General features: G+C 40.9%; 5 protein-coding genes and 2 pseudogenes across 7 annotated transcripts; 4 read left to right on the top strand and 3 right to left on the bottom strand.

Moving 5' to 3' along the window:
• The first annotated feature begins 1,918 nt into the window (after window positions 1-1,918).
• Siglec15 (sialic acid binding Ig like lectin 15) lies at window positions 1,919-16,746 on the top strand. Its single transcript, XM_046428451.2, has 6 exons — window positions 1,919-2,100; window positions 10,806-10,865; window positions 11,211-11,594; window positions 12,480-12,851; window positions 13,972-14,002; window positions 15,730-16,746. The coding sequence occupies exons 1-6, from the start codon at window positions 2,049-2,051 to the stop codon at window positions 15,809-15,811; spliced, it is 981 nt and encodes a 326-aa protein (XP_046284407.1). The 5' UTR covers window positions 1,919-2,048; the 3' UTR covers window positions 15,812-16,746.
• Window positions 16,747-21,015: 4,269 nt separating this feature from the next.
• On the bottom strand, window positions 21,016-123,014 carry Epg5 (ectopic P-granules 5 autophagy tethering factor). Its single transcript, XM_046428317.2, has 44 exons — window positions 122,847-123,014; window positions 108,848-109,798; window positions 107,371-107,614; window positions 105,868-106,004; window positions 104,502-104,609; window positions 103,511-103,584; window positions 101,075-101,180; window positions 98,918-99,032; window positions 98,379-98,529; window positions 96,963-97,118; window positions 95,444-95,601; window positions 93,174-93,328; window positions 91,063-91,203; window positions 85,409-85,573; window positions 83,322-83,441; window positions 81,967-82,226; window positions 79,449-79,589; window positions 78,232-78,376; window positions 77,805-78,002; window positions 77,328-77,438; window positions 76,030-76,152; window positions 74,884-75,050; window positions 73,635-73,856; window positions 71,670-71,793; window positions 68,329-68,473; window positions 64,070-64,241; window positions 62,314-62,476; window positions 53,345-53,487; window positions 52,010-52,166; window positions 48,689-48,883; window positions 47,394-47,607; window positions 45,096-45,244; window positions 44,312-44,513; window positions 43,701-43,779; window positions 42,267-42,373; window positions 41,013-41,188; window positions 38,319-38,504; window positions 37,594-37,803; window positions 36,781-36,925; window positions 34,473-34,715; window positions 33,225-33,441; window positions 32,530-32,745; window positions 27,089-27,203; window positions 21,016-25,367 (listed from the first exon to the last, which is right to left on the bottom strand). The coding sequence occupies exons 1-44, from the start codon at window positions 122,907-122,909 to the stop codon at window positions 25,185-25,187; spliced, it is 7,752 nt and encodes a 2,583-aa protein (XP_046284273.1). The 5' UTR covers window positions 122,910-123,014; the 3' UTR covers window positions 21,016-25,184.
• On the top strand, window positions 55,282-55,855 carry LOC124081917 (peroxiredoxin-1-like; annotated as a pseudogene).
• A 10,197-nt stretch (window positions 123,015-133,211) lies between the features above and the next one.
• Window positions 133,212-206,719, bottom strand: Pstpip2 (proline-serine-threonine phosphatase interacting protein 2). Of its 2 annotated transcripts, none has more exons than XM_046428458.2 (15): window positions 206,553-206,719; window positions 172,870-172,970; window positions 167,721-167,798; window positions 164,164-164,198; window positions 159,122-159,228; window positions 154,767-154,829; window positions 147,704-147,802; window positions 146,899-146,944; window positions 145,979-146,058; window positions 143,105-143,203; window positions 141,662-141,758; window positions 141,109-141,190; window positions 139,714-139,748; window positions 137,975-138,031; window positions 133,212-134,824 (listed from the first exon to the last, which is right to left on the bottom strand). In XM_046428458.2, the coding sequence occupies exons 1-14, from the start codon at window positions 206,583-206,585 to the stop codon at window positions 137,982-137,984; spliced, it is 1,005 nt and encodes a 334-aa protein (XP_046284414.1). In that variant the 5' UTR covers window positions 206,586-206,719; the 3' UTR covers window positions 133,212-134,824; window positions 137,975-137,981. The 2 variants fall into 2 exon arrangements, with proteins under 2 accessions (XP_046284414.1, XP_058429910.1); XM_058573927.1 differs by lacking the exon at window positions 206,553-206,719 and adding an exon at window positions 206,020-206,436.
• A 14,060-nt stretch (window positions 206,720-220,779) lies between these two features.
• Window positions 220,780-231,024, bottom strand: Atp5f1a (ATP synthase F1 subunit alpha). Its single transcript, XM_046428367.2, has 12 exons — window positions 230,874-231,024; window positions 228,914-228,992; window positions 227,143-227,312; window positions 225,618-225,791; window positions 225,224-225,390; window positions 224,882-225,030; window positions 223,778-223,929; window positions 223,449-223,673; window positions 222,518-222,625; window positions 222,259-222,403; window positions 221,129-221,279; window positions 220,780-221,002 (listed from the first exon to the last, which is right to left on the bottom strand). The coding sequence occupies exons 1-12, from the start codon at window positions 230,931-230,933 to the stop codon at window positions 220,921-220,923; spliced, it is 1,662 nt and encodes a 553-aa protein (XP_046284323.1). The 5' UTR covers window positions 230,934-231,024; the 3' UTR covers window positions 220,780-220,920.
• Window positions 231,025-232,616: 1,592 nt separating this feature from the next.
• On the top strand, window positions 232,617-252,116 carry Haus1 (HAUS augmin like complex subunit 1). 2 transcript variants are annotated; one of them, XM_046428369.1, is made up of 9 exons: window positions 232,617-232,708; window positions 233,584-233,758; window positions 240,334-240,469; window positions 241,472-241,606; window positions 243,888-244,011; window positions 244,396-244,461; window positions 245,793-245,864; window positions 249,707-249,754; window positions 251,858-252,116. In XM_046428369.1, exons 1-9 carry the CDS (start codon window positions 232,679-232,681, stop codon window positions 251,906-251,908), a joined length of 837 nt encoding a protein of 278 aa, XP_046284325.1. In that variant the 5' UTR covers window positions 232,617-232,678; the 3' UTR covers window positions 251,909-252,116. The 2 variants fall into 2 exon arrangements, with proteins under 2 accessions (XP_046284325.1, XP_046284326.1); XM_046428370.1 differs by lacking the exon at window positions 241,472-241,606.
• LOC124081951 (twinkle mtDNA helicase-like) lies at window positions 245,873-249,700 on the top strand (annotated as a pseudogene).
• Window positions 252,117-285,522: the final 33,406 nt, after the last annotated feature.

Below are 285,522 nucleotides of genomic sequence, written 5' to 3' on the forward strand. Positions count from 1 at the left end.
AGCCCCAGATGACCCAGGAGGCCATGGTCCATTGTCATGTTCCAGAGAAAGAAGACATATGTCCTCAATGGTGAAGACCCTGCTCAGCATGTAGCCTTCCTGCCCTGCTCCCCCTTCCCCTCCCTATAAAAGTCCTCTGTGGCCTGGGGTTGTAGCTCAGTGATAGAGCACTTGCCTAGCACATGTGAGGCACTGGCTTCAATCCTCAGCACAGCATAAAAATAAATAAATAAATAAATAAAATAAAGGTATCATCTCCAACTACAACTAAAAAAATAAAAAAGCCCTTGGTGCTCCTGAGTCCCCTGATGATGCTCCTAAGTCCCCTGATGGTGCTCCTGAGTCCCCTGATGGAGTTTCCAGGTCAGTAGCCATCCTATCTTCTTCAGGGCTGGCCGTTGAGTTAACCTGACTCCCTCCGACAGCTCTTGTCTTGAATCCTGGCCTTTGAACTTGGGCAACTTGGACTAACTTATCTTGGTAACACTGGAGGGTAGAAGGGGTACAAGGAGAGGGAGGGAAGAGGGGGAGAGATTTGTATGTGTAACTATAAAGCCTAGGGTGGAGGGTGTGTCCCCCTGTCTGGCAAGATGATTGCTACTCTCCAAGTCCCCTCCCCGGGTCCCAGCTTTGCTTTCAGAACTAACACCATAGATTTCGATTTCCCGAAGATCACCTTCCTTAGAACTCCAGCTGGGAACAAGACTATGCACTGAGGGCACCTCCAAGATTGGAAATGGAAAGGATGTCCAGAAAGGAGCAACTTAGCCCAGCTGCGCCATCACTGAGGAGACTCCATCTCCCAGCTCTTACAGGTAAATTTGGGGGAACGGGGCCCCATTCACTCTTGAAAAAAACTGTAACTCACATTACTTAAAATACTTTTGAAGAAACTGTAACTCACCATGACTGCAGTCTCTGAGGAGCACACTACTTGAGTCTCTGAAGGGCATTGCCACCCTGACAGGGCTGGTTTGAAAGAGCAACGGCCTTTGTCTTAAGTGCATTTCACAATCTTGAAAAACCACATCTCATTTTATCTCTTAGCCCTCGAGGTTGCAAACTCCACTACTGTCCAACCCACAGGAGGAGCCATGCGACATAGAGTGAAAGGGTCCAATCCAGTTCATTGCCAGTAAAGAAGTCATCTACCAGACAGGCCAAATCCAAATCCAAATACAGTTTCAGTCCTCATGGGATCTCACTATGGGTCCAATCCCCACTCCAGTCTCAAACCCACACAGTAAGCCTCCAGAACTTCCTCCTGTCCCCCCACTGGGGTCTTGATGTCCTCTTGATAATGCCACCCCATAGTTCCCAGGATGGGAGTCTCCTAGCTGTGGCTGCAGAAGTAGGGCTCTAGAGGACCCCAGCTTAGGCATCACCTTGGACTTAGAGATGCAAGTTACCTGCTGCCTCAGACCACCTGGATCTGAATCTGCATTTTAACATGATCCCCAAAGGATCCCTATTACCATTAAAGTTTTAGAAGTGCTGTTCTAGGACTGAAGACCCTCCAAGGGGGCCCTGGTCACGAACATGAATCATCACCTAGACTGTTTTTTTTCCTTGTAAATACCGACAACTTTCCCTAGCTTCAGGTCACTGAATTATTATGTTAGCAGGCTCCTCCCCGTTTTTGATAATTTGCCCAAATCTCTCTGGTAGTGAAAAAGGAGAAAAAAGAAGATGGAGGGAGATGAAACCCATATGGTACACTAAAATATAGGCACAGAGGGCAGGAAAGAAGAAAAGGCCCAGGCTGGTGCCATAGGACCCCTGCTTCCCCATACACTTCCCTGTTTCCTGGGCTGGAAAACCATCCAGTGGTTCCCCTCTTGGTTTTCCACATGACTAAACTGCACGGGTCCAGTCTAATCACACCCCCGGCTGCCTGGCTGCTTCATCCCAGTTCCTCCAGCTCCCAGAGCCAGCTGGGCCTGCAGCCCCGTGCCCATCCCCACCTACTGTGGCCACACCTGAGCCAAGCAGGTTCTCACTGGGGGCCTGGCTGGGTGTGGGGCTGCTGAGTCTCCAGATGCTGCAACATGGAAGGGTCCCTCCAACTCCTGGCTTGCTTGGTATTTGCTGTCCCAGTGGGTAAGTTTGCACTTATCTTTCGGGTCCAGAGTAGTCAGTCTTAGCTGTGCTCTTCTCCCTTTAAGCTTGAAGGGCAGCTGGGTTTGCCCAGAGCCTCTAGGTCTGCAGAGAAGTTGTTCAAGTCAGGGCTTTGCCTTAGGTTTTCTGGTGACTCGAGGCAATCCCCCGACTTTCTGGGCCTCGGTGTCCCCCCTCAGGAACAAAGGCCACCTATACCACACGTTGCCATGGGGGAATAATGGGCCTGGAATGGGGAAGACGGAGCTGAACAAACTTTGGATGTTGCTGTCATCCAAGTGTTTTATGTCCTATTGGGCACAGCCCCAAGGACAGGGGGAGGAGAGCTCGTGGCTGTTTGGGGAAGTGTGGAGTAAGAAGGATGATTTTATGTGGGGAATTGGGCCAGTGATGGAGGCCACCCTGACTCCCCAGCAGGAACACCAAGAGGTAAGTGGGTGCTCCTTTGGCAGGCTGAGGTAGCAATGTCACTTAGCTCTGTAAATTGATGTCCCTGGGAACTGCTCCTCAAAGGGTACAGGAACCCTCTACATCAGAATCCCAGGGGAGGAGCATTACTTAAAATACAGTTTCTCTGGCTCCTCCCAAAACTGCAGAATCAGAATATCAGACAGCAGGGCCTGGGAATCTGCATTGGCAGCCACCTTCTTGAATGATTCTGATGCCTGCAGTTGAGGAGATAAATAGCAAAGGCCATTCTCGTGAGCCCCTCTCTCCACGCCTAATCCTTTCCCCAGCCCCAACCTGGGATGCCCCTCCCATCACTATGCTCCTGGACTTAGCTGTGTGCTATTGTGTGTATGGCCGTCAAGTGCCACATCCTGGTATCGCGATGTTCTAAGCTGTCAATCAACATTCCTGGTATGGGGTCTTGTCTCACAACTGATGATAAATTCCCAGGCCTTAAGCTCCTGTGCCTTCCTCTAGCATTTAACACTGTGGAGTCCAGTTCTGGTCTGATGTGTGATTCTTAGGAAGTTCTGGGTGCTTGCTTCAGTAACTCCCATGAGCCTCGTGACCCTGTGAGAAACAAGCTATTTATGTTCCCTTTTCACAGTTGAAGAAACAAGCACAGAAAGGCTGGGTGGAGCCAGGATAGAAACCCAGGTGTGCGTGGCTCTGGGCCCTCTCCCCACTCACAAATGCTGTCCCTGTCCCATGACAGGGATAGAGACAGGAAAGGGACTATCTTTCCCCAAGCTGACCTAACTCAGTCATCTTTCTGGGATGATTTAGGGATGGTCCCACTAAGAGGTTGGAGGTGGAGGAGGCGTCCCTGCTCACACCTGACTGGCAGACGGGAGCACTGTTAAGCACACAGGTGTTGATGTCAGGCACCACTTAGAATCCTGGCTCTGCCATTCAGCAGTGGTGAGTTGTGACAGGTGGTCTAACTTTCCTGGGCCCCGTGGAATGGGGTCCCTGCCACTTCATGGTGGTGCAAAGCAGGATAACTGGATCCAGAATGAAGGCCCCATGCAGCGCCTGGGCCCAGCAGTTGCACAATGAGCAGCAGCGAAAAGGGGGAGAGGCCACAGCGCAAGAGGGAGGCGGGGCTTTGGGCTCCAGTTTGGTTATTTTTCTCCTGCTGAGGGTCAGCTGCCGTGAATCAGTTAAAGACAAAAATACTTAGAGGAAGCACAGATAGGGCAGCTATGTGTTCAAGAACAAAAACCAAACCTTAAGTAGGCTCTAGCTATGTGGAGAGAGGGGTTGCCAGGCCAGGCCTCCCACGCCCATAGCCGGCTGGGCTGAGGAGAACCCTTTCCTCTACAGACCAGCAGCCACTGCGCTGTTAAAACCCTGAGGCCAGTGAACCAGGGTGGCCCAGGAACTGCATTTCCTGAAGTCCTTGTGTTGTTCACCTGTGAGCTCCCCACGTGCCTCAGCTAGAGGACACAGGCCATGTCTCCACTGCCACGTGCAAGCCACTGAGCTCCTATGCTAACATGGGCCTGCTGGTCACAGACACTGCCCTGTCCATGTCTGGGAGAGTGGGGTAGAACCTTGATGAAAGAGAAGCAGGAGGAATCCCACTTTCCATACCCTTCTCCACCCACACCCTAACCTCCACGGGCTCCCACATCACCTCCCTTGTCTTTGCCCCTCTCACTTCCACCAAATTCATTTTAGAAAACTGGAGAGGTGAGGCAGTTCAGGGTAGGGGGCAGCTGTGACCACCTCGGTGAGCTTGGAGGCCTCAGGGGTTCACAAGCCTGTGATATGCAGGTGTGGTACTGCCATCCTCAGGGAACCCTGGTGCCAGGTTACTGACGAACAGCTCATTTTCTTTTTGTCATGACCTGCAAGGAGAGGAGCCTTGTTCCTGTTTCAGGGCATCTTGGCAAACCAAAGTGACTTTGCTGGAACATCACAGCCTGAATGTGAAGGGAGTCCTTTCGGGACACACCCAGCTCCTCAAGCTATCCTGCCACTACCTGGGAGCCGGGGTTGGATAAAGCCTGGTTCTAAGAGCTATTTACTTTACCAGCTCTGAATTAGTGCAGGAAAACAAATCAAAATGGCAAAAGAAATAGCAGCAGGCATCCAAGGACCTGGTGGTGCTTATTTGGGAGGCAGAGAAAGGTCAGGGAGGAGATGGGCTGCTGTCATGGGGCCAGGAGGAAATGGGAGGGTTGAATGAACTGAGGCTCTTCTGCTCCCAAAGCAACTGTGGACAGGTTTGCTCAACTGAGGAGTCCTACCTGGGAGGCAGAGGAGGGAAGAAGAGCAGGGCCTCCCTTCAGAACTCTGAAGGGCAGCACTGTGGTGGCACTGGCTGCAGGATGCGGGCAGCCTGTGACTGCATCTCCACCAGCTCATGTAGCAGGCCACACCCATGTCCACAACCAAATGGCTAGAGATTCCAGAGTTCAAGGGGAGTTCAATGGCTCACCCTGGGGGCCGTCGGGACATGCCAGGGCTTTCACTCCCACTCCCTCACACTAGCTCCTTCCTGGGTCTGGTTTACACTGAAGGATGGAATTCTTGCTTCCCCTTCCTCCTCTCCTCTCTGGTCTCTATTTCAGTCTCTCTCACCTTCTCTCCACTGATAACCTATCCTGACAAGCCATAAGCCCAGGAGAGAATCACTGAGAGCAAACTGAGGGACAGGAAGAAATAGAATGAAAGATCATATGCCCCAGGGACCCACACTGGTGAATACTGATGGCCAGGATGATCAAGGATCCTTACCCCAAAACGCTTCTCCTCGCCCTCCAGACTCTACAATGTCTGAGAAGCCACCACTAAATCTACTCCCCAGAATACCCATTGGCTGCCCAGGTAACCTCAAGAAGGATGGACACTTACAGATAGTCGAGCTTGTCATATTGGGTAAAGTCAACCATGGGGTAGTAGCACTGAAGCACAGAAGGCTGTTGAGGGGCTCTGATTCTGAGTACCAGGACACCATCTCTCCTGGAGTCACAGTCAGTGACTTCCACCTGGCCTTATCCCGCCCCTGCCCTCAAAATCCATAACTTGCTCCTTCCAGAAAACTGTGCTATAAAGCCCACCCCAGCAGACCTAATTCTTGTTATAGCGTCATTCTATGAGGACACCCACTGCTCTAGCCATTGTCCCACAGTGACCACCATGGGGCTCACTTTCCTCTCTGTGATATCCTAGGGAGGTTCTTCAATGCTAGACACTATGAAAACATCAAAAGAGCAGGGTGCCAGGTCATACACCTACTCAAGAAGCTGAGACAGGAGGATTGTAAGTTCAAGGTCAGCCTGGGCAAATTAGCAAGAGGTCCAATTCCCAGTACTAAAAAAGAAAAAAAAATCAAAAGATGCATGGACATTGCCTGACTCCACTTTGCCATGAAACCAATAAGCAGCTTCCTCTGTAGTTAATGGAAGTGTGACTACATTTGCCACCCCACAGGTGAGCCACAGAGAGGCAAATTCCTGCCTCCTTCCTCATCCAGGGACTGGTGGAAATCTTTAGTCAGCTGTGGCCCAAACCAAGGCTTCTATTTCTGATCCCTTCCAGTTGTGGCTCTCCCCCATTCCCTTTCTGTAGCTGTGTTCTTTTTTCCTCCAGAGGTGAGTTCCTTCTTACCTCTGGTGCAGGGCTCTGGGCTCTGACCAACTCTTCCCTAGGTGAATAACCATTGTGATTATGTGGGAGCTCTGTTCCTGTTTAACCAGGTGTCAGGAGGAGACACACAGGGAGCCACATGGAGTGTTTAGTAAATGGCTATGAAGGACTATCGAGGCGTGAGCGTGAGTGTGAGCGTGAGTGCATCTTTCTGGGCAGCTGAGTTTTCTGGCTAGTTAGTGGCTTTTTTTTTTTTTTTTTTTTGGTACTGGAGATTGAACCTGGGGACACTTAAACACTAAGTCACATTCCCAGCCCTTTTTTGTGTTTCATTTAGAGACAGGGTCTCACTGAGTTGCTTAGGGCCTCACTAAGTTGCTGAGGCTGGCTTTGAACTCATGATCCTTCTGCCTCAACCTCCCAAATTGCTGGGATTAGTGCCCAGCCAATAGTGGCTTATTTTTAAGTACCTAAAAGTCTTTATTTTATGTAGACATATTTCTAAAATATTTTATGTGCTTCCTTGTCATTTTATCCAGATTTGGCTTTCAGACAGATTTTTAGACTTGAAAGTTACTTTATTAAACATCTAGAAACTTCATTGCATGAATGGGTCTTCTGAGGCAGAGGGCTACAGCAACATAGCTAAGGTCCCCAAAGACAGCTTCAGAGCCTCAGTCAAAGCCCTGACACTCCATCAAAGGGACACACAACTAAGGCAAGGCATATTGTGACAATAAACTTTCCCATAGTGACTCAGGTCATCACGTATGCACCAGTTTCAGTAGCCTTCTGCAGTGTCATAGTGACTTGGGCTCATCTCCAACAGTCCTTTGACACTGTACATTATCATTTCTGTCCCAGGCTATCTTTTCATTATTTTGACTGACCCCCTACTCTCTGAGTGAGTGGCAACATCCTGTCTTGCTGCCTTCAATGGTTTGGTTTATTGCCTACAAACCAAAACCACCTTCCAGCTTCTCAGTTTCTACTTCTCTGGGCTGGAAACGTAAATAAACTAGTTAGAATTGTGTATACATTAAAAACAAGCAGTGGCAGAGAGTACTGTCAACATACTAAGGAGGGCATTGCCATGGCAGCTGTATCCCTTACACCCTGCACAGTATGTTTGACAGTAAACTCTCAATAAATGTGATGGAGTAGATAATTGATTGACTATATAACCAGTTTGCAGGTGAGCGCAGGATGAGGACCAGGCTGTTCACTCTAGCTGTTCTAGGACAAGGTGGGGACTGAGTCTTTGAACCTCATGCATCACCTGGGCATGTCTCTGTTTAGCAGCCCTTCCCCACTCTGTTCACACTCCTTTGCACACTCTCTAGTGAGGGAAAGGAACTAACACCCTGGCCGTGTCAGACAGACAAAGCAGGTGATCTACCCAGGTGGTTTTATTCAGTTCTTCGTCCTCTGAGGATGCTGCTATGTCCCCCACTTTGCAGCAGAGGGACCCTAACCTGGGTTTCAGGAACTTGCCTAGTGATTACCCAGTACCTGAAGGAGCCCAGACCAGTGCCAGGCACAGATCAGGTGCTTGATAAAAGTTTGATGAAAGAATGGCCAGAGGGAGGATGGTCACCTAGGTCTAGCTGTGCCAGAGCTGTCCTGATCCCCACCATCCATTTGGCCCACCACAGAGAGGCTGTATTTTAGACAACTGGGAGAATGTGGGTCTCCCGTTGACCCCTGGAGGTTGACAGACATGAGGCAGACAGATTATATGGTCCCTTACGATAAGTTTCCAAATGAGTAATCCCCCCTGCCCTGTTTTAGCAGCTGGCATGAGCTGCCCGAGGCATTGTTAAATGTCGCCAGATGCTGGAGGCTTGGGTTCCTGCTAAAGCAAATGCCTCTGTTCCCCAGGTAATTCAGCTGGGGCCTTTCCGCCCTCCCTTCGAATCTCTGGGGCAGGCTCATCCAAAGTTCTCTGTGTAAGAGGCAGCACAGGCACCGCCTCTCTGGACCCTGTGAGCAGGCAAACACCAAGCACACATCTACCAGGAGCCAAGGTCAGAACCAGTGGTGAAAGGGCCTCTGTGTTCCCCTTCCACTCCTGGAGCAAAACCCAGCCAGGAGGGCGGGCCCAGGCCTGCCACACTGCAGAGTGTTTTCAAACCAGGCCTTGAGCAACGGGATGCAGGGATTAAGGCAAGAACGTGAACAAGGGGACAGAGCTTCCCAGGGGCGAGCCATAGCTCTGCTACCGGTTGGTGAAATAACTTTGCCAAGTAACTCAGGCTCGGAAAGCCCCAGTTCCCCCTTCTCTAAAAAGGGGCTGATCATGGCATCTCATGGGGAAGCTGTGTATTTTAAACAAGTGAGGAGTATCTCCCAACATTTCCCTGCTCTTCAGCTGTCTGGCCTCCTTACCCTCTCCTGCCTGCAAACTCTGTGTCCCTAGGATGCCCGTGCCTTGTAGCTTTGCTTCGCTGTTCCCTGTTCCTAGAATGCCACCCCCAGGCACAGGGACATGCCCTCCTTTCTCTAGGCTCTGCAAACACACAACTCCTCTCTCATGGGTTCTCCAATCCCTTCCAACCCAGCATCTGCATACCCCTCTCCACTGCCTCACCCACTCCTTCCACCATGGCCCCCCTCCCTTCTGCTCAGTCATAGCAATTCAGTTTAGCATGGAGAACCACATGCTGGACCACAGTGACACAAACAAGACCACAGGGACATGGATCCTGCCCTTCCACAGCTTCTTGCAGGCATCACAGAGCCAGGCATTAAACACACACAGGCAATGTCTAGGTTGAGAAAGTGTCCATGCCAGCCCTGAGGCACAGGGAAAGACACCAGAGCCAGGTCTGGGCTCAGGAAAGTTCTCCTTCTGCAGGGACAACTCAGCAAAAACTGAGGATGCGTGATAATGGGCCAGGAACCACGTTCAGACAGCAGGAATATTGTTCAGGTTCACCATGGAACACCTGGCAGGCTTGTGGAATTAATTACGTGCTCACAGATCTGTCTCCTTTTCTGAGCTCCAGCAGGCTGACAAGGTCTCTTGTTCATCTTTGGCACCGCAGCTCATATTCCAGTGCCTGACATGGAGTGGGAAAGTATTCAATAAATGTTTGCTGAATTGGCAAATGTTCGCTGAACTGGTAAATGTTCAGCAAACAATACAGAGGGGATTGTGCCTGGATCCTCAATGCCTGCAAGATGCAAGAGATCAGAAGAGGCTGAGATCACAGGGAGTGGGCAGTTGATAGGGAACTGAGACAGCCCAGAGCCTTAAGACTAGAGAGACACTTTCTGCAGCAGGCACAGCCCTTTGATTATGAACCACTAAGCAAACAAGCTCTTTCTAGGGATCAATGTCAAATCCTCCACGTGGATGAAAAAATATAATTCCCCTAGTCCAGAACGAAAGCGATTAGGCCCCCAAACAGGTTCTGTGAAGAAGCACTGTGGTTGTACTTGATGGTGAGTCGGTGTGAGCCCACAGGGTTTCTTGAAGGCACAGCTCCCACAGCCTGAGGCCACACTGTGGGGTTTACATCACTGTGCAGGTGCACAGCCCGGCAGCCACCTGGGTCAGGACGCTGTACTCAAGGAAGGGCGACTCCTTGAGGGGCAGGTGAAGGACTGGGACTTTTCCACCAGAAAAGAGAAGGCACAATGGATACAGGATGGCTGGGGTGGGATCCCAGGGGGAGATGTGCATGCTCCAAACAGCAATGGCGGCCCTGAGGGTGAATATAGATGTTGGTTCTGTGCAGGAAGAATGTCTTCACCTCTAGGTTACCCATTGGTGGGTGGTCTGCAACGAGTGGGCTGAGGAAATTTCTGACCAAGGAGTGAGTGGTGCTAAATTACATCGAAGAGCAAAGAGCACTGGGTTTGGAGTCTGAAAAACTAGGTTTCTCCCACTTGCTACCTCTGTGACTATAACAGAATCTTCCTCCCCTTTCTCCCCCAGGGTGCTTTGAGGGTCACGCGCAAGGTATATGTGAAAGAGCTGTGTAAACTGCAATGCCCAATACCACTCCTTCTAAAGGTCCCTTTTGTGTGCCACACCCCAGGGCACTAGCTGGGCAGGATTACCTCCCTCCCTCCCTCCCTCCCTCCTAACGGAGGCACCACCCCTGACCTGATCCTCAACACATGGCCCTGGGACTCTCCAGTCCTGGTTCAGCTGGGGACAGAGCTCAGCTCTACATTCTTCAGTGTTCTTAAGATGGGAGGTGGGAAAACAGTCCAAAAGCACATGCACAGGGCCATGAGTCAACAGAGCAGCTGCTACTCCAGCCTCTCTGCTCCCTGCCTGGGGACTAGCCTTTTGGGAAGTCAGTCAGAGCACAGTCCACCGGGTTGACCTGAATTCTAGAGGAATACTGTCCACTGGCTCAACCCATCAAAACACTGGCAGACAAAGGAAAGAGGAGAAGGAGTGAATGAGAATCCAGAAGGGTAAATGTGTCAAGGGCTGCAGTGACCTCCCAGGGAGTGTTGGTGTACTCAGATGTCCCCCAAGCCTCTAGTGAACTACAGTGCACATTGTGGAGCAAGAAAGTTCCAAGTGTGAATGCCAACTTTGCTTAGCTGTGTGACCTCAGTTAACCTCTCTGTGCCTCAGTTTAACAACATGTAACAGGGATGATCATGCTTACCTCTAGGATCACTCATGAGAACTAAAAGAGATACTACGGGGAATTTACTCCACACTGAGGGGCACAGTAAGTGCTTTTTCTCTTATCACCATCTTGGGGATCTTGCAACTCCGTAGGAACAGGAGCAGGTGTCAGGGAAAAGCTAAAGGGAAGAGTACAGAGGCACTGGGCCTATGGCAGAGGTGGAGACCTCCACGAATGAGGCAGATGATCCCAGGAAGAGGGTGGGGGTCCCTGTCACGGAAGTACAGGCTGGGGAGATTCCTCTCAAATCAGGAAATGGGGTGCCAGGTTCCCTGGGGAGGGGAAGGTGCTTCCTGAGTCCTGGGGTTCCAGGGCCTGGCGCGTAGAGATGCTCTGCAGACTGGGGATGGGTCCCCAGGCCACCCTGACGCTCCCCACGGTCCGCAGGCCCGCCAGCGCAGCGCTGGTCCATGCAGGTGCCCTCGGAGGTGAGCGCAGTGGCGGGCGATGCAGCAGTGCTGCCCTGCACCTTCACGCACCCGCACCGCCATTATGACGGGCCGCTGACCGCCATCTGGCGCGCGGGCGAGCCCTACGCGGGCCCGCAGGTGTTCCGGTGCGCGGCGGCCCGCGGCAGCGAGCTCTGCCAGACAGCGCTGAGCCTGCACGGCCGCTTCCGCCTGCTGGGCAACCCACGCCACAACGACCTGTCGCTGCGCGTCGAGCGCCTCGCGCTGGCCGACGATGGCCGCTACTTCTGCCGCATCGAGTTCTCCGGGGACGTCCACGACCGCTACGAGAGCCGCCACGGGGTCTGGCTGCGCGTCTCGGGTGAGACTGGCGGGCGGCCAGGGCCACATGGGGGCAAATGGTTTTCTCCTTCCCAGTCCGGCTGCGCCGTGCACGCCGCTGCGACAGGGACGCAACAAGACCTGTCCCCGCTCATCCACCCCAGGGGCTCTCAAAACTTAGTGGATAAGGGCGACCTGGGAACTTGTCAGAAATGCAAAATTTTTTTCGCAGAAAGGATTGAGGTGGGACCCCGGGAATACGCAATGTAATGCAACTCAGAGAGTGAGTGTCCCCAGAAACTGGCAGACAAGGGGAAGAGAAAAAAGGAAGAACCATAATCTTCACTATGACAAGTGCTGCAATGATTTGCACTGAAGGACACCGCATTCCTCCTCCCAAGAGGTGCACAGGGACCACCACCACCCCCAAGTGCTTGGCGCTTGGCTAGATTAAGATACAAAGATGCCTGAAGCAGGTCCTCGTCCCTAGATCAGTAGCTCTCCACTGTGGCACCAACCCTGAGCTAGGACAATAATGAATGACCATTTAATGAGCACTTGCTACCAGGCCAGGCCCTAGTCCAATCACGCCACAAGTATTGATTTGCTAAATCTCAACAACCCCACGAGGCAGGTTCTGTTGACGATCCCCGTTTTACACAAGGACAAACTGAGGCAAAGAGAAGTGGAATGGTTTGTCCAAGGCTACAGCTGTATTGGGAGCCTGGCATCCTGGCACCCAGGAGTCCACATGTCCTCCTTGAGGTCCCTGCACCTCACTCCTAGAGTACTGGCGTCCCAAGGGCACGCGGAAGGGAGGGGTGCCTCTTGCCCGCTTCTCTGTCACTGCACTAGGCTTTCTCCCTCTCCACTGGGCCGCCGCTCCTTGACCAGTGACATAGTCCCCCTTTTCCCTTTCCCACAGGCGCACCACGAATCGTCAACATCTCGGTGCTGCCGAGCCCAGCGCACGCCTTCCGTGCGCTCTGCACGGCTGAAGGGGAGCCGCCGCCTGCCCTTGCCTGGTCCGGCCCGGCCCTGGGCAACCACTCCGCGGCGGTGCTGGGACAGAGTCACGGATACCGGGTGACTGCCGAGCTCTCCGCGCTGACCCACGACGGCCGCTACACTTGTACGGCCACCAACAGCCTGGGCCACGCGGAGGCCAGCGTCTACTTGTTCCGCTTCCGCGGCGCCACCCGGGCCTCGGCGATCGCGCTCCTGCTGGGTGCGCTGGGCCTGAAGGCTCTGCTGCTGCTGGGCGTTCTGGCCGCTCTCGCCACCCGCCGCCGTCTAGGTGGGTGTGCCAAAGACCCGGGGAGGTGCGAGAGGGCGGGCCGGGGCTGTCCCCTCAGGTGAGATCGGCCTGCTGACCAGCAGGCTTGACACAACCAGAACGTCCATTTTGCACCTGTGCTTAGGCTCGCTTTCTTCTCCCTTAGTGGAGCCCAGGAGGTGGGAGCCAGGGTGAGTCGGATTTCACAGCTAAGAAGGTTAAGCACCTGGCCTTTTACCTGGAGTCACTGATACAGAGATTCAGCCACGTCTGGCTCTGGAGCCGCCCCTTTACCACCACCTTAAGCGCTTAAGCCGCAGGCTTTCCCAGTAGGCACCATTCCATTGTGTTACTACAAGCATCCTGAGAACCAGCTTTGGGGTGCATGGTGCTGGGACGCCCCCCACGGGAGCTGACTTGTCAGCACAGCTTTGCAGGGCACTGTGAGAGTGGTCACCTAGATGCCACTAACCGCAGAAGCCAAAGGATGCTGTTCTATTCTGGTGTGGCCAGGAGGGAAGGGAAGGACTTGCCCAAGAAGTGAGGTGGGAGCCAAGCCAAAAAATCTAAATACACATGAGCTCGGAAACCAAGGAGCAAAATGTGCACTGGCAGAGGGGACAGCATGTGCAAAAGCCTGGCAACTTGAACTGGCAGGTATCTCTAGAGAGCTGCCACACTGCTGTTGCTGTGCTGGGTAACAAATTTGTTGTGTCCCCAGGTTCTCAGTCCTCCCAGATCGATAGCACTAGCCTTCAAATGTAGGGATGAAATCCAAAATTTGCCATAGTTACCTGGCTGCTGTCCTTGCTGTGGCCATCCTGGCATTCTTGCTGGTTCTGCAAAGTCACCAAGCATTTCATGCTCATGCTTGGGGGGTGGGGGGTTGTGCTTAGAAAGCCATCGTGTTTTCTTTCTGGTGAACAGCCCCTCACTCTGTCCTTTTCCTTCTTTACTTGTGGTCCTCTTTCAGGTGGAGGGCTTCATGTCACCTCTGCACACCCTGCTCCTCTGCTGTCTGCCACGTGTCTCCTTGAGACCATTCTACACGGTGGGGTGCAGTGGGGGGGTGGGTGGGTGTAGGCATGTAGGCTGGACGCTGCAGGCATACTTATAACTCCTTGTTCTTTCCCCCACACAGAGCACCAGGTCACCCAGGACACCCCTCCGCGGTAAGTGTGCTCATTGCCTCCCATATTTCACCCCACCTGGTCCCACTGGCCAGGGGGGTGCCAGCTTCTCAGACCGTAGCACAAGGAGAAAGAACAGGCTAAGGGAAGGGCCAGGGTCCCCGACCAGGGTCTGGGCCTACTTCACAGCCTGCCTCAGTACAGCACACCATTCTTTGGATAGATCAGGGAGCTGTTCCCCTACCACCCCCTCCCCCCGCCTGCTGTCCATGGTGCTGAGGAGTGATACCTCCAGGCTTTTTGGTCTTATAGTCCCCCAGGATTCTGGAACAGGCAATCCCACCATGGGGACACTTATTCTCCCAGGCACTCTGCTGAAGGCTTCCCACACAAAATTTCATTAGAGGTTTTAGGATCTGGCTTAGATGAGGGATCTGGGAATCCCAGCTAGGAAGACATTGACCAGAGGTCATGCTGTCCTCTGTGGTGTCCACCCAAGTGAAGCCCTGTGTTGAAGGAAGAAAGAACTGAATTCTAGCTGGGTGCAGTGGTGCATGCCTGTAATCACAGTGGCTTGGAAGGCTGAGGCAGGAGGATCTCGAGTTCAAAGCCAGCCTCAGCAACTTAGCAAGGTCCTAAGTAACTCAGTGAGACCCTATCTTTAAACAAAATATTTAAAAGGCTCAGTGGTTAAGTGCCCCTGGGTTCAGTCCCTGGTATTAAAAAAAAAAAAAAAAACAGTTCTAGATACTGGGTACCCTGTGCTGGATGCTGGTGGGGGTAGGGTACAGTCCTTCCAGGCCCTCAGATGAGCCTAGTCCCCTCTCCAGCTGAATGCTCAAGCATCTCCTGCAATGTTGATCTGTCACATATCCCCTCCCCCCCCTTTTTTTTTTTTTTGCTAATGTACTATTGAGCCAAGTCCCTTAAATCAGGAAGCCAGCTGTTGTTTAATCATTTAACAAACATTCAAGTGCCCCCTATGTAGCAAGCACTGACTTGGAAGTTAAAGAGAGAAAATCCCTGAACTCATGTTCCATAATGGAGAATTTTAATAAACACATACACAAATCATGGTAGACTACAAATAAGGACTGTGAAAAGTGGATGCAGTGGTGAAGCTGAGCCCTCAGAGACAGGTTGACCATGGGCTGGGCATGTGGCCCTTAGGAAACCTGAAGCTGGAGGCTGGAGCCAGGAGGACAGGGGATGGGGCAATCTGAGGAGGGAAAAGGCGAGGGGAAGGCACAGTTGGGACTCAGGAGGGAGGCAGTGAGGCCAGAGCATGGATGTGAAGTGGGCAGGTGGGGCTGGAGGAGGGCTGGAGGTGCTATTCTGCATGGGCTGGGAGAATGGTTTCAGCAGGAATGGCCCCAACTGAACAAGGAGGGAGGAGGCCGTGTGGCTGCGTGGACAGAGGTGTCACAAGTGGAGGTGGGGAGATGGAAGGTGGGGCTTGCCTGAGGATGGGGTAGCAGCATGTGAGAGAGGGAGCCAGGACACCCGGGGTTGGAGCTTGAGCCCAGGAATTCTTACCAAGGTGATAGGGAAGAGGAGCAGCTGGGGAGGCCTTGGAGGTTTGAGATCCTGCCAGGATACCTCCAGCAGAAGTGTGGAAAGATGAAGGGACTTGGAGACAGGGTATAGAGGTCAGCGACATGGAGCTGGTTTGTGGAGCCTCTGATAAGACGACTTGGAGGTGGTAGAGACTGATCCTAGCTGCTAGTTGCCTCTCACTGGGTGGTCAGTTCACTTTCTCCTGTCTGCAGGCCCCAGACTCAAGAATCCAATTATGAAAATTTGAGCCAGATGAACCCCAGGGGCCCACCAGCTGCCACATGTTCCCCATGAGGAGCCCCTCAGCCACCAGCATCATTTTGCACACCAAGTGAAGGCCAGCATGAGGTTTGGTTCCCAGGCAGCCCCTGCCAGGTGACCCCCAAGGTGGCCTTTACTGAACATCTTTGAGCCCCTGTGATATTTATTCTAGTGGAGCAAGCATTCTGAAAGTGTGTGTGTGTGCATGTGAACCTCAGCAGGAAACTTCCAGAACAGCTCCCCTCAACCTTAATTATCTAGGACAGGAAACCGACCACAGGGTCTGGAGGCCCAGGCTCCATCCTGCTCTGTCACCAAACTACTGTGTGGACCAGGGCACTTTCTTCCACTCACTGGGTCTCAACTTATCCACTGCTGAACAGGGAAAACCACATTTCCCCCCACCCCGGGAATGGTAGGTCTATCAAGATCTGAAGAAATAACAGATGTGATGGGACTTTGGAGAGTATGAGCCTATCTCAGGTGTGAGCCTTTGGATGTGCAGAGTTCCTGGATGAATGTAGCCCTCTCAGCAGCCTTGTGGGGAACAAAGCCCACAAGAGAAAACAAAAGATGGGGGTGTGCAAACTGTGGCCAGAGGAAGAGCAAATTCTGGAAACCTGATAGCATGGGAAGACCTGGAGTCCTACCTTCTTCCATCTCCACTGTGACTGTCCTGCACCCTCTGCCCACCTCTTGCTACCTCGAGCTGGGACCCCAAGGAAAGGAAATCAAAGACCGTTATCTCAAAGCATCTGGAAGCTTTAGTCTCAGGGACTGAAAGCTGGAAGCCCCTAGGAAAGCTCTGGATCCCCATGAATTAAGAAGCTACAAGAAGCATCTTGTCCCATGCTTGGAACCCCAGCCACTCCAGAGGCTGAGGCAGGACAGCAAGTTTGAGGCCTAAACCTAGTGAAACTCTTTAAAAATAAAATTGAAAAATGTAAAGGGCAAAAAAAAAAAAAAAAGAAGAAGAAGAAGAAGAAGAAAGAAAGAAGTAAAGGGCTGTGGATAGAGCTCAATGATAGAGCAACGTACCTACCATGGTAAGGCACTGGGTTCCATTCCCAGTACCATAAAAGGAAAAAAAACAAAAACCCAACTACTGATATCGCTGGTACCCACGAGTCCTGCTTCTTCACATGTTGAAGAATGACATTAGAGAACACGCAGAAGCAAACACATAAAGCAGGATTTATTTAAAAAGAGGTAACCTAGACTTCTCCCGGTTGGAGAAGGGGGTCATAGCTGGTATCGTGGTATTCCACGAAGTGAGGGGTTTTACCTTTTTCATATGTCCCAGGCTTCCTTTGTTCTCCTGCTCTCACCCTCATCTCTCTCCTTCCTGCTTATGGGTGGCTAGGCCAGGAGGTGCTCCGTGGGAATGCCAAAAGGTGAGAAGCAGATGGACGGGGGAAGAGACGGATGGAGCAGCCCAGGACACATTAACTAACAACTTTATAACTCCCTGTAGAGAAGGGCACTTCCTGGGGCAGGTTACCTTAACAACAGGTTGGCCCAGGGGCAGGTTATCTTGATAGGGTGGAGGAAGGCATTTCAGAGGGACAGTCTCCAACTTCAGGGACTCATTCAAATTGGCCTCCTTGATCCGACTTGACTCCATTTACCTACCTGTACAGATGGATGCCTGTCTAAATCTGGCTTCATGACAGTGCTGACCTCTCTCCACAGCATGCTTCCTCCTAGGATGTGGGAAGTCCAAAAGCAATGGCAATTTTGTCCCATCTGCCCCAGTTCAGCCTGGATGATTTTGTGGGGGAAGAGGGAAGGGTGCTGCCTTCCCTATTTACACTACAGTGTGAATTTGTTGGTACTATTAAGAGAGCAGGAGTGGGATCCAGGTAAGCTGTCAAGAGGAAGGGCCACAGGCGAGGGAGATGGGTTGAAGGTTGAGAGCAGCACATTACCAGGCTCCCCTCCACACCCAGAGCCTTCACCAGGGTCAGTGGGTGGTAGCAGCTCATGGTAACGTGGGATCCACCAAGGAGCCTCTCTTAGCTAGTAAGAGGTCACAAGAGTCGGCATCTGTATCTTGTTGCTCAGAGATGCAAAAGCACCTCCATGGAAAGTTCTGTATCACCAGGGAATAAGTTAGGGACAAAGGAGAGATGTGTATTAGAACACCTCCTTGGTCTTTGAAGCCAGTTTTACAACCAAGGAAAACTGACAGGAATTATTTCTTGTGTATCTGTTTTGTGCTATGAATTGGGTAAGGTGTTTAGGGATACCTTAAAAATGAAGGTGGCACTGGGTATGGTGGTGATACCTGTATGCCAGAGGCTCAGGAGGCTGAGGAAGGAGGATCACAAGTTTGAGGCCAGCCTCAGCAACTTTAGTGAAGCTCTGGACAACTTAGTAAGACCCTGTTCCCAAAATAAAAAAAATAAATAAAAAGGGCTGGGGATGTGGCTCAGTGGCCAAGTGCCCCTGGGCTCAATACCCACTGCCTAAAACAAACAAACAAACAGACAGGCACAAAGGCATCTCAGTCAGTCAGGTGGGCTAGGTTGTGCTGTGGTAACATACCCTAAAATCACAGTGGCTGGAAACATAAGGCTTTGTTTCTTGCCAAAGCTATGAATTTATCATGAACTGCCAGATGGTCTTTGCTCCTGTGTTGCTATTCAGGGACTCGGGTCCCCTCTGATGTTGAGGACTGCTGGGTCAGAGGCAAAAAGAACCCCCTGGAGGGCCTCCCACTGGTGATCACAGTTCATTAGCCAGAACTGACTACCTGCCCAGTTCACCCTAAAGACACCAGGCAGCAGAACTCAATGTGGAATTTGGAAGGAGGACATTTGGGAACAGGATAGGTGACTCCCCAGTAAGACTCCAGAAGCTCTCAAGCTAGTGAGCAACACAGCCTTATCGTAACTCAGTGGCAGAGCACTTGCCTGGTGCTCATGAAGCCCTGAGTTCCATCCGCAGCACCACAAGGAAGAGAAGAAAGAAAATTATGTGTGGGTAGAGACAGCTGGGGGGGGGGTGGTGGAGGAGGGGTGCTGTGGGATCACATAAACAGGGCAACTGGCCCCATCTTGGGGAAGCCTTCTGGAAAAATCTACCTGGGGACAGTACTTGTTGGCTGTGTAAATAGAAGAATGGAGGTTGGGGGTAGGAAAAAAGAACATTCTAAACAAAGGGACAGGGGCTGGGATATAGCTTGGTTGGTAGAACGCTTGCCTCCTTGCATGTACAAGGCCATGGATTCAGTCCCCAGCACACACACACAAAATAATAAAAATAAACAAAAGGACAGTCGGAGCAAAAACAGGAAATTGGATACCACATGGTATAAGCAGTTGGAAGTTGCCAGACCCAGAGGGTAGGGACAGAATGTGGCCAGGGCTAAAGAGGTAGGGCACCGAGTGTTGGGTGCTGCCCCTCAAGACATGAGAATAGCAGAAGGGACTCAGGGCACACAAGGGGGTGAGTGTGGCACCGAGCCCCTCGTACTACTTGCCATGGCTGCTTTCACTTTCTGTCCGCTGCCATCTCAGAGACTGGATATCCTGGGCTGGGCCCTGGGCCTGGAGCAGGGTCTCCCTGGTGAGTTCCAAGGGACACCTGCATCAGGAACGCCTGGGAGTTTGTTCAAATGCCCAGTCTGAGCACCACCAGGACATACTGAACCACAAGCTCAGGGCAGAGGAACTAACATTTTAAACAAATTCTTTAAGTGGCTTTGCCCCATCCTTTTGTTATCAATTTCAAACATACACCAACAAACTTGAAAAAGTGAGATGCTCACCCACACATCACTACCTCCGTTACTCACATTCTCTGTGTGTGTGTATGTGTGTGTGTGTGTGTGTGTACACGCTTGACTGGACCATTTGCAAATTAGCTGCAGACATCACAATCCTTTACCCTAAACACCTTTGAAGGACAAGAGCATTCTCCTCCATCTCCTCTACCATTACCATGCCTGAGAAAATTAACAGTAATTCAGTAATGCCACCTTACGGTCCAGATTCAGATTTCCCCAACAGTCCTCCAAATGTCAGCTTGACCTTGTTATTTATAACCAGGATCCAGATGACTCCAGGTGACTCTTAGGCAAGCAGAAGTTGGTCACTTGCTCTCCAGGGCACCTGACATTGTTCACATTATTATCCCGGAGTACAGGGGAGCTGGCTAATGATCTGGTGCCCTTGGCTGCAGGATTTCACTTGACAGCAGGACTTATTTAGTGGAAGAAGCAGGAATGGACTCTGATGGAGTGGTTTCAGATCACCGTGGCCATGGGGAGCAGGTTCATGGACAGCTGGAGTCCCCTTTAACAACCTGTACATAGTCCAAGCAGCCTTGCTTGGCCTCCTGATAAAGAAGCTGCTCTGCCCCACCCCTCAGGGATAGCACATGCCCCCCCTCCTCCCCTCTCCAGCCCTCTCAGGACACTCAGGCCTCTGGCAAGCAAAGTCAGAGACCTGGGCAACAGGCTGGGTCAGCAGTTGGGACTCTCCACTCTCCTCTTAGAGCCACAAAGTCAAGGAGAGAAATGACCAAGATGAGTTGGTGTTCTCATGACTGGACTTCCCCAAGGGGTACAGGGTACAGGCTGGAGCCTTCTGTTCCCTCAGCACAGCACCCATGAAAACAAGTCTGCTCATGAGCCACTTTCCAACCCTTAAACCCTGTGGTTTTTATCTGGAAAGCAGCCCAACTCAGAGAGCGATATGAGACCCACCACACCCAGAAGGCCTCATCCTTGGTTAATCCCAAATTGATGATAATCCCCAGTGGAATGTGCAGCCCCTCCCGCCAATTCTAGGCATGTCTTACAAATCCATGAAAATTAACATTAAGGAGAAATTTCCTGAGATTCCAATACTGAAGGCCCATTTTCAGAGCAGACCCTTTTAGCAACCCCTGGGGCGCTGCCCTCTGCTGGCAGCTCTGCCTTCTGGCAGCTCCCTCCCTCACACCAGATCACCACTCAGGCAGGGGGAGCCTCAGTGCAGCTCTTAAGCCCCACCTCCTACAGAGGTTAGGCCACATTACAGACTGTGAGGGGTCTCCTGATCTCTCTGACAGTCTCTGGTTCACGACAATTCTTTTTGAAATTAGAGGCTTCACCACTGAAGTAAACACCACAGAGTAAAGATCTAAAAGCCATTACAAACTAATTTAAAATTTTTCTTCATGTGATGTATGTATAAAAAGATGACCTGCCAACAATCTTGCCAAAAACAATGAGACAGGCCCACCATGGGTAAATTGACTCTGAATGTAGTTTATTTGCAGAATTTTACTTAATCAATTCTTATTTATTCCTGTTTCTCACCATGATATAAAAACTCATCTTCTGTACAAGCATGTAAAACATTGAACAACGCATAAGAAGTGAATATTGCACATTTAATGATCAAAATAAAGTAGAGGTTTTTAAAGGCCACTTTAGACATGTGGGAAGAAAAAGTTGAATACACTGAAGTATTTGTCTCCAACTTTAGTGATTTTCAACCATAGAAAGAAAAATAAATTCTAACTCTCAGTGCTCAGTGAGAGATCACATTGGTACATTTAAAAACAAGTTATAATCAACAACATTCCTTAGCAAGTTCATTATCCCAAAATAGGATCAGTAATTTTTTTTCAAGTTTTTCTCATCAGAAATCAGGAAGCTATCCAAAGTGAAGGGAACTTCAGAGACAGCTGCACAGGTCACAGGATGCTCCAGAATACGAGTATCATGGTGGAGAAACAAAGTCAGTCTTAGGGCCTGACTTATGTCAAGAGTTTTACCCAGCATGACCCAGATGCAAATGGAAGATCAGGGTAGGGGGACGTTTCTTTTGAAAGGGACACGCTTCCAACATGGAGGGCAGACAGCAGTAAAGGACTAAGCGTGGAGCACCTTGTTTGTGAGACGTGCCTCACACCCATGCAATGAGACCAGTCTTCAGCAGCAACTCATATTAAACCGAGGTATAGAGTTTGAACTCGCCACGAGTTTAATGTGTTTAATGTGCCAACCATACGTCACATCTAGAGCCAATACTGCCCAAGTGTCCAGAGGAGTGAACTGCACTGCTTGACCTCAAGCATGACATGCCAGGGCAGGGGCCAGGATGAGGAGAGGGAGGCACCAAGGCAGAGAAGGCGAAGGAGCGCCCTCTCCTGGCACTGTTGATTACCAACCTCCTCAACTGTGCTCTAGGTGCCTCACCTAGTCCCATACTGTGCCCCGGGGCAGCCCTCTGGACATCATGGTAGAAAACTAAGGATTGTGGGGCATTTAGTCTGGAAAGGACTAAGAGATGGGGCCACATGGTGTCAGAGGTGTGACGGGAAGGGAAATGTGTGCTGAGAAGGGAGCAAGAGATGGAGCCAGCCTGGACTGCGCCAGGTAGGTCCACAGCCAACCCGCAACCTTTCCAGGGGACACCTCGCTGTCAGAGCAGAACCACATGTGACCCGCCAGCAGCAGCCTGCATGGCCCTACAAGGGCTGGCCTGTGGCCAATGGCCAGGTGGGGGAGGCTGAGTATCCCACTGAGTGAGCGAGTGGTGGGCACCCGGTGTGTGAATGCTCCTACTGACTTTTAAATGTTGATTATTCTAGACATTTACTTCCAGCTCCAGAAGAAACAACTAATTTTAGGAACAAAAACCCCACACACAAAAATGGTGTTACCACCTTTCATTCAAACACAAAGGCACAGACATGATTAACTTATACAATATGGACACACTGGTTTTCGTGACTACTCAGGAGTAACAAGACTGTCACTTGACTGGAGGAGGTTAGATAAGTTTGCATTCTCTACACTAATTCCCTCCAGTCTCAGAGACTCAGGCTTAACCCTGGGGAGGCAGAGGCATTCACAGACTAAGCCAAGAAACTGATCAAGAAATGGCCACACGTCAGAGCTGAGGGCGAGTGTGCAGGACCTTTGAAACAGTGGGACCAAGCTCCACCTGCCAGTGTCACACTGTGCAGACACATCCAGCAGCACCTTCCTGCCTCCATGGCCCATGGCTCCCAGCTCTCTGCCCTTCACCTGTTCTAGTCAGTAGAGCCAGGAGATGGGGGGAACAGAACTGTCTCTCTGACCTCTACTGCAGGGCGGGTAAGGATGGGAGCAGCACTTTTCATTGGGAGCAGAACACTGTCTCCTCCTTCCTGCTCCCAAAAAGCATCAGACGTCCTTATCTGAGCCAGATGCCATGGCCAGCCACTGTGCGGAGAAATCCAGGGTGTGCACCTTCCACACTGCTCAGCCCACAAGCAGGCCTTGGTCTTGCCCAGTGCCAGTGCTGACATGCAGCACCTGCCACTGTCTCTCAGACTGTGGCCCCGTGCTCTGTGAAGGCTGGCTATCTTTTCAAGCAAAGGCTTGTTACCTGCAAGCAGAAGGCAGGGTGGCCTAGGTAGAGCCTTCCTTCCCCAGAGATGACAGCAGCACTGCCATGTTCTTTAAATACCTATGAGATAAGCAAACCTTCTGACAGGAAGCATGAAGAAGTGCAAGCAGTTTTACTGACCATCTTTGCAACTCAAGTTACAAGGTCAGGTAAATAAGATGACATCAGTTATAAAAATCTACATCAACTTCAGTCTCTGATATACTCTGTTAGTGAAGAAGCCCTGAAATTCAGATTCGTAGAAGTTACAACCAAAGCCTGACTTTATTTTTTAAAATCTTTACAAACTAAATATGGTATAAATATTATAAACTTTCAAAAATTAACAGTTTGATCATAATTTTCTTTAGAATGTGCATACTGTCACTCAAAAACTTCACATTTGAGGATATCAATAATTTCATTCTCCTCAAAGAAAACAGCACACAAATTATTTCCTGTCATAAAATCACTGTTGCCAAATTGGCCAATTTAACTGTCTGCAGCTTCTAAAATTTTCACATACGTAGAATAAGAAGATGACTGTTTTGAAAGCAGAGAGAAGCAAAAACAAGGAAAGCTGAGACATGTCACTGTGAGATGACTCTCTGTGGCCTACGAAACTCGAACGCTGAACAGAGATTTTCTTTATCGGAGTGCCAAGGCATGTCTGTGAGGTGGAATTTTCTGTCCAACGAAAAAGAAAAGTTCCTACAAACTCCCAGATGCGGGGGATATGTGGGATATGGTAGGAGTTCTACATCTGCTAACTATATCCCTCTCTCTCTACTGAGAGCTTTTGGTGAATGTTTAGGCATTTGAGGGTATTTTTGTAGGGCTGCACAAAACCTACAAATACACATTATGAAAGCTGGGCAACAAAATCCATTTTGAGCCAAGAGTTATGTTGACAAATATTTTCAGACTAATTCCTGGGGGAAATAACATGAGCAAGAAGAAGGCACCAATGAGGCAACGTTGTAGACAGGCTTTGGTAATGAATGACTGTCAAGGGCGGCCGAAGGCACAAGGCGACTCAAAGAAGAAAAAAAAAAAAGACAGATTTCAGAAATTCTCCTGACCTGGCCCAGTTTCCATGGGCAAGTGTTTCAGCAGGTCCACCAGCTTTATCTGAGTTTATATATGGAGGGAAGAAGCTAGCAGGGTTTGGAGAAGTGAGTCCTCAGTCCCCTGCTCAACAGTGGGGCCTTTAGATAGCAACCTTGGTGTCCATCAAGAATTTCAAACTTCAATGTCGAGGGAGTGAGGTGAATGAGGGGACCCAAGGGCATGGAGCGACTCTGGGCTCGCACTCTGCAGCCCCTGCCATGTGAACCAAATAAAACACGAGTGTGCCCAGCACACTCATCACAGAGCACCAGCCTGACACGTTGATTCAGACAGAGGCTCTTCCATAAGGATACACAGTCAGAGGGAAGCAGACACATCACAATCTCTGATGTCCACTATAGTGTCAAGTTTTTCACATGGCTCACTTTAATTCAGCATTTTTATCTCCCTTCTGAGAGAAATAACATAATACCTTTAGGCTATGTATTTCCCCACATTTGAGAAATACAGAAATTCTCAAGGTTGATTTTTTTCACACTAAAAGCACACAAATGGGGTTCAAAGTGAGGGTTATATATGACTCTCAAAGCAGTCAGATCTGGCACAGGAATCTTGACGTTTAAATAAAACAGGGGAGTCAGAGGTGGAGACATATCATGAAAATTCCCTCTGCGGGTCTTATGAGATGAGGACAGTTGGCAACTGTGAGTGGCTCTATACCCAAGTGGAACTTAGTAAGTTTCAGTTGTGGATGAACATAAACACTAAAAAGTCCCCAGAGAGTGAAACACACACACACACACATGGACACACGGAATCACTTAATGCCTCCCAATTGCATCTCCAGTCACCCATCCCGTGGCTAAACTGAACTCTGCAATGAAAGTAAGCAAAGTTATTTGTGCAACAGCAAAGTTAAATGTAAACATAAACAGTGATGGAGTTTGTCACGAGCCTTGTGGTTACTACCGTATGTTGTCCAGATAATGCACTTCTGGGTAGAGACAGTTAACAAGAAGAGCCAGGAAGCTTTTCCCATCTTGGAGGCAATGGCCAGGATGCTTTATAAACTGGGCAGCTTGCAAAATCTGATCCTGGTATTCAACATACTGCTTACTCAGTGTCATGGATTCAAGAGCAGTCAGAGCCTAAAAGACATAAAAGACAGAGGGTTAACCCCACAGATGCACACCACCTGACTGTGACAGGTACAGCACTACCGTCAGTATCTGGTCTCACTGTGAGCCTTGAGGGAGGGAAGCCCACAGAACCAGAATGAGGAGTCCAGAAGGCAGGCGCTGACTAACACAGCCAGAGGTGGCCACAACCCAAGCTTATCCCCTATTTTGTGCTGTTATTTCTCAACCCTGCCTCACCGGGAGCCACTGCAGCAGCCGGCCCGGTCTTACCGATGGATTCCTCACCTGCCACACCCATTTCCAGAGTAGGCCCTGTCCTCGTTCTCCCCAGTCCCACCTGTGGGGTTGTCCCCACCAGATCAGCTGCCCCTCTCTTCGTAGAAGCCAACCAGAACCCATAGATGCACCTTGCTAATGTGACACCTGTGTAACTTGCTGCTGGGTCTGTTCTTAGGTTACAAAATGACACATTCAACTATCTAATTGAATGAAATTCTAAGGAAACCAGCTGCTACATACTGCTGAGGGTAAAAGATAAGGTCATTAAATTGGTGAACAGGCATAATGCACAGGTCAAGTTTCCCCCTATTCCATCTGACAAATGACCCAAAACTGAGGGAGGAAAATGTCCCCACATCTGTTTTCAAAGGAAGAAATAAGGAAAACATTCTTCTATTCCATAATTTTAATTTTTCTTTCCTTCCTAGGAGAAAGGGAAAGAGACTGTATATGGAAAAAACAAAATTTCAGAATAGTAGTTCCTGAGCGTGGGGAGTTTTATTTTCCAGCTGACAAGCTGGGCCCCCCACCCCAGGGTTCTGAAAGTATCCTCTCCCCACTGGGGCACGCCCACCCCATGTGAAGTCCTCCAATTCCACCTACTCCTATGTCTGGGAACTGTGACACTAAAGAGTATCAATTAAGAATCATTTGGTTGGTCCAGAAAACATGAAGGGAGAAGATTTTCTTTTTGAGGATAAGTGACCGAGAAGCTGAGAAATCAATCACCAGGTTAGCTGTAAAGTCTTAGTGTTGAAAATAAACTAGGGATTTTGGTACCAAGGTATGAGCTGTGTGAACAGTTTAAGCGTTGGACGGGAATCGAGGGGGGGGGGGCAGGAATCATTCTCTCTCCCCGCTCCCTACCCTTTTTTACATCTAACCCCCAAAATGGTACAATATGACAGGCTGCCTAAAATTAATCCTTTTATAAAAAGACGACATTTTTCAAGTCTGAAAATCTTGATGGCAAGTATGTAAGGAACATGCAGAAAGACATTGCTTTGAGTCTACTGGAAGGCAGGCAAAGGGAGCCCAGGTGACTCTCAGGAAGTTAAAGCAGCATCCCAATGCCCCAGATCTTGGGGCCACAGGAAAGGTGAAGACTCAAACACACCCTGAAATGCACCTCATTGAAATGCACTTCCCACCCTCAGAGAACTCAGCTGCCCCACTGTGCTGCTTCATGCAAAACACTAGGGATTCATTCCAACAGCAGCTCTCCAGCAGTGAGTGACAAGTATTCGGTATTTTATGAACTGGGATCCCTGTGAAGAACCTGCCAACTATTCCATCTGATCCTTGTATTTAATATCTCACATGGCATGCAGCTGGCTTAGACATGATCAAGCTGCATAAGAAGAGCAGCTAAGGGGGCTCAGCTCTTACCATGCACAGAAATCCTGCAGAGTGGAGAGGGAGCAGCCTGGAGCCAGGCTAGCTGTACTGACCTGCTGAGCTTTTGGGGTCAAATGTAGTTCAGAGCCAGGCTTCAATCGGATCTGATCTTCTGAAGGAACCTGAATTGAAAGGAAGGCAGCCATGCCTCGGGCAGCCACTCGGAACCTGAAGTGATAGGGAAAGACAAAAACATGTAAGTGACCATTAGAGTGAGCATTTAAAAATAAATACCATATTTTCTACTAAAACACAAGATAAACATATTTCCAGATCTACTGTGTAATAAGCCTATTTAGGAAAATCTTCATTATAAAAATGTGCCCATAATTCAGATCCAAGAATGAAAAGTATTGGCAAAGATGTGAAATAATGGAACACTCATATATTGCTGGTGGGAATGTAAACGATGCAGGAACTATGGAAACCATTTTGGCACTTACTTAATAAGTAAAACATACACTCTCCATATGACCCAGCAATTCCACTCTTAGGTATATATCCAAAAGAACTGAATACAGATGTGCTAAGAAAAATCTGTACATGACTATTTATAATAACATTATCCACAAAAGCCAAAAAGATTGAAACAGTTCAATTACCTATCAGCTGATAAATGGATTGTTGAGAGCCACAGCCAAAGGGGCCCCAGCAAACTTTCAGACTGCCAGCTGATGATTGGCTCACAGCGCCCCAGCAACATCTTGCTGATTGGCTCCTCTGCAGTGAGGCTCATTGGGCTGTTTCCCTGCCTTTCAGACCACGGAGCTGCTCATTGGGGGACTTTTTTGGCTCCGCCCACGCGACCCAGCCAATCGGCCTCAAGAGCAAGAGGATTGTGGGAGGTGGAGAGAAGCTTGTGTGGGAGAGAGAGGCTTGTGGAAAGCCGGTGGTGGCAGTTGAGGCTCTGAGGGTTTTTCCTGAGAGGCTATTTTGTTTGGCGTGTGTGGTTATAAAAATAAAGTTAGTTTCTTTTGACAAGTGGCTCCTGATTGTGCCCAGCCAGACTGCGGCATTTGGTGGCCCATACGGGGAGCGACTGAGGGTAAGTGAAACTGCTCGCCCCTGAGGGCAGGGCGAGAGGATGGGTAGCCATTTTAAGATTCCTCTTTTATTTTGCTTCACTTTTGTTTTAAGTTGCCTGTCCCTGGAGATGAGTGAGACGGAAGAAAAACCGCTCGCATCTGAGGAAAAACTATTTACGTCTGAGGAACAGATAGGGAGAAAGGACGGATGCACATGTCAGGAGGATAGAAAGGCTATAATGACTTTTTGTTGTTCCCTTTTTATTTCATTCTGTCTCGGTTTTGTTTGGCGTCATCTTGTTGGGTTGTATTATAGTAGAAATATGGGATCAGAAATTAGTAAAAAACAAACTGAAAGAGTGTTAAGTAAATTGTTAGAGGAAGGAGGCATCTCAGTAAAATCAAGAACAGTCAGGGCATACGTTGATACAATACAAAAATGTAGCCCATGGCTTTTTAAGGAGGAGTTGTTAAATATATCACAATGGAACCATCATGGTGAAGATTTAAAAAGAATAGAAAAGAAAAGCCCAGGGACTCTGCCAGTTGGCACATTGCCATTGTGGACGTTCATATCTTGTTTGCTTAGTCCAAAGCCTTCAGTTCAGACAATGGTAGAGGAAGGAGAAGACATATTGATTCAAGTAAAAGAGAAGGTCTCTCAAGTTAGTCAGACAGAAGAAATGATTCAAGTAAAAGAGAAGGTCTCTCAAGTTAGTCAGACAGAGGAAAAGATTCAACTAAAAGAGAAGGCCTCTCAAGCTAGTCAGACAGAGAAAGAAAGTGTAAAACAGAAAAAGCCATCAGGGGGAAAGTTACAACAGGAGACTGCTACTAACACCTTTCTATCACCAGAGGGTGTAAGTGTCCAACCAACAGCACCACCTCTACAGGAGACTGCTACTAACACCTTTCTATCACCAGAGGACGTAAGTGTCCAACTAACAAGGCCACCTCCATATGCTGGGAGGTCCCCAACCCCCGCAGTTGATAGTTGGGATCCTGAGACAAGATCTCAAATATTAACATGCCCTGTATTTGAGGCAGGAGGGCAGCGATTTTACCATGTTTTAAATTTCAAAACAGTGAAGCAGCTAAAAGAGGCTGTAACAACCTATGGTCCTCAAGCACCCTTCACTGTAAGCATGGTCGAATCCATTAACAACTTGAACATGACGCCAGCAGATTGGGCTAATATGTGTAAAGCTGTGCTAAATGGAGGACAATACCTGTTATGGAAGGTTGCCAATGAGGAATTTTGCAAGGAGACAGCTAGGCGAAATGCAGCAGCTGGTTATCCTCAGAGAAATCTAGATATGTTGTTAGGAAAGGGACCTTATGAGGATCAGCAGCAACAAATTGCATATGATCCTGGTGTATATGCACAAATTGCTGTAGATGCAATTAAGGCATGGAAGACTTTACAAGGACATGGAGGTTTACAAGGTCAATTATCTAAGGTAATACAAGGAGCTAATGAACCTTATGCTGAATTTGTAGATAGGCTTATTCAAACAGCTACCAGAGTTTTGGGGAATACAGAACAAGCAATGCCATTACTAAAACACCTGGCTTATGAGCAAGCGAATCGTTGGTGCAGAGATATCATTAGACCACGGAAACATGAAGATTTAAACACATATATTAAATTATGTAGAGACATTAATGAACAAGAGCAAGTTGTGGCAGCTGCAGTAAAACAGGCTTTAGATGCCAGGCCAAGAACATGCTACAATTGTGAACAAACAGGACATTTTAAAAGGAATTGCCCCATTGGAGGAGGGTTTAACAAAACTAGGTATCAAAGGAGTAGAATACCAGGTATTTGCCCACGATGCCGTAGAGGGAGACATTGGGCTAATGAATGCTGTTCTCAAACCACCATAGAGGGTACTCCATTATCAAAAAACGAACAAGGACCAGGTGTTTATCCACGATATCGTGGAGAAAGGCATCAGGCTCCATTGCCAAAAAAATGGACAGGGGGGCCCAATGCTCCAGGGCCCAAAACCACAAATATACGGAGCACTGGAGGAACCCAGCAACCCCATCAGGGTAGTGCCCAGGACACATTGTCCATCAGATCCCTCATCAGACAAACCAGAGGGAGCGCAGGGTTGGACATCTGCGCCTCCGCCAGAGCAGTACTAACTCCAGAGATGGGAGTTCAAATCATTCCCACAGGGGTGAAAGGACCTCTTCCCAAAGGAACAGTAGGCTTATTATTGGGACGCAGCTCTTCTACTCTAAAAGGACTTATGATAAGTCCTGGGGTAATTGATCCCAATTATGAAGGTGAAATAAAAATTATAGCCAGTTCTCCAAAGGGTATATCAGTAATTTCACCAGGAGATAGAATAGCACAGTTACTAATAATACCCAGCCTACATGATAAATTTTCCAGTCGTACTGTAGAAAGAGGTTCCAAGGGATTAGGCTCCACAGGTGTAGATTGGGCTATGCTTTCTTTAAATTTAGATTCTCGCCCCATGCTAAAACTAAATATTCAAGGACATGAATTTAATGGGCTACTGGATACAGGTGCAGACCTTAGCATCATCTCTCGTCAAGAATGGCCAAAACATTGGCCATTACAACAAGCCACTCAAACGCTTCGAGGCCTAGGCGTGGCGACTAATCCCCGTATGGGCCACCAAATGCCGCAGTCTGGCTGGGCACAATCAGGAGCCACTTGTCAAAAGAAACTAACTTTATTTTTATAACCACACACGCCAAACAAAACAGCCTCTCAGGAAAAACCCTCAGAGCCTCAACTGCCACCACTGGCTTTCCACAAGCCTCTCTCTCCCACACAAGCTTCTCTCCACCTCCCACAATCCTCTTGCTCTTGAGGACGATTGGCTGGGTCGCGTGGGCGGAGACAAAAAAGTCCCCCAATGAGCAGCTCCGTGGTCTGAAAGGCAGGGAAACAGCCCAATGAGCCTCACTGCAGAGGAGCCAATCAGCAAGATGTTGCTGGGGCGCTGTGAGCCAATCATCAGCTGGCAGTCTGAAAGTTTGCTGGGGCCCCTTCATCGACTCTATGGATCTTCCTTCACATTGAGCCCCCCTACCATCACCCTTTTTTTCCTTTTTCTCCTCTGGTTTCCACATATGAGGATATACGACCCTTGAATTTCTGAGTTTTACTTATTTTGTTTAACATAATGCTCTCAAGTTCCATCCATTTTCCTGCAAACGGCATCCTTTCGTTCTTCTTTATGGCTGACTAAATCTCCATTGTGTTTACACTCCACATTCTCGATACTCATTCATCCATTGATGGACACCTGGTCTGCTCACATAGTTTGGTTATTGTGAATTGTGCTTAGCAAAATATTTCCAAGGCTTCTTCATGCTGTAGCGTGTGTTGAGATGAGATGTTGAGAGCCACAGCCAAAGGGGCCCCAGCAAACTTTCAGACTGCCAGCTGATGATTGGCTCACAGCGCCCCAGCAACATCTTGCTGATTGGCTCCTCTGCAGTGAGGCTCATTGGGCTGTTTCCCTGCCTTTCAGACCACGGAGCTGCTCATTGGGGGACTTTTTTGGCTCCGCCCACGCGACCCAGCCAATCGGCCTCAAGAGCAAGAGGATTGTGGGAGGTGGAGAGAAGCTTGTGTGGGAGAGAGAGGCTTGTGGAAAGCCGGTGGTGGCAGTTGAGGCTCTGAGGGTTTTTCCTGAGAGGCTGTTTTGTTTGGCGTGTGTGGTTATAAAAATAAAGTTAGTTTCTTTTGACAAGTGGCTCCTGATTGTGCCCAGCCAGACTGCGGCAATGGATAAACAAAATGTAGTAGATCCATAAGATAGAACATTATCCAGCTATATAAAGGAATGAAGAATCGACACATGAACAACACAGCTGAACCTTGAGAATGTTATGCTAAGTGAAAGAAGTCAGACACCAGAGGCCACATATTATAAAATTCCATTTTCACAAAATGGTCCTTCTTTTCTTTTTGGTACTGGGGATTGAACCCAGGGGAATTTGGCCACTGAGCTATATCCCAGCCCTTTTTATTTGTTATTTTCAGACAGGGTCTCCCTAAGTTGATTAGAGCCTTGCTTACTTGCTGAGGCTGGCCTTGAACTTGCAATCCTTCTGCCTACCCTCCAGAGTCCCTGGAATTACAGGTGTGTACCAGCATGCTTTAAGAAATGACCAACCTCGCATACCATCAATGGCTCCAAACCAAAAAGAAATCAGTAGTGTAATCAGATTACAAAGTCAACATAGAAGAGATAACACTAAAATACACTGTCTAAACTTCAAACTGTTGCAAACAAGAAAAAATAAATATGCTTTTTAGAATACCAAGATGTAATAAAGGTTTGGGTTATTGTGTTTTCCCCCTTTGTCTTTCTGGAAAACGTAACTCCTACATCAAAAACCCTACTCCAGAGTCCCACCCTGAAATAGGTGCCGATATCTGAGGCCTTCCAAGAAAGCAGTGGTAGGTGCATCCTCACCTGTTGGACAAGGGAGACTTCCGGCCCAATCCAATCGCCCCCAAAATCCCAGAGCTGAGCCTCTCCTCAGCCAGGAGGTTTTGCCTGCTCTGAAGCATGAGCAGAATTCGGACAACAGATTCCGTGAGGACTGAGTCGTTCTGCTCAGTCTGAATCAGGGACAGCTGCAGGACTTGGTGCCACCATAGAAATAGCTTTGCCTCTTCCTGTGCAGAGCTGGGGAAGGTGCCAGAGAGAGTAAAATTAGAAGTGAGATTTTTTTTTCCCCCCCAACTCCATTTCACTGAATGTCCACATTTGACTTTTAAGTAAAGGAGACATTTAGTACCTTAAAACCCTAAGCTAATTGGTGTTAACAAATGTTAATGCTACAGTTTAGTGACTACTTACTCTGTGCTAGACACTGTGTCTGGGTTTCATGCTTTCACTTAATGTTCACAACCCTGGGATGTAGGGATTTTTATAGGAAAGCTGCAATCTGATGCTCAAAATGCTTATTTTAGGAAATTAAAAGCTTGCTCAGAAAATTAAGCCATCAAGAAAAGAATCTTTTCCAAACAAGTGTCATGGTACCTTATAGCCTTGTTTGTTTTTTCTTAATTCTGTCTTCTTAAATAATTTCTTATCTAAATCCTTAAATTCTAAGTTAACCAAGTACCTTACCAGTTTTATAAAGCAGCCAGAAGCCAACACACCTTGGATACACCTGTTCCAACCACTTGCTGAGGATGAGCAGCACCTTCATTTCATTCCTTAGAGTCTGCTCACTATTCAAACACTGGAGCAGGTAGACATAAAGGGTCAGATAACTGCCAAGGGCCAGGCACTCCTGCAGAAATTCTTCTATAGTGAGCTCAGGAACTTGAAGGGACACCAGAATGGGACCCCATCCTAAATTTTGATTGAGGGAGCCTAAGGAAAAAAAAAAAGAGAGAAGACATCAAGACATAAAAAAGAGTCTAATTACTTAACAACTGCAACAAATCTTTTCACTTTAAGCTTCATGCCAAGGTAACATCTCTTATGTTGGCTCTATAAGCCACAGAAGTGAAATGTGTGCTGAGTATGGCTCAGTGGTAGAGTGCCTGCCTAGTATGTGTGAGGCCCTGGGTTCGATCCCAAGAACCACATACACACAAAGCTCAGGCCATAACTCCACACGTTGATTTTTTAATAATACAAATAAATTTCAAACAGAAGTATTAATCCTAATGATTCTCAGCTCTGCAGAGAGTGAGGGCAGGGTGCATAGTGGTGTGCATATCACTTCCACTGGTGGACATGGAATGTTGTGGGTTGTTGGGATAAGACATATGGCAGGTTATGGGCACTTCTGGAACCTTGCTCTGATATCCTTCTTTCTCTTCCACTGTCTAGTATCATGTATATTTGGATATCAGAGTTGAGATGGGCTGTTCTGAGCAATTCTTAATCCAGAGTCTGAAAGTTTATAGAGGCAGGGAATAAGAAGGCAAGGAAGGACAGGAGAGAGTGATTTCTTCACAAAAGAGTTTAAAAAGCATGACCAGAAACAAACAAACAAAAAACATTTCTATAAAAACTCCTTTTATCAAAACTGACCCAAAAAAGGGGAAAATAAACAGAGTGATCATTATTATATAGACTTTGGAGTACAATATTCGTTTTGAGGACCATGACTTTGCTTATGATACACTCTAAAACCAATGTAAAACAAGTTAGAGCTTTTGTCCCTTGAAATAGGTGATGGCACCAATAGATATGGATGAGTGATTCATATGCTAACTGCAGATCTTTATGAAAAAAATATATATTAATATAGATATATAGATATACATCAATACAGATATGTCAGAACATTCATTTACAGAGCAGAAATTAGAATGGTAGAATCTAGAAATATATTTCCTGGTGACAGAGCTTTAATCTTTCCTGAAAGACCAACAGAAGACGTGTCCCCTAACCTTCCTTAAAGTAGGCGGAGATGCAGGCTTCTGTAGTCTCTGCCATGTGGCGGACGGATGCCAAGCTCTGGCAGGCTGCTGTTAACAGGGGCAGCACCACCAGCCCATGCACTTTTTGGCCAATCCAGGTCCGGATACTGCCCCGGAGGAACTCTGCCATTGGAATAGTTGCATTGTTCATCATCATCAGGACTTCCATAAAGAGGCTGCTGAGGGCCATGTGGCGGGTCTGGCTATCCATGTCTGAAGGGGAACACAGACATGCTCTCAGGCCGCTGGCATAGGGACAAGAATGTGATCATGAAAACAACAGTGCTACAATCTTAGCTGCGCTTTGGGTAGATATGATAAGCTAATTAGTAAGAGTACCCTCCACCCCCGAGTCCAACTCCCAACACAGCCATTGCCAAGCTATCAATAGTCTAGAGTGATTTACATAGAATAAAGATTATTATAGCTTAAAAGCAAATATAAAAGTATGGAAAAGATTCCTAACAGCAGCTCTTCTATTTCTTCTCCCCCGCCCCTTTACTCCCCTCCCCCCGCCCTTTTTTTTTTTTAAAGAAAGAGATCTATGTTGCTCAGGCTGGCCTCAAACTCCTGGGCCTACAAGAACATGTTACCATGCCCTATTTCTTTGTTTTTTAAATAAGAAAAGTGAACAGACTATAAAATAAACACGTTTTTCAAAGAAAACTGCCAGAAAAAGAGCAAATTCTATTTCACAAGCATGAAGGGAGGTCACTGGGGCAGCATCCTTCACCCTCAAGCATGAGAAATACATGTCACTGGGAGTTTTAAAAAGCACGATTTTTACCAATGGCTTCTAGCTCTCTTTGAGTTGGGTACTTTAAAAAAAGAAAACAAAACTTTCTTAAGGCTTTGTTGCCACAGGATTCAGTATTTGCATCCATGGGACTGGTAAAAAGTTAGAAGATCTTATTCATCACACCCAACAAAAAAAACTACTTATACACTGTAAAACAGACCCTACCAACTGTAAGATCTACTTCTTATCAATCAAGAACTTAAAAACTCTTGAGAGAAAGAAAAACAGCAATGTGCCTGGGAATTTTTCTTCATATATTTCTATGGGTATAAATATTCTTAGTGACTAAGTCTTTGTCTCAATTTCAACTAAAAAGCAATTTTAATTTATCTTTTAATTATGACTCATAGTAACAAATTACTACAATAAGCCTCATAACAGATCCTAGCCTCTCCCCTTCCTGTTCATCATCAACCGGGGCAATAAACATTTCCCTGAAAACCAGATCTGATCCTGTTACTCTTCTGATTAAAATTTTCCTAAAACACTCTTCCAGCTCCCTTCCCCGGGCAGCTATTGTTCAAACCTCAAGGCCAACTCACATATGACCAACTGTGGCACAGTTTCTCCAGTACCTACTGACTTTTCTTTTTCTTTTTTTCTTTTTTTGTAGCGGGTACAGGGGGACAATTTAACCAGTATGAATTCATATTTCAAAACCATGTGAGGGACTGGGGATGTGGATCTATGGTAGAGCACTTGCCTAGTATGCATAAGACCCTGGGTTTGATTTTAAGCACCACAGGAGGACACATAAAAGAAAATTTGTCCTTAACCAATATTCAAAATGGACCTCTTTCCCTGCCACATACCAAGGCCAGAACAGGTAATTGTCTTTTCTCTCCTTTCACAGGAGCATGTGCATCTCTGGCTCATCTGTGCAGGAAAGATGTCACTCTGTGGCTTACACATGGGATCTCCTTTTAGGCTGCCAACTCGGGCAGGCCCTGTGCTTTATCACCCCTGCTATTTTCTGAGAAGGCTCAGGTGATAGCCATCTTGTTTCATCTACCTTTAAGGGTTTGTTCCCCGTTTTACTTCATTTCTGGCCTCTGAGATTTCCCAGCAGGAGAGGCAGCCAGGATGTCGTCCAGTCTACCAAACATGAAGAACAGAAATTCTCCATGTAAAGTATCTTGACAATTCTACAGGTGATTCTGAAGTGCTCTCCTACTTCCCAGTCAAACCCCTAGGCATGCTGCTCGCTGGCAGGCTTCCTGCTACCTTCTAATAACTAAATCCAGAGTGTCCAGCTTGACCCCCAGTCCACTTTACCTCACACCAGCATCGCCAGGGCCAGCTCCTCCTCAAGTTCTTAACACTCCGCCTCTCTCCAGGGCTGACTAAGCAGCTCTTTGACCACTGTCTCTCTGGAAACGGGAATGGCAGGGTCCTGCCCGTTTTCCTCACCCCACAATGCCTTACTGTGACAGCAATTCATAGATTATGTGAATATGTGGCTTCCCACTGGTCACTTACCAGGCGGGTTAAAGACAATGATATCATCCAAGAGCTTAGACATTTCCTGTTCTAGGACAGCAAAGGTGACTTTTCCAGTTTGTTCCAGGGTGCTGAGGAATTGAACCATCTGATGAGTGAAAGCTTGGCATTTTGGAACCACATCCTGACAAACAAGAAAAGGATCACTCAAATGAATCCAAGCAAGGAGTGTGGACTGAGGATTCCCCGGGAGCATAGCACTGCTCTGAACACTTGGGCAAGGAGTGGAGAGGACAGATCAAGAAGCCACGCGAGGACCTCATCCAGGCATCCCAGGGTCCCATGTTTGGGGCTATGCAAACCTGCGGTAACTAGATTAGAACCTGCCTTCTCCCAATTCCACACAACACCCCTCCTTCTCCACTACATTCGTCATATTAACTACACACGGATTACCTGCCAGGATCTTTCCAAAAACTTTCATGCTCACTATCTAATTCAGTCCTCATAATACTATGTGAGGTGGTCCTGAGTCTGTCAGACCTCAAGCTCATACTCTTCACCGTTCCTGCCACTGATGACATTCATAAAATGAAACCAGTGGCCCACTGCCAGCTCTCAATCCTTCTGACCTCTGGTAAACATGTGTCACTGATAATAGGTCAAGACTTTGCAAAAGAGAGAAACCCAAACCAAAGGATCCAAGCAAGGGACCAATATGAATACACAATGACACTCCCCCAACCTTCTCTGCTGAGCAGTCAGCACGTCTGAGACTGTCCTCAGTGGTACTTATGCTACTTCCAGTCCTGAAGACCTTGCCCTGCCTTTTAAAGCACCCTCTCAACTTACAAGATGTTTCTGGCTGTCAGTAGGAATGGAAAGTCCTGCAGACACTTTCAGAAGCTTCACAATCAATTCAGCAGAAGATTCCTTTGCCAGGATGATGGTTGGTGGGTAGTGACTGCTGAAATAACTTAGCACGCTCTGGTATGACACAATGTCCACAAGGTGCCATGAGAGCGAGCTTGTCTGTCCAAGGAGACTAAGTAAAGGCGAATCCTAAAACATGGAACAGATGGCTTTAGTTCCAGAGTCCCATCTTCTGAGAAATATGTCATTCTAACTACTCCATAAGAAAGCTACTAAGGTGTTCTATCAAAGCACAGAATCTCAGATATCAAGTAAGAATCTACTCATTAGGAGCATTAGTAATGGCAATAACCAAAGTCATGGCAAAAACCCACTAATATTAAGATCTAAAAAACTATTCGGAACCAATTTTCAAAGGAACTCTGCTCTGGTGGCACACGCCAACACTGAAGCACAGAGCACAAACTAGGAAGTAGATATAAAATAAAATAAATTGATGTGTTCTAACTTAGTGAGGTTCTCTCCATGACTTAGGCAATGGATGATCCAAGAAAAGCAAGCATCTCATTAAAGGCACAGCTCATATGCCACGCACCTATTCATGCTGACAGAGGGAGGCACTAAGGAAACAACCGAAAAGCCACGACCCAGTAGAAACTGAGGAGCTACAGAGCTTCGTGTGATCACAAGCCCCCCAAACTTACTGTCTGTTCTATAAGTTGAACTTCCTTTGCCAGTAAAATCATCATGAAAAGGAGGCAGACAATCATGCTCCGGGTTTCAGGCTGGGGGTTGGGGTTCCAGGCATCAGCAAGCACACTAACCCAATTGACTTCACAAAGCACGGTTCCCAAAAACAAGAAACAGCTCTTGGGGCTTCCTCGTTCCACCTTCAAGGAAATAGATGAAAATCAGTGTTTTGCTTTATGCTGTCTGACTTATCTTTAAAATGTATATAAATCAGTGTTTCATGTATTTGTTTTTAAAAACATTTTCCCCAGATTATACATACCATCCATAATCCTAACTTCCAGAGATAAACATTTGTCATATCTTTCCTTCCATGTTGTACATGCATGCATTTTTAAATTTCAATAATTCTTTGTTTTGTTTATTGAAACAAGGTTTCACTATGTTGTTCAGGCTTGGTCTCTAACTCCAGGGCTAAAAGGATCCTTCTGCATGAGCCTCCTAAATGCTGGAACTACAGGTGCACACCACTGTGCCTGGTGGATTCTAATAATTCCTACCAGGCAAGGAACCACCTCCCCTAACCCCAACCCTGGTGGAGATTCCTTGCCACACTGAGTCACTGGAGATGCAAGAGTATGTCAGAATCTTCAGGTGTGCTGAGACAGGATGAAAATTGAGCTCTACTAGTTAGTAGTTCTCAAACTTGAGTGAGCATCAGAACCACCAGGATCTTAAAATACAGATGGCTGGGCCTACCCCCAGAGCTGTTAATTTCCCACATATGGGTTGGCAGCAGGAATGTGCACTGCTAACAAGTTCCCAGGTGATGCTGATGCTGCTGTCCCCAGGATCATACACTGAGACCTGCTGCAATATATAATACTTAATGTAATGTTATATTTATTAAAAATATCTTCATATTATTGGTCTTTATAATTTTTGATGACTACATAGTGCTTAAATTCTTAGTAGGGTTTTTTGGGGGGATATATTCTATAAACTATATGAGTTATATTTTATAAGCCTATTTCAATAATTGTAATTTATTTAAAAACAAAACATGGCTAAGTAATAAGATTTTTCTTTCAAAATAAAGAATAAAAGCTCTTCATAAACTCATGATCAGTGATTTACACCTTCCCATTACTGTATTATAGTACACTAACTACTAGTTCTCTTCCTTCTTAGAAAACAATTCATCCTCCTTTATAATCTGTTCTCCATCCTCAGCCTCATTTTTGTGTTAAAAAAAAAAAAAGCATACTTGATTATGACAACAAGATATAGTAAGTAAAAAGATTCCCAGCTTCTGGGCAGGTCAAGGGCCATCTATCATCAGAATAATATCCTTAGACATAGATGGATCTACAGCATCCCTTGTCAGATGGGTTTACTATTCAATCAGTCTTACAGTGAAGGTCATCCTCTTTCTTAGTTAAAATTCCATCTTATAGTTCTTTAAAACAACTTTCTCTCATGTTCATAATGGTGATTAAACATCTATTTAGTGTGTGCATTATTTACTAAATGCAACTACAAAATCATTCTTCAGGGGCTGGGGATGTTGCTCAAGCGGTAGCGCACTCGCCTGGCATGCGTGTGGCCTGGGTTCGATCCTCAGCACCACATACAAACGAAGATGTTGTGTCCGCCGAAAACTAAAAAATAAATATTAAAATTCTCTCTCTCTCTCTCTCTCTCTCTCTCTTAAAAAAAAAAAAATCATTCTTCAATCTTATATTTCTCTAAAACGAATACCCTCAGCTTCCCTGGAGCTCGCTACACAAGAATGATGGGAAAGAGCAGCACTGGGCGGGGCTCACCACAGCACAAAAGGCTGCAGTATATTTACTAATCATCAAAAATAACTATAGATATGTATCAACTAAAGCACTTAGGGTGCCTTAATGATAAATATGACATTGAGAGTCAACACAAATTAAATGATGACTAACAAACAAATGAACCGAAACGATCATAAAAACCTAAGCTAAGATTATAAACCTAAACCTAGATTATAAAGTGTTTTTGTGTTTTTTTTTTTTTTTTTTTTTTTAACCAGAAACTTAGTAAGAACAACAAAAACTGTGCCAAATGCCTGACTGGTATATAAGTAACACTGCAGTACTGTTTTTTGTTAACTATTGCTTCTACTACAGACTCACACACACACTTACTGGTACTATTTTCAGACCATTTCAGGGTTTTTTTTATAATTATGATGCAGTGTCCGTTGTTACACTGCACTTTATCATCTACAGTATTGTCATTCACTTATTTGCTAAAAGAAACTAATGGCTTGAGTACCAATTCATATCTTCTTTAATAGAGCATTTAACAAGTTGTTCTAATGACACCATTCTAGAAAAATCATATACACAGAAACACCAACCAAGATCGAGCAAGACTAAGTCATTAAACTATGTACTCACCCAACATAAAGTCTAGAAAATGACTGACATATTACAGACACAATGTTTCTCTGGGTTTTAAAAGCTGTTCTATAGATATTTTCCGATCCTCTACTAACATACATAAAGAAATTATTTCCACAGCCTGCTGCTTTCCACAAGTACCACTGAGGAGGCACCCAATGTGTGCACAGCCCTCTTTGGCACACACTGTCCCTGCACAGAACCACGGGGAAGAGGCTGCTCCCCAGCAGCAGACCACTCCATGGTGTGACACACGGGTGAAGGGCTCACTTTGAAGAAGGCCTCCATGAGCATCTGATCGGGATGCAGGTCCTTCCACTGGAGTTTCTGGTATGCACTATGAAAAGCATACAGAATGAACTCTGGCATTTTGGGTGCAGTACACGCTTCACAATAATGCATCAGGTGTAACCGAAGGGCTCCTTCATCACCTGGCAACAACTTGTCTAGAATTGAAAAAGAAAATACAGCTAAGGACCTTTGGTATTTTTTTCTTCTTGTTTTTTTCCCTCTCTTTCTCACTCTCTCATGTGCCCTCTCGTGCTCTCTCTCTTTTAAACTGGGGAATGAACCCAGGGGCACTTGACCACTGAGCCTCATCCCCAGCCCATTTTATTTTTTATTTTGAGACAGGGTCTCACTAAGTTGCTGAGGCTGGTCCTGAACTTGCAATTCTCCTGCCCTAGCCTCCCCAGTCACTGGGATTCTAGGCATATGCCACTGCTTCTGGTTGGTTTTTCTTTTTTCAAAAAAAAAAAAAAAATTAGAAAACATGAATTTGAACCAAAAATCTAAAATCTAAAGTTCTCAATGTGTATCCAATTTCAAAGATTTTCATGTATAGGAGGGGGAACACTGGCAGATAATAATAAGAACTGGTATTTTAATTACTTGGGCAACATATGGCCTTTTAACTCTTACAGTCTGTTGCCCTCAGCATGTATTCATTTAGTCTCATGTATTTAGTGCCTCATTCACCTGGCACCTTGGAGGAATTCAATATTCCTCAAAAGAAATGTTCCACACATTTCTCAGAACATAGAAAAAAACACATACAAATGACCAGTAGCTCATATCATTTATCATTATAGAAATGCAATGAAACCATTAAATCCACAAGGAAACATCACATCACACCTGTTAGATTGCCTTTTATTAAAAAGACAGAAGATGAGTGCTGGAGAGGATATAGAGAAAGAAGCTCCTATAAATAGTTGGTGGGAATGTAAATTAGTACAACCATTAAGGAGAAAGATGGGGGAGGTCTTCAAAATACTAGCAACAGGCAACATCTGAAGAGGGGATGGCTGCAAATTTTCCAGCAAATGACAAACTCAGAGCAACCTCACACAAAAAGAAGTCACAAACTTAACATTACATAATAGTTATTAGTGGCCTTTCTTCAGTCCCAGCTGACTGCCCATCAATTAAAATAAAATACAATAAGAAGGCAGAGGCAAAAGCATGACTGAATAACTTGGGGAAAAAGTGAGCCCTAACCAGACATCCAGGCTCCCTCCCTACCTTTAAAACTCTCATGCAGTAAATCCACACAGTCAGCGAACAACTGCACAATGTCTGAGGCCACCACAGCATCACTCTCCAGCCAAGGGTAATGTCGCTGTTGGGTGCTTTAAAGAAAAGAAACACAAGCTTAGGAATGAAAGTGCCCTTGATCAAATTACCCTAATTCCCAGAGTCTAGGGTTGGCCAGGTCCTAGAAAATCTTGCATTACATACCCCTAACACATATCTCGACCACTTCAATGGCTGTGAATTCCTGGCAGCAAATTGTAGAGAGTAACATCAACCACATAAGTTTACTTTCTCTCCTTCCGACCTTTTATTCTGGTACAATTAAAAGTTCAGAAGTTGCTATCTAATCCTTAAATTAATATCTTTTTGCATCTAATTTATACCCTTGAATATCTCAGTTACATTTCAAACAGTTTAGAAAAATACCTTAAGGTGCGTTTCAACAAAAAATTTTCTCTACCTGAAGCATGAAAAAATAAAGTAAAATCCATGTAACAAAAAGATGGCCAAAAATTAACAGACAGGAATGGCCAAAGAATTCTTTAGATGAAAATTTTAAATTTTGAATCTGGTCCAGAAAGTTAATTATCAAAATAAATTCTATTAATTCATCTCAAAGATAAAACAGGCAGCCTTTCACTATAGCCAGTCTATGTACAGTCAATACAAAATCCTGAAGCTTTCACATCAGTCAAGGAGAAAATCTAGAATCTTTCATGTTTCCCCTAAAGGGCTCTTGAAGCAGCACTGGAAATAGGAGTCAAGGACCTGAGTTCCAGCTCCAACTTTAACACAACCAACTGACAGGAGACCTGAGTTAAAACATTCAGGTTCTGAGCCTCAAGATCAAATTAATGCTTCAAAAGGGGGAAGAAACACACACACACACACACACACACACACACACACCCCACTCATCACTGTATTTGGACAGCTATATAACTCTAAGTACTTTTAATAATCATGAAATAATGCTTTCACATCTAACAGCAGATTTCCATGTTTTAAAGGATAATTCTACCCAATAATTTAATAATCAACTTAGTTCCAAAAAAATAACTCAGGTAGTAAAGAAAATTAAGGAAGTCCCATCTTTTGTAGTGCTGTTATCAAAACCTAAGAGGAACCTCAGGAGAACAGCATCTTTTTATTTTTAAATCAAGTACCAAAATGCATTCAACTTCTTTATTGTAGAAAACTGGAAATGATTTTCCTACTCTGTTCCAAAATTAATATCAAGACAACATCTCTAATCACACAGACTAATAATTCCATAAACTTTTAAGTCTTAAGTTTTATTTTTAAAAATTCTAAATTTAAATATAGCCCAATACTTCAATCATCACCTTTATCAAAACCTTTAATTACTTACTGTAAGTAAATAAGTCCCCCCAAATTTTGAATATCTGAAAAAGTATTTACCTTTCACTGTCCTCTAAAACCAAGATCCATGGCTTAAAGAGCTGGATGGTTACTGAATGTAGGGATCTCAGCACTGAAACTGCAAACATTTAGGAGATAATGCTTTGTCAATACCATTGGTAACATTTTATAGAAAATCTAGATCTTAGTATATGTACACTCAATAAGCCTATGTTGATATATAAGCATGTTAGTATAACTAAATATGTTTGATACGTTTGCTTCGTTTATTGCAATGAATTTGAGTTGAAGACTTTTTTTATTATAACACAATGTCATGGCTAATTTTAAAACATACATTTTTTTCCAGGACAAATACTTAATATTCAGAATCTGTCCTTAGCTACATAAATTATAGAAAGAAGGAAGTAGAGATAGAAACCCATCTCTTTGCACCACACCCTGCAAAGGATTAGAGATGAGCTACAGTAAGCCACCTATATTCAATGTGTAATGAATACAGCATGACACAGATATAGGGTGCACTTGGACTATATAATTTCTATCTCCTCTCCTTGACAGTCGATATAAATCTCCTAATGTAGCTATTCAAATGTCTTCTAATGGAAGGGCAGAACATCTTACTCCACATTGCACTAAAGACATGTTACCTGTTTTGCTGCTGGCAGATGGGTCTTGGGCCAAGGAGGCCATTTCTGAGTCAATCAGCCTTTTCACAAGATAGCCCAAAAGTGTCTTCACATCAGCCATGTACGGATTCCATTTTGAAAATAAACCAAAGCTTTTAAAGTCCAACTTGGATAACCGAAGCTTATAAAAAAAGTCTGAAAGCCACTGTATGGTCTCCACTACCTGGAAAAAAAAAAAAAAGACCAATCGAAATGCTTACGAAATATCTGCTTTTAAGAGTATTATATGTCTAACTGGGATAAGCACACTGGAGGTCTTTGACTTTTTAACAGAGTTTCAAAGAGACAGAAAACATGAAAATAAATCAGTGGGTTTCAAATTCATTCTCTAAAGTAAAATAACCTTCTTTCAAATAAATTCTTACATGAACCCATATGCAATAAAACTGGTAAAACCCAAGACTGTGAGACACTGTATGAAAACCCACCCAGTGGCCTCAGGGTTGAGTCAGATGGGCTAAGGCAGGTAGGAAAGCACCTGGCCTCATCTGGAACAGACAGAAATTGGACTCAGAAGTATGACATAAAAAACATGCAGACAAAGGGGACAAGAAGGTAGTAAAGGAACAACAAAGAAAAACATTGCGTTCTGAAAGATAGAGCACAAAAGCCAGCTTTTTAGATGTTATCCAAAAGCATCTTGGATACTTTTAAATATGCTCCAATTATTTAAAAAAAAAAAAAAAAACAGCAAGGGAAATGAAAAAGAAATACACAAACACCTCAGCCACCAAAAGCTACACACCTGCTTGTCTGACAAGAGAACATTCGAAGAGCTGTGCAGCACAGTGCCCTCAGCAGAAGCTGCCCCCTGATGGCAGCTCGGGGCAGTGCAGCCCAGGGCTCGCAGAGTGGCTTTCCAACACTCAGGGCTCAGCAACTGCTCTGAAGAGCCTGGGGAGCAGACAGAGAGAACAAGTCAGTATCCTTCCAAAACTCACTTTTCACCTTTAATCAAAGAATACATGATTAGAGGTTTTCAATTTAACCAAAGCAATAATAATTAAATAAAAATCCAAACGAAATCATAGGAATATCTGAGATAAAGAGACCAAAGTAAAGAAAATTTACTGAAAAAACTGATAGCTAAACATTCAACTTTCCTTGTTCCTGGTAACCCAGATAGAAGTGAGTTCTGCAAAGCTATTAGAGCTGGAATGAGATGGGAATCCCAGCCTACAACCCAGCTGGAGAATGGTAAAGGTTCCACTGTCCTGGCCGGAGGGTGACAGCTATCTATGGGTGTGAAACAAACAATAGTGACAGGACAAGGGTCACTGGATGCAGAATGCAACTCCAGAATCTAGCCTCCTGGGAAAGAGTCCATCCAGCGCTAAAATTCTACTCCTACAATGGGTAAAACCTAAACCAAGACCTAAAGGCAGCACATGGAGAACACCAGCCAGTATTCCCAACTAGTTCCCATTCTACTACCTACATTCCCATCCCACAGGACAGAACAATACCTCCCTAACCCTAACCCTAATCAAACAGGTTCATGGAAGTTCACAGGAAAGTCTGAGGGGAAAGATGAGAGGTTGGCTGCAATATGTGAAGTGGGGGCACCAAGGGGACAGCAAGGTACCCCAGGGTTCCTATAGTCTGGATCCTAGGACAGAGGCCTGGAATCAATGTACTGGTATGAGAGTTGTGCAGACCTAGAAGACGGCAATAAAGCCATGAATAGCTCATCTATGAAGAATGAACAGGTAGAAGGGCAAAGGCTGGAACCCTGGGAATACTGCTCTGGCAGCAGGGGAGGGAAAGAAAATTAGGAGGTCATAGGTCATGGAATCAGAGTAATTCAGTTAAAGGTAAGTAGAAATTCATGATAAGTAGAAATTTTCTGCTAAATATGAGTCAGTGGTAGCCTGTATAGGTCACAATCTCTTTGAGAGGTTTCAGGGGAAAACCCAGAATACATACTTGATCAAATTTTGAAATGTATAATAAATATTAGCTATGTACATATTCATTAAAATTTGTACAAATGTATTTCCATTCACCATCCACTCTGCAACTTGCCTCTCTAGCTTAGTGCTTTGAAAATGAGAGATTATATATTTAAGGATCTTTCAAAACAATGAATCATTACAATGAATCAATACAATGAATCATTAACTTGTCCATTAAACAAATTCTATTAAGCAATACAAAGATTTGGTAAAGAGCAAAACTAAGTTTTGCCTTATATTTATAAATATAGTATGCCATATGAATGAAAAATAATGTTATCTCATTGACTGAAGTTCAATAAAATTACTGCCTAGTGAAATTTCAAAATAAAAAAGCCTAGACCTTTTATTTTAAAAGTATTTTGTTTCAGTTGTAGTTGGGCACAATACCTTTATTTTATTTTTATGTGGTGCTAAGGATTGAACCCAGCGCCTTGCACGTGCTAGGCAAGCGCTCCACCACTGGGCCATAACCCCAGCCCAAGCCTAGACCCTTTTATTTTTCCTTTAATCTCTAACACTTCTCTGGAAAATTACAGGAAAGAGACGATAGAAATGGTGGGAATGTGGCAAATTTAATGTTGTTCTTTTCCTTGGCAAATATAAGTACAGCCTGCCATTCAAGAACAGAAGGCAGGAGTAAAAAATAAGTCAAAATAATAGGTGGGGTGGGATGACCCAAAATGTATCCACCACTTGGAAACACAGAGAAACCAAATAGCATATGAAACACATGCTCCCTTCCTTGCCAAATTTGTTGTCTGCAGAGTAAGCAGCTCCTCTCCCACTTCACCCTACCTCAAGAGCAGCAAAGTCAAGGTAAGAAGTTACTGTGTAACTGGGGACACCAATACCAAAGCCTGAGAGCTGCCTTGCCCAGGCTGGGCCCATTCTAGCGTTCAGGACAGTGGCTGATCATTCTTACAGATACCAACTTTGGGCACTGTTAGTTGAGTGCTTTCAGTGATGATTAGTAATTTTCAAATTCTATGTTTACATTATTCTTACATTTCTGGATGCTACCTGGTAAATGTGGCATTAAATATATGCAGAGATCTAGTTAATCACAATTAAATGAAGATACTTACTTTGCATCAGCAGCCTGAGAACATCACTGTACTGGTCAGGGAACTGGTAGAGAAGAAGGTAAGTCCAGTGCTTACAGAAAAGATTAAATGGCATCAAAATATCTTCATCTGGTTCAAGGCCCCAGGCAGTAAGTGCCAAATGAATGGACTCCAGAAGCCTGGTACGATCAGACAGAGGAGGTTTAGTGGCGTTTAACCATTGCTTAAGATCGAACTAAAAAGAAAAAGAAACAAGAAGCAGATTTATTTACACTAGAAAATTAAATGAAGTACAGAGAGGTCTTTACAAATTTAGTTTAAAAGTCACATTTATCTTTTTATAAAAATAGAAAATAAATGTACACACAGGCAAATGAAAGAATGTATAAGAAGTTCACTCACTGGTACCATTATGCAACCATCTCTACCTTGCTCTGAGATTTCAGAGGCAGACTTTTCTTAACAACAGGCTTTTTTGTAATATGAATATCTTCTTGACCATTATTATTTATAATTTTATTTTGTTCCTGAAAAATCCACACATTTCCATCTGACTTTATTATAGTAAGGTTCCTCCCTAAGACCTGGATCAAAAGTTCTCCTTCACTGGTTCCAGTACCACAGCCAAGCAGTCACTTTATGGAACTGTCTTAACAGCCATGTTTCTGAGCTCTATGTTACCTACCTCAGTGAATAAAAATTCAGACTGTTGGTACTACCTTCCAGAATCCCACACTTAAAAACATGTTCTCCTCTACTATAGATTGAGATCAGTCTCTGGGCTCTAAAAAATGCCAAGTTTTACTGCTTCACAAATGTCAGAGAATTGTACAAATGAAGGCAAAATAGGTGAAGCTCTGAAATTCTCGACTAGTTAAGTAAATTCGTCCATTAGTCTCACAGAATAAATAGTCTATTCCAAATGAGGACAAAGAAAATTTGTTTAGAGCTGAATTATTCTAAATACAAGAGACTTCACATATTACAACTCACTTATCAAATACAATTTAGGCTCAAATTCAGGAAAATTTAAAAAGAGGATCTATTAAACTACCATTATGAATATTTTCAAAACTATACTGTTTTAAAAAAGGGCTTGGGAAGGAGAGTCTTTTAATACTATGTGGAATGAGAGTCCTACATAACACAACCAGTGTGCCGTTCCCCAAAGAGAAACTCATGGGGTCAGATTGCTCAAAGGGGCTCTTATCCTCTGGTCACCGAGATCAAACCTCCAGAGGTCCTTCCATTTCTATGGACTGGGAAGCAATGATCACTTCTCAGTTTCACAGTATCAGGAATGAATCACCTCGCACCTTGGTTAGCAGCATGAAAATCATATCACTGTTGTCCTCACTCAGAAACTTCACCACTTTCTCATACAGTTGTATGAATTCTGCAGGCGCAGCATTGGGAGTGAAGAAAGGCGACAGAAGAGAACAGAGCCTTCTATTCTTCAGAATGGTCTGAAGTACCTTTTTGCATTCTGATGTAGTACCACTGATGAACACCTTAAAAAAACAACAAGAAAAATGTCATCAAATCCTCCCCTCCCCCACTTTTATTTAAGCAACCAACTTTTAAGGGGTATTAAATAAGGCAAAAATAATTTTACAAAATGAAAAAGGTATCTAAAATCAACAGAGATAAGCCTATCATTTCCAATGGAGTTGATACTGGGGTATCTGTACCCAAAAGTCTGTAATGTGCCTAGTGTTGTTACTAAAGAATCCATGGTGGCACAACATAAAGAAAATAAAATTTTAGGTTATAGATTTTATTGAGATATTCCTTTAATACATTTAAAAAATTAACTTTCACAAAATATAATCAAGATAAAAGTAATCTCAGGGTCAAAAAGGCTTTGATGAGGCAGAAATTTTTTTTTTATTGGTTGTTTAAAACATTACAAAGCTCTTGACATATCATATTTCATACATTAGATTCAAGTGGGTTATGAACTCCCATTTTTACCCCAAATACAGATTGCAGAATCACATCGGTTACACATCCACATTTTTACATGATGCCATATTAGTGACTGTTGTATTCTGCTACCTTTCCTATCCTCTACTATCCCCCCTCCCCTCCCCTCCCATCTTCTCTCTCTACCTCATCTACTGTAATTCATTTCTCTCCTTGTTTTTATTCCCATTCCCCTCACAACCTCTTATATGTAATTTTGTATAACAATGAGGGTCTCCTTCCATTTCCATGCAATTTCCCTTTTCTCTCCCTTTCCCTCCCACCTCATGTCTCTGTTTAATGTTAATCTTTTCCCCCGGCTCTTCCGATGAGGCAGAAATTTTAAAAAAGACTGATAAGTCTGAACAGATATACGCAAACATTAATTTCTATAAGGCAAAAGGAATTATAAAATGAAAGAAAAATAACAAATTAGAAAAACATATTTGTAACACATTCCAGACATCAGGCTAATAGTTTGAGGAACTCTTTCAAAGAATCAAAAAGCAAGAAATTGGGGCTTCAGATATGGCTCAGGAATAAAGTACTTGCCTGGCATGCATGAGGCCCTGGGTTCAATCCCCAGGACCACAAAACGGTGGGGGCGGGGGCGGGGGCGGAGGGAGGTAGCAAGATATTCCAACAGAAAATGTGCCAGAGGGAAGTGTTTACTAATCCAAGCCTAGAGAAGGTGTCTCCATGGAGAGTGGAGGAACTCAGGGAGTTGTCTCTCTGCACCCTCTGTATCTGAGATCACTTTTGGTGTCTGTGGCTGTTGCTCTCTCCCACACCCTTTCCTGCTGATCTCTAATTGTCCTAACTAATTTCATTAATTGTACAATCAATGACTCAGAGAGAATGTATATTTTTGTTAGCTAGTGTCAAATTACTTTTCAAAATTATTAAATAAATTATATATTCAAGTAATAAAATAAGAGAAAATTTAAAAAAATTAAAAATTAAAAAAAAGAAAATGTGCCAATGACAACAGCTAGCAATTCACTATATATGTTTCTCATATATACATATATATACACATACATATAAATAATACACATATATAACATAACTTTAAAGTACTTCAAGAATTATAAGTTTTGAAAATGATATACCACTTCCCTTATCAGATTATCAATACTTATAAAAGAATGATAATTCCTAACATTGTTTAAGATACAGAGAATAAACTTCAACATTGCTAAACAATAGTGTAAATAAGTGCAAACTTCCCAGATCAATGAAGTAAGAACATTAAATGCTACACAATACATGTCAAATATATAATATACATCAAATCCTTCTGATATAGCAATCATACTTTGAGGAAATTATTCTAAAGAAAATAGTTCCAGAAGTCACAAAGATATATGAGACTATTTATGTCAACCTTATTGTAGCAAAACAAATCACCTAAATATCCATCTAGAACATTAGCTCAACACATTATAATACATCTGTATCATAAAACACTATGCAGACATTCAAATTCTATGTGATGATACAGGTCTATATTTATTAACATGGAATAATATCTAAAAATATGTTGAAATGAAAAGAAATTACAAAATAGTATGTGTCCCTTTGTAAGTGTGTATCTCTACATACACCTATATAGGTAGAAATGACATACTGTGTTTACATATACACAAGACAAACTATAATGAAACTTTCGATATGCAACTAGTTCCAGCTGATCAGGATTATGAGAAATTTTTCTTCTTTATACTTTCTATACTGTCTATATGGCTTACCATAAGCATACAATTACTTGAAGATCAGGGGAAAAAACTTAGAAAAAAATGGATTGTAATATCTATTCTATGTCACTTCCTTGTAAGTATCCAATAAAGAAGTAATCATTCAATTAAATTTCAATGAGAGTACATGGTTTATCAAATAGTGGCTTTCCTTTCTTTTATGACACATTTTCACAAATCTGCATGGATACTTTGCCCTAGCCTTTTTAAACATCCATATATTTAACTGTAAGCCAAATAGATAGATAAATAGTGGCCAAAACAGCAACTGGGAGGCAGCTGTGGTGAGGTGGAGCGAGTACTGACACTGTCAGAAGCCTTAGGATCCCATCAGCCTCAGCACTCCAGATGCATTCTTTAGGCCAGTCACTTAGCCTTTTAGAGTCTAGTTTTCTCATCTTTAGGACAGGAATGAAATCAATCACACAAAGTCACCTTGATGATAAAATAAAATAATGAACTAGACAGTATTTTACAAACAATAAAGAGCTTCAGTAATATTACTGCTAATATCAATAACACAGAATCTGATTCTCTAGACTTTCAAACATGAATAATTTAATCTCTTATTTGCCAACAATTCTTTTTTTAAAAAAATATTTTTAGTTGTAAATGGACACAATACCTTTATTTATTTACTTACTTACTTTCTTACTTACTTATTTATGTAGGTGTTATGGATCAAACCCAGTGCCTCATCCATGTGAGGCAAGGGCTCTACTACTAAGCTACAACCCCAGCCCCTTATTTACCAATAATTCTAATCACATTTTGGAGGCCAACATCCCCAAAGGGTTTCTGAATCAGGTAAGAATGAACCTGCAATAAAGTCTGAAGCTGATGATAACCGTATGCAATGAAGACACTGCAGGCACTCAGTTTATCTGAACAAGGCAAATAACATAGTAACCTTACCTGTCCCAAGATCTCAATGCATGAAGTGAAGAATTGTCTTGTAGGGGGGTGGCGCTGCGTCTCATCGCTCACATAATCCACAACAGTAAAGAAAAGGCTAATGCCAACCTTCTGAAATCCAGGTGTTGGCTGCAACTTGTAGGCATTCACTAAGGTCCTGTGGGAAAACATGCACACAGTTCTGGTCTATAATAATTGAATCTGTATTTGCCAGTATTTCTTTCATATTCTACATTTATCTGACAATATTCATCACAGTCCTGAGAGCCTCACGCAAATGCCACTTTGGAAACATTTCATGTGATAAATGTGTTACATACACCTTTACCCAATTCAACTTTAAAACACAGCTATGACTTTATGCTTCCCAGGGAAAACAAAGATCAGCTGCATTATAAGGACCAATTAACATTCTCACACTCACTAAAATTGGTCATATTGTGTGCATAAAATAACTTTTTTGCATTCCTTATATAACACATATTTTAAATACCAGAACCCTGGTTTCCCTAAATTTTAGAATCCAAGCACAGACTGAGGTGGAAGAAAAGATTTTGGTATACAATAAGACCTAAAATAAAGATGTTCCTTCTAATTCCCACACTTTTTTTAGTGCCTACCCAGTGACAAAAATATCAACTTCTGCTTCACCTGATATCCTCCTCTTTCCCAGGTCCCCAAACACACTCCACCCCAATCTACTAAGGAGAGTGTCTACTGCTACCAAATGTGGAGTCACATGAAAGTAAAAGACAGAGAGTCAACCTCCCCTGTCCCAAGCTATGTCCTGGTGGCTTTGGGAAAAAAAGAAGATGGTGGAAGAAACTCAAGAGTTCCAAGAGAAAAACTACACGACCACTCAATTTAATAGCTACACTTGAGAGCCCTAATTCCCCTAAGCAATTACACAGGAAACTATTCAAAAACCTGAGATGACAATGGTGACTTACTGGGTAAAGATGACTTTGATATCAAACTTAAGCACTAAGTTCCTCCATCATTAAATTTCAATGCACATCTCATAATTCAGGGGTCTGCTAACTCTTTCTACCTAGGGCCAGATAGTAAATATTTTATGCTTTCTGGGCCTTAAAGTCTATCTGTTGCAGCTCAAAAGACATAGATATTACAAATAATGTAGACAGCTGTGTTCCAATAAAATTTTTATTTATAAAAATAGGCATGAGATCAGATTTGGCCCAAAGGCCACAGTTTGCTAATTTTTCTATTAACTTAATCACTGGGGTGTCTAAGGTAGTAGGTGGGTGTAATATGTATAATTACTATTAATAAGAACAAAACAGTATTTTAAATTTTGAGGTTGCCAGAACTTACGTAATTAGGTTCTCTGCATGTACAGCAGCTTCCACAATACTCAGTGCAGGTGGTTTAGCAGCTTCTGCTTGCAACTGTTTCACTTCTTTTCGCAAAATGTGAAGCTGTTGGCTTACTGCTTCATTCTTATACATGCCTTCAAACTAACAAAAATTAAAGCAGTCAATGGACTTCTTTTCCCCTATGTGCTTCTAGAACATATATTTTACTATAAATACATTGGCATATGATGAAGAGAGTATTATTACAATTAATACTATAATTTAACACAAAACACTCAGTTGATCCTGAAAAGGATGAGAAAAAAATCTGTCAAAAAACTTAACCCTGACAGGCTGGGCAAAGTGGCTCGGGAGGCTGAGACAGGAGGATTGTGAGTTCAAAGCCAGCCTCAGCAAAAGTGGAGGCACTAAGCAATTCAATGAGACCCTATCTCTAAATAAAATACAAAATAGGGCTGGGGATGTGGCTCAGTGGTCAATGCCCCGAGTTCAATTCCTGGTTACCCCCCCCTCAAAAAAAACCCACAGGGTTAAGGCAGGGGTTGGGCACAGTGAGGTGTGATCAACAGAGGAGACCTCAATGTGCAAAGGGTTTGGATGTAGCTCATTGGTACAGTTTTTGCCTAGCATGCATGAGGCCCTGAGTTCAATTCCTAGTACCACCAAAAACAAACAAAAAACTATTCAAGATTCTCAGATTTTCTATGAAGAATCAAACTTAAATTATTTTCTTCTAAAAAAAAAAAGTCAAAATTTTTATTTTATGATTTAGATATAAAGTGTCCCACAAAAGCTCATGTGAGACAATGCATGAAAGTTTAGAGGTGAAATGATAGGGCGATAAGAGTTTTAAACTAATCAGTGCATCAATCACTGATAGTAATTTAGTGGTTGGTAACTGTAGGCAAATAGGGTGGGTCATTGGGAGGGGGCATGTCTTCGGGTTGTATACTTTGTTCTTGGTGAGAGAAGTCTCTCTCTGAATCCTGGTGCAATGTCCTGAGCTGCTTTCCTCTGCCACACCCTTCTGCCAGGATGTTCTACCACACCTCAGGCATAAAGCAATGGAGTCAGTCATCTATGGACTGAGACCTCTGAAACCATGAGCCCCTAAATAAACTTTTCCTCCTCTAATAGTTCTTGTTGGGTCTTTTGGTTACAGCAGCAAAAAAACTGACTAAAACAATATCTATATAAATGATTACCTTATAAGTTGATATGATCTTGAATTAATTTATCAATGGTTTAAAGTCTTTTGTAGGTTACATTCTATTTCACTTATGTTTTGACTGCTCAAATCCTCAACAGAAACAGTCTCAATGCTTCCACCACTGAGGCTTTCCCTGTGGCACATGGAGTTCTCCTCTGTTGATCACACCCCACTGCACGGCCTCCCCTGTCCCCGCCTTAACCTGTGTTCTCTCCACCCAGCACACACACACACAATTCAACTTCAAACATGTGTGCCCAGCATAAAAACAGGAATGACACAGATGCTGTTAACAAAACAACTGCCATTTTTGAAGGAAATATATATAATTACTGAACAACAAAATAAGGTAAAATATGGAAAGGTGTCCAAATCAATTGCATGCCAAAGAAGGAACAACAGGCCAATTCAGTGATTCCTGAAAGCTTGTCTCTGATAAAATTTATACTGATTCTCAGTGAAGAAAAACTAAATTTATTTCAATTTAGTCTAAAGACTGTTTTTTAAGATTATGTCTTTCCTACTTGAAGGAGGTATCGCCACACTTTCTCTAACTGATGGTGAGCCTCATGATGATTGGTTGTGTTTGTGCATTTGTCATTTCCTTTTGTGGATGTGGATAGACACAGAGGACATCTTAGGCCCACATGGCACACAAAGACAGAACCACTGTGGGTCTTCTTCCTGATGTGGTAGCTTCTGTCTTAGAGATTACTGATAGCAAGATGTCATGAGGAAATGCCAAAACTGGGCACACTGCCCCAAGTTCAAAGACATAGTTGTTATGCCACATGGCCAGCTCAAAGATATTGGCCTATCTGGACTACAAAGGGAATTACGTTATGTTCTTCTATATTCCTCTTGATTTCATCTTTAAGAATCCAACAGGGATCCCTGCTTTCAGTGATAGAGTTTAGAATTTTAAGACACTCAACTGCCAAGTGGTTGCTTCTGTGGATTCTCACTTCTGTTATCTGGTGTGAATCAACACACCCAAGAAACAAAGAAGACTGCGACCCATGAACATTCCCTTGGTATCACACCCCAAGCATATCATTGCTCAGAAATATGGGGTCTCAAAGGCTGAGGAAGGCATCTCATCCAGGGGCCTCTTTATCATTAGTGATAAATATATCCCTCAACTGTAGGTGACCTTCCTACTGGCTGCTCTGTGCATGAGACTCAGACTAGTGGAAGCCTCCCAGTTCACTGACAAACATGAGGAAGTGTGTCCAGCTGGCTGGAAGCCTGGCAAGTGATACCAACAGGCCTGGTGTCCAAGAGAGCAAAGAATGTTGAACAGTGGGCCATTTTAGTGCCAGGCTGCCATGGACAGCCACGAGAACAAAATATCTTTTTTTATTTTTTATCTACTAAATTTTAACTTAGGGGGAAAAAAAAGAGCCATTGTGATGGTGACAGTTGTGAAGGTTGAGGGAAACAAAGGGACAAAAAGGAGAAGCCATGGGCTACAGCCAGGGGTTGAGGCTGAAGAATGCAACAGAGTCAGACCAGGGAGCAGGAGGAGCTGTCCTGGGGAGGCCCTGAATAGCAGCTACCAGGAGGTTTGAACTTATATTATATGCACAGCAGAGAACGCTGAAGAGCCGGAATATTCAGAATGCAGGAGTTTAAAATCCTCATTCTCCTCTGATGGTCTTCCAAACACGTGGGTGAGCAGTGGGTTTACATTTTCTCTATACACAGCTACCCAAACCTAGTATTCAGACCCACTACATGATTACAGGTATCTGTTGTCTGTAACAGTGTAAATATTTAATTCACCAAATCATTTCAATGATTCCCTGTTTCCCTGTCAAAGGTACTCTCATAAGAGCTAGGGATATGGCTCAGTGGTACAGAACTTGCCTAGTATGTACGAAGCCCTGGGTTCCGTCCCCAACACTATTTAAAAAAAAAAGTGACTTTCATGAATTCTTTAACAAGAGTTCCTGGAAGGCAATGGCAATACACAGAACCCAGCAGGGCACAGCTCTTGACAGTCCACTGAGCACACCTATTTTCAATGATCATGAAAATAATGAAGACTCGTTTCTATAAATCTCACCAATGTTATTATTAGAAGTCTTTACTTTCCCACCACTGTTCAACATTTTCTTTGCTTATTAGAACAAAGGTATAAAAGACTAACTCACAGTTCATAATGACAAGAAGTTGGAGACAATAGAACAAAGCAGCATGGTGGAAGCCCCTCCACTTGGGACATTTTAAGTAGACAAAGAAATTGAAGATTTGGACAAAGTACATTCCTCAGCAAGTTTCTACAATAATGGGAGGCCCTCAGTGGGTCTTTTCCATCTTTCATTTGTAGGAATGGATAAATTTTTCACATAATAAATCAATCCTGGGTCTAACAAGTATGCCCCACAATACCAAAATATGGCCAAAGGAACCCAATAATAAATCACACCACTTCCTCGGGGAATATCTCTGGAGTATTAAAAGCTTCCATTGGGAAGGGTGACCACAGAAAAGGCACGTCTCACTTCTCATAAAATACACTTGGCTTTTTGTATACCCAAAACAAGCTATACATAGTTCAAAGACCTGCAGAGTGCTGGAAATTTCCAGAATTTTCCTTTTCAGAAGAATTCTATTAAGCAATCTAATGATTGAATCTAATGATGTGAAATCTTGATAAATAAGCTATTAAAATTACATTTGATTTGTAAAATCATCTCCTGTGAAGCTACTTTTAAAAAACTGATCTTGGGACTGGGTTTGTGGCTCAGTGGTAGAGCACTTGTCTAGCATGTGTGAGGCACTGGGTTCGATTCTCAGCACCACATATAAATAAGTAAATAAAATAAAGGTCCATCAACAACTAATAAAAAAAAACTGATCTAATCCAAAGTGTTTGGCTAAGGTCATACATTCTCTAATCAAAAAGAGAAAGAAAATGGTACTCATCTTCATTTAAATAATATGTGACTATCATGATCAGCTAACTCAGAATCACAGGGCCAGTTTTCAGAAAGTGGAGCAGCATCTGAAGTAAAATGGCGTGGTGACATTTAATGGGAAAAGCATGGGTCTGGAATTTAGAAGGAATGCAAGTTGGAATTCAAACTGAACTATCAACTATGTGATTGGCAGGTCTCTTAAGTGTCTTTGAATCTGTTTCTCTGAACTCAAGCTAATTTTTTGACAAGTACGGTAATGTAAGCAAATGTAACACCTAACATAATATCTGAGTGACAATGACTCAGTGACTAAGCAAGTGACAGGAAAGACTCTGAACAGGCCTGGAAAAGGCAGTGGTGTGCAGTAGTAAGACCATCCTTACTGCTTTCCAAGATCCAATGCTTGGGAAACTCTTGAATTGAGTAAAAATGTTAAGTGAGGGGCTGGGGTTGTGACTCAGTGCTAGAGCACTTGACTAGTGTGTGTGAGGCACTGGGTTTGATCCTCAGTACCACATAAAAATAAATAAAGGAAAAAATAAATAAGTCAAGTGAGCAATGTAGAGTAATATTTAGGCTGAGATTTGTATAAAAAGAATGATGCTGTATAAATAGGCCAGAGGTAAGTGCAAGCGAAGAATGACTGCTAAATTCTACTAAGAAAAAGTTGCAACTTCTATAATGTCTTTCTTTCACAGTCAAATAATACCTACAAAGTTCTAGTTTAAATAAAGAAACTTACTGCAAAGGATATAAATCTATAGCTGTCCATTTCTTCAAACACATCCATTTGGTGGCACTACGTAAGGCACTGACAATACAAATACAATTGAGACAAGGGCCCTCACCTCATAGAACTCAAAATCTTGCAACAGTTGTAAAACTAATCATAATATATAACTAGCTATCACACAACCTAAATCAATGTGTGGTGACTTTCACTGATTAATTCAAGAAATGTTACAAGGCACCTACTATGTGCCAAGACCATGCCAGATGGTAGAAATATTCAAATAAGTGATCATGGAAACCCTATTCCCAAACAGTTTGGTCTGGCAGGGGGAAAAAAAAGAGCAAGAGACTGCAAGAGCACTATGGCACAAGCTGCCATGCATAGAGGGAACATCTCAACCCAACAGAGGAGTCAGGAAGACCTCAAGGGTTTGCACCAAGTACTGAAGGCTGAGCAGGAGGTCGGGAACATGAGGTAGGAGGGGAACAGAGGCAGCTTATGCATAAGGACAATATATATCATGTTTGGAGAATGGAGAAGGCCTAAGTGGCTGGAAAATAGAATGTCTGGGAAGTAAACATAGTGCCACAGCAAAAGATCAAGAACCAGTTATGAAGGGCTCTGCAGTCTTGTTCCTACTAGATACTGGACAGCCAATGGGGGGCTTTATCCTGGAAATGTGATCTGTGTTTAAAGAGTTGAATGGGAAAGGGAGATGAGGAGAGGCTCTGGGCCAGGAGCCTGATGCAACAGTGCAGGGGAGAAGTGAGGTGGGCCTAGCATGAGGCAATGGCAATGGCCACGATGAAAAGGGAATCAATTTAAAGCCACGTCAAAAGCTGAACCAATATATTTTGGGAAGCAACTAGATGATACTAAAGCTAGGTCTCCATCTGGGAGATCAGGTAGGCAAAGTTACAGGAAGAATAGGTTTGGAGAGTAAAGATGTGATCAAGATTCGTGAGGGACCTATGGAATTTGAGGTATCCATAGAAAGTTCAGGTAGACTGTAAGTAGGTAGGTGGAAATCAAGATCTGGAACTCAGAAGAGAATTCTGGGCAGGATCATCAATATATGGCAACTTATCTTTAATCTCTGAGGGTCATGCACTACTCAGGATCTACTGAACCTATGAATTCTCCAAAAAAAAAAAAAAAAATTCACTTTCAGGAACCGTACCAAATCGCTACAGACCATTCACAGACCTCAGATTAAGACCAGCACAGGGGCGGGGGTTGTGGCTCAGTGGTAGAGCACTTGCCTAGCTTGTGTGAGGCACTGGGTTCAATCTCTGGCACCACATAAAAATAAACAAATAAAAAATAAAAGTACTGTGCCCATCTACAACTAAAAAAAAAAAAAAAAGACCAGCACAGTCAATGAAAGTAGATGATGGCATATGAAGAACGGTATCAGGAGTAGAACCAAGCACAACTGGCAACCTAAGGGCTGAACTGAGGAAGATAATCCCTGGAAAATGAGATGTGATTTAAGAGGACTCGAAGAGACCTCATGAAGTTCATTATCACCAGATGATAGATATTAAACAGAATCAAACACTGAATATAGCTATGAAGTGGACATTGGACATAAACGTGTACATAGAGGGATAAACTTTTATGTATAAAAATAACAAAATCTCTTATAGAACATGATAGTTTCATCATGAGTTGTAAACATTCATAATTCACCCTCCCCATTCTCCACTAACACCTTGCTTCCCTAAACTAAGTTATCCACAACCAAAGTTATCCATTTGGGTAATGTGTGGTGTTAGGTCTGAGTACAATCTCTGACCAAAATTAGAGTAACACCAATTGACTTGCAAAGATAATGCCCAACCTTCATGGCGAGGCGTTCAACTTTTCTTCTACCTTGCTCTTAGCTATTAGTGAATACACAAAATAATAATTTTATCTTCAATTCATAGAAGTATCAGTCAGCAACACTGTCCAAGACAGCCAGGACAGCCTCAATTAGCAATTACTTCATAACTTTCTAGAGACATCTTTTTTTTCTTCCTCGTTGGTACTGGGGACTGAACCCAGAGGTACTCTACTTCTGAACTATATCCCTAGCCTTTTTTATTTTGAGACAGAATCTCACTAAGTTGTCTAGTCTGGCCACAAGTAGCTGGAGTTATAAGTATGTGCCACTACAACCAGTTAATAAAAATCTTTTTTAAGTCTAAGATATAAAAGCTATTTACTGTCTTCAAGTTTTTAATTCCTCTGGCATATCTGCATTATTGGACAATATATTTCTTAACTTTAGATGCATACTACTATTGTTGAGACTGAACTCCTAGGGTCCATCAGTGAAGGTTATCAAGCTTCTGGATCTTTCCAAACTGAAGTCAATGTCAGAGTTCTGAGCAAAAAAGTAAGGTCAGCAGAAAATTAAAACTTGCTTTAAAAAAACTTGAATATCTATAATGGTTTATGACCACAAGCTAAATTTTTCGAATTATTTCAAATTAAAACAAACAAAAAAAACCCCTCCTTATCCCTCTTGTCCTTTTTTACATTTTCTCCCCTCTTTTTACAAGCAATATTAGCAACTGCCAATTATTCTTTCTAGAACAGAAAACTCAAGTATTTCAGTGTGTCTGTAAAAACAGACAAGGCAAGTCACCGGTAGGCCTGGGGATATAGCTCCTTGGCCTGCCTGGTAGTATTTTCCACTGAATACTCTGAAAACCAACAGTTAGGCCAATATTCTTCTCTGACTGGGGCAGCAAATATTTACAACTCTTCAGCCAGAATTAGTACTTATCTTACTAGTCACTGAAAAAATACATTTTAGGAGAATTCCCTTCTCTATCTGGAACTAAAGTCCTGGCAAAGATACAGTATGCAGTTTTAAAACGTGGAAAAACACTGTATTTATGAAGATATGAATTGGTAATAAGATCCTCCCCTTGTGTTATAACCATATCTTCAGTTTTTCCCTCCAGCTCAAACTCCATTCTAAGTTGAAAGACTTTTCTTCCAGTTTTATTAGTTTAGCAAGTGATCCTTCCTAAATACCTCCACCTTGGTCTTACCACAGCATTAGAAACCGGGAAAAATTACACTCAAAGAAAACTAGCTTCACAAAGCATCTGGCCAAAGATAACTCAATTTCAGGAGCCTCACGTGTTTATAATAAAATGCAGAAAAATAAGCTGGACTCATCTTTCCTGCCAGGTCAAATTTCTTAACTTTAAATGCATAAAACTGTGATTTAAGAAAAAAAATCAGGTAATAACAAATACAGTAAGCATGAGAGATTATTTCAGAAAAACATTTTAGAGAAAACAGTCTCCCATGGAAATTGATGTAAGGTAAACAACAGGTAAAATGCAGATCTAATAAAAAGGTAAACAAAACAAACTGCCCTTGATTTCCAAAAATAAACAAAGAAGAGATATTTTGTGTTAATGTGGTCAGGCAGCAGGCAGTATCTATCTCTAAATATTTCTTTTCCAGCTCAGAAAATACTGAATTCATTTTTAGCATCAATGAAAGATGCGCAAGAAGTACAAGAAGGCAACTGAAGCATATAGTTCATATAGTTCAGTCATATAGTCACATGTCTGTCTCTCATGGCCTGTTGGCAAGCTACACCCAACTGACTTGCTGGCTCTGTCCTTCCCATATTGGTCCTCAGGAGTTCCCTGCTGTTTTTGGTATCAGCCACAGAGCTGTCATAGCTCACACCAACCTTTCCACTATTCCACAAAACAGGTGGAATGGACTGATCTACTAATACACTGATCTAGTCACTGGCCTCTAGTGACTTCATGGCAACTCCATCCCCGTATTTTCTAACTGAATCCAAACCAGCATCATTGAAATCTCCTAAGGATCAGTTTAAGCCCATCTTCATCTTCACAATGATTCTACATTTCTATGAATTCATATTTGAATATCCTGTAGTACTCATGTACTCAAAGAAATGTGTAATTAGCTCTGTGTGTTCTCACTCCCCCTAAAACTATGAAATGTTTCAGGCACAAATCATAGGCTATTGTTCTTCCAATTTTTTTTCAATAATGTATCAATATTAGCAACTCAATTAAAATTCTCTATATTACAAAGAATATAAACAATCCTACCTGAACTGTTACAACTGCTGCTCCCTGGCATTTCTTACCACTGCTGCCTCTACATTCCAAATGTAGTGTGGTCTGTTCTTCTCGATTCATGTACTGTTTGGGCATTATATCCAACAGCTCACCATCCAGGGCAACCTGCTGAGACTCCCGAAGAGCTGCAGTTCTAAAAAACACCACCAGAAGGTAAAAGAAAGTCTTCCGGAAGGTTCTATGAAAAGTGATAAAGGCTTCCAGCTACCCCAGCCGGTACTATAACATAAAACAATTAACAAGAAGACAAAAGGTGTGTATGTGCCATGGCTTGGCCAAACCAACTCCTAGCAGACCAACTGACCAGAAAGTTAAGAAACAAGAGAAAAAAAGAAAAAGCATTCTGGTAAAGTGGCACAACTTTTTACTCAAATAAATCTCCATTTAGAATGTGTTGTATATTAATATGGCTTTTAAAATGGATCCTGAAATATACGAGAACAAAGAAGACCTCTAATTTATTCATCCTAAAGGAGTGCCCTTGGGCTGGAGATACAGCTCAGTGGCAGAGCACTTGCCTAGCGTGTGTGAGGCACTGGGTTCAATCCTTAGCATCACATAAAAATAAACAAAAATAATCAAGGGGACTGGGATTGTGGCTCAGCGGTAGAGCACTCGTCTAGCACGTGCAAGGCCCTGGGTTCGATCCTCAGCACCATGTAAAAATAAATAAATAAAATAAAGGGTATGTCCAACTACTTCTAAAAAAAAATGTTTTTAAAAAAAATAATCAAGGCATTCTGTCCATCTACAACTAGAAAAAAAAAACTTTTTTAAAAAAGAATGCCTTAATTTTAAGTAAAATAACATTTAGTTATTAGCAATTCAAACTGAAATATCAAAGACTTAAAAAAGCAAACTATGTATAGGGGATGTCAATACTGTTCTAACTGTATTTATTATTATGTTAATGGGCAGATACACAAGTATGCACACAACATTGGGATTAAAGTGTACACAATAAACATTGGGATCAAACGGAGGCAAGAAAAAAAACATCAATAAAAAATTGATTTATATGGGTTTTGTAAAAATAAGGCTTATTTAGAGAGATGCTAGGAGAATGAAATTGACCAAATTATACTGTAATATTTATGTGCACATACAAATATATAACAATGAATCTTACTGTTGTGTATAATTTACCAATAAAAAGGAACAAAAGATCTACAAAAACAAAAATAAGGCTCATTTACTATTAATAAAAGAGACTTCTCCACATACGCTCCTTACAAGAGTGTAAGCTAGCATCAAAACCTTGAACAGTGTATTCCGTGTCTACCGTGTGAACTAAAAACACTGAAGGACTTTCTCATGCGTCAACCAAGTGACTATGTCAATTTTCTAAAGAACAAAGAGTTCATAGAGCAAAGCAGTGACAAAAGAAAGCAACACTCTTTTCATCCCCACTTCCAACACCATTTTCCAGTATCAGAAAGTCTCCTCAGGGAAGCATAAGAAAATCTTGGCCAATACTGCTGTCACTCAGAAGTGCCCCCACAGAAAATAAGTCAGATTGGCAGTCCACAAGAAAAGCAAACATAATTTCAACATGAAATTCAAAGACTTGTCAAGGCTCAGTTCACCAAGTGAACTGCCTGGGCCAGTCTGGTCAAATTACCTCACGGTAAGAGCGCCCATGAGAACGCCAGTCAGGTACTAAATCATCCAGGCTGGCAAGGCAGCCAAGCCCGGGAGCATGACCCCAGAGGGCACATGGTCTTACCTGGCCTGCTGCTGCAGCACGTTCAGGTCTGTGCACACCAGCTGGGTAGTTTCCTTGTGACTCAGCAGGACAGTCGAGGAAATAACTGGCACAGGAGGCCTCATGGGATGCAGAACAAGGGGAGGTTGGGGAGCCTCGTGTTTCCGCAAGTTACTTAAGATCCTTTCTTTGGCTAAAAGAAAAAATATATTTACAAGGTAATGGGTACTAGTAAGTAGTACTATACCAAATGGTACAAAGCTGTGCTCTATTACTTTATAAAGAATGCTAGAGATCCCCAGATTGGTTCCTTAAACCACAAGGGGCCATAAAAATCATTATTTTCTGGTTCTTGTGAGTTTTGAGTAAGCACACATGAGTCTAGTAACATTCTACTAGGAGCTAGGAGCTCAGCAGGGGCATGTGCTACAATTCAATAGAATCCCTGTCCTTGAAAATTTTATAATATAATGGTAACTAAAGAGCAAAAGTTAATGATATTAAATTACTACTTGTGACAGCCTTGCATGACATACTAAGCTGTTTGGACTTGATGTTAGTGTAAAAGGGATCTAGAGAGCAGCTCTAAGCAAGCTCAAGACACAGTAGCTACCATCTAGACGATGGATGAGGCTAACAGCATAGATTCAGAGGCAAGTAGTCCAGTTAGGAGTTTAACAACACAGGGTGCGGTGGTGCACACCTGCTAATCCCAGCAGCTCGAGAGGCTAAGACAGGAGGATTGTGAGTTCAAAGCCAGCCTCAGCAATGGCTAATCAACTCAGTGAGACTCTGTCTCTAAATAAAATACAAAATAGGGCTGGGGATATAGTTCAGTGGTTGAGTTCCCCCAGTAACCTCCCCGCCCCGCAAAAAAAATAGCTTAATGCCGCCATCCAAAGACACTTTGCAGGACAGGAGAAGGAGGAATGAACATTATGGAATAAAACTAAGTGAAAAATCTAAAACTAATTCAAGATTTGAACAACAGGGCTAGAAGTATAAAAGATAAAATGAAGGAAGACATGGGCATAAAATCCAAAAGCACCCATGTTTATGCAGTCACATAGTCAGTTGGTCACTTATTCATTCACTCACTCAGCAAATGCTCTGATAGTCCAAATAAGCTGCCCAGTTCCATACAAAAGAAATAAAGGTGAATCCATACCAAGCAATTCTGCACTAGATCACACATGGTCCCAGACTGATTAATAAAATTCAAAAATCTGATATTTCTTGCACTTAATATGGAATAGTATATATAGTATGTGTCTAATAAATTTATCTCCTCTCCCTCTCTGCACCTTGCTATATATACATACCAACAGCAGGTGGAACTGAGAACACTAGGAAAACTGCTGTTATACACCAGTTTGGGGATAAAAACTGTAATAGTAAAGTTATCAGAGGAGAGAGGTCAAGGAAACTTCAGATCAGTAAGTCAACAGTACTTAAGCAACGACTACGGATTTCCGATCTCATTCCAGATGTAACATTCAACTTTCTATTCTTGTTGAGAAAAATCAAAGAAAATTTAATGGCCATAATTTTACTTGGCAGAAGGAGACTTGTATTGTTTATACCCCAAACAGATGAAAGTTAACATTCCAAAAGGATCAAGCACAGCACTGTCCTTTGTAACTGGTGTTTTTCCACTAGAACCACCACTCTTTGCACAGATGTGACAAAGCTGGACAGTCATCATTGGATAAGACTTGTGACCATCTGTGTTAAGAGTTTCTTTCAAACAACATTACAGGTGATGACTCTAAAAGACAAATTGGGGGCCCTTTCAACCCAATAAAATTTACCATGAAAGAAAAATCAAGGATAATATTTTAAATACAAAATGAAAGAGAAAAAAATTAAAATTCAGGGCATATATTGGACCACAACTGAAAAATTTTCAATCCAAGAAAATAGGTCAAGAAATATAAATCAGTGTCATAAGTATGCTCATCAAATTTTTCCTACAACCATAACAAGTTCAATCATTGATACAATCATCACCTAATCTGCTCTCCTTTGAAAAAAACCTGAAAGTTGTTATTCAGAAACACAGGCCCCAATTTTGTTTAGAACTGCAACCTGTACTGATGGTCAGAAACAAGAAGTAGGAATATTATTAAGTGGTGAACAGAAGGGTCTCAGGAGCCAGACAGCTCTGCCAGAATTCCTAGATGTGGCCCATGTAGGCAAGTTACCCAACAACCATCCTACACTTGGGTTGCTTCTTGGCTTAACAAGGAATACTCAAACTGGACTGATATGAGGACTGAGTTAATACACATAAAGTACTAGGACAGTGGCCCAAACCAACTAAGTTATTGTATTAACTCTAGAAAAGACAATTAGCCTTTTAGGGCAGTATTGGGGTACCAATGAAAGCATTACAGACACACAGGCATGAACAGAGAGCATTTACTAGTTTCCAGATCTAAACACATGTTCATTCTTCTCATCTAACTTTCAGGAGTAGAAAATGAAAATCTGAATAGTTAGGTGGAAGGCCATTTTCAAACCTTCCTCTATATATCTTCCTATACTACTTTTCTTTTCTTTTCTCTCTCTCTCTCTCTCTCTCTCTCTCTCTCTCTCTCTCTCTCTCTCTCTCTCTCTCTCTCGTACCAAGGAAACCCAGGGGTGCTATACCACTGAGATATATCCCTAAGCCCTTTTTAAATTTTTTTGTAGGGGCGGGGGTAACCAAGGATTGAACTCAGGGGCATTCAGCCGCTGAGTTACATCCTAGCCCTTTTTTGTATTTTATTTAGGGACAGGTCTTGCTTAGCACCTCACTTTTGCTGAAGTTGGCTCTGAACTCTCAATCCTCCTGTCTCAGCCTCCTGAGCCACTGGAATTACAGGTGTACATCACCTTAATTTATTTGAGATAGGGTATCACTAAGATGCTGAGGGCCTCACTAAGGTGTTAAGGCTGGCCTTGAACTTGCAATCCTCATGTCTCAGCTTCCCAAGTTGCTAGGATTACAGACATATACCACCATGTCTGGCTTGTTTTTTGTTTTTTTTTCCAATGAGTACATAACTTTTATAATAAGAAAAATATTATTATTATTATTATTATTATTATTATTATTATTATTATTTCAGGGAAAAAAGCAAAGGAAAAAGATGTTGGAGAGAAATTTTTTGAAGTATTAGATAACACTGTCAGCACCTTCATTTTGCAAAGCTTAAGCCCAGAGAGGTTCTGTTTTTGCTTTTCACACACCTAACAAGCTGTTTGAAGCAGAGCTGAAATAAGAGGAATAAGAGAGGTTTTTTTTTTGTTTATTTTCTTTTGCCTTTTTCTGAATCACTTCAGTATTCTATTCTATTATATATTATAATATTTTGGGCAACAACTGTATTTACAATTTTACTTTTATGTTCTATATTTTAAAAACATTCAGCAATTAACATTAATGTGTAAGTCAACTATAATCTTCTATAATTTTGTTAATGAAATACATCAGCAACTTTATAAGTTAAATAGGCTTTTGGTAGCCCAGCATAGAAAACTGATAATTTATAACATCCTCTAGAAACAATAGTAGACAATTCTGGAAATGTCGTCCATTTGAATGGTATAGGTTCTGGGTTCAGAAAAAAAGTATAAAAGAAAAATAGACTTTTGAATACTAAAACTATAAACCTACAATAATTACATTTGAAGTTGCATTTTACACATAGTTTCCTAAGTAAATTGAAATTTCTTTTTAAAGCATCAAAAAAGAAATGAATCATGAGCATCTCAGCTTCCTTTCCAGCTAAGTTCAGCCCTGTGTCTCAGTTTGGGGCAATGAGATATAACTGGAAAGTCTGTGAGCTTCTTGAAAGAGATTTTTAAGAAAGATTTCCCGTTCTGCTTATTGGAATGTGAATGTGAAGGGGACAGTTAAGCATAAACAGCCATCCTGAACTGGAAGTGGATGTCATCTGTGCAAACAGTGGGACAGCAAGGAAAGAAGGAACGAGGTCCTTGAAAGCTTGCAGGGGTCATGAGCCCACCCTACTGCTCTCAACTGCCTGCCTCCAAACTTCTTCTACGTGAGAGAAATGAAAATCTCTACCCAAAGCGATTTAAGTCATTTCTGGTTTGGATTCTCATTTGCAGCCTAACCTAGTCCTTAGTGGTCCTAAGTTAACATTAAACTCAAAAGCAATTCTCACCAGAGGGATAAAAGTGTGGAAAAGGTAATCCTCAATGACTCTGATGCAATCATTCATTCAGTCAGTCAGTCAGTCTTTAAAGGGGCTGATGATAATAAAACTCACCCAACAAAGGATCAGTGAAGTCCAGCTGTGCCAACAAGCTGCAGGGTATGGAATGGGATTCGAGCTTGGCCTGCATCCACACACCAACAGTTTCCTGGAACTCATGATAGATACGTTCCATGTTCAAATACTCCATCCACAGATCCTGGAATAAAACCATAGTACTTGAATTCTGACAAACTATTATTCGCATATAAAACTATACATTTAACTATAAAGTAAACCAGTAAGTTTCAATATGAGATGGTCAACTTCAAATTCTCTAGCATTAGGATAGACTGCATTTTAAATGGTCACTAATAATGTTAGCAATATTTGCAACTTCTTTTTTTAAACTGTACCATGATTAAAAAAATAACTTTTTGCCAGGGGTCATAGTGCATGATTGCAATCCCAATGACTCAGGAGGCCAAGGCAGGAGGACTGCAAGTTCAGTGTGAGCCTTGACAACTTAGCAAGACCCTGTCTCAAAATACACAATTATAAAACATAATTGGGGGTATAGCTCAGTGACACAATGCCCCTGGTTTCAATCCTCAGTACCACAGGGGGGTGGAAAAAAAAAGACCAGGTATATAGGTTGGTGCCAGAGTGCCACTGCAACCAATCACCAGCACCAAAAAATAAATTTTAAAATTTTTATCATATTTGAGGTAAGAAAAAGTTTGAACAGATGACTAGATATTTGATAGTAAGAAATTATTAATATTTTCTAGACATAAATGCTATTGGGCTATTTTATCTTTATCTTTTAAAATAACCTTTATATATCAAATGACCTCTAAGTTTACCTCCAAGATAATATGGTAGAGAGAGCAGATGGGCTAGAGAAAACTAGACACATGGAGGGAGGGGGAAAAGGGCATATCTATTACGTTATTCTATTTTTCTTGATGGCAGAATTTACTCATAAAAAAAGATAAAATAAATAAGTAGATAAAATGAGAAAAAACAAGTTCTAGTATTTTCTTTCCATATTTCAGTGGGCTATCTTGCATATTCTGAACTATATTTCTTTACTTTGGGGATCGTCACATATTAGAATGGTGGGCTACCCTGAACAACAATAAAAATGTCAGATAATAACACACACTAATGATGACTTCAAACAGCATAGCAAGTAATCAAACATAATATGGTTTTGTAGGCAATGATCTCCTTGCCCCCCTCATTAAGTGTTCCACAGTCCCAAGGATCCCTCTAATCCTAAAAATGTACTGGCTTCTTAATAAGCCACTGTTATCAAATACTAAATCATTATTTCTAAACTAAGCACAGGACAAGGCATTCCAGGATCAGAGAAGAAGCTCCAAAGTAATCCTGCACCCAATCAGGTCCTGTCTGCACCTGGACTGTTGCAGATCCTCCTGCTATGTAGACAACGCATCTCCAATCAATACCATCACCAGGTCACCCTGTCCATCTCTGCACTAAATAACTGTTGACAGAGACCGACAGATAAAGCAAATAGTGGGAGTTGCTGATGGGTAAGCAAAAGACAATTCCAGGAATTTTAGTTACAGATTAAAAAAAAAAAAAGTTGCATATTAAATGGTAAGCAAAAACTTAAAAAAAGAAAAGCAATTGATTGCAAATGCTAAGGAATAAGAATAAATGGGAAAGAACCAAGAAAGCTATGGTAAATTTTTTTAAAAAAATTAAAGTACCTATATTGTGCAAAGGTTTGCATAAGGACTTTGGATGTAGAATGTAAAGAAGAGATGAGCATGGAACAGCACTAAAAGGATTTGAGGCCACCATGATCTCAAATTTACTTTTCCTCTATCCCCAGCCTTATTTCTCTGGACCCTTACATGTTATTTCTCAGAATTCCACCTGCAGTCCTCTGCTTAATCTAAACATTCTATCACTCTTAAACCCACGTTTCCCACCCAGGCTCATTCCTGAATTCTAGATCTGTATCTCCCCTCCAGTCCAAGTGCTTGTAATATAGCAGAATAAGAAGCTCTCTGAAACCATAGGCACTTCCTCTTACTACATTCCCTAACTTGGTAAATAGCATTTCTAACTGACAAGCTAGAAATTTTGGAGTTCTTGTGTAATTAGCCCATCATAAAATCTACTGATTGTTCCTCAATATATTTTTAATTCATCCATTTAATCACTGATGGGTTATTTCGATAGCTCTCCAAATAAATACTTCAGAAGAGGGCTGCTGAAGTGGCTCAGCAGGAGAGCTCTTGCCTAGTCTGCAAGAGATCCAGCTATCCCCAAGGCTCATTTCATAGGTCTCCCACCACTGCCACCCCTCTCTGCTTCCACAGCACCCTGCATTCCACTCCCAGTCTTGATCACAGATGTGATATATGTTTAGGCCCCCATTTGATAAGAAGCTCCTTGTAAGCAGAGAGTATATCACATCTCTTTGTATTTTTGAGATTAAACTCTTGGAATGTATAAGGCACTCAGTAAGTACCCCTGGGAGAAAGGGAAGGAAAACAGCAGAACCAACAGGAGAGGAAGTATTACACATTATGTGGAAGTGGGTAGGCTTAAGGGTCCAATGGCAAGCCTCTCAAATCTTAGAGGTTCTCAAATCACATTCCAACATTGGGGTCAATGCCCAATACAGTTCAGGCTCTAGAAGAAAGGATCCAGAATAGGACAGACATGTCTCCCCCAACCTCAGCCCTATCTCAAGCTGGCCACAGAAGCTTTAAGAAACCAGAGATTAGAGGTTTGGATCTGAAAAAGGATCAAAGACATCTTTGGGTGCCAGAAAGAAAACAGCTTAGGACACACAGAGACTAGAATCAAGTGGTTCTAGAAAGGACATCAAGAAATAAACCTCTTCAAAGACAAAGGTGAGCTCCTCGTCTCCTCCCTGCAACTGACCGCCTGTGTAACTTATGAATGCTTAAAATTCTTTCCACTAATGGCTGGGTATATAGCTTGATGGTAGAATATTTGCCAAGTATGCATAAGGTCCTGCCTGGGCTCAATCCTGAACTGCAAAAAATAAAAATATTTTTAAACTTTCCCTGAGCTTTTTTATGGTAGAGATGATTGCTTAAAAGTGTTCTGCTGCTGACAATTTAAAATAAAAAAGAATACAAACAGTCAAAGAAAGACTATGTAGAAGTTGTAAAAAGCTCAAAAATGAGTTTAGGCCTCCAGGTGAAGTCACAGTGGGGCTAGAGATTCAAAAGGGAATATCCTCTCAACACAATCACTTATATATTGAGAAAACCTACAGAAATAATGACCATTCCCATGACCACCCACTTCCATATCAATAAGTGGTTTCACCCTGAGATTGTAACTATGACTGGTTCAAATGACATTCAGAAATGCTCAACAAGACAATGCCATAGTTTCACCTGCTGATTCTGCATCACTTTTGCTAGCCTGTGAATATCATAATGCTTTGGTAGAGAAGGGATATAGGTATCTCCTTTTTGAAAATTTTCATCTTCTAGCCATAATATATATACATTGAAGAGCCTAAAAGATAAAAACATAAGTTATGTGAGTTTTTAAATGTTCAGATGAAGTTTCTTACATTGCTAAGACCTCTGGCACAAGTCTATCAGGGTAAAGAAAGCCCACAATCCAGAAAATATACCAAACAACCACTACCCCTCCCAAAAAAACTCATGGTCCAGCAGTAGAGAACTGTCCCTGATCGTTAAAATCTGATGCAATAATTGCTTAAAAAAAAAAAAAAAAGGTCTAAAGAAGGGTCTTTGGGAGCTCCATTATTAACACAGGGTTAAACACAGTGTACAGAAAAAGTAACTGAAGGAGATGATTATACCACAGCCCTAGAATCTGAATTTGCAGCTTTGCTTTCCTGAACAATTCAGTCACAGTAAGCCCTAGTGTTTGGAAAAGTGAAAATAACATTTAAATGATCAAATTTTCTCTTTCAGAGACCTTTTGCATTGAAAGAACTTGCCAGCCAGAGACTCCATGGCCAGCTCCTGACTTGAGGAATTATAAATCAAACTCACTGCCATGTGTGCACCCTGTTCCCATTAAGAAGAAATAAACAAAGTCAGGCTTTAAAAAAAATTTTTTTTAAAAAACAACAACTTGATTTTCCAGTAAAAACTTTTTTAAAAATATAATTATGTTTCCTTTATTTTTGTTTTTACGAGGCACAAAGTCCACTAGCTAAGGTCACTGACATTCTGAGCAGTTGTTTCCATCAACAGAACTAGAAAAGTAGCTGGCACACACAAATGACCAGAAATCAGCACGTGGCCATGCTCAGTGAAGTGGAAGACTAGGTCCTTTACCTCCAGGGCAGGGTGTCTAGAAGTCAGACATGGAAGGGCTGTGAGGGCCCAAAGGGAAGAGGTTGGTATGTGTGTAGTTCTCGCTTCCAGTTTCTGACTCAGTGAGATAGATGGCCACTTTATAAACACCACAGGGGGTGGATTTAAGAGAGACAGAAGGAGTATCAAAGTCTTTGTTGGCTGATCTGAAATGTTCAAAGAGATTAAGCCTGGTTTTTAAAAAAATGAGTTTTCCTTCATCCAAGCAAGGGGAGAAATTATTTTGAAGGCTGAGAACAAATCCTGAGGGGCTAAGGTCAAGTAAGCCTGAGGCCTCAGTGCCAGATAAAATGCTGGCTTTCCCCACCAAGCTATTTTTGTAGTCAGAGTTAATTATTAAGAGTCATTTTTATTAAATCCTATTTATAAGATTAATATTTGGTTTATATTAAATTTATAGATGAAAGGTGAGGGAACAATGTGAATAAAACCCAAACCTACTTCCTAGTTCTCCAACCTCCCATTTTGATAAAGTTTGACCCCACCACTACCACCACCCCAGGTGGAACCCTGAATCCCACAGGGTGACTCTATGAACCACATTTATAGAGCCCAAACAGGGTCACTGATTTCTAAAGAGCTCTTCTAGAAGGCTTTAGTTGTGTGCCTGCTGTGATCAATTTCTTTTGGTTTATTTCTATGTTTACATGAAGAAACAGAAGAGAAAGAAAATACCATTGCACTTCATAAACACTGTAAGTGGAAAATGCAATGTCTTAAATAAAACTGTATTTAAAATTGGCAAAAAAAAAAAAATAAGGAGAAATAGAAGAGGTTGTCAACACCGATTATCACTCAGATTCCCGCTATATCCAAGTGGCTGCATCACTTCTCTCTTGAGGAACATAAGGGAAAAACATTTCAATATGCCAATATGAATCAAAGCATGTGGATTCAATCTCACAGGAGTAAGAGTAACATCTAGAGACTGAACCACAGCTAACTGTGCCAGCCCAGGACCCACGCTGCAAACAACAAAGGGAAACTGCTAAATGACCATCACACCTCACGAGTTCTGTGTGCAGTTCTGGAGAAGTCAGGTAACCAGGGGTGACATCCTGGCTCTCTGGTAGCCCTTCACTGCCCTCTGCTGGAACACGGATGGCCTTGCTCGCAGCATGGTGGAAATCGGCCACCTCAGTCAGGCGTCTCTTCATGTCTTTCAACAAGTTGATATGAACAGGACTTTGAAAAAACCTTCTTCCAATACAACCATCTATGGGTAACCTTAAAAAATAAAAGCACAGATCTATAACATTTCAACACAAGATCCTCTTTCTATTTGGCAGTCAATCAGCTAGGCAAGTTACTATGGCTGGATCCACACACCACTAAATCAATACCTGTTACTTCTACCTCAAAGGATATTTTGAGGATGCCACAAGATATGTACAGTAGTGTCTCCTCATTCATAGTTTCGCTTTCAGTGGATTCAATTACCTACAATCAACCCTCGTCCAAAAATATTAAATGGAAAATTCTAGAAATAAAAAATGCTTAGGTTTAAAAGAATTTTATTTCAGTATATATTCAGTATAATGGTCCTAATGCATTATTAGTTATTGTTACTCTCTTACTGTGCCTAATTTATAAATTAAACTTTACCATAAGTATGTGTGTATATAAGGAAAACAGCATATCTATTGTTCAGTACTATCCATGGCTTCAAGGACCCACAGGGGATTTTGGAACATATCCCCTAGAGAGAAGGTGGAACTATATATGAAAGTACTTTTAAAAAGAATAAAGTCAGCATGATGGCACTGCTGATGCAAGAGGATCAAAAGTTCAAGGTCAGCCTGGGCAACTTTCTGAGACCCTGTCTCAAAATCAAAAATAAAAAGGGCAGGGAAGGTGTGTGTGGTGGTTCATGTCTATAATCCCAGCAACTCCAGAGACTAAGGCAGGAAGATCACAAGTTTGAGACCAGACTTAGCAAGGCCCTAAGCTACTCAAAATACCCTGTCTAAAAGACCTTGCCCAAGTCCCACAGTGGTCACACACGGAGCCTCTGTTTGAAGAAGTTTCTTTCCCTTTACCATCTCCAGAGGTTTAAAGCACAGAGTCGGAGTGTGGGACAAAGAATGGTAAAGAAAAGCTGCTTCAAGATACCTCAAACTCAAAAAAGATCTATTCTAATAAATTTTAAACAGAGAGTGAGGAAGACTTCTAGTTTAAAGTCACCAAAGAATGATGCTGATTCACACTCCACTGTAAGAGCACAGTCTCAGGAATGGACTCACAGGTACCGTACCCATATTGTGGTCCTGGGCGGTGAAGATACAGGAGGAAGAACTTCTGCCAGATGAGTGGCAGAAGAGGATGATCAGAAGGTGTGACCAGAGCCTGGTGGGCCCAGCGATAAATCAGCAGCCTCTGTAGGGACGGGACGATCGGGAGCTTCAGCTGGGCCTGGGCTTTCTACAACAAAGAAGAAGCTTTAGCTAAGAAACGGACACAGACAGTTTACTCTAAGTGACCCAAATGCAATACTAAACATTTTGTTTTCAATTCAATAAAAAAAAAAAGTCACACAAAACTCACTTCTCCAGCCCACTCACTGCCACATTAACCTCCTTGGTAGCAAGGCACATGCAGCAACTTTTTGCTGTCAAGACATTTCACAGACCCCAGAACCAAAATGGGTCTTAAGAGTCATCTAGTCTAAACTAACTTCTATTTATGAAATTCTCTTGCATGAAAAATATTATAGAGCAAGGCCATAGAATGATATGAAAAATCAAACAAAAGTCAATCTCACTGTCAAACTCTATCAGTCTTTTGAAATTTTAGATTTTAAAAGGACTTCTAAGAATACTGAATTCCTGGAGAGGCTCTGAAACTCAAAAGCAAACTCAAAATATATACTATGGCATCTAAAACAGACAGTCTTTAATGATAACGATATAAATAAAACCATTAATTTAAATTAAAGGAAAAAAAAAAAGAAGATGGTCTTTAAATCCAAAGCCCTATTTCAGTCTTTCTCACACATTAGTGAGCCTAAGAATCAGTTAGGGAGTTAAAAAGAAATTCCTGGTTACAATTCAGACTCTCAAAAGCTGGGATCAGGAATCTAATTTTTAACAAGTTTTCAAGGGGATTCTGATGCACCTGGGAGACAATGGCAATTGCTTCAAGAAAACAGCAATCCCCTTCACTTGAGCAATGAACACACCTCTAAGTTATTGAGTATGAGGCCAGTTGCTAAATGAACTTTGGGAAGCCAAGTATACACTTCAATTACACAAATGTTTTAAATACTGGTTGGGTGTTTGGGATTTCCAAATATTCACAAGAAAAGAAAACACAGAAGTTCACATGTTAAGGTGAATCCCAAATCCCTCAGCACCGCAGTGTAAGCCACCCCACCACTCGAATGCAGAACTACTATTTGCACCTTCAGAGCTTGGTCAGGGGTAAAAGCAGAGTTTATAACCAATTCCCCTTCAACAACTCTTCTGAGCTGGGAGTCCTCTTCAAAGATGGATTCCATGTTCAGCACAATCCATGCAAACCAGACCTATGATGACACCAGAGAAAGGGGAAGGAAATGAGCCACTAACTCAACTGATACAATCATCCTGAGTTGAAGTTAAAATCTTTGCTAAGGCTGGGGCTGTAGCTCAATGGTAGAGCACTTGCCTAGCATGCATGAGAGCCTGAGTTCAATCCCCAGCACTGCAGGGAAAAAAATGTTTTCAATGATCAATCTCAGTCAGCAAATATTTAGTTTGTAAAATTAACACATATTTAATACCTACCTATATTCCTGTCACATTTATAGAATAAAACAAAAATAGACAACTGGAAAATGTTAAACTCATCTGGAAAGTCTACTTCAAGAAGGATGTTCATTCACCCAACAATATTTACTGGACAAGTTCTGTATGCGTGAGGGGCAGAAAAGAGGGCCAGACATGGGCTCTGTCCTTAAGAAATGTCCAATCTATTAGAGTAGACAAGACTAATATATAAGTAACCAAAACTGTGAGCAGTGGTGAGGACTGCATGGAGGCAAAGGGCTGGATCAAAGAAGGCTCTGCATAGACAGGTGGGAAAAGCAGGTCTCTGAGAGAAATTGAGGCAGAGGCATGGAGGTGGGGAAGCAGAGATGGGTCTAGGTGACAGCAAGGAGCCGGTTTCTGCTCAATCAAAAGAGATATGAGGAAGAACAGGAAGTAAGACTGAAATGTTGATTTCAGTGATTTAAATGATGAAAGAGAGACATGATTTATTATACAGTCTGAGAAGTGGTAATAGTGATGGAAAATAATGCCACCAGTAATAAAGATGACAATAACAAGGGCCAATACTTAGTGCTATGTGTTAGTCATGGCTCTGAATGCTTTACCTAAAGCAATCATATTCTCATTTGACAGTTGAAGACGGAGACGTAAGCAGGTGGCCCAATGCACACAGCTAACAAATGGAAGAACCAAGACTGAAACCTGGGCCATTTGGCTCCAGGCCGCCACTCTTAACCTCTCAGCAGTCAAGCTGTTGGCCCAACCTCTGTTAACACCTCTAAAATAGACAGGGCTTGGCAGAGGGCTGCCAAGTGGAAAAGCATACCTCTGTGTACTAAGTGCTAAACAAATGTTAGTAATTGCAGACTATTAGTAATAGATTAATAAGGATGATAACAACATTGAAGTTGACAAAGATCACAAATGGTCCTCTCAGTGGACTTCATACCTGAGTGGGCATGGACAAGCCTTCTATGAAAGATGGAGTGATGTTGCCTGCCACGATCCAGCTCACCAAGGAAGAGAGCAGACTCCGGTCACAGTGGTAACCTAGAGCATTCTACACCAGGGAGGAGGGGTGGAACAAAGAGAACAGGATTTTTTAAAACTTCATCATTGACTCTTCCAAGAGTGTTAGTGATTATCCCACTAGAGTGAAAGATGATGATACAACACAGATTTCAAAAATGAGCCAGCTGCACCAACTCTTCCAGGCAGTGCACTACAGAGGTCCTTTCCTGAGTGTCCTTTCCTTTGAGTTGCATAGGATCTGTGCTAATGGATATGACTGGAAAGACAAGATGCCCATAAAGCAAAGCTTTAAAAAAGTAGTGACCACACGGTAATACCAATAACTGTGCATTTAGGAGAAGCTTTTAGAAAACTATTATCTAGCCAATGATGAAAATGTAAACTAACAGGTTACCTTATGTTGCTGGTAGAGTAACTTCTGTACACAGTCCTCCTGCATCAGCTGAAAGGCTGTCTTACACAAGTGGTCCATGAGGAAGAGGATGGGTTGTTCTCGGTACCAAAGATGCTGGCTTATGAGAACCTGAACCCAGAACTCCAACACGGCAACAGGACCCACTTCATTGGGCTGCGTGCTTACAGATATGTGCGCCTGTGCAGAAATGGCTTGGGTGACGTGAAAGGTAATAACCAGCCTCCCATTTTCAAAACAATAACAAAATGCCATCTACCTCCACTAAAGCCTCAATCAGTTGGGCTTCTCTATGCCAAAAGCACTGTACAAATTATTTTAAATGACCACATCATTAATGTGCTCACACCACAGGCTTTGGGTTGGAAGATGGGGGAAAGTGTATTTAGGGATTTGCAAGGGCCCTGACCTGGATCATGCTGTTGAGAAGCTTCACGTTGTCCCCATAGCTGGCTCCTGTGAGGTGCTGTGCCACCTTGTGAGTGACCTGCTGCGTGACACCCTGAGGTACACCACTGTCCAAGTGGAGGAAGAGGAGGAAGTGTGACAAAAACCTGCAAAGCACACAGATCACACACTGTACCTTCTGATCAGGAGTTAGCAGAACTGCCAGCAGTTAATTACTCATGAGGATAAAGAAAAAATGTTAAATTGGCCCCATTTTTAGACCAAAGCTCTATTATGGGTTCTGATAAATCTTCAAGAATTTCAGAAGAATAAGCTTTTCACATTTGATGTGGGCTAAAAGGAATTCTGTCTGCCTACAGAAGTTTAATGAAGAGGCCCAAGACACACAAACACATGCAGGGTAAAGAGCATTAGAGAAAAACACCCCCAAGCATCCCAACTCCTCTGCACTCCCGCCTCCACTAATAAAAACAACAATGTGTTCCAAGTCATTTGATTCCCAAACTTCCCTAGCACCCAAGATGCCCAGACCCTAATCCTTTCTTACTGAAGTCAGAGCTCCAAGTGAGGAATCTGGAAATCCATACTTAATAAGCCCCTTCTGGTGACTCTCATCACCAAGCAAGTCTGAGACACACTGAATGAAAAAATACGCAACAGAAAAACTGGAATGTTCCCCTTATGCCCTCCTTGGATGTACTACCTGTCCTCACTATGGGGTCCACAAAGGGCCTCACCTCCCCTTTCAGTACTCTTCATGAGGCCCAGCCAGATGCTCAGCTCCCCACTCCTGAACAGGTGGTCCTCTTCCCACTTCCTATTTATTTATTCACAACACTGCACTATGCACACCGTAGGCGATGAAAAACAGCATGTTTGGCTGTTGTTCCAATGACAAAGCCATCACTGCTTAATGTCAAGAATACTGTTCCCAGGTGTCTCAAGGAAATAACTGCTCTTTTAAATACTAATAAATTCTAATAAGCCAGTTCAAGTTAAATGAGAAGGAGATGCCTTTTGTGACACTAAATTGGAATTGTTACCAGAATCATTGTTCATTAACCTGCATACTAAACTGGGTCGCAGAAGTTTTCTGCCTCTAAAAAATACATTGCTGAAATATCATTCTCTTCATTTTACTTCAGAAATCAAATGTAGTCATATTTGTTCACTGGGCCATTTCTAAAGTGTCTCCTGCCGCAGACAGAACATACTTACTGCTCATTCTTCAGAAGGTAATACTGGCAAGGGTAAAACAAAGGTAGAATCTTATCTAGGACATGGACCACTGTTCTCAAATGCCTCGACTGGACCAGAATTCCCAACAGTGGAATGCCTTCTGCACAGAACTTCTCAATGCTATGGAGAACAAAAAGGCAATGAGCATATAAGGTAGCTAGTTCCTTAAATTCTGTTCTTCCAGTGAGTGATCATACACTGTGGAGTACCTCAGTCTCCAACATATCTTTTAATCTCCATTTTCCACAAGAAAATACTAGACTCAGAACTCTGAAGTACAAAGGAACTTAAAAGTTTATCTATATTTCTGTTTTATAGATGAGAAAGGATTAATATTGTGCCCAAATTTGCATAATTTACTAGGGAAGGGTCAAAATGAGAACCCAGGTTTGCAAATTTCCAGTTCAGAGAGATTGCCACTCCCCTATTTAGCTTCTCAAACAGGGCTTCTTATAAGAGCTATGGGGCTCTTTGTTTGGCTATTCCTAGAAGTTACTCCAGCAAAAGAAAGATTTGAAAGTGAGATCAATCTGTCAATATAACCTGGCAAATTTCTCCTAAAACCATGTTTTCTCCCAGTACTGGGGATTGAACTCAGGGGCACTGTACCACTAAGTTAATCCCCAGACCATTTTATTTTTTAGACAGTGTCTCACTAAGTTGCTAAGGCTGGCCTCAAACTTGGGATCTTGCTGACTCAGCCTCTGGAGTACCTGGGATTGCAGGCGTGTAATCACTGTCCCCGGCTTCTAGAACCAATATGTCATAAAAATCTTCTTTCTGTACTTAAGAAATAATCTCAAATATAGGGAAAAATGTGGATGATAATCCATGTTAAGATTCATTTTCTTATTTATTTATAGCTACAAAATTTATACACAGAAATGAATTAAGTAAATTTAAGAAAAATCTATTCAATAGTAATCTTATTGGGTCACTTTTAAATAATACATATGGCGGCCAAAGACAACATGAAAATATTTCCACTATAATGATAATAGAGGAAAAGCCCATAAAAATTTATACTTGTAATTAAAACTAGTAGTAAAAAAATTAGATAAAGAGGGAAAAACAGGGATGATGTCACATCAGAATATTCACTGTATTGGAGTGGCAAAAGTGAGTGATTTTTTCCTCCACTTTCCTAATTCTGCAGTTTAGTTACATTGTTTCACCTCCAGAGGAAAAAAATCATTTCAAATAACAATAATGCAAAGGCTACACCATGAGGGAGATACTTACTATATTAAAAGTGAAAAACAAGCCACAAAATTACACATACATCATAACTGTAAAAAAAAAAAAAAAAGAGCAAAGGAAAAATACTAGATAAAAATAAACAGTAAATAAAGCAACGTTCTAGTATGGGAAAGATGCTGAGTGACTTTCTGGCTATTATTCTCCATACTGTAATATTATATTCATATATAACTTATGTTCCTGTCTACTCCATCCCCAACCCCAATCTCATGCATAAGATTATTTTTAAGTTATTTCTCTATTCCAGAACATCTACATCCCAGATGACTACGGTGTAATGAACCTCAAAAGGAAACACTTATTCTCATCCTTGTTTGCATTCAGGATTCAGTAATCAGTACTAAACAGATCAGCATGTTTGCAGAGAACCCATATCAGGACTAAAGAGCTATAGTCCCAGAATGGATACTAGCAATTAGAGAAATAATCATGAAACAAGTTCAGAAGACTGTCCTCAAAGAACTCACATGTCAGGCACTGTTCTAAATATGAGATATATTTTTTTTTTCACTTGAAACTCATAAAGTCTGTTATCTTTATTATTCCCATCTTAGAGATGAGGAACTTAAAAGTTCAGAAAACTGTTTATGACACTAGACCTACTGGAAACAATGTAAAAGATACCTTCCTAAAGGCTAAACAAGTCTATCCTTCTCTCATCAGTTCTACCCTCTCTTACCCAGCTTTCAAATCTTTCCCAACATTTGACCCTACCAACTATGTGATCTCTTTTATTCTCCATGAGGAATCATGGGATTCATTCAGGAGTATTTCCTCTCTTCCCCTCCTCTCACCCTTCCCACTCAGACACCAGATGCTCCTTCCCACATTCATTCAATCCACCAGCATTTGTGGAATATCAAGTACAAGTTCTGTAGGCATAAAAATGAACAAGACAAAGTCCTTACCTTTTATAAGGAAGCTCTACAGAATTATTTAAAATATATGTTCTAATATATTTTGTGGGTGTATATGTGTGTGTATACATGTGTGGTTTTGTGTATATATACATACATATACTATACACACATTTATTTATTTAGTGAGAGTAAATGATCTTGAGTATATTTGGAAAGCACTTTACCTTGATACCACTGATCCAGGCTTATTACTTAGCTCTAATTTACCTCCCTATAGATTTAATGGAGACCTTAGCTCTTGATAAGTAGAAGATGAGATTGTAGAACTCCTACCCATAAGGTTAAGCAACTCTAGAGGTTCAACCCAAACACCATACCTGTGGCCCACAGATGTCATAGATAAGGCGAGATAACAGCCAATGGGCATGCCAGCTTTCACAGCCTTCAAGAGAGGATGAAATGCAGGTGACTCTGTCATGTCAGGCACCATGCTGCAGAAGGGAACAGTTGGGCAATTCTGCTGTATTCCATAGTCATTTCTGTGCAGTTTTAACCTCAAGATCAAATTCCAGGCCCATTGGTTAAATGAGGTCTCAGGGGTTTCTCCATATCGAACAATACTGGCCAAATATGAAACCTAAAACAATTATTTATTTTAAACCACATTAGTTGCACACAAATTAAATCTGTAACCACATCTACTCATCCTTTTTTGTGATCAATAGTGGCTTTGAAAGAGAATATACTATTTGCTGGCCTACAATTAATGTCTGAGGTAATGCATTAAAGCAATTTCTCACTCACAAATAACCATTTGTACTTCCTTGCTAGTCAATTTGAGAATGTGATCAAAAGAGAAGTGATATAAAATTTGATATTCATGAAATCATGTGCTGGTTAAAAATTTATTTTTAATTTAGTAATTAAGAATGAAAGGTCTTATTTAAGCAAAGCATTTGCCAATTTGTGTGGGATAAAAACCACTATCAATTTCAAGCTACCAATAGTTTAACAATTGTTATGGGTTAGATATTAGGTGTCCCCCAAACACTCACCGTGAGAAAATGCAAAGTTTAGAGGTGAAATGCCTGGGTTATGAGTCTTAACCTAATCAGTAGTTATTCCCATACAGGGATTAACTGGATGGTAACTGTAGGCAGGTAGGGTGTGGCTGGAGGAGGTGGGTTCCTGGGGGCATGCCTTTGGGGTATACATTTTGCCCTTTTGTTGAACAGAGCTCTCTTTGCTTCCTGATGGTCATGTCCTGAGGTTCTTTCCTCCACCACATTCTTCTGCCATGATGTTCAGCCTCACCTTGAGTCCCGGGAATGGAATCAGCCATCAATGGACCTCTGAAACCGTGGGCCCCCAAATAAATTTTCCCTCCTCTAACTGTTCTGGTTAGGTCTTTTGGTCACAACAGTGAAAAAGCAGACTAAAATAACAATCTAGCTTGCAAAGTTTCTGAAAATTTAACAGTCAGTTCACCTGAGCTAGTAGAAGTGAGCTCCAGCATACATCACTGCTGCTCAACTTAAACTGTATGATACCAAAATGATCATAAAGGAGCTACTTTTTAAGAAAGAAGACTTTAACCATAGAAATCAATGTTAATATCTTAAACTGCCAGTGATGTTCTTAGAAAAATCTAAGGATCAATACTGTAGCTTCAAATGCCCAGTCTATTTGTAAACAAAAATTTATGTCTTCAATATAAAAGAGGAAGAAATACCTGCTTCATACTTTCAGAAATTAGCCCAGCATATGGTTTCTGCGCAAGGTACTTCTGATAAGCTTCTAGAACCATTAAGGCCACTTCAGAATGAACTGTTTGATCCAGATGAAGAATACCCTTTTAAAGAGAGAAATAATCATAAACATACCCACTTGACTTTTTAAAATACCTTTGACCCAAAATACAGACAGAATAGTAAAACAGGGTCTTGGATACAAAAACCAAATATTCTAAGCATTACATCCCCTAAAACAGTGAAGTTATAAATGACAAAAGGAAAAATTTTGAAATCTAAAGAGCAATTATACTGCACCAAGAGAGGTCTGAACCTGAGTCATTCCTCACCCCAGACTAAAACTGGTATTTTAATCTAATCCCCCACCCGACTCTAGATCTCTACAAAGACTGTGGTATAAGTTATAAGTTAAGGGCACTGCCACAAACCAGGAAAATGCTTGATATTAATTAAAAAGGAAAACAACTAACAAATTAAGTCTACATTCCCTTTTCTTGTTCCCCTATCAATAATAATAAGATGTTCAATAATATAGGTAAAGCATATAATCCTATAATCCCAGTGACTTAGCAGGCTGAAGCAGGAGGATCACAAATTCAAGGACAACCTCAGCAATTAATGAGGTTCTCAGGAATTTAGTGAAACCCTATCTCAAATTTTAAAAATAAATATAAAAAAGGGAGCTGGGAATGGAGCTCAGTGGTAAAGCACCCCTGGGTTCAATTCCCAGTACCAAAAATAGTAACAATAATAACAACACAGATAAAACATGCTTCAAGAGCCTCAAGTAGCCTACAAATTTCCCACCCCATCTTCCTTTGCAGCTTTGAAAAAGTCAGTTCCTAACTCTTGCATAGAAGATGTTGCTCCCAATTCTAAGGCAGGAGTGAAGAGACTCTCACAGGGAAATCTTAATGCAGCTCTCTGGCGGAAGGGATCCTGGGGGCTCTGTTCACAAACAGGAGAATGTGAAGGTGAAGAACAGCCCCTGATGCTTGCCCCTGCTAGCTCTCCAGTCCTAGGAGGTCAGGGAGCCCCTGAGAGGAAAACTCCCTGGCTTCAGTCTAAATACCAGGCATCAGATTAATGCAAAACACAAAAGACAACTGCCAGGATTAAATGACTTGCCCAGAACAGAGCTGGTGAAGAGTTGTAGATGGCTGAGTTCTCCCCAATTTTTCTTTTAAGATATTAATATTTTTTACCAAGGAGCTAACTAATAAGCCTATGGTAAAGAGACAGGAAAGGTTATGAAATAGTCAAAATCACTTGATGTGGCATCTTTGGAGACATGATATCCTTAGTAATAAACTATTAATAATGACTACAACATCAAGTAATTAACATGTTCCAAGAACTGTCCTAAATGTTTACATGTCCTTACTCATTAAATTCTTACAACAACACTATGAGGAAGGCCTACTAATTTCACTGTTTACAGATGAGCAACTAAGGTCCAGAGAATGCAGGAAGCTTGCTCAGTGTCATACCATGAGGAAGTAGCAGAACTGAAATTAGAACCCAGGCAGACTGGCTCAGAACTCAGGCTCCTAATTAATTGATGATGTTTTAGAAAACAACTCTGGCAAAGACATTCAAGAGAAATTACAGGAGAAAAAGGGACCAGAGGCAGGGAGGCAATAAGGAGTAAATGCAGTAATTAGCCAGGGATAAAACAACAGATACATGTGTTCTAAGGATAAAAGGAAGAATTATCCATGTGGAAAATATTTATCTTCATTTAGAAGATGCTCACTCTGCAAAACAGAATTAAAGATCCTAGACTCCAATACAACTAAAAGAATGTGCAGGGGACTGGGGTTGTGGCTCAGCGGTAGAGTGCTTGCCTAGCACATGCAGGGCCCTAGGTTTGATCCTCAGCACCACATAACAAATAAATAAATAAAGGTATTGTGTCCAACTACAACTAAAAAAATAAAATGTTAGAAAAAAGAAAATGTGCAGACCTTGGGTATAGTATTTGGAAATGTTACTGTTCTAAGAAAATGCTTCCCTGAAATTGAGGCTCATAGAATCCCCCATTTCTGGGGATGATTTTAACACATACCTGTTCAGCAAATCCCCAATTCAGTCCTTCTAAAATAACACAGGCCAGTTTGTTCTTCACTGCTGTCAGGTTGTGATTCAATAACCAACCCCGAATCACAGCTAGCTCCGAAGCAGAAGGTCGCCAGAGATACAAAGGCAATTCTTTAAACAAGTATAATGAAACCTTATTAAAAAGAAAACAATCATAATTAAAATCAGGATTTGAGGATGATCCTCTGTTATCACAATGCATTATGATGCTGCCAAAATTTTTCTTCAAAAGGAAGCAGAGTTTTATTTGACTTTTAGATGAGTAAAATTGAAATTACAGACAAACAAATCAAATCAGTATTAAAATTGATGATGTACCAAAAGTATAAAGGTAATCTTGATAAAGATAATCTCTCAATATGTAAATCGGTTATGCTTCAATTTAGGTAAACCACCATAATAAGATACAAATTTAAAAATAATAAATCAAGGGATGGTCATTCAATTTATTTTTTAAAATGTACTATAAATATTTATTCCATTTGTAGCATTTTAAAAGATTATTTCTATTTTTTTCAAAGCAGTTGGAAGGGGAGGTAAGGAGTGAATGGGGAACCAATGAAACAAGATCAATCAAGAATTTGACAATTTCATATATAACTTAAAGAAAAAAAAAGAGTTGATAACTGTTGAAACTGGATAATGGATACCCAGGGGTTCATTATACTACTCTTTCTTCTCTTTTCTGTATTTGAAATATTCCATCATAACAAGTTTTTAAAATCCTGTTTATAAAAAGTTTACAGCACTATTTTAAATGACCTATCTATGTGTACTAAATAAATCTGTATTCATGTAATAAAGTTTGTTTCAAGGGAGAGAGATCAGAATAGCCATTCATTTCATGTCTTCAACAATGCTGACCAATGGAAATACAATGCAAGCCATATGTAGAATTTTAATTTTCCTAATAGCCACATTTTTTAAAAAAAATCAAAAGAAACAGGTAAAATCAATTTTAATATTTTATTTAAACTAATGTCCAAAATATTGTCTTTTGTTTTTTCATTTATTTTAAAATATTTATTAACTACCTATAAATTCTAGATAAAAATGTTTATACCAACAATTTGATAAACATAGTTTTCCTTTAAGGATTAATTAAAAGGGGAAATTTTCACATGATAAAACCATTATGATATTTCTATTTTAAGAACATTAAGTTACTTACAACTGAAAACTCATCTCTGTCAAGCTTTCCTTCATGGTCAATATCACTCAACTCCCAAACTCTTCCAAGGATTTCCACAGGTAACTTAGAGTTAAGCAACACTGGCTTCACTTTATCACCAGACAAAAATCCATCCACTGGACTTAAACTATCAAAAATTGCATCATATTTGGCCTTATCTTTACTTTTAACAGCCCATGGAAGCTCAGCTGCAGGGGTTCTACTGGTTAGTAAAGGACTGCTGGTATCATGAAATCTTGGTGGAGGAACAGCCAAGTTCAAGCTATTCAGTGAAACCTCCAGTCCATTCTGGGCACATGCTACAAGATGCAAAGCCCCAAAGAATTCTTGTTTGCTCAGGATGCCTTTGCCATCTGTGTCAGCTAAATCCCAAATCTTTCCAAGTATTAAATCTGGAAGCCCTGACTTTTTCAGAAAAGCAGCAGCATCTGAAGCCAACAACCTTCCAGTATTGCCTGTATCAACCTGTCTATAATATTTTTCATATAGGATTCCCACTTGATAACTGTGTCAGGGAGAGCTGGGCTGCCGCAGCCATGGTGTTTCCATCATACACAGGAGGGGAAGGAAGGACCTCCCAAATATTTTCAACATGAAATTGCCACAAAAATTATTAAGATGTATGAAATTATTTTGTTCATACTGTCTTTCAAACTCAGTTAAGTAATTTACACTTAGAGCAATGTTCCAAGGCCTAGTGACTAGCATATCCGATTACACCAGCCTACAACTACTTGCTTGGGGGCTTTATTTGTTAGTTGGTTTGTTTTTACAATGCTGGGGAGGGAACCCAGGGCCTTACACATGTTAGACAAGCGCTCTACCACTGAGCCTCACCTCCAGTCCTAGAACTATATATCAGCAAGCTCTAAATTGGAGACAAAACAAAATGTGAGAGAAAAGTAAAAAGAATAGATTTTAGAAAGACTAGTCCCTTTTTTAAAAATCTTTGTTTGTGTATGTCTATACTATAGTGCAAATTTTCATGAAGATTCATTAATAAAAGTCTTGAATATTATGAATAAAAGGGTAAAATGGCAATTCTAACAAAAGTCCTACTTTACTTTGCAAGTATCTGGCAGAAACAGCAAAATTGTGGTAATAGGACAATGCCCACAGCCCTGAGATCTGTCCTGAAAAGCATCTATCCCAGTGACATAAAGTAGTGCTATAGTATGTATCTGCCCATCGAGAATGGAAGTGGGGTTATCACTTTCATGACAGACTCCAGAGATATGAAAAGATTAACAAGGAAATATTGCAAACAATTCTATGCTGATACATTGAACTAGTTAGAGCAAATAAGAAAATCCCTTTAAAATGTAACTTACCAAAAAGCGACTCAAGAAAAAATAAAATGTGAATAATCCTGGTTCTGTTAAGGACATTCAATTTGTTATCAAAAGACTTCCTACAAAGAAAACTCCTGCCCAGATGATTTCACTGGCAAATTTTACCACATTCAAAGGAGAATATAATTTTTTTTTAATTGAAGGAAAAAAAAAGATGTTACCATTGGAGGAAACTGGATGAAGGGTACCCGGGCTATCTTTGTTCGTAGGCCCTTTTTAAAAGCCCTATGAAGTCTATAATTATTTCAAAATAAAACAATAATAAAAAAGGGAAAAAAAGGAGAATTAATAGCAATCTTGCAAAAACTTTTCCACATCACAAAAGAGGAGGAAGTACTTCTCAACTCATGAGGCTAACATAATCCCAGAACCAAAGCTTCATCAAGATAGAGCAAGAAAATAAAATTACAGATCAAACCTTCATGAATACATGCAAAAATTACTATCAAAGTGAACCTAGCAATATCTAGAAAAGATTATATAGTACAATCAAGGTTTGTTTTTTTAATTTTATGAAACAGTGATGGTTCAACATTTGAGAAACCAAAATTTGAAATTTTGTAGGTACCAGTCAATGCAATCTATTAATTGCATTAATAGAGCAAAGGAGAAAAATCCTAAGATCAGCTCAATGGATACAAAAATGAAAGTCCTTGAATACCTCCTCATGGAAGAAAAAAGATTTTAACTAGAAAAAGAAACTTATCAAGCCTAACATAGAACATCCATGAAAAACCTCATTATACTTCATAGTTATCCTTCTGTTGTCACTAGGGTTGGAACACAGCCTTGTGCATGCTAGGCAAATTCCAACCACTAAGCTATAACCTCCACATGATAAGTCAACTTTTGAACTCTTCTTCCCTATTACAGAATCTGAGACAAGAAAGTCTGCCCTTCTACTTTCATTCAATATTGTAATGAAGGTTCCAGTCAAAGCAATAAGAAATCAGTAAAAGTTGTAGTAAGAATTTATTCAACAAAATAGGATTTACATCACATATTCTAAAATATACTCATGCTTTCACTGAAAATAAAAAAAAAAAAGTCACAAATTTTTCTTGAAGAGGTTCTAGGGAATTACACAGATTTCACTAACAAAAAGAGAATGTGTCCTCTAAAGTAAGCCTATCTTTGAAACTCCAGAATGTCCCAAAGGCTTGGTTCTTATTAACTATTACCCTAACTCAGAGCAATCTCCACACAGTGCTCTCAGGCTAGGCCTCCAGAACACCAAGTTATTTTCTGACACACCCCAAGGGTGTCAGTGGAAGTTCAGGACCCCAACCATAGCTCATTCCCAGTCGCTGGAGCTAGAGGCTGAATTAAGATCAACCCAAAGTGAAAGCCATCCTATTTATCTGATGGCACAGTGGCTTGAATAAGTCCGTCCAAAAACCTCAGCAAGTTCACAGAGCACAAGAGTACCACATTTATAAACGGACAATGGAGGCACCTTATAAATGTACTTTAAAAAACAATATGGTTCCAAGATTTACATTTACAATTAAGTATATATGGACATAATTTCCTACTACAAGTATCATGGCCAAGTTGAAAATGTTGCCCAAAACAGAAAAACACGTGAGAGAAATCATCATGAGCTCAATACAACTAAAAGAACCACATGACTTGGGGCTGGAGCTGTGGCTCAGCAGCACAGCACTTGCCTAGCATGTGGGAGGCCCTGGGTTCGATCCTCAGCACCACATAAAAATAAATAAATAAAATAAAACTATTATGTCCAACTACAACTAAAAAATAAATATTTTTTAAAAAAGAAGAAACACATGACTCACTATACATTTGTCTGGAATTCATTCCATTAAATCGTCACTCAAAAAGGTGTAACCAAAAAATTGCTGCTATATTGAACAGCACATAAAGGACTTTTTATTGCAATACAATCATCTACAAATATAATTGTGGGACACAATGCTTTTCTTAAAAGGAAAAGGCGCCTTTCATTGCCATTATGAGGATGGTGGTTCCTCAAAAAATTAAAAGTAAAATTACCATATGGCCCAGCAATTCTACTTCTGGGTATATACCCAAAAGAACTGAAAGCAAAATCTCAAAGAGACATTTGTGCATCCATGTTCAACAGCAGCATTACTGATGATAGCCAAAAAGTAGAAGCAACCCAGGTGCCTATCAACAGATGAATGAATAAACAAAGGTAATATATAAATACAATGGAATATTGTGCCTGCTTAAAAAGGTAAGAAACTGACAAAGACTACAACACAGATGAACCTTAAGGACACCATGTTAAGTGAAATAAACCACTCCTAATGAACCACATACTTATTATCCCACTTATATTAAATGTCTAAAATAGGCAGACTGAGAGGCAGAAAGCAGATTAGCAGTTGCTTCACGCTGAGGGGGAAGGAGGAACAGAATGATAGCTGAAGTGTAGGTGGTTTCTTTGTGAAGTGATTAAAATTCTGAAGTTGACTATGGTGACAGCTATATATATCTGAATTTACTAAAAAAAACCCACTGCCTTGTACACTTTATTTTTTTTTTTTTTTTTTTTTTTTTTTTTGAGAATTTTAATATTTATTTTTTAGTTTTTGGCAGACACAACATCTTTGTTTGTATGTGGTGCTGAGGATCGAACCCGGGCCGCACGCATGCCAGGCAAGCGCGCTACCGCTTGAGCCACATCCCCAGCCCCTTGTACACTTTAAATAGGTGGACTCTCTGGTACATGAATTATCAAATAAAGTTGTTTTTAAAAACTATATGAAATTACAAAAGGGATTGCAATAAATGACAGAAATAAGCAATATCTGTGTCCTGCTCAACTTAAATTACTACTTCTAATTTTGTGTTTGATTGGAACATGGCCTTCTTAGTCACAGTTGTTTCTTCCAAGAGTAAAATTTAAGAATTATGAAAGGCAAACAAATTATGAGCCTGGCACATAGTAACAGTAAATTTTAGTTCTATTCATACTACTATGCCCTTAAGTGACACAGTCAAATCCAACAGCCTTCCTATTTTAGCCAATGTGCCATTATTTCATGATTAAAAACAAGATAAAAGCAAATAAAGAGGCAGTGCTCTTACCATTCCAACCTGGTCAATGGTCTCTTGAACTTGATCCAAAAGGATAGAAATTATCTCAGGATGAACAGCTGTAATGGCCCCCAAAAGCTCTCGACCAACCTTTGAAAAAGTCTCTCTGGTGGAGAGGGTGACATAAGATACCTAAAGGTAAATAGGAGGAGCAGAGTTAGCACTTTAAATAACAATTATCAATCAAAACACATTTCCACAGTTTTCTCAGATAAAACAAAGAATTCACATTGAGTCTCAGTTCACACCTTGTTCAAAAAGATGTCAGAAGGTTAGACAGCAAACTATCTACAAGAGGTTGGAACTCAGGAGGAGAGGGAATTCCTGAAAATGATAACATTTGTAACAATGACTTTAAGTACTGGATTCCTTTAAAAAGGAGAGTTGAGTCAGTCTCAGTGGTACTTACCTGTAGCCCTAGCTACTCAGAGGATGAAGCAAGAGAATCACTTGAACCCAGGAACTCAAGTCTAGAATGGGCAACACAGTGCGCTCTCGACCCATCTCATTAAAAATTTTAAAAAAAAGTAGATCCCAAAGTTTGTCAGTAACAATGAAATAGTCCCTTATGTCAAAACTTACTTAAACTTGAGGAAATCACTAAAATGATAAAAATCAGAATGCATTTAATGGAAATACACAATCCCTCCTCCAAAATAAGATCCCTAAGATCCCTAACTGCAAAAGTTTTTAAAATATCAATGTTAAACTAACTCCTCTTTAACCACATCTTTCAAACTATATAATGAAATAGAACAGAAAGATAATAGAAAGAATAAAAAAGAATAGAAAAATCTAAGAGTATATCACCGGAAAATTAATTGCTATTTCAATAATGCACACTAGGGTCAGAATATAATATAGAATGTAGTTTTTACTGTGACTCATGGTCAAAACACTGGAAAACACTACTCAAGAGAATAAATATATGTTAACAATAGATCCCGAGAATGTCATTTAATGTACGTGAAAATATATCTCTTCGAATTTTTTTAGACTATAAAGATAGGAATTCCAGATCCATTGGTTTTAACCTCATGCCTGGTTACAAGTGTAAATGTAGGAACAGCTGAACAGAGTTCTGGAAAGAACTTAAAATCATCCAGGTCTGCCATTCTCAAACTGGAATACTGGGGGATAATAAACTCAGACAATCTCCTCCAAATATAGTTTTACTTGAGTACACTTGAATACTTTGAAGAAAGTATGATTTTTTTATTTAAAGAGATACACAACAGCTTAAAGTACAGAATGAACATGGCTTTTTGGATATACACACATCTCCAGTGGAAATACTGGCAGCCAGTTGGGGTTAGTCCCTAGACTCTTAGGGAATCCAAGTTCACTCTCCTCCATCAGCAGGGATGGCTCAGAGAAAAAGTAAAGAATGCAAGGATCTCATCCCACTCTGTCATTTTGCAGATGAGGAAAATAAAGCCCAGAGTAGTAGTTTTCTTTTCTGATGTAAGATGGGTAATTAATAGTAGGGTCAAGCCAAAACTCAGGTTTTCTGATTCTAGGTTCAATATTCTTTCAACCCTCTCATTTAAATTGGCTTGGAAGCCAGGTTTCCATGTTACTGGCAGGGATGAAAAAAGGAGTCTGAGGAACAGTAAGGAAAACAGTACAAAAAACTACAAATGCCAGGCTGTGATAAATTGTCTACTCCTTATCAAAAGCCATGCATCAACTGTCAAGAGATAGTAGTGAAAAATGGCAGAGTATAATTCATGTTTTCAAAACTCTCTACAGCAAAAGGAAGCTCCTTTGGTTCTCTATCTCCTTCTGAGTGCAGACAATAGCTCGATAAGTCATATTTTTTAAAAAAGCAACACCAAGCCAGGCACAGTGGCACATACCTATAATTCCAGCAACTTGGAAGACTGAGGGAAGAGAATCCCAAATTCAAAACCAGCCTCAGCAACTTAGCAAGGCACTAAGCAACTTAGTTGAGACCCTGTCTCAAAATAAAAAATAAAACGGGCTAGGGATGTAGCTCAGTGCTTAAGCACCCCTGAATAAAATTCCCAGTACAAAAAAAAAATCAACAAATAAACAACTCAAAAAAAATTTTGCTGATTTATAAAAATAAATATTCTAACCTCATATATCTCCAGAACAATAATTTTTATGAAGTCTTCATCCACGTTGGTTCTTCTGGCCTGAGCCATCTGAGCAAAGGTAGTCAGAAGACAAATCTCTTCCGAGCTATTCATAGAAGAAAGACACTTCTCAAAGTTCACAAAATGTTCTGGGTCTGCAAATTCATGTCAAGAAAATTAAAGTAGAGAGAGAAAAAAAAATCATGTGGTTTAATTACTCTTCTAAAGAGAAAGAAAATATAAAATTAAAAGATATTTAAAAACTTTAAAGATACAAAAAGTCTTTCTTTGTTCTGAAATGGATTATACAGGTATCAGGAAAGAAGGCTGAACAAATGGCCCCCGAAATTCCAGCACACTAAGAGGAGGCATTTATCACCTCTAAGCCTCAGTTTCCTCATCTGTTTCAAAATACTACTTAAAAAATTAAATGACATGCTAGCAGTTAAGTGCTTTACAAACTATAAAGCACTACTACTGCCACTAGGTAAGTCACCTTCCAAAGCAATACTACATAGGCTGGGGCAGAGCTCAGTGGTAGAGTTCTTGCCCACCAAAGTGACACTGTCAACGTCACAGGCATGCTTGAAACTACTGGATAATGACCAATCACAAAAATGAAGATACTACTAATAAAATTAAGATTAACAAACTACTCAGCATAAACATGAGATTACAAATAAAAGTGATGGGCTTATAAGTAAAAATTAAGGAGAGATATTAGTTATAATCATAACTGAAATACCATAAATGTAATAAACAATACAGAATATGTTTGCTATTTCTGTGGATGCTATGTTACATCTTGTTGCTAGGAGGCAGTATTAACAACTTTGCAAGACATGATAGAAATGTCTAGATGCTTTCAAGGGAAAATTTACAGAGAAAAGGGAATAAAGCTCATTTAGGAAATATATTCCTCTGATGGAACTTTTCACAGTAAGAAGGCAAAAAGCCAACAATTCTCTTCACATATTTGCACATTTGAGAAATCAAAGGTAGTTCACCAAATTTCCTGCAGTTTCAAATAACTCCTTGGGGCACTTATCAAACCAATTTTCATTTCCTGTCCCCAAAACTAGATTTATAATGGAAATTACTATACAGAGTGTTCTCAGAATAATAAAAAATTAGAAATCATTTAAACTTAGAATGTTTGAAGGTACAAGGGAAAAGCGTTACATTTTTAAAGAATTCTATAAAAATAACAAATGGGTGAGAGAAATTGCTTTCTAATTGGCTTTTAAAACATTAACTTTAAGGAAAACAACATAAACACATTTCTATATTTATCATCAAATTTGCATATAATTCTACTAGTGGCCATAGTGTTGAGCACACTAGAAAGAAGGAAACAAAAAGAAGTTAAAATGAAACCAGCCAAGTTTTAGCAATTCCTGCTAAAAAGTCCACTAGTTAAAATGTTAAAAATATATTCTTTAGGAATTATCTGTGACTTGAGAATCACTTATAGCCATTAGGACAAATAAGAATTGGCTATAAAAAATAATTTCTGCTGGGTGTGGTAGCACACACCTGTAATCTCAGGACTTCAGGCTGAGGCAGGAGGAATGCCAAGTTTGAGGCCAGCCTTGACAATTTAGCAAGACCCTGTCTCAAAATAAAAAATTAGAAAAGAACAGGATATGCTCAGTTGTAAAGCACCCCTGGGTTCAATCCCCAGTATCAAAAAAATAAATAAATAAGAATAAGAATTTATGATGTTTATTAATTATAAAACATAACAAAAAGGTAAAACAAAAAATCTTAGGCTTTCATAAACACAGTAAAAATCAAGTCTCTTAACAAAATTTGGGACATGAAAGATGAAGCAAATGAGAAGAGGCAAAAATAGCAAATTAGAGCAGGAAGGCCAAGTGTAAAGACAATCTCAAAGTTAGAAGCTGATACGGTAGAGGAAACTATTTTGCTGCATCACAGTAACTCTGTGCCAGGTGAAAAAGGCAGTAAGAGAGAAGATAACATGCTACCAGAGCCTGAAGTCCACAGAGACAACTGCCAGCACAGGACCTAAGCTCCTCGGGGAGGCCAGGCTGCTGCATGGCCTGGAATCACACACAGCATGGGCTGAATATCTGCCACGGTGTGTAGCACAGAGCCTGGACACAAGCAATGAAGCAGTGTCTTGAATTTCAAAATCAATCAGTACACAAAGTAAAATACTCTCTTAGTCCCAAGAGTTAGAAGGCAATGACAGAGAAGTGCAGGAAGTCGGGGAGCTGGCGCTGCCTCCCCAGGGGAGGCTGTACCTTGGAGCTGCCTCTTGCACTCAGCCGGCTGGAGGGCAGGGCAGAGCTGCTGCAGGTTCCCACACTCCACCTGGTGCATGAGGTAGAATAGCTTCCAGAGCATCTGAACTGACAGCGTCCCAAAGGGCATTTCAGACATAAACAGCCAAATGCCAAGTCTGTGTGTTTTAAAAAGAGCAGGAATAACTTTATATATTATTCAGTTTCACCACACTAAGAAAGTGGAAACAAACCCTCAGCATTCTCAGGGGAAAAAAAATAAAGAAAAAAGAAAAATTCTTAAATCATACTATCACAATTTTTCTAACATGGTCATAAACACCTCAATGATGCATAACAATAACAGCAAAACTCATCAAGCATTTAGTCTATGCCAGGTATTGTTCTAATGGCCATATCATACACATGATATAGGTTATGTGATATATGATATACACACATATTTGAATATCACTTACTCAAGTGCTTGGGACCAAAAGTGCTTCAGATTTTTAATTTTTTCAGATTTTGGAATATCTGCACATACATAATAAGATATATGGGGTATGAGAACCAAACCTAAATATGAAATTCATTTATGTTTCATATGTATCTTATACACATATCCCTAACGGTAATTTTACATGATATTTTTGGTGCATTTAACTTCATGAGGTCAACATGTCAGTGCTAAAAAGTTTCAGATTTGGGAGATTTTTTATTAGGGACACTCAATCTGCACATAACATCAACTCACTCCATCCTCACTAAAACCAGGGCAATAATTATTGGTGTTATCCCCAATTTACACAGGGGGTTCCAAAGGCACAGAGAGAATAACAAAAGCCTGAACTGCATTTTGAATCAAAGATCTTTTTAAGACAAAGGTGACAGGCTGCTACCTAATGTGGATATGTGTGTTAGGTGGCGTACAGGAACGCATGTACACACAGCAACATGGGCACTGGGTGAGAGGAATCAAAACCATTCATGGCTCCTCAGTGGTTACCAAATTAAGTTGAAACCTCTCACTTTCACATCCAGTGGCTTCTACAATATAGCTTGACCCATACTTCCAAATAGAGCCCTCTGCATTCAGAACATTAGAGCACTTAAACACACTGAAGAGCCACCACATCCAGCAACATTTCTAAATTTTAAAACCCTTATAGTAAGACAACTTAAATAAAATTCAGTAAATACTTTGTAACGGGCACTAAGCACATACAATCTCTCACTATATTAGGTATGTAATGAAATTCCTTTAGGTGTAAAATTCTTGCCCTGTTTATGGATGCCCAAAAGTTCATGGATAGCAAAACAGAATTCAGATTTGAGTTATTTTAAGAGAGAAAGAAACCTAAAGCAGATATCATTTTGACCAACAGGGAATAAACTACAGGTAGGAACACTAAAGTCCAAGAATTTCTCCAAGATAAGAAATAGATGAAACAGACTAAGACATTGATCCATGTTAATCACTGACTTTCTTCTGCTCTTTCTTATTAGCCAGGAAGTTCCATAAAGTATCATGTCTTACCTTTTGGCTTTCAGCACATGTAGGACAGCTCTCAAAAACAGCTCATCAAATTCCACCTGTAGTTTTTCCAAGGAGTAGGGCTGCAAGGCTGATCCCAAGCCTCCATTGTGGCTCACATATTGTGCCCAATGGTCACTTACATAGCCAAGGGTCATCCTGAGCAGGAAGAAAGACAAGACCGTAACTTTCATTCACTCACTATCAGCATCCTCATAATACATTTGAAGGATTGTGCACATATTGATTGAGCACCTACTATCTTCCAATTCTGAAAGTAGCATAACGGGCAAAATGAAACCCCTATGCTCCAGGAGCCAACTCTAGTGGAAGGCAAACAGCCCACAAAATAAAGTGAAAGAGTCTATCACAAGGTTGAAAGTGGCACTGAGAAAAATAAAGAAGGAGAGGGAACAGGGTATGTCAGGAGATGGAGGGGCGGCCAAGGGAAGGGGTAGCTGGGAGCTGAAGAGGCCTCACTGCGGAGGGCCATTCAGAAAACCATTCTGCAATTACAAAGTATGAGAGGAATCTGCAATCAACACAAAGAAAAGTAATCAGATGGAAAAACAAAAGAAGAACAATCACAACACCCTACAATAATAACACATGGAAATACTTGCATAATAATGTAAGGAGTGAACACTGATCTTATAACAGTAATAATAAGATCTTTCCTACAGTTATTAAGAGAATAAAATAAAAAGCCACAGTCCTGGCACATAGTAGACATGCAGTCATACGTTATATATGTGAGCTGAAGAACAAATTTTACTTATTGCCTTATTTATCAATAAGGATCAGAAAATGAATGACTAGGTAGATTTCTAACAAAAACAAGTAAAGACAGGCTTTCAGCTTTTAAGAAATTACTCTCCAAGTCACCAGTCATCCCGCTTCCCACAGTCTCACTCTCCTTACTCTGGACCAAAGACTTGCTTCACATCTGAAAAATGAGCCCATACTTCAAAGGTATTCTGCAACCTTTACCTAAACTCATAGAGTTGATGATTACATATCTAAAGTAAGTGAACTAAAATTAATTTTGATTTGGAAACAAAAGGAGAAAAAGGGAGAAGTTTTGTAGCTTTATGGAGTTTTTTTTCTGGAGGGAAGTAGGTGGAAAAAATAATAGCCCATGTGGTGTGTGTGTGTTTGTGTGTGTGTGTGTACATATGTTTATACACACATGCGCACACACACACACACACAATGTATAGGCACATACAAATATGAATAGATCAAGCAAATATTTTGACTGGGAACATTTATAAAATTCCCATCTGGTAGAGGGAATAAAAAATAATTCTTACTTTTGTAAGAACTAAGAGCTAAAATGTAAAATGCCCATCATCCCAACTATGCAGTACTTGTGTCTTACTAGAGTGAAAGCAAACAGATGCACAAATGCAGTATTACCTGATCATATAACCAATCCGCTTCACGAACTGCCTATAGCGTGCTCTGTTAAAGGTTTCTAACCCCACAGCCAGAAGTTCGACTAATGAATTGGCAAATGCGAAAATTTTCATCATCTCTTGAGGTCTTGTTGTTTCGGGTAAATAATCTCCTGGAAGTCAATCAGATAAAAGAAAAAATGGTAATTGGTATTTTAAAAAATGGTGAAGGATACAGGTCTAAATATTTTAATAAGAAAACAAAGCCAAGATGGGGAGGAATTAACAATCCCATCACTCTGGCTCCTATGTCAACACAAAATGGGCAACTCGAGACAAAATACAAAATTAAAAACAATTCATTAAACTGGGCAACATGTGAACTAGCCAGCCTTCTTGCATTTAAGTACTAAGTGGGAAATTACAAGCACAAGACAAGGGCAGTCTGGACTAGGCAGGCACAGGAAAATCTGTAAAATCAGGAGCCTATAAAAGAAGCAGGACTTGACATTTGAGCTTGCTACTACTATATTTTCTTTATGACAAAAGAAGTTAGTCTACCGTTTGCTTTAAACCCAAGAAGATGTTGAAAGAGTTCATGGAATGGAAACTGTGAAAAAAGGATAACCAAGTCATCTTCATTAAGGAGAATCCAACTAGTCTCAGGATCTTCATCCTAGGAAAAAAAGATGCAAAGTCACATCAGTTAATTTGATCTGATCATACTGTGGTCTTGAGTTACAGGAGCTAAATTATCACAGGTCTCCATGGCACACATATAGTATGCTCCTGAATCCTCACAGACTTTTCTTCCAGGACAGAGAGTTACAGGCTCAATTTCACAGGTAGCCTGTAAATCTTCTGAAATTACAAGCATAATTTTATATGTATCTGGGTTATATCCATCCTCCAGAGGCTGAAAGAGCTCTCATTAAATTTTCATCCCAAAGAAGACCGAAAAAAAATTCCTCCAGATAGGGACCTTACGGCATGGCTCAGTGCTTTGACAACATCAATTAAAGAACCAAGTAGTAGAGTTCAAATTATTTTAGCTACAATTCTCTTTCTCCCAAAATCAAGGTCTACAGCAATACTCACACACTTATGGGGAACAATTAACATTTGTTACAGATGACTTAAGTCGGCTGTCAATTAGTGCTACTGACAGCAGGATAAAAATAACAGTGCTCACACAGAGTAGGGGATATCTGAGCCTCCAAAACTGAGCCTACAAAACTCCAACCTGTTTTTAAATAAAACTAGCTTGCCTCAAGTATTTCATTACAGTATCACAAAACAGACTAGTACAGTGTCCAAAATGGCTAACAAATAAGAGCCTCAGAAACTCTACATAGAACAGATCTCAACTCTGGCAGTATACAAGAACCACCATGCAAGCTCTAAAACATCTGGATGTCTTAGTGTGGGTCTGAGCAAAGTTTACAAGTTGACTGTGATTCTAATACAGAGCTAGTATATAAAAACCATTGCTATGGATGATCCAGAGAGCCTTCCTCCCTACAGCCTTTTCTGATTAAACAAAACTTTCTCATAGACTCCACAAATTCCTGAATTCACTCAACATTTAGTGAGTTCTAACCAACTATTAATGCAGGGTCCTTAATCATTATCTGTCTCTGAGATTAAATTCAGGAAACCTATGAGAAAAGAAGACTACTCTTTTAAGAAAGAACACTCTAGAAATAATATTAATATATATAATTATATATTATAAATATATATATGTACATATATATATATATATATATATATATATAATTTTTTTTCTACTCCACTCCTTAAAAGACTAATTTGTACCAGCTCCTGGGAAGCCTCTTGAAGAAGTCAGTCTCTAGCAAAGGTGTTTGTAACCATCTACATTACCTACCACTACCAGCTACAAGTCTCAGGAATCAAACAACTGTAAAGAGGGTGGGGAGTCCCATTCTGAATGAGCACCTGAGGACATACACTCGCAATCCCCAGCTGCCATGGCTCTCATTCTGAGAATTGTACACTGTAGACCTGTCTCCCTCTAAAGACGGATTTAGTAAATCTGGTCAATGGACCTACTACGTTAGAACACCAAATCAGGATTCAGACCACAAAGAAGCACTAGAGCTGAAAATTAGCTGGAGTAAAAATTCCTCACACATACACTAAGGATGCATACAGCAGAATGAAAACTTAACAAGCATTATCTCAAGAAGCTGAATTTTGATCCTTAAAATCTCATCAAACATAGAAAACTAGTTTCTGCCCTTCGCATGAGAAGATCTGGATAGGCTGTCTATAATAAGTTAGAGTCTTAGCTCTTCATTATTCAGACTCAAGATTATGTGTAAGCAAAACTTCCCAACTCCAAGAACCAGTTACTATATACAAGAAAATTCTAATATAAATTTCACATAGTCTGGCTCTATTTCATGTCCAGGTTCCAGATCTTCCTATCCAAACAGAAGGATACTCTAGAGAAGAATGAAGGTACAGTACATGGGCTCAAAGCACTGGCTCTGGAGGCTCCATATTTAATGACCATTCAATCTGGGATGAGTTACTTTACCACATGCACCTCAGTTTCCCCATCTGTAAAATGAGGATCACAACAGTACTTACCTCACAGGGTTGTTGGGAGAATTAAATAATATGTGAAAAGTGCTTATTTCTAGCACAAAAGAATTCAAAAATGATGAATTAAAATAATGCAGACATGGTTACCTCTTCTCCTCCCTCATCCACGAGTGTCCAGGTCCCAGATGCAGGCCCTGAAGAGGATGACTTCCACTCACTGGGCTTCATGTGGCACATGAACTCTGCTCGATTTCTAGAGGACAATGGAAATTACTCCAATCACATAAACATAGAAAGCTCCACAAGTACATTCTGGATCATCTTTATACCCTAAAGAACTCTTGGCATTAACTTAATTTTTTTTTAATATTTTTAGTTATACATGGATGCAGTATCTTTATTTTGTTTATTTACTTTTATGTGGTGCTGAGGATCAAACCCAGTGCCTCACATATGGGAGACAAGCACTCTACCACTGAGCCACACCCCAGCAGCCTAACCTAATCTTCAAACAGTTTAAATTAGTCAATGAGAAATAAGACCTGCTGATAATCAAAGACACTGAAACCCACCAGGCAAAAGGGACACGCCTGTAATCCCAGCTACTAAGGAGGTCGGAGCAGGAAGACCACAAGTTCAAGGCCAGCCTCAACAACTTAGCAAGACCCTGTCTCAAAATAAAAATTTAAAAAGGAAAGGGGGTGTAGATCAATGGCAGGGCACTAGCCTAGGAGGCATGAAGTCCTGGATCCCATTCCCAGTACCACACACACACACACACAAAAAAAAAAAAACTAAAACTTCACTGATTTTGGTAGAGACACCACAACCATTCTAAATTAGCAATGATGAGCAATTGCAGAAGAGCAGTTACAGCAGCATAACTCACAGTTCAGAAAGCCTGCTGCAGCACCTCCACTCAAACCAGGCTTAAAAGTGCTGCCAGGGAAATGCATGTCGGAAACATGCCTTACTGAACACAAAAGGGTAACACTCAGGTAACCTACAAACTTGTTTAGGGCCCAAAAGTACACAAAAATGCAGAAACACCTGTGTGCCAAAACATACTACCACATACAGAAGCAGCCCCCCATGTAGGCAGTGAGAGACAAAGTTGGGCTTCCCCAGGCTGCTGGCTGCATTTGAGGAGCAAGATTAACCAAAACTTTTCTTCTCCTCAGTCCCTTGTTCCTCTCTCTGCATATTCACTCAGTCCTCTTCAACAAAACCTTTCTCTCACAACTTGCAGCCCCACACCCCTAGTGCTGGCCTTTCAATAGGACAAGCTCCAGTCCTGGACTCCAGCTGCCCACAGTATGAAGTACTTGTTCACGTCCACCTGTACACATCAATGACCTCAAATTTTTGTCCCTAGAAACTAGCTCTGTTTCTGTATTTTCTATCTGTTAGTGCTGCCTACACCCTCCCAGTCACCTGGACTTGGAAGTTGTTATGGCTAACTCATTCCTTCCCCACATTCTTTGTTTAATCAGCTAGTAAATTCTTTCCCAGGAAGATGCCCTTTAGGTTTCCCTCCTCTGTCACACTGCCATGACCCTGATGCAGACCTAGAGAGAGGTAGGCTTTCCAGGACTCAAGAGCAGGTAGTAGTAACACTGCTCAAGGCCACCTACACAAGGACACCTCCATGGTGGTGGGTTGAGTTCCAGAGCCAGGAGAGCCAGATGTCTATAACCACCCAATTAAGCAGAAGCACATACTTTTCTTCTGACTCCTGTCCATCCTAATCTTCCTCAGATACAGCTCTTAGTCCTACTCAAAAATCCTCCTTGCTACAAAGGACAGACCACACTGAATCTAGATTCCTCAGTCTTAATTTCAAAGTCTTCTATCTTCCAACCTCCACCTCCAGCTATTTACCTTTAAAAAAAACTGTAGTTGCAGATGAACATCATGCCTTCATTTTATTTATTTTTTTATGCCGTGCTAAGGATCAAACCCAGAGCCTCTCACATGCAAGGCAAGCACTCTGCCACTGAGCTACAGCCCCAGCCCCCCAGTTATTTACCTTTTATTATCTTCTCTTGCACATGCCTTCACCCCAGCCCAGCTGATCTGCCTGTCCTCTGTACAATCACAAGACCTGGGGCCTTTGCTCACAGTGTTCTCCTCACTTACAGATCTCCCAGTGAAAACCAACCTATTCTTTCAACTTAGCTCATCCACCATGGAACCCTCTTTGACTACTCCACTCAGCTCTAGTCTCAATGTTTCTGCTGCAGCAACCCAATTTGGCATTTATCTCTTGTGTGTGCCCCCCCACCCCCACACAAGATCTTCTTCTAAGGAATATATCATCTCTTTTAAAGTCTGTGGACCTTTCACAATGACACATACAAGAGAAAAACTCACTCAAAAGAAGAACCCAAAAAAGGTTAATAAGCAGTTAAAAGGGTCATTTTGGGGCCATGGGCATCAAACCCAAATAAAATCTGCAATGTTAAGTTCTAAGCTAACACTTCTCTTAGCAGTTCTTCTTTGCATCTGGACAGATAAGGAAGCCAGTCTTTTGACAGAAAGGAGCCTTTCAATTTCTACTTCACAAAGTTCTTCCACACTTACTTGACAGGAGACATCAGTAGGGCAAGCGACTGCATAAAATGAAAGACCCCTGATGGGTTATTCAACACTTTGATCTGAAATGGGAAAAGGAAAAAGCATACTGTAGAAAATCAATTCAAGTGTTCATAATCTTAGTTCACAAGCACTCTAACAATGAAGCTGCTGTCAAGAGAACAAAACTGAAACTGGCACCCAATCCACGAGAACAGACACAACTCACGGGTTATGGCACCATCTCAGCTGTGCTCAGAGGAGAGAAGCTGAGCAGCTGAATCAAATAGCTGTAACAACATGGGATGTTGTAAGTTGTTAAGGCTGACCCATTCCTTCCCCACATTCTTTGTCACTATTCCAATCCAAAGAGACACAAAACAAATGCAAAAAAAAAAAATCCTCCTTCTCTTTAAAAAGATTCAGACTTCTTGCCACTAGGAATACTTAAGGAAATATAGACAAGTTGAACTTCCCATACATTTTGGCTCCTACCCATCTACCCATTTTATTGCAATGAGCAATAAAATGACCCAAAGGCAAGCAGCTGAGAGGAGAAAGTATAAATTGAACGTTTAACTCCTAAGTAAGTGAGGGTTGATTACACAAGCCTGAGATATCTGCTAGTATGCTGGTGACTTCTGTTTGACCTGCACCAACTAGGATAGGGTGTGATATGGATTAATGCAAGAAGCTGCATGGAGTACAACAGAAAAGATAGTTCTGAAATGCTTTCTGCACAAGAGTTTAACAGAATTAACCACTACTGATGCTACCAAGCCAGGCTACAACTGAACTTTTGCAATTCCATCACAACTACATCAACTGTGGGTGACCCAAGAAGTTTTGGCATAATAACTCCTTCAAGTATATACTATTTTAAAATTTTTATTTTAAATATAAATAACTCTAAATAGCCTTTTAAAGCAGTTTCTTCAGGAAAAAAATGTCTAAGAAGACCCCTTCCCACTCCCTCAGCATCAGGAGGCACACATCATACCTGGATGAAAGGAACAGCCCACTTACTAACTCCAGCTGGGCATCGAAGAATATGGTTCAGGAGAAAGAGGTGATCTCCAGGACAGCCAACTTTTTGTAACACTGATACCTAAACAAGAAAGGACTCATGGCTTCACTAGTTTAAAAAAATTCATCTAGAGCTCTAGCAAAGTTATTCACCCAATGTTAAAGTACACGCAATCTTTTCTTTTTAATATTTATTTTTTAGTTTTAGGTGGACACAATGTCTTTATTTTTTATTTTTATGTGGCGTTGAGGATCAAACCCAGCACTGCGTATGCCAGGCAAGCTCGTTACCGCTTGAGCCGCATTCCCAGCCTCTAAGTACATGCAATCTTTAAAGAGTAGCCAGTCATAAGATAGACTATTGAGTGAGTTTCTCCCAGAGGCCAATGAATCTATAAGCACCATGATAAAAACATCCTAAGTAGTTTCCATGCAGTCTAATTTTTATTTTCTGGCAAATTAAAAATCACTAACATTCCTGGCCACATGTGAATTGATGTACGTCAAGTCATCTAATCTATTCTTAGTTGGTAATAGTTTCTCAAAACCAAATATATATGCTTGGAACATCACCTCAATTTCAAGAATTCTAGAATGAACCTAAAAAACACATACACAAGGCAGCCAGCCCCATTGAAAAAGAGAATCGATTAACGAATACCCACTCCCTCTGTAATAAACCTAACATCATTCCTAAATGCTCCAAATCCTGATACACTTCTTTCTCTTGAAGGTTTTTTTTTTTTTCCTCTTGAAGTTTTTTAAGCCACTTCAATGGTGCATACCTGAAACCCAGCTATTTAAGAGGCTGAAGCAGGAGGATCACAAGTTCAAGGCCAGCCTGGGCAACCTAGCAAGACCTTGTCTCAAAATAATAATAAAGGGCCAGAGATGCAGCTCAACAGCACAGGACCCCTTGGTTCAATCCCCAGTACCAAAAAAAAAAATAACAAGTTATTTAAGTATGACTTCAATTTTAAACATACAATGTCAAAAAGAATTAGCTACAGGGGACTGGGATTAGAACTCAGTTGGTAGAGTGCTTGCCTTGAATGCACAAGGCCCTGGGTTCAATTCCCAGCACCACAAAAAATAATAATAATAATATATATATATACACATATATATACATATATATATATACATATATACACACACACATATATATATGAAAAAAATGCTCAATAATGCACTAGATAAATACTTATTACCACATTTATGAGAGAGAAAAAAATGCTCAATAATGCACTAGATAAATACTTATTACCACGTGTCATGATTAAAGAAAAGTTATTAGGGAAATAAAATAAAGATTGTTGTGTCTATTTCTGTTCCCTTACCAATTTCTGCAGCCAGAGAAGAATATCCTCATGGAACTGAGTATCTTCATTTACTCTCCTGGTGAACATGAATAAGACACTAATACACTCCTTCAACTGACACAGATCAGAAGGAACGCTGTCTATCTGTTTAGAAGCTATAAATTAAAGAGAGAATTAAATGAGTCCCACATGAATGGCATTTTATGGGAAGAAATTTTTGGTATCTTTGCTTAAAACAAACCAAACTATTTAAAATATTTGATTCAGATAAAAATCCAAAGAAAAAATTCTATCAAAATATCTTAATTTCATAAACCAGACTCAAAAAATCAAGGGTCAGTGTTCTCTCTCATATGTAAAAGCTAGAGCAAAGGGCAGGGGGCAAGAAATTAAGGATAAAAAGCAGAACAGGAGTGGGGGTAGGCTGGATATCATAAAGATATAGGGAACACCTGTGGCATAGAAGGATTGAGAGGGAAGGAGGAGGAACAGGAGAGGAGGAAATGCTCAATAAAATCTGACAAAATTAAACTATGTGCATAGATAAACAGTGAATTCCACCTTTATGTATATCTATAAAGCACCAATTAAAATTAATTTTAAAAATGAATAAAAGGAAGACCAGTAGAGTAGAAGAAGGGGAATGAGAGAGAGAAAAGGGAAGCAGGGACACTGGGGACTGAAATAGGGTCAATTAAATTAAATTTGTCAAAATGAACCCACCTATATGGATAACTAATGCACTAATAAAAGCAAAATGAAAAAAGATCTTAATTTCAGGGCTGGGGCTTCAGCTCAGTAGCAGAGCACTTGTCTAGGATGAGCAAGGCCCTGGGTTCAATCTCCACATCACCAAAAAAAGAAAAAAAAAAGATATTTAAAAATTTCTACTAAGTAGTTGAGTATTTCAAAGCAAAGGAAACTCAACTCTACCAAAATGTATTAGTTCCTATTTAAAAACCAGCAGATCTCTGGCCTACCCCCAGCTCTTGGCATCCCAACAAAAACTACATAACTCAATAAGCATATTTAATGCTTAATATATCATATGGCTATGGCTAATTTTTTAAAACCCAACATAAGATGAAAAATTCAGAACATTATATATCCTCTGCTAAAAATTAAATAAAACAACCCAATAAACTGGACAAGCAAAAACAAAGTGGAAGAGACAGAATGAAAAAAGTATTAGTTTTAGAATCAAGCTCTATTTGGACTCCACTTGATAACAAGCACTAGATTAGAACCACAAGAGACATTACTGGTAGAGAGGGAGCTTTCTGGCCTCCCAGAGAAGCAGAGAAAGACAGCCATGGGGAAGGGAGGCCTAGCCCTGCTCCCAAGAAATATCATTAAGACCGGTCTCCATCCTACACCGGAGGCGGCAAGATAAAACTGCAAGTGCAAATGACTCCTCGTTAAGACCAATCAGCACACAGTTAATTCAACCAGATTGTACTCCTCAGTTCTTTTTTCCATTTTAGAACCTAAGAAAGAGCGAGATCTCCAGTACTTACACACCTCGGCCTTGCTGGTGAACTGCTAAGGACCTCAGAACAGCTGAGCTATTGAGCAATGAGTAGATGTAAGACTCCACTTGCAACCTTGAGAGCACAGAAGTGTAAGAATGAAGGGCTAGGGTCTGGTGGAGGTGCTCACATTTGGCATCAAATAGCTTCTTCAGCTCCCCCAGTGCATTTTCATTCATCTCTACTCTCTGGTAGCGATGATAGCCGGAAACTTTCACTTGATCTGCACAGATACCCTACCAGTGGGTTAAAGGGTAAAATATGAAAACTGTTACTCTGCATTCGAAGCAATCAGGCAGCAGGCAGAAGATACACAGGCTTCAGTACCATTTTCAAAGAGTTCATAATGGTGGTGCAGGTACAACGATACTGTGTAAAAAATAACACAAACAAATACACGACCATCTGTCAAAGAGTATAAAGCAATGACGAGTTCAGAGACGGACAGAGTAACCCTAAGAAGTCAGTGGGGAAAAGTGCAAGAAAACAATAGAGCCTGTCCCTAAGACTCTCACATGATCTTACCTTCTATTTAATGAATATTGAAGTCAATGTGATGTCCCCTTGACCTCAAACTCTCTCTGGATCTAGCCCCATTCTTCTTTGTGTTCAAAAGAAACCACCCTCCTTCTTCAATACTAACTCCTCCAGCTGTGTTCTTGTTTCTACCCTTTCTTTTTCAATATTTCCAAATGCTTCTCTCTCCACAGTCTCCTTCCTATCCTCAAAGAAAGTTACCCAAGTCTCCCAGTGAATGAGGGCTATGGAATGGAAAATCACCTGTTTCTCCCCTAGTACCTCCTCCTGCTTCCCTCCAAAGTCAAGCTTGTCAAGAGTGGAGTGGTCTTCTCTTCCTTGCCATCTCTCCAAGGTGACTATGAAATGGCTTTCTTATGGACACCTTGGACTCCAAAGGGTTACATCTAATGGACTTCCCTGTTCTCAGCTCCTCTCAAGCCTGATATTCTCCACCCATTGAATGTTCATGGGATTATGTCAAAGATCTCAAACTAATGGTCCATGGGCTGAATCTGACCTGGACACATGATTTGCCGTGGCTTAGACTGCATGTATGTGCATGTGTTTAGTCAAGTGCCAACACTGCCAATTAGGATCCTTCACACAAAAATGTGGGTTTCTAGCTTTTCTGGTAAAATCGTGAAGATGTGGCAATCTTGGACCATCACACTCTCATAGCTACAATCAACTAGAACTCCAGGACAGCTGCCCCCTTGAGACCAGGCACAAGCTTTCCCAGTAACCACTGTCCCACTCAGTCAGCTTCACTCCCACAGGTTATACATCTGTCCCTGTAGTATGTGACCTTGTGATCCCTGTATTATCAACACTCTGGGTTAAGACAGGATCAGCATGAGTAGACTGCAGGCCCGGATGGCATCAAAAGAATAGCAGGTCCACTGCAAATTCCCCAGGCTCTTGAAAGCTGTACAGAACAGTAGGTAAAATACCTGTACAGACAGCTGTTCCTCCTTAAAGTGCCAGAGTCGACTTTTAGCATTTTGGCAATCAGACGTCAGAGTAAGTAGCTCAGCTTCAGCCAGCAGCAACTGCTTCCTACATCGTGAATAGTTCAAAAGTAACTCATAAAATTCATGCCTGTCCTGATGAGCCAAGCTGTCAAATTCTTCTAAATATGACTCAACATTCTCTAGCCATGAACCAGGCTCCAAGATTTTCAGCTGTTCTTTAGTAAATGGTACCAGTTCTGGCTGAGATGGAAGTTCTGGGTAGAGTCTCTCACTACAAAGTAAGGGTTTCACTGCCACCAAGGCTGGCGCCTCTCCAGCAATTTCGGTTGGCAACTGGGGATACAGTTTCTTCACTCTGGGTAGCTGAGACACTTCTCTGGCTTCATAAGAACTCTGAAGACCAACACTTTGAAGCATCTCTGAAGAACAGCCCAGGGCTTGTTTATCTTCTTTCCTATTCTGAGTTTCTCTGATTTGTATATTTTCTATTTCCTGATGAGTACAGGAAAAATCAGACTGCAGTGTGCTTTCTGAAGGTCCACATGGTACCAACGTGTTTTCCTCTACTTCTGTAACACTCTTGGGGGTTTCTACTTTAGTTCCAACATTGTCTCCTGAGTTCACCTTCAGCCTGATTTCATCATTGTCATCCCTGATGTAAGTTCTGGACTCTTCCCCTTCTTCAAGGGACTGTGTGTTACATGTCAGGGATCCTTCATTACCTAGAGTCAAGGAGGTGAGAGGTACATCAAACATTTCACTTTCATTTTGTCCACTGGCATCACTATTGAGCTGGGATTCAGTTAACACCTTTAGATGGTCTCCTTTGAATTCACAAGCTAGAGTAGGGATTTCCTGGTCTCTGGAGGTTTTTGGAAGAGAGATTTCATCAGACTCCTCCGTCCGAAAGGTTTCATATTTCTTCTTTTCCTAAAAGCAAGATTTATAATGTAAAATAATTTATAACAATAATTCATGTGCTTAGTGTAAGGAATTTTGAAGCCTAAAATAAAATCTAAATTTTATCATTTAACAAACAGATTCTAAATTCATTTCATAATGGATGTATTTCATTTTTTATATTACCTAATTTTGAGTGAGCTGAATTTGGAGATTCACTAATCTAATCCGAAAAGAAAGCTATCAAAATAAGCAGCAAATTATGATCCAAACATGAAAGAAGAAAGTCTTAACTGGATTGTCCACCATTCTGCTAGAGGTTAAGTAAAACAAAATAGTCTCCAACTATCTTAGGCCACCAATATGTTTGTCTTCATCTTCATAAACATATTAACTCCAAACTCAACCAGATGGGCTCAGACCACTCAAGCACCAAATCAAACAACCACAGTATTAGATTACAACCCTCAGAATAAAATAAATATCCATGAGCCCATACTGACATAATTACCTGGATAAATAAATATGTAAACAAAACTGGTGGGAAGTGAAGCTCTTCCATATAGAAGAACTCCAATAAATATAGAAGAAATCAATAAACATAGAAGAAATGCAAAAAAATAGGAAAAGACCATTAGGGAATGAAAGTATAAGCTCAATGGTACAGCAACTGCCTAGCATGTGTGAGACCCTAGGTTTGATCTCCAACACCATAAAAAAAGGAAAAGAAAAAAGAAAATCACCATTAGAACGCCATGGTTATATTAGTCCATTTTCCACTGCTTTAATAAAATATGAGAGAGTAGGTAATTATAATTTATTTAACTGACAGTTTTAGACCTTCAAAAGCATGAAACTGGATCTGGTGAGAACCTCACACTGGCTCATCACATAACAGGAGCCCCAGCAAGAGCAAAAGATCACGTGGTGAGCCAGAAGCCATAGCCAGGCTCACTCCTTTTATAACAACCTTCTCTTAATTAACAACCAGGGTCCCACAAAAACTACACCAAGGATACCCTACTAGGTCCTACCTCTTAAAGGTTGCATCACCTCCCATATCACCACGTAGGGACCAAACTTCCAACACATAAAACCATGTCCAAACCATAGCAATGGTAGTAATTGCAAGATGGACCAATGGATGTTAAAGTGAGTAAGCAAGAGCTTAACCAGGAACAGGTCATTTGCATATCCTCAAAGCATCTCCTCCCAAATATTTAGTGATTACAAAGGGAAAATGGTATATTTCAATAGAAAACTCTGGCAAACAAAAACTTAACCAAATAACCAAGGTTAGCATCACTAGTAATACGTAATACCATTAGATATTCACTGATAAAATATCCCAAGAAGGACTATTGCTTCAGTGATGTCCTACTACAATCTCAATCTATCATGAGAAAATACCAGATGAAAACCCAAGCTAAGGGACAATCTACAAAATAACTTAAGTGTTAACGGTCATGAAAGATAAGACTGAGTAACGGTCGGAGAATAGAGGCAATTAGAGATAAAACAACCAAACACAATTTGAGATCCTGGAACAGAAAAAGGACTTTAGTGGATATATTTTTTAAATCCAAATGTGTCTATATAGCACTAAAGTTAATATCTTGGTTTTGATAAATGTTCTGTGCTATAGAATATTCAGTGATATAAGATAATAACCCAAGTGGATGCTGGGTAAAAAGCATATGGACTCTCTGTATTATATTTACAACTCTCCACTAAGACCAAAATTATCTCCAAAAACCATAAAAATGTTAACCATTGAAAAAATAAAACAATGGTTTAAAAAAATATCTCCAGCATTAACACACCAACTAGGTAACATAGGAGGCCCAGCTGACTAACAAGAAAAAATTACGGAAAAATTTGAAGTAACTGTTAAAAAAAAGTTGCTACATTCAAACAAACTAAAAACCTGACTAAAATTACTCAAATCTTCCTTTGGCTATGAAATTTTAAGGAAGAGAGTTATACAAGTTGTCAGTATTTTGTTTTGTTTTTGGTACTGAAGATTGAACCCCGGAGTGTTCCACCACTGAGCCACACTCCTGCTCTTTTTTATATTTGAATTGTTTAGGGCTTCACCAAATTGCTAAAACTGGCTTTAAAACTGTGATCCTCCTGCCACAGCCTCCCAAGCTGCTGAGATTACCAGTGTATACACTGTGCCTGGCTTTATTTTTTAAGATAGGGTCTCACTAAGTTTCTCAGGCTGGCCACAAACATGCCATCCTTCTGCTGCAGCCTCCCATGTTGCTGGGATTACATGTGTGTGCAAATGTGTCCAGCATAATGTTAATGATTTTGTATTGTCGTGCTCTGAATGTTCAACAACAACAACAACAAAAAAAAAAATTGACAGGTGAACAGTCAAAAAAGTAGGGCCTTTCTATGTTAGGAAAAAAGATAAATGTTTTTGAAATGGAATTTGAGGTCAGTCTGCTAAAATGACCAAAGTTGCCAAACATTTACAAGTGTAATGATTCAAGACTGAAAGTGCCTCTCCAAAATTACTTCACTCCACCCTGTGAACGTCTGGATATTAGATTCAGACATCAGCCATACAATGTGTGTCTGATACAAATCAGTTGGTTAAGCTGTCTAAAATCACAATAGGAAAATATGAGTGTTAATTAGAAAATGAAAAAGGAGGCTGGCTCACTTTGTCAAGTGTGATGTTTAATACACTTATTAAAAAAATAAGTTTCTCAGACTGGGAGTTCAAAAAGAAAAAAATTAGAAGGGAAAATGGTTATTAGAGTGCAAGAAATGTTGGTGTACTGATCAGGGCAGAGGCCAATTTTAGTAACTGGGACAATTAGAAAATAAAATTAATAAAAAAATTTCACTCTCAATAACACAAAAAAATCAAGTACTTGAAGATAAATTGAACAAAAGTATATTTGTACTCAGAAATTACAAAACATTATTGAAAGGAATTAAAGAATACTTAAATGGAAAGGCAGTCCACGTCTTTTGCAATATTAAGATGGCAATACTCCTCAAGTCCATCTACAAACTTAACACACTTCCTTGCAAAATCCTAGCTGCCTTCTTTTAAGAAATTGACAAGCTGATCCTTAAAATTCACACAGAAATGCAAGGAAGCCAGAATAGACCCAAAAATCTTGAAAAAAAAAGTTGGAGAATTTATACTTTGCCAAAACCTACTACAGCCAAGCATAGTGGCGTACACCTGTAATTCCAGCAGTTCAGGAGGCTGAGGCAGGAAGGAATCGAGTTCAAAGCCAGCCTCAGTAACCAGCAACTTATCGAGGCCCTAAGCAATTTAGCAAGACCCTGTTAATTATTATTCAATAAAATATAAAAGGGGCTGGGGATGTGGCTCAATGATTAAGCACCCCTGGATTCAATCCAAGTACCAAACAAACAAAAGAAACCTACTACAAAGCTACAGCAATGAAAATGGTGTAGTGCTAGTATATGGACAAACAAGCAGATGAACAGAACAGAACTGAAAGTCCAGAAAGAAATCCTTGCATTTATGGTCAATTAACTTTTAACAAGAGTGTCAAGATCATTCAATAGGAAAAGAATAGTCCTTTTAACAAACAGAGCTAGAGAAACTTGGTATTCTCATTGCAAAAGGATGACTTTGGATTCCTGACTTACAGATAAAACTTAATCAAAAAGATTCACAGACCAGAGTTAGGGATGTAGCTGAGTGGTAAAACACTTGCCTTGTGCACAAGGCCCTGAGTTTAATCCCCAGCAACACCAGCCAAAAAGAAAGAAAGAAAAAGGAAGAGGAAGAGGAGATTTGTCTCCTGTCTGACTTTAAAAGGAAAGCAAAGGAAACAGTCCAACAGAATAGGAGATGATGTTTGCAAATCAAATAAAACTTTATATTTTAAGTATACAAAGAATTCTTATAACTCAGTAATAAAGATATAAAACCCAGCTTTAAAATGGGAAAAGAGCCGGGCGCAGTGGCACACACCCATAATTCCAGCAACTTGGGGGGCTGAGGCAAGAGGACCACAAGTTTGAAGCCAGCCTCAACAACTTAGCAAGCTTCTAAGAAACTGTGAGGCCTTGTCTCAAAATAAAAAATAAAAAGGGATGGGGATGTGGCTCAGTGATAAAGTGCCTCTGGATTCAATCCTGAGTTCCAACAAAATAAAATGGGAAAAGGATCTGAATAGGTACTTCTTCAAAGAGGATATGTCAATGGCATATAAAAAGGCACTCAACATTATTAACCAATAGAGAAAAGCAAATCAAAACCACAAGATAGGGCTGGGGATGTGGCTCAAGCAGTAGCATGCTCGCCTGGCATACATGTGGCCTGGGTTCGATCCTCAGCACCACATACAAACAAAGATGTTGTGTCCGCCAAAAACTGAAAATTAAATAATAGAAAATTCTCTCTCTCCGTCTCTCTTATTAAAAAAAAAAAAAACCCACAAGATATAGGACAACTATTGTAAAAAGTCAAATAAAAGGAAATGTTGGCAAAGATTCAGAACATTTAAAACCCTCCTACACTGCTGGTGGAATGAATGAAACATGAGGTGGCCACTATGGAGAGCAGGGCTGCGCTGGCTGCACCCTGTGACTCCAAAACCAGCTGAATATGAACTTCCACCAGGCCAATTTACAGTACAGTGAATTTTATCTCAACAAATCTGTTATAAACAAAGTGAGTTAAGAAGTGAATGAAAAGTAAGCAAGCATAGAGTAAAATGTTGGACAGATGGAGTTTTACTTAGGGTGTTAAACACTAACACTAAAGAAAAAAAAAAAAAAACAGAGAAGGCAGGGACCTGGAAGCTGTCACGAGATGGGTCACAAAATTCTGGTATGGAAAACTACACCTCCCTAACTCCAAGGCCACCAAGGTTTCTCCCCTAGCCTGTCCCTCAGGCAGTTTTACCTTCCCTCTGGCCCCCTACCACTTCACCCCAGCCCCACCCCGCTGCGTCCTCTCCCCAGCTCCAGGGATGCCCCCACAATTTCAACTTCTTCCCATCTCCCTAACCCTCAGAGTGCAACTCTACCTTCCTGGGAATAATCATAACCATACTGATAGCAACAGTAAGGCAATTAGACAAGCAAGAAAGAGATTTTTTTCTAACCCTACTACTCTACCTGGAAAAACACAGAAGTCTTTGTTTAGGTTTTTATTTCCCCAGAGGGTGGAACTCACTTCTTTCAAAAGCAGAAACAAAGAAAACTCCACCTTGGCCTCAGTTAGGGAAGTTAGTCTAAGGAGGGGATTAAACCAGAGGTGCCCCAGGACACAAGGTCAGGAAAAGGAGATGCCTTTGATTCAAAGAATGGATCTGTCAGCCCAAGGGAGACAGATAGCAGGGGGATGGGCAACTGCAGGAAGCACAACTATCTAAGCAGATGACAAAGACCTGACTCTGTTCCTTCAGAGATCCCAGGGATAGGGACATGACCTCTGGAGCACACAGGGAAAGTAAGGGGATTTGCTATGATCTTCATCAAACATTAGTGCCTCCAGAGTGATGATGAGGACTCCCTGTGGCTCACTCTACTTTTCCAAAGAACAAAAAGGGAAACAGATCCTGAATGGTCCCCAAGCCTCCAGCCTCTGCTCTACCGCAACTCATCCCAAATACAATTGTAAGACTGGTCTCCCTAGAACACCACTCTGAAAAACAAAAACGGTCAAATCAACTCTGGCACTGAGTGCCCTCAATGACTCAGCTATGATTCTGTCCCAAGAGAAACCTTTCCATACAGGCTTCCCTTGGAATTTCTGCAACAGGTCCTTACCATCAGGCCCAGGTCCTGCAATATCCCATGTGGTTATTTATCTTTATATTCTGACTCCCCAAATACAACACAAGTATCTACATGACATGGACTTATTTTAGGTCTCTTTGAAACCTATCTACTACTGATTTTTGACACTGTATTCAGTAAATAGTTAAGATAACAGCAATGGCCTGTAATTCATAACTACCTACTCGTGCTGGACTCTGACCCAGGTACTGGCATTCTAAGATAATGAAATTATTGAATTATCCAACAAATATTTACATCAACCATGTTCTATGGCACATTTAGAAGTTCATTTTTATATGATTTTCCAGAAAGCACAAAGAAGATTCAATAAATTCAAAACAAAGAACTTTCATTCTGAAGTGGAAATCTATTTTTATACTTAAAATGTAAAATTGTATTTCATTAATTTTTTTAAAAAAAAGAAAACCTGCCTCCAGTTATTTTGCCTTCTTAAGAACAGATAATGATATAGGACACATTATATATAATAATCATCATAAACTGTGAAATAAAATCCCAACTCTATATGTATCAACTCAATGTATTATCAAACCACCTGTTCACAAATCCATACTTATATAATTCTAAGCAAAAGACATTTCTTATAACTAAAAATGACCAAGGATATTAAGAAGAATCTATATTTCTTTACTTTTTCTTGGTATCAGGGATTAAACTCAGGAGCACTTAACTACTAAGCCACATCCCCAGCAATATTTATGTACTAAAAAAGTACATTTATTTATTTTGTAGATAGGGTCTTGCTAAATTGCTTAGGCCCTCACTAAGTTACTGAGGATGGCTTTGAACTCGATATTCTCCTGCGTTAGCCTTCTTTACATCTGACCTCCACATAAGTTACATACAGGTAAAGAAACAATTTAAAAGTCATTTGACAGGAGAAAGAACAATCAGGAAACAATATAGAAGTAGAAGAGACAAGGATAAACATAAAAAAACATTCTTAACATAGTTAAATACACCTTGGCATATAAGTGTATGGGGGCAGGGAGCTAAAGAAGAACATACAGACTGTTAAACAGTTATCTCCAACACATGGAATGCTGGCCATCTCATTTCTGGGGCGTACATTTCTGTGTGTGAAGTGTATACACTGATACATACCTTTGTGAGCAATGAGCAAAGTAGTCATTAGTTATCATTTTTATTTATTTATTTTGTTGTTGTTGTTGTTGTTGCTGGGGATCGAACCCAGAGCGCTCTACCACTGAGCCACACCCTCAGCTCTTTTTTCTTTCTTTCTTTTTATTTTTGTTTTTGTGGCACTGGGAATTGAACCCAGGGCCTTGTGCCTGCAAGGAAAGCATTCTACCAACTGAGCTATATCCACAGCCCTGTAAGTAATCATTTTTAAAAGTTATTTTTAAATTCTGAAAAACAAATGAGAAGTTTCTATTTATTACTTGCATCAAACTGCATTAAGTAGAACTACAACTCCTTCCTTAAAAACAATGAGGTACTTCTTCACCAACATGATGGTTCAATTTTACATATTTTATAGTATACTTATAACTAAATTATTTTAAGGGCAGAGTCTGCCTTACCATTCATGCCTTTATCATAAGACTTAGCACAATGCCTGGCACAGAACAGATCTGAAAAGGGGCGCGGGGGGGGGTGGGGGGCTGTAGCTCAGTGGTAGAGCACTTGCCTAGCATGTGTGAGGCATTGGGTTCGATCCTCAGCACCACATAAAATTAAACAAATAAAATAAAGGCATTCTCTCCATCTACAATTACAAAAAAAAAAAATTTAAAGACAGTATTTTAAAAAATGAAAAGAAAAGAAAAAGGAGAGGAGGCAATGTGTGGTGGTGCATGCCTGTAATTCCAGTGGCTCAGGAGGCTGAGACAGGAAGATCACGAGTTCAAAGCCAGCCTCAGCAACAGCAAGGCACTAAGCAACTCAGTGAGACCCTGTCTCTAAATAAAATACAAATAGGGCTCGGGATGTGGCTCAGTGGTTGAGTGCCCCTGAGTTCAATCCCTGGTACAAAAAGAAGCAGGGAGCAGGGGTAGACACTCTAGTACTACTACTATCACATCAATGCTCTCAGACAAATTTCACCAGCTCCTTTTGGGATACACAAGAAAGCTACCAAGTAGGAAAGCTTGCAGAGAATGGGGACCACACACTTCACTCTGAACACTCCTCCTCCTGGGCTGCCACTTCTCCAGTGCTGCCCTTACTAATCTTAACTTCCTATATCAGCAGCATCTGGCTTGCCTGATCTCTCCCTCCTCCTTCCCACACTTTCTTCGCTCAGCTTCTAGGGCACTACACTCTCAGTAGAGGGCACCAGGAACACATCCTACCAGGATGGCTGCACCTCTTCTCCCCAACCTCTTAAAATAGGAGTGTCCCTGAGTTCAGTTCTTGTCACCTTTTTAACTATAATCATTCTCCAAATGACCTAATTCAGATTCTGGCTTTAAATATCATCTATTTGCTAATGACTTGCAAATCTCTTTCTCCAGCCTGAAGCTCTCTCTCGTAAAATTCACATACCCAACCCTACTCTCCTGGTGAATGCCGAAAATTAACACATTCAAAACATATCTAAGCTTCCCAGAAAAACCTGTTCTACCCTCAGTGTTCCCGACAGTTTCTTCTCACATGCCACAGCCAAACCTCAGCAAATCCTCTTGCCTCTCGGATTTGAAACACTTCCTTGCACCTTAGCTACTATTACCCTGGTCCAAGTTATCATTCCCTCTTGCCTGGCTGGCTTCAAGTCTCTTGGATGGTCTCTGTACTTCTACCCCAGCCCTTACAACCCATTCTCAACAAAGAAAACACAGTGATCCCTGAGAGCTTTAAATGAGGTCACATCCCTTGTCTGCTCAAAACTTAGGGTGATTCTGTTCCTGACAAGGACCTATCCTTCTCACCTCAATCGCCATCACTCCCCCCACCGTGTAACAACTTTACTCCAGCTGTTCCCTCTGCTGAAATACTCACGTGCATAACCCACATGACAAAATCTCTTATCTCTTACACACCTTCACTTAAAAGTCACCTTCAGTAAGACCTACCCTGCCTATTTAAAACTGTATCCCATCCTACTTCCTCACCTGTACTCCCCAACTCTTTACCCTGTTCTTTTCTTTTCTCCACAGCATTTACACCTACTAATGTGATGTATACTATATATGCACATATATACACATATACAAGTATATGTGCATGTTGTATACATACACACACACACACACACACACACACACATATTTTGGTGGTGCTAAGAATTAAACCCAGGGCCTCGTGCATGGGACAAGCACTCTACCACTGAGCTACATCCCCAGCCCTGGTATATTTTAATTTTTATGAGGTTTTGTTTTGTTTTGCTTTGCTTTTTGTCTGTCTTCTCCCTCAAGAATAGAAGCTTCATGAAGGCCAGTTCTTTGGGTTCTTTCTCTTTTTTTACTCCAAGTGCCTAAAATCATTTCTGGGACACAACAGATGATCAACAACTGCTTAACATGTGAATGGACATTAGGAGACACAAAATAAACTAAGTCATACTACACAGCATGCCCCAATTCAGTCTCATATCCCCTCATAGTGGGGAGGGACCAGAGGTAGAATTCAATGCCTAAGCAGGGAGCAAAGGGATGGGGATTTAATGATCTTCTGGTGTCTGCTACCAGCTTTCCAGGAAACCTCTCAGTCACTCCTTAGCAAATACTAGATGCTCTTACTATTAATGAGTTGTTGGTATTCAGAATTTAATATTAACTGTAAAAATACTTTCTATAATTATGAAATCTGCTACTCCTGAAGACTAAAGTTCAAATCTAAGAATTTTCTTTTCCTGACACAAAATTCACCAAGATCAAGGAAGTCAGGGTCCTCAGAGTTGGGGGATGTTTTAGCAAAGAATGATACTGAAATGAAAATGTTATTAGAACATTATCTAATGTTATCTTTAAGGTACCAGGTGAAAAACACCATACACCTAAAGGCAATGTAGTGCATGAGGTCACCTACCAGATGATTAACATTGAGGAATGTAGGTCAGCAGCTGGGTAAAATCCAGAAGCCACTCAAACTAAAGACAATAGCACATGACACTATACACTTGGGCTGTGCTTTGAAGCTACTTTATAGCTCTGTAAACAGTGGCCAAATTGTATCACAGATGGAAAGGTTTCATTAATAAAGGACTATAAAACAACGATGAACCACAATCAGCATTAAGAAAGGCATCTTATTCTAAAAGAAGAGTTAGTTTTCTTAAATTGACAAGGAAGAGGGTCTTGCTGGTGGTGGACTTTTTCTATTTGTTTTCTTATACCATCAGAGGAAATTTACTAGAGTGAAATTGAGTGACAAAGGTTAGAAGTATACTTCAATTCTGGCATTTATTTCTTCATTCTACAAACATTGTTCACCAGGCATGGTGGTGCACCTCTGTAATCCCAGCACTTTGGGACTCTGAGACAGGAGGATGGCAAATTCAAGGCCAACCTCAGTAATTTAGCAAGACCCCATCTCAAAATTAATTGGGTATCAGGGGTATAGCTCAAACAGTAGAGCATCCCTGGATTAAACACCCAGCCCCACCCCCAATACACACACAAATTATCAAGTGACTTCAGGAGTTGTGAAGGGTACTGGGAACAAGACAGGTCCCTCCCTCAGTGAGTTCACAATAGAAAGGAGAAGACAAATGTGGCAAAGTAACTACAAGTGAGATGAAGGACACAGAAGGGGGGTAAAGTGTTACTGAAGGAGAGAGTAACATGAGAATCGGCTGAGGAAAAGCTTCTCTGAGTAAGTATTTAAACTGAGACATCATAAATGAGCAGTAGTTGGCTACATGAAGAGGGCCTAGAATTAGGGTGTCAGGGAAGAAAAAAACAGAATGTGCAAAGGCCCTGCAGCAGGAAAGGATCATACGGTTGAGAATCAAAAGAGAGTGGTAATAGAACTAAAGCTAAGGAGGAAGAAGGCCAGATCATGCATGGCTTTAATGCTTTTAACTCTAACCCCTGGGAGATGGGAAACCTAGGAAAACTTTTGATCAAACAAGCTTGTTTAGAGAATGGGCAGCAAGAATGAGTGTGAAGAGATTAATTCAGCAGAAATCCTCTTTGGAAAAGGGTCATGGTAGTTAGAACAGAGAGGAATAGGCAGAATAAAAAGAATATTTGGGAAATACAACTGATAAGATTTAGTGACTAATTAGATTTACAGGATGAGGAAAGAGTATGTAACAAAGATTTCTGGTTTGAAAAAATGCCTCTGAAATGAAGGTCTCTTTATTATTATTTTGTTTTTGCAGTACTGGAGATTGAACCCAGGGGCACTATGCCACTGAGCTACATCCACAGCCCCCCTTTAATTTCATTTTGAGACAGGATTTTACGAAGTTGCCCAGGCTGACCTTAAACTTGCTGTGCTCCTGCCTCAGTTTTCCCAGTTGTTGGGATTATAGGCATGCACTATCACACCTGCTACTCCTCATTTTTTTTTTTTATACTGGGGATTAAACCCAGGGGTGCTTAACCACTGAGCTACATCTCCGGCCCTTTTTATTTTTTATTTTGAGACAGGATATCACTAAATTGCTTGTGGGCCTCAATAAATTGCCATCCTCCTGCCTCAGCCTTCCTAGTCACTGGAATTACCGGCATGTGCCACTGCGCCCATCTCCTCTTCATAAACAGTTAAGAAAATCTATTGAAAGTTTGTCTAGGAAATATGTCAATAAAATAAGCAATTGGCTTTTGTGGAGGGATTCAAAAGTAGACAGTTTTCAATTTTTTTAATTTAGAAATTGTTTTAAACAAAATAACTTGAGAAACCTCTTCACTGATCGTCTTAAGCATTTAAAATGTTCTACAAATAGAGACATCTAGACATATGATATGAAATAATTATTAAGCTACTGATTGAGAGTCAGAATTTCTGACTTACCTTGAGTTCCATGCTTACTGAATGACTCTGGACTATCATTTAAACCATCTATGATTTAGTTTCATCATTTACTTGAGGAGAAAAAAGCATAGATATTAAGATTTTAGATTCTACTCTCTATAGACAACTGATGTTCATATGTTATGTACTACTTACTCTATTTTAATTTCAGGGACTTTATGCATGCCTGGTCAATAAGTTTTCTCTTTCTTTTATGTGTAGATAGTTCTCTACCAATCTACTACAATGTAAAGTTATTTCTCTTTAAAGTATTTCTAAAATTAGGTACCAAAATGGCTTTCTCAGTGAGTGACTCCTGATAGACCTGGATGCACTGATGTGCCTAATTCCACTACAACTTTTAAGAAGACATCACAATGAGAGTGATCCACATAAGTCATTTTCAGTAAATAAGATAACCATGAAAAACCTTGTTAAAACCCTGTTCCCGTGGGGTGGGGAGGATCAGATTATGGCATCATGCTTAAGTTACACCTGCTCTGGAACATCACCCACTACTTGGAAAGAAAATTTTCTGTAGTTGTAATACCATCCTCTTTGCTTCGTTTATATAAATTGCTTCAGGTAAGCCAAATTACCTAGGTCCGGCCATCTAGGAGTCGCATTTAATCTATTCAGTGTAAAAAAATATATAGGGACAAAATGAAAATCCAAACTTACACCTAAAAACAGAACAAATCAACTTAAAACTACATTAATAGCAGAAGTAGTCTAAACCAGGAAACTCGAAAAACCCAAATAAGTTCCTACTATGTGAGTCCTGCCTGGGGTTAATTTCTAGTCCATCATAAACAACTGGGATAAGAAGAAACAGCAGTACCACCCTCAATTTTGAAAGTGAAGAGGACTGACACATCATCACAGTCTATTTTATAATCTGTGGCTACCCATAAAGCTCAGACAGAGGATACCGTCTCAGTGTGGAGGAGAAGTCTCTCTCCTCTTTGTGCAAGGAGAGACTAACAAAAATCCCACGTTACAAAAAAATAAAATGAAATAAATAAGATGCAATTAAAAGGGGGTGGGGAGGTGTTTCACAGCAGGAATCCAAACCCTGGTGAGAAAAGTCAAGAAGAGAGCAGAAAAGCAAGAGCTGGGTAAGATCAGAGGAGGGAGAAGGCGAAGTGGGCTCCTGACAGTGTGGCAGGCGGAGCTGAGGAGGAATGGAGGTGCAGGGCCGGTGTCAATGAATGGTGGGATCAGATGCTGGAAGCGAAGGATGCAGAGGCTCAAGGAATGGGAGTAGAGTTGGCTGGAGAGGCCCAAGGGAAAGAAAGGCGGCAGCGCACTGCCGGTGCCTCCGGAGGGAGGCACGGCTCCTCACCTTGGTTTTAGTCCGGCTGGCCTTGGCCTTGGCCCGGCGCTGGGGCTTCACCGCCTCGGCCATAGACACAGCCGAGACGCCGTCGCCGTTTGTTTTTATCAAAGCCCTGTTCTTCACACAGCCGGGCCAGTTCCGGCCTCCCCGCTGTCACATGATTTAATCTCCACCACTCCCAGGCAGGAGGCAGCAACTTCGAGGCTCTAAGGGCCGCAACGTGGGACAAACCAGTCTGGGACGCCTTTGCGCTGGGAGAGAATGGCCCCGCCCCCTTCCTCTTGCATAGGCTCCACCCACTGTTCTGGCAAGCCTGCGCCGGCTCCGGCTCCTTCCTGCGCACGCGTACTGTGGCCGTTCCGGGCCTTAGCTGTATAAACTCTGTGGCCTGAGAGTCCGCTGTGTTCGCCAGGCTCAAAGAAACCAGGATCTCTTTGGAACCCAGGTGCTCTCGCGTACTTCGCCCTGGTTGACTTTAAGAAGTCGGAGGAGGGCGCTTGTCAATCTCTTTTTTTATCCTGAAATAATCAGATCCAGTTAAATAACTTAAATCTCTTCACTGCACTCCAGGAAAGAAACGTTGATGTCCATTGGGAGTGCACTTAAATTTGCTCTTAGAAAAGGGGGAATGGTAATACTTGCCTTTTGAGATGTCAGGAGGATTCAATGGGCTAATTGCGAAAGGTATCTACAGCGACAGGCATCTCAATAAATGGTATTTATTCATTATCATTGCCATAGAAATTCCAGGCTGGAAAAAAGACATATCCTCCAAAAAGAACATAAATAAAACAAATAAGACTCATAAAAGTACATTGTATATTTTCTGGCTAGGGTTGTAGCTCAGTGGTAGAGCGCTTGCCTTGCATGTGTGATGCACTGGGTTCGATCTTCAGCACCACATAAAAATAAATAAAATATTGTGTTCATCTACAACCAAAAAAAAATTTTCTAAAAAGTATATTGTACACTTTACATACTTCGCTTCATTTGAAAATTCCAAAGGTGAAAAATTGGGGCCCATCTCTTTCTCCTAGCTCTATGATTTCTCTTTTCCTAAGCATTTAGTACCTCTTAAAATTCTATAGAATTTGTTTTTATGTTTATTATTAGTGCTTGGCAGTCCTCTTAGAATGTGAGCTCCTCAAGGGCAGGGTTCTTTCTTTCATTCCTTGATGTATCCCAAGGGTGTCTAGAAAATTGTCAACACAGACAAGATTCAGTGAATCCAGCAAATGTATCTGACCTGTTCTGTCTGGTGTTGGAATTACAGTTGAGATAGACTGTATGGGAAGAGAAAAAAGACAATTCACTCATCCATAGCACACTCTAGAGTGAAAAATCCAGGAATATAGCATGGGAATTGGAAAGGACTTCAGAGTACAGTCTGTATGATGTCTTGTTTGTGAGTTAATCATATGAAATTCAGTTTGTGGGGAGTTGTTTTGGTTTGTAGCGGTGTCGAGGATCTAACTAAAGTGCTTTACCTCTGAGATACATCCCCAGCCCAGTTCTCTGTTTTTATTTCAAATCTTCAACAGCAACCAAAATGTTATCAAGCTACCCAGAATGTATATTTGTGTATCCTAGGGTTGGTGTATACAAATCCTTAGGGGATTGATTCCAGGATTCCCTTTCCCTCGTGACCTCTATACCCTTCACACCTTAGCCCCCCAGACACCAAATCTGTGGATGCTCAAATCCCTTATATAAAATGGTGTTGTATTTACATATTTTCCTATATGCTCTTTTTTACTTTATTTTTAATTTTTTAATTGACATATAAAAGTGTACAGATTTATGTTTTGGTACACATATACACTATGTAATGTTCAAATCAAGATAAGTGTGGGAAGTGATGGCACTTGCCTATAATCCCAGCAACTCAGGAGACTGAGGCAGGAGGATCACAAGTTCCAGGGCAGCCTTGGGAACTTGGTAAGACCCTATTTCAAAAAAAAAAAAAAAAGGGAGAAGAGATGAGCATGTAAAAGCTCAGTGTAAGGTACCAGTGGGTTAAATCTGCAGTATAGGAGAAAAAAAATCAGGGTAAGATTTTTGAGATGTTTGATGTTTGAGATGTCAGGAGTATTAAATGGGCTAATTGAGAAAGGTACCTGCAGCAACAGGCATCTCAACAAATGGTATTTATTCATTATTATTTCCATAGAAATTCCAGGCTGGAAAAGAGACATATGCTCCAAAAAGAACATAAATATCTATCTTCTCAAACATCATTTTTTGTGAACACATTCAAAATATACAGTGTATTATTTATAGTCATCCTACAATGCAGTAAAACACCAGAACTTACTTCTTCTATCTAAGTACCCATTGATTCACCCCACCCGATCATCCCTACCTGAGCTCAAGCAATCCTTCTGCCTCAGCTTCCTAAATAGCTGGATGACAGGTACACACCACCATGCCCAGGTACTATTGGAAACTTCTGCTGATATTTCTCCCAGTTTGAAATACCCTCACTGGTCTCCACCAATTCAAATTCCTTTTCATTCTTAAAGTTCTACTATATACTACCCACTACTTGGTCTGCAAGACAGAACCAGTGCTTGCGTGTTTTTGCAGTTTTACAGTTTACTTAGGAAGCCCACAAAACGCATAAATAAATCATGATGTTGCTATCTGTGGGGAAAAGAGACCTACTTTGAGAAGATGGAATAAAAAGGTTACAAGAGGGCAGGTGAGCTGCATATAAAAAGGGGTTAATCAAGGAGGTTGGGAGAAGGAAGAGAAGGGAGGAAATGAGGGTCCTTTAGAAAGCAACTCAAAGGAGGCTGCTTTAGCTGGTTAAGAGACCTGGCAAATTTAAATGTATGGATGTATATGAAATTGAAAGCTAATCTCAAAATAATTTAACAGATTAATTTCAAAAAATAAAACAACTACAAATCGTCTTTTCTATTTATAATTGCTGTTTGCAGAGATGCTAAAAATTTTGCCTTGAGAGTAAGCAGAGCCAAATTAGCAGTGAAGGGATTTGCTACCCTGTGCTGTAATGATCACCAACAGTTCCTAAGCTCTTACTATCTTCTGGGTGTTGTTCTGAGTACTTTTCACATATTAAATCATTTGGTTCTCCTAACCCTACAAAGTTGATGATTTTATTGTTTTCATTTCATAGAGAAAGTTAAGGCTCAGAGAGGTTGGATTGTTTGCCTAAGGCCACACAGTTAGTAAATAGTGGAGCTGGGATTTGAACCAAGGCAGTAATACTACATAAATAGGCTTTTAAGATAGGAAGCCAGGCTTATCTTCTCCACATTTGCAGCTTTCTATACTTACACATTGGGGCCAAGATAAGGTTCAGAAATATTTCATTCTAGAAATATTGCCTTGAAAAAAATGTATGTTCTCACTTATATTTGGAAGCTAAAAAAACTAATCTCAGAAGTAGAGAGAAGAATAGTGTTCCCTAGAGAACAAGAACATGAGGGGATAAGTCATAGATAGGAGGGATAAGTGCTGGTGCTGTACCGCACAGTAGGGTGAATATATTTGCAACAATTCATTGCATATTTTACAAAGAACTTAGAAAAGAGAAGCTCCAAGTCTCCAAACACAAAGAAATGATAAATATTCAAGGAAATGGAAATGCTAATTACCCTTATTGATCATTACACATTGTATGAATGTATTGACTTATCACACTGTATCCCATAAAATGTGTACAACTATTGTTAAATTTTTTAAAAAGACACTGTATTCTTCATAATAGTCACAGTATATTGACTGTTAGTTGTTGAGATTATATACTTTTGCTTTCCTTCCAAAATTTCTATAATATCTTAAAATTACAATGTATTTTTTTTGTTTTTTCAAATATGGTCTCCCTGTGTTTCCCAGGCTGGTCCCGAACTCATAGGCTCCACAGGATCCTCCTGAGTAGCTGGAACTACAGGCATGTACCACCACACCCGGTTAAATTATAATTATTTTTAAATGTGTCTGCAAACAGTACAGACGTCCATGTGCCAATAAGTTAATTCTCCTCTCCCAGAGTTAACTATTATAACAGTTCAGTGTTATTTTTTCAATCCATATACAAATAACACAAAAATAAATGCTCAACGTCTATGTATATATCATCTGTGACCTTTTAATTAATAAACCTTGGATATCCTTTTTTTTCAGAAACAGAAAATTCTACCTCATTTTTTCCCTTAGTTAATTTTTATTTAAATAGACTTCTGATAGACATTAAACTGCTTGCAATTTTTTCTCTATTAAAAACAATGCTGTAACAAATAAAAAAAATGCTTATAAAAGTGATCATTCTTATATATGTCTATACATGTGTATTTTTTTCAATTTTTTTTATAGTTGTAGATGGACAGAATGCCTTTATTTTATTTGTTTTTATTATTTTTACGTGGTGCTAAGGATCAAACCCAAGTGCCTTACATATGCTAGGCAAGCGCTCTGCCACTGAGCTACAGCCTCAGCCCTATGAATATGTATTTCAATAAGATAGATTCTTAGATGTGAAAATGTTTTCAGAGGCTGATTCTTGTTTCAATTTTGATAAATATATGTCAAATTTTTCTCTAACAGGTTGTGTTAATTTTCACTGCAACTTTGAGAATTTGAAATACTATTTAATCTCATGAGAAAAACCCTGATCAATTAAAAACGAGAACTAGTCTTTCATAAAAAGATATTTCTCATGTTATAGCATTACAAAAATTAATGTGACTATGTCGCAATCTGGACCAGTACTTATCATTTTTTATAACTAGTTCGGTGAAAGCTGCCAGACTCACAAAGGAGCCCTGGGTTGATCTTTCTTACGCGTGCTTACAAAATCCATTGCATGGTCTCTGGTTGCCATCTGGTGGCCATCCCCCATTGATGCAACATCTAACATGATTCCCGAGAAGTCATTTAGTCTACAATAATCAATTACTTCCTTTACAACATTCTGTAAAAGACAATGTTTCATCATTCTTGATTACTAAATACATTTTTGCAAAACTGAGAAGCAATCATGCAACTTCTAAGTTATTTCAGTGTCTTGAGACAATACACTTGTGAGACAAGCAAATACCAAAAAAGGCCAGCCTACATTTTGTTAGCAGAGTGTCTTCCTTAGATAGGGTCTCTTCCATTAACAGAATTTTGTTTCTATAAACAGGAGAACATAAAAATATTTGTCCTTTATTCTGTTATTGTCCTCATAGTCTCTGCTAAAAGAACAAGAAAGTTGAAAAGTCAAAGAAATAGTCATTTGCATCCCGAAAGCATCTGACACTTTTAGGGCCCCCACTCACATTCTGTGACATTCACATTTCTGAGTGTGCAACCCCAAATCCCAACAACTGGCATCTCTTTGTCTCAGAGCTCCCTTTGAACATTGCTATGGAAGTGTCAGAGAAATAATACAAACTGAGGCAACCCTCAGCCAGTAACACATGGATGTTGGCATATAAATACAGTTACAGATTGAGTTATGTCCCCTTCCCAAATTCCTAAACCCCTAGTATCTCAGAATGTGACCTTATTTGGAGATTGGGTCTTTACAGGAGAAATCAAGTTAAAATGAGATCATAAGGGAGGCTCCTGATCTGATACAACTGTTGCCCTTACAAAGAATGACAATTTGGACACAGAGACCTATAGAAGGAAGACATCAGGAAGACGCAGAGAAAAAGATGGCCAACTGCAATGCGAGGAGAGAAATCTGGAACAGATTCTCCCTTAGTCCTCAGAACAAACCAGTCTTTTCCACACCTTATCTTTGGAGGACTTCCAGCCTCCAAAACTGTTATTTAAGCCACTCAATTTATACAACAGTTCTAGCAAACTAATACTAACACCCAGTTCCCTCGCCCCTTCCTTGGCTGAACTAGTTCTCAGATAGTATATGCTGTTTCCCAGAGTCCTCCAGGGGAATTAAGCCCCAGTTTCCCACATCAGCAACTTGATTGATAGCATACTCTATTTACTTCCTTTTATTCCCTTTCTCACTTCCCATTCCACGATTGATGTTTTCTAAGTTCACCTCCTCAGTACACTACTTGATCTCAAATCCTTTTCTCAGTCCCTCTTTCTGGGGGACCTCAGAGTAAGATGGCTGGTATCATAAATGGTACTCAGAAGTAGTGTCAGGATAGCATTCTGCAATTATTCCCACCTGGCCAAATGACAAGCATGTCACTGGCAGTAGAATATGATCACATATGTGCTGCAGCATCATAATAACTCTGGCCTCCCCTGTGGGGCTTGGGGTATAAGTCAGGTGCAGGAGTTCACCCAACATCAATGTCTTTTAAAGGTATGGAGGCAAATGATAATACAACAGGTTGGTTATCAATTGCTGTTTCGGGCTAAAGAAAATCATAAGCTCGGGTCACTCGGAGAATAGTGGGGACACCAGAAAGCTGCTAAGGTGGCATTTAAAGAGATGCAAAAAGCCAAGAATGGTAGCACATACCTGTACTCCCAGCTATTTAGGAGGCTGAAGCACAAGATGGCAAATTTAAGACCAGTCTGGGCAACTTAGTCAATTTTGTGAGACACTGTCTTAAAATAAAAAATAAAATTAAAAGGCTTGGGTGGATGTAGCTCAATAATAGAATGTTCCTGGGTTCAATCCTTACTGTCACAAAAATGTGCAAATAAAGAGATGCATTTTGGGTCCGGTGCAGTGGCACACGCCTATAATTCCAGCAGTTTAGGAGGCTGAGACAGGAGGGTCTCGAGTTCAAAGCTAGCCTCAGCAAAGGCAAGGCTCTAAGTGAGACCCTGTGTCTAATAAAATACAAAAATTGGGCTGGGGATGTGACTCAATGGTTGAGTGCTCCTGAGTTCAACCCTTGATACAGAGAGAGAGAGAGAGAGAGAGAGAGAGAGAGAGATGCATTTTGAAAAATTATAAAGGAAATATGAATATGCAAAAAATGTTACTTCTAAATTACTTCAGCTTTCTTCATATCCCCTGAGTCATAGACAAGGTGGGCACATCAGAAATCCATCCTGCAATGGATATGGTGCACAGTGCATTCAGGCCAAAGTGAATCCAGAAAGCCCAGGCATGGTATCCAACAGGTAATGCAGGCCTATCAGTTCTCTGTTGCACCTGGGTCTCTCCTCCAGCTCATACTTATAGCCTTTATAAATTTCCTTCAACCCAATTGGTAAGGAAGAAAAAACTCAGCAACAGGTCAGTTGTGTGTGCTATTGTTGGTCTTTGCAAGGATGGCTGCCACACTACAGCCCCACTCAGAAGTGACTGCAAAAAAACAGAGAAGACAAGCACTCCCAAGAAGTAGTGCGATATGCAATCCAGCCAGTCATGAACTTACTGTGAAGGGAGATGTGGCCCAAGGTAAATACATTGACTCATGGGCAGTAGCACATGACCCCTTCGATGAGGCCATACCTAGGTAGAACATCCAAGGTGCTGCAGCTGCCTGTAAGTAAGTTCCCCCAGTAAAAGCTTCAGAGTGATCACCCTGGTATTTAGTGCTTCTTTCTTTGGAATTCCAAAAGGCCCCAGCTGGGGACAATTTGGGACACTACCTGTGGGAACTTCTTGGTAGAAATTTTGGAGGCAACTCCAGCCTCAGTGGGCCAAATGACCTCCCCCAACCCATACTGAAAAAGCACTTGTATTCAACCCTTTATTTTGGAGTCTGCTTCTAAAAGAACCAGAAGTATATGTCAACAATCTACAGAGCAGCTCATATTTACTAGATGTAATGCATACCTTTTTGTCTAGATTCATTTCCTTTATATTCCTTACTTCTTTTTCAAATGGGTTGTTTCTGTGTTTATTTCTGCTTTTGCAGTGCTATAGTGGAACTTATAGCTCCTGAATGCTAGGCACAAGCTCTACCATTGAGCCACACCCTGACCTCCAGCTATGTTTTATTATAGGTTGTTGAGAGCCACAGCCGAAGGGGCCCCAGCAAACTTCCAGCTGCCAGCAAACTTCCAGCTGCCGGCTGATGATTGGCTCACAGCGGCCCCAGCAACATCTAGCTGATTGGCTCCTCGGCCCCAGCAACATCTAGCTGATTGGCTCCTCTGCGGTGATGCTCATTGGACTGTTTCCCTGCCCTTTCAGACCACGGAGCTGCTCATTGGGGGACTTTTTTAGCTCCGCCCACATGACCCAGCCAATCGGCCTCAAGAGCAGGAGGATTGTGGGAGGTGGAGAGAAGCTTGTGTGGGAGAGAGAGGCTTGTGGAAAGCCGGTGGTGGCAGTTGAGGCTCTGAGGGTTTTTCCTGAGAGGCTGTTTTGTTTGGCGTGTGTGGTTATAAAAATAAAGTTAGTTTCTTTTGACAAGTGGCTCCTGATTGTGCCCAGCCAGACTGTGGCATTTGGTGGCCCGTACGGGGAATGAACCCGCGACCTTGGCGTTATCAGCACCAACGATTCGCTTGCTCATAAGCCAGGTGTTTTAGTAATGGCATTGCTTGTTCTGTATTCCCCAAAACTCTGGTAGCTGTTTGAATAAGCCTATCTACAAATTCAGCATAAGGTTCATTAGCTCCTTGTATTACCTTAGATAATTGACCTTGTAAGCCTCCATGTCCTTGTAAAGTCTTCCATGCCTTAATTGCATCTGCAGCAATTTGTGCGTATACGCCAGGATCATATGCAATTTGTTGCTGCTGATCCTCATAAGGTCCCTTTCCTAACAACATATCTAGATTTCTCTGAGGATAACCAGCTGCTGCATTTCGCCTAGCCGTCTCCTTGCAAAATTCCTCATTGGCAACCTTCCATAATAGGTATTGTCCTCCATTTAGCACAGCTTTACACATATTAGCCCAATCTGCTGGCGTCATGTTCAAGTTGTTAATGGATTCGACCATGCTTACAGTGAAGGGTGCTTGAGGACCATAGGTTGTTACAGCCTCTTTTAGCTGCTTCACTGTTTTGAAATTTAAAACTTGGTAAAATCGCTGCCCTCCTGCCTCAAATACAGGGCATGTTAATATTTGCGATCTTGTCTCAGGATCCCAACTATCAACTACGGGGGTTGGGGACCTCCCAGCATATGGAGGTGGCCTTGTTAGTTGGACACTTACATCCTCTGGTGATAGAAAGGTGTTAGTAGCAGTCTCCTGTTGTAACTTTCCCCCTGATGGCTTTTTCTGTTTTACACTTTCTTTCTCTGTCTGACTAGCTTGAGAGGCCTTCTCTTTTACTTGAATCTTTTCCTCTGACTAACTTGAGAGACCTTCTCTTTTACTTGAATCATTATGTCTTCTCCTTCCTCTACCATTGTCTGAACTGAAGGCTTTGGACTAAGCAAACAAGATATGAACGTCCACAATGGCAATGTGCCAACTGGCAGAGTCCCTGGGCTTTTCTTTTCTATTCTTTTTAAATCTTCACCATGATGGTTCCATTGTGATATATTTAACAACTCCTCCTTAAAAAGCCATGGGCTACATTTTTGTATTGTATCAACGTATGCCCTGACTGTTCTTGATTTTACTGAGATGCCTCCTTCCTCTAACAATTTACTTAACACTCTTTCAGTTTGTTTTTTACTAATTTCTGATCCCGTATTTCTACTATAATACAACCCAACAAGATAACGCCTAACAAAACTGAAACTGAGTGAAACAAAATTGGAACAACACAAAATCATTATAATAGCCTCCTGAAATGTCCATCCGTCCTTTCTCCCTATCTGTTCCTCAGATGTGAGCGGTTTTTCTTCCATCTTACACATCTCCAGGGACAGGCAACTTAAAACAAAAGTGAAACAAAATAACAAAAGAAGAATCTTAAAATGGCTACCCATCCTCTCGCCCTGCCCTCAGGGGCGAGCAGTTCACTTACCCTCAGTCGCTCCCCGTGCGAGCCACCAAATGCCACAGTCTGGCTGGGCACAATCAGGAGCCACTTGTCAAAAGAAACTAACTTTATTTTTAGAACCACACACGCCAAACAAAACTGAAGCTGAGTGAAACAAAATTGGAACAACACAAAATAAATAAATTTTATTAATAGGTCACTAATTCTAACACATTTACCACTATGTGTCAAGCACTGGAGATATAGCAGGGAAAAGGACAGACCAGGGTCCTGCTCTCGTGGAGTTAAGGGGAGAGACAAACCTGGAATAATTATTTTCAAGAGCAAATCATGTAATAATAAGGAAAGAGGGGAAATCAATAGTGAGACTCAACTTAATCTAGAGACAGGGTCAGTGCCTCTTAGAGGAAGAGACATTGTTCTTGACACAGGAAGGACATTGGTAGATGACACCATCTCCACTTAGCCTTCCTAGCCAGCATTTTCTTTTTCTGTTGTCTAACAGCTGCAAACGGGACAAGGGGTCAAATAGAGCTTGGAAGAGAGATGTCTTTAACACAGAAATGCAAAAGAAATCCCAAATCACCAAGAACCTTTATTTTACTTCAAATAAACTTAAAGAGCAATAAAATTATCGTGTTCTATTCATAAAACACTTTTACATCAATTACACTGATAGAAAAGTGAAATCCCTGAGGAGCCAACAATAAATAATAAAGTTAAAAACAGATCTGAATGCAAAGGCAAATTTCCTGAGCCTGTTTCAGTTTGGGGAAGTCAATGGTCCTTTGCAAATATGAATTTCTCAAAAGGATATTCAACTGATGCAAGTTTCCTGCTATGATAAGAAGCTGTCACACTTAGAAGTACCTTATATTAAAAGGGGGAAATAATTAATCTTCTTTTAGTCATTTTTTTTCCTATAGTTCTAGGAAAGTTATTGCACAGGGCAGGAGAGATAAATATTTGCTCCTTGTAGTGACCTTTACAACATACAAGCAATAGTGCTGTTTTCATTTTAACTAAAATGCACCATTTTCTCATTGCTCAAAAGTTGTATGAAAGGTACATAACACCCCATAGCTTATGCGTGACAGAGGAAGAGCCAAATATTTGTAAAAGGACTGATTCTTGAAAGATTCCAGGGTCTAGCAAGTTTTCAAAAGATTGTAGAGACCCAGAATTGAAGATAATCAAAATGCCATATGTCATTGACTCTATGAACTTTTTTTTTGGTCACAATTTACTGTCTCAAATTCAAATGGGTTTGGCTGTCAACAGGCTGTCACAAACCTATTGGCACCTTCACTACCCCATCTTCGGAGTGGTACATGAAATAGTGGCATAATTTACAATCTACAGCTTCTCAGATTATGTTAAATATGCTGCTCTGTAATTTAGTACACACGGTGAATCATATTTTTTTTTAAAGTTTAACATTTAAGTCCTAGTAATTTTCCCAATTGAAAAAAGATGCTGGCAAAACTATTTGGCATTTTTAATTTTAATTTTAGCCTGAGCATCACAGCTTCATGAAGAGTTAGTAAGAGTGATGTGGAATGAGCTTGCGCACTAGGTCCAGTTCCACCTCTCATCTGCTGGCAGAACTGTAAGGAAACTGATTTCACACTTCTGGGCCTTGTTTCTTCATCTGTAAAATGAGAATGTGGCTTCTAAGTCTTCCAGCCAAAAAGGAGGGTAACTTTAAATCTTGAACCATGAGAGTGTGTTGCTGTGAAATTCCAAAGCCATGCTGCTCTGTGGCTCAGAATACAGAGCAAAAGCCAAAGCCCAAAGCCAAAAGTGCATCTTCTGCAGTTGACAGCTCAGTCTCCACTGCAGCCCCCTCTGCCCCATGGAGCACTAACAGGAAACAGTTCCCAAACAGAAAACAGTTTATATTTAAATACAAATCCCAAACAGGAAACAGTTCCTTTACAACTTCAGTGAATGAGTGGGAAAGAATTATTTACCAGTCTGGGCAATTTGTAAACTTTGTCAAAAAAAAAAAAAAAAAAACTGTAGCACTTTACTAACTTGAATTGATGTCTACTATAAATTTTAAATATTCAAGAATTGCAACAAGGGTTCACTTCAAAGTCTTCATGATTGACAAAGCTCTAGATTCTGCTGCTCTGGGTGCCTCTTTTCATGCCACAGAAGCACTAGCTGGAGAAAGCTTCCTCTTCTGAAAGAAAATTACAAAGAAACCTCACTTGAATGACCTATTCGCATCACCTTCAGGGTGTATCAACCAGAGTAAGTGTTGCTTAGTCAAGGAAAAGAAATGGTGAGGAATGGAAACTCCACACAATGAACAATGAAAGGTGATGATAATGGAAATGCTTTATGGTAGATAACACAAGTACTTATATTTTTATATGCATTTTTTAAATTCAAAAATTATAATGTCTTTACCTAAACATGTTAGAATTAAAATCAGTCATAGCAGCTTAAAATACACACACACACACACACACACACACAGAGAGAGAGAGAGAGAAATAGGAATAGCAGCTAAAATCAACAACCACAGAACAAATCACAAATTTCAAAATCTTTCTGTTTAAATTTTCATTCCAAAGTTTCACTCAAAACTATTTTAAGTATTGTAATAAGTTTCATAAATTGCTTAACTGGATTATTAACTAAACCAGGCTCACTTCTTTAAGATTCTCTGTAATTTGGTCAATTACACAGGTAGATATCGAGCCTCTATCCATTGAGCTGGTGCAAACATTAAAATTATATTACTTGAAAGAGAGAGAACTCAAGTAAATGTGACGGCACGAGCATCTTGCACTCATACATCAGATTCTTGAACTCTGGGGAGCTATAGTTTGGGGTCAGTGCTATTATATTCTACTAGAATATAAGCTTTACCCAAACAGGTAAGGGCAGAAAAGAAAGATTAAAAAAATAAAAAGAGGGCTGGGGTTGTGGCTCAGTGGTAAAGCACTTGACTTGCATGTGTGAGGCACTGGGGTTCCATTCCCAGCACTGCATATAAATAAATGAACCAAATAAAGGTCCATCAACAACTAAAAACAAAAAAATAAAATAAAAACTAAATAAATAAAAAGAAACTCTTGGAACTGCCAATGCCCTGCCCCATAGCCATCATCTGCAGTGTTAAATGGAACAGGTTTCCCCTCTGAATTCCAAGTCGTTGATTGATTTATCATGTTCTTGCTCTGTCTCTAATCAGGGCTTTGCACCTCTCGGTGAGAAAAAGGGAAGCTTATGAAAGAAAAAAGCAATGATGATGGGTTGTAAAGAGTACAGTTTATTTGTAGACCAGAAAGATATATCTAGTTAGAGAATGGAGTATTTTATTCTCCAATTTCCATAACTTTTACAGCCAAGTTGCTTAAATATGAAATACATTTCTTAAGCAAGAACATGTATTTAAATATAAACAGATACTAGTTAATTATTCCTATTTAATTAAGACAATTTGGCTTCTGTACTATGCAGTAAAGTGACTGTAAGTCACAAAGTAGGTATTATTAGAGGAACTGAAGCAATGTATGATGTGCTAACTTGCAAGCACTTTTCAGTGGATAGAAGACCGTAGGAAATCCCTTGAGAGCACTGTTAACTCCTGTTTTGTGTCAGATGGGGTGCACACCTGTAATCCCAGCTACCCAGGAGACTTAAGCAGGAGGACCACAAGTTCAAGGCCAGTCTGAGCCTCTTAGTAAGAACCTGTCTCAAAATTTTAAAATAGCCATAGCACATGCTTGTAATCCCAGAGGCTCAGGAGGCTGAAACAGGAGGATAACGAGTTCAAAGCCAGCCTCAGCAAAAGTGAGGCACTAAACAACTCAGTGAGATCCTCTCTCTAAATAAAATACAAAATAGGGCTGGGGATGTGGCTCAGTAGCCGAGTAGCCCTGAGTTCAATCCCCGGTACCCCCAAAATATAAATTTTATAATAAATAAAATAAATAAATTTTAAGGGCCAGGAATGTAGCTCAGTGGTAGAGTGCTTGCCTAATATGTGTAAGGCTCTGGGTTCAATTCCCAGTACCACAAACAAAACAACCTGTTTTGTTTCATAATTGACAGTAAATGTTACTAATACCAGGCCAGTGAGGGAAGGTGGAAGGCTTGTCCAGTTCTTTTATGATTTCCTGTATCTCACTGACCTACTTCTTATGATTCCCAAGAAAAAACAAGATCAAGAAAATGCAAATAGACCAACCCTTCAAAACAGCCTTTCATCAAAGAAGTAATACATTCTTCTTGTAGCTAAACTAGAAAACAGGATAAACAAAAAGGAAAACTACTACCTATTCAAGTATATAGCCTTTCAGACTTTTTCTTGGCTTCTAAATGCCTATAGGGTTGTAGCCCAGGTAAGCCCATTTGGGTAAAAAAAAAAATGCTTTAAGACAGACACAGTAGTACATGCCTGTAATCCCAGCAGCTTGGGAGGCTGAAGCAGGAGGATGGTGAGTTCAAAGCCAACCTCAGCGAAAGTGAGGCACTAAGCAACTCAATGAGACCCTGTCTCTAAATTAAATACAAAATAGGACTGGGATATGCCTCATCAGTCAAGTGCCCCTGAGTTCAATCCCCAGTACCAAAACAAAAATAAAAACAAAAAACCTTTATGAGGAGTTTCATTGAATTTTTTGTTTGTTTGTTTGTAGTCCTGGGGTTGAACCCAGAAATGCTCTAACACTGAGCTATATCTCCAACCCTTTTTTTATTTTTTTATTTTTACATTTGTGAAGACTGCTTTTGATTTGGGGCTTGTTCTAAGCATCTGAGTGCCAAGGAGAACCAGCCACTATGAGACAGCTGACTTTCTAGTGCTCTTCCAAGAATCCTTGTGGTTTGTGGGTTCAGAGCAGTGACATTCTGGAGGGGGATGGCCCCTGTGACTCCAGGGTGAATGTAATAAGTGTGATGACATTTACATTGTTTTCAGTGACTTCTCTTTACTTGATTTTTCCCCCCTTTTAGAGGGAAGGAGAAGACACTAAAAGCTAAATGACTTAAACAGGGGGGCCATGTGTGTGTTGTTCATGAGCATGCCTAAATGTAGATGTGTAATAGCTATGAAAGACTTTAACCAGAGCAGAAAGAATCATAGGATAATTAATTAAGGGGAAATGCCCTGTTCAAATACACAAGGAGTGTTTCCAGTCAGCTTCTGGTTGTAGGATCCAAAGAGGTCAAGCTGAAATGACACCACACCCACCAGTGTGCTGCCCTGTCACAAGGCCTGGTTTGTTTGTGGTGGTGTCATAAAGAGGATTCAAAGGCCTCAGAAACACAATCACCAATCCCAGTGCAACTTGACTATGTGAAAATTAAAATTTCTTACCTTTATGTTATTGATAGAGCAAACTGTAGTCATCAACCAAAGAATAATCAGGGTCATCTACAGAGGACAGAACATAAAACAGCATTCTAACTGTTTTTTCATGATGGATCTTAACTCTTTTCAAACCAAGGTACTCAAAGATTTGGGTGACTACCTTTTTGTAAGGAGAAAATGTATCTGGCAATGAAACCTATAACTGTCATGACTACAAACCAGAGAACATTCTAGAAGTCCCTATTATGACTTCTTCATCCAAGTCTAGATATTAGTATCTGCAGTAAAGCCATCTTCAAAAATTTACAAAATAATACTCTATTATCATGTATAACTAAAAAGAACAAAAAAATATACAAAATTAAGTCCCATATAATCAACTGGTAATTATAAGAAAACAAGAAATAAATTAAATCAATATATTATTCAAAGATTTGATTTCAGCACTATATATTCATCAGTCATTACATTTTTTACTGAGCCATCAAACACAAAGTTATTTTCTTCCCTCATTCCTTTGAATGCTGGTAGATAACACTTTTTTTCCTTTAAATAGTAAATATTTTTAAGGACCTACTATATACCTAGGACTATATTAGGTATAGGTAGGGTTTCAAGAGAAGATAAAGTGCCTGTCCTCAGGGATCTTGTAATTATCCAGGGGGGGAAAAACTAACAAAAAAATGCTGAGATGTGTGGTTCTTCCAGAGGAATCCTAGGAGTTCAGAGAAAAAGGGGACTACCAGTGTGATCAGTGAAAGATCCCACTATGAGCAGTGTACAAAATATATAACATTAAGTTACATACTTTCAGATATGTTTACCTTCCATAAATGACATGTCTGTGTAATCCAAAGGGGGGAATTGTATCACATGATCCAAGTTGAAATAATCTCTGATAAAATTGTCTTATAATAAGTTTCTTTTGGTTGCAAGTGTACACAGTAATTCATTAGGCTTTTTGTTGGTCTATTTACTAAATAATAATTGTTTATAATTATAATTATTTTATTTTAAAAAAATAGAGATTTCTATAGTTCTTAAGAGACAAAAAGTCCTTTATAATATTTTAAACATTCATTATTGCTTCTATTTTAATTCATTTCTGATATCAATTTATTATAAATTCTTAAATAATAAAACTATGGTTTCACTCTATCTAGTTTTCCACAACCCTAATAAAAATTTATCATTGTTTGTTAGCCCTTTTATACAGTGGAAGAACCTCTAGAGAAAGCTTCTACATCAGAACTCCAACAGGTTGATCATCAGGCTTGAGAATTTTAATCACAGGACTACACAATTAATTTTTAGCCATCAGATATTGTAATGTCTCTGTCTCCCTAGTCATTGATGTTAACCTTCCCTTTTCTCAATATTTCCTAACCCTCTAGCCTTTGTTACATTTCCTGCAACAATATGATGTTCTTTCCCACTGTACTGAAAGTAATAGCAATACAGTCAAAGTGAAAGTGTTTGTGTGCAGGTTTGAAGATCTCAAAAGAAAACGTTTCTTTTGTCACTTTAGTTGTTAAATTCTCTTGGATAAACTATAAAATAAACCACCAATTACCAAATTTCACTCTGTGACAAACAGTATTACCATGAGATTCTAATACAAGTTCATCCTCTTGGGAATTCAATCCTATTTAATCCCTTCTTACCCCTTATTTCAAAATTTTAACTCTTCAATCTTAAAGAAAACCTGACCTAAGAATTTCAAAAGGCCTTTCTTGATGGCTTACCTGGTACACTTTTAGGAACTGGGAGAGGTCCTCTCCTGTAAGAAATGAAAACCAAAGTCCTTCACTTAAGTTTATGCTATTGTCATAATTTCCTGCTTCATACTACAAGCACAGTATACTCTAATCAGCTCAGGTTTTTGCACTAAAGGGCCAAGAAAGCTCAGATGAGGCAGATGATCTGCAGCCCTGACCTATTGAAATCTGAGGTGCAGACACGATATGGTGCCGAGGGGCAGATGCATAGTGGGTAGGGATGCAGGGCCCTGCCCCTGCAACCTAGGCTGGCAGGATTAAAACCCCAGCTATATGGGCAAGATGTACCGGTATCCTTGTTCATCAGCATCTTCTTACGTAGACAGAAATACTAACAGCTCCTACCTCATTGTAAGGATTAAAACTTCTAGTTCACATTAATTATTGTGAACAGTGCCTGGTGTTCTTAAATACGATAGTGAACATGCAATCCCTCCCAAACACTCCCCATGTTTCCTACAACTTAAACAGAAAATTCAACAGCTTAGACTTCTAACTGACTTTATATAAACAGAAGTTTCTCTTCCTTCAGGATCTATAATATGAGAGGCAGCAAAATTTTCCTGTTAAGGGCCCAGTAGAAAATGATTTACTGTTTCTGTCACAACTCTCTTCAGCTCTAGTGGAAAAACATAAACAAAATATAACCCACTAAGAGTGGCTGTGTCCCAAAATGTGTCTCTACATGAACACTGAAATTTGAATCTCATAGGATTTTCACATGTCATGAAATAGAATCCTTTTGATTTTTTTTCAGCTATTTAAAAATGTAAAAACTTAACTCACAGACTCTACAAAAACAGATCAGCCAGGCATGGTGGTGCACACCTGTAATACCAGAGGCTTGGGAGGCTGAGGCAGGAGTCACAAGTTCAAAGCCAGCCTCAGCAAAAGTGAGGTGCTAAGCAACTCGGTGAGACCCTGTCTCTAAATAAAATACAAAATAGGGCTGGGGAAGTGGCTCAATGGTCAAGTGCCCCTGAGTTCAATCCTTGCTATCCCCCAAAAAATAAGCAGACCAGATTTGACTCATAGGGGTCATAGTTTGCTAACTCCTGCTATAAGATACATAAAGGAATAATAGTGATCACATTCAGGCAAGACATAGTCCTCCTTGAACTATGACCAATAAAATCCACTTAGCACTTGTGCTCAAAGCGCTGTTTCTAAAAACCTAGCAGCCTCGCTATGCAGAGGCATTGATAGATCTGTTCCAACTGTCATGTCTTTACATGATAAATACGCCCATTTCTGTTTGTCAATTAAAAAATAAACTTTAAAAATAGACTATGCTTTAGAACATTAATAATAAAAACATTTATTAGAAGTATTTTCGTCATGTGAAAGGCAGCTGGTTGTTACCTTGCCAAGTTAGGCCCTGTGGTCTTTCCTGGTGGGGCAGCATTCCGCTGCGGGCAGTAGAAATTCTCATACATGATGGGTGCTAGGAGAGTCATGGAGGAAGGAACCATTAAGAAGCTGAAGGCTGGATCTGGAATGTCCCCCCAAGGCTCATACATTACAGGCTTGGTCCACATCCTGGTACTATTGGGAGAAGTGGGGCCCAGGAGGACACCTTGAGGTCATTGAGAGTGTGCCCTTGGAGGAGATTGTGGACCCTGGTCTCTCTTCCTTCACTTTTTCATATCCCAGCTGGGAGGAGAGCCACTTGTTCTGTCACATGCTCCCCCCATGATGTGTTGTCTTACCATAAGCCCAAAAGGAACCAGCGAACCAACTATGGACTGGAACCTCAAAACTGTGAGCCAGAATAAACCCTTTCTCTTATAAGTTCCTTTATTTCAGTCAGTAACTAACTCAGCAGGTGCCTTACATTCTCAATGACATCTGACAGGAAAGACTAACAGAATGGCTTAAACAGTTCTCCCCATCCCAGCCTCCTGTCCCCCTTCACCTGGTGGAATCTGTCCAGTTTTGCGTTGATTCACAAAGTACTCGATGTCCTTCTCAATGCTGCACATTTCTAAAGTTTTACGAACTTGTTCATACATCTAACAAAAAGAAGATGAATCCTTAGATAAAAGCAGGTCAGTGATAATTGTAGCAGAGCTCCTTTAAGAAGGAGGTTTGAGCCAGTCATGGTTGGGGGTTGGGGGGATGCACACCTGTAATACAAGTGACTTGGGAGGCTGAGGTAGGAGGATCACAAGTTCAAAGTCAGCCTCGGCAATTTAGTGAGACCCTAAGCTACTTAACAAGACTCTGTCTCAAAATAAAAAGTGAAAAAGGGCTGGCAATGTGGCTCAGTGGTTAAGAGCCCCTGGATTCTAATCCCTGGTACCAAAAAGGAAAAGGAGATTTGAGCCAGGCATGGTGTCACTCAGGAGGCTGAGGCAGGAGGATCACAAGTTAGAGGTCAGTCTGGGCCATTTAGCAAGGCCATGTGTCAAAATAAAAAGGCCTGGGAGGTGTAGTTTTAGTAGTAGAGTGCCCCCTGGATTCAAGCCCCTATAGCACACACACACAAAAAGAGGTTTGATGAATGGCTGACTCCAAATTTTGAAAAGAAACAAAAAACATTCCCAGGTCCCAGACTAATATAATGGTTTTTGTGAATATGTGCTATTCAATTTTAAAAAAATATTCCAGGAAATAAATGTATCTTTATGTCAAGACAAAAATTTAGGCTGTAAATTGTTTTTTTTAAAAAAAAAACTATATTACAAAAAACTAGATACAAAGTCCCATGATACAACACCAACACCACATACAAATACAATTGCCTACCTTGAAGAAAAATTTTTCCATTCAATTCTAAGGGTTTTCTGGGTGTTAAGACATTCTTTTAAAGTGAGTGTGTCATCTAAGTGAGGATAAGAATGGCTATTTCTCAGCAAAGAAGTTTGCAATAACCTGAGGTGATGCTCTGAGATCTGGGGACCTGAAATGGCTGTGCACAAGTAGATCCTAGACAATGGTCATGGAAATACAGGTGAAGAACATCTTCAGCCCTGCAGGGACCCTCAGCCTGGGCACAGGTCAGTCTGCAATACTTGGTGCTATCCTGAGTGACCTTATTACAGACTGCAGCAGTCTCTGGGACTCACATTCATGCTGTGACATCTGTCTTCCATCCATTAAGCTGTCTTTGGGTTCCCTTCTCTGCTCTCCTGCCTTAATTCTGAATGTCTTAATTAGAAAGTCATGGATCAGGAGTCAGGCAGGTTGCATGTTTTTCTGGGCCCTTGTATCAAGTCAATGTGTGGCCTTGGGCAAGTCACTTTGCCTCTCTCCACGGCAGCAGGGAGAGAGGATGAACTAATAAGCCCCTGGGGTTCTTTCCATCTAATGAACCCAGTACACAAAGCCACAGTCCTCCGTAGAACCTCTGACTTACATCATCACTTTTGACACATTGTTGTGACAGCTGATTCACATGTACCCACAGTGCATTCCGGAAGAAGTTTATTCGTTCACATTCTTGAGCCTCCAATACCTACAGAAAGACAGTTATTTGTACACACATATGCAGACAAAGGAGCCATCCTTTAGACTGGATGTGACTTAAATAGTGTCAACCTTCAATTGTCTGTAAGCTTATTGTCTCATGGGGTACTCCCCCACCACCACCACTGAAGAAGCTCAGCACTAACAATTTAAATGGATCCTGATACATTTTAACATAAACAGGGCTAGATAGAGTTCTGAAGGTAAGACATAATGATGACCAGAGACAACAGTGTTCTAGCCTGAGTTCCGGCAGACATTTCCAAATGCCTTATAGACATGTCCACCCGTGTAGCCTGCCAGAGCCCCCACGCTCCCCTCCTACTAATTTGACAAGCAAAACTGTCATAATTATTGAAGCTAGTTAATGAGGACGTGGGGGCTCTCTTACTTGTTTTTTGTCTTAGGGTATGTTTAAATTTTTCCATAATAAAAAAAAAAGTTAAAATAAAAGTCACTGCCTAAGCAACAGTGTTTTGGATATAAGCAAATGCCAACTTTTGAAAAATCAAGCTATTCAACAAAGTGGATGATGTTCTATGCAACAGTAAGTGTTATATGTATTAACATTTTTAAAAACATTGAATGCCATAGCTACTACATTTTTTAGGCTTCTTGTAATACAAAACTTGAGCAAGGTACAGTGATGCACACCTTCAGTTCCACTATTTGGAAGGCTGGAACAGATGGATCTCAAGTTCCAGCAACTTACCAAAACCTCATCTCAAAATTTAAAAAGAGGAGGTGGGGAGATGAAAGGACTGGGGATGTAGCTCAGTGGTAAAGCATCCCGGTTTCAATCCCTACTACAAAAAAATAATTATAATATAAAACTTGAAATATACACCAGTAGAGAGAATAGTATAATGAGTCCCTGTGTATCCATCATCAAACATTTATCAACCCAAGACTCATTCTATCTTACTGGTATCACTACCAACTACCCTACTACCTGGGTATTTTGAAATAAATGCATTATTTCACCTGTATTTTTATTACAGAATATTTCATATAGAATCATAGAGAGCAAAATAGTGAATACCTGCATACCAACCACCCAGCTCTGTCAGAATCTTGGACCACATTTTTTTAAAATATTTATTTTTTAGTTGTAGTTGGACACAATATCTTTATTTTACTTATTTATTTTTATGTGGTGCTGAGGATGGAACCCAGCGCCTCACACATGCTAGGCGAGTACTCTACTGCTGAGCCACAACCCCAGACCATTTGGGGGCCATATTTGCATCAGATTTTGGTGAACTCCCTGTGGGACTTCCCCAATGTCTATCATTTCTTCAGTTCCCCAGAGATGACCTAGATATTATCATTCCCGTGCAGATTTCAGTAGTACATCTGCATCTATGAAATGTATGTGATACAACTTGGCAACTTTTAAATCATATAAAAATGGGCTCATTCCAGGCTTTTCATGAGGGTGTGGAGTTAGAAAAATAAAGCAGAAAAAAGTCCTTTAGTGGTGACATAGTGACCAACAGTATCAAATGGTAGAGAGAGGTCAAAAAACAAACTTTAGAAACCACAAAGGCCAGGCTGGGGTGTAGTCCAGTGATAGAGCACTTGCCTAGCTTTGGGTTTGACCCTAGTACCACAAACAGTAAAATAAAAAAGTGAAATGGGGGCTGGGGCTGTAGCTCAGTGGCAGAGTGCTTGCCTAGTATGCTAAGGTACTGGGTTCCATCCTCAGCACCACATAAAAATAAATAAAATAAAGGCATTCTGTCCATCTACAACTACAAAAAAAAGTAAAATGAAATGGTACAAAGACCCCACTGGGCCTCACACCAAGGGGATCTTTGGTGACCTCTGAGAGAGGAGGGAGCAGCTGCAGGGAAGCAAACCTTAGGCTGAGACAAGGACTAGAATAGAACTTCAAAACTCACAGCCAGGGCTCAGCATTGGAGAGAATACAGAGGGTAACAAAAGCTGGTGGAATGTAAAGCTAGGAATGATGGAGTTTGCATACAAGACAGCAGCCATTCATGTTAAAAAGAGCTGTGCCCAAAGGGGTGGGAAAAGGCCAACTAGATGGGATGAGATCTTGACAGGGCAGGGAGCCACCCTTTTTCCCTTCTGATAGGAGAAGGGGAGCTATTGATCAGTGGTTCTCATACTGAATTCATAGAAGTCACCGGATCCCGAGTTTCTGACTCTAAAGGTCTGGGCTTGGTCTGAGACTCTACATCACTAACAATTTCCCAGTTGATACTCATGCTGCTAGTCCTAAAACCACACTTGGACAACCACTGGTAAGGAAACTTCCAGACAAGGGGACAGAAACTTGAAGAAGTTTCTGGATTATATCTTTTAAATTTTTCTGGGAAATCACGAGGTCATGTGCTGAACATGAAAGGGGGGTACTGGTGAAATTGGAAAACAACTTCAAAGCCTGCTCACCAGCTGTCTGCATTTCCCATAGAACCCAGCCAGTACGGGCAAGGCTCTCAATGTTCATTAGTAGACTCAGCCAACCATTCACCAATTCAGCTGGTTCTTGTCTGCACTGACCAAACCTTAGACTAAAGCTCCGGATAGAATTGGACAGCATGGTCAGGATGAGGAGGAAGCTGAAAGATGAGGCCTGGAAGAAAGTATTTTAGTTCCTTCCCTTCATCACTGAAAGTCCTAATTTCCAACACCCTCAAGCTTTTAGTGGAATGAGAATTGGGGTGCTATAATAAGAGGCAGAGTCTACAGGTTGTAGGCAGAAGGCATGCCCTGAGCAGCTTCCGGTTCCGGTTACCTCGCAGGCTTTGATGTGCTCACTCTGCCAATCCTCTCGGACCTTATCCAGCGTGTTGACGTGCAGCATGTACGCTTTGTCTGCAAAAGAAGAGAGGAGTGTCACCTCAGACTAGAAAGGCTCATCAGACTTGCATGGAGTTGAAGAGTCCCCAGGAGCTCTGAACTTTGGAAGACCAAAATTACATCTTTCACCCTCACAACCTCTTGGTGAGATAAGCAAAGATGGGTGTCACTTTCGTTGAACACTGAACCAAACATTGAGCAAGAAATGCCCCAAGAAAGAAGTGAAAGCTGAAGAGGAACCTCAAACAGGGTTTCCTTTGTCTACTACAATGGTTTCCATCATTTTCATTTCCAGGAAAACCATCAGACAAGAGATGCAAAAGAAACTCTCCTGAGTCCCAAAGGAGCACTAAGACACTTTTAGTTTGGATTTAGAGGCTTCCTAAGTGACCCTCCTCATAACATGTTGTCTCCTGCAGGATATTCTGGGAAGTGGAAGCCTTCACAAGCACCTGATTAGATTTCTGTGCAACTTGGCTGGGATTCTTCCAAAGCAGATAAGGACTACCAGGGCTGAAACAGGTTTTTAGATAGATGTCCCCAAAAGTCAGTGCACACCTGATTACAGAGCAGCTACCACATGTCTCCCCCCACCCCACCTTTCACTCAGTCCTCACACAGCAAGACCTCAGCAGACAGTGGCCAGAATCTAGGCCTGACCTGGGGTCTGCTCTTCCTTCCTCCCCTCACCAACATCCCTACATGCCTTGCCCTACCTTCCTTCTTCACTTCTGACGTTTTGATAATCCTACTTTATATACATCTGTTCTCAGTTGTAAAAGTACTTTTCTCAGAGGTTAGGATAACACAAACCCCACCACCCACCCTTCCCATCCGTGGGGGCAGCGCCCTCACCAGAGTCCTCTACTGCAGTCTTGGAAGTTGCCAGTTTCACAAAGAGCTGTGGGAAAGAAAAGAACAAGAGATCAGGAACACTGGACCTGGCAAAACAGATGTAAAAGCAATGACTTTGACTAGATGAGACTAGTCCCTCGGGAGCAAATCATTCAACTTGCTCTTTAATCTTCTCACCCTTAGAAAAGAATCATAAAGCATCTTGCCCCTGCCTTCCTAAAGACATGCTCCTGCCCTCCGGCTGACAATCTTATACTAATATTTTATAAAATTACATTTCTAATCCACCCAAGCAAGAGGCGGCCTAACAACAAAAAATACAGGAGTTGAGTTTTTAAAAAGGTGAACAAAATCAGACCTCTAATGCCACCTCTTGTTCCCTTATGGCCATATTTTGCTAGTTCTTTTCCCCAACTCCAAAAATGGAACAAGGGTTTTTCTGGGTCAGAAGATCGTCATAAATTAAGGGAAGACATTGCCTTAACCTTAGGGTACAGGTCCATTTCTAAATTAAAATTCTTAGGCCCAGTGCAGTAGCAGACATCTGTAAACCCAGGTACTTGGGTTTATGAGGCAAGAAGATCACAAGTTCAAGGCCAGCCTGGGCAACTTAACAAGACCCTGTTTCAAAATTTAAAAAATAAAAAAGGGGCAGGGAACATAGCTTGGTGGTCCAGCATTTGCCTAGCTCATGTAAAGGCCAGGGCTCGATGTCCAGGACCACCAAAAAAAAATTTTTTTAAGCTGGCTTTAAACTGATAGATGTAAATCTCAGATTTATCATGTTGTGGGCCCTCCTAGGTACCTTTTCTTGTTGCTTCTGGTTTGCCATGTTGGCGCTCCGGTGGACAGCCTGCTCCGCCTCATCTTTGTCCCGGCATTTCTGCTCATAGATCTTCTTTGCCTTTATTATAAATGAAGAGAGGGACGAGACAGGTGAGCAGGCTGTAACCTTGAAAAGCAGCTGCCCCAGCCCACCACACCCAGCACAAACAGAGCACTCTGGTTAACACTGTGACCACCACTAGACCGTGGCTCTCAGAGGGCAGATACTTTTTCTTCTCAATCTTTGAAAGGTCTCTCTAGCTCTAGCCCTCTTTCAAATTGCGGATGGAGTGGAAATTCCATCAAGGAAATAATAATTCCTATTAAATAACACAAAGTGCATGAGCTCTAAAAATTGACAGAAATAAAAGATGGAATTTGAAGTAGGCAAAGTTAAAATATTTATGGAACTCTAAGATGTGTAACCCAACATTTATATGACATTCATAATCAGAATTTATGTGCAATCCATTTGGTCATTGGTACCAATTCATTCTAATTATGTCTCTGTATTCTAATATGCTGTACAACTCTGGACCGTGGGAAGGGTACCAATGCCATCATCTCTTTCTCCTTGGTATAGTCATGTTCCTTTTTCATTTAAAGAATTTTGCTTTACATAGTTTGCATGGTCTATTCTATGCCATCCTTACTATCAGTATTACAGAAACAGTTCACAAAGAATAATCATTAGTCAATCTAGAACTAATTATCTGCTTCAACTATGGAAAGAGCCTTAACTTGCCTAAACCTGCTCAGCAAAGCTGTGAACTGAACAATCAGCTAATAAAGTAAAAATGGTGGGGAAAACACTTGAATAAGAATGAAGACCACCCCACACTTCTTAGTCCTTGTTTGGCTGGTGAGTCAGAGATCAAGTACTGGAGGTTCAGGAATAGGTTCAAATCCAACCTTACCACTGTCCACGGGTTCTTTTCCTTTTTCTTTTAGAATTTTAACATTTATTTCCAAAAATGGGAACTTACCAAATACTGCTTTTTAACTTACTTTTCTAATGCATTGTGAATATGTTAGCATGTCAACAAATACCCTTCAATATAATTTTATATGGATAATTTGCTTTATAATAGATGGGTGTATTCTGACTTTAAATTTTTAGTGCATTATAGTTATACATAATTGTGGGGTTCATTTTGACATATTCACAAGTGAATATAAAATAGTTTTCTCCATTTAAACCCCAAGTACTACCCTATTTCCATATGTTCTTTTTTTAATATTTATTTTTTGGTTAGACACAATACCTTTATTTTGTTTATTTATTTTTATGTGGTTTTTTGAGGATCGAACCCAGGGCCTCGTGCATGCTAGGCGAGCACTCTACCGCTGAGCCACAACCCCAGCCCCTCCACATGTTCTTTAATAAATTACTCGGTCTCTCTGTGCTGATTTCTCTGTCTATAAAGTAAGAATTTTATATATAAATACAATATATATTTTTCTCAAATGTGTATGAAAATGAAAGCAGATATAAATTGTATTTATATCTGCATACACACACATATATCTTTTATTTACTTATACATGCCATAATTTTCTTAACCAGATCTCTATTGGTGGGCATTGGTCTGGGTTCCTACTTTTTTATTTTTTTTCTAGATTGTTATTGGTGCATTATAGTTGTATATAATGGTGGGATTTGTATTCCTACGTGCACACAATATAACAGTATAATTTAGCCAATATCATTTCTCCTTTCCCTCTCTCCCATCCCAGTTCCTTTCCTCTGTTCTATCCTTCAATTTTCTTGAAATCCACCTCTCCCCCCCCCCCCCACACACACACTGCTTTCTTTTCCTTTTTCCTCTTTGGCTTCTACATATGAGAGAAAACATAGAACACTTGACTTTCTGGGTTTGGATTATTTCACTTAACATAATGTTCTCAAGTTCCATCCATTTTCCTGCAAATGACATAATTTTTGTTCTTCTTTATAGCTAAAAAAAAAAATTCCACTGGGTATACATACCACGTTTTCTCTATCTATTCATCCATTGTTAGACACCTGGGCTGGGTCCATAGTTTGGCTATTGTGAATTGTGTTGCTATAAACATGGGTCTGTGTGTATGGCTATAGTATGACTTTAATTCTTTAGGAGGAATACTAAGGAGTGGTAAAGCTGGGTCACACGATGGTTCCATGCTTCACCTTTTGAGAAACCTCCATACTGATTTCCATAGTTTTTGTACTTACAATCCCACCAACTTCCCACTTTTTATTAGACATAACAAAACTCTGATTTTATTTTGAGTAGTGTAAATTTATATATACAGGAAAAATTCCTAGAAATATAATTATCTGGCAAAAAAATAAAATAAACCTGTATCAGATTTCCCTCCAAGAGTGGTACCAAGTATATTTCTGCCAATAGTATGTGACACTACCTCACACTCTAACCAATACCAAGTTCAGCCAATATTCTCAATCTTTTCTAACATTGAAGTAAAAATATTTCCATATTGTTCTTATTTACATATCTTTTACTATTACTAAAGTAGTTTTTCCTTTCTACTTCATGTATTTTATTACTTTCCTCTTGGAACATTTTTCATTTTAACTGATTACTAATAGCTCAGTGTATATTAGGAATAGTAACCTAATATATAAATTTATATATAATATATATATAAATTATAATACTAATAATATATATAAATTTATATATTAGGTTACTATTCCTAATGCATATAATGTTCCTTATATTGTGTCACAAATATTTTTCCCAGTGTTTCATTTATTATAGAAATATGTGTAAGGAGATTTTCTTTTTCTTTTACCATAGAGAAGCCTTAAGTTTTAATGTTGCCATGTTATTTATTTTTCTTTTGCGGGGCAGTGGCGGGAGTACTGGGGATTAAACTCAGGGCATTGGATTGCTGAACCACATCCCCAGACCCATTTTGTATTTAGAGACAGGGTCTCACTGAGTTGCTTAGTGTCTCGCTTTTGCTTTGAATTCAAGATCCTCCTGTCTCAACCTCCCAAGCTGCTGGGATTAAAGGTGTGCACCACCACACCTGGCTCGATTTTTCTTTATCTCCTTATTTTTAAATATGGCATGTTAAACAGTTTTTCTCTGTCATAACACAATCTTTTTAATTGTATTTTTAAAGTCTACATACTATATTTAACCCTTCTCCAATTGTTGGTAATTAAATCATTTGCAATTTTCATTATTAGTGAAAATCATAGTATAAACATGTACATGCCTTTGCTTATTTGGGGCAATTCCTGAATTTAGATTCTTGGTATAAGATTTATGAGATATGTTCACACATATGGCTCCAAAAACATGTTGCAAAAGCATCTTTTTAAAAGGATTCCCCAACTCATACATTGCTGGTGGCACTGCAAATTGGTGTGACCACTCTGGAAAGCAGTATGGAGATTCCTTAGAAAACTTGGAATGGAACCCATTTGACCCAGCTCTCCCTCTCCTCGGTCTATACCAAAAAGACTTAAAATCAGCATACTATAGTGATGCAGCCACATCAATGTTCATAGCAGCTCAATTCTCAATAGCTAAACTGTGGAAGCAACTTAGATGCCCTTCAATAGATAAATGGATAAAGAAACTGTGTTATATATACAAATGGAATATTACTCAGGTTTAGAAGAGAATAAAATTTTGGCATTTGCAGGTAAATGGATGGAGTTAGAGAATATCATGCTAAGTGAAGTAAGCCAATCCCAAAAGACCAAAGGCCTCATGTGCTCTCTGATAAGTGGATGCTCATCCATAATGGGGGGGCATGGGAAGAATGAAGGAACTTTGATTGGGCAGAGAGGAGGAAGGATGGTGAGGGTGCTTGAGGGCAGGAAAGATAGTGGAATGAGATGTTGTGATGCTCCATCATGTACAACAAGAGAAATGAAAAGTTGTGCTCCATTTGTGTCCAATGAATCAAAATGCATTCTGATATCATGTATAACTAATTAGAACAATTTTAAAAAAAAAGGATTCCCCAGATTTGGAGAAGATGGAGCAGGTATCCTTTCCCCATTCCTCCACATTAGTACAACCAAGATCCCTAAACATTACATTTAAAACAAACATCAGAACACTGAAAGGTAAGGCGGCAGACTGGCTAGTGACCCTGAGTTCAAAGATCAACCCAACAGTGAATTCCCTGGGTGTCTTTTTGCCTCATTTATCACAGATTACATGCTGAAGAAGCAGACACCCAGAAATACCAGTGATCACAGCAAAATAAGCCCAACAAAGCCGATTCTCTATAGCCAAAAAGACCAGAAAAGGGGCAGCCTAGTGGAACATGAAGATAACCATTCTACTGCAGCTAAACGCCAAAGAAAACATTGAGGCCCCACCTGAACACGTGCCAGCAAAGGCCAGTGGAGGCTGCCAAGAGGCACCTACTCCCCTACTCAGGCAGCACCCCTGAAGGACAAATGAAAACTGAGACTTTCATTCACATCAGGAGGTAACAAAGCCACACAATCAGGGTGCCAGTGGCAGCTATGTGGGAAGTTTAGACTTCCACCCACAATGGACAGTGCTGAGGTGGCCCCCACCCCAGGTGGTGGCAGAGGAAGTCTAATGAAGAATCAGTATTTCAACAACCCTCCAGGTCTAAAAGGGCCACACCCACTCTGTGAGGTCAGTAGAGAACAAGGGGGGACCTGGACTTGGACCCTCAAACAGCAGTGAAATGGCAGTGTCCCATCTGTCCCTGCTGGAAGGGTGTCAGAGGAAGCCAACTAACACAGAAGGTGGAAATAAGATCCAGAGTCTTGTAACAGAACTCCAGAATGTCCAAAATCAATCATATGTCACGCATACCACTCACGCCAACAACAAGAAAGGTAATAAACTGAACAAAAATAAAGGTCATCCACAGTTGCCAACATCAAGGTGACAGAGATGTCAGATTATCTGACAAAAATGTTAAAGCAGCCATTATAAAAGTATTCAGTACACAATTGTACACTTGAAACAAATGAAAAATACATAGTATTGGAAAGAACTATAAAAGCCAAGAAATAGATCATATAAAGAAGAACAAGATGGAAATTTTAGAGCAAAACAAAAAAAAATCAATAACCAAAAAACAAAAACCCGGCGGATGGGCTTAACAAGAGAAAGACAGAGAATCAGTGATCTGAAAGAGAAATAGTAGAATTACCTAATATGCACAGAGAAGAAATAGGCTGAAAAAAAATAATAAAGAGCCTCAGGGACCTTTGGCACAAAAAGAAAATATCTAACACTCATGGAACTGGGATCTAGACCTATCTGAAGCTAAAAAAAAAAAAAAAAAAAATTAACCATACAGGAAGAAACCTTGGAACATTAGAAGGATAAAAAAAACATGGTAAGAAAATAGATAACTACAATAGTCCTCTTTCACTCTACTCCCCAGTTTTGTTTTTTAAACCAGAGATTGAACCCAAGGGCACTCACCAGCCGAGACACATCCCCAGCCCTTTCTATTTTTTTAATTTAGAAACAGGGCCTCGCTAAGTTGTCTAGGGCCTCACTAAATTGCTGAGACTAGCTTTGAATTCAAGATCCTCCTGCCTCAGCCTCCTGAGCCACTGGGATTATAGGCATATGCCACTACACCCAGCTAGACACAAGTTTTTGCTTAAGAAATGCATTTCATATTTAAGCAACTTGGCTATAAAAGACATGGAAATTAAAGACATAAAATACTCCATTCTCTAATTAGATACAATTTTCTGGCCTACAAATAAACTGTACTTTTTACAATCCATTGTTATTTCTTCTTCATTTCATAAGCCTCCCTTTTTCTCACTGAGAGATGTGAAGCCCTGATTAGAGACAGAACAAGAGAACATAAATAAATCAATGACTTGGAATTCAGAGGGGGAACCTGTAGATGATGGCTACAGGGCAGGGCATTGGCAAAAACTGCTAACACTGATATGGCTCTATGTGTAGGTAGAAGAAATAATTAAGAAAATTATATTTTGATAAAGCTGTCTCTTTAATTGTGAGACTACTTGCCCCAGATTATTCAAAACACAGACAGTCTGGGGGGAAGTCATATATTCACCCACACTAGTTCTTCACTATATTGACATTATTCCTCATTTATCCATTGCTTCTAAGGAGATCTCCATCAAAGATTAAAGAAATACAGCAGAACAGACTCCTGCTCTCGTGTTACCGACACTTTTATGCCATGTCAGAATATCATGAAGATACATCTTACAAAGATGTAGCCATAGCCGGGTGCTGTGGCACATGCCTGTAATCCCAGTGGTTCTGGAGGCTGAAACAGGAGGATCATGAGTTCAAAGCCAGCCTCAGCAACAGCGAGGTGCTTAGCAACTCAGTGAGACCCTGTCTCTAAATAAAATGCAAAATAGGGCTGGGGATGTGCTCAGTGGTGGAGTGCCCCTGAGTTTCAATCCCTGGTACAAAAAAAAAAAAAAAAAAAAAGATGTAGCCATATGTATGTTCTAATGGTAGAACTAATTGTATCCAGAGTTAACAGATTTGTGTAAAGCTAGAGTGAAATCCCTAGCAACTATCTTACCTCTATCTTGCCTAGAATTTTTTGTAAATTACTTAAAGGAGAGAAGGCTTTCACAATTCCCATATATCTTAAAAGATGAAAGTGTCACTCAGTGAAACAGGCAAAACAATCAAGATTCAAAATAACCACATAGTAAAAACTCCAGTACCACAAGATAAATGGCATTTTATAGTATGCATGTTTTTTGTGTCTTAACCTAAAATATTTAAATTGACTCGCTCTATTTCCCAAGGTTACCAAAAAGATAATACCATTGTATTTTCCACTATTTTGTTTCATTTTCAAGCTTTCCAAGGCCTTAAAAAGAAGGAAAGCCAAACTGGTAAAGACTGTTTCCCTTAAAACACCACAAGAATAAATAATAACATTGAGATTTTATTTGAATAGGAAGATATTCATACAAAGCACAGTATTTCAGAAAATGTCACCATTACAATAAATAGATAGATAGATAGATAGATAGATAGATAAATGAGAAGCACAAGAGTATAACTCACATCCATGGTTTTCTTGAATTGTACATTCCTTTGCTTATGGGCAGCATCCATGACAGTCTCTGTCTGTGAAAAAAAAGTATAAGCACTATTAATAAAAACAAATTATTATTAATACCAGCTTTTCTTGAGATCTAAGTGTTCAACATGGATCATCATTAAGTTCAACATGGACCACGGAGACTGGCTGATCATCTTAGAGCACTGCCTTTAGTAGAGTTCCTGAAATCAAGGAACTTTGAATTCAGAGAGGAATTTTAAAATTTTTACTAAAGTATCATTTATATTTTAAAGGGAATCTTTAAGCCAGGCATGGTGATGCCTGTGGCCCAAGATAGGTCTTATCTCCGAAGACTAAAGCAGGAGAATCACAAGTTCAAGGCTGGGAATGTAGCTCTAGGATAGAGTGCCCCTAGGTTCAATTTCTAGTACTGAAAAAAAAAGTCTAAATTCTGCAAGCCTATGTCTACACAGTTAAATTAGGGGCTTATAAGCACTCATTTCTATGGCCTTCAACGACATACCCCTTACCAAAAGGTGCCCAGACAATATGCAGGGAAGAAGTGTTTGTAGGACAGCTGAGAAAAGCTGTCTCACCCAGCAAAGGGAAACCCCTCCATCAAGTTTACTTGGAAGTAATTTCTTCATTGTACTGATAATGATAATACTTTTATTAATCAAAAGAATGGTGCTAGCAATAAAGATGTACCTCTTGGACATAATCATAGCAGCTCCCATATATCAAGCACTTCCATGTTAAGCAGTTTTCATGCATCACAGCTCTAAGTACTATAATCTCCATTTCCCTGAAGATACTGAACTTGGCTAACTTACCCAAAGTAACATAGTCAGCAGGTCACAGAGCTGAAATCTGAACCCAGGAGCCTGACTCCAGAGCCCTTGTTCCTTATCATTACCCTAATCTACCATTATCCTTGTGATAGCGCTATAATACCAAAAATGTAAAAAAAAAATATATATATATATATATATATATATATGGAGATGCAACAATTCAAAATGAGCACTTACTTTGATTTTGTACAAAATGAAAAAAAAATATTGAAAATGAAATTCAAATGTGTTTCCCTGTGGATACATAAAAATTAAGTTTCTGTCCATTTACCATAATACACAAACATGGGTATTGTGATATTTGGATGGAATAATTGAGATGGCCTCACTTCAAATATGAGCTTTGTGGAGTACATGAAATTCCCTTGGGAGTGCTCCAAGGGGCCCTCAGAGTACCTAACAGTCTTCTTCCAGGCCAGACAAAAGAGAAGTGTCAGGAGGTGGCCATTCACCTGCTAATGTTGGAAGACAGCAGAGACACAGAGAGAAGGGCTCCAATATGAGCCCCACCTGGAAAGACACATTGCAGATGGCAGGCAAGGAGCTGTGGTCTACATGTGTGACTACTTCCCTCTACCAGGTAGGGGATCTGGGTTGATTTATTTAATAATAATTCCTAATTTTTCCACGCTACATGAGCTGATCTGTTAGTGATGTCATTCAATACCAAGTTCCTTTTAATTCAAATATACACACTGCCAATCTTCCACTTGGAAGCTGCTACTGTTTTATAATTGGTGACCCAAGATAGATCTCTTTATCTCCAAGTTCTACACAGCACCTGTTTCAAGCACCTTTCAGGTGTTACAGCTTCCCCCACCAGCCAAACCTTTCCACTTCAGGCTTCAGGAATTCCTGGCATTTAAAAGTTGACAGGATCCTAGAAAGCAGCAATCCAACTCTAACCTGAGAAGCAGGATCCATGGGGTCCAAGAGATGATTTATTTTGCTGAGGGCTACTCAGTGAGTTAGTGGCAAGATTTCAGGTCCACCTCTGCCTGCTACACTGTCTTAAGTCTCCTTATGTCCATATTCACTTATAGGGTGGCCTACTGATGGTGACTCCAATGAATCAAATGTTCTCTTCCAGGTCTTTTTGGAGAAGTATCTCTTCTAGGTCTCAGACTTCCTGTTTAGACTAAATTCAGCAGGAATTTGGGTGTGTTATGTGATTGATAACACAAAGGAGTGCAAAAACACCATCATCCCTGCTATGTAGGCTGGGAGGAGCCAGAGGGAGGGGAAAAGGAGGAAGATATTTTCAAATGATCCAAATAACCCTGTAGTAAATTACTGAAGTGGCTACTTTGTAAATATCAGTTGTCTGAGTGAGAAGCCATTTCACTCACACCACCCCTGCCCCAGGTTTCTAAAAGAAACCAACCCATAGTTTTCTTCAATAAAGAAAGTGGAAATGGCTTAATTTCCAAGAAGTGGAAGTCCCAAGCATGCAAACTTTGACCATCAAAAAACAAGAAGTTAGTACGGAAATGTTCTTTCTAAAGTTTAATTTTTTCAATCAAATATCTAAACACAGAAGTGGTGCAAGTCCAGAGTTCATGGATACAAGTAATTACAAGTTTATTAATGAACTTTGGACTTGTCAGAGCTCTGAAGGTATTTTCCTGCTGTAGAGGGAACTTGGATGATAGCAGCTAATTGAGCATGTGCTACTCTATTGCCTAACAGAATTCAGAGCGTGTTTTTCGAGCTATAACAATTTGGTCTGTGCAAATTGTTAGGAGGGGAAGTTTCAGAAACCTTGCAAAATCAACAAAACCCTCCCTAAAAGGGCCAGGTCTGTCAAAGACACTTGAGAACATGAGGAAATGTCACTTCATCTCCTCAGAGTGGAAATCATGTGTGCATACTCTTGTGGTCTAAGGCTTCTTGCTTCTGAAAAATTGTAATTCCTCTAGAGAGGTGGCAGGGGCAATGTCGGGCACAAGAGTCTGGCCATTCAATGGGTGTGATAAATGTGCTATTTTTGCTCAGGAACAGGCTTGGCCAGATGCACCCCACAAGCCTGACTCATGAAGCTTGAGGGAATGTATGAAAGGGTTTGATATGGTGTTCCTTAAATATTCATGGTACTTCCCTTAGAAGTACAGGCTGTGAAGTGGGAAGGGGCAGCAGTATGCTAAGATAAGAGCATTTCACAAAATGACCATAATTGCAACGCAGGCAGGCCCTTAAGATACTGCTGCCTGGTTGGGCGCAGTGGCACGGGCCTGGAATCCCAGCAGCTCCGGAGGCCGAGGCGGGAGGATCTCCAGTTCAAAGACACTCTCAGCAACCTGGCAAGGCACTAAGCAACTAAACAAGACTTTGCCTCTACATAAAATACAAAAAGGGCTGGGGGATGTTGCTCAGTGGTTAGGGAGCCCGTGAGTTCAATCCCTGGTACCAAAAAAAAAAAAAAAAAAGATACTGTTGCTACCCAGACACCAGACACCAGACACCAGTGCTATCAAGGAAATCAGATCTAGATTCCAATTGCTGAGATGGAGGTAAGGGTAGAATCAGCCTTAATAGTTTGTTTATTGGATAAAAATACTTCAGATAATCTCAGGGGACCATGAAAAACCAGGATACAGAAAGGTTCCAACAGGACCTCCAGAAAAGGTGCAAGAGGTCACCAAAAGTCCCTGCAGAGATGTCCCAGAGGACCTGGGGGGAATTAATCTTTGGATGCCAGAGAGGAAAGCCTTTGTCTCACGTGTGAGGCCAGGGCTCCAGTTTTGAAGCCCAAATATAGAAAGAAATTCTGGAAGGGCCATACTTGACTGTAGGTTCAAGTATGAATATACAAGCCTTTCAGAAACAAAATAAAAAGGAGTCAGAAATGTGGTTGGTCTAGTCCAAGTAATACTTTCATATAAGTCTTGGGCTTCTTTTCTATAACTTCCCAAACATTTGCCAGTTTTATTAATTCTTGTTTGCTCCCATCTCCTTCCATGTAGTTAGTGTAAATTCTGGCAATGGAAAAGAGCCTATGCAATGTGCTCCAGAGATTAAAAAAAAAAAAAAAAAAACTTGGATTTCCCAGTGCCCCAGTTTCTCTGTTTGTAAAATAGGAACATTCGACTGCATGATGGACTTCAGAGAGAGCATGAGCTTCCTCCACTACTTCACCCTCCCCTTGATGCTTTCCCCTGAAGTGTGGTCTGGAAGCCCTCTGGCTGGAATTTGTCAGGAGCCCCCCTCCAGCAATAGTTTTAATATGGCAGCAGATCTGAAAGAAGAGGAATGCAAACTAGACTCCTGAATCCTGCAAGAATTTCCAAAAGGAGGACTGGTCTGAAGTCCAGAAACAGTGCAGAGGCACAGCCACCTAGATGGAGTCCAAGTCCCCCAAGGGGACTCCAGTAAAGAAGTTCTCAGGTTAGAAAGAACACAACTATGTGGAGTAGAGCTAAGCTAAGCTGAGAAGTTTAATGACAGACAAACCCAGAGGTTTCTACAGAGCAAGGGCAGCATTTGAACACATGCACAAATCCAACCTTTTTCCGTTGTTGCTTTTGCTTTTCCCTGAAATCTTCCATCTTCCTGGCTTCCTCTCTTAGAGTCTGTGCAAGATGAATGTGACATTGGGCCACATTGTCTACTTCTGCAAAAAGAAATTTTAATAAAACAACAATCAAGTTCTAGATGCCTCTAAATTCAAATATACAAAATTATGCATGCACACACGTAGACACACATACACACACACACACACACATAAAATACTGGAGCAAGTGGTAGAGTCAAGAAAACTTCATTTAGTCACCAACATGTATTGAGTTCCTTCATGTGCCCAGCACTACCCAGGTCACCAACAGCAAGACTAGAAAGTCTTTAGCTTAGCCTCATGTCCCTACCAGTCACTAATCTAGTGTGTGCCCAGGGCTGGAGAGAAAGAGTCAGCCAAGTTATAATTCATGAAGCTTGCATCCCAGGAGACATTATTACCATTAACAGTTTTAAATCTGATTCTTCATCCTCTTTGTATAATCTATTGGGTTCTTTCCATCTCTAATCTCTTATGAGCCTTAACATTTATAAGAAAGATTGTACAACAAAATTTTGGCTTCCCATAGTTATATCTGAGTAGAAAGATAACTGGTGACTGTTTTTCCCCTTGTTTTTGAAGGTCTTTACAATGAGCATGGCTTGCCTTTTTAATAGAAAAATAGTAAGTTTTTATTTCACTAAGAAAACAAAGCATGGCATTAAATCTAGCAAGATTGACAAATCTGATCTAAAAAAATGTTTTTTAAACTGGGGTATCAAAATAACCTCAAAGAATGCTGGAAGACACACAAAAAGTTCTCAATTTATATAACAAGAAATAGCTATATTTAAAAAAAACTTTTATGAATAGAAAAGACTTTTGTATTAAAATATAGATAAAGAGCATGAAATTTAAAAAAGAGTGGTTAAATGTGCAATATACATTTGAAAATATATTCCACCTTAAAACCACTGAAAAAAATGCAAAACCTTAAAGACCCAGAATATGTCATTTTTTTACCTTTCAGTTTTAAAAAAGAATTTAAAGCAAGAAAATTCTGGGTATTGGTGAGGATAGGGGAAAATAGCAGTGTTGGTGGGGAAGAATCAGCACAACCATTGGAGGAAACCTGGCATTTTATAGAGAAAAAAAATTAAATGTAAAAGAATGAGGCAGAGCTATGGAAACTGAAATGGAAAGCTGTCTGTGATGTATTGTTAAGTAAAAAAGTAAATTATAAAGAAATATGTATAGGATGATTTTGTAAACAAATTTACTTACGTCCAAATGTATACGTGTGTCTAAAATTTAAAGAAAGAAGGAAGAGTGGGACATAGCAGTAGAGCACTTGTCTACCATGTACAAGGCCCAGACTCAAGCTACAATACCACAAAAGAAAAAGGAAAGAAGAAGGGGGTAAATGCATAGAAAAAGGTTTAGAAAGCTATATATCAAATTATTATTATGATTTAAATGGATGTTTTTATTTTTAAGGGAATTTAAAAACATATGCTCAGGTCTCAGAGATTCTGAACCACTGCCATGGTATTATGATTATTATGTATATAAAGAGATACATATATTATACATACATATTATAATTATATTAAAATATCCAGTGGCATATCCAACACTGTGTATGACTGAGAATTGAAAATTTCACCATATACTATTTTCTTTTTTATATTTATTTTTTAGTTTTAGCTGGACACAATATCTTTATTTTATTTTTATGTGATGCTGGGGATCGAACCCAGTGCCTCACGAATGGTAGGCGAACGCTCTACCTCTGAGCCACACCCCCAGCCCATATATACTATCTTCTTTATAGTTGGTTGTCTCACTTGAATTTTAAATACAAATAGGTAATCTTAACAAGAAGAAAATAAATCTGTTTTGTGAGAAAATAAAAGTAACAGCAAAAAAGTAAATATTGGGCTGGGGATGTGGCTCAAGCGGTAGCGGCTCGCCTGGCATGCGTGCGGCCCGGGTTCAATCCTCAGCACCACATACAAACAAAGATGTTGTGTCCGCCGAAAACTAAAAAATAAAATATTAAAATTCTCTCTCTCTCTCTCTCTCTCTCTCTCTCTCTTTAAAAAAAAGTAAATATTTAGGAAAACAGACTATACTGAATTTTCCTGGGCTATGTCATATCCTTAATGTTACAGTACACATAGAGAACATGTCAAACATGGTAGCGTACACCTATAATCCCAGCAACTTGGGAGGCTGAGGCAGGAAGATCACAAGTTCTGTGCCAGCCTCAGCAACTTAGTGAGGCTCTATCTCAAAATTAAATTTAAAAAAAACCAAAAAGGCTAAGGACATGATTCAATGGTTAAGCACCCCTGGGTTCAATCCCGGAAGAAGAAGAAGACAAACATGAAAAGATACTGTCTGTACCTTGAGAAATAGATTCATTGATGATTTAAAGAAGGAAGAAGACACCTTCTATGGAAAGTTAAGAGGAATATTTATTTAGCTAACGTTTCACTTGTGACATTTGCATTTTGTCCATGGTTCCTTGGCTTATAACTCCCTCCCCAAGGAGGACCATGGAAACTCTAATCTTCCCCTGTCTTTAGCTGGCCATAAAGAAATTCTTAGACCTCCCTTGTCTGATAGTTGGTCACAAGACCATCCTCATTCCAGAAGGGTCCTGCCCTATACTCTGGAGGAAGGAATACTCCACAGAGGGGACAAAAAGAATCTGAATAAAGGAATCTTGTGGGGTTCCCCACTTGTCTACTAACAAGTGTGCCTAGGCAATGAAATTCCCACAAAAATCCAAAAGGATGGGGCCCGTGAGGTTCTGGATGGCTGAGCCCATACAGGTTCCATGCTCAGAGAGGGCATGAAGCATACTCCCTCTTCAATAGCTTACCCTATTCATCTCTTCATCTATATCGTTTGTAATATCCTTTATTATGAAGCATCAACAACAAAGAAGTGTCTCCCTTCTGTGAGTTGCTTGAGCCAATTAACGAAACTTGCAACAGGTATCTAAAGTGGAGGAGGGGGTGCGGTCCTGGGGACTGAGCCTTCAGTCCGAAGCATCTGACACACTATCTTCAAGTTGATAGTGTAGAAACCAAATTGGATTCAAGACACCTGGCTGGTGTCCACTGCAGAAGAGATTTCTTCCTTGCTGGAGGAAGAAATCCTCCCACATCTGGCATCCAGAGTCTTCTGTGTTGGTGATTGTGGTGTGAGAGCAGAGGAAACAGATGCTGGGTTTGTTCTGACAGAATACCACTCAGCTAGCTACAGAAATCCTTCAACTAGCTACAGAAATCCTTCAAGCATATGTCACAAAGACTGTGCCTGTTAAAGTCCTTAACTTGGAGGTCCCAAGCATTCTTCAGGACAGAAGCTTCAGAAGCAGCCTCTGAGCACCAGTCCTGGTGAACACTAGAGCTAGACAGGAGACCCCTTGAAGAGCAAAGTCCCAGGCCTGACCCCAGGTTTCCCAGATCCTGACTGTCACCCTATTACGGTAATCAGAATTAAATAAAAATCTTCTGGGTGAATTCCAAGTTCTATTTGCAATCAGAGGCCACAATACTGAAACAAGAACTGGGAGATTAGCACACAGAGGACATCGTGGTTTGCACCTATTTGACCCCAGAAGAGATAAACCCTGACTCGGACATTGGTATTTCTAAAGACTTTCTGTTTCTGAATCAGCCTTGACCACTAAAGTGGAAGCTGAGTGTTTGTGCAAAGCAAGAAAATCAGCCCCAAACGTAAGGGAGCTCCCACCCACTGGGGTCTCTTCCTGAGAGGATGTGGGAGAAGGATGGGGAAAGGGCCTTGTCATATCTAGGATAGAGCAGCCTGACTTTGGGGAGAGATGAAAAAGTAAATAAAAATTAAGGAGACAGCAGGACAAGATGCAAAAAGAAGAGCAACCTCAGGCAGTCAGCCTAGAAGACTGGCAATTCTGTTGAAAAGTCTGAATTTAAAGCCTTTGAAACACACAAGAAGAAACATAAAGTAGGTGGTAGATGTAAGTACTGGTGCTAGGAGAGTTCTAGACTCAAGTACACATTAGTGCATTCTCTGAGTAAAGGCTGTAGGGGATGCTAGAGACAGAGATGTGCTTATCTGGGCCGACTGAGGTGGGAAGGGCTAGGAGCACACACTGAGGACCTGTCACACTGAAGAGCTGGATTGAGAAGAGCTAAGAAAGGGGTAGTGGACTAGCCAGAGAAGCAGGAAGAACCAAGGGAGTCAGAAGGGAGGAGGGTTTCGGGATGGGAGGAAAGCTCAACAGTGCTGAAAGCTACTGAAGAGTCAGGAAGAAGACCGCACTTGTCCACTGGACTTAGTGACACAAAGACTATTAGTGTCCTTGGAGAGGAAAGTTCCAGGAGGATGATACCGTTATGTGCCGGATTAGAGTAGCAGATAAGGAAGCCAAGATAATGTTTCCTTTGAGGCTTGCTGGAATTAAAGATTTCTGGATTAATGTGACGGGGGATCTGGGAAAAGTCTGAACAAGGCACTCACAACGTTGTCCCAGCCTTGAAGCCCTACAGAGGAGACTCTGGGAGGAGAAACCAGACTACACATAAGAATACACAAGGGGTTAGGTCAATAGACAAGTCTGGATGAGGACCTAGGTGCCTATGTCTCTGAGTTAGAATGAAGCAGTATAGACACAACCCTCTAAGGGTGTTATTCCCAGTATGGTCCCTGGCCCAGTGGCCTCAGCATCATCACTTGGAAATCTGCAAGACTTGTAGAATCCCAGACTCCACTCCAGATTTCAAATCTGATATTCGGGATGGCTCAGGAATCTTTGTTAATAATAAGCCCTCCAGGTGATTTCAATGCTCAACTCAAGCGTGAAAGGCACGTGGTGACATACAGGCTTGGAGGGTCCACCAGCTCATCTCAATTCTGAAAGGCTATTTCTCACCTTAGAAGTTGCTCTAATTTTTTTTCACCCAATATTAAATTGCTACTCAAATTACAACTTGCCTTTATGATACACACTGAGCTTATGAAGGACAGCATACAAAAGTTTTACAAATAACTTACGCTGCTTGAAGACTTCCAGGGCCCGCTTCAGGGTGCTAAAAAAGAAGCACATATATCATTTCAATTCTGGAAACTGTAAAATCTTATTATAATGCCTTTGCATACTTCTCTCTTCCCATGTATCTTAGAGCCTACAAATTTATCATTGCCCATGAACTTAAGAAAATAGCAACAGAAGAACAAAACTCCTTAAATCCAATTTCCTCAATCCCAAGCATAATCAATTCTTCACTGTCTACCTGGGCAAGTCAAGATTCCAAAACTATGCTTCATTTTCCTCAATGATAATATAGAAGTTGTGGTCCCTTTCTCATAAGAATACCAGTTGTTCTTTAAAGTATGTCAATTAGAAACACAGAAGCAAGGTAATGAGCTGGGGTTGTAGCTCAGTGGTAGAACACTTGCCTAGCAGGTGTGAGGCACTGGGTTCAATCCTCAGCACCACATATAAATAAATACATAAAATAAAAGTATTGTGTTCATCTACAACTAAAATAAATATTTGAAATTAAAAAGCAAGATAATAAAGGAAGTGTTCAAAGCCTAGCTCCTGATTGCCTCCCTTTTCATTCATTCAATCAATCATCATATACTTATTGACCATAAGCTATGGGCCATGCATTGTGTCCGATGTTGGTACTTCAAATACCACAAGACAGATATCATCCCAGACCTCAGAGTCTAATGAAGGAGATATTAAACAAATTGTACTGTATTCATTTTTTGACAGCTGCTTAAAAAATTTAGCAGCATAAAATAACACATATTTATTATCTCACAGTTTGTGTGGGTTAGCAATTGGGATATGGTTTAGCAGAATTCACAGGCTGCAATCAAGGTTGACCAGGCTGCATTCTCATCCACAGGCTTGACAGGGGAAGACCCTCCTGATCAGTTCAGAATCTAAAGTTAACATTTTATTCTTATCCTAAACCATAAAATGCCTAAGAATGCTTTAATTCTAATTATCCTTCCTACTAGGTTATATAGTATTACCATTCAATGTTTTTGTTCCATTTTGCTTTTTTAATTCCACAAATTGAAATTGGCATGAATACCATTTCTTCAAAGACTCATGTTTGCCATATTATTTGCTCATTATTCCTTCTTGAACTTCAGATCTTTCCTGGATTAATTTCCTTCTTCTTGAGGAATACCCTTTAAAAGTTCCTTTATTGAAGATTTGTTTGTAATAGTTAACTTTTTGTTTGTCTGAACAATATTTGTTTCGAAACTTTTGCTTTTCTAAAACTACTTCTGTTATTTCTTGTTTCTTAGAAAATAATTTCTCTGGACATACAAATCCAGGTTGATAATTTTCTTCTAAGTGCTTTGAAGATATAATTCTACAGTCTCTGGCTTCATTGTTGCTATTGAAAAATCAGCTTTCACGCTCATAAATGTTCATTAGTGGGTAATCATTCCCTGGGGAAAAATTATGACTTTCTTATTATCTGGGCTCTTAGTCATTTGGGCTATTCTTGTGTGCTTATTAATTGATCATGCTTGGGATTTGTTTTGCTTTCTGAATCTGAGGATATTCGGCTCTCATCAGTTCTAGAAAATTCTCAACCTCTCTTGCTTAAAACATTTCTTCTCATTCCTTCTATTATTTCTTCTGTAATTGTGATTAAATGTGCATGAAACCCCCTCCTCTATTCTCCATGTCTCTTAATTTTCCTTCTTTTTTTTTTCAGTGTTGGGATCACCCATTCTAGGCAAGTGCTCTACTACTGAGCTACATTCCTAGCACTTATTATTTTTAACCTCTGCATTTTTTCCCATGACGAACTCTGGGTGATTTTCTTTTTAAAAAATTATTTTCAATTGACAAATAAAAATTATATGTATTTATCATGTACAACATGATGTTTTGATATACATGTATACACTGTAGAATGGCTCAGTAGAGCTAATTAATACATACATTACTTCACATAACTTAACCACTTTTTGTAGTGACAACTTAAAATATATTCTCTTTGTGTTTTTCAAAATATAATTGTTAACTACAGTCATAATATTGTATGATAAATCTCTTGAACTTACTTTTCACAACTAAAATTCTACATCTCCCTAACCCTGACCTCAGCCATTGGAGAGTTCTTCATTTTTATCTGATGTTCTTTCAAAATCTCTTGGACACTTCTCAAACTTTGTTTTTCTATGCTTTTATTTTTATTTTATTTATTTTGTGATGCTGGGGATTGAACCAAGTCCTCACAACATGCCAGGCAAGTGCTCTACCACTGAGCCACATCCCCAGTCCTTCCTGGAAATTTCTGAAAGTCATCTCATTTACACTTTTAACTAACTCTTTTATTTTCTTTAGACAAATTCCAGTGATAGAGAGGCTGAGAGAGAATGATGACAAGTTCAGGGCCAACCTGGCCAACTTAACAAGACTCAAAGTAAAATTATATATATATATATATATAATTTTATATTATATTTTATATATATATTTGGGGGCGATCTGTTAGTCTAGTACCTAAAATCTAATGCATTTCTATTTCTGCTGTTTATTGCTTCCACTGACTCATATTAATGGTAAGTTATCATTGTGTGTGTGTGTGTGTGTGTGTGTACAGAATGAGCTCAGTGTTTACTGTGTTTCTTTTAAAATATCTTCCAGGTAAGTAGAGACCTGACTATCCAAGACAACTTTAAACTAAATTTTTAGCTTAAGATTTTTCAGACCACTCTGGTGACATTTGGCAATTTGAAGCTTAAAACAAGTCCTGTCTGTTAGGACCCAAACCTCTGGACATCTCTATAAGCGTCAATAGCACAGCCAAAGCAGTGTACAGGTAAGTATGTCATCTGATTGGGTTCGAAGAGAAAGGGCTTGACCTATTTCTCCCAAGTCTCTCTCATTATTCTCATGCTGGGGAAATAATTGGGAAATTTCAATGTAAGTAAAACCAGCTACATAATTTGTGAGGGCCAAATGAAATGTGGAACCACTCGTTTATAAACTACCAATATTTTCAGAACCGTGCCAGCTGGACATTGAGTGGATTATAAAGCCCTTCAAAGTGTGAATTCCTGTGCAACACCCATGGAACCAGCCCTGTATATGAGGGAGGATGTTCCTTAAGCAGATACTGCATCCTGGTCATTTCAGCATTCCTCAGAGTATTCAGTGAATGGATGAAGAATAAAGAATGTGGTGTAGGAACTTGACATTGGTGGTAAGAACATAAAATATTTACATATATAATTTCCATTTTTGATATCATTTTATAATTATTTTCTTTAAAATATATTATTGTACTAGTAAATATAAAATGAAGCCCCTCTACTAAATTTGTAGTATAAAATCATATACAGTATAATCTTACCTATGAAAAAGTATGGAATATAGAAATGTAGAATAGCCACCATAGTCTTCTTTCTCCTTCTCTAGTTTTTTTAGAATTGTAAATAAGAAGAAAAAAACATTGAAATTTTTTCTACACAACACATTGTAACCTACGGACCATCCTGATCTGCTGAAGCCAGGGGAGCCCCAAGCATCTTAGCCATCCCAGGAACCAGAGTCAAGTGGTACCTACTTGATCTCAGACTGTCCACATGGCTTCTTCCTGGAGAGGCTGAGCAGATCTTTGCCATATTTCTCTTCAATAGCTGCCCTAGGGGTACAGAAGAGAAAGGGTCATGGGTCCTGCTCAGGGCTCTTTGAACACACACACTACTGCCCTTGAAAGCAAGCTGTCCCTTTAGCTCAGATATAATGCCATTCTCTGAAATGCAAATCTCCCTCTTTAAAGCGGGGGACAATTACCAGAACACCAGGGGCTTTCATCTTTAAGGTAATATTCTCCACCAAGAAGTCCCCAGCATGGCTAACATGGCAAAGCTAAGGGGTTGGAGGGGTTGCTTTTTGTTTTAAGATGGGGGTCTCACTGTGTTGTTAAGGCTGGCCTCAAACTCCTGAGTTCAAGTAATCCTCTTGTCTCAGCCTCCCAAGTAGCTGTGATTACAAGCACAGCCACTGCCCCTAGCTTGAGTGTTTTATTTTTAATGGAGTAAGAAGTACATTCCTCAAATACTACACTCCTTGGGCCCAGCCCTCCTCCACCTTCTCAAGAGAGCCTTTTACCACCCTGAAGAGCTCTCACTGTCATTTCAAATGCACAACCTAACTGTACCAAAGAAAAGGGAATTTCAAGATACAAACTCTGCAGTTGGCATGTCTCACAAAATGTCTTACTACTTAGCATTACAGGGTCTGTCTAAAGCACTAAACACCTGCTTCTTCTTCTCTGCCTCCTCCCATTGCTCTCTGTCACCATCTCCACTTTTTGTCCCAGCTGAGGCATATCCAGACTATGTATTAGGTAAAGATGATGGAGGTTTCATCTTCATTTTCTGAAAGAAATCTTCAGATTTTTTTTTTTTTTTTTTTGCAGAGGTTGGTACTGGGGATTGAATCCAGGGGCACATTACCACTGAGCTACAATTCTATCCTTTTTTATTTTTTACTTTGAGATAGGGTCTCGCTAAATTGCTGAGGCTAGCCTGCAACTTATGATCCTCCTGCCTCAGCCTCCTGGGTTGCTGGGATTACAGTGTGTGTAATCACAGTGCAATCAGTGTGTGTGATTACAGTGTGGGATTACAGGGTGTGACACTACACCAGCCTTTTCCTTCAGTTTAAAAAAAACTCTGAATAATAAATGAATACATTTTCACTGCTAAAGATTCAAACAACACAGAGGTATAGAGTGGAAAGCACAAAGATCCCCTCCATGTTCTCCTCCAACCCTGCTTCTTTCCCCAGGGGCAGCCAGGGTTGAGTTTGGTGTGTGTCTTTTCCAGTCTTCTGCAGTATGTGCCTACACACATACAAAACTTTTTGTTTATCTAGTTGAGATCGTTCTATTATTTGCTGTTCCGTTTTTCACTGGTAATACATTGTATAGAATTTTCCCTTTCTGTATATAGAGATACACCATGCTCATAATATGGAGCATAATATGGAGTTTTCTACAGTAAATACACCGTCTCCTGATTTGTTGCTACTTTCTCATTATGACCAAAAAATAAAAATAAATTATTGGGGATAGAGATGTGTGTGTGTGTACATGTGTGTGTGTGTGTACAAACACATACACACACACACACAAACACACATCCATGGGTATGCTGAGTGTTTGCCTAAGAGTTCTGAGAAAGAGGATTTTCTAGACATATATGTATATATATATTTGGGGGAAGGAGTACTGGGATTGAACTCAGGGGCACTTGACCACTGAGCCACATCCCCAGCCCTATTTTGTATTTTATTTAGAGACAGGGTCTCACTGAGTTGCTTAGCACCTCACTTTAGGCTGGCTTTGAATTCAAGATCCCCCTGCCTCAGCCTCCTGAGCCACTGGGATTACAGGTCTGAGCCACTGTTCCCAGTTTAGACACATACTTTAAATCTTGAAAAATTATGACAAAATGCTCTCCAAAGAAGCCTTGTCAACTTATACTTGCATCTGAAGTGTCTAAGAGCTCACATACCCAGAAGCCCTCATCTCACTGGATATTCTCACTGGATATCAACACTTTTTTAAAAAAAAATTGCTATCAGTCTGGGGAGGAGGCTTAAAAAAAAATAGGATCTCTGGGCTGGGGATGTGGCTCAAGCGGTAGCGTGCTCACCTGGCATGCACGGGCCGCTGGGTTTGATCCTCAGCACCACATAAAAATAAAATAAAGATGTTGTATCCACCTAAAAACTAAAAAATAAATATTAAAAATTCTCTCTCTCTCTCTCTCTCTCTCCCCCTCTCTCTTTAAACAAAAATTAAAAAAATAGTATCTCTAATTTTAATTTGCATTTCCTTTATTTCTAGTATGATTGAACACCATTTTATGTGCTTATTGGGGATTTGTTATTTCTTCTTCTATAAATTATCCAATTTTTTACTGTTCTGACTATGTATATCATATATATATCTTTATGTACTATAAATATAATATTTATTCTCATGTTACAAAGTTTCTCCTCTTCTATTATTTTTCTTTTCTTAATAATAACTTTATTTATTTATTAAAACAATACATATTCATTGTTTTTAAAAAATAAGAAGAAATGGCAAAAACACTATCCAAAATTCTACCAACCAAAAATAATTAGTGTTAACAGTAGGTGATGATTACAATGGACATTTCTTTATGGAGCTATGCGGATAAAATAAAATGAACAGATATAGATCAAAAAATTTTTAAAGAATGAGACTATACTCTACAAACTTTTAAAACCTAGAGACAATCTGACTTTATTTGAATTTCATAGAAGAAAAGGAAACTGAAGAGAAGCTGAAGACATCTCTGAATTTAAATAATTGTTTCTTTGCCATAGGGGGGAAAAATGGTTTCTAAAAGGTCTTTCTCAGATTAAGAGAGAAAATTAGCTGGACATAGTAGTGCATAGTGGTGCACGTCTGTGATCCCAGCTACTTGGGAAGCTAAAGCAGGAGAACTGCAAATTCGAGGCCACCCTGAACAACATAGTGACACCCTGTCTCAAAATAAGGCTGGGGACGTAGCTCAGTTGTAAAGCACCCTGGGTGAAAATAATTGGGAAGATCAAGGTGTTCAAATATTTCCTCTTTCCTTCTTTCCTCCTTTCAGCCAACTGCATTTGCTAGGCTATTGTGTCATTTGTCCTGCTGGTACCGTGGGCAGCCCTATCTATTTGCTCTGAGACTGTACAAATGAAGCCTCCTCCATGTCCCAATCTTACGAGTGCTCGGTAGCAGAGTTTGAGCATAACCTGATTTCTTCTCAGGCCTCTACTCTTGGACTCTATTTCTAAAGTTTTGCCAGCACCTGATAACTTAAAATGAAGTACACTTGAAACTGACTCTAGTTATAGGAAAAGATACAATTGACGAACTCTAGATAGGGCAGAGCGGTGGGAGGGGAAGGGAGGGGGCAGGGGGTTAGAAATGATGGTGGAATGTGATGGTCATCATTACCCAAAGTACATGTATGAAGACACGAATTGCTGTGAATATACTTTGTATACAACCAGAGACATGAAACATTGGGCTCTATATGTGTGATAAGAATTGTAATGCATTCGAGGTCATATATAAATTTTAAAAATTAATTAAAAAATAAAATTTAAAAAAAATTTGTAAAAGATGCAATGATATTCTGCCTTCTGGAATCCTTTTTTACTATATCTATATAGTGTCTAAATTATGACATTCTACAATGATCATCAAGTATTTTTACATGTAAAAAGATGTTAAGACCATTTTCACTTTTTAAAAATATATAATGTACATGTATTTTATCTTTTCACAATTGTTTGTGTATTCAATTATTTATTTATTTTTACACTGGTGATTGAACCCAGGGATTCTTTACCACTAAGTTACATCCCTAGTCCTTTTTTTTTTTTTTAATTTTGATACAGGGTTTTACTAAATCGCACAGGATCTTATACGTTGGTGAGGCTGGCCTTGAATTTGTGATCCTCTTGCCTCAGCCTCCTAAGTCACTGGTATTACAGGTGTGCGCCACCATGCCTAGCTTTATTTTATACCTGGCTTCCTTTCAGAATTATATGTGTTCAGAGTTCTTGAGAACCTGCATGATGATGCATGCTTATAATCTCAGTTACTCCAGAGACAGTGCAATCCCTGAGTTCAATCCCCAGTACCACAAAAAAAAAAAAATGGAGGTGGAAGTGGGGAGTGGTCCCCATGTGAAGACCAAAGGAAGCCACACGATGACACGGGGAGTTTAGGAGTCCAGGGTCTATAAGCCAGGGCATTCCAAGAACTGGTGGTAACCCCAGAAGCTAAAAGGCATGCACAGAGCACATTCTCCCCTAGAACTTTCAAGAGAGCACCGTCCTGCTCTCACTCTTCCTTGGCTCCCCAGCCCTGACCCTTGCTCTTGGTGTCTGGCCCTGCCTCCCTCAAAGCACCTGGACAGTGCTCATTCCAGCCTCCAGGCTTGCCACCCTCCCACAGGATCCAGAAATTCCTTCCGGCCCAATACCAAGACCTCCTCCTCCATGAAGCCACCCTGTGAATGTATGGATCCTCAGCAATCCATCCTTCTCACAGGGCCTTTTAGTATCATGCTACTTAGCATACTTTGGGGACTTATTACCTATTGTTTGCTGTTTCATTCATAGATCTTTTTGTTGTTGTTGTTGCTGTTTTGGTACTTGGATTAAACTAGTGATTCTTAACCACTTAGCCATATCCCGAGCACCCCCATCCCCAACTTTTCTTTTTTTTTTTAATTTAGAAACAGGATCTTGAGGGCTGGGGTTGTGGCTCAGTGGTAAAGTGCTTGCCTTGAATGTGTGAGGCACTGGGTTCGATTCTCAGCACCATACATAAAAAAATATCAAGGTCCATCAATAACTAAAATGAATAAATAAATAAATAAAAGAAACAGATCTTGCTAAGTTGTTGAAGCTGAATTTGAACTTGAGATCCTCCTGCCTCAGCCTCCTGAGCCACTGGGATTACAGGTGTGCACTACTGTGTCTGGCTTCATTCATAAATCTTTTCTCGCAAACTAGCTCCTAAGAACTTCAGGACAGAGATACCATTTACTTCTTGGGTATCATTTTGTAACTTATAGCAGAGGGTCTTCAGAACTGCTAAGCACAATCAAAACCAGCCAGTGATTCCTTGTCTGTGTGGGAACATCCCAGTTCACGGGGACACAGCAGCATACCTTTCTTTTAGAAATTCTTCGAACTCCTTGCAGTTCTTGCGGCCATTGTTCAGGTGCTGGATGATGCTGTCATAGCCGGTGGTGCTGAGGATGTCCGTACTCTGGTGGGAAAGAACATGACAGCATCAGACCAGGAACAGCATAGATGGCAGCCCCAAGGCCTAGAGAGTGGAAGGAGCGGATGGGGTGGAAAGCAAGCAATGGGAGATTCCTGAATTGCTTTATCTCCAAGACATGTGGCCAAAAAGAATGACTAGAAGCTGCAGTAGGGTTTTTCAAATGATGAAATTAAAGGGCCGCAAAACAGGAAGAAAGTGACAAAGGACTAAGAGGCACGTGGATGAGGAAGGAGGCTGTGCTCAAGTCCTTCTCTGGCCTCCACTCCTGCCCAGAAATGAGGCAAGTGCCTACTCTAGCCTTTCGGCTGTGCACAGCTTCACACTCAATGGGATATCCCAGACATCAGTCACTCCATCTTAACCTGAAACCGAAATTTAAAAACTGCCAAGAAAAAGAAACTTAAGATACCCTGTTCCCATCATCACCCCCATCTGCACTTAGGGTCAATTCTAGCTTGCTGCACTCAGGGCCATTTCCAGCTTACTCTTGTTTCTTATTAAAAAGATATAAAAACCCCTTTTCAAATAGAACTGCTGCACCACTCTACCGGGCAGCCTGGCAGGCGTTCCCTGTCAAGAAACTTTGCTTTCTGAGCATGAGACTCTGTGTCGAGAGATTACTTTGATGTTCTGTCCTAACAACACTGATGGTGGAAACTGACTCCTGCTGCAGATCCATTTTAACCAGGAGCTATACAATTTTCAGTTTGTCCTTAAACTTGCCACTGAGCTTGACCCTGACAACTCTTCCCATAGCCAATTAGCCCTATAGAGAGTCCAAAGTATCTCTGCAAAAGGCAGGCAGCTCTGAGCCAGGAACCAGGAATCAGGCCTGAGAGTGGGAGAAAGTGGCCATCTGCCCATTGAAAAGTATGAAGGGGAGTCCAGCGGCCAGTGTGCTCCATGTCATCATGGGCCTCAATCTGGAGAAAAGTGTTACTTATATTTCTTTCTTTTTTTTCTTTCGGTTTTTGTTGTTGTTGTTGTTGTTGTTGTTTTGTTTTTTGATTTTTGTTTTTTGGAAGGGGATACCAGAGATTGAATTTAGGGGCACTCAACCACTGAGCCACATCCCCAGCCTTATGTTGTATTTTATTTAGAGACAAGGTCTCACTGAGTTGCTTAGGGCCTTGCTTTTGCTGAAGCTGGCTTTGAACTGGTAATCCTCCTATCTCAGTCTCCTGAGCCACTGGGATTACAGGCCTGCACCACTGTGCCTGGCTTGCTTACATTTCTTAAATTAGCAGTTTGTTCATATTTTATTCTACTATGTCCTCCATAATGGAGGAAGCTGGCTGGCTAAGTCCTCCAAACCAGTAACTCCAGGTGGAGTACACTTTAAAAATCAAGGTTCCCGCCAGGTACGTTGGCGCATGCCTATAATCCCAGCAGCTCAAGAGACTGAGGCGGGAGGATCAAGAATTCAAAGCCAGCCTCAGCAACTTAGTGAGGCCCTAAGCAACTCAGCAAGACCCTGTCTCTAAATAAAATATAAAAAAGGGCTGGGGATGTGGCTCAGTGGCTGAGTGCCCCTGAGTTCAATCCCTGGTTTAAAAAAAAAAAAATCTAGGTGTCCTTAGTTACCCATACTGATAAATCAGGGGCTTGTAAACAGTATCAAAGTGTCCCCTATGAGGTTGGTTCCCTGTTTTCTACCCCATGAATACAACAGGTTGTCTGATTTGGACTCCAGCCCCCATAGACCAGGTTGTTTAGACCTCCTCTGGGTGTGTCCTGGGAGCTCTAGACTCACAGTGGACCAGACAAAGAGGACTTGACCTTCCCAGCCCCAGTCTATGGAGGAAGGTGCAGCCCTGTGTGTGTTATGGTTTAGATGTGGTGTCCTCCATAACAAATGTGGTGTGAGACAAAGCAAGAAGGTTCAGAGGAGAAAATGATTGGGTTGTGAGATCCTTAACCTAGTCAGTGAATTAATCCCCTGATAGGGATTAACTGAGTGGTAACTGAAGTGGTAGCGTGTGGCTGGAGGAGGTGGGGATTGGGGCGTGGCTTTGGGGTATCTATTCGTATCTGGAGAGTGGAGTCTCTCTGCCTCCTGGTCACCATGATGTGAGCTGCTTCCCTCTGCGGCATACTCTGCCACGATGTTCTGCCTCACCTCGAGCCCTGAGGAATGCAGCTGGCCTTCTATAGACTAAACCTCTGAAACCATGATCCCTCAAATAAACTCTCCTCCTCTAAAATTGTTTGGTCAGATCTTTTAGTGACAGCAGTGAAAAAGCTGACTAAAAGAGTGTGGGAGGAGAGATTTCTAAAACTAGATACTAGAGAAACAGAATGTACTCTCTTCCATTTGCTGCCACTCAGGATATCCTGACTGAGCAGTGATCCCAGAGACCCCCAGCAAGACTAAGACCAGAGTCTGATTTCAACATGGCAACTGGAAATTTAAGAACCCATATCTCACATCACATTGTTAAATGGATTTATATAAGCATCATAAATTTTACAAGTGGGCATATAAATCTAAGTTAGAAATACATTGAATTCTATGCTCTGTAACTATTCTTTAAGCATAGATTTAGATTTCGGGAAGTCCAAAGAAAGATCTTATAAACAGTATGCTACTCAAAGAACATCACAGTGAGCTGAGCATGGTGGCACATCAAAGCCTCATCTTCCACCTGCTGTCTCCCTGCAGACCCCTCTGTCTTAGCCTACTAGGCTAAGACAGAGGGGTCTTACACTATCCTTCCCAAATCCAAATCTGGCCTCTCAAATCCTAGTTTTCTTGAAGTCTTCTCTCAGTAGCCACAACTCCCTCCTCTGGGTTCTTAGGGTACCCAGCATCTGAATTTGATCTTAAGTGCCACCCCTGTGAGTAACCTTTCTGTCCCAACTCTATTGCAAGTCCCTAGGGCTTTGTTCAAGTCTTGAACCACACCTGCACCCTTCCCCCTGGAAATCTATCTTAATGCTATGCACACCAAAGGCCCACAGTGAACATCTGTAGAATAAAATGCCTACTTTTCTCCCAGCCAGATATATCAGAAGGGAATAATGTACATAAAGACTCCTTAGTGGAATGAAGGAGTGGGGACAAAGGGTCAATTTCAAAGTTGGTTTGTAGACAGAATTCTTTGTTCATCTGACTTCTCTGTCTCACAATGTGCATTTGGAAAGGTGGTTTTCCTCTTCTTAACTAAGGGTACAGATACTCTGAGAAGGACAGGAAGAGTAGAGTGAGACCTGTTTCCTGAAAACACAAAACACCAGACCTCCCAGCTGTCAACTGTAAAAATAACAGAACGGTCACTTCCAGAGAGTGACTGGGCTACAAGGCAACCAGGAAAGCAAACTTCTAGAAAAATACAAAAAAAAATATATTCAAGGCTGAGTTCAAAGGGGTGGAGGATTTGGTCTGGAAACTTCTGACTGTGCTACTCAAAGAACATCACAGTGAGCTGGGCATGGTGGGTGACGCATGCCTGTAATCCCAGCGGCTCTGGAGGCTGCAGCAGGAGGATTACAAGCTCAAAGCCAACCTCAGCAAACATGAGGTGCTAAGCAACTCAGTGAGATCCTGTCTCTAAATAAAATCCAGAATAGGGCTGGGGATGTGGCTCAGTGGACAAGTACCCCTGACCCTAACCCTTGGTACCAAAAAAAAAAAAAAGAGAGCATCACAGTGAGCCAACTGGCAGAAATCAGTCTAAGAGAGCCAAGCAAGAAAGGAATGCACATGCAGTCTATGATGCACCAAGAAAGCATCACAGATCTACCATCAGAAACAGTGTGTCAGGGCTAGGAATGTAGCTCAGTGGTAGAGCACTTGCCTAGCATGCATGAGACACTGGGTTTAATCCTCAGCACCACATATAAAATAAAGGTATTGTGTCAACCTACAACTAAAAAATAAATGTTTAAAAAAATAGTAGACCAGACAGATTCACTATTGAATTCTATCAAATATTTAAGGGGAGAAATAACACCAATCTTACCCAAACTCTTTCAGAAAAAGAGGAAAGACTTCTCATTTTATGAGTCTAGTATAACCTTTGTTACAAAAAAAAAAAAAGACAAAGGCATTACAAGAAAAGAGTATTCTCAGAAAATCTTTCTCACAAGAACAGATGTAAAAATCTCTACTGAATCATTATATCATCTCCAGGAATAAATAAATGTATAACACACCATGACCCAAGTTATTTATCTCAATAATGCAAGGTTAATTTAATATTGGAAAATCAATCACATTATTCACCACATTAACAGAAAAAAGGATATGGCTCAGTGGTTGAGTACCCCTGAATTCAATCCCCAGTACGAAAAAAAATAATATATATATATATATATATATATATATATATATATATATTTATATTTTCCTTTTCGCCAAAAAGCTCATGAAAAATTCCTCAACATTATAGTGAAATCCAATTTAATGCCCACAAGAACAGAGTCAACATTGAATATAATCAAGAATGATGAACAACCAAATTGTTTCCTGCACTGCTTATAGGAGTATAAAATGGTACAATCGTTTTGAAAAAAAAAAAGTTTTGGGCAATGTCTCAAAAAGCTAACGTGCACATACCCTATAACCCAAAGTTCCACTCCTAAGCATTCACCCATGAAATGAAAACATGCATCAAGAAATAGAAAGAATATTCATAAGAACGGTATTCACAGTAGCCAAAAACTGGAAATAACCCAAATGTCTAACTGATGAATGGATAGATAGCCATTTCTCCATGAGCGAAAGATGCTAGACACAAACAGAATTTACTGCACAGTTCCATTTACATGTAGTTCTAGGACAGGCAAGATGAATCTGTGTAAAAAGAAATAAGAACAATGATAGTTCAAAGCCAATATGGCTACCGGTGCTGCTACCAGGGATCCACGTGTTTGGTTCTGTGCTGCACCTAAAGCCCAGACCCATCAGGATGCTCACTACACATAAGCTCTCCAGTCACGGGCTCCAAGGACCACCTAGGCCAAGGGGCTTGGGATTTCACTGATGGTAGAGTGCTGGCCTACCATGCACGAGGCCAGAATCATTCAGGGAACTCCTTAAACATGTAGAACCCTCAGGCTGAGCCCAGACCTGCTGATTTGGAACCTGGGGTGGCGCATGGGAGTCTCCACTGTTTTATATTCCTTCCAAGTGACTGAGATGCAGTTTGAGAAAGACCATCCTGATTCCTGCCTGGGGGAGCTTCCAGGAAGAAAGCAGAGGACACAGCAGAATGGGGAGACGAGAATGATGTCAAAAAAGTACAAAGGAAAATAAGCCAGGGAAGACTCTCTGGTTTGCATTTTATTTTAAAACCTCTAGTTTTGAGTAAAACATGTAAATGGGCATAGAAGCCCAGAGAGCCTCCCTGGAAAGGGAAGTAGGTAAATTAGTTTCCATTATCTACAAAGACTGTGGTTGTGGGAGGCCAGCAGAGAAAGTACACAAGAGTGCTGTGCTTTTGCATTCAAGGACTACAACATGTTCCATAAACAAAGTGAGAGAAGTTATTTCCATGTTTTACATGTGAAAAAGATGACTCATTTGGAATTTTGGTAATATAAAATACCAATGGGCCAGGCATGGTGGCATATGTTTGTAATCCCAGCCACTCAGGAGGCTGAGGTAGAAGGATTGAGTTGGAGGCCAATATCGATTTAGGGAGGCCCTAAACATCTTAGCAAGACCCTGTCTCAAAAAAATGGAAAGAGCTGGGTGTGTGGCTCAATCCCCAGTACCAAAAAAAAAAAAAAATACTGACCAAATAAATTAGATGGACAGATATCAGAAGACAGTAAAATAGAGAAGAAAGTATACCAAGTTTCCCAGCAAAATCCTAGAACCTAAGGCCTAAGCTTCCAGTCCATTGGGACCAAGACTGGAGCAGCCATGGATAATACTCAGGGTGTTTCAAGGACGTTGGGAAGCCCGCCAGTGCCCTGCCCGACACCAAGTGGAAGCAGAGCAGCTGCTTCTGACATTTATACCAAAGCTGTGACAGATGCAGCAGAATCCTAACAGTGACTTAAAGATCAAAGTAGCAACAGGGAGTGTCCCCTGCAGTCTTCAAAGCCTCCACAGGGAAACGTCAAAGAGAAAAAATGGTCAGCACAGCTCTGAGGTCTTCTAAATGCCTTTCCAGGACAATGCCAGGTCTACTTAGAAAATCAGAGATTATCAAGTAAAAAGCTGGAAAAAGAATTAAACATAAAAACAGTAATATCTTTCCAGTACCCATTTTAAAATGTAATTAAAATTCAAATATCCTATTCACAATGCCAATGAAAAATCTGTAAAATACTTTTCAAAATGTGAGACTTTACCAGGAATTAAACCCGGGGGTACATAACCACTGAGCCACATCCCCAGCCTTCTTCTTTTTTATTTTGAGACAGGGTCTCACTAAGTTGCTTAGGGCCTTGACAAATTGCTGAGACTGACATTGAACTTGTGATTCTCCTGCCTCAGCCTCCTGAGTCACTGGGATTATGTCATGCACCACCATACTCTTCTTAATGCTATCTCTTTTTAAAACTTACATTCATTATAAAGACACCCAGAAAAATAGGTGAATGAAAATAGCCCCTAAAATGTTAAAAAACAACAACAATAATAATAATGAGTGAAGACTTATCCTATTATATAAAAAATAATACAAGCTACTAAGCTACAAGCTATTAAGATTTTTTACTGGACCCAAGCCCTACTGCTTGCTGAACAAGAGACCAAGCAAGTCAAGAGACAGGATGTTGAGGCAATACAGGTAACTATTCAAAAAGCCAGCTAGGCTTTTTTGGCATTTTAGCCACTCTATTACTGAGCTACATGCCCAGCCCTTTTTATTTATGTGTCAACAGGGACTTGCTAAATTACCAAGGCTGTCTCCAATTTACAATCCTCCTGCTTCAGCCTCCCAAGTAGATGGGATTACAAGTATACGTCACTATGCTTCACTTAAAGGAGACATGAAATCAGAAAACAAAGGATGGCTAATTCAATAATTGTTACTGTGACAAAGACTAAAAATAGAGCCCTAGCTGGACATGGTGGTGCATGCCTGTAATCCCAGCAGCTCTGGAGGCTGAGGCAGGAAGATCGAAAGTTCAAAGCCAACCTCAGCAACGTGGAGGCGCTAAGCAACTCAGTGAGACCCTGTCTCAAATTACAAAATAGGGCTGAGGATGTAGCTCTGTGGTTGGGTGGCCATGAATTCAATCCCCAGTACTCAAAAAAAAAAAAAAAAATAGAGCCCTAACATAATATTATAAAATAAATTCCTAGTGAATTAAACCTTTTTTTTAAGAGAGAGAGAGAGAGAATTTTAATATTTATTTTTTGGTTTTCGGCAGACACAACATCTTTGTTTGTATGTGGTGCTGAGGATCGAAGAACCCAGGCCACTCGCATGCCAGGCGAGCATGCTACCGCTTGAGCCACATCCCCAGCCCTTCCTAGTGAATTAAAGATCTAAAGATAGAAATAACAAACATATGAGAAGAAAATATAGAAATATATAAAATATTCAAGTAAGAGAGATTTATCTAAGTATAATTCCAACCATAGAAGGTATAAAGGAGAGTCCCAACAAATTGCTTATTCTAATTATTAAAATATAGTTTACCAAAATGGACTGCTTGAGATTAAAAGATTGATATAAGATACTATAAAATTGAAAATAAAATGGGAGGAGGGTGCTGAGAATTGAACCCAGGATATAATGCCTGCATAGCACGCTCTCTATCACTGAGCATATGCCCCCAGTCCCTAGCACAGCAACTTCATATCACTTATTTCATTAAGGTGAAGGTGAATTTTCTGTTAAATGGTGCTAAGGTACCTGGTTAGCCATTTTGAAAAAAATATTTTTTAAAAATTCCAAACTCCACATCACACATAAAAATAAGTTCAAAACAGATCAAAGATCTAGTGAAAAACATGAAACTTTGAGAGAACTAGAAGTAAACGTACGTGACTATAATTTGGGTGTTCAAAAGGCTTTCTACCCATGACTTAAATCCAAATTCCAAAAGCGAAAATATTTATAAATTTGACCATATCAAATAAATTTTAGTAGCCAAAAAAAATCATGAACAGCATAAAAAGACAACTAACAAAGTAGGAGAAAATACTAGCAATAAAATCATAAAGAGCTAAGATTCTAAATACATAAAAAAATATTTTAGATGGCCATGGTGGCACACAGCTGTAATTCCAGCAGCTCAGGAGGCTAAGGCAGGAGGATCACAAATTCAAAGCCAGCATTAGCAAAAAATGAGGCACTAAGCAACTCATTAAGCTAAGCAAGACCCTTTCTCTAAAATAAAATACAAAATAGGGCTGGGGATGTGGCTCAGTGGTCGAGTGCCCCTAAATTCAATCCCCCGTATCAAAAAATAATAATAATTATTATTATTATTTTAAATTGACAGAAAAGGACCTAAAATGGGGCAAAAGGTATGAACAAAAGATTATTGTATATTCCTTGAATATATTAAAATATATACAACTTCATTCATACAAAGAAAAATGCAAATGAAGCTTAACTAAGATGCCATGTCTTACCCATCAGATTAATAAAATTAACAACTATGACAACACTGTGTTGGGAAAGCTGTGGGAAACATTCACTCATGCATTCCCTATGAGAATGAAAATTAGTCCAAACTTAGGAGAGGAAACTCAGCAATATCTAACCAAGCTACCTATGTGTCAACTTTTTGATCCATCCTATAAGTTACCCTGATGATACATCTCCAGCAAAACAAAAATACATGTGCATCAGGTATTCATTAGTGGTACTATTTTATCCCTGTGGTGCTGGGGATTGAACCAGGACCCTGTGCATGCAAAACAAGCTCTCTACCAACTAAGCTATATCCCCAGCCAAAAGAAATAACCTAAAAGCTCCTACATAAGAATGTGATTGATAAACCATGGTACATCCATACAATCAAGTTCTATGCACCCATTAAAAAAAGGATTAGTAGTATCTTTAACAAGTGGTATGGAATGATTCCTGGTTTTTATTTTTAAATGAGAAAAGCAAAGGACAAAAGAGTAAATGCAATGTGGCCATAAAGTCTGTAAACATGGGCATTTCGATATATATAATAAATGATTTAGAAAATCACATTTCAAAACATGGTATATTTAACATTACTATATGGTCAACATATTGTCCTTGATTAGCTATGCATAATTTGATGCATCTTCAAAATTACTATGAATATGGATTACTAAAGTCACATTTTTCTTGGTCCCTGCATGTGTATCTTTAATGGATTGCTTTGGGTGATTCATTTTTCTGATTTTCAAAGAATCACCAACTTGACCCAGAAATACTCAAGCATTAAAGAAAGTTCAGTTCCAAGAATCAAATCAAATTGGCCAGGTGTTGTGGCACATGCCTGTAATCTCAGCAGTTGGGGAGGCTGAAGCAGGAGGATCGCAAGTTCAAAGCCAGACTCAGCAACTTAGTGAGGCCCTGTCTAAAAATAAAAAAGGCTGGTAGAGCATCCATGCTTCAATCCCCAGTACCAAAAAAAAAAAAAAAAAAAAAAACAAGTTGAAGAACTGGAGGACATGCCTGAGAGGAACTTGATGACACATATCTAGGGTAAAACCAGTGGTGTCTCAACATCCTATGACTCATGGGATTCCCTGCTGACTCCCACAGACATGCCCAGCACTGCCCAGAACTTCAGAGACAGGCAACTACTGAGAGGCGGCTGTTCCCAAAAAAAGAACTAGGTTCCCACGAGGGACAAGACTAAGACACTAACCTCAGCAGTCCAGACACCAAGTCAAGAAGCAAGCCAGATCAAACAACCAATGTGCCGGGCGCAGTGGCGCACACCTGTGATCTCAGAGACTCAGGAGGCTGAGGCAGGAGGATCTAAAGTTCAAAACCAGCCTCAACAAAAGCAAGGCGCTAAGCAACTCAGTGAGACACTGTCTCTAAATAAAATACCAAATAAGGCTGGGGATGTGGCTCAGTGGTTGAGTGGTACCAGTTCCTGGTACCACTCCCTGGCCTCCCCCCCACAAAAAGAAAACCAGTGTATTGTTACTACTTTCAAAAGAAAAATATAGAATTGGGAGCCAGGAATCCAAAGTAGGTCAAACTCAGAGGAACATCCAACAATGCTGTACCAGCCGACATGTGTCCTCTCACTCCAAGTGCAAAGTTTGCACCCAATCTGCAAAAATTCCAAGCAGCTTCTGATACCTCCATGCCACATCCCTACCATAATACAATTTTGAAGGTCTTTAATTTCTGTCAACTGAACAATCTGGTTGAACTGAATAATCAAAAGAGCATAAAGCTGGAAGTCTGAAGAAACCAACTGTGAAGACAAGCTACTGCATCCCTGAAGAATTCATGTCTGGGGCAGGGTGCAGTGTCACACGCCTGTAATCCCTGCAGCTCTGGAGACTGAGGCAGGAGGATCACCAGCCTCAGCAATTTAGCAAGATCCTGAGCAACTTGGTGAGATTCCATCTCAAAGAAAATATAAAAAGGGTTGGGGATGTGGCTCAGTGGTTAAGTGCCCCTGGATTCAATTCCCAGTACGAAAAAGAAGAAGAAGAAAGAAGAAAGAAGAAGAAGGAGGAGGAGGAGGAGGAGGAGGAGGAGGAGGAGGAGGAGAAATATCTGAGGTGCACTACACAGCTGTAAGTGGGAAACCTCAGCTTAATTCTTCATTCTAAGAAATTATGAGTTAATATAAAATATTTCATGTTAAGGGAAAGATTTCCTTTTTTAAAAAATTTTATTTTATTTTATTTTTTTATGTGGTGCTGAGGATCAAACCCAGGGCCTTGCACATGCTAGGCGAGCGCTCTACTGCTGAGCCACAATCCCAGCCCTAAAACAGTTCTTTTCTAAGGTAAAAGCTGGCTTCAGCATATTCATTGCTATTCAGTTTCTTCCATCTTATCCATTTCTATTCTTGAGACTTCAACACATAATCAGAAGAATCCTTAAAAAAAAAACAAAAAAAAAAAGCACCTCCCTTATGCTCTCTGGACTTGCATGTTTCCAAGCAAAGGTAGATTTATGATTTCTAACAAGTTTGAACCAGAAATTAATCAGAACTACTTAATCAGAATATCCCATTTCCTAGACCTCCAGACTCTAGTTTATTCTTGGTTCCACCATTCTTAGAATACCTAGAATGTTTTCTGTCATGTTTGAAGTGCTAGGATATTAGAGATAGAAGGCATCTTAGAGATTCACCATAAAATTAACTTCCACCTTTTATAAATGAAGAAACTAATGCCTAGTTTACACTTTGACTAAAGTCTTTATACTCCTAATATGAACAGAAATACATAAATGCAAATGGTGTTACTCAACCAGTAATATTCAAATAAATGCAATAATCTCCAAATTGCACATCAGACTAATTAACTTTGGTTCTGAGAAACAACACCAAGTAATTCACTGTGAACTCCAGCCAGCCTCCTCCCACCCCAAAAATATGTGGCTCTTGTTTCTACTTCTTCCAGCTAACTCTTTATAAAATTGACAACAATTTGTGATGTTCTAGAGAATTTTTTCCAAAGTTTTAAATTGAACTTAAACTTTAGATTTTGTTTTGGGGCTTTGTTGTCACAGTTCTGAAGATGGACCCTGGGACCTCAGTTACATTAAGCAAGTACTCGATCACTAAACTGCACCCCCAGAGCCTAGTTTATTCTTACTCACTGAGTCCAACTCAAGTTCAGTGTATTTGGGGTTTTCTGTACTTTTGGTCCATAATTTATGGGAATGAGAATGTTTTGTATATTCAAATCTCAAACTTGAGCATGTCTCAAATAATAGGATTTCTTCTAGCACACGTTCACCCAAGCCCAATGTCTCTGTTCCCTCTCTAACTTGCAGATCCAATGAACATCTTGCATGAGTTTTCAACAGAGTTCTCATGCATATCAAATGTGACACCCATGTAACAATGATGTTCAACTGAGCCAGACCAATCAGGCTGATTTGTTGAAACTAAATCTCAACTAAATTGAGTGAAAATGTATGCCCATACCAAACTGCTCTATTTTATATATAGCAGCTCTATTCATAATTGCCAAAATTTGGAAGCATCCGAGATGTTCTTTTGTTGTTCTTCTTCTTGTTAGTTATACATGACGGTAAAGTATATTTTATACATACATGGAGTATAACTTCCCATTCTTGTGGTTGTACACGATGTGGAGTTTCACTGGTCGTGTATTCATATATGAACATAGAAAAGTTATGTACAATTCATCTACTCTCTTTCCTATTCCCATCTACCCTCCCTTCCCTTCATTTCCCTTTGTCTAATCCAATGAACTTCTATTCCCCCACCTCTTATTGTGTGTTAGCATCCACATATCAGAAAGAACATTTGGCCTTTGGTTTTTATTTCACTTAGCACAATAGTCTCCAGTTTCATCCATTTACCAGCAAATGCCATAATTTTATTCTCTTTATGGCTGAGTACAAGATATTCCTCAGCAGATGAACAACATAAATAAATGGTGGTACATCCGTACAATGGAATATTGTTCAGTGATAAGAATGAGCTATTAAGCCACAAAAAGATGTGGGAATCTTAACTCCATATTTCTAGGTGAAAAAGCCAATCTGAAAAGGCTACAAACTATATGATTCCAACTGTATGATTTTCTGGAAGAGGTAAACTACAGAAAAAGTAAAAAAGATCATCAGTTGCTAAGGATTCAAAGAAAGGAAGAAGGGAGGAATAGGTGAAACACAGGAAATTTGGGGGCATCGAAACTATTCTGGATGTACAATAAAGGTGGATATATTATTATTTATTTGTTAAAAACCATATATAACAAAAAGTGAACCCTGGCTTGTGCAGTGGTGCATACCTGTAACCCCAGCAGCTCCAGAGGCTGAGGCAGGAGGATGGAGAGTTCAAAACCAGCCTCAGCAAAAGCAAGGCACTAAGCAACTCAGTGAGACCCTGTCTCTAAGTAAAATACAAAATAGGGCTGGGGATGTGGTTCAGTGGTCAAGTGCCCCTGAGTTCAATCCCTGCTACAAAAAAAAAAAAAGCAAACCCTAAAATAAACTATGGACTTTAGATAATAATGTATATCAATTAGCACATCAATCGTGCCACACTAATGCTACTTGTTAATGACAAGGGATGTAGGGTAGGAGAAACCTATCTACACGGGAAATCTTTACTTCTGTTCAATTTTTCCATAAACCTAAAACTGCTCTAAATAATAAAACCTATTGCTGGGTATGGTCTTGCATGCCTGTAATCCCGGTGACTCGGGAAGCTGAGGTTGGGGATGTGACTCAGTGGTTAAGCACCCCCCAGTTCAATCCCTGGTACAAAAGAAAGAAAGAAAAAAGAAAACCTATTAATTTTTTAAATTGTTTAAAATGAGATAATCATGATTTAACTTTCTAGTTAATTACTAGAAACAAGTTTTCTAGTAAATGGGTCATTTCAGCAAATTCACTTTTCTCAAACAAATTTTCAGCAATTTGGCCTGCCTCCTTTGGAAGTCACATTGTAATTTCTGTTCCTCAAACATAACTTTCCAGCCTTGCCTTCTCCCTTCATTTCCCCCCAGCAGTTCACAAGGCTGGCTTGACATCTTAGTTCACCTGTCACCTCCTTGGAGAAGTTCCCCACATCCAATCTGTCTCCCATACATATCAGTACTCCATTCAATCTCCCAATGGTGTAGGCAGATAACGACCCCCCAAAATGTACTAATCTGTGGAATTAGTTAATATGTGACTTTACATGGCAAAAGAGATTTTACAACTATAATTAAATTATGAACTTTGAGATGAGGAAGGTTATCCTGGATTGTCCAACTGGGCCCAATGAAATCACATGGGTCTTTAATAGCCAGAGAAACAAAGTAATGTGATTGTTGATTTTGAAGATAAAAGAGACCCACAAGCCAAAATAAGCAGGCAAACTCTAGAAGCTTGAAAAAGCAAGGAACTAATTCTCCCCTCCACCTTTCCTTCTCTAAGGAATGCAATCTGCTGACACCTTGATTTTAGTCCAGAGAGATTTTTGACATCAAGAACTATAAGATGGTCTGGGAATGTAGCTCAATGGTAGAGCACTAGCCTAGCATAAGTGAGTCCCTGGTTTCAATCTCAAATACTGCAAAGCAAAATAGAATTGTAAAGTAAATCTTGTGTTGTTTTAAGCCACTAAGTCTATGCTAATTTGTTATAGCAGCAATAGGAAGCTTATATATACATATTTCCTCTACTGCAATCAATTACCAAGATCCTTAATTGTATGATATATTTATTTGGTTACTCTGAGTTCCATATACTGGGGTATGGACACCTCCTTTTTGCAACTAGCATAAAGGAGATACTCAATAAACACTCGTTAAAAACGGGAATTTTCATCCCAACCCTGACAGGTATGCTTACTGGAATGTTACAATGCAGACACAGAGACTCAGTGAAGTTACACCCACTACCAGCTAAAGATGGAACAACAATAGCAGAGCCAAGCAGGGCCAAACCCAGACCCACCGGGGGCCTTATGCCACTGAGCCCTCTAGGATAACATTGAAAATAGTATCACAGCTGAAGTACAGAGATGGGGTTGTTGAGACAGAGGATCCCGGCATTGCCAGGGTTGGTGTAGACAAGGCCTCATAGAAGGGAACATTCTGGAAGCCCTGAGCAAGAATTTTCTCTTTCTTTCTTTTTTTCTCCCTTTCTTCCTTCTTTCCTTCCTTCCTTCCTTCTTCACTTTCACCAGGGATTGAACCCAGGGTGCTTAACCACTGAGCCACACCCTCCAGCCCTTTTTAAAATATTTTATTTAGAGACAGGGTCTTGCTGAGTTGTTCAGGACCTCACTAAATTGCTGAGTCTGACTTTGAACTCATGATCCTCCTGCCTCAGGCTCTTGAGCTGCTGGGATTATAGGTGTGCACCACTGCACCTGGCTAGCGAAAATAAATTTCTAGGTGGAAAAGCAGGGGATGGAAGTAACTGTTTTGTTTTGATCATTTGAATCGCAGGGTCTGTTATGTAAAACATAGGCTCTCTCGTAAGAAAAGAGGAAATAAAATTTGAAATCATTATTGGAAGGTGGTTGTGAGTAAGAGATCCCTAGGACAAGCTTCCTCTGGGTGGGACCCCAGGCAAATGGCTCTTTATGACACTTTCTTTTTTTCTTTTGCTGATTGTTAGCATGCCTGGATGTGATATCTGGTCCTGTGCCTCTAGCTGGACCTCTTGTCATAGGTAAAATCAGTGTCAACTCTTCCCAGACTAGTCCAAACTTTTAGTTGTTATGAATGAAACTGTTTCTAGGAAATTGGGATTCTTTTCATATTTGTAATATTTCTTTAGGCTGGATTGCTAAAAGAGGTAACAGTGCAACCACTTGCGATTGTTAAGTCTCATAACACATACAGCCAAATCCTTTCCAAAAACAGCTCCAACAGTTTACCCTGCCTCTATTTTGCCTCTGGCAAAAACTTACTTTCTGTTTCCCTGTTCCTTACCCAGTGAAAGGCATTGGCACTTTTTTTAAACTACCTAAATTTGTTAGGTGAAAAACATAACCCTAGTATTGTTTTCATTTGAGTTTATTATTATTATTATTATTATTATTATTATTATTATTATTATTATCACATGGTTTTCTGTATTTTCACAATTCATTTTTATCCTCACTTGTGAATTGGAAAGATCACTTTTAAAACCAGTGGTGCATGCCTGTAATCCCAGCAGCTCAAGAAGCTAAGGCAGGAGGATCTCTTAGCTTCAGCAAAAGTGAGGTGCTAAGCAACCCAGGGAGACCCTGTCTCTAAATAATATACAAAATAGGGCTGGGGATGTGGTTCAATGGTGTAGTGTTGCTGAGTTCAATTCCAAGTACCAAAAAAATACCCCATAAGAAAAGAGGTAGAGAAAGCAGACGTATAATCTTCCTTCTAAGGAAAAACCCAAAATCTTTACACAGCAATTTACCGCTGAACTACATCCTCACCCTTTTAATTATTTACTTTGAGACAGAATCTCACTAAGTTGCTGAGGCTGGCCTCAAAATTCTGATCCTCCTGCTGCCTCCCAAGTAGCTGGGATTGCAGGGGTGCACCACCACTCCCCTTATAGGGCAACTTTCTGTTTTGATAAGTACCTGGCTGAACTTGAGGTGTGCACCCTCGCTTACGAAGCCTCTGGAGAGGCCCCAAACACACACACAGCCCCTTTTCTTTCTCTCTTTGCAGCACAGATGAGCAGTTCTGATTGTTGGAAGCAATCACAGGGTCAAATGCTTTCTTTAAAATCTTGACTTTTTTTCATCATGAGGGTTTTGTTGTTTTTTCTTTTTTTTCTTTTTTGTTTATTTTTGCATTAACTGATTTTCAAAAATATTGCATTATGAGCTGAAGATGTTGTATGCACAAGGTCCTTGGTTTGATCCCCAGCACTGCAAAAATGTGTGTGTTTGTGTGTGTGTGTGTGTGTGTATGTCTGTGTACACATTAAAGAATTATTTATCTTGCCAGTTGTAGAAGCTCGCACCTGTGATCCCAGCGACTGGAGAGGCTAAGGCAGAAGGGTTGCATGTTTGAGGCCTGCCTCAGCGACTTCCTGTCTCAAAAAATAAAAAGGACAGTGGATGTGGCTCAGTGGTTCAATAGCCCAGGTTCAATAGCTGGTACTCCCCCCAAAGAATTATTTACTGAGAGACTTTTTTGGCACTCCCTTATATTTTGGACCCAAGCCCAGTATCTCCTGGCCCTATATTCCCCTCACTCAGCAGAGACCTCTACCTCTACAAGGGTACCCCAAAAAGGTAAATCACGGTTGCACAGGTAAATCATGCGCACATGATTTCATCACTACATTTCTTGGGGAGCACTTAAAAGATTATTTTAATTTATAGAATGTACGATTTTTTTTACAATTAACACATGTTGTAGAATATATGATTAACTTCCATTTATACACTTAAAAAAAATTTAGCTGGTTATAGTGGCACACATCTGTAATCCCAACTACCCAGGAGGTTGAGGCATGAGGATCGCAAATTAACGAGACCCTTTTTCAAAATAAAAAAATAGATAAGAACTGGGCATTGGCTCAGTAGTAGAGGTCTCCTAGCTTCATTTCCCCAATACGCCTCCCCCCTCAAAAAAAAATTGTCCATTCACTTCTAGACAGACAAGTCTCTGCTTAAAAGCCAAGGTGGTGGGTGTTTGGACACTAGACCATGTGCCTAGGTAGTTTTTCCTTTCTCCGCAGCTCTACTCCCCCAGCAACGCTCACCACACCCTTGTTTTGAGAACCTCACTAAGGGGCTTTGTTGGGATCCAACATGGCGGCGAGAGGGGAGGCAGCGCTTTCAGTACCTCCTCAACAACGGGATCAGGGAGACGCATGGATACGCTTAGATATGACCTGCTGAGAAACTCCTAGCAAAATTCCACTAAAGAGAGACCGGCCGGGAATTGGAAGGATTTTTGGAGGTGACAGTCTGCGCTAGACAAGTGAATCTCCGCCACGCAGCGCAGAGGTCCAGACCCGCCAGCCGCTGCCCGCGCGACTCGGCGACTGTCGGCTGCCTGCACGCGGCCCCCGCGTCAGGGCGGATAGCCTCCGAGGCGCAGCGCAGCAGGAGCGGTGCAGGGACTCTAGGAAGAGGTCTCTCGCCAAGCCTTCATGAAATAGCGAACCGGGAGCTGAAACCAACCAGAGACAGACCAGTCCCACCCCTCCCTTCGGACATGCCGGCAAGGAGCCTGGGGCCCGCCATAGCAGAGTGGTGACATCACCAGAGTTCCGCCGACAGAATTCCTTCCCAGCGGAATCCACATTAGCAGGTGTGTGACTCCCACCCCCTCCAGATACAAGCAGCCAGGAAACCACCGGGGGCGTGTCTGTAGGGAAGCAGAGGGGATTCCAGATCCCCACCTCCCCTTAACACCAGCGGCGACACCCAAGATCTTAGCCGCCAGTTTCTGGGGGCGTGCCCACCAAAGGGGTCCGGAAAAATTAAACTGTTGGTTCCCAGATCACCCCACCACAGCACTGGGGCTTAATTGAATGACAGAGAGGGTGTTCATCGTTCGGGATATAGGACACGCGGTGGGGCTGCAAGTGTAATCAGATCCTTGGGGAACCGCCTCTGGTGAACAGGACCTGGCTGGCTGGCTGGGAGGAGGAACAGGGGGAGGGGCCGGATAAGTGAAAGGGCTCTGGACTAACAGGATTGAGAGACTCCCAGGAGCCACCGTACAGGGATTTCTGTCAGCACATAGAGGGCAGAAGCTCGGCTCAGAGGGCACAGCTCCGCCTATTGGAAGAGAAGAAAATGGGATTCAGCCATAGAACAGGGGATGCCAGCATGGCAGAGATCTGATGTCATCGGAGAGCGGCCGAGGAGAAAACTTCATCGGTGCCAGTGGCGACGGAAACAGTTGGTCCCCTGGTAGGGAGGGTGAGTCACAGATACCCGAGTCTCTCTCGCTTTGTCGTCGTCGAGCCAGAGGGGAGGAGCGGGGCCGCCGCCCGCGCCCGCAAGGTAGGCAGACCTGCGACCAACCTGCAGATCAGGCCCAGCGGTCTGCAGGCGTGGTAGGAGGGGCAGGGCAGAGCCACCGCCCGCGCCTGCAAGGTAAGCAGACCTGCGACAGACCGGTGGATCAGGCCCAGCGGCCTGCCAGCGTGGTACACACTTCACCCCAACTGGAGTAGGGGCAGAGCAGAGCCTTCGCCCGCGCCCAGATCAGGCCCAGCGGCCCGCCTGTGTGGTGGTCAAGTGACCCCAACTGGAGTGGGGGCGGAGCGGAACTGACACCCGTGCCCGCAAGGTGGGCAGACCTGCGACCAACCTGCAGATCAGGCCTAGCAGTCCCCGGGCGTGGTAGGAGGGGCAGGGCAGAGCCTTCGCCCCCACCTGCAAGGAAGGCAGACCTGCGACAGAACGGCAGATCAGGCCCAGGGGTCCGCGGGCGTGGTAGACACCTCACTCCAATTGGAGGAGGGGCAGAGCAGAGCCCCCGCCCGCACCTGCAAGGGAGACTTTTCAACTATACAAGAGCAATATAAATATATAGGGGGGGGAAAATTTCAAAAACACAACAGTTTCACCAAGAAGAAAGAAACGCAAGCAGTATGAAAAGACAAGGAAAGAAAGGACTACAAGCAATGCAGGTCAGCTCAACTTTAGAAGAGGTAACAGCTGCAGCAGATGGAATGTCAGATAAAGAATTCAGGATATATATGCTTCAGATGATCTGGAGTATCAAGGAAGAAATTAGACAGCAAAATCAGACAATGAAAGATCACTTCGACAAGGAATTACACAAACAAATCCAGGAAGCAAAGGATCAACTATACAGGGAGATAGAGGTTATAAAAAACAAACAAACAGAAATCCTAGAAATGCAGGAAGCAATAAACCAACTTAAAAACTCAATTGAGAGTACTACCAGCAGAGTAGAACACTTAGAAGATAGAACATCAGACAATGAAGACAAAGTATTTCAACTTGAAAAGAACATAGACAGCTCAGCAAGACTGTTAAGAAACCATGAGCAGAACATCCAAGAAATATGGGATAACATTAAGAGACCAAACTTAAGAGTCATTGGGATACAGGAAGGTATAGAACTCCATACCAAAGGAATGAGCAATTTATTCAATGAAATAATACGAGAAAACTTCCCAGACTTGAAGAATGAGACAGAATCCCAAATTCTAGAAGCCTACAGGATGCCGAATGTGCAAAATTATAAGAGATCCACACCTAGACACATTATAATGAAGATGCCCAACATACAGAATAAGGAGAGAATTTTAAAAGCTACAAGAGAAAGGAAGCAGATTACATTTAGGGGCAAGCCAATCAGGATAACAGCTGATCTTTCAACACAGACTCTGAAAGCTAGAAGATCCTGGAATAACATATTTCAAACACTGAAAGATAATGGGTTCCAACCAAGAATTGTGTATCCAGCGAAATTAAGCTTCAGGATGGAAGATGAAATTAAAACCTTCCACGACAAACAAAAGTTAAAAGAATATGCAGCTAGAAAACCATCTCTTCAAAACATCCTTGGCAAAACATTACAGGAAGAGGAAATGGAAAATAACAATGAAAACCAACAGTGGGAGGTAGGACAGTAAAGGGGGGGGGATAATCAAAGAGGAAAACAAACCATGTTTAGTAACATAAATAAACAAATATGGCTGGAACAACAACCCATATCTCAATAATAACCCTAAATGTTAATGGCTTAAACTCACCAATTAAGAGACACAGGCTAGTAGAATGGATCTCAAAACAAGACCCAACAATATGCTGCCTACAGGAGACGCATTTGATAGGAAAAGACATACATAGGCTGAAGGTGAAAGGTTGGGAAAAATCATATCACTCATATGGACTTCGGAAACAAGCAGGAGTGTCCATACTCATATCAAATAAAATAGATTTCAAGCCAAAGTTAATCAAAAGGGATAAAGAGGGACACTACATACTGCTTAAGGGAACCATACACCAACAAGACATAACAATTATAAATATATATGCCCCAAACAATGGTGCAGCTATGTTCATCAAACAAACTCTTCTCAAGTTCAAGAGTCTAATAGACCACCATACAATAATCATGGGAGACTTCAACACACCTCTCTCGCCACTGGACAGATCTTCCAAACAAAAGTTGAATAAGGAAACTATAGAACTCAATAACACAATTAATAACCTAGACTTAATTGACATATATAGAATATACCACCCAACATCAAGCAGTTACACTTTTTTCTCAGCAGCACATGGATCCTTCTCAAAAATAGATCATATATTATGTCACAGGGCAACTCTTAGACAATATAAAGGAGTAGAGATAATACCATGCATCCTATCTGATCATAATGGAATGAAACTGAAAATCAACCATAAAAGAAGGAAGGAAAAAGCATACATCACCTGGAGAATGAACAATAGGTTACTGAATGATCAATGGGTTATAGAAGACATCAAGGAGGAAATTAAAAAATTCTTAGAGATTAATGAAAACACAGACACAACATATCGGAATCTGTGGGACACATTGAAAGCAGTTCTAAGAGGAAAATTCATTGCTTGGAGTTCATTCCTTAAAAAAAGAAAAAAACAACAAATAAATGATCTCATGCTTCATCTCAAAATCCTAGAAAAAGAAGAGCAAAACAACAGCAAAAGAAGTAGAAGGCAAGAAATAATTAAAATCAGAGCTGAAATTAATGAAATTGAAACAAAAGAAACAATTGAAAAAATTGACAAAACTAAAAGTTGGTTCTTTGAAAAAATAAACAAAATCGACAGACCCTTAGCCATGCTAGCGAAGAGAAGAAGAGAGAGAACTCAAATTACTAGCATACGGGATGAAAAAGGCAATATCACAACAGACACTTCAGAAATACAGAAGATAATCAAAAATTATTTTGAATCCCTATACTCCAATAAATTAGAAGATAGTGAAGGCATCGATAAATTTCTGAAGTCATATGATCTGCCCAGATTGAGTCAGGAGGATATAGACAACCTAAACAGACCAATATCAATCGAGGAAATAGAAGAAACCAGCAAAAGACTACCAACTAAGAAAAGCCCAGGACCGGATGGGTATACAGCAGAATTTTACAAAACCTTTAAAGAGGAACTAATACCAATACTTTTCAAGCTACTTCAGGAAATAGAAAAAGAGGGAGAACTTCCAAATTCATTCTACGAGGCCAACATCACCCTGATACCTAAACCAGACAAAGACACTTCAAAGAAAGAAAACTACAGACCAATATCTCTAATGAACCTAGATGCAAAAATCCTCAATAAAATTCTGGCGAATCGGATACAAAAACATATCAAAAAAATTGTGCACCATGATCAAGTAGGATTCATCCCTGGGATGCAAGGCTGGTTCAATATACGGAAATCAATAAATGTTATTCACCACATCAATAGACTTAAAAATAAGAACCATATGATCATCTCGATAGATGCGGAAAAAGCATTCGACAAAGTACAGCATCCCTTTATGTTCAAAACTCTAGAAAAACTAGGGATAACAGGAACATACCTCAATATTGTAAAAGCAATCTATGCTAAGCCTCAGGCTAGCATCATTCTGAATGGAGAAAAATTGAAGGCATTCCCTCTAAAATCTGGAACAAGACAGGGATGCCCTCTCTCACCACTTCTGTTCAACATAGTTCTCGAAACACTGGCCACAGCAATTAGACAGACGAAAGAAATTAAAGGCATAAAAATAGGAAAAGAAGAACTTAAATTATCACTATTTGCAGATGATATGATTCTATACCTAGCAGACCCAAAAGGCTCTACAAAGAAACTATTAGAGCTAATAAATGAATTCAGCAAAGTGGCAGGATATAAAATCAACACGCATAAATCAAAGGCATTCCTGTATATCAGCGACAAATCCTCTGAAATGGAAATGAGGACAACCACTCCATTCACAATATCTTCAAAAAAAATAAAATACTTGGGAATCAACCTAACAAAAGAGGTGAAAGACTTATACAATGAAAACTACAGAACCCTAAAGAGAGAAATAGAAGAAGATCTTAGAAGATGGAAAAATATACCCTGTTCATGGATAGGCAGAACTAACATCATCAAAATGGCGATATTACCAAAAGTTCTCTATAGGTTTAATGCAATGCCAATCAAAATCCCAATGGCATTTCTTGTAGAAATAGAGAAAGCAATCATGAAATTCATATGGAAAAATAAAAGACCTAGAATAGCAAAAACAGTGCTAAGCAGGAAGTGTGAATCAGGCGGTATAGCGATACCAGACTTCAAACTATACTACAGAGCAATAGTAACAAAAACAGCATGGTACTGGTACCAAAACAGGCGGGTGGACCAATGGTACAGAATAGAGGACACAGAAACCAATCCACAAAACTACAACTATCTTATATTTGATAAAGGGGCTAAAAGCATGCAATGGAGGAAGGATAGCATCTTCAACAAATGGTGCTGGGAAAACTGGAAATCCATATGCAACAAAATGAAACTGAATCCCTTTCTCTCGCCATGCACAAAAGTTAATTCAAAATGGATCAAGGAGCTTGATATCAAATCAGAGACACGCCGTCTGATAGAAGAAAAAGTTGGCTACGATCTACATACTGTGGGGTCGGGCTCCAAATTCCTCAATAGGACACCCATAGCACAAAAGTTAATAACTAGAATCAACAAATGGGACTTACTCAAACTAAAAAGTTTTTTCTCAGCTAAAGAAACAATAAGAGAGGTAAATAGAGAGCCTACATCCTGGGAGCAAATCTTTACTCCTCACACTTCAGATAGAGCCCTAATATCCAGAGTATACAAAGAACTCCAAAAATTAGACAATAAGAGAACAAACAACCCAATCAACAAATGGGCCAAGGACCTGAACAGACACTTCTCAGAGGAGGACATACAATCAATCAACAAGTACATGAAAAAATGCTCACCATCTCTAGCAGTCAGAGAAATGCAAATCAAAACCACCCTAAGATACCATCTCACTCCAGTAAGATTGGCAGCCATTATGAAGTCAAACAACAACAAGTGCTGGCGAGGATGTGGGGAAAAGGGTACACTTGTACATTGCTGGTGGGACTGCAAATTGGTGCAGCCAATTTGGAAAGCAGTATGGAGATTTCTTGGAAAGCTGGGAACGGAGCCACCATTTGACCCAGCTATTCCCCTTCTTGGTCTATTCCCTAAAGACCTAAAAAGAGCATGCTACAGGGACACTGCTACTTCGATGTTCATAGCAGCTCAATTCACAATAGCAAGACTGTGGAACCAACCCAGATGCCCTTCAATAGACGAATGGATTAAAAAAATGTGGCATTTATACACAATGGAGTATTACTCTGCATTAAAAAATGACAAAATCATAGAATTTGCAGGGAAATGGATGGCACTAGAGCAGATTATGCTAAGTGAAGCTAGCCAATCCCTAAAAAACAAATGCCAAATGTCTTCTTTGATATAAGGAGAGTAACTAAGAACAGAGTAGGGACGAAGAGCATGAGAAGAAGATTAACATTAAACAGAGATGAGAGGTGGGAGGGAAAGGGAGAGAAAAGGGAAATTGCATGGAAATGGAAGGAGACCCTCAGGGTTATACAAAAGAACATACAAGAGGAAATGAGGGGAAAGGGAAAAATAATACAAGGGGGAGAAATGAAGGTCAGTAGAGGGGGTAGAGAGAGAAGAGGGGTGGGGAGGGGAGGGGAGGGGGGATAGTAGAGGATAGGAAAGGTAGCAGAACATGACAGTCACTAGTATGGCAATATGTAAATCAATGGATGTGTAATTGATGTGATTCTGCAATCTGTATATGGGCTAAAAATGGGAGTTCATAACCCACTTGAAGCAAAGTGTGAAAGATGATATATCAAGAACTATGTAATGTTTTGAACAACCAACAATAATAAAAAAAAAAAAGCCAAGGTGGTAAGGAGGAGTCTGAATACAGGGATAAGTATTAGGCTGGTCCTGTCACCAGCTGGATGCAGTCCCCAGTGCCTAAAGAGAAAGGTCTTGGCCTTGGTATGAACAGATGGCCAACTGGGTTGGACACTTTTATTCTATGATCTGAACAGGTGTGCCTGTTCCATTTTTAATATATTAAGAAAAAATATTTTTAACTTGGTGGAGAGATGTGGACATGGAGTACCGGGATTTAACCCAGGACCATGAGGCACATCTCTAGCTCTAATTCTTCATTTTAAAAGCTATATTTATTTTATTATAGAAAAAATCTAAAGCACAGATAAGCAAAAAGAAAATAATTACATTTTTCAAATTGCCTAAAATCACAGAGAAAACAATGATTGATATTTGTTTTACAACCCCTAAGTATTTTCCAAATGGTATTCCACTATGTCTTCATATTTTTTAAATGAAAATGAGGTCTTTTTCTTACAAATTGTTTAATAACTTTCTTTGAGTTATTATTATAACTACCTTTCCTGGTGCTTGGTTTAAAGAATAATTGTTAGAAACTAAGACGAAATTTCACTTGTTCTAAAAATTCCTTAAATTTTAAGTGATTGCACTCATCAGTTTCATTCTTTCAATTTTAAATTAATTTAATTGCAAAGACCCTATGCTGTTGACATACTAGTGCATCACACCCACAAAGCCACCTCCTCAGCACAATAAGGACCACTTCATCAGTTTGAGGCACTGTCATCCTAGAACCAGGCTTGCAGATCTCACTAGCCTGATGCACAACAGGAAGCTCAGGTTCCAAGTGGTTGGCAGGGTGGCTTTGCACAGGTCATCCACATTCCCTGAGTAGAATAGTGTGAAGACCTTAAGTGGCACCTAGCCAGGACCAAAACAGCCTTTTCCTGGTGGCCTCTCCCTCCCTCCACATCCTGTTCTCTTTGAATCCATCACAATTCCCTGCTAAATGGATGCAATCTTTGCACACTCGCTTTCTCAGGGGCTCTGGTCTTTCCAAGCTCCCAGCTTCTCCATCTGAAACCCTAACACCAGGACTTTCCCGGCCCTTTGAGAACAGAGAGGCTCTGGCTTGCCGAGCCCTTGGCCCTGGGGCCTGTCATTTAATTTCTACAAGAGGCCACATTACTCCAGGTAGGTGCCTTGACTCTTCCAAGTCATTTGCTCCCTTTGACTTAGAGTTGAGGACACATGGGGGAACATGAAGGTTATTCATCCACAGATGCCACCTACACTGCCCAGGCAAGAGCAATACCAACCTATGTCAGCCAGGGAGAGACCCCATCCAAGACAGTGGCCTTGAGGTGGGGCTGGTCAGAGTCAAGTTGACTGCTCCTGTGGGCAGGAATCATATGAGAATCCTGCTTAAACAGATGGATACTAACTACCATAGGACAGGTAGATGAGAAAGCCTGAGCGAGGGACAGACAGCCCATAGGATTAGCCCACAGTGACTAGACCTGGCCTGGCCATCTGCAAGAGTGTGGACAAAGGCCTCTTGTAAATGCTTTCTATTCCTCACAGTTGAGGTCTTTTTGAACATCTAATTCAGATCCTATAGGGTAGGATCTGATCTCCTGGGGATGGAGAAAACAGTGTCTGTGTTTTATAACCAGGAACATGTTCTTGGAGCAAAAAGAGGGGAGGAACAGAGAAAGGACTGACACTCCTATGAGAGTGGAAAAAGTCTGAAATTATCATCATGGAAAGGGAGAGAGCAATTTATTAGAGAATCAGGTGACAGGAACACAGCTGCGCAGTGACAAGTTCTGTCACATGATTCCAGAAATAGATATGTAAAGAATCTCAATTTTAAATTCCTTACATTAATAATAATAAAACACAACATTATTGATTACAGAAAAGTTTGGAAATTGCATATTTTGCCATATTTGCATATGAAAGAGAATAGTTGTGTCACTTATGTTTTTAAATAGTTGTCAGGAAAATAGCAATATTTAAAATAAAGTTGTGATATTTTAATACACAATACAAAATAATACATATACTATGATTATATTAATACAGAGAAAAATGTTGGGAAAAATATCAAATTACTAATGATATCTTTTTAATTTTCTCAATTTTTTCTTTTTTTACACCAGCAATTGAACCCAAGGATGCTTTATCAATGAACCACATCATCCCCGGCCTTTTTTTTTTTTTTTTTTTTACATTTTATTTATATACAGGGTCTCACTGAGTTGCTTAAGGCCTCGCTAAATTGCTGAAGCTGGCTTTGAACTCATGATCCTGCCTCAGCCTCCCGAGCCATGGGATTATAGGCATGCACTACCATTCCCAGCTAATTTTCTTAATATTATGTGACTAGTAAAAACTATTATTTTAATATCAGGTGTAGTGATGCACACCTATAATCCCAACAACTTGGGAGACTGAGGCAGGAGGATTGCAAGTTTGAGGCCAGCTTTAGCAACTTAAGAAGAATTCATCTCAATATTAAAGAGGGCTGGGGATGTAGCTCCATGGTAAAGTGTCCCTGGTGGATTCAATCACTAGTATACCCCCCAAAAAAAAAAAAAACTTATTATTTTAAAATTTCATGTGAGAATCATCTTCTTGAATAGAAAATTATTTCATTTGTACCACTGAGCTGACCCTCAGGCTGAAATTTTTTTTTTCTTTTTGCAATACTGAGATTGAACCCCAGAATTCTACCTCTGAGCTGAACCCCCAGCTCTTTTTATTTTTTGTTTGAAGATGGGGTCTTGCTAAATTGCGGAGGCTGTCCTTGAACTTGCAATCTTCCTGCCTATCCTATGCCACACACATAGTGATATTTACTTTAAATGGTCTGATGAAAAAATATGTGTATTCAGTTAGAAGAGGAGAAATTCAGATAGCAAATGGGGCTGAACATTAAGAAAGCTGAAGCTGGGTGCAGTGGTGCATGGCTGTAATCTCAGTGACTCAGGAGGCTGAGCAGGAGTATTGCAAATTCAAAGCCACCCTCAGCAAAAGCGAGGCGCTAAGCAACTCAGTGAGACCCTGTCTCTAAATAAAATAAAAATATAACTGGTGATGTGGCTTAGTGGTCGAGTGCCCTGAGTTCAATCCCTGGTACCAAAATAAGAAGAAAAGAAAGCTGAGTGAAGGGCATTTGTGAATTCTTTATAGCCTTGAGATTTCTGTAGCTTTAAAATTTTTCTAAATAAAAAACGATGGTATAGTTATATAAGGAAGTAGAAATGGTGATGTAAAAGAGCTAAATCCGGTGTCCTGGCTTGCTCTTGTAATCCTAGTAACTTGGGAGTCTGAGAGCTGAGGATGTAGCTCAGTAGTAGAACACCCAGATCCAATACCCAGTATCAGAAAGAGAGAGAGAGAGAGAACTAAATCTTGTATTACAGCCGTAAATCAAGAGTTAATGTTTCAAACTCTCTAGGTGGAGCATACCTAAAATCCCAGCAGTTCGGGAGGCAGAAGAGTCAGGAGGATCTCAAGTTCAAAGCCAGCCTCAGCAAAAGCAAGGTGCTAAGCAATTCAGTGAGACCTTGTCTCTAAATAAAATACAAAATAGGGCTGTGAATGTGGATTAATGGTCTAATGCCCCTGAGTTCAATGCCTGGTACCAAAAAAAAAAAAAAGAAAAAAAGAAAGAGCAGTATAAACCAGGCACAGTGATGTGTTCATATAATTCCAGCATCTCAGGCAACTGGGAGTATCCCAAGATTGAGGCTAGACTAAGCAATTTAGCAAGGACTGGGAATGTGGCTCAATGGTAGAACATCCCCAAGTTCAATTCCCGGTAAAACACACACACACACACACACACACACACAAAGAGCAGTATAATCATACTTTATACAGTAGTAGTATGAAAAAAAGAAAAAAAGAGCCAAGAGTTTCTGCAGACTCATGTTGATTAAAAAAAAACATAGGGCAGGAAAACACTGTTTTTTTAAATTATAAGCCTTTGGAAATATTTGAATTTTTTAAGCATGTATTTGTTTCACTGTGACTTTAAAAAAAAATGTTAACTTTTACCAGCCAAACACTTTCTGTGCTTTTCCACTTATCCAGATTTTGTCTTATGTATTTCAGTAAGATATTTTTTTTTATTTTCCTTAAAAGATAGGTCCCATGCCTTATTTGTTAAATTTTTCAGGTAAAAGAAGATACAGAATTTTGACAATTACTTTAAAGAGAGCTTTCTCTGGTTGCTCTGGGAAGAATGAGCTGGAGAAGGGTGGCTGCCAATGACTTCACTTTGCCTTTTGCAAAATAATATAAAATAATCTTCATCGTGTTCTAGGGACCACATCCAAGACAAAGTTTTTAAAAATTAGAGCAACAACCTAAACAGTGTATAAAGTAGTGCATGTGGTCAGCATGGAGTGGCTATTGTGGTAGTGGTTTTTTGTTTTTTTTTTATTCTCTCTACACATTAAAAAGGGTGGGGGGCTCCCACGCTGACCTTCTGGCACCCTATAGAGAAGAGGACTGCCAGTCATAGCATCAGCTCCAGCTCTGGAAAAGTCCCCAAAGGACAAGATCCCAATCTGGTCAAAGGTTTGGGAGCAGAGGGACAGCCCTGAGTTGACAATAGGTTAATAAGCTAGTTCAGATGGCCCCAGGATTTCCCCCAGGTCAATCCCCAGGTAGAAAGAAAAGCCCTGCCTCCTGCAGGTGCAAGAGGCGAGACCCAGACTAGGAAGCTGCAATGGACAAGAGCCTTGCGAATCAGGAAGACTATCCAGGGACAGGAATGACCTGGAGCTCAAGTGAGGTACCTGGAAATCCCCTGGGGTGGGAGGACACTGCTTTAATCTACCTCTTCTGGAACAGGTTCCACAGTCACCTGTGTGTGCCTACGCTGGAAAGACACTTGTGTCTGAGCACAGCCCATCTGAAGAGCACTGTGTCTGATCCTGCCCAAGACAGGAATTTCTCCTCCACTGTGGCCAGGCCATTTCCTGGAGCTGTGGATGTGGCTTAATGGTCAAATAATAAGCCACATCCACATCCTTGGTCATTATCTTATTCCAATGAGCAGCCATCAAAGTTAACAAAAATAAATTACACAGCACTAATTAACCAACTAGGCACAAAGAAAGTCTGTACATGGAGGAGTGGAAGAGAAAACACACTAAGGCTGTCACTAATATCAGGCAAACTCAAGTTGGGGCCCATCCCAGTTTTGTTTGTTTGTTTGTTTTTATACCAGGAATTGAACCCAGGGGCACTTAACCACTGAGCCACATCCCCAACCCATTTTATTTTTTTATTTTGAGACAGGATCTCACTACGTTGTTTAGGGCCTTGCCAAATTGCTGAGGCTGGCCTCGAACTTGCAATCCTCCTGCCTCAACTTTCCGAGTCTTTGGGATTACAGGCAAGTACCACCAACCATACCCAGCTTTCTAATCCCAGTTTTAAAGAATGCTGATTATTTCCCTTTGAAACCTATCCACCAAAAGTTTCCATTAAATTAACATTTTCATCATGCATTTAAATATGATTATTTGCAAAGTACGCATTGACTTATACTTTTTCAGCAACATGTACTTCATTTTACCATGGGCTTCTCAACTCCTTGGAATGTTCTTCTCTTGGGCCTGCGAGACAGGGCCTTCTCCCTGTCTCTCTTTCTCTGTCCCCTCGCTCCCCTCCCTAAAAACAGGTATTTACCAAAAGTGCTTATATATTTTTTTGGACTTTATCTCTTTATTCTTTCTTCTTGAGTAACTGTCCCCTACCTCCTTTGTCATCCATGTTGATAACAATAGCTAATAATTACAAGTGCTCGCTCTGTCCTAAACACTGTACTAAACCCTCTGGTTTAATCCTCACAAGAGTCCTGTGGATTAGACGCTATTATTATACCCATTTTTATTCATAGGACAACATAGGCTTGACGGATTTAAGCAACCTCCCCAAGATTACCCAACTAGTAAGAGTCAGTGTGTCTCACAGCTTCTGCTGACCACCAATGACACTCCTGCACTTCATGCTATTCCATGAATTCTCTCACCTGGACACCCTTTCCAAGAGCTAACTCTACCAGCCCCACAAACCCAGAATATCAACCAGCAAATATCAGGGGTACACAATGCCACGTTTGTACTGAGTTATTAAAATATTAAAATATTCCAAACTCTGTTGCCTGGTACCCGTCCTATGCCCTGAAAACTTCCACTGCAGCAAGATCGCCCCAAAGAAGCAACCCTGGCATGGTGCAGAGGGGCAGGAACATGTACTGGTGCAGAGGGGAGCTTTGCACTCTGCTGGCCTTTGCCCTTGCAGGTGCTAAACTTGACTACATATTGTTTATATAATTTCTGCCACCTCCTCCTCCTCCTTCTGTCTCTGCAAACCAGTTCCTCCTGCTAACTTCCTTATTTCAGGGGCCCCCACCTCATTTTCCAGTTCCCCTTCTACGCAGCCTGATCCAGCCCTCCTTTCCTCTCCTGCTTTCATTCACCTTCATTCTGGTCTGCAGCTTTGACCTCTTTTACCTCTGCAGTATCACCTCCCACCTCCATCCCCTCCCTACAAGTCTCCACCCTGGAACAAATCCCTCTGCCTCTGGCCCAGTTTCCTTGACTCTTGCCAGTCAGTTCCCATTCCCAGTCCCTTCCTCCTCCATATTGTTAAGATCAGGTGTTCAAGGCTAAAACTTCCCTCCCCACCTTACATCCTAAAAGACATCCATCTTAAAACCAAGTAGTGGTTTTATCCTTATATTAGAGTGCCTTATCCAGAGAAATTTGTTAAATCTAGTAAATTGATATCCATTTGTTTCCAAAGTTTTCTTCCTATTCCAATCACCACCTCTCATCCCTGAAACACAAATGTTATAGCCATCACCTCGGTGCTATCAACACCCTGCCTGTTTTACTCCCTGAGAGTAGAACACCTGATCTTAACAATGTGGAGGAGGAAGGGACTGGGAATGGGAACCATCAAGGAAACTGGACCAGAAACACTGACAGGAAGCACTTAGATCTCCCAAAGCTTCTCCCTGCCCCTTTATTCCCTAGTCCTGGCTGACCATGTCCTATCCATCTGATCCCTGGGTATCCATATGCTAAGAACTATGGTAGATGCTGGTGCTTAGCTGGAACACTCCTACCCCGCAGGAACTCATGGCTGGAGCTGCAGGAGAAAGACTCGTGTGAAGAGTCAAAGGATGGCTCACCTCCACCCCTGGCATGCCCAAGAGGCCATTCAGACAGCTACACTGGGACACTCTTGTTCTGTGCTGCCCTTTTTGAGGCACTTGCTGAGCAATTAGTCCATGCAGACTTGTGAGCCACTATTTCTCAGCCCTAAGGCCTTGGGAATGTTGCTTAAGCTCCCTGTCACTCTGTTTCCTCGTCTGTAAAATTGGGTAGTAAGTAAGCTACCTCATAGGGTAATGTGAGGGAAGCATTTAGAGCACTGTTTGACAGAGTCTGTGTGTAGTAAGAATAGCAATCGTTTTTATTATCTGACATCAATGGTCACAGGAAATTAAAGATGGAAAATGTCTCTGAAAACTGTCACCTGGGATCTCAGGGAACTTCTGAAAGTAGAAGCCCAGAGAGTCTCTCCCAGAGAACATCATCCAAACTCCCTCAACCCAGACCTCATTCTGTCCCTTCCCTGACCACTCCACAAAGAATGCATAGGGAACAGCTGGGGGACTTGCTTACAATTGCCAGGGGCCCTCTGAGGATGGAGATTTCAACTCTCATCAAGTCACATACCCGTTGGATTCAGACCCATTTTGCTCATTCAAGAAATACTTGGCGAGGACCCACTGTGTGCCTGCTATGCAAGGGGCAGTGGTGTAGACAGTAGGCACAGTACCTGACCACAAGTGCTGTGTTCTGTGGACCACCAAACTCATTAGCTAGTAAATGCTAAGAAGTTGCAGAACATGAGCTATGTGAGCAGGGTCTACTGGGTGCAGTCAAAAAAGGCTTCCCAGAAGGGACACTTGCACTGAGACCTGAAAACTGGGTATCACATTTTGAGCGGGGAAAGGCAAGTGTGTCCTGCTTGTTTTCACAGTGCCTGTCATGGGGATGCAAAAGTACTATACTGTGCTTGAAGAATTCCCAGACTTCCTGTGAGCGCCAGCTGTGTGGTTATTGATCCTCTCTGTGAGGCTGCCACAGCCCTTCATCCTACTGGTGAGCAGTACCCAGGACCTCAAAAATGTCAGCCTCACAAGATAGAGTCTAAACTTTGTCCCCTGAGGACAGACAGCCAGCTTTCTCCACACAGCAACCCAGGGGACAGGGACCTGCTAAGTGATTGTGATGCTAGATAGGAGTCAAGTAGGGTCTCAAGCAGGGCCTCTGGGCTGCTGTGGGCCAACTCTCAGGTGTGGCAGCTACTTGATCCTTCTTAAAGGGACGAGGTCCTTCATCTGAATTAGGAGGCATGGATCTTTAAGAGATACCTGGGGAGTGATAGGCAGGGGAAGAGGACTGGACAGAGGGAAGGGACAGGAAGATATGACACCTATGAATTGAACCAGCCCTGGCTGGCCTTAGATGCCTCCACCAGCTCCTAGGTTCTCTCTCACCTTGGACTCCCTGGGGTGCCCCATGGGCTATGAAGGTCGTCAGAAAACAGGCTGCCAGCAAAGAAAACCCTCTGAGCTTTAGTTTCCTGGAAAAGGTAGCCCCTGGGGGTGACTGCGCCTCCACCCCAGGTCCTCCCAAACCTGCTCAGGCTCAGCCTCAGCGGCCGGCGGCGATTCTGCCCAGACCTGTTGCTCCTCCCTTTGCGGCTCAGTTTTCATCTGTGGGGTTAGAGGTGCCTGATCCAAGGTGTCTCTGGCTATGCCTGTCCTCTGGAATACACACTCGTGGGGGTACAAGGTGGACCCTAGGGACTGACTCCCGAGATTTGCGGACGCGGTGGTAGAGGCCTGGGGCAGAGAGAGGATAGCGACCGTTGTCCGCTCTGCGTGTGCCCTAGAGCAGCAGGACTGGGCCCCGCCGAGCTCCAGGACGCACAGTCACCGAGTGGTGCTGGAGCTGGGTGCCCGCTGGCCGCGCCCCTCGATCCTGTCCTCAGCCAAGGGCGGACCTGCTGTCCGCCCTGCCGACTTACCCAAAAGTTTGCCTTGAATAGTGAGCCCGTCATGCTGGCGCGAGTAGGTGGCGCGGAGGAGAGTCGGTGCAGCGGGAGGGAACACGACAGGAGGCCTGCCAGTCACAGCCCTCGGTCAGGCACAACTTCGGAGTTCCACAGTAGCGCAGGGAAACCGCCCCCAGGTCCTAAGCCACGCCCGATTCCGCGGGCCGCAGTCCACCCTCTGCGCTCCACCCATCCCCGCCAGCGCGCACCAAGGAATTTGGGGGATCCGACGCACTAGCCGGATAAAGGGTGCGATCTATGCCCGGATCCAGGCCAACCTGAAGCGCCTCGTCGACATGCAATCATCAGTAAGAGCCCTGAATCCTCCCTTCTTCAGTAAGCCTCTGAGGGTTGCAAAGAAATGGTCCGGAATTCGACTCCGGTTTCTGCCTACAAGACACCCCTCACCCGAATCCCTCGCGGAGAAATCCAGGCTCTTTGGTTCGCAGAAAGGAGCCTCGAAACCAGCCTGATCAGAGGGTGGTGGTGAGGACCCTGTGTTCGCTCCCTAAAGCCTGGGAACTGACAAGCTAGCGGAAGAAGTAGACGCTTTGGCGAGTCCTGTGCGCGACTCCAGGAGCGTCCACTGCAGGTCAGGCCCTACAGTTTTAGTCTAAAATGTCATTGCTGCAGTCTCCCCTTGACTCTAGGTCCCTTAGCAGGAGCTCAGCTCTTCTCTGACCCCCTTGGGGTCCTCAGGACCCAAGATTCTTCTTCACCAATCCCACCCCAGCAGTAGGAGCCCGAGCTTCCTTATTTACCTCCAGTCTGCCACCCTCATAAATGTAACCCCAGAGCAAGATCCGTCTCTGCCTTGAAGTAATACGGAACCCCAGGTCTAGCGCTGCCGGTTGCTATTTCTTAAGAGGGTCCGAGGCAAGACAACCATCAGTCACCCCAGGCAAGAAGTAGCGAGGCTCAAGGAGGGGAGAAGAAGGTCAAGGGTACCGTGACTGGTTAATACCCCGCCCGCAACCTAGCTTGGATATGCAACCATTTGCCTCTTGTGCCTTTTCTATTTAGGTCCAGACATAGTGAAAAGGCAGTTGCTAGGGTGACTTGGAAGACTAAAAGTTTCTGTACCCCATAACACTACCCCAAATCTATTGTGATGACACCCCACCAATAAAGTCACCCATAACTAAAAAGATGGAGCGATGGCCTCCAGCCCTGGGCTTTTCCAAGGACATACATTGATCAGTTCACCTAGTGGTTCCTATGCTTTGAAAGCAGTGAGGTCAGAGGAAGGCAGGGAAGTTTGGCAGGATCAGCAGGGGGCACCAGAAGCATGGGCTAAACTACAAGGGTGAAAAGGGCACCCTTAACAAGTTGGTGTGCCAAAGTTAGTACCTGGTTTTTTCATGGAAATTTTAAATATTTGGGACAAATGTTTTGGATGTAATTGTCACTGTCTGTGTTTTAAATTTTAACACATGAATATTGTTTTTAAAGTTACTAACAAGCTTTCCTGATACATTGTGCCCAACTTTCCTGCCTCAGATCTCTAGATCCTGGAACTTTAACTCTTTTCCACCACCTGGTGGTAAAATTTAAAATGGTTGTCCAGGCTGCCAGAACGTATTCCTCAAATTATTAAACTTATTGTTGGAGCAGGCAGTGTATTTAAAAGACAAGTGAAATTTCAGATATTTTGAGAAAAAGTTAAATAATATTGCTACAGAAATTTTGCAATAATGAAATTAAATAACCAGAACATGAAGATAACCACTGCACATATTTTAGCATAATCTCTTCCAATGATATCCATTTGCATGGGTAAATTCTTACTGTACACAAAATTTTCAGTTGTGCTCTTTTAACTTAACGATATTTCACCAGTGTTGCATAAATACACTTTTTCTAACAAAAAGTCTGGTAGCATACTTAAGCAAATAGACCCTTCTGCATGTAAAACTCAAAAATCTCTCTGAGGAATTTAGTTTAACTGTTGTCACCCAATTGTAAAATTCATCTATCTTTTTTTCCCAATTGACTAAAAATTTATTTTCAAGATCAAAGATTAAAATAATCCACTGTCTCACATAATATTGCAAATAACCAATTAAGATTTTTGTACTGTTTGCTTACTCCATTGTTTCTCTATTGGGAACTTTTCTCATGGAGAAAGCCACCATCGCTCTAAAGAGATATTCTTAATATGCTTTATCACCAAGAGCTGTTCTGATACTAAGTCTCACTTTAAAGGCGTTTTCTTCATCATGGGTGGGGTGAGGTCTTTAGTTCCATCCCAAATTCTTTAACTTGTGATCCTTCTGTCTCAGTCTCCAGAGTTGCTGGGATTACAAGCATGCACCTTTTAAAGTTCACCAGAGTTAAAAAGCATGTGGGATATGTAGGCTCCATTTACCCATATACATGTACTGGGGCTGGGAGCTGGGAGTGGAGAGTCATCTATCTTTTGACCCAACAATTTCATGTCAAATAACTAACTATTTAGGTAAATTCTTACATTTGAAAATTGAAGAATGTATACAGTTGTTCATAGAAGCATGATTATTATGGCAAAATATTTGAAACAATTACATGTCCATCTATGGGAAATTAGCTCAATATATTGTGGTATATCTATACAATGAAATCATATTCAAGCAAAGAAAAAAGAAAAAAAAGAATGAGGGGGCTGGGGATGTGGCTTAAGCCAGAGCGCGCTCTCCTGGCATACGTGCGGCCCGGGTTCGATCCTCAGCACCACATACAAAAACAAAGATGTTGTGTCCGCCGAAAACTAAAAAATAAATATTAAAACTCTCTCTCTCTCTCTCTCTTTGAAAAAAAAATTAAAAAGAAAGAATGAGGAAGTTTATGTATGATATATATTACTAAGGCGGGGGGGGGGGCGGCAAGATACAAAACAAGCTGCCATTTGAATAGGGAGATGAAAGAATAGACATGTGCTTTGAATGGTTCCCTCTGAGGCAGGGGCTAGGGGCTCAGTGACACAGGACGGAGGGAGTCCTAACTTTTCACTTTGTCTTTTTGGACCTTGGGTTTTATACCCTGTTAAGATATTACAAACTGAAAAAAACATTTTTTTAAAAGAAGCATCTTCAATTTCATTCTTAGATTTTGCATAATTTCTAATCATCAAGTGGCTGTACCAATACTTAACATTTCCCTAGTTATGGAAATACTACTGCAATGAATATGCTTTATATAAATCTTGGTCAACATTATTCATAACAGAATTGCATATCAAAGAATGTAAACATTTTTAAGGTTCTTGTGTACTGCCTGGGCTGGGGATGTAGCTTAGTTGTAGAGCATTTGCCTCAAATACACAAGGCCCTGAGTTTATCCCCAGCACCACACAAATACATAAATAAAGTATATTGTCAACTTATTTTTCAGAAAAGTTATATCAGTTTGTACTCAGCAGTTTGCAGCATGCTTATGTCCCTGGATTTTCAGATAGTAAATAACATCACCATTCATAATCCTTGTTAATTTAATCATCAAAACTATCTCATTGTGGTTTTAAGTTTCATGGTTTTGATTTTTTGTGGGAATGGGTTTTGTACTGAGGATCAAACCCAAGGCCTTGTGCATGCTAGGCAGTGTCTACTACTAAATTATACCCCCAACCCTTTTTATTTGATTTTGAGACAGGGTGTCATTCACCTAGTAGCTGGGATTACAAGCATGCAATGAACCTGAAATTTTCTTGGTTTTAATCTCTACTTGATCATATATTTTTTTTTTAGGCTCTTCCCTATTTAGGGAATTATCCACATCCTTTGCTCTATGAAAGCCTTTTTTTTTTTTCCTAATCAACTTGCTATCTTTGTTGCACACATGTCTATTCCACAGAACAAGTACCCAGCCCATTACAGATACTCAATAATTATTGATTTAATTGAATTAAATTAGTTTTTATTTAATTTGTTTTTGGGGAAAACCAGTTTTCATGTGTGTACAACACTGTCCACTGATGTTCTCTATGACTTTTTTGGGTTTTTGCTCCCAATTTTTTCCTATGGAGGATCAATGAAATATAGACATGATTTGGGAGAACCTTGGAAAAGTTCAGTTAATCACCTAGTTCCAAGCATTAGCCAAATTCAAAAAGTAAAAACTCACCAAACACCACGGGGCACACATGTAATCCCAAGTATTTGGAAGGCTGAAGCAAGAAGATCGCAAGTCTGAGGCCAACCTGGGCAACTTACTGAGATTTTGTCTCAGAATTTAAAATATTAAAAGGGCTGGGGATATAACTCTATGTAGAGCACTTGCCTAGCTTATGTAGGCCTGTGCTGAATCCCCAGTACTAACAAAAAGAAAAGAAGAAAACAGAAAAGAAAAGAAGACCCTGGCTAGTAAGAACGTCATGTCCTGCTAGATTCAGGTTCCCACCACATTACCAAGACCTGTGTGTTCCCCACCTTTGGGCCCCACCTTTGCTGTGTTGGTGTCATTCTCAAGCTATATGTGACAGCTTCTAGGAGTTTTGCATTGATCCTCCAAGAGGAAACAGAGATCCTCTCTTCCTTTAACTTTTCAAACAAACATTAATTAGCCCAATATATGCCCCAAACATGTTCTCCCCTCTACTGGTCCAGAGGCACATGAGGTACTAATTAGTGTTAGCCAGGGACAAGCCCTGCACTCCTAGGGTGGATGTCCTGCACACCAGCAGCACACAGACCAAGAAAGGAAGAAAAGACAGCCCTTCCATCCCCCTGGCCAGAGGAAGTGGGACATAGTTTCACTGAAATGACATAAAGGAATAGTGGGTGGCAAAAATAACAAATGCCATTATTACAAGATTTCCCCAATATCCATACTTCAAACAGCCAGGCATGATGGCCTAAGCCTGTAATCCCAACAGCTCAGGAGTCTGAAGCAGGAGGATCACAAGTTTGAAGCCAGCCTCAGCAACTTGCTAAGGCCCTAAGCAACTTAGCAAGACCCTGTCTCAAAGTCAAAAATAAAAAGGGCTGGGGCTGGGGATGTGGCTCAGTGGTTAAGCAGTCCTGGGTTCAATCCTTGGTACCAAAAAACAAACAAATAAAAAAACCCTCTGGGGGTGGGGGTGTACCTTTGTGGTACTATATGCTTAGCATTCATAAGGATCTGGGTTCAATCCCCAGGGCCACCAGAAAACAAACAAAACTCTGAGAGACACATTCCTCTCCCATCTCCTTCCCTCCCTTAATCCATCTGTTTACTGGTCAGGTTACTCTTCTTAGTCCATCATCCTTAAAACTCTTGTTTCTTCAGGTCCCTCTTCTACTCACAAAGCTACCAAGTTTTCCTGTTGCCCATCAAAATTAAATACTAGCCAAGAAAAGTGGTGCATGTCTGTAATCCCAGCAACTCAGGGAGACTGAGGTAGGAGGATCAGAAGTGTGAGGCTAGCCTCTACAACCATCTGAAAATTTAAAATAAAGAAGAGGGGTGTTTGGGAATGTAGCTCAGGGGTAAAGTGACCCTGGGTTCTATCCCCAGTACAAGAGGGGTGGAGTGAGGTGGGGATTAAATTCCATTGCCTGTGCCTGGCCTCTCAGACCTTCCTTCCCAAGGCTGGCCCCACCCTACTTTTCCCTTCATCCCCCCCATTCCCTGAGCTTTTCATTCAATTCAGCGTCCTCAGGACTCTACTTACTAGAGTTTGCAGGCTACCTGAGTGACCTTTCTCCTGCACCTGCCCCCATTACCACTTCTCCAGCCCTTAATGTCTTCTCACTTCTTGAATTTCTAGAACTTGTCACATAACTATCCCTTAATGATATATTATTTATGTCCTTACTTTCCTCCCCACTAGTTTCTGTTCCTCTTGGAATCCTTACCTTCCCAAGACTGCAGAGCACCTCAAGATAAGGATGATATTTTCTCATGTAATCAATCACAAATTGGACCATGATAAAGCTAGCCAGGGATTTCAATAAACTCTTCCCAGTTATCAACAGCAACACTCATTTTTATTTCAGTTCCCATCATCTGATTTCTCCCTTCAAGGGAGGCAAGCAAACCTAGCAGGGATCCCAGTAGCCAGGTAGCTAAAGCCAGGGGGGATCCCAAGGACCTGGACCTGGCCAAGCAGTGGCCAAGGTATCAAGGTAACAAGAGTAAGGTAAACTGAACTGGGTGCAGTGGCGCATGCCTATAATCCCAGCAGCTAGGAGGCTAAGGCAGAGGATTGCAAGATCAAAGCCAGCCTCAGCAACTTAGCGAGACCCTGGGTTGGGAATGTGGCTCAGTGGCTAAGTGCCCCTGGGTTCAAATTTTTTTTTTTTTGGGGGGGGGGTTCAAACAAACAAACAAAGAGTAGGGTAAACTGGGTGGCAAGCTGGTGTCAGAACTGGAAAGGCTGGATGTTGTCACTAAGCTGACTGGGAGAATGGAACAGAGAGTAAGGATAGCGAAGGAATGGAATAAAAGGGAAAAACATCCAGAAGGAGGCTAAGTGGCTTGGAGCTAGCTGCTTGGTAGGTTTTGAGGTTTGCCAGTGTAAGAACATGGGTTAGAGGACCTGTTTTTCTTCTCTAATGAGTAGTGTGCCTGCTGGACACTTCTCTCAGAATTTTCTAGATGAGCCATTTGAGGAAGGCTATTAATTATCTAATGTGCAAAACTGAAGTTTAGTCATTTCTTAAATTATTGTTTTTAGCAGCACAGACCTGTATTTTTTCTTATTACAAAAATAACACATGCTCACTGTAGACAATCAAAACATTATGAAAACACATAAAAAGTAAAGTTCAGTATCCCACCATGCTCTAAAGACTAACCATGCTTCACAGTTTGTGTATGCTTTCAAATTTTCACATATATCTTTTCAAAATAAAAAATGGGTTCATAATAAAAAAAAACAAGAGTTATAGGACACAACATCAATTTAAATTTTATTGAAATGAGTGAGGCAGAGCTGAGGAGACAGAAAGAAAAAAAGAAAGAAATTAGTGAGGGAAGGGGCTCAAAGGATCTTCCTGGCCAGAGTAGTATAGAGTGATAAACTCTGATAACTACCATCACAAAGGACAATCTACATATGTGGGGGCTCTTTTTCATCCAAAGCCACCATTGAAAAATCAAAGGTAGAAGTGTGCCTTGGCACATGATTCTAACCCAGGAACTCAGGAGGCTGAAGCAGGTTTCCAAGTTCAAGGACAGCATAGCAAGGCTCCAATTCAAAATGAATTAAAAAAAAAAAAAAAGCTAGGGATGTAGCTCAGTGGTAGAGTGCTTGCCTAGCATGTATGAAACTCTGGGTTCTGCCAGGCATGGTGGTGCACACCTGTAATCCCAGTGGCTTGGGAGGCTGAGGCAGGAGGATCGCAAGTGCAAAGCCAGCCTCAGCATCTTAGCAAGGTGCTGACCAACTTAGCAAGACACTGTCACTAAATAAAATACAAAAGAAGAGCTGGAGATATGGTTCAGTGGCTAAGTGCGCTTGGGTTCAATCCCCCAAAAATAATTAATTAAAGAAAAAAAGAAACTCTGGGTTCATCACCATTATCAGACTCAGGGAGGTGGGGGAGAAGGGCAAGCCACAGACTAGAAGAGGAAATTTATTTATTTATCCTACAAAGGACTTATATCCTGTGTGTATATAAAGAGCTCATAAACCCAAAGTTGCAGGGAGTCAGGTACTGCATATTAAAAAAAAAAAATAACTACAGAAACTGTTTCTAGATCTGGGCCAAAATATACAAGATAAGCCTGGAACAGCTTGTGGTGCCCAAAAGCACGCGCGCACACACACACACACACACACACACACCACCACCACCACCACACGCAGCACACACAATTAGAGTATAGCAAAGGGACACAGGAGACAAATGAAAAAGTTTCCAATGGCCAAAGCTGGAACAATCTAAACTACAAAATAAATACAATATTGGATTATAATCCAAAATATGAAATTAATAGCCATGAGTCCACATGATAAAAAGGATTGACTATAGACAAATTTCTCAAGCAGATGAAGTCCAAATCATTTATGTAGATACTTTATCACATTCAAGGAGGTAGAGCATTATTCCTCGATCCTTAAGTGGGAGCTTTGAATAGTGACTTACTTCCAAAGAATCCAATAGGAAGAGGATGGAGGAAAAATAAATTTACAATGGAAAATGCTGACAAACATTACCTCAGGAAGGTGATCAAGATTGACATCAACATGATAATTCATATTGATTATATGTGCCCTTAATATCATAGGTGAGAATGGCAATGTTACCTCTGTGGTCTTCCACCCAAAAGCCCAACCAGAAGAAAACTATCAGACCAAAAAGGAAATACCTGGCCAGTACTCCTCAAGACTCTGTAGGTCATCACAAGCAAGTAAAGTCTGAGCCTAGAGCAGCCTAAGGAGACATGACTCAACATTACATGGTATCCTGGATGGAATTCTGGGAGAAAGTATGATAGATAAAAACCAGAACATTCTGGACCTTGGTTGTTAATAATGTTATCAGTATTGATTCTTTTGTTGCGATAAATATACTAATGTTCTTCATGAAACTACCTCAGTCCAGAAGACATTTAGATCAGCTTTAAATGTCTGCCAGTGTTACGCTTAAGTGCCTGAGTTGATATGTCTTGGGCCAGAGAGAAAAGATTAATAAGACCTGTAATCAACATATCTTTATAATCAGAGATATGATAAATTATTGTATAATGGTGTATTAAGAATTGTAATGCAAAATACATAAATCATTAAAAAAAAAAAGAGAGGGCTGGGGATGTGGCTCAAGCGATAGCACGCTCACCTGGCATGCGCGGGGTGCTGGGTTCGATCCTCAGCACCTCATACAAATAAAGATGTTGGGTCCGCCGAAAACTAAAAAAAAAAAGACCTGTAATCAAGCAGCTCGGGAGGGCCAGCCTCAGCAAAAGCAAGGTGCTAAGCAACTCAGTGAGACCCTGAAATAAAAATATAAAATAGGGCTGGGGATGTGGCTCAGTGGTCAAGTGCCCCTGAGTTCAATCCCTTGTACCCTCCTCCCTCCACACCCCCCCAAAAAAAAGGTAAGAGAAACTTGAGGAAGCCAACTTACTTTTTAAAATTGATCTTTATGGGTTGATTTGCTCTTGCTGGCTAAATCTAGGACTCATGGAGAGCAGAACTAGGATCAAAAGTACAGGTATATGAAGTGTAACATGTAGGGTCCCACGGATAATTTTGTTGTAAAGATGCCTGTGCTTGTGCAGAATAACATTAATATTGTAGCCTTGGAACTGCTAGTTTTAGAAAAGCCTGCGGCTGTGGGGCACCAGGTGGCACACACCTATAATCCCAGGGGCTCAGGAGGCTGAGACAGGAAGATCTTGAGTTCAAAGCCAGCCTCAGCAAAAAGTGAGGCGCTAAACTACTCGACCCTGTCTCCAAATAAAATACAAAAAATAGGGCTGGGGGATGTGGCTCGGTGGTCAAGTGCCCCTGAGTTCAACCCCTGGTACCCCATCCCCCAAAAAAGAAAAGCCCGTAGCAAGGTTAGCCCTTGGCTGGTTTCTTCTTTTTTAAATTCTTTTCCTATATATCCTTGATTCTTTATTTGCAATATTTTTTTTTTGACAGCAGAATGCATTACAATTCTTAGTACACAATCTTTGCTAACCCCCTGCTCCCTCACTTTCCTTCCCACCTGCCCATTCCTTTCATGCTCCCCCTCCCTACCCCACTATGAATCAGCCTCCTTATATCAGAGAAAACATTCGGCATTTGTTTTTTTGGGATTGGCTAACTTCACTTAGCATTATCTTCTCCAATGCCATCCATTTACCTGCAAATGCCATGATTTTATTCTTTTTTATTGCTGAGTAAAATTCCATTGTGTATATAGGCCACATTTTTTTTTTATCCATTCATCTACTGAAGGGCATCTAGGTTGGTTCCACAGTTTAGCTATTGTGAAATGTGCTGCTATAAACATTGATGTGGCTGTGTCCCTGTAGTATGCTGTTTTTAAGTCCTTTGAGTATAGACCAAGGAGAGGGATAGCTGGGTCAAATGGTGGTTTCATTCACAGTTTTCCAAGGAATCTCCATACTGCTATCCATATTGGCTGCACCAATTTGCGTCCCACCAGCAATGTAAGAGTGGTACCTTTTTCCCCACATCCTCGCCAACACTTATTGTCTTTCTAATAGCTGCCATTCTGACTGGAGTGAGATGAGTTTTGATTTGCATTTCTTTAATTGCTAGAGATAATGAGCATTTTTTCATATATTTGTTGATTGATTGTATATCCTCTTCTGAGAAGTGTCTGTTCAGGTCCTTGGCCCATTTATTGATTGGCTTTTTTTTTTTTTTTGGTGCTTAGTTTTTTTAGTTCTTTATATACCCTAGAGATTAGTGCTCTATCTATGTGTGAGGGGTAAAAATTTGCTTCCAGGATGTAGGCTCTCTATTCACTTCACAGATTGTTTCTTTTGCTGAGAAGAAACTTTTTAACTTGAATCCATCCCATTTATTGTATAAGGAAAAGAAGAACTTAAATTAGCACTATTTGCTGACGATATTATTCTATACCTAGAGAACCCAAAAAGCTCCACCAGAAAACTTCTAGAACTAGTAAATGAATTCAGAAAAATATCAGGATATAAAATCAACATCCATAAATCAAAGGCATTTCTGTATATCAGTGACAAATCCTCTGAGAGGAAAATGAGGAAAACTACCCCATTTACAATAACCTCAAAAAAAAACAAAAAAACAAAAAAACAAAAAAAACTTGGGAATCAACTTAATGAAAGAAGTGAAATACAATGAAAACTACCAGACCCTAAAGAAAGAAATCAAAGAAAACCTTAGAAGATGGAAAGATCTACCTTGCTCTTGGTAGATCTACCAAAAGCACTATACAGATTTAATGCAATTCCGATCAAAATCCCAATAGCATTCCTCATAGAAATAGAAAAAGCAATCATGAAATTCATCTGGAAAAATAAGAGACCCAGAATAGCTAAAGCAATCCTTAGTAGGAAGACAGAAGCAGATGGCATCATTATAGGAGACCTTAAACTATACTACAGAGCATTAGTAACAAAAACAGCATGGTGTTGACACCAAAACAGACTGGTAGACCAATGGTACAGAATAGAGGACACAGAGACTAACCCACAAAATTATATTAGACAAAGACGCCAGAAACATGCATTGGAGAAAAGATAGCCTCTTCAACAAATGGTGCCGAGAAAACTGGAAATCCATATGCAACAAAATGAAATTAAACCCCCATCTCTCACCATGCACAAAACTCAACTCAAAGTGGATCAAGGACCTAGGAATTAAACTCTGCGGCTAATAGAAGAAAAGTAGGCCCTAATCTTCATCATGTGGGATTAGGCCCCAACTTGCTTAATAAAGACTCTCATAGCCCAAGAATTAAAACCTTGGCTGGTTTCTGAGAACTTGCCTATTTGTTAGGTTTGATTATGAGGTATCCCCCAAAATCTCCAGTATGGATTCATTAATGAAGATATTCAGAGGTTGAAATATTTCAATTATGAGAGCTGTAACCTATTCGGTCCACCCAAATTTGAACGGATTGATTGGGTGGTAACTGTAGACAGGTGGGGTATGGCTGGAAGATAGGTTACTAGGAGTACACCCTGAATGGGTGCATCTTTCTGTGGCCTTCCTCTCTCCCCCTCTGCTTCCTAACCCCACCTTTCTTCCACTGGTCCCTTCCCCCATGGCATGCTGTCTCATCTTGGGCCCAAGGAAATACAGTCATCTGTGGACTGAGACCCATGAAACCGTGAGCCCCAAATAAACTTTTCAAAATTGTTCTTGTTGGGTATATTGGTCACAGTAATGCAAAGCTGACTAAAACAGCTGACAAATACTTCCCTACAATTAATATTCCCTAAAAGATGAGTAGCTCAGAGTACCTAAACTATTTTAACAATGTAGTTTATCCTGAATACCTGCTTTCCTTCTAAAAGTCTGGATTTGGGGTACACGGTAGACAGAGGTTGTCTACATGACCAGCCCCAGTAAAACTTCTGAACAATGAGTGTCCCTTGTAGGTAACAGTTTGCATGTCAGTTCATTACTGGAGCAGTTAAGTCCATCTCCACCAGGAGATAACTCTTGAAAGCTTGCACTTGCCTTCCTCCAACCTACCCCCTAGCATTTCCCATGGCTAATGTTGCTCTGCATCCTTTCACTTTAATACATCAAACCATGAGTACAACTAACTACATACTAATTCCAAGTTCTGGCAAACCACATAGGCCTAATGTGAAAACAAAATTTTCTAGAGAAATAAAACAACAACAATCAAAAAAAAAAAAAAAAAAAAAAAACCCACATAAGATCAAAAACCGAGTATCTTAAAATTAGGGTAGGTATTTCTTAAACAGGGACCCCCCCCAAAAAAAAATAGTACTGAAAAAAAGGAAAAATTGGCAAAGTATTCTTAATTAAAGTTAGAAATAGCTAATGTTCCATATTCGTAAACTTTTCAGCAATTCCCATAACGTTGGCAAACTTTTCTTGGACCAAGTGACTTGGGAAGAAGATACATTAGTGCTCCATTGTTGTTACTTTCAAGTGCCATCTCTTATTCATATCTCTCACCTTCCTAGGTATATTATAACCCTTTTGAGGGAAAAGTCAGAATACATTCTTTTTGCTAACACAATTGTGGACAAATAAGTTGCTTGAAAAAGCTGCCAAATTGAAGAATGTTCTTCCATTCATTTTGATAAACTTACAACAATGTTCCTTGCTGGAGTTGAAAAAATCACCTAAAGGAATTGGAAATTGTGGGGTATCTGAAAATGCCACTCAGTGTGCATCAAAAAGTGCTTGAACAGAATTAATGGGGCCGTAAGGGTTTTTGGTCAGATTAGAAACTAGTTCTAGACAGCACTGGCCCCCAAGAGAGGATTTTGCCAAATTACATCTTGGTATAAACCCTTCACCCACAGTAAAAAATGACATAGCCTCAGAAATTTGTCATTTTCTATAAAGACCTCCAAGAGGATATTGTTTATTATTTGAGTTCCTTTTGGAGATTATCAGAAATTTCTGGCCTGGCCAGGTGTGATGGCACATGCCCAGTGGCTCCGGAGGCTGAGACAAGAGAATTGCAAATTCAAAGCCACCCTTAGCAATGGTGAGGCACTTTAGCAACTCAGTGAGACCCTGTCTCTAAATAAAATACAATAGGGCTGGGGATGTGGCTCAGTGGGCTGAGTGCCCAAATTCAATCCCCAGTAGCAAAATAAATAAATAAATATAGATAAATTTCTGGCATAAGTCAAATCTACAGAGGATCTGAGATATGAACTCCAATTGGTAACTTGACCAACTAAATGAGGCTGACTTCCACCTGTTTTTCCTTTTCTCTAGTCAATATTAATGCTTCTTTTTTTCAAAAGCCACTAATTTCTAGTTGTGTATATAATACTTCAAAATAATGTCCCTCAAATCTGCTTCTTTTCCCTTTGTACACTTTTTCACCAGAAATTCTGGATTGGCTTGAAGTGTTGAATGGTATTCACTGCCCTCTCTAAAACAAGGCCCCTACATATAAACACAACCCTGGTAGGCAAGCTGTATGCTACAAGCAAATTAAGTCACTACTCCCAAAATAACTTTCCTATTTTCATCCCTCTGTGTGTGCAGTTAAGTCTACCCTTATTCATTCTCTGCTTGTCAAAATCTAATCTATTCCATCACATTGATTTAAAAAAATCTTGAGTCCAAACTGATAAGAAAGCTTTACTTTTGACAGAATGGCAGGTAATCAATATATAAAGGAAATTATAAAATCGTCATTTTAACTGGATATGGTGGTACATGCCTGTAATCCCACCAACTCAGCAGGCTAAGGCAGGAGGATATAAGTTCAAGGTCAGCCTCGGCAATTTAGTGAGGCCCGAAGCAACTAATGAAACATTGCCAAAAAAAAAAAAAAGGTCTGGGGTTGTAGCTCCACTATAGAGCACTGACTAGCATGTGTGAGGCACTGGGTTCAATCCTCAACATCATATAAAATAAACATATAAGGTGATAGAGATATTGCTCAGTTGGTATAGTACTTGTTGAGCATGCACAAGGCCCTGGGTTCAATCCCTAGCACCACATTTAAAAAGAAAAAAAAAAAAAAGTGTCCATCCACAATTAATACAAAAGAGGGCTGGGGAATGTAGCTTGGTGGTATGGTAAAGCGGGTTCAATTCCCAGTACCATGCAAAAGCAAAAGAGAAAAAAAAATACCACACAACATGGAACTTTTATTTTTAACGTAATTTCTGTACAGCAGGAGTATGAGAGTAATCTTTTTATAAATGAAAATGATGTTACTAGAAGAAATGATGACAAAAACCAAACCAGTATTTGATGTGAATCCATATTTTATGCTTCAAATCCAGCCAAGAAGTTTGTTACGATCTCTTTCAGTTTTGCATCGGACTGTTCGGAGATCTTCCCATCAGCCCTATTAGGAAATAAAAGTAGATCATTAGTTCTGATCTGGACAAAAATTCACTGACTGAAGAACTAAAAAGGAGTTAAGACTTTGGTATCTTAAAATTACAAAAAGAGGCCACAATTGAATTCATACCTGATAGTGCCCAAGAGGGCTTGGTGTTGACTGATCACATGAGACAAGAAAGCATTCTCAAACTTGGTGATCTTGCTGGGCTCCAGTTTATCAAGATATCCCCTTACACCGGCATAGATAACGGCCACTTGTTCTTCAATAGCCATGGGAGCTAAAAAGAACAAGTAAGTTGCTCAAAAAAATGTCATGTTACCAAAGTCAGAGAAACTTTTTCTTTCAATTATTAACATATCACTTTCTCTTATATTCTCATTGGCCTATAACTCAATAACTTATATTCTCATTGGCCTATAACTCTACTTCAACACTCCTTTTCCCGTCCCTCCCCAATAAACAGAAGCATCATCTTCTAAGTATAACCCAAAAAAGCACTACTATAATCTGGCACTGTTAATACTATTTTGGGGGTAAATAATTTGTTGACATTTTTTGGCAAGGTAAAAAACATAGTAACTTTCTTTTTCTTCAGTCCTAGAAATGGAACCTGCAGTGTTGCACATACTAGGCAAGCACCATACCACTAAACCACACCTCTAACTACTCAGATTCCTTTAAAATCTGCCAAACTCATACCAAGGGAACGGGATCCAATAGGGTCTTAATTCTTGAAAATAAGAAGAATGGGCTGCAGTTGTAGCTCAGTGGTAGACTACCTGCCTAGCACATGTGAGGCACTAGGTTTGAACCTCAGCACCACATTCAAAAATAAATAAAATAAAGATATTGTGTCCATCTACAACTATTTAAAAAAGAAAAAAAAAAACATGCCAGGCACAATGGTGCACGTTTATAATCCCAGCAGCATGGGAGGTTGAGACAGGAGGTTTGCCAAATCCAAAGCCTGGTTTAGCAATTTAGTGAGGCCTGTCTCAAAATTTAAAAAATAAAATAAAATAAAAGGCTGGGGATGTGGCTCAATGAATGGTTCAATCCCTGGTACCCCAAAAAAGAGAACCAAGTTTCTCCTTCACTAAATTCGCAGCATTTACGTTCAAATAATAATGAAACAGACACTCACTGAACTCAAAGGCAGTGTTTTTGATAAAAGATAATATCCTATGACAGGTGATGTAGCTCTGTAGGTCTGGGAATACCCTAACATACAACAGTAACAACCAAAAACAACTCACAATACTGTCCTTGCTTCAGCAACTCAGTCAGACGCACACCACGACTCAAGAGTTGTTGAGTGGCAGCATCAAGATCAGAACCAAACTGTGCAAAAGCAGCAACCTCACGATACTGAGCCAATTCCAACTTCATGGTACCTGCCACCTGAAATACAGTAAAATTGGTATTAACAACAAGAGCACTGTACAAATACAGCTGATTTTGAATACTTCAAGATTTTAATCTAATACCCCTTTCTGCCAAGTGATATAAAATTACCTGCTTCATAGCCCTAGTTTGGGCAGCAGATCCGACTCGGGACACAGATAAACCAACGTTAATAGCAGGGCGGATACCTTTATAGAACAATTCTGTTTCTAAGAAGATCTACAATGCAAAAATACATATGATGAAGGCTAAAAAGAAGGAAATCAATTATATTCAAATTTAAGTAACTAAAATGCCAACAAACTGAAACTCAAAACTTGAGAGAATGCTAAGTGACTTCTCATGGTAGAGGTACCCTATCTTTGACAATCCAAACTGGCCTACATGACCTACTGCTGAATGAGGACGTGCTTAAGATTAAGGAAAAAGGGACCGGGGTTTTAGCTCAGTGGTGGAGCACTTGCCTAGCATGTGAGAGGCACTGGTTTCGATCCTCAGCACCACACATAAATAAATAAAATAAAGGTATTGTGTCCATCTACAACTTAAAAGAAAAAAAATTAGTGGGAAAAACCAATAAATTTATACTGAAAGACAGACGAGGGAACTCGGCAAGGTGGTATATATGCTTGTAACTCCAGCAACTCAGGAGGCTGAGACCAAATGATTGCAAGTTCAAGGTCAGCCTCATTAACTTAGCAATTAGCAAGACTTGTCTCAAAATAAAAAGTACTGGGGCTATGACTCAATAGTTAAGCATCAGGTTCAATCACCAGTACCAAAAAAAGAAAGAACTACAAGGGAAGTGTTACCATCTCTGGGAAATGCTTCAAAATTATGTAAGAGAATAAAGCATACTACTCCGTGAAATGATAACTGGGTAACGAATACGTAAACCTTCATTATATTATTCTTTTATATACATTTAAAATTTCCCATAGTAAAAAATACATTTAACAAGTCAGTTCATAGATACTAGTCTAACCCAGTACCTCAGAATTAACCAAACCCTTTTTAGTTATTTTAATCATTAAAATAATACCTGTCCATCAGTGATGGAAATGACATTTGTTGGAATGTAAGCAGACACATCACCAGCCTGTGTTTCTATGACTGGTAAAGCAGTCAAGGAGCCACCACCAAAAGAATCGTTCATTTTGGCTGCTCTTTCCAGCAGTCGGGAGTGTAGGTAGAACACATCACCAGGATAGGCTTCACGACCAGGGGGTCGGCGTAGCAACAGAGACATCTGACGGTATGCAACAGCCTATGATATAGAAGAGAGTTGTGAAGTTCTCCTAATAACCAGAAATTTCATGTCAACTTCCACTGTACTGTAAACATATAAAGAGATTAAATAGTTCCTCTGACCTGTTTGGATAAGTCATCATAGATGATCAAAGCATGTTTGCCATTATCTCTAAAATATTCTCCCATAGAACAGCCAGAGTAAGGAGCCAGGTACTGAAGTGGGGCAGCATCAGAAGCAGTGGCTGATACCACAATGGTGTACTTCATAGCATCTGAGGAGGAAAAAGATTTACATTTTATGTGGTTATGGATACTGTGCTTTTATTTACTTATTTACTTTCTGTAGTAACAGGGACTGAATCTCAGACCTTGCCCACACTAGGCAAGCACTCTATCACTGAGCTATTGCCGTAGTCCGGCTAGGCAAAAATAAACAGGAGGTGACAAGCAATTTGAAGGTTGAAACGGGAACTACTTTATTGCGAGTGAACTTAGCAGGAACTGAGCGAGAACTCTAAGTAGCGGGCTCCTGCAGTTTGCCAGGAAGCTATACCCTCAGCCAAGTTGTGATTTTAAATTAGATGTTACTATAATAAATATTACTCAGTGGTAAAAAGATTTACTATTAAAAATTGCCAAACATCCACTTTTTTAAAAACTAACAAAACCTTTACATTTATTGGTACTTTATATTACTTTCCCATTTTTTTAACCTGTTTATTTATATTATAAAATTCAGTTCATTAGGGAGTAAACAAAAATCAGTCTTTGCTAACTAGAAGTTCTAGGATTAGTAGCAATAGGCGTCAACAGCAATGAACTAGGTATGGTGGTGCATGCCTACAATCCCAAAGATTAGGGAGACTGAGGCAAGTGGATCACCAAGTTTGAGGCCAGCCTTGACAACTTAAGACCCTATCTCAAAAAAAAAAAGTAAAAAGGGGAGCCAGGCGCAATTGCCCATGCAATTCCAGAGGCTCGGGACGCTGAGACAGGATTCAAAGTTCAAAGCCAGCCTCAGCAATAGTAAGGCACTAAGCAACTCAGTGAGACTCTGTCTCTAAATAAAATACAAAAATAGAGCTGAGGGGTACCCCTGTACCAAAAAAAAAAAAAAAAGTAAAATGGGCTGGGAATGTAATATAGCTCAACAGTACAGCACCCCTGAGTTCAATCCTCAGTACCACAAAAAAACAACAGCAATGGGACTGAGTTCTTTAATACCTGCATCTGTAAGTCTCTTCACCAACTGGGCAACAGTGGATCGCTTTTGACCAATAGCAACATAGATACAATACAGCTTCTTCTTTTCATCAGATCCATCATTGAAACGTTTCTGGTTAATAATTGTGTCAATAGCAATCGATGTTTTCCTTAAGAAACAATAAACATAAATGTTACTAAATACTTCAAAGGATTTTACTAGTACTAAAATTTTACTTACTAATCTTCATATCACATTCTACTGTCCCCAGTATAGCCAAAGCATTTATCATTCCAAAATGAAAAAGTAATCTTTGCATAAAGCAAATTTAGCTAGAACTTTTAACAAGCTTAAGTCTTTACCCAGTCTGTCTGTCACCAATAATCAGCTCACGTTGACCACGTCCAATTGGCACCAAGCTATCCACAGCCTTAATGCCAGTCTGCATTGGTTCCCTCACAGAGATTCGAGGAATGATTCCAGGGGCTTTCAGGCCCACTCGCCTACGGATCTTGGAACCAATTGGACCCTGTAAAAAATAAATAAACAAGTTTTAGCTACTGAAGGAGACTGAAAAGGGAGGATCACATGAGCCCAAGAGTTCAAGATCAGCCTGGCCAACACAGCAACACCCCATCTCAAAAAGAGAAACAAATTAAGATAAATAATATTTTTAAAATAAAAAGGAGCCCCCAGAATAATCAATTATGGTGACTGTTAGAAGCTGCAAACAGATCTAATAAACATCAAACCTACCTTTCCATCAATGGCATTACCAAGGGCATCTACTACACGACCCAACAGCTCCTCGCCAACTGGAACATCCACAATGGCTCCTGTCCTCTTAACAATATCTCCTTCTTTAATTAGTTTATCATTCCCAAACACAACAACACCAACATTGTCTGGTTCCAAGTTCAGAGACATACCCTGCACAATTGAAAGACAAAATTTGAACATTAGTAAAGATGTATACACTGAAGATACGAGGGGTCAAATGGTAACTTCGGCTCTATAGTCTTCTATATCAAGAGGCTCTTTATCCACAGTAGACACTTATAAAACTGCCCCTATTATTTTCTTTTTTTTTCCCCCCAGAGAACCCATGACTCCCACAACTTTTATTGCCATTGCACTGGCCAATTAGGCTCAACCTAATACAAAGTTGACTTGTATCATCAGAACTTCTGATAGCTACTCCACTATCAATAATACAAAGTCACCAACTTTCAACTTTACACCAAAAATTAATTTAGTTGAAGTTATCAAATGCTTTTACATAGGTAATTGGAAAAAAACAGGACCTGGGTTTGATCCCCAGCATGTGAGGGGGTTTAAAAAAAGGAAAGAAAAGAAACAACCAGATTTGAACTTACTGACATTTGGGCAAAGGTTCACTAAAATTTTATATTTTGGAGTCAGTGTGACTAAATCTGTTTAGAATAAAAAAAAAAAAAAAAAAAAAACCCTCGCTTACAAAACCTTGTAACACTATTCTCTTGCCAGGTACAGTGGCACATGCCTATCATCACAGCTATTTGGGAGATTAAGATAAGAGGAATACAAGTTTGAGGTCAGCCTGGGCAACTTAAAAAAAAAAAGGGCTGGGGATATAGCAAAGTGGTAGAGTGCTTGTCTTGTATGCAATAGGCCCTGTGTTCCATCCCAATAGTGTCCCCCCCGACCCCGTCAAAAACACACACACATACACATACACACACACCAAAAAAAAAAAAAAAACAACAACACCTTTCTAATCCATAATAACAAAGATGGGGGCCTGAGGCAAATAGAGACTTAGAAGTTTTTAACAAATATTACACTGCCATAAATAAGAATGAAATTATGGCATTTGCTGGTACATGAATAGAACTGGAGAATATAATGCTAAATGAAATAAGTCAGTCCCCCCCAAAACAGAGACTGAATGTTCTCACTGGTATGTGGATGCTAATCCACAATGAGAAAGGAGAAGTAGTACACAAGTTCACTGGATCAGACAAAGGGGAATAAAGGAAGAGGGGGAGGTGGATGGGAATACAAAAGACAGTAGAATGAACTGGACATAACTTTCCTATGCCCATGTAACTCCACATCATATACAACCACAAGAATGGGATCCTAATTGGAATGGGTTGCACTCTATGCATACATGTCAAAAATACACCATTATCAGGTATATCTAAAATCAACAAATGAAAAGTTTTAAAAAATCTTACACAATCTCTGGAATTGAGAAAAACTAGATCCTAAAAAACCAAAATATTGTTTTTTAACTTACCTTTAAGCCTGAAGAAAACTCTACCATTTCTTCTGCTTGAACATTCCTCAGCCCATGAACTCGGGCAATACCATCACCAATACTTAAGACACGCCCAGTTTCTTCAAGGTCAACAGATGTATCAGCTCCAAGAATACGCTCTTCAAGAATAGAGGACATCTCAGCAGTGCCTGAGAGAGAACAATTCAATTAAAAAAAAAAAAAATACACGGTGCTAAGATTCTCAAAACCCATTTCCCAACAAGAAAGTTTTGTGATCATAATAATCAAATTACAATCTAAAATGTAACACAAGACTCTACAAAAAGTTGGATATCGACCACTATGAAAATAAGAAATTCAGCTGGGTGCAGTGGCACATGCCTATAATCCCACTGATCAGAAGGATAAAGCAGGCGGAGTGCAAGTTCAAAGCCAGCCTCAGCAACAGTGAGGCACTAAGCAACTCAGTGAGACTCATCTCTAATTACAAAATAGAGCTGGGGATGTGGCTCTGTGGTCCAAAACCCCTAAGTTCAATCCCCAGTACCCACCATCCCAATAAAAAAAGAAAATGATTCAAAGCCATGTATTCCACATGTCAAATGTAAAACAGGCAAGAAGTTAACAAAGCTAAACATTTTGGTTTAATTTCTTTTTTGTGGTACTGGGGATGGAACCCAGGGTCTCAAGCATGCTAAGCAAGCACTCTACTACTGAACTACATCCCTAGATCCTTAAGGGTCTTCTTTTTTTTTTTTTTTTAATTTTAAGACAGGGTCTTAACTAAGTTTACCAGGTTAGCCTCAAACTTGTGATCCTCCTGTCTCAGCATCGAGTAGCTGGGATAACTGAAATGTGCCACCACACCTGGTCTTCTGGTTTAATTTTCAAAGAACCTATACCTATGTTGAAACCTACATTTCTGGCTGAAATCCATACAAAACATGAATGTGTTTTAAGGCTTGGGGTTGGGTTTAGTTCAGTGGTACCTGCCTAAAATGTGCAAAGCTATGTATGGTTTGATCCCCAGCACTAAAAGAAATTTAAAGATTCAAAACAGCATATATATAAAACACAGAGCACTTAGATAGGTGCAGTGATATATGCCTGTAACCCAGCTACCCATGAGACTAAAGAAAGAGGATCACAAGTTTAAGGTCAGCCTCATCAACTTAGCAAGACTCTATCTCAAATTAAAAAAAAGAATGGTGATTTAGCTCAGTGATAGAATGCTTGCCTAACATATGCAGGCCAGGGCTCATCCCCAATAAAAAAAAAAAAAGGACAAAAAACCCTACTACACATGTTCAAAGAAATTCCCCAACCTATAGCATATTCCTATACTCACCTCCCTATTTCTCTATTGCATTTGCAACTTGCAAATTCAGACTTCCAGGTATAAAGGAGTGGCCACTGCCTTTGAAAACATATCAGTAAGAACTGCTCATTATTTTCTAATGCTTTTAGGTGAGGAAAAAGAACTCTTTGCTAAATCAGAAAGGGTACCTACTACAATGTCCTTGTTTTTGCACAAGAATTACCAGAACAAAGAAGCTGTACTAATAACAAAAGAAAAATATATAACTAGAGTTCATTTCAGTAGAACAACAGAACCTATATCAAGACAAAGCTAAAAGGCAAATAGGTGTACGAATCTGGGATTCTGTAGTAACTAAAAATGACAGAAAATGGAAAAAAAAAAAAAAAAAAACAGCCCAACAGTTATACAATCTTTGTAAATTATATTTTCATTTAATGATAAGGTGGTAAGTGTGGTGCACAGACTTACCAATCTTCTGAAGATGGGTGTTAGAGGCATGGAGGTTCCTTGCAGCAATGAAGGATGATCCCAAAGCATTTTTGGAGACCTAGTGCAAGAATATTCATTCATGAAACTGACAAGCTTCACAAATGCAGACATATTTTGATCAAATTACTGATAAAAATATAAAGTATATTTAAAATATTCTGTTTAAAATTTGAAGTGTATTATTCAGTTGAGGAAGTACCTTTAGGTATATGTTGAGTATATAATAATGTTCCTAGTACACAATTAGCACTTTATAAAATAATTTTTTTAAAATGGAGTCTATTTTAAAAAGCAGCTATTAACAAAGTAATCAGGTACTACTATTATGGCTTTAGATTTTACTTGAGTTGTGGAAATTCTAATAACTTCTTCCTAGCTGAGGACAGCAGCATAGCCTGTACCTAGTTACTCAGGAGACCAGTCTTGGCAACTCAGTGAGACCCTGACTCAAAAATTTAAAGAGGGGCTTGGAATGTAGCTCAGTGGCAGAGCTTCCTAAAGGACAAATCTTAATATGGTCCCAATTTTACTTTAAAGAAAATGACAAGCAAACAAAAACTGATGTTAGAGCTAAATTAAGAAACTAAAAGGATAAGGCACATGGATCTTTTTTTTTTTTTAACTTCATGAATAAATCCTGTAGCAACATGGACGACTCCTCTTTCCTTCAAGTTAGAATACTGTGATTGGTTACTATCAACTTTTATTTACGAATTTGCAGTACTAAGAATTGAACACGGGGACCCTGTACCACTCAATTACATCTCCAGTTCAGCTCTTTTTATTTTGAGACAGGGTTCAGCTAAGTTGCTGAAGCTGGCCTCAAACTTTGGATCCTCCTGCCTCAGGCTTCCCCAATCATTGGGATCACAAATGTTCACCACCACACCTTCAGGTCACTGTCAATTTTGAAGCTACTGCCTTCTATAGGAGCTAGATGAAAATAGTTAAAAATGTTTTGCAGCTAACAGAAAACCAAGAAGCTACCAGGCTGTTTTAGGGCAGCAAAACGGCCATTATACTTATTTCACCTTTCAAATTCAGATTACTTTTGAGATAAAAGAGGCAAATGTGAATGCGTTTACAATAGACTTAGGAATTAATAAATGTTTGACGTTCATACTCAACTTTCACAGAGGTAAGTAACAAAGGGCACTACCTCTTAGAGGCATTTTCCAAGTTTGTGTTCTATTTTATTTGAATTCTTGAACACTGTCCAACAATTCCTCAAACCACCAGATGAACAATTCAAGGACGAAATCTGTACACGTCAAGGAATCACACAAAGCAGACTTCGGTGAAACCGAAACAATTTGGAAACCAGCTTCATTGCTGTGATATATTGGCCACACAAAAATAATTTTTTTTCTTCATCTGCACGGTGTGTCCACGACCGCTTCAGTATTCAGCAGTAACAAACCGCTTCTGAAGAATTCAAGAAATGTTTGCTTTGCTCTGAACTGACCTCCGACTAGAGTAAAATGCTGGGTCCTGCTGACCTTCACACAATGTCAGGCTCCCCTGACTCGCTTCAGCAAGAGCTGACAGCAGTCCTCTGACCTTCAGAGGTACCAGATGGGGACAATCAGCCGGAACGAGCCCCAGAGCCGTCCTCTGAGAAAGCTAGCACCCAACTTCTGACCTTCGCCCAAGGCCTCTGCTCCGGCCGCTCTAGGCCCAAGACTAGAATCCTAAGGAGACCCCCGTATCGCGGTAACATCGAGGTCACTAACTCCCCGGCACCACTCTGCACCATTTCGCATGGATGGCAAGCAAAATGGCCCTTCTGTCGCTCGCCCACCCGCCCAGCCGAGCTGCCACAGTGCAAGATGGCGGCGTCCGCCACAACCCTTCAGTCTCGCTGCAGAGCTCCAGAGCCAGCGCACCGCCACCCGCTGCCGCCCCACCGAGCGGCCCCGCTCCAATCCGCGGTGCTCACCAGCCCGGCCCGCCGAGGGAGGGCGCGGGCCACGGCCGCGGCGACGCGCACGGACAGCATCTTCGGTTTCTGCTCAGGCGGTTCCTCTGCAGCCGCAGCCTCCGGACTGACTGGGACAAAATGGCCGAGCGCCGAGGAAGGTCAAGGTAGCCGGCCCACCTGACCCGGAAGTACCGCCCCTCGCTTCACCGGATGCGAATCTGCTTTTTTGAGAGTGAGGGGTGGGTTTCTTTATTTTTTAAGTATTCTTTTTATTTTTTAAGCTGCACCCTCAAAATGAATGAATCGCCTGTTGCCAGCTTCGGCCCAGCATTCATTGTATATTTATTTTAGTATTTCCAGTCGACCTTGTGGTTGCCCCGGCGACCACGTGAGTAGCGGAACCTGCAGAGAAGCGGTTCCCAGCATCACCTTGTCTAAGGATGCACTAGCTAACCCTGAGAAGGCCAGATTGAGCAATTTATTTTTTATTATTATTATTTTTTAAGATGTTTATGGGCCTTTAGTTTATTCATTTATTTATATGTGGTGCGGAGAATTGAACCCAGTGCCTCGCCCTTGCTAGGCAAGTGCTCTGCCACTGAGCCACAGCCCCCCAGACTGAGCAATTTAAAGAGACCATAAGCAGTTTAACAAAACTCAAAGTAAAAAGGGCTAGGGATGCCACTCAGTGGTTAAATGCCCCTAGGTTAAGTCCTCAGTACCAAAAATAAAAAATTAAACACACACACACACGGTATACAGGCAGGTGTGGTAGCACATGTCTATAATCCCAGCATTCAGGAGGCTGAGGTAGGAGGATTGCAAATTCAAGGCCAGCCTGGACAACATAGCAAGACCCTGTCTTAAAGTTAAAAAAAAAAAAAAAAGTACTTTGAGGGAGGGGGAATGTAAAACAAAATTTCAGGGATATGTTTTGTAAAAAAATAAAGAAGGACAAAGAACATAAAGATAATTTTCTCCATACATAGTGGTTGCACCAACTTAGTTTATTGAAATTTGCTTAGTTTACTGAAATTTAGCAATAAATTTCAACTTAGTTTACTGAAATTTGCTTAGTTTACTGAAGTTTACTGAGCACAGTTGTATTTGAAACAGAGGTCATAAAATATGGTATTGGCTAGCTAGTAAGATTCCTTTGAAAATAAAGACTTAATCATTTAAAATAGGCATAAAATTGATCTAGGAGATAGTTGGTGATAAGTCTGACCCACAATTTCACATTAAATCGAGTATCACAGAAAGTTGATTACACAGACCTTTGAGCTCTCTGCACTTCATAATAACACAGTACACACTATAGGAGGTTGTTAGCAGCAGTATGAAGATTGAAATTCCTAATTACAACCAGAACACTTTGGTCAGGTCTAACTCTATTACCTAATCTTGGTTGTCATTTAATCCACTTGTGGGTGTTTTAATGTGAAAATGGATAAAATAATTTGTGTCTACCTATTTTACAGAGTTCCTGTAAGTGAAAAAAACATATAAAAATGTACAGAAAATTAAAAATCGCTATATAAAGAACTTCTCATAGTGTTAAATACAGTGTTATGGGTTATACCTGAAGATTAGACCACAGAGGGCAGAGAGAACAGGGAGGTGTGGCAAGGAGGGGAGGCTGCAGAGGTGAAGCCCTGACAAGCCTAGTCCAAGGACTCCACGGCCTGGAGTCGGAATAAAAACCACAACTCCCAGAAATCCTCGCTCTGATGAGGGGCGGGGACAAAAGCGTGTGGGCGGGGCCCTCAGAGGAAGCGTTTCTCCCGCGAGGAGTGGCGCGTGAAGTGGCGGGAGCCGCTGTGATGGAGGCGAGGGAGGAAAAAGAAACCCAGGTGATGGGACGGGAGCGGGATTTTGCGGTTTCCTGGAAACTTCATCTTTGACACATCCACGCCGCCGACGGATGTCCTGTGCACGCCCTGTCTACTTTTTCTCTCCCAAACTCTAAACCGCCTTCCCAATCTGCGAGCACTAGTCTGTTGAGACCCCTTGGAAAGGCGTTTCCTTTCTCCGGCCTTCCCTTTTGCTGGGATCCAGCCACCTCTCAAACCCCCTCCGGGAGGACTGGAGTGCGACTTCTGAGCCCAAACCCACCTTCCAGCCAAGCCTTGAGGTTCTTTGCTGCTTCCTACTAGAGTTTTTCCTCTAGAGCTGCATCCCGACCCTCGATTCACCTGACACTGCGGGGTTTATGGTGTGTGGGCAAAGGCTTGTTTTCAGACCCTGCGTGTGTATACTCGTGCGTTTGCACCGCTTACCAAGCTTTAAGTTTTCAAAGTGAGGCGGCATGAATTTTTATTTGGTCATTTGGACTCTCCCCCAGCCCTCACTGGGAATTGAACCCAAGGGCACTTTTCCCTGAACTACATCCTAAGAACTTTTTATTTTTCTTTTGAGACAGAGCCTCCCTAAGTTCCTGAGGCTGACCTTAAAGTTGTGATCCACCTGCCCCAGCCCGCCGAGTCGCAGTGTTTACCGACAAGCGCCACCGCACCACGCTCATTTTGACTTTTGTACCATTTTTCAATGTGCTTGCTTGCTTTTTATATCCTGCCATCTAATATATCCCCCCAAAGACAAATTGGGATGTGAAGTAGGATGCCGGAATAGGCTTAGCGTTTAGTTTGCTTTTGAGTACTTCGTCATAGTCGCATCGTGCCATTACAACAAACAAGGCTTTTAATATTTGCCTCCTTTTAATGGTTAGGTCGCTGCGTGGTTAAAAAAAATATTTGGAGATCATCCTATTCCACAGTATGAGGTGAACCCACGGACCACAGAGATTTTATATCACCTTTCAGAACGCAACAAGGTCCGGGACAGGGACGTCCACCTGGTAATAGAGGACTTGAAACAGAAAGCAAGCGAATATGAATCTGAAGGTGAGATTAAGTCTAGAATTATGAATGAGATAATAGAAGTAACCAAATTTTTTATAACACGAAAGTATTCAAGATTAGTATATACTTGTTTTGATCCTTTATTTTATGCAGAATTGTCTTCCACTATTATAATGTTCCAGTAGTAACTTTCCAAATCACAAATTTTATTGTAGTAAATGTTCTATTGGTACTCTAATAGAAAAATAGGTAAGCCCTAAAAAAATAAGAGTCTAAAAGTATAAGCCTCATATATAAGATGCCTTGTATTTTTTTCCTTAAATATTTGTTTAGTCTATTTCCAGCCCCCATGCCTTAGTCATAAGGAATTTTTAGGACACCTGAGGTGGCAGCCATGAAGTGGGAAACTTAGACATATCACCTTATGGCTATGTATCAGGGAATCACATTAGAATTTTCTGTTGGATGTGTTACATGAAAAAGTACAGCCCGGCACGACAGCACACACTTGTAATCCCAGGGGCTTGGGAGGCTGAAACAGGAGGATCCCAAGTTCAAAGCCAGCTTCAGCAAAAATGAGGCACTAAACAACTTAGTGTTTAAGCAACGCTGTCTCTAAATAAAATACAAAATAGGGCTGGGAATGTGGCTCAGTGGTTGAGTGCCCCTGGTCAAATCCCTGATACCCCACCCCACCAAAAAAAACAAACAATAAATGAAAAAGTACATTCCAGATACTCATTTTTTCATAATATAAACCACTAAAGATTAATAAAAGTCTTTTTAGATATGGAACTATACCAAAGAGAAAGGAAATGAAACTTACATTTACCCTATATTTAACCAAGTAGATGGCACTGTTAGATAGGTTTTGAACATAGTGCAATTTATACTTAGTTCTATTGCATGTGTACTTTCTTCCAATTTTTCTTACTAAAATTAACATAGTTGATTTTGTAATCACAGAGACTCAGTAGACTGGGGCAGGAGGATCACAAATTCAAGGCCCTAAGCAATTTAGGGAGATGCTTTCTTATAAAATAAAAAAAGCAGGGCTAGGGTTGTGGCTCAGTGGTAGAGCAACTGGAACAATTGCCTTGCACACGTGAGGCACTGGGTTCGATCCTCAGCACCACATAAAATAAATAAATAAAACAAAACAAAATAATTTTTAAAAGCTAGGGATGTAACTTAGTGATAAAGTACCCCTGGATTCAATCCCCAATACCAAAAATATAAAATTAAATTAACATTTAGCGTGAGTCTTTGTTTTGGTGTACTGTTTTAACCACCCCCACAATCAGGATACAGAACAATTCCATTGCTCCCATGTACTGCTGCTTTGGATTCAGATTCTTCTGTACATGTTCTTCTAAAATTGTTCTATTTTTAAATAATTATTTTTGTAGTTATTAAAATACAACATAGAAGAAGGGCTTTGAGTCCAGGATAATCTCATTTTGTAGGAGCCTTCTTTTTGTCTATAGCCTATAACTAAAACTTTAAGAATTTTCAAAGTAGGGTTATTTTTCTGACTTAAACCTTTCGGAGTGACATATTTTGGGGGTTCGGAGATTGAATTCAGAGGCACTTGACCACGGAGCCACATCCCCAGCCCCCAGCCTTATTTTGTATTTTACTTAGAGACAGGGTCTCACTGAGTTGCTTAGCACCTTGCTGTTGCTGAGGCTGGCTTTGAACTCCTGATCCTCCTGAGCCACTGAGATTGCAGGCATGTACCACCGCGCCTGGCCAGAGTGACACTGTTTTGTGGTCCTAGGGATTAAAACCAGAGCCTCATGCACACTAAGCAAGTACTCCACCACTGAGATAGACCCCAGGCTCTTGCCTTCATTTTCATAAAATAGTTTTGCTAGATGTGGGATACTTGGTTGACAGTTATTTTCTTGAGCACTTTGCATATGTTTTCCCATGTATGGTCCCTGTTGTTGGCTGTTAGTCTATTGCAAGGTTTTCTTGTAAGTAACAAGTAGTTTTTCTTTTGTTTCTTTTAAGATTTTTCTGCTTGTGTTTTACGTTCAACATTTTATTCTAATGTCTATTTGTGAATCTCTTTGTTGGGCTTCCTGATTGTATAAGTTATTCTTTTTTTAGTAAATGTGATAAATTTTTAGGTATTATTTCTTATTACATTTTTTCAACTTTCTTTTTATTTTTTCTTTTTCTTTTTTTATTTTTCTAGTAATGGGGATTGAGCCCAGGAACATTCTACCACTGAGCTACATATCCAACTCTTTTTATTTATTTTTTAATTTTTTTGAAACAGGGACTTACTAAGTTACCCAGGCTGGCCTCAAATTTGTGATCCTCCTGCCTATGTCTTCTGAATCCCTGGGATTACAGGCATGTACCTGGCAAATTCATTCATTTTTTTCCTTCTGCTATGTTCAATCCAATGTTAATCCTCTCTGGTGATTTATTTTTAAATTTTTTGGTATTGTTGGGGATCAGATCCAGGACCTCACGTATGCTGGGCAATCACTTCACCACTGACATACATACCCAGCCCCCTCTAGCAAATTTTTTTGGTTCAATTATTATACTCATTAATTTCAAGTTTCTATTTAGTTCTTTTTATTTTTATTTTTATTTTTTTTAATATTTATTTTAATATTTATTTTTTAGTTATCGGCGGATACAACATCTTTGTTTTGTATGTGGTGCTGAGGATCGAACCCGGGCCGCACGCATGCCAGGCAAGCACGCTACCGCTTGAGCCACATCCCCAGCCCCTATTTAGTTCTTTGTAAAAAAAAAAAAAAAAAACTATTTTAGCTCTTTATTGATGCTCTCTATTTGATCCAACATTGTCACCTGACCTTTCTTTACTTTTTAAATTGGCATCATTTAGTTCTGTGAACTTGCTTATTTTGGAGATTTTGAGGTCTCCTGATAAGTGTAATGGACTCCCAGGCAGTTTCTGTTGCTTGCTTTTTTTTTTTTTTTTTTTTTTTTTTGGTATGAGGGATTGAATCCAAAGGTACTTTACACTGAGACATATATTTAGCCCTTTTTATTTTTTTATTTTGAGACAGAATCTTGCTAAGTTGCTTAGAGCCTCACTAAGTTACTGAGGCTGGCCCTGAACTTGTGGTCTTCCTGTGTCAGCCTCCCAAGTCACTGGGATTACATGCATGTGCCACCATGCCTGACCTTTGCTTACTTTTTTTTTCCTTCCTTCAGTTTATGGGTCATATGTTCATGTTCTTTCTATCCCTCATTGTTTTTTTTTTTGTTGTTGTTGTTGTTGTTGTTGTTTTTGTGTTTTTGTTATTGTTGTTGTTGTTTTTTGGCAGTGCTGGGGTTTGAACCCAGGGCCTCACACATGCTAGGCAAAGACTCTACCACTGAGCTACATACATCCCCATCCTCCACACTCATAGTTTTTGTTGGAAACTAGACATTTTAGATAATATGTTATAGCAATGCTGGGTTCTATTCTCCCTTTCCCTTCCTGTTATTGTTATTTTTTTTTTATTTGTTCAGTGGCTGGCTGGATTGTTTTAGTGAAGTCTCATTACCTTCAACAGTGTTAAGCTTCTGATGATGCTCCTCAGGGACACATGTGCTTCAATATGCCCAGTCACCCTTGGATGATGGTAGTTTTGGTGGTGTTCTGTTCCTTTCTCTCACTGACCATCCAGCTGTGAAATTCCACAAATTGATAGCTGGCAGTTGTTTTCAACAATGCCTCAAGGCATAAGTTGCTGTACAAACTAATCAAATTCTTACTCCTTCAAAGGAATAGTTTTTTTTTTTTTTTCTGTTTTGCAAATAACTGTAAATATTTATTTATTTTTAATTTTTCAGAATAGTTTCTATATGTCTGGTGCTGCTGGGAGTACTTTTAAAGATTGAACATTAGCTTCCACAAGAAGTAAAAAAAAAAAAAAAGTAGATAAATGCCAGTTATCCTAAAACATGAAATGTTCTATAACTCAGGGATATCACAAAGGGAAAAAAGGAATACCTCTGTCAGTTTGTCACATGAGAGATTTCACAGTAGTGGGAATGCATATAATACAATCTATAAAATAATTAAGAGGTACAACCAGGAGGATAATTTATAGATGTTGATATCTACGATCAGCTGCCTGTATGTACAGGAGTTACACTCTTTATTTTGGTTGGACCTCATCCAATCAGTGAAAGGTCTTATGAGCAAAACCAGAATTCCCTGAGGAAGACAGTCTGCCTTTGTATTACACCATCAGAAGCCTGCTGCTGGCTTTCCTACATATATCCTAGTAAAGCCTAGTAATTCTGTTTCTCTGGGAAAAATTTATTGGTACATCGCCACTACTAAATATTTGGCATAGGAATAGTTTTTGCGGTCCATTGGATAGTTGTTCTAACTCCAGCATGGCTCCTAGATATATTATTCCTTTGTTCTCTTCTATAAACTCACTGGCCTGACTGTGCTCCCAATTGCCTTTTACCGCAGTTTCTGCCATTTTTGAGAATGCACTTAGGCTTGAACTTCTCCATGCTCTGTTGCAAATGAAGTTAGTTCTTTTAGGAAGAGATGGTGAACTATCCATTTTATGACTTGCTTCTCCCCGCAACCCCTCCATCCAAGCAAAACCTCTGAGCCAGGGCTCTGTGTCTGGGAGTAGAGCAATGGCAAGCTTCTGAGTGGCACCTCTACTGTGGATGCTGAGTGGTGGGGAGGTGTGGCAGTCTTAGGTCATCTTGCCTTGCCTCTCTTGAAGTGGAATCTCTGCCTCACTAGCTGCTGCAGGAGCCACTGGGGCCCTAGTATTCTCATTATACCTCATCCAAGATTGAACTACTATGCCAAAAGCAATGACAAGTCATCTGGGACTTGGTCTTAGCAACAGTGGCTACAACAAGATCCAAAATGTTGTAGTCCTGCTCCCACTAGGAAGAAAGCCCTGAAGCTAGGAGTTAGGAGCAAAGGGAGCCCTGTGCTCTTGACTGCAGCAGTCCCCAATGGAGTCCCCACCTCATTAAACTAGAAGGAAGGAGAGAGGGAGTAGTCTTGACCTTCCTTACTGAATTTGCATAGATATTTTCTTGAGTAGATGCTTTTTCTTTTGCTTAGTTTTTTTTAGGACTATTTCCAGTGTCTTAGTGGTTGTTTGTTTTTTATAATTTTCACTGGAAAACAGGCCAGCAACAGTTCATGATTCATGATGGAAATCATCTCTTGGTCAATTGTTTTTGAGTAAGGATGACAGTATAATTCGATAAAGGAAAGAATAGTCTTTTCCACAAATGGTGCTGGGACAACTGGATGGCCACATGTATAAGAATTAAGTTGGAGCCTACCTCATGCCATTCATAAGGATTAACTCAAGCTGGGCAAGGGGTGCATACCTATAATCCCAATGACTCCAGAGACTGAAGCAGGAGAATTACAAATACAAGGCCAGCATTAGCAACTTAGTGAGTTCCTGTCTCAAAATAAAAATAGAAAAGGGCTGGTAGAGCACCCCTTGGTTAAATCCCCACCCCCAAAAAAAGAGAGAAAGCGAGAGAGAGAAAGAATGAAAAAAAGTTAGTTGACAGAATGGGAAAAAAAAAATTTGTAAATCGTATATCTGATACACATGTAGTTATACCTACAACATACAAAGAACTTTTCTGATTTAATAATAGGACAAGTGACACATTTTTAAAATGCAAAAGGAATATGACTAGACATTTCTTCCAAGAAGATTTACAAATGGCTAATAAGCAGCATCAATAACCACTGAGGAATACAAATCAAAACTGCAATGCTATCTAGTACCCAATAGGTCAGCTGTAATCAAAAAGATATAATTACATTTGGGGAAGATGTGAAGAGTTTGGAAACCTCATTTATTTCTGTTGAGAATGTAAAAGCATGATCATTTGGGAATGCATTCCAGTAATTCCTCAGATGGCTAAATATAGAGTTACTTTACAACCAGTAATTTAACTCTTAAGGTATATACCAAAAAATATGGACATGTATGTTCATATCAAAACCTATAAATCATTGTACTCTATATGTGTAATAAGAACTGTAATGCATTCTGCAGTCATGCATTTAAAAAAATAAAACCAATAAAACTAAAAAAAATCACATATATCCATATTTATAGCAGAATTTTTCATTTTTTCAAATGTCCATGAAAGAATGAATGGATGAACAAAATGTGATCTGTTCATACAACAGAGAGTATTCTCTCTGTATGCTGGAACATTATTTAGCCACAAAAGAGAATGAACATGCTGATACATGCTGTAATATGAATGAACCTTGAAACCATTATGCTGTCACAAAGGACCACATATTTTATGATACCATTTATATGAAATGTCCAAAATAAACAGATGAATAGAGACATAAAGTGGCTGCTAGGGATTTGTGGCTTAGGAGATTGAAAAGTTGTGACTAAGGGATATGTGGTTTATTTTAGGGGGTGACAAAAATGTTCTAGAATAGATATGTTGACAGGTGTACAATTCAATATACTAAAATCCATCAAATTGTATACTTTAAGTGGGTAGATTGTATGGTATGACTTGTACTGTAATATAGATGTTAAAGGTTTAAGAAAATAATAAAGACAAAATATCTTAGTCATCATGAAATTATCTTTCAGCTAAGCATCTTCAAGACCTTCTCATGGAGAGTGTGAATTTTTCCCCTGCCAATCTGTCTAGCACTGGTTCCAGGTATCTGAATGCTTTGGTTGACAGTGCAGTGGCCCTTGAAACAAAGGACACCTCACTAGCAAGGTAATTATGACAGTTTTAATTTTTGTAGTCATTTTGTAACGTCTTGACCCATAGACTTTTTGTTTCTCAAGGTAATTCTGTATAGAAAATTAACAATAAATACAAAAACCATTTTAATTAACTCCTTATTTTTTCTAGTAAGTAAGATTAGTTAAGATGAATTTGATACTGGTTAATTTTTGGTGCTTTCTTCTTTTAGGATTAGGTTGTTAAGGTGGGCTCACATGTATTTGGAGAAGGATTGGGTATCACATTGTTCCCTATAAACACTAAGAAAAGCTGTCACAAGGCTAAATTATCTGGTCAGGCATGGTAAATTTTGTTTTATCTGTACAACACTAGGGATTTAACCCAAGGCCTCACAGGTGCTATGTAAGCGCTTTACTACTGAGTTACATCCCCAGCCCCAGTATGGTAAATCTTGATCACGTACCTATAATTCTATTGAGTAAAGTAGGATAGAGACCTTCATTCTTTGTGACAGTTGCCTGTATATGTATACCTATACATGATTCTTCAAGAACCTTAAGAAGAAACTGAGACTTGGGAGGAGTGGGTTTCTCCAAACTAGTAAATAGCAAATTGGGATCCTAACCCAGTCTCCAAAGTTCATCTGACTATCACTGGTGGTCATTTCTTAGCTAGGACTACCATTATAACTTATCATAATCAGAGAACTACACAATTGTTCTGTTTAATTACGAATATTAAAGCTTGGAATTTCTATATACTCAGAGCAGCATTTTCGGTATAAGAACATGTAGGCCGAACAGCAGAGTTTTAAAAGACAAATGGAATTTTTGCCAGCTGAAGAATTTAAAAGACAAATGGAATTTTTTGCAAACTATTTCTATTCTAGCAATGGAAATAGCTTGCAAAAAAATGCGTATGAAACAATTTGATTATATCAGAACCTACATAGAGATAAGATCATTTTTAATAATAAATACTTATTATCATTATTGTCTTCAACTCAGGTATGTAACCAGATTCTTCTTTTAGTTTTATCCCTGCAGTGAATGATTTGACCTCTGATCTTTTTCGTACCAAATCCAAAAATGAAGAGATAAAGCTTGAATTGGGAAAACTTGAAAAAAATCTAACTGCAACTTTAGTATTAGAAAAATGTCTACAAGAGTAAGTAGTTGAGTTGAATGTGTTGACAATTTTGATTATAAAGACGTAATAACATTATGAGACTTAGTTTTGACAGTAGGTATGATTTTCAAAACTACATGAGAAGCCAGACCTTTTGGAACATGCCTGTAATATGCAACTCTGGAGCCTGAGGTAGGAGGATCTCAAGTTCAAAGCCAGCCTCAGCAGTTTATTGAGGCCCTAAGCAACTTAGCAAGATGCTGTCTCAAAATCAAAAATAAAAAGGGCTGGGGATGTGACTCAGTGGTGAAGTGTACTGCTTCTCCAGGACCAAAAAAACTACATAAGAAAATGGGGTCCATAAAACTTTTTTTTTTTGTAGAAAATGACTTTAATGGAGGTGGGGAATGGTCAAGTACAAATGTTTACCTTTTACTTTATATAATTTATTACCTTTGTTTTTGTTTTAGAAATAATGTGGGTTTTATAATTTTCAAATGTACTTTTTTTTTTCCTTTTGGTACTGCATATTGAACCCTGGGATGCTCTACCACTGAGCTATGTCCCAACCCTTTTTAAAATATTATTTATGGGCTGGGGATGTGGGTTGCCTGGCAGGCGTGCGGCCTGGGTTCAATCCTCAGCACCACATACAAACAAAGATGTTGTGTCCGCCGAAAACTAAAAAATAAATATTAAAAAAAATAATAAAATATTATTTATTTTGAGACAGACTCTTGCTAAGTTTCCCAGGCTGTCATTGAACTTTCAGTCTTCCTGCCTCAGCCTTCTAAATCACTGGGATAACAGGCTTACGCCACCACATCTAACTGTATGTGTTTTTGTTTTTTTGAAATTTCCAAACTAACATAAAACTTAAATACCTTGTATTTTGCTGAGCTTTTTTACTATAACCCTGATATTCCTCTTTGATGCTGTGGTCCTTCTTTAGGTCCTTGTTGCCCAAGAGATTTGGGCCAGTGATAGAGATTATATAAACACAGAAGTAATTGGTAGTATATAAAAGTACTCAAATATTGACAATTCATGCAAGACACTGTGTCATTGTCACATTTGGTATAGAGACCTTTGGAACCTTGTGTTTCAAATGGGCTTTAGGATGTGTGTGTGTGTGTGTGCATTTTTTTGTTTTAATGATCCCCTGCTTTCAGTGTAATAGTTAAAATATTGCGTGATGATCCAGGTCCAGAGAAAGGGGTACACTGGCCCCAGTAACCTTGGCACCTAGGGTTAGCTACTTTGCCAGGGCTCTTAGTTTGGAAATCTACATTGTTAATTTCTGGTTGACAGTTTTCTGGGTTCTAGAGAACATTTGGTAAGCACCTATCATAACTGTCCAATGTTAACTGTAGACAGATTTTTACTGTCAAGCAATAAGGGCTGGAGTTGTGGCTCAGTGGTAGAGCGCTTGCCTGGCATGTGTGAGGCCCTGGGTTCAATCCTCAGCACCACATATAAATAAATAAATAAAATAAAAGATGTATTGACAGAATTAAAAAAAAAAGATTAAGCAATAAGATAAAGGATTAAAAATGGAAATGTAACTGGGTTCATTTGATTCTAAGATTTTGATCATCCTCCCCACAAAAAAAGTGGGTAAAACAGAATTGTCCAGTAGTCATGGAAGAAAGATTGGTGATAAGAATTTGAGCCTGAAACTGAAGAGAGTACGCCTCTTTACAGGAACCAGACCAGCATCCCCTGACAAAAGAACACTTAGGAGCAGCCTGTGGGGAGTGGAGATTTGCCCTCCCCGCACTGAGCCTGAGGTCCCAGAACACAATATTGACTTTAGGATTTATTGTCACTTTTTCTCTTTTTCTTTGTGTATATCTATGTTACTAGGGATTGAACTCAGGGGCATTCTCCCACTGAAACAAATCCCTGGCCCTTTTTTATTTTTATTTTAGAAGCAGAGTCTCCTTAGGTTTTTGATGTGGCCCCAAACTTTCACTCCTCCTGCCTCAGCCACTCAGTAGCATGTAACACCATAGCAGCTATTCAGTCATTTTCTTGAGTAGCAGATTTACTATCTCCAAGAATAATTAATATAAATTAATCTTAAAATTATTTTGTATTCTCTGCAAAAAATCCCAGATGGCGGCATGGTGAGGAAAGTGACCTGAAAGAATGTATGGTAGTCTGGGACATGAGATTTATGGTAGAGGATCCAGCAAGTAGGCTATCTATTATTGGCTAAGCCAGTATTGAATCCAAAAAGTTTTTGTTTGTTTGTTTTAATAATTATTTCATTGAGGGTGAGGAGAAAAAAATGCTTTTAATTTTGCTTTTAAAAAAGGGATCTCAAGAAGGCAGAACTGCATCTGTCTACTGAAAGGGCCAAAGTTGACAATCGTCTTCAGAACATGGACTTCCTAAAAGCCAAGTCAGAGGAGTTCAGATTTGGAATCAAAGCTGCAGAGGTTTGTGTGAAGAACCAAATATAGCTAGCTCTCTTTGACCTTCAGCCTTACAACTAGGCAATATTATTAGTCAGTTTTTATGGATGAGGGAAATACAGAGAAGAGAGGTAACTTGCCCAACATTGCATAATTACTTAGCAGCAGATCCAGATTCAAAGTCAGGCATTCAAACCCTGAAGCTCACAGGCCCTTAAACCCTATATCCATTTTGTCACAGTTATCACTGTGGAAAAGATTTACGTGTAACATAGAAGACTCAGATGCATGTATAATTTTTCATCTGTGATGTATAGCTCCTCTTCACTGTATTATGTATTAAAAATACTCCATGATGGTCACTTTCAAAATAATTTTCTTACCAAATACCTTCTTTTGTAACTGTAGGAACAGCTTTCAGCTAGGGGCATGGATGCATCCCTGTCTCATCAGTCACTACTAGCACTGTCAGAGGTGAGTTTATTATCTTAGTCTGCTGCTGCAACAGAATGCCACAGACTGGGTAATTTATAAGTAATAGAAACTTATCTAGGGGCTGAGAAATGTAAGATCAGAGAGGGCAACCTCTGGTGAAGGCCTTCTACTGGCAGAAGGGCAAGCCAGCAGGAGTCAGAGAAATCAGCTGAGCTCATCCTTCTCATCGGGAACGCACTCCTGCCATAATGACTTTATTCCCTCACATGATCATGGCCTAATTACTTCTAAAGTTTCCACCTCTTGATATTGTTATAATGGCAGTTAGATTTCAACATAAGTTTTGGAGGGATCATTCAAACCACATCATTTATTTATTTATTTTATATTACTTACTTACTTGTTTTTAAGACATGTTGCTCAGGCTGCTATTGAACTCTTGGAGTCCATCAGTCCTGCCTCAACCTTCTGAGTAGCTGGGATTATAGATGTGTTAGCAGGCCCAGCTCCTAGCATTTTATGTGTGTGTGGTACTGAGGATTGAACCCCTGGGCTTCCACATTTATAGCAAGTATTATACTGCTGACCCCTAAGTCTTCTTCAAAATTTTTAAAATTTCGACTCAGACTTTTTCTAACTTGTTCAGATGATCTTTAACTTTGTAAACCTCTTACCTTAGCCTCCTGAGGGGGTGGGATTACAGGCCTGAGTTACTATGCCCAATTCCTTGGAATCTAAAGTTGACAACTCATAAATATGTATTTGAGACTCTAGTTGTTCCTTTACATTATGATTTTTCTTAATTACATTCTTTTGTGTTTCTAGGTAGCATACTAAAGTCCTATTCTTAATAAAGGGGAGTAGAGTAGAACTTTCCTATATTAAGCATCTTGTAAGTATTGTTTCCATTGGAAGTGAGTTTATCTATTCCAAGCTATTTGGTAACTTTATTTAAAATATCCGTAGATTGGAGGTGTAGCTCAGTTATAGAGCACTTGCTTAGCATGTACAAGGTCCTGGGTTTGATGTCCATCACCACAAAATAAATAAATAGAATATCCCAGTGTTAATGTTTTATCACGTTTTATTTCAGAAAAGGGCAGTTTTGCCAGGAGTGATGGTATAGGCCTAATAATCCCAGGTACTTGGGAGGCTGAGACAGGAGGATGACAATTTGAGGCTAACCCCACCAAGTTAGCAAGACCCTGTTTCTATATGGAAAAAAAAAAAAAAGAACAAGTATATAGTTCAGTGGTAGAACACCAAGGGTTCAATCCCCAGTACCAGATAAATAATAGAAACGGGCAGGCAGTATTTATTTGCAATGTGAATACCTGGGTTTCACTGTGACTGTGTTATTTCACTCTCAGAAATTGGCAGAACTAAAACGACAGACTGTACCTTTGAAGAAAAAGTTGGAGTCTTATTTAGATTTAATGCCGGTAAGTGTGTGTGTGTGTGTGTGTGTGTGTGTGTGTATTAAGTGCTTTTCTTTAACATTCTTCAAAGGCACTGAATGGGGAGTTTTGCTTTTGATGTTACCACTAGTGGCACCTGCAGATGACCCATGTTGTAGGCAAAAGGGGAGAGATGAGGGTTGTGATGTCTGGCCAGGGGCCAGACCGTGGGCCTCTTAGAAACAGTGGAGGAAAGACGCAGGGAGGGTGGAAAGGGGCATGTTCTCCGGGGTTCTGACTGGCAGGAGTCATAGAGTAGCACCCTAGCTGTGTGGAGGGTCCCTCCAAAGGGAAAGGAGCTGTGAAGAGGGTTTCCTCTTGGGTCCTAGAACAGAGGGACCACAAAAAGGATGCAGGTGACTGACTGTAGAGATAAACACAGTGTGTGGAGGGGTGGTAGAGATGAGGAAAGATACAGAGAAACCATAGCAGCAAGGACTATGTGGAGGGGTTACAGAGGTGAAGTGGGGGGAGAGAGAAACTGTTAAGGACCCTAGAGGTAGGAGAGCCTTTATAGAGGGACACGGAGGTGAAAGGTCATGTAGGTGAACAGAGATATGAAGTGGCAATGTAAAAAGGGTGAGGAAGATTCAGGGGGGTGTTTATGACAAGTTTTATGGGAGACAGAATTCAACTACAATGACCTCTGTGGAGTGTTCCTTAGGGTTTGTCGTAATGAAGGCACCCAAACCAGGCATTTAAAGCTTTTCAAGTATTGACTTCCTACTCCGCTAGGAATATGGGTCCTCCTCTGAGGTGCATATCCCCTCTGATCTTGCTGCCCCTGCATGGGGAGTGGATGAGTTGGAGGGGTTTACCCTGAAGTTTGTCCCAGGTTCTCCTTGTCGCAAGTACAGGAAGGAAGGTCTCCCAGTCTTAGAGGTACTAGTGTTCCCTGTAGCTACAACCAAAATCCATCAATATTTGCAGGCATGTGGAATCTTCTTACAAGATGGCTACGGTTGCCTTTGAGCACCAAGCCCCTTTATGGGGTTGTCAGAGTTCAAAGATCAGACTGGTGTTGTCACTTCCTTCAGTCTCTTCATTAACAGGACCACAGGCTGCCTTCTCTGAATGACTGGAGCCAACCAGAGGGGAGCTGGGAAGACTTCCAGGCCAGCATTGAGGGACGAGAGTTGGGGCCAGAGGGGAGGTGAGGCCCCAGAAGCTAAGGATAGTAAGGAGGCCCGAAGTATCTGGGACCAAGCAATACCCCTCTGGGAGCTTCCTGACACAGTGAAAGCCCAGATGGCTCTTGTGATGTTTGGCCTTACCAAAGTGAGTCTTTGACCTGCTTGCAGCCTGGTCTTTCCTTGGTTCTACCATCAGGATTTAGAATTACAAGGCCTGAAGCTTCTGGGGGCTGAAGGCCAAGGAGATGGAATGCTCTATATGAAGATCACTATTCCCTGGCCTGGTGCTTCCCATGACCTGTTGGTACCACCAATCAGCTATCAGGATGTTTCGATGGTCCTGTCCAGTCATGAGCTGGACAGCCTGGCCTTGAACTAGTCTACGGGACTTCCTGCCCTTACTCTCCCCACAGGAACTGTCTTCTTACCCCCTGCCTTACTATCTTACCTTGAACAGTTCCAACAAGTCCTCTTCTGGCTAGGGGATAACCTTTAGTCCTGGGAAACTGCCAAGTGTTTGCCTGAAAACTGAACCCCATGTGTTGCTCCTTGGTTCATCCTGGAGACTAATAGCCCCATCCCTCAAGGCCATGAATTAAGGCTTAAATTTCTCGTATTCTTCATACTGCCCTGCCTCCCTGGCACAAATCTATTGTGTCCTTCTGGAAGTTTCAGGAAGAGATGCTAGGAGAACTGTCAAATGTAGAGTAAGCAGCTGGTATCTGCTAGAATCACTTCCCAGACTTCAATTATCTCTTAAAGGAGCACCGGAAAGGTGAGATGAGAGTCTTTACAGGGCCAACAGGCAATGGAAAGATGACATTTATCAGTGAGTATGCCCTGGACTTGTGTAACCAGGTGGTGAACACTATGGGGTAGCTTTGAGATCAGCCATGTGAGACTAGCCCAGGTCTTGCTGACCCAGTTTGCCATGGAACAGCTGGAAGAACAACTGGACAAATATGAAGAGTGGGCCACCTGCTTTGAGGACCTGCCCCTCTATTTCATGACTTTCCACAGGCAACAGAGCATAATAAACACAATGCAACATGTGGTCTATGTCTGTGATATTTGTCATGTGGTCATCAACAACTTGCAGTTCATGATGAGTCACGAATAGCTGTCTACAGACAGAGTTGCAGCTGAAGACTACATCCTTGGGGCCTTTCAGAAGTTTGCAACAGACAACAGCTGCCACGTGACACTGGTCACTCACTCCCGGAAGGAGGATGATGACAAGGAACTGCAGACAGCATCCATATTTGGCTTACCCACAACAAGCCAAGAAGCAGACAGTGTCCTGATCTTGCAGGACAGGAAACTGGTAACTGGGCCAGGGAAACGGTATCTACAGGTGTCCAAGAACTCCTCTGATGGAGATGTTGGTGTCTTCCACTCGATTTCAACAAGAGCTCTCTCACCTTCTCCGTCCCTCCAAAGAGCAAAGCCCTGCTCAAGAACAGCAAGGATGACAAAGGACTGGTGGCCAAAAAGCCCTCTTCTGGCAAAAAAGAGGCTATGCCCCAAAACTTTGAGAATTAACTCAGACCAGGGCCTCAATCCCTACCAGCCAGATACCTCTAAGCCTTTAAGTGAAGGCAGTCACTGAATGAGCAGTGAGTGACTTATTAAAATGAGCCCGATGGGATAGGCTGGGCCATAGGTGCTCTCTTGGCCCTCTGGTAGGACTTCTGTATCCTATAGTCCTGATCTATGGGCCCTTTTCAGCCTAGGGCAGGGTTTCCTAGTGAGGAATTACAGTGTAATTGCTATTTTCATGAACTTCTGTGTGCTAGGCTTTTCTCAAGGTCCTGAATATTTAGCACTGAAAAGAAAAATAAGGTCTCTGATTCCACAGAACCAGTGTTCTAGTTGAAGAAACAAAACAAGCAAAGAACAAATCAACTTAGTTTTAGTTAGTAAAAGTACTATAAAAAAAAGTAACGTGATAGAGTGCTCATAGGCTAGTATAGATGAAGTGGTCTAGAAAGGTTGGCAGAGTGCATGTGAGCCAGGGCTTCAGGAACTAGGAGTGGATCACGTGAACATCTAGGGAGGGGGATCCAGGCAGAGAGAAAAGCACAGAGCCCTGAGATGGGAATGAGTGAGTCAAATCAAGGTAGTGAGGTCAGGCCCCCTGAACCTGGAGTGGGTTAAAAGACTTCTTGCTGAACTGAATCTAGATTTTCAGAGCCAAAGGGTGACATATGGGTACCAAGTCCTGTTGCTCCCTGCTTTGTAGTGCCAGGCACAAGGTGGCACCTGCTATAATTGATCCTGGGTGCTTAACTCTGTAATATCGGGGCCTCAAATTGAGATGGGAGCTTCTTCCTGCTTGATTGCTTGGCCATTGAGCCATGATAGGGAGCTGTGAGCCCAGAGTGCCTGCCATGTGACACTGTTTCCATGGTGTGCTACTTCAGATGGACAGCTGGAGTTAGGACTTTTATGGTGCCTTTTCCAGTTTTAATGAAAATTTTTTTTATATTAAAAAAAGGCACTGAATGGTCATGATAATAGAGGGTTTACACTTAAGGATTTAGAGTCATTGGTGAATTTCAGGGTTGTCTGTATGTTGGATATTTCTTCTGCTTTTTGGAAGGAATTGTTGTACATTCTGCCTGCGCCCCACCCACACCCCACCATCTGAATTGAAGTATTATAACCTTTCCTCATTTTATTTTCCTTTAAAAGAATCCATCACTTGCTCAAGTGAAAATTGAAGAAGCAAAAAGAGAATTAGTAAGTACTTCCCACTTCTTTTCTTAAAATTTCTTTAAAAGAAATAAAACACATGCCAGTATAACTAAACCCCCTTTCGTACTCCTTCCTTTCCTCTTCCTAGGTAAACTGTAGTTCCAAAGTTGCTGTGTCATTCCCAAGCATCTATTCATTTTTTTTTTTTTTTTTTTGGTGTGTATATGTGTGTATTTGTTTCCATAAAAATATACATATTGAGGCTGAGGCTGAAGCTCAGTGGTAGAGTGCTTGCCGTGCAGGTGTGAGGCCCTGGGTTTGATCCTCAGCACCACATAAAAATAAATAATAAAAAATAAAGATGTTATGTCCATCTACAACTAAAAAGAAATATTTAAAAAATATATACATAGTGGAATTTTATTTTTTTAATATTTTTAGCTATAGATGGAAATAATATCTTTATTTATTTTTTTATGTGGTGCTGGGAATTGAACCCAGTGCCTCAAACATATTAGGCAAACACTGTACCACTGAGCCACAACCCCAGCCCACATTTTGTTTTTTAAAGTTTTATGAAGATTTTCCTAATGGAAGAAGATTGGTTGATGTAATACCCACCTATTGTTCCGGCCAAAGACATAAGAATTGAAAATGGGAAGACTTTTCCAAACTGTGGCCAGTGATGAGGTCCAGCTGCTTAAGAGTGTACAACTTAAAATAGGGTTAGAAGCCTGGCACATGCCTGCAATCCCAGTGTCTCTGGATGCTGAGACAGGAAGATCAAAAGTTCAAAGTCAGCCTCAGCAATTTACTGGGGCCTTAGCAACCCAGTGAAACCTTGTCTCAAAATCAAAAATAAAAAGGGCTAGAGATGGACTCCTCTGGTTAAGCACCCCTAGGTTCAATCTGCACTACCAGAAACAAAAAGTAAAAAGGTTCATTGGATTGGGATATAAAGTATCCTAAATATATAGAGGAAGCTGTAGGGGATAGTAAAAGTTACTTTTTGTTTCCTTGGGGGGTTTTTTTTGTTTGTTTGTTTTTTGTTTTTTTTTTAGTGGGTGGGGTACTAGGAATTGAACTCAGGGGCACTCGACCACTGAACCACATCCCAGTCCTTTTTTTTTTTTTGGTATGCTATTTAGAGACAGGGTCTCACTGAGTTACTTAGCACCTCGCTGTTGCTGAGGCTAGCTTTGAACTCACGATCCTCTTGTCTCAGCAACCCATTGGGATTATAGGTGGGCACCACCACACTCAGCTGTTTCCTTGTGTTTTAAGTTCAAGAAAAATGATTATAAAACTGTGCTTTTTAGCCTGGTATGGTGGTATATGCATGTAATCCCAGCTACATGGAAGGCTGAGGCAGAATGATCACACATTTGAAGCCAACTTCAGCAGCCTGGTAAGAGCCTGTCTCAAAAAAAAAAAAAAAAAATGAAAAGAAACAGCTGGGGATATAGCTCAGTGGTAAAGAGCCCCTGGGTTCAATCCCCAGTATCAAAAACAAAACAAAAAAACTGTGTTTTTTGATCAGGCCAATGCTTTAGGAAGACTGTTCTGTAACCATTTATAAGATGCATTGGAGGGAGAAAGATAATTGCAGAAAACAGTTGGCCCATTTAGGCCAGATGAGAAGCAGTGAGGAAAGTGCAATGAGATGGAGAAGAGGTTACGTGAGAGGCACTGCCGAGGAATGCTGCTGTGGGGGTAAAGGTCTGAAGAATCTAGACACATACCACTACACTAACCCATCTCTCTAAAGCCTTCTTCCCCACTTCAGGTGGGGAAGGAATCCGAAAACTAGGGCATGGAGGCTGGGAGGGAGAAGGGAAATGTAAAGGTAAGGGACTGGGAATATCTCAAAACATATTTGATATAATGATATTTTTCAAAAATGTATTTTAATATTTTTTTGCTTCCTCTATTTTTTAAAATATTTATTTTTTTAGTTTTAGGTGGACGTAATATCTTTATTATTTTCATATTTATGTGGTGCTAAGGATCGAACCAGTGCCTCATTCATGCTAGGCGAGCACTCTACCACTGAGCCACAACCCCAGCTTGCTTCCCCTACTTTAAATAAAGTAGAAGTTATAGCATCAGTCTTATATTTTTATTCATATTCTTTCTTTCTTTCTTTAGGATACCATTGAAGCAGAACTTACAAAGAAAGTAGACATGATGGAACTGTGACCAGAGCCAAATAAACATCTTTTTCCCTAACAAAGTAAATTGAATAGGACTTTAAAGATTTTTTTCCTTCTTGTCATTCCTTAATAACATAATTCCTGTATTCTTAAATAAAATAATAATGTCCTTATTAGTAGAATAATGGTTTCTGGTTATGCATAGTATTTTTGTGCCCAAACCCTGTTTTATATTAAAAAGCATTTTCTCTCAACTGTTGGTTCTGTGTGGTTGTGGTTGGCAGTTAGGAACCCTCCAGTAGCTCTGTTAGGAGAATATTGTGACAGCAGCCATACATGCACTCACTGGGTCAGCCAGAGTGAAAAGAAGGTTACACAATTCCAGTTATGCTTTGCCTACTGTCTTCCTTTTCCAGGGGTTTGCAGCTGTTCTTGCTGATCAGCTCACTTGCCTACCTCCAAATGTTAATAATATGTAGATAATATGTAGAATTTAGTTTATAAAGAAAAGTGACCTTTTGTGTCAGTGGTAGAAAAATGGACAATTCACCACTTGATGCTAGATCTGTACTTCATGTTTTATGTTAGGGTAATCCAAAGGATCAAAAATTTAGATATAAAAATTTTTAAAATAATGGTACTAGCCATGCTGGGCAAAGTGGTGCACACCTGTGATCTCAGTGGCTCAGGAAGCTGAGGTAGAAGGATCACAAGTTCAAAGCCAGCCTCAGCAACTTAGCAAGTCCCTAAGCAACTTAGCAAGACTCAGTCTCAAAATTTAAAATGTGTGTGTGTGTATGTGTGTGTGTGTGTGTGTATACACATACATATATATATGTAAAAGGCTGCCAGGTGAGGTGGTGCATGCCTGTAATCCCAGCAGCTCAGGAGGCTAAGGCAGGAGGATCAAAAGTTCAAAGCCAGCCTTAGCAACAGAGGGTTGCTAAACAACTCAGACCCTGTCTCTAAATAAAATACAAAATGGGACTGTGGGTGTGGCTCAGTGGATGAATGCAGCTGAGTTCAATCCCCAGTAACCACACACACACAAAAAAGGGGGCTGGGGATGTGACTCAGAGGTTAAGCACCCTGGGTTTAATCCCTAGTACTCCAAATAAATAAAAGTACTAGCCAAGCATGATGGCGTATACCTATCATCCCAGCTGCTTGGAAAACTGAGGCAGGAGGATCACAAGTTCAAGGCCAGCTTGAGCAATTTAGTGAGACCCTATCTCAAAATCTAAAAAAGGCTAGTGATGGAGCTAGGGTTGTAGCTCAGAGATAGAGTGCCTGCTTAGCCCGTGTGAGGCACTGGGTTCGAGTCTCATATATAAATAAATAAAATAAAGGTTCATCAACAACTAAAAAAAATATTTTAAAATAAATAATTAAAAGGGCTAGTGGTATAACTCAGAGATAGAGCATGACTGTTCAACCTCTAATACCACAGAAAAAGTAACATACTAAAGTTTTAATGTTTTGATTTTTAAATAATCGGAGTCAGAAACTTATGGCTAAAACTTAGGAGCTAAAATTGAAGCAGTTGAATTATTTTAATATTTTGGAAAATTAAGAATTCCTATATGGCAAAATCATTTATTTATTTTCATGTTGGATAGATGTGGCTTTTTTTTTCACATTATGGGCATGGCTGTGAGACTGGAACCTAACATTATTTATGTGAGGCTCTTATTAGTATTTGTTAGTGTAAAATAGTTATAAATGATGATCTGTTCTTGACAAATCTGCTTTCTATATATCTTTTTTTAATTTTTTATTTCTATATCACAACAGAATGCTGTGTAATTCTTATTACACATCAGCATAATTTTTCATATCTCTGGTTGTATACACAGTATATTCACACCAATTCGTGTCTTCATACCTGTACTTTGGATAATAGTGATCATCAAATTCCACCATCATTAATAACTCCATGCCCCCACAAAATCATATTTAAACCAAGGACATGATGAATGTGGTAAAGAAAGGAAAGAGATTTTTCACTGTATGCTTGTTTGTACTTTTGATTTAAAATTTTGTACTATGTAATTTAAAAAATAATTCATTTTTTAAAAGATTATCTAAAAAGAATAGGTGTGGTGGTGCATGTCTGTAACCCCAAAGACTTGGGAGACTAAGGTAGAAGGATTGCCAAAACTTAGTGAGACCCTTTTTTTTTTAATATTTTATTTTTTAGTTGTAGTGGGACTCAGTACCTTTATTTTGTTTACTTATTTTTATGTGGTGCTGAGGATCGAACCCAGGGTCTCACATATGCTAGGCAAGGGCTCCTGAGTTTGTTTTGTTTTTCAGTCTAGGGACTTGAACCCAGGGAGTCACACATTAGGCAAGTGCTATACCACTATACTACATCTCCAGCCCCTTTTTGATTTTTTTTTCTGAGTCAAGGTCTCACTAAATCACTGAGGCTGGCCTTGAACTTGGTACTGGGGATTGAATCCCCTGGTACTTTACCACTTTTTATTATTTTCATTTTGAGACAAGGCCTAAGTTTGCTTACGGCCTTAAGTTGCTAAAGCTACTTTCATTCCTCCTGCCTCAGCCTCTGGAGTCACTGGGATTACAGGAGTGTGCCACCAGGACAGGCTGGACTTGAATTTTTGATCCTCCTTCCCTTGGCCCCTGAGTAGCTGGAATTATAGCAGTCCTGTGCCACTGTACTGGGCTGGCTTCTGGTCTTTTTTTTGCTTTGTCTTTTGTTTTTGTGTTTTGTTTACTGGCAATTGATTCTAGAGCCTGGTGCATGAGTGCTCTACCCAGTGAATCACATCCCCAACACCTTTTTTTTAATTTATTTTTTTGTACTGGAGATTGAACCCAGGGGCACTCAACTAGTGAGTCATATTCCAACACCCCCACCACCCCACCCCCCACCCCCTGAGATAGGGTCTCGCTGAGTCGCTTAAAGCCTTGGTAAGTTGCTAAGGCTGGCTTTGACCTTGCGATCCTCTTGCCTCAGCCTTCTGAGCTGCTGGGATTACACATATGCTCCACCATCCTCAGCTATCTATTTATTTTTTGAGGTAGGATTTCACTAACTTGCCCAGGCTGGCCTCAAACTTGGAATCCTCCTGCCTCATCCTCCTGAGTAGTTCTGATCACAGGCAGGCATCTCCTAAATAGTTAGGATTGCTGTGCCTGCAAGTTTCTGGCCTTTTTCTTAAAATTTATAGGAACCCCTTATAGATTAGATAAATTAATCCTTTGTGATTTGATTTATAAATACTTTTCCAAGTTTTTTTTCATTTGATTTAATTGCTGTGCTTTTGCTAAAGTAAGGCAATTTGGTAGGTTGATTACGGAAATGACCGTGTGACTTGTTGTGGCCAATGACACCATAGCAAATGTGACAAAAGCAAAGGAATAAAAGTTTTGTACATTGGAGCTTCCGAGCCCACCATGTAAAGAAGCTTGGACCAGCTGTGTGACTAAGACCTTCTTAGACTATTTAGACCTGATTGATCCACCAGGAGACTTTGAAGATCAACCAAACTGGCCCAAGCCAGAAGCTGAACTGATTTGGAATGTTAATTACATTTGCAAAATCTCTCCTACAGCAGCTACAGACTTGTGGATGGCTGAGTAACTGGAGAAAGGTAGGTACATGCCACAAAGTGTACCTGCTATTTTGTGCCTCATTCCTCCCCCAGCAGTAACTCTAAGCACCTGTTACCTCGGCTCCTGGAAGTCTAAGCATGAAAATCTTAAGTTTGAGGCTACCCCGGACAATTTAGCACAACCCTGTCTCAAAATAAAAAACAAGGCTGGGTAGGTAGCCCAATGGTAGAAATGGTAGAGTGTTTGCCTAGCTTGCATGAGGCCGTGGGTTCAATCCCCAGTTACCACCACCCCTCCCCCCAAAAAAAAGTGAAATAAAGATATCAGACAAACAAAAATGGATATGGAGTATGGAGACAGTTCATTGTCAGCAGACTTACACCAATGGGAATTCTAAAAACAAAAACAAAAAAAAAAGGAAGGAAAATCATTTCAGATAGAAAGCTTAGAGCACATAGATCTAAGAGCAAAGAACATAGCAAATATGTAGGTAAATGTAATACATACTGACCGAAAAAAAAAAAAGAAAGAAAGAAAAAGATGAGTAAGAGATTAAAAAAATAAAAGCCCTCATAAAAAATGCATCAATAGAGACGGGAGGAGGAAGCCGCCCGGCACCAGCCAAGCCAGACCGGAGGAGGAAGTCTGGCCCCACCCCATGTGCTAGTCCGGAGGAAGCCCATCAACCCTTAAAACCCATCAAAGGCGGTGTGGCTACCAGCACAGTTCTGCGGCTGATCCAGGTACCCGGTTTCCAACTCCCCCACCCTTAGCTGCGATAACTCAAAATATTTCCCACAAGCTTCTGGGGGTTGTAGCTATCAACACAAAACAACAACTGTACAGGCACCTGGTTTCTACCTCAGAGACTAGAGTAGGGAAGATACAGGTGGAAGCTCATTTCCTTTCACACTGGCTATACCCACCACCCTGAATACAGAGGCTCAAGCTAGGAATAGACAACACCACCTACTGGAAGCAAGGAAAACAGTGTTCTGAGAGACTTTTTTTTTTCTCTTTCTTTCTCTCTTTTCTTCTCTCTCTTCCACAACTTCAACATATGTGAAACCAAGAACTGTGCATGAATAACCGAATTACCAAAGTAATATAATATAGAGGAATTGCATATACCCCACCTTCCCCCCTTTTTTTTCTTTATTTCTATCTTACTTTCCTTTTCCTTCTCTTATTTCTCTTTTCTTCCTTGTTATTTTTTTTCTTTTTTTTTTCATTCATATTCTCTCTATCCCACTTTCAATCTCCTAACTTTTGCTATCTATACATAGGGTAACTATCTAAATACAGACAGGAGGTTGAGTCTATACATTCTTCCATAAATTACCAGTCTATTGGTTAGAGTTCTCCAAAGGTGCTAAGTTAGTTTAACCTCATACTCTCACTCCTTTCCCTCTAAGTATAACATCCTTCGTCTGAAATTAAGTTTTCTATATGCCACCAGATATGGTATGCCTTTTATGAAACTAATGAATATATTCTTAAGTAATAATTAAAACCAATATCTATAGACTTAGAATCTAACTATGAATGTATTAATAATGAAAACTTGTGCTTAGATAATGTACTGTTGATATTGGGAACTGTTAACATTGTCTTTCTCCGCAAAAGAGGGATTTTGGAGCTGTACAAGAACAATACAAATATATAAGGGGAGAAACATTAACACAACAGTTTCACAAAGCTAGAAAGAATCATGAGCAGTATGAAAAGACAAAGAAAGAAAGGACCACAAACAATACAGGTCAATTCAACATTAGATGAGGTAATATCTGCAGCTGATGGAATGTCAGACAAAGAGTTCAGGATATACATGCTTCAGATGATCTGGAGTCTCAAGGAAGACTTTATACAGCAAATTTAGACAATGAAATATCACTTTGACAATGAATTACATAAACAAATCCAAGAAGCAAAAGATCAACTCTATAGGGAGATAGAGGATATAAAAAACAAACAGAAATCCTGGAAATGCAGGAAACAATAAACCAAATTAAAAACTCAAATGAGAGTATTACCAGCAGAGTAGAACACTTAGAAAATAGAACTTCAGACAATGAAGACAAAGTTTTTCAACTTGAAAAGAACATAGACAGCTCAGCAAGAATGTTAAGAAATCATGAGCAGAACATCCAAGAAATATGGGATAACATAAAGAAACCAAACCTAAGAGTATTGGGATACAAGAGGGTATAGAGGTCCAAACCAAGGGAATGAGCAATCTATTCAATGAAATTGCCGCAGTCTGGCTGGGCACAATCAGGAGCCACTTGTCAAAAGAAACTAACTTTATTTTTAGAACCACACACGCCAAACAAAACAGCCTCTCAGGAAAAACCCTCAGAGCCTCAACTGCCACCACCGGCTTTCCACAAGCCTCTCTCTCCCACACAAGCTTCTCTCCACCTCCCACAATCCTCTTGCTCTTGAGGCCGATTGGCTGGGTCACGTGGGCGGAGCCAAAAGAGTCCCCCAATGAGCAGCTCCGTGGTCTGAAAGGGCAGGGAAACAGCCCAATGAGCATCACCGCAGAGGAGCCAATCAGCTAGATGTTGCTGGGGCCGAGGAGCCAATCAGCTAGATGTTGCTGGGGCCGCTGTGAGCCAATCATCAGCCGGCAGCTGGAAGTTTGCTGGCAGCTGGAAGTTTGCTGGGGCCCCTTTGGCTGTGGCTCTCAACATCTCCCCCTCTCTGTTTAAACAACAAGCATGTGGCTTAGGGACCGTGCCTGCCTTAGGTTGTCCAATAGTACATATGGTCCTTAGGTTGGTACCATTGCAATTGGATCTTACCCGTCACTGACTACCGGTCCAGTATACAGCCACACCTGTGGAGAGGTCTTTGTACCAGCGGGGGGGTGAGGTACTTTGCCTCACCTCTGTTGGCCCCCAAATTTTAGCTGGACGATCATGACAAGCAGAAGGGAGGAAGATACACCAAGCCAACTGACGGCTCCTTTTGGAAAAATTGTACCACCAATGACATCATCAGCAAAAATACCCCAACACTACCACAAGTCGCTGCACCAACAGATAGTTCACAATGCATACAGGTGAGCTCACAATGTGTCCAGGCAAGTTCTGCAAGCAGTTCAGTGATGGCTATTGTAGAAGCTGTAGATTGGTTTTATCTTTGACTTCACCAGCACTGGGATGAAGATAGGAATTCTGGCAATAATGGCTAAAGAAAAAATTATGTAACATTACAGAAGGCACTAAAAGAAAACAATTTTCTTAACAATTTACATTATCTTTAAGAGAATTATTAAATATAATGAAAAGGAAAGGTGAAAGTAAACAAACAGATCTGTTAACCTTCTTTTTTGTTTACATATTAAAACAATCCTCAACAGTTGTTTACCCAATTTAAATTAAACCATATAAATCACGTGAAAAAAAATATTTGGATCCATTTTATCATGAGCGCTCATCATATATGATATATGGACATACGTACTTTCAAACATATAACACAAAACACAAGTGTGCACACATAATATAATACATACAACACATAACATTATAGTAAAGGCCTTATAACTTTTTACAGGTGAAATCTCCATTGCAATGTTTAAAAACTCTATAGTCAAAAAATAGAACTGATCAGCAAAACATTAACCTAGGTCTGTATGAGCTCAAAAAACAAAATAGAACTTCATGATATGGCAAAGGGCAATAATAAAATAGATATTGAAAAAAGCATCCTGGTTCTGTTTCAGATGTAAGAATAGCCAAACTGGAGTTTTGGATATCAGTTGTTATGGATTTGAGCCAAATCATCTTCTTTTTGGTCTGTAGAAATCGCTTTAGTTAATCTTTCTGGAATCCAAATCGGCTGCTGTTCTCCCTGTGGAAACACATAAACAGACCCCCGACTCCAGACAATCACTGGGTCAGGACCTTTCCATTGTCCTGTTAGAATATCCTTCCAAAGTACCTTGGGCTTATGCACATTTTTTGGACACATATGCCTTTCCGCAGCACTAAGTCCTGATGAATCCAAATTTAAAAAGCTTAGAGTAAAAAGGGTTATTTTAAGTTTATCTTTGGGGAATATATACCCCTTCCCAATTCCTTCTTTTTGCTTTAATAAGTACATTTTAATAGTTTGATGAGCTCTTTCAACTATGCCTTGTCCCTGTGGATTGTATGGGATTCCTGTTATATGAGTAATGCCAAATGTTGAGCAAAATTGTTTAAAAGAGGTAGAAGTATAACCAGGGGCATTATCTGTTTTTAACTGTTTTGGAACACCCACAGTGGCAAAATTTTGTAAGCAATGAGCTATAACATCTTTAGTTTTTTCTCCGGCATGAAGGGAGCCCATCAAAAATCCAGAAGAAGTATCAACTGTAACATGCAAATATTTTAATTTTCCAAATTCTGGCAAGTGTGTGACGTCCATCTGCCAAATATGGTTAGGTATCAATCCTCTAGGAGTGACTCCAAGATTAACTTGTGGTAAAAAGGTCACACAATTTTGACATTGTTTTATTATTTGTCTAGCTTGTTCCTTAGTTATTTTAAAACACTTTTGTAAAGTATTAGCATTGACATGGAACTTTTTATGAAAAATTATAGCTTCTTGATCAGGGGTAACTACTGCTGCTGTACCATTATTTGACCCATCAGTGAATATATTTGGAGCATTCATGATAGGTGTTTTTCTTTTCATTTTTGGAAAAATTACAGGATGCAATGACCAAAAAGACAATAAAGGATTAGATGGTAAGTGGTTATCAAATGAAACATTAGATTTGCACATGATTATTGCCCAAGTATTTAACTCATTAGCTAACTCATCAATTTGATTCATAGTATACGGAGTAATAATTTTATTGGGAGAAATTCCAAACACTCCCTTTGCTGCTTTTATTCCTTTGAGTATTAATTGTCCTACAGCCTCAGGATACCTAGTAAGAATAGTGTTAGGAGAATAAGATAAATGTATCCATAATACTGGACCTTCTTGCCAAAATACTCCTGTAGGAATATTTTTTGTTGGTAGTACAATAAATAATAAAGGCAAACTTATATCAATTCTATCCAAATGCATATTTTCCATATATGTTTCAATGATTTTTAATGCCTTTCTTGCTTCAGGCGTTAACATTCGGGGTGAATTTGGATCTGATGGACCTTTTAGGATATCAAATAAAGGTCCCAACTCTCCTGTTGGTATACCTAAATAAGGCCTTATCCAATTTATGTCTCCTAATAACTTTTGAAAGTCATTAAGTGATTTGAGTTGATCTACTCGTATTTGAATTTTTGGTGGACGGACCATGGTTGAGGATAATAGAACTCCTAAATAATTAATTGGAAAATTTAATTGTACTTTATCTATTGCTATCTCTAGATTATAATTTTTTAATAAGTTTGTAAGTGTGGCATAACATTCTAGCAATGTGTTTTTATCTTTGTGTGCTAATAATACATCATCCATATAGTGAAATATTTGTAGTTCAGGATTTTGATTTCTAAGTGGCTGGATTACTTTGTTAACATAAATTTGACACATAGTTGGGCTGTTAGCCATCCCTTGAGGGAGTACTTTCCATTCATATCTCTGATCAGGACCTTCATGATTCAGTGCAGGGATAGTAAATGCAAAACGTGGACTATCCTCAGGATGAATTGGAATTGAAAAAAAACAATCTTTAATATCTATAACTAAAACATACCAGGTTTTTGGCAAAGCAGACAACTGAGGAATCCCTGATTGAGCAGGTCCCATAATAACCATCTCATTATTAATGGCTCTTAAATCTTGCAATAATCTCCATTTACCAGATTTCTTTTTGATGACAAAAATGGGAGTATTATGGGGAGATACAGAAGGTTGTATATGTCCTTCCGCTAATTGTTGTTTGACCAGGTCATGGGCTGCTTGTATCTTTTCTTTAGTCAGGGGCCACTGAGGAACCCATACTGGTCTTTCTGATTTCCAAGTAATTTTTATTGTCCCAGTGGCCCTTTCTGAAAATCCAACCCATGTCTTTCTGTTCCTTGATCTATTTGTATTGGTGCTGCTATACCTTGTTCTTGTTTTTCTAATCTTTTTCCTTTCCTAAAACCTTGTCTAGTCATAATAGTGGGTGCATTTTGGTTGATGTTATTTGTTAATGTCAAAACTAATTGATCTAGGACATCTCGTCCCCATAAATTTACGGGAAGATGATCCAATACATATGGCTGTATAGTTCCTTCACATCCTTCAGGATCCTTCCAATCTAATACCATTGCACTTCTATGGGGATTAGTCGCCACTCCTAGGCCTCGAAGCGTTTGAGTGGCTTGTTGTAATGGCCAATGTTTTGGCCATTCTTGACGAGAGATGATGCTAAGGTCTGCACCTGTATCCAGTAGCCCATTAAATTCATGTCCTTGAATATTTAGTTTTAGCATGGGGCGAGAATCTAAATTTAAAGAAAGCATAGCCCAATCTACACCTGTGGAGCCTAATCCCTTGGAACCTCTTTCTACAGTACGACTGGAAAATTTATCATGTAGGCTGGGTATTATTAGTAACTGTGCTATTCTATCTCCTGGTGAAATTACTGATATACCCTTTGAAGAACTGGCTATAATTTTTATTTCACCTTCATAATCGGGATCAATTACCCCAGGACTTATCATAAGTCCTTTTAGAGTAGAAGAGCTGCGTCCCAATAATAAGCCTACTGTTCCTTTGGGAAGAGGTCCTTTCACCCCTGTGGGAATGATTTGAACTCCCATCTCTGGAGTTAGTACTACTCTGGCGGAGGCGCAGATGTCCAACCCTGCGCTCCCTCTGGTTTGTCTGATGAGGGATCTGATGGACAATGTGTCCTGGGCACTACCCTGATGGGGTTGCTGGGTTCCTCCAGTGCTCCGTATATTTGTGGTTTTGGGCCCCGGAGCATTGGGCCCCCCTGTCCATTTTTTTGGCAATGGAGCCTGATGCCTTTCTCCACGATATCGTGGATAAACACCTGGTCCTTGTTCGTTTTTTGATAATGGAGTACCCTCTATGGTGGTTTGAGAACAGCATTCATTAGCCCAATGTCTCCCTCTATGGCATCGTGGGCAAATACCTGGTATTCTACTCCTTTGATACCTAGTTTTGTTAAACCCTCCTCCAATGGGGCAATTCCTTTTAAAATGTCCTGTTTGTTCACAATTGTAGCATGTTCTTTGCCGCTTCTGGCCAAGGGAGCCGAGTCCGGTGAGGGACGGCGAGGTTAAAAGACACACAGGACACCAAGGTTCTTCATCCAGGAGTCAATAATCTTTATTGCTAACACACCTTTTTTTATACCCCAAGCAGCAGAAGTGGAAAACTACCCAAAAGCAGGAGGGAGGGGGGAGAAATTTAGTTTCAACATCTATTATTGTCAGGTACCAAAACCTCCCTTAACAATAAGTCCATCAGACCAGAAAAGGTCAAGGCATTCCCGTGGGATACATATGTCTCAGACGGACAAGCAGGAACAGAAAAACCGCAAGTTCGCCATGGCCTTGTGAGCTGGCCACACTGGCATGCAGAACAAACTAGTGGAGGTAGGGCTCCAGGGGCCAAGGTGGACCTGTTGCCAACAAGTCCCCCTCTTTTGTTTTTTGCATGCCAGTGGGAATCAAGTAGCCCCTGTCTTAGGTCGTTCACAGCCCTTGTGATGCTTACCCGTCTCTGGGAAGGCCCCGATTCCCTGGCTTAGGTCGCACAGCAAGCGTGAAAGTTGCCCGTCACTCGGTACTACAAGATCAGCTCAAGGTGTTATGACCTATCAAGACATTATTGCGGTAAACGCTTAACCGTCTCCACCTACGGGACCCACGACCTTCACCACCGAATGGCAGATGTGATTGGACCGAGAAATTAGACAGCAAAGATCCTAGTACAGGAAAGCAAGAGGGAGAGGTATGCATAGAGAAAAGATATGGCAGGAGTTCTTCTTTTAAGGAGGACACTCATCTTCGGATCGGTCTGAAGTATATCTCAGAGAGGCGATCATCCATCTTCAAGCGTTGATAGTGAACCTGTATCGGCTTAGAGGCTAAGATATTAATTTGATCCTTAATGAATTGTACTATCTTATTTACAATGCAGGGTCTTATTGCCACTACTAGAAGGAGGCCTAACAATGGTCCCAATAAGGGAAGAAGATAAGGCAAAAATCCATTAAGTCCAGTCCAGAGAGGGTTCTCAAATAATTCCCTCCTCCTTTTTTCTAGGTCTTCTTGGAGTTGTTTAATTTTTGTGCGAACTATGCCAGACTTGTTAGCATAAAAACAGCACCTCTCCCCAAGGGCTAAACAAATTCCCCCTTGATTGGCAGTAAGCAAGTCTAAACCCCGCCTGTTCTGAAGAACTACTTCTGCTAGGGAGTCTATCTGGTCTTGTAGGTCTTTAATGGTTCCCGACAGGGTTTGCACATCATCTATAAGCTGTTGAGATAGGCGGCGGTAAGAATGTATAGCCGTACCCAATCCCGCCGTGCCTGTACCCACAGCAGCGGTTATTCCAAGGCCAACAAGGAGTGGTAAGGCCTGCACAGCTCTCTTGTGTCTTCTAAGATGTCTAGGCTAGGAATGGGTAGGGGTTCATCTCCTGAGATAATTGTGATATCAGGAAGCAGTAATGCCAGAACGCAACCGCCAGTCCAATTTGCTGGGAGCCTGGGAAAAGCTAAATTTCCACCACACATAAAGACTGTACCATTAGGGGGACAAATGGGCGGAGTAGGTGAGGAGTAATTCTTTACTAATGAGCAGTTTCCAAAGGAAGAGATTCCAACATCAACATCATAGGTATTATTTTGCATCATGCCCAGAAGGCATGACATAAAACCACCTAGAGGCTGCACCTTAAAGGGTAGCCCAGATTGACATGTGTTGTCATCATCAATGGTATAATTGATGGGAACCGCCAATGGCATGACTGCACCTGCCGTCATGCAGAGCCAGCAATCACCAGCAAGGGTAGGGTTGGAACTGTTAAGTAAAGAAAAGGTAGTTTCTAGGATATCTAATGTATTGGCATCTAAATCAGGAAACTGGGATTTGGGCAATATCAAGGGGTGGTATGTAGGCTTAGGGATCTCCGGCTTTAAAAGCTTAATCACCTGAAGGTGTTTGATAGCATCAGTGGGTCCCCCTCCGTCAGAGATTCCGATAGGGGCCTGCATGGGCCAGCAGGAGGGTTTACCCACGACGCCCTCACATCCCGCCTCCGTTAACCGAGTCGTGATGCCTTCCCCTCCCCGGTCACCAAGAAAAGGAATATAATTATAAGTGGTCCCCCCTTCTCCTCGGGTGTTAGTTAGGATGGCCTCAAAATACTGTTTTCCTTGATTATTAACACAAATTGAGGCCGATGTATAACAAGAGATGTGCATTGTCGGGGTGTAACGACAAGTGGCGGGACAGCTTCCAAGAGTCTCGGTCGGATTAGGGACAACAAGTCCGGGCTTATTAACACATACCCATTTTGGTTGCTTAAATCCTCCGATGTTTTCATTGAGTTCAGCCGCCATATAGGCTACTTTAGTCCCACAATCAATGCTCTGGATATAACCAGAGGGGGCCGAGTGCCGGGGCCCTCCCTTACACTCACAAGGGGCTCCAAAAAGATATTCATGAATATTCCCAGGTGGGGGGTCAAGCCCTCCTTCAGCAAACCTGTCCAGAAGGAATGCCACAAGTGGGGTCCAGCTCATGAGGTGTGCCTTGGCACTCACTTGAAGGGGTGAGAACAACAGCAGCAGGATCAGCCATCTTGGGAACTTCATTTTGTCTTGAATTTTCATTCACGGGTCTGGTGCAGCGCTCCGGGATCCAAATGGGCTTCTCAGTTCCTGGGGGAAAAACACATACAGCTCCCCTCACTCTAGCTAAGAGTGGAGCTGGGGGTTGCCACTTTCCAGTGGATAAATCTTTCCACCTTATTTGAGCATCTTGTACAGTGGGAGGGGAAAAGTGGCGTTGTGCAGCCATGCGCCCTCCAGTGTCAGTGAGTAAAAAATTTAAAGTAAATAAGGTTATGCTTAGAAGTGCTTGTGGTCCCTGACAATTCCGGTATATCTCCCCCTCTTTTGTTTTTTGTAAATAAGTTTTTAAATGTTGATGGGCTCATTCCACGATAGCTTGTCCCTGTGGATTATAAGGGATTCCAGTCTTATGATTAATTTTCCATTGGGTGCAAAACCGTTGAACCGCCTGGCTTACATATGTCGGACCATTATGGGTTTTGAGGCATCGTGGGGTGCCCATAGAGGAAAAGGCTTTTAGAAGATGACTGATTACGTCCTTAGCCTTCTCTCCAGTATGTAAGGTGGCAAAAATGAAGCCAGAATATGTGTCAGTGGAAACATGTATAAAGGAGAGCTTACCAAAGCTAGGGAAGTGTGTAACATCAGTTTGCCAGACAGCATTAGGTTGTAGTCCTCTTGGATTAACTCCAAGAGAAGGAGAATGAATAAATGGTGCACAGGTTGGACATAATGAGACAATCTGTAAAGCTTGGTCTCGTGAACATCCTGTGTGGAAGCGTAAAGACTGTGTATTTAAATGAAATTTGTTATGGAATTGTAAGGCCTTATCATATTTGGTCGTCACACAGGAAAGGCCGACAGCATGAGTAGCAGCGTCTGCTTTTGCGTTGCCCTCTGACAAAGGTCCAGGGAGCCCTGAATGGCTTCGGATGTGGCCAATGTATAGAGGATCTCGTCTAGCCCAAATGAGAAGCTGAACTACCTGTAGTTGTTCTGTGATGGTGGATTGCTTTCCAATATATGATGCTGTTTCTATGACTAGAGCCAGATTGGCTACATACAAGCTGTCAGTATATACATTAAGAGGAATAGAACTATAGACTTTGAGAGCTATGATTAAAGCTTCAACTTCTGCCTTTTGGGCCGATTGACCTGACACAGGTTGTCGGAGAATTTGAGATCCATCAAAAACGACGGCAAATCCATTTTTGGCCCCATCTGTATATACAGTTTGGGCCTTTGGAATAGGTTCCCTTTTCATAATCTTTGGGAAGATAATGGGACACCTTTTAAAGCCCTCCAAAAGTCTATGTTTAGGGAAGTGATTATCAATCTGACCCTTGAAGCTGCACAGGAAAAGACACCAAAGGTCATGTTCTTGTTGTAACTTGTGTATCATATCTTGAGTGTAAGGTTGAATAAGTATGTCAAAGGTTTTTCCAAACAATGCATCACCCAAATATTTAGCCTTCCAAATTAAGTTAATAACTAGCTCATAAAAGGGAGTCAGTACCCGGGGGTTAGAAGCCGGCAAGTGGACCCAATAAATGGGACCCGTTTGCCAGAACACTCCTGTGGGAGTAATTTTAGAAGGTAGAACTATAAATGACAAGGGCAGAGAATAATCTATCTGCATAATCTGCATGTCCTGCAGAGCCTCTTCTATTAGCCTCAGTGCTCGTAAGGCTTCTGGTGTAGGTACTCTACACGACGTAGGAGAAGGATCTCCTCGCAAGAGGTCATACAGGGGTTTGAGCTCTCCAGTTGGAATATGAAAGGACGGGTGCAGCCACTGTATTTCTCCGAGGAATGTCTGCCACTGATGTAAAGTTTTGAGCTGATTTATCTGGAACTGGGGTCTCTGGGGAAAGATTCCTATGTTATTAATGATGTATCCCAAATAATTGTAAGGGTGTTGAAACTGCACCTTTTCGGGTGCTATGACCAGCCCTGCCCCTTTTAGAAGGGATTGGAGGACTTCATAAGATTGAAGAAGCCTTTCTTTCTTGGGCCCTGCCAGTAAGATGTCATCCATATAATGAATGAGGTAGAGCTGTGGGAACTGCTGTCGAAAGGGTCGCAAAACCTTAGCTACAAAATATTGGCACATTGTAGGACTATTAGTCATCCCTTGAGGTAGGACGGTCCATTCATACCGTTGGTAAGGTTCCCTAAAGTTTGTGGAAGGCAAGGAGAAAGCAAAACGCTTTCGGTCTAAGGGGATAGAGAAGAAACAATCTTTTAAATCTATGACAATAAGATGCCAATCCTTTGGGATCGCAGTAGGAAGGGGTAGCCCTGGTTGTAAGGGTCCCATGGGTTGCATAGTTTTATTGATAACCCGTAGGTCCTGAAGAAGTCTCCACTTCCCAGACCCCTTTTGTATAACAAAAATAGGGGTATTCCAAGGGGAGGTAGAGGGCACCACGTGTCCTAACTCAAGCTGGTCTTGAACTAATAGGGAAGCGGCCTGTAATTTGTCCTTAGTTAGGGGCCACTGTTCTACCCACACAGGGTCATCTGATAACCAAGTAATGGACAGTGGAGGTGGCCGCACTTCAGTGGCCCCTAGGATAAATTTCCCAGTCCTCTCGGGTCTCTTCCCCGCCGGGTAACCTGTTCTGCTGGATCCACGGGTGATATTCTGCCCTCATGTCTCTTTCCTAGTCCCCTTCCAGGGATCCATCCCATGTCTAGCATTGCATCATTAACAAAGTCATTATTTCCTTTCAAAGTCTGGGTAGTGAGAATAGCCCCCATTTGATGAAGCAAGTCCCTCCCCCAAAGGTTCGTGGGGAGTCCAGTCACCACATAAGGCTGGAAATGGCCACTATGTCCTTCGCCATCTCTCCATTTTAAAAAGGAAGCACTTCTTTTTGGTCGGGTTTGTCCTATCCCCTGTAATATGGCCGAGGGACTCTGGAGGGGCCAGGCAGGTGGCCATTGTTTTTCAGAAATGACAGAGACATCCGCCCCCGTATCTAGTATTTCCTTGAAAGCCTTGTCCTGTATCTCAATGGTCAGGTTGGGACGCAAATCCAAATGAACTACCCAAAAGGCCTGGGGAGTTCCAGTGAAGCCAAAGCTGCCGTCGCCCCGGGACCCACGGAGGGTGTGCCCAGGAATGGAAGCTAAAGGTAGCAGCAGCAATTGAGCTATACGCTCCCCGGGGGGAAGAATAACAATTCCTTGGGTAGCTTCTACTACTATCTTTATTTCTCCCTGATAATCAGCATCAACAACCCCCGTAAGAATCTTCAAGCCCCACTGAGTTGCGCTACCTCGTCCCAACACTAGTCCCACCGTCCCCTCTGGCAGGGGTCCAAAAACCCCAGTAGGCAGCGTCTGAGGTCCCATTTGGGGAGTTAATACCGCTCGGGAGGTGGAACTGAGGTCCAGTCCTGCGCTTCCTGGTGTTCCCCTGGGGAGTTCCCAGATAGAAAGGGGTTGGTCAGTGGGAGGCGGCGGAGACGCCCACTCCCTGGGGCACTGTTCTGTCCCTGCACTGCCCCGTACACTTTGGCTTCCGGGGCCCGGGGCGGGCCCCTGCTCCCGTTTCCCGACGGTATTGGGTTACCCTGGATGTCAAATTTTGACCTGCACTCACTGCTCCAATGATTTCCTTTATGACATCGAGGACAAATTCTAGGCATCCCTCTGCCAGCACCCTCGCTCCTTTCCGGGCAGTTTCTCCTTATATGTCCCTCTTCCCCACACTTAAAACACCCCTTAGAGCGGGTTCCCCTGTTATCAGATTTTTGCATTCCAGTCTTAAGGGCAGCAGCCAAAACCTGACCAGTAATATGAGGCCCATCTATATCTTTGCATGCTCGAATCATGTCATCTATACTTTTGGCCCGGCAGGACTTAATAGCATTTTGGCAGTAAGTGTTAGCGTTTTCATATGCCAGTTGTCTAATAAGTGGCATAGCCTGTTCCAGATTAGGGAATATTTTTCCAGCAGCCTGCATTAGGCGGGCTATAAAGTCCGAATAAGGTTCAGAGAGTCCTTGAGAGATCTTGGAAATTTTTGCTTCAGTCTTAGAAACGGGCAGGGCTTTCCAGGCATGGACTGCAGCTGAGGCTATTTGAGCATAAACACCTGGGTCGTAATTAATTTGTTGGCCTATGGTGGCATACTGCCCAGTTCCTGTCAACATTTCAGCATTTCGCCATTGATGGCCCGCATTCAGGTTAATCTGAGCCAGCTCGCGGCACCTTTCATGATATTCACTTTTCCACAATAAGAAATCCCCTCCAGATAACACAGCCCTGCAAAGTTGCTGCAAATCATTGGGTATTAGTTGACTGGCTGAGAAAGACTCGAAGAGGGTCAATGTGAAAGGGGCATGAGGTCCATAATTAATGACCACCTCCTTAAGCTGTTTTATGTCCTTGAAGGCTAGGGGGACATGGGCTCTGGCTGGCTGTCCATCAGCATCGGCGTTTTCAATCATTGGAAAAACCTGAGCCGCTCTAGAACCCCAGTGGACCCCCACCCGTCTAGTAGGGGAGTCCTCATTCCAATCAGGATTATAGGGAGGAGGTGCGGCAATTGAGGGGGCCCTAGGCACCCTCACATTTGCCCTTTTAAGGCGATGTTCTAGTTCCTCTATCTCCCTTTCTAATCCCTCCTCTTCCTCAGAGAGAGAACTGAGGTCCTCAGGATCCTTTTTGGGCTTAGAAATCTGGAGGCGTTTCCTACCCCCGAGCCCGAGTCCTCAAGAGGACCCTCATCCTTTAAGGATTCTGCCATTTGCTCCTCCTGCACCTGATTAAGGGCCTGTTCACATTCAGCAAGCTGATCCTTGATCTTTACTTTATTTGTTAATAAAGCATCCTTTACCAACCTCCATAAGGAAAAGGTGGCAACTGGGACACTGTCCGAGCCCCGGTCCCTCAATAATTTCTGAAGGTCATGCCTCACCAGGTCCCAGTCACTATTATTAAGAAATCCTCCTGTCAGAAACCAAGGACAAGCCTGGGCAATAATTTCAACGAATTTGGTTGCAGTCTTAGTTTTTATTCCTGTTCCTTGTGTATTTAACAGCTCTTTCAGTTCGTTGGCCAGACGAACCTTCGCTGTTGAGTTACCCATGGTACGTACCCTGTCTCTTTAAATTATCTTTAAACCAATCCTCCCCCTTCTTTCTTAGAAGGTGAGCCCCGTCCGCTTACCCCTGCTTTCCGGATCTCGGTGGGAACCTCCAATTGCCGCGTCCGGCCAAGGGAGCCGAGTCCGGCGAGGGACAGCAAGGTTAAAAGACACACAGGACACCAAGGTTCTTCATCCAGGAGTCAATACCCTTTATTGCTAACACACCTTTTTTTATACCCCAAGCAGCAGAAGTGGAAAACTACCCAAAAGCAGGAGGGAGGGGGGAGAAATTTAGTTTCAACATCTATTATTGTCAGGTACCAAAACCTCCCTTAACAATAAGTCCATCAGACCAGAAAAGGTCAAGGCATTCCCGTGGGATACATATGTCTCAGACGGACAAGCAGGAACAGAAAAACCGCAAGTTCGCCATGGCCTTGTGAGCTGGCCACACTGGCATGCAGAACAAACTAGTGGAGGTAGGGCTCCAGGGGCCAAGGTGGACCTGTTGCCAACAGTTCTTGGCCTGGCATCTAAAGCCTGTTTTACTGCAGCTGCCACAATTTGCCCTTGTTCATTAATGTCTCTGGCATCTAAAGCCTGTTTTACTGCAGCTGCCACAACTTGCTCTTGTTCATTAATGTCTCTACATAATTTAATATATGTGTTTAAATCTTCATGTTTCCATGGTCTAATGATATCTCTGCACCAACGATTCGCTTGCTCATAAGCCAGGTGTTTTAGTAATGGCATTGCTTGTTCTGTATTCCCCAAAACTCTGGTAGCTGTTTGAATAAGCCTATCTACAAATTCAGCATAAGGTTCATTAGCTCCTTGTATTACCTTAGATAATTGACCTTGTAAACCTCCATGTCCTTGTAAAGTCTTCCATGCCTTAATTGCATCTACAGCAATTTGTGCATATACACCAGGATCATATGCAATTTGTTGCTGCTGATCCTCATAAGGTCCCTTTCCTAACAACATATCTAGATTTCTCTGAGGATAACCAGCTGCTGCATTTCGCCTAGCTGTCTCCTTGCAAAATTCCTCATTGGCAACCTTCCATAACAGGTATTGTCCTCCATTTAGCACAGCTTTACACATATTAGCCCAATCTGCTGGCGTCATGTTCAAGTTGTTAATGGATTCGACCATGCTTACAGTGAAGGGTGCTTGAGGACCATAGGTTGTTACAGCCTCTTTTAGCTGCTTCACTGTTTTGAAATTTAAAACATGGTAAAATCGCTGCCCTCCTGCCTCAAATACAGGGCATGTTAATATTTGAGATCTTGTCTCAGGATCCCAACTATCAACTGCGGGGGTTGGGGACCTCCCAGCATATGGAGGTGGCCTTGTTAGTTGGACACTTACATCCTCTGGTGATAGAAAGGTGTTAGTAGCAGTCTCCTGTTGTAACTTTCCCCCTGATGGCTTTTTCTGTTTTACACTTTCTTTCTCTGTCTGACTAGCTTGAGAGGCCTTCTCTTTTACTTGAATCTTTTCCTCTGTCTGACTAACTTGAGAGACCTTCTCTTTTACTTGAATCATTATGTCTTCTCCTTCCTCTACCATTGTCTGAACTGAAGGCTTTGGACTAAGCAAACAAGATATGAACGTCCACAATGGCAATGTGCCAACTGGCAGAGTCCCTGGGCTTTTCTTTTCTATTCTTTTTAAATCTTCACCATGATGGTTCCATTGTGATATATTTAACAACTCCTCCTTAAAAAGCCATGGGCTACATTTTTGTATTGTATCAACGTATGCCCTGATTGTTCTTGATTTTACTGAGATGCCTCCTTCCTCTAACAATTTACTTAACACTCTTTCAGTTTGTTTTTTACTAATTTCTGATCCTGTATTTCTACTATAATACAACCCAACAAGATAACGCCTAACAAAACTGAAACTGAGTGAAACAAAATTGGAACAACACAAAATCATTATAATAGCCTCCTGAAATGTCCATCCGTCCTTTCTCCCTATCTGTTCCTCAGATGTGAGCGGTTTTTCTTCCATCTTACACATCTCCAGGGACAGGCAACTTAAAACAAAAGTGAAACAAAATAACAAAAGAAGAATCTTAAAATGGCTACCCATCCTCTCGCCCTGCCCTCAGGGGCGAGCAGTTCACTTACCCTCAGTCGCTCCTCGTGCGAGCCACCAAATGCCGCAGTCTGGCTGGGCACAATCAGGAGCCACTTGTCAAAAGAAACTAACTTTATTTTTAGAACCACACATGCCAAACAAAACAGCCTCTCAGGAAAAACCCTCAGAGCCTCAACTGCCACCACCGGCTTTCCACAAGCCTCTCTCTCCCACACAAGCTTCTCTCCACCTCCCACAATCCTCCTGCTCTTGAGGCCGATTGGCTGGGTCACGTGGGAGGAGCCAAAAAAGTCCCCCAATGAGCAGCTCCTTGGTCTGAAAGGGCAGGGAAACAGCCCAATGAGCATCACCGCAGAAGAGCCAATCAGCTAGATGTTGCTGGGGCCGAGGAGCCAATCAGCTAGATGTTGCTGGGGCCGCTGTGAGCCAATCATCAGCCGGCAGCTGGAAGTTTGCTGGCAGCTGGAAGTTTGCTGGGGCCCCTTTGGCTGTGGCTCTCAACAGAAATAATACTAGAAAATTCCCAGACTTAAAGAATGAAAAAGAAATCCAAATACTAGAAGCCTACAGGACACCGAATGTACAAAATCATAAGAGATCCACACCAAGACACATAATAATGAAGATGCCCAACATACAGAATAAGGAGAGAATCTTAAAAGCCACAAGAGAGAGGAAGCAGATTGCATTTAGGGGTAAACCAATCAGGATTACTGCTGATCTTTCAACACAGACTCTAAAAGCTAGAAGATCCTGGAACAACCTATTTCAAACGCTGAAAGAAAAAGGGTTCCAACCAAGAATCATGTATCCAGCGAAATTAAGTTTCAGGATTGAAGATGAAATAAAAATCTTCCACAATAAACAAAAGTTAAAAGAATTTGCAGCTAGAAAACCAGCTCTTCAAAACATCCTTGGCAAAACATTACAGGAAGAGGAAATGAAAAATAACAATGAAAACCAACAGCAGGAGGTAGTACAGTAAAGGAAAAACTAATCATAGAGGAAAAACAAATCATGTTAAGTAACATACATAATCAAATATGGCTGGAAATACAAACCATATCTCAATAGTAACCCTAAATGTTAATGGCTTAAATGCACCAATCAAAAGACATAGGCTAGTAGAATGGATTTAAAAAAAAGATCCAACAATATGCTGCCTACAGGAGACTCATCTGATAGGAAAAGACATACACAGACTGAAGGTGAAAGGTTGGGAAAAATCATATCACTCATACGGACCCCAGAAGCAAGCAGGGGTGTCCATACTTGTATCAAATAAAATAGACTTCAAGCCAAAGTTAATCAAAAGGGATAAACAAGGACACTACATACTGCTCAAGGGAACCATACACCAACAAGACTTGACAATCATTAATATATATGCCCCAAACAATGGTGCAGCTAGGTTCATCAAACAAACTCTTCTCAAGTTCAAGAGTCAAATAGACCACAACACAATAATCATGGGAGATTTTAACACACCTCTCTCACCACTGGACAGATCTTCCAAACAAAAGTTGGATAAAGAAACCATAGAGCTCAATAATACAATTAATAATTTAGACCTAATTGATATATACAGAATATACCACCCAACATCAAGTGGATACACTTTCTTCTCAGCAGCACATTGATCCTTCTAAAAAATAGACCATATATTATGTAACAGGGCAAATCTTAGCAATTACAAATGAGTAGAGATACTACCATGCATTTTATCTGATCATAATGAAATGAAATTGGAAATCAATAATAAAATGAGAAAGGAAAAATCCTACATCACATGGAGATTAAACAATATGCTACTGAATGAACAAAGGGTTACAGAAGACATCAAAGAGGGAATTAAAAAATTCTTAGAGGTAAATGAAAACTCAGACACAACATATTGAAATCTCTGGGACACTATGAAAGCAGTACTAAAAGGAAAATTCATTTCCTGGAGTTCATTCCTTAAAAGAAGGAAAAGCCAACAAATAAATGACCTCACACTACACCTTGAAGCCTTAGAAAAAGAAAAACAAATCAGCAGCAAATACAGTAGAAGGCAAGAAATAATTAAAATTAGAGCTGAAATCAATGAAATCGAAACAAAAGAAACAATCGAAAAAATTGACAAAACTAAAAGTTTGTTCTTTGAAAAAATAAATAAGATTGATAGACCACTAGCCACGCTAACAAAGAGAAGAAGAAAGAGAACCCAAATTACTAGCTTATGGGATGAAAAAGGCAACATCACAACAGACAATTCAGAAATACAGAAGATAATTAGAAATTATTTTGAAACCCTATACTCTAATAAAATAGAAGATAGTGAAGGCATCGATAAATTCCTTAAGACATATGAACTACCCAGATTGAGTCAGGATGATATAAACAACCTAAACAGACCAATATCAAGTGAGGAAATAGAAGAAGCCATCAAAAGACTACCAACCAAGAAAAGCCCAGGACCGGATGGATATACAGCAGAGTTTTATAAGAACTTTAAAGAAGAACTAATACCAATACTCTACAATCTATTTCAGGAGATAGAAAAAGAGGGAGAACTTCCAAATTTATTCTATGAGGCCAATATCACCCTGATTCCCAAACTAGATAAAGACACCTCAAAGAAAGAAAACTACAGACCAATATCCCTAATGAATTTAGATGCAAAAATCCTCAACAAAATTCTGGCAAATTGGATACAAAAACATATCAAAAAGATTGTGCACCATGATCAAGTAGGATTCATCCCTGGGATGCAAGGCTGATTCAATATACGGAAATCAATAAACGTTATTCACCACATTAATAGACTTAAAGATAAGAACCATATGATCATCTCGATAGATGCAGAAAAAGCATTCGACAAAGTACAGCATCCCTTTATGTTCAAAACACTAGAAAAACTAGGGATAACAGGAACTTACCTCAACATTGTAAAAGCTATATATGCTAAGCCTCAGGCTAGCATCATTCTAAATGGAGAAAAACTGAAGGCATTCCCTCTAAAATCTGGGACAAGACAGGGATGCCCTCTCTCACCACTTCTGTTAAGAGCCACAGCCGAAGGGGCCCAGCAAACTTCCAGCTGCCGGCTGATGATTGGCTCACAGCGGCCCCAGTAACATCTAGCTGATTGGCTCCTCTGTGGTGATGCTCATTGGAGATGCTCATTGAGCTGTTTCCCCGCCCTTTCAGACTGCCAGCTGATGATTGGCTCACAGCGGCCCCAGCAACATCTAGCTGATTGGCTCCTCTGCGGTGATGCTCATTGGGCTGTTTCCCTGCTCTTTCAGACCATGGAGCTGCTCATTGGGTGACTTTTTTGGCTCCGCCCACGCGACCCAGCCAATCGGCCTCAAGAGCAGGAGGATGGGGGGAGGTGGTGAGGCTTGTGGTTGAGGGAGAGGCTTGTGGGAAGCCAGTGGTGGCGATTGGGGCTCTGAGGGTTTTTCCTGAGGAGCTGTTTTGTTTGGCGTGTGTGGTTCTAAAAATAAAGTTAGTTTCTTTTGACAAGTGGCTCCTGATTGTGCCCAGCCAGACTGTGGCATACTTCTATTCAATATAGTTCTTGAAATACTGGCCAGAGCAATTAGACAGATAAAAGAAATTAAAGGCATTAAGATAGGAAAAGAAGAACTTAAATTATCACTATTTGCGGTTGATAGGATCCTATACCTAGAAGACACAAAAGGGTGTACAAAGAAACTACTAGAGCTAATAAATGAATTCAGCAAAGTAGCAGGATATAAAATCAACATGCATAAATCAAAGGCATTCCTGTATATCAGCGACAAATCTTCTGAACTGGAAATGAGGAAAACCACCCCATTCACAATATCCTCAAAAAAAATAAAATACTTGGGAATTAACCTAACAAAAGAGGTGAAAGATTTATACAATGAAAACTATAGAACCCAAAAGAGAGAAATAGAAGAAGATCTTAGAAGATGGAAAAATATACCCTGTTCATGGATAGGCAGAACTAACATCATCAAAATGGCGATATTACCAAAAGTTCTCTATAGGTTCAATGCAATGCCAATCAAAATCCCAACGGCATTTCTTGTAGAAATAGATAAAGCAATCATGAAATTCATATGGAAAAATAAAAGACCCAGAATAGCAAAAGCAATTCTAAGCAAGAAGGGTGAATCAGGAGGTATAGCGATACTAGATTTCAAACTGTACTACAGAGCAATAGTAACAAAAACAGCATGGTACTGGTACCAAAACAGGTGGGTGGACCAATGGTACAGAATAGAGGACACAGAAACCAATCCACAAAATTACAACTATCTTATATTCGATAAAGGGGCTAAAAGCATGCAATGGAGGAAGGATAGCATCTTCAAAAAAATGGTGCTGGGAAAACTGGAAATCCATATGCAACAAAATGAAACTGAATCCCTTTCTCTTACCATGCACAAAAGTTAATTCAAAATGGATCAAGGAGCTTGATATCAAATCAGAGACTCTGTGTCTGATAGAAGAAAAAGTTGGCTCCAATCTACATATTGTGGGGTCGGGCTCCAAATTCCTTAATAGGACACCCATAGCACAAGAGTTAAAAACAAGAATCAACAAATGGGACTTACTCAAACTAAAAAGTTTTTTCTCAGCAAGAGAAACAATAAGAGAGGTAAATAGGGAGCCTACATCCTGGGAACAAATCTTTACTCCTCACACTTCAGATAGAGCCCTAATATCCAGAGTATACAAAGAACTCAAAAAATTAAGCAATAAGAAAACAAATAACCCAATCAACAAATGGGCCGAGGACCTGAACAGACACTTCTCAGAGGAGGACATACAATCAATCAACAAGTACATGAAAAAATGCTCACCATCTCTAGCAGTCAGAGAAATGCAAATCAAAACCACCCTAAGATACCATCTCACTCCAGTAAGATTGGCAGCCATTATGAAGTCAAACAACAACAAGTGCTGGCGAGGATGTGGGGAAAAGGGTACACTTGTACATTGCTGGTGGGACTGCAAATTGGTGCGGCCAATTTGGAAAGCAGTATGGAGATTCCTGGGAAACCTGGGAATGGAACCACCATTTGACCCAGCTATTGCCCTTCTCAGACTATTCCCTGAAGACCTTAAAAGAGCGTACTATAGGGATACTGCTACATCGATGTTCATAGCAGCATAATTCACAATAGCTAGACTGTGGAACCAACCTAGATGCCCTTCAATAGATGAATGGATTAAAAAAATGTGGCATTTATACACAATGGAGTATTACTCAGCACTAAAAAATGACAAAATCATGAAATTTGCAGGGAAATGGATGGCATTAGAGCAGATTATGCTAAGTGAAGCTAGCCAATCCCTAAAAAACAAATGCCAAATGTTTTCTTTGATATAAGGAGAGCAACTAAAAACAGAGCAGGGAGGAAGAGCATGAGAAAAAGATTAACATTAAACAGGGACAAGAGGTGGGAGGGAAAGGGAGAGAGAAGGGAAAGTGCATGGAAATGGAAGGAGACCCTCATTGTTATACAAAATTACATATAAGGGGATGTGAAGGGAAAGGGAAAAAAAGTCAAGGGAGACAAATGAATTACAGTAGATGGGGTAGAGAGAGAAGATGGGAGGGGAGGGGAGGGGGGATAGTAGAGGATAGGAAAGATAGCAGAATACAACAGTCACTAGTATGGCAATATGTAAAAATGTGGATGTATAACCGATGTGATTCTGCAATCTGTATACGGGGTAAAAATGGGAGTTCATAACCCACTTGAATCAAATGTATGAAATATGATATGTCAAGAGCTTTGTAATGTTTTGAACAACCAATAAAAAAATGCATCAATAAAAAGAGAAGTAGAAATACATTGGTCTGAAAGGAGAGTGAGAGTTTATTTTGAAGCCAGACTGTTGGTACATACCTGTAATCCCAGCAACTCAGGAGACAGAGACAGGAGGATTGCAAGTAGGAGGCCTGCATGGACAACTTAGCAAGACCCTGTCTTGAAATAAAATATAAAGGGGCTGGGGTTGTGGATCAGTGGTAGAGCACTTGCCTTGCATATATGAGGCACTGGGTTCGATTTTCAGCACTGCGTATAAATAAATGAATCAAATAAAGGTCCACCAACATCTAAAAAAATAAATAAATACAATATAAAAAGAGGTGGGGATGAGCTGGGTGTGGTGGCACATGCCTGTAATTCCAGAGACACAGGAGGATCTAAAGTTCAAAGCCACCCCAGCAACTTAGTGAGGCCCTAAACAACTTAGCGGAGGATTGTATGTGGATGTCCTTGGAGCCTGTTTGATTGCCAGGAAAATTTTTCTTATGGGTTGTCACAGGAACACGTGACAGATGGCTCACCCCAGGCTGACTGTGGCCCTGTGCCTGGACTGCTGATGTTGCGGGTTGGCTGGGACACCACCCAGAGAGGCCAATCTGCCAGCTTTATTTGGGATCATCACGCACATACGTCCTTCTGATCTTAGCACAGCTTCCTTTCTCATTGTGCAGGTGTGTATTTTTAGGCTTATCTTGCAGTGCGCAGCTCCCACATTTACAGTTTTCTTTAAATTCTGCAGCAGCAGTTGTGGGCTGACAGCTAGCTGCCTCCACAGTGTTGGGAGGGAGAACTGCTCTCTCCACCTCTTCAGAATCCAGATTTTCTGCAGCATGTTCAGACACTGAGCATGGAAGCTAGCCCTAATGCTACCTAGCAATGTGACCTTAAAGACACCATGTAACTGCCAGATGTCAAATGGATAGCACAGCTGCCCACCTTCCTCATCCCTCATGCACTCCTTCCTGAACAGTATTGAACACTATGTGTTAGGTAGTGGGGTTATAAAGATAAATATGAATTCCTTCAATCTCAGAGAGGCACTTTATAAATTCACAAACTACTGGCTCAGTAATTTGTTCAACACAAAATTTCGTGTTATACAGCTCAAAGGAGGAAAATGACTGCCCAGACGTCATATCCAACCTGGATTGCTTATTTCCCAACCCAAAGATCTTTCCTCTGTATTACTTGCTTTTGACTAACCTATAAGGTCTCAGTTACCCTATTTAGCTTTTAACTACTTTAGAAATCTCAACTGGGCATGGTGGCCCATGCCTATAATTCCAGCGGTTCAGGACGCTGAGACAGTAGAATTGCAAGTTCAAAGCCAGCCTCAACAACTTAGCAAGGCTCTAAGCAACTCAGCAATACTCTGTCTCTAAATAAAATTTTAAAATGGGCTGAGGGTGTGGCTCAGTGGTAAAGCGAACCGGAGTTGTCCAAGCTCCTCAAATGAAAAAACAGTCAAACAGGGGCTGCGGAATATAGCTTAGTTGGTAGAGTGCTTGCTTCACATGCCCAAGGCCATGGGTTCAATCCCCAGAGTGCGCGCACACACACACACACACACACAAAACAAACAAATAACACTTCCTTAAAAAAAAAAAAAAGCAGCAGAGCTGGAGTTATAGCTCACTGGAAGAGTGAGCTGTGTGAACGCTTGGGTTCAAGCCCCAGCACCCAAAAATGTAAATACATAAACTCTGAACTACTCTTTTTTCCCCTGGGATCCTGGGGATTGGACCCAGGGCCACTAAGGTCCTCACAGAAAGGTAGACAAGTGCTCTACCACAGAGCTAAATCCCCAGCCCCTTCTGTTTTTCATTCTGAGACAGAGACTTGCTAGTCTAGTCTACTTTGCCAGTCTAGTCTCAAATTTGCTATCTGTTATGTTTTAGATATTGGGTGTATCAATATCTAGAAGCTCATGTGTTACTGCAAGAAAGTGTAGAGGTAAAACGATTAGGTGAGGAGACCCTGAACCTAATCAGTGCTTTGATTTGGTTGAATGGATTAACTGGGTGGTAACTGTAGGCATGCAGGTGTGGCTTGAGGAGGTAAATCATTGCGGGTGGGCCTTTGGGATATGTATTTTGTCCCTGGTGAGTGGAGCAATCTCTCTGCTTCTTGGTGGCCATGTCCTGACCTCCTTTCCTCTGTTGTACTTTTCTGCCGCATGTCCTGTCTCAGAGCAATGGAATCGGCCATTTATGGATTGATATCATGAGCTCCAAAATACACTTTTCCTTCTCTAATATTCCATCAGGTCTTTTGGTTACAGCAGTCAAAAAGCTGATTAAAACACCATCCTCCTGTCATAACCTTCAGAGTGACTGAGATTACAGGCTTGTACAATTTGGGTTTTTTTTTCCTTTCCCACGTTTTTTTCTTTATTAGTGCATGAAGGATATGGGAAATGACAACCCCCAAGACAGTGTGGCCAGAGACAAGAGAGGGAGGAAGAAGGCAAAAACATTGATCCTTCCCCAATAAATCCTTTCCCAGTGACAAGACAATCCCTGGGAAGGAGGCAAAAACATCAATCCTAAAATGGCAGTCCCTGGGAAGAGAGCAAACATTGATCCTTTCCCAGGAAATTCTTTCCCAGTGACAATTAAGCCACACATGAATCCTGTTCCAGTGACAACATGATGACCCCCAGAGGGAAAACATGAGCGCTGAGCTTTGGATCCTCCATCCTTTGCCAGTAACAAACAAGTTTCAAACTTTTACTACCTTTTTCCTGAATGCCCAGACACATACTGTTGAAGTCTCCAATGATTAAGTCACCTCTCAGTGCAACCTGTAAAAACACAAACCCCTCCTGTAACCAGTGGCCATTTTCTACCCAGAAAATGAGCCCCTCCAATGCCTGACTGATTGACTCTGCAGTTCAATAAACAGCATCTCTGATCTGGGAGGTATGCTCTGTCTCTGTCATTTGTGCTTACAGTGCATTATAATTATATGTGTGTGTGTATGTTTTATATATATATATATATATATACATATACATATTACATATGTATGTATATATTATATATATGTGTGTGTGTATATGTGTGTGTGTGTGTGTGTATCACATTTTTTTGTACCAGGGATTGAACCCAAGGGTGCCTAACCACTGAGCCACATCCCCAGCCCCTTTTTACATTTTTTAGAGATAGAGTCTCGCTAAGTTGCTTAGTGCCTCACTAAGTTGCTGAGTTTGACTTTAAACTGACAGTCCTCCTGCCTCAGCCTCCAGAGCTGCTGGGATTACAGGCATACACCACTGTGACGAGCTATTATTTGTATTCTTGATGACTGCCTTTCTAACTGATGTGAGATGAAATCTCAGTATAGTTTTGATTTGCATTTCCCTAATAGCTAATGATGTTGAACATTTTTTTCATATATTTGTTGGCCATTTGAATTTCTTCTTTTTGAGAATGTCTGTTTAATTCTTTCCCCATTTATTAACTGGGTTATTTGATTTTTTTTTTTTGGTGTATAGTTTTTTGAGTTCTTAATATATTCTAGATATTAATCCTGTCAGAAAAGTAGCTAGCAAAGATTTTCTCCCATTCTGTAGGTTTTCTCTTCACATTCCTAATTGTCAGAAGCTTTTTAATTTGAGGCCATCTCATTTATTAACTCTTGGCATTATTTCCTGAGCTTTAGAGGTCTTGAGAAAGTTGTTGGCTATGCCTATATACTTGACGGTTGACCCTACTTTTCTTCTAGGAGGTACATAGTTTCTGGTATAATTCCTAGGTGTTTAGTACATTTTGAGTTGATTTTTGTGCAGGGTGAGAAATAATAGTCTAGCTTCATTATTCTGGATAAATGGATAACCTGTTTTCCCAGCACTATGTGTTTAAAAGTCTGTCACTTCTCCAATATATATTTTTTTAAATTTGGGGTTCCTATGAACAAAGCCACCATGTACAGTATTTCCGTATAACCCATATATATGCTCCCATATACTTTAAATCATCTCTAGATTACTTATAAAACTCAATACAATGTAAGTGCTATATAAATAGCCGTTATACTATATTGTGTACAGAATAATGACAAAGGAAAAAGGGTGTACATATCCAATACAAATACACCTTCTTTCCCCAAATATTTTCAATCTGTGATTGGTGAATCTGCAGATGTGGACCTGCAGATATGGAGGAGAAGCTGTAGTTTTTGTTTGTTTGTTTTGTTTGCTGCCCTGGTTGATGGACCCAGGGCTTTGCACATGCTAGGCATAACTTTATTGAGTTAAAAAAAAATTAAACACACAGCCAGGTATCATGGAGCGTGCCTGTAATCCCAGTGATTTAGAAGACCGAGAAAAGAGCTGGGGATATAGCTCAATTGGTAGAGTGCTCTCCTCACATGCACAATCCCAGTACCACACACACACATAAAGACTGAGACAAGAGGATCACAAGTTCAAAGCCAGCCTCAGCAACTTAGTGAGGTCCTAAGCAACTTGTCTCAATCTTATCTCAAAATAAAAAATAAAAAGGGCTGGGAATATAGCTCAGTGTTAAAGCACTATGGGTTCAATTCCCAGTACTATTACTACTAAGTATACAGTGAATTCTTTCAAATGTCTTTTTAACATCTATGAAGAGTACATAGAGACAGCAAAATAAGGTAAAAATAAATGAATGGGGTTCCCATTGGGAGAGTAGTTCATTCATTTATTCATTCATTTTTTTGTACCAGAGATTGAGCCCAGTTCCTCACACATGCTAGGCAACCTCCCTGCCATTGAGCTACATCCCCAATCTTTTTTGAATTGTTTTATTTTGAGACAGGTTCTTAGTAAAATTGCTGAGGCTGGCTTTGAACTTGCGATCCTTCTGCCTCAGCCTCCCGAGCCCTGGGATTACAGGTATGTGCAACCACACCTGGCTTGAGAAAATTTTTGTCCACTGTCACCCCAGGTCCCAGTAACCTACCCTAGAAAGTCTCTCAGTCAGAAGGTGATCCCTCATCCAATTCATGTTTGAAAGATAGGAGCAATGACATATATAATTTTAGCCACCAGAGGGCAGTCATATCTTTCAAAGGATGTGTGTGGGGGCGGGAGGAGGGGGCACCTAAACCCAGTGCCTAAAGATCTGGAGCCAAAGTCAAATCACCGAGGAGACTCACTACCAGAGCGACACAAGCCTAGTACCCAAACCACTGTACTCAGGCCTAGGACTGTACCAATTAGTCCCTTAAAAAATGGAGGATGATGTAATGAAACATGAGGAACTAGATGATAGGGTCTCCCAAACCAAACACTTCCAAGGAAGTTAACTGCACAGGAACCCCTGGAGGAGGCCGAGGGCACCCACAAACCTGCCACCAGTCAAGTACACTCAGGTGTCAGCCAGGGACCACTTACTGAGCAACATCTACTCTATTCAATAACCAGCTCTGCCCTTGGGCTGGAGAGAAATAGATTTATTCCACAAGGAGAGATCTGGTTTGCAAAACACTATAAGAAAGCAATAAAGGAGGGCCTGAGCTTCCAGCCAGAATGTCCCTTCCCTCCATTAGGTGGTGCACCTGCAAGCCAAGAGGTGCCCAAGACTCCAGCCTGACTAGACACCACACACAGCCCTAGTCCTGGGAGTCCTGTCAGCTGAGGATTGCCTCCTTCTCCTTCCACTTCTTTGCCTGGTATGGAGGATCTACTTTCAGTCTTTGGTTGGTTGGTTAGTTGATTGACTGCTTGGTGTTTCCTTATCTAAAGTGTTTTGTCAACCAGGCTCTGTGAAGCACAGTTGTAATCCCACTGACTCAGGAGGCTGAGGCATAAGGAACACAAGTTGGAGGCCAGCCTGGGCAACTGGAAGAAACCCTGTCTAAAAAATGGGGAGGCTGAGGATGTGGCTGAGTGCTGAAGTACCTGGTTACAGTCTCTATTACCCCCCCTCCAAAATTGGTGAGAACCTGAGAGAGAGAAAAAAAAAACAAACAGTGTTTTTATCAAAGTCCCACATTCTCTCTGCAATCTGGGACATCAGCAGCATTGGGAAAACAGGATCTGGTTGTGCATGTCTCTAATCCCAACACTCAGGAGGCTGAGGAAAGAGGATCACTTGAGATCAGGAGTTCAAGAACCACTTGTGCAAAATAGCAAGAGAGACTTGGGCTCTACCCAGCCTCCTCCCACCTCTATGTCAATGGTGCAGACAGCCTACTTAAATGAGAGGAAGGGAGGGGGAGGAGATACAGGGAGGAAAGTGGTTTGTATGTCCAAAATATTATTCCCCCACAGGGCTGTGAGAATGCAGCTCTTTGGCCCAATTCGAGCAAATGAACTCTATGAACATCAGTTATTACAGGTTCACAGTTCCTTACTGGAATTTCCAAAGCTCCCCAAAGCTCTAAAAACCCAAAGATTTTTCATAATTCATTTGCAAAATCTGATCTGGCCTGAATTTATTTGGAAACAAAACCTTACCTGAGCCACCATTTGGTCTTCTCTAAAGCATGTGAGGAGGACTGGTGCCAACCCAAATGCCAAACGGTGGTTATGGGTTTATGGTATAATCACGTGCTTTCAAGACTCTGGTCCGAGGACCTGCTTCTACATACAATCGGGGTCTCTGCCGTATCTCTGCTGTTTTCTAGCTGTGTGATGCTAGACATGGTGACAGATTCCAGGGTGTCCACAAAGTCCAGGTCTCCTGCTGCTTACGCCAGTATAACTCCTTCCTCTTGAGTGTGGGTAGATCCTTGTGGAGTTTCATGTTAGGAGTCATGTTGGCCAGATGAAGGGGCACCTAGAGAACTGGTAGAGCTTTGTTTCTGCTTGTGTCTATGAGGTCGGTCTCCAGAGGAGAATGGCATGTAGGTGGGGGACTGAGTGGGGAAGATTGGCCCTCACTGTGGGTAGCTACCATTTAGTCCACAAAGGTTCCAGATAGAACAAAAAAGTTAGAAAAAACCCTGTCCTTCCTCCTCCTTTTCTTCCTCCTCCCCTCTCTTGAGCCAGGACCTTCTTGTCCTTCTGCCCTTGCAGGATTCCAGGCTCTCTTACACCAGGGTTGTCAGACCTTCAGCCTTGAGCTGAGAGTTACACCATCCTACCCTACAGGAAGCTTTCCAACTTGAACAAAGCTATTGGGATCTCTGGGTCTATTGTGGGACTCCTCAGCCTCCATAATCACGTGGGCCAAAATTCCCCTAATAAACCCCCTCATCTAGCTAGGGATGGTGGCACATGCCCACAAACCTACAATCCCAGCTACTCAGGACACTAAGGTAACAGGGTCACTGGTTCAAGGACAGCCTCGGCAACT

The sequence above is a fragment of the Marmota monax genome, unplaced genomic scaffold (genome assembly GCF_021218885.2).
Source record: "Marmota monax isolate L192 unplaced genomic scaffold, Marmota_monax_Labrador192_F-V1.1 WCK01_AAM20220418_F8-fsc00031, whole genome shotgun sequence".
Lineage (NCBI taxonomy): Eukaryota > Metazoa > Chordata > Mammalia > Rodentia > Sciuridae > Marmota > Marmota monax.

Coding starts and splice junctions, on each gene's coding strand:
- Atp5f1a (XM_046428367.2), bottom strand. CDS start 230,933: ATGCTGTCCGTGCGCGTCGCCGCGGCCGTGGCCCGCGCCCTCCCTCGG. Junction 228,993..230,873: donor TCCCTCGGCGGGCCGGGCTG/GTGAGCACCGCG, acceptor TTCTTGCACTAG/GTCTCCAAAAATGCTTTGGG. Junction 222,404..222,517: donor AAACTAGGGCTATGAAGCAG/GTAATTTTATAT, acceptor ACTGTATTTCAG/GTGGCAGGTACCATGAAGTT.
- Epg5 (XM_046428317.2), bottom strand. CDS start 122,909: ATGGCCGAGGCGGTGAAGCCCCAGCGCCGGGCCAAGGCCAAGGCCAGC. Junction 91,204..93,173: donor TTGTTCTGGAGATATATGAG/GTTAGAATATTT, acceptor ATTTACCTTTAG/GTATCTTATGTCACCCTCTC. Junction 77,439..77,804: donor TACTCTACCAGCAACATAAG/GTAACCTGTTAG, acceptor TCCCTGGTGTAG/AATGCTCTAGGTTACCACTG.
- Haus1 (XM_046428369.1), top strand. CDS start 232,679: ATGGAGGCGAGGGAGGAAAAAGAAACCCAG. Junction 232,709..233,583: donor GGGAGGAAAAAGAAACCCAG/GTGATGGGACGG, acceptor TTTAATGGTTAG/GTCGCTGCGTGGTTAAAAAA. Junction 241,607..243,887: donor TTAGAAAAATGTCTACAAGA/GTAAGTAGTTGA, acceptor CTTTTAAAAAAG/GGATCTCAAGAAGGCAGAAC.
- Pstpip2 (XM_046428458.2), bottom strand. CDS start 206,585: ATGACGGGCTCACTATTCAAGGCAAACTTTTGG. Junction 164,199..167,720: donor TGTGGACAGTCTGAGATCAA/GTAGGTACCACT, acceptor CTTCTTTTTTAG/CACCCTGAAGCGGGCCCTGG. Junction 159,229..164,163: donor CCTGGAAGTCTTCAAGCAGC/GTAAGTTATTTG, acceptor TTCTTTTTGCAG/AAGTAGACAATGTGGCCCAA.
- Siglec15 (XM_046428451.2), top strand. CDS start 2,049: ATGGAAGGGTCCCTCCAACTCCTGGCTTGCTTGGTATTTGCTGTCCCA. Junction 10,866..11,210: donor ACTCCACACTGAGGGGCACA/GTAAGTGCTTTT, acceptor CACGGTCCGCAG/GCCCGCCAGCGCAGCGCTGG. Junction 11,595..12,479: donor GGTCTGGCTGCGCGTCTCGG/GTGAGACTGGCG, acceptor CCTTTCCCACAG/GCGCACCACGAATCGTCAAC.